Below are 262,262 nucleotides of genomic sequence, written 5' to 3'. Positions count from 1 at the left end.
TGTTATAAGTTAAATAAGTCCTGGTAGGAATGCATATGTCCTCACAGAAACTGATTATATGATGTTACCGTTTCTGTGGCAGCAGCTTCAAAGACAGTCCCAAAGGTGAGAGAGAAACAGGTTTGTAAGGTTGTCTCTGTTTCTGTTAGTCCATTGTTTTACAATCCTAAGCACAGGTATAGCTGTTTTCAGCTCTTATCTGTAGGTCGTTATGAGATGGACCAAGCAGTAAACAGGAGCTCCCAAAGCAGCTCGTTGGACAGACTGATGAATCACGTGACTGAAAAGGAAGACGAAAGTTCCTTAAGCAAAACATGCTTTAGTGTTAAGAAGAGTTTTAAAGACTCACAATTCTGAAATAATGGTAACCTTTTTTTTTTTAATTAGCCTGGAATCGGTAACGGGTTCCCGTGTGGCAGGCGAGAATTCTTCCAGTCTCTATCAGGAAGGTATTATTGACCAATGTTAAATTAAAAAAAAAAAAATGACATTCGCAGGTATTTTATGAGTAGAACTTAATTTCAGGTTCAATTTTAAGGAGAGCTAAACCAGGTTGTGTTCTCGTCCCGCCACTGCATAGGCAATGGTTCTGCCAGCATTGGCCGAATCGAACCCGGTCTCCCGCGTGGCAGGCGAGAATTCTACCACTGAACCACCAAGGACCGCCACGTGGGCGGGTGTGCCATTGTGCTAGAGTCAAACCCCTGAAAGACACTCCGTTCAGTCTGTGTATTTTGGGAAGCGAACCCCGTTGGAGAACAGCATGCTCATTTACCAGTGAACCATGGTTTGTCGTTGTTATAAGTTAAATAAGTCCTGGTAGGAATGTATATTTCCTCACAGAAACTGATATATGATGTTACCGCTTCTGTGGCAGCAGCTTCAAAGACAGTCCCAAAGGTGAGAGAGAAACAGGTTTGTAAGTTTGTCTCTGTTTCTGTTAGACCATTGTTTTACAATCCTAAGCACAGGTATAGCTGTTTTCAGCTCTTATCTGTAGGTCGTTATGAGAGGAACCAAGTAGTAAACAGGAGCTCCCAAAGCAGCTAATTGACAGACTGATGAGTCACGTGACCGAAAAGGAAGAGAGAAGTCCCTTTAGCAAAACATGCTTTAGCGTTAAGAAGAGTTTTAAAGACTAATAATTCTGAAAAAGGAAACCTCATTTCAGAGAACAGCACGCTCATTTACCAGTGAACCATGGTTTGTCGTTGTTATAAGTTAAATAAGTCCTGGTAGGAATGCATATGTCCTCACAGAAACTGATTATATGATGTTACCGCTTCTGTGGCAGCAGCTTCAAAGACAGTCCCAAAGGTGAGAGAGAAACAGGTTTGTAAGGTTGTCTCTGTTTCTGTTAGTCCATTGTTTTACAATCCTAAGCACAGGTATAGCTGTTTTCAGCTCTTATCTGTAGGTCGTTATGAGATGGACCAAGCAGTAAACAGGAGCTCCCAAAGCAGCTCGTTGACAGACTGATGAATCACGTGACTGAAAAGGAAGACGAAAGTCCCTTACAAAACATGCTTTAGTGTTAAGAAGAGTTTTAAAGACTCACAATTCTGAAATAATGGTAACCTTTTTTTTTAATTGGCCGAATCGGTAACGGGTTTCCCATGTGGTGGCAGGCGAGAATTCTTCCAGTCTCTATCAGGAAGGTATTATTGACCAATGTTAAATTAAAAAAAAAATGACATTCGCAGGTATTTTATGAGTAGAACTTAATTTCAGGTTCAATTTTAAGGAGAGCTAAACCAGGTTGTGTTCTCGTCCGCCACTGCATAGGCAATGGTTTTGCCAGCATTGGCCGAATCGAACCCGGTCTCTGCGTGGCAGCAGGCGAGAATTCTACCACTGAACCACCAAGGACCGCCACGTGGGCGGGGTGTGCCATTGTGCTAGAGTCAAACTCCTGAAAGACACTCCGCTCAGTCTGTGTATTTTGGGAAGCGAACCCTGCTGGAGAACAGCACGCTCATTTACCAGTGAACCATGGTTTGTCGTTGTTATAAGTTAAATAAGTCCTGGTAGGAATGTATATTTCCTCACAGAAACTGATATATGATGTTACCGCTTCTGTGGCAGCAGCTTCAAAGACAGTCCCAAAGGTGAGAGAGAAACAGGTTTGTAAGTTTGTCTCTGTTTCTGTTAGACCATTGTTTTACAATCCTAAGCACAGGTATAGCTGTTTTCAGCTCTTATCTGTAGGTCGTTATGAGAGGAACCAAGCAGTAAACAGGAGCTCCCAAAGCAGCTAATTGACAGACTGATGAGTCACGTGACCGAAAAGGAAGAGAGAAGTCCCTTTAGCAAAACATGCTTTAGCTGCTAAGAAGAGTTTTAAAGACTAATAATTCTGAAAAAGGAAACCTCATTTCAGAGAACAGCACGCTCATTTACCAGTGAACCATGGTTTGTCGTTGTTATAAGTTAAATAAGTCCTGGTAGGAATGTATATGTCCTCACAGAAACTGATATATGATGTTACCGCTTCTGTGGCAGCAGCTTCAAAGACAGTCCCAAAGGTGAGAGAGAAACAGGTTTGTAAGGTTGTCTCTGTTTCTGTTAGTCCATTGTTTTACAATCCTAAGCACAGGTATAGCTGTTTTCAGCTCTTATCTGTAGGTCGTTATGAGATGGACCAAGCAGTAAACAGGAGCTCCCAAAGCAGCTCGTTGACAGACTGATGAATCACGTGACTGAAAAGGAAGACGAAAGTCCCTTAAGCAAAACATGCTTTAGTGTTAAGAAGAGTTTTAAAGACTCACAATTCTGAAATAATGGTAACCTTTTTTTTTAATTGGCCGGGAATCGGTCACGGGTTTCCCGTGTGGCAGGCGAGAATTCTTCCAGTCTCTATCAGGAAGGTATTATTGACCAATGTTAAATTAAAAAAAAAAATGACATTCGCAGGTATTTTATGAGTAGAACTTAATTTCAGGTTCAATTTTAAGGAGAGCTAAACCAGGTTGTGTTCTCGTCCGCCACTGCATAGGCAATGGTTCTGCCAGCATTGGCCGAATCGAACCCGGGTCTCCCGCGTGGCAGGCGAGAATTCTACCACTGAACCACCAAGGACCGCCACGTGGGCGGGGTGTGCCATTGTGCTAGAGTCAAACCCCTGAAAGACACTCCGTTCAGTCTGTGTATTTTGGGAAGCGAACCCCGTTGGAGAACAGCACGCTCATTTACCAGTGAACCATGGTTTGTCGTTGTTATAAGTTAAATAAGTCCTGGTAGGAATGTATATTCCTCACAGAAACTGATATATGATGTTACCGCTTTCTGTGGCAGCAGCTTCAAAGACAGTCCCAAAGGTGAGAGAGAAACAGGTTTGTAAGTTTGTCTCTGTTTCGTTAGACCATTGTTTTACAATCCTAAGCACAGGTATAGCTGTTTTCAGCTCTTATCTGTAGGTCGTTATGAGAGGAACCAAGCAGTAAACAGGAGCTCCCAAAGCAGCTAATTGACAGACTGATGAGTCACGTGACTGAAAAGGAAGAGAGAAGTCCCTTTAGCAAAACATGCTTTAGCGTTAAGAAGAGTTTTAAAGACTAATAATTCTGAAAAAAGGAAACCTCATTTCAGAGAACAGCACGCTCATTTACCAGTGAACCATGGTTTGTCGTTGTTATAAGTTAAATAAGTCCTGGTAGGAATGCATATGTCCTCACAGAAACTGATTATATGATGTTACCGTTTCTGTGGCAGCAGCTTCAAAGACAGTCCCAAAGGTGAGAGAGAAACAGGTTTGTAAGTTTGTCTCTGTTTCGTTAGACCATTGTTTTACAATCCTAAGCACAGGTATAGCTGTTTTCAGCTCTTATCTGTAGGTCGTTATGAGAGGAACCAAGCAGTAAACAGGAGCTCCCAAAGCAGCTAATTGGACAGACTGATGAGTCACGTGACTGAAAAGGAAGAGAGAAGTCCCTTTAGCAAAACATGCTTTAGCGTTAAGAAGAGTTTTAAAGACTAATTCTGAAAAAAGGAAACCTCATTTCAGAGAACAGCACGCTCATTTACCAGTGAACCATGGTTTGTCGTTGTTATAAGTTAAATAAGTCCTGGTAGGAATGCATATTTCCTCACAGAAACTGATATATGATGTTACTGTTTCTGTGGCAGCAGCTTCAAAGACAGTCCCAAAGGTGAGAGAGAAACAGGTTTGTAAGTTTGTCTCTGTTTCTGTTAGACCATTGTTTTACAATCCTAAGCACAGGTATAGCTGTTTTCAGCTCTTATCTGTAGGTCGTTATGAGAGGAACCAAGCAGTAAACAGGAGCTCCCAAAGCAGCTAATTGACAGACTGATGAGTCACGTGACCGGAAAAGGAAGAGAGAAGTCCCTTTAGCAAAACATGCTTTAGCTTTAAGAAGAGTTTTAAAGACTAATAATTCTGAAAAAGGAAACCTCATTTCAGAGAACAGCACGCTCATTTACCAGTGAACCATGGTTTGTCGTTGTTATAAGTTAAATAAGTCCTGGTAGGAATGCATATGTCCTCACAGAAACTGATATATGATGTTACCGTTTCTGTGGCAGCAGCTTCAAAGACAGTCCCAAAGGTGAGAGAGAAACAGGTTTGTAAGGTTGTCTCTGTTTCTGTTAGTCCATTGTTTTACAATCCTAAGCACAGGTATAGCTGTTTTCAGCTCTTATCTGTAGGTCGTTATGAGATGGACCAAGCAGTAAACAGGAGCTCCCAAAGCAGCTCGTTGGACAGACTGATGAATCACGTGACTGAAAAGGAAGACGAACGTCCCTTAAGCAAAACATGCTTTAGTGTTAAGAAGAGTTTTAAAGACTCACAATTCTGAAATAATGGTAACCTTTTTTTTTTAATTGGCCGGGAATCGGTAACGGGTTTCCCGTGGTGGCAGGCGAGAATTCTTCCAGTCTCTATCAGGAAGGTATTATTGACCAATGTTAAATTAAAAAAACAATGACATTCGCAGGTATTTTATGAGTAGAACTTAATTTCAGGTTCAATTTTAAGGACAGCTAAACCAGGTTGTGTTCTCGTCCGCCACTGCATAGGCAATGGTTCTGCCAGCATTGGCCGAATCGAACCCGGTCTCCCGCGTGGCAGGCGAGAATTCTACCACTGAACCACCAAGGACCACCACGTGGATGGGTGTGCCATTGTGCTAGAGTCAAACTCCTGAAAGACACTCCGCTCAGTCTGTGTATTTTGGGAAGCGAACCCCGCTGGAGAACAGCACGCTCATTTACCAGTGAACCATGGTTTGTCGTTGTTATAAGTTAAATAAGTCCTGGTAGGAATGTATATTTCCTCACAGAAACTGATATATGATGTTACCGCTTCTGTGGCAGCAGCTTCAAAGACAGTCCCAAAGGTGAGAGAGAAACAGGTTTGTAAGTTTGTCTCTGTTTCTGTTAGACCATTGTTTTACAATCCTAAGCACAGGTATAGCTGTTTTCAGCTCTTATCTGTAGGTCGTTATGAGAGGAACCAAGCAGTAAACAGGAGCTCCCAAAGCAGCTAATTGACAGACTGATGAGTCACGTGACCGAAAAGGAAGAGAGAAGTCCCTTTAGCAAAACATGCTTTAGCGTTAAGAAGAGTTTTAAAGACTAATAATTCTGAAAAAGGAAACCTCATTTCAGAGAACAGCACGCTCATTTACCAGTGAACCATGGTTTGTCGTTGTTATAAGTTAAATAAGTCCTGGTAGGAATGCATATGTCCTCACAGAAACTGATTATATGATGTTACCGCTTTCTGTGGCAGCAGCTTCAAAGACAGTCCCAAAGGTGAGAGAGAAACAGGTTTGTAAGGTTGTCTCTGTTTCTGTTAGTCCATTGTTTTACAATCCTAAGCACAGGTATAGCTGTTTTCAGCTCTTATCTGTAGGTCGTTATGAGATGGACCAAGAGTAAACAGGAGCTCCCAAAGCAGCTCGTTGGACAGACTGATGAATCACGTGACTGAAAAGGAAGACGAAAGTCCCTTAAGCAAAACATGCTTTAGTGTTAAGAAGAGTTTTAAAGACTCACAATTCTGAAATAATGGTAACCTTTTTTTTAATTGGCCGGGAATCGTAACGGGTTTCCCGTGTGGCAGGCGAGAATTCTTCCAGTCTCTATCAGGAAGGTATTATTGACCAATGTTAAATTAAAAAAAAAAATGACATTCGCAGGTATTTTATGAGTAGAACTTAATTTCAGGTTCAATTTTAAGGAGAGCTAAACCAGGTTGTGTTCTCGTCCGCCACTGCATAGGCAATGGTTTTGCCAGCATTGGCCGGGAATCGAACCCGGTCTCTCAAAGTGGCAGGCGAGAATTCTACCACTGAACCACCAAGGACTGCCACGTGGGCGGGTGTGCCATTGTGCTAGAGTCAAACCCTGAAAGACACTCCGCTCAGTCTGTGTATTTTGGGAAGCGAACCCCGCTGGAGAACAGCATGCTCATTTACCAGTGAACCATGGTTTGTCGTTGTTATAAGTTAAATAAGTCCTGGTAGGAATGCATATTTCTCACAGAAACTGATATATGATGTTACCGCTTCTGTGGCAGCAGCTTCAAAGACAGTCCCAAAGGTGAGAGAGAAACAGGTTTGTAAGTTTGTCTCTGTTTCTGTTAGACCATTGTTTTACAATCCTAAGCACAGGTATAGCTGTTTTCAGCTCTTATCTGTAGGTCGTTATGAGAGGAACCAAGCAGTAAACAGGAGCTCCCAAAGCAGCTAATTGACAGACTGATGAGTCACGTGACCTAAAAGGAAGAGAAGTCCCTTTAGCAAAACATGCTTTAGCTGTTAAGAAGAGTTTTAAAGACTAATAATTCTGAAAAAGGAAACCTCATTTCAGAGAACAGCACGCCATTTACCAGTGAACCATGGTTTGTCGTTGTTATAAGTTAAATAAGTCCTGGTAGGAATGCATATGTCCTCACAGAAACTGATTATATGATGTTACCGTTTCTGTGGCAGCAGCTTCAAAGACAGTCCCAAAGGTGAGAGAGAAACAGGTTTGTAAGGTTGTCTCTGTTTCGTTAGTCCATTGTTTTACAATCCTAAGCACAGGTATAGCTGTTTTCAGCTCTTATCTGTAGGTCGTTATGAGATGGACCAAGCAGTAAACAGGAGCTCCCAAAGCAGCTCGTTGGACAGACTGATGAATCACGTGACTGAAAAGGAAGACGAACGTCCCTTAAGCAAAACATGCTTTAGTGTTAAGAAGAGTTTTAAAGACTCACAATTCTGAAATAATGGTAACCTTTTTTTTAATTGGCCGGGAATCGGTAACGGGTTTCCCGTGTGGCAGGCGAGAATTCTTCCAGTCTCTATCAGGAAGGTATTATTGACCAATGTTAAATTAAAAAAAAATGATGATTCGCAGGTATTTTATGAGTAGAACTTAATTTCAGGTTCAATTTTAAGGAGAGCTAAACCAGGTTGTGTTCTCGTCCGCCACTGCATAGGCAATGGTTCTGCCAGCATTGGCCGGGAATCGAACCCGGGTCTCCCGCGTGGCAGGCGAGAATTCTACCACTGAACCACCAAGGACCGCCACGTGGGCGGGGTGTGCCATTGTGCTAGAGTCAAACCCCTGAAAGACACTCCGTTCAGTCTGTGTATTTTGGGAAGCGAACCCCGTTGGAGAACAGCATGCTCATTTACCAGTGAACCATGGTTTGTCGTTGTTATAAGTTAAATAAGTCCTGGTAGGAATGTATATTTCCTCACAGAAACTGATATATGATGTTACCGCTTTCTGTGGCAGCAGCTTCAAAGACAGTCCCAAAGGTGAGAGAGAAACAGGTTTGTAAGTTTGTCTCTGTTTCGTTAGACCATTGTTTTACAATCCTAAGCACAGGTATAGCTGTTTTCAGCTCTTATCTGTAGGTCGTTATGAGAGGAACCAAGCAGTAAACAGGAGCTCCCAAAGCAGCTAATTGGACAGACTGATGAGTCACGTGACCGAAAAGGAAGAGAGAAGTCCCTTTAGCAAAACATGCTTTAGCTGCTAAGAAGAGTTTTAAAGACTAATAATTCTGAAAAAGGAAACCTCATTTCAGAGAACAGCACGCTCATTTACCAGTGAACCATGGTTTGTCGTTGTTATAAGTTAAATAAGTCCTGGTAGGAATGCATATGTCCTCACAGAAACTGATTATATGATGTTACCGTTTCTGTGGCAGCAGCTTCAAAGACAGTCCCAAAGGTGAGAGAGAAACAGGTTTGTAAGGTTGTCTCTGTTTCTGTTAGTCCATTGTTTTACAATCCTAAGCACAGGTATAGCTGTTTTCAGCTCTTATCTGTAGGTCGTTATGAGATGGACCAAGCAGTAAACAGGAGCTCCCAAAGCAGCTCGTTGGACAGACTGATGAATCACGTGACTGAAAAGGAAGACGAAAGTTCCTTAAGCAAAACATGCTTTAGTGTTAAGAAGAGTTTTAAAGACTCACAATTCTGAAATAATGGTAACCTTTTTTTTTTTAATTGGCCGGGAATCGGTAACGGGTTCCCGTGTGGCAGGCGAGAATTCTTCCAGTCTCTATCAGGAAGGTATTATTGACCAATGTTAAATTAAAAAAAAAAATGACATTCGCAGGTATTTTATGAGTAGAACTTAATTTCAGGTTCAATTTTAAGGACAGCTAAACCAGGTTGTGTTCTCGTCCGCCACTGCATAGGCAATGGTTCTGCCAGCATTGGCCGGGAATCGAACCCGGGTCTCCCGCGTGGCAGGCGAGAATTCTACCACTGAACCACCAAGGACCGCCACGTGGGCGGGGTGTGCCATTGTGCTAGAGTCAAACCCCTGAAAGACACTCCGTTCAGTCTGTGTATTTTGGGAAGCGAACCCCGTTGGAGAACAGCATGCTCATTTACCAGTGAACCATGGTTTGTCGTTGTTATAAGTTAAATAAGTCCTGGTAGGAATGTATATTTCCTCACAGAAACTGATATATGATGTTACCGCTTCTGTGGCAGCAGCTTCAAAGACAGTCCCAAAGGTGAGAGAGAAAAACAGGTTTGTAAGTTTGTCTCTGTTTCTGTTAGACCATTGTTTTACAATCCTAAGCACAGGTATAGCTGTTTTCAGCTCTTATCTGTAGGTCGTTATGAGAGGAACCAAAGTAGTAAACAGGAGCTCCCAAAGCAGCTAATTGACAGACTGATGAGTCACGTGACCGAAAAAGGAAGAGAGAAGTCCCTTTAGCAAAACATGCTTTAGCGTTAAGAAGAGTTTTAAAGACTAATAATTCTGAAAAAAAGGAAACCTCATTTCAGAGAACAGCACGCCATTTACCAGTGAACCATGGTTTGTCGTTGTTATAAGTTAAATAAGTCCTGGTAGGAATGCATATGTCCTCACAGAAACTGATTATATGATGTTACCGCTTTCTGTGGCAGCAGCTTCAAAGACAGTCCCAAAGGTGAGAGAGAAACAGGTTTGTAAGGTTGTCTCTGTTTCTGTTAGTCCATTGTTTTACAATCCTAAGCACAGGTATAGCTGTTTTCAGCTCTTATCTGTAGGTCGTTATGAGATGGACCAAGCAGTAAACAGGAGCTCCCAAAGCAGCTCGTTGGACAGACTGATGAATCACGTGACTGAAAAGGAAGACGAACGTCCTTAGCAAAACATGCTTTAGTGTTAAGAAGAGTTTTAAAGACTCACAATTCTGAAATAATGGTAACCTTTTTTTTTTAATTGGCCGAATCGTAACGGTTTTCCCCAGTGGCAGGCGCAGAATTCTTCCAGTCTCTATCAGGAAGGTATTATTGACCAATGTTAAATTAAAAAAACAATGACATTCGCAGAATTTTATGAGTAGAACTTAATTTCAGGTTCAATTTTAAGGAGAGCTAAACCAGGTTGTGTTCTCGTCCGCCACTGCATAGGCAATGGTTCTTCTGTTAGCATTGGCCGGAATCGAACCCGGTCTCCCCCGCGTGGCAGGCGAGAATTCTACCACTGAACCACCAAGGACTCCCACGGGCGGGTGTGCCATTGTGCACGTGAGTCAAACCCTGAAAGACACTCCGCTCAGTCTGTGTATTTTGGGAAGCTTTAACCCCGCTGGAGAACAGCACGCTCATTTACCAGTGAACCATGGTTTGTCGTTGTTATAAGTTAAATAAGTCCTGGTAGGAATGCATATTTCCTCACAGAAACTGATATATGATGTTACCGCTTCTGTGGCAGCAGCTTCAAAGACAGTCCCAAAGGTGAGAGAGAAACAGGTTTGTAAGTTTGTCTCTGTTTCTGTTAGACCATTGTTTTACAATCCTAAGCACAGGTATAGCTGTTTTCAGCTCTTATCTGTAGGTCGTTATGAGAGGAACCAAGCAGTAAACAGGAGCTCCCAAAGCAGCTAATTGACAGACTGATGAGTCACGTGACCGAAAAGGAAGAGAGAAGTCCCTTTAGCAAAACATGCTTTAGCGTTAAGAAGAGTTTTAAAGACTAATAATTCTGAAAAAGGAAACCTCATTTCAGAGAACAGCACGCCATTTTACCAGTGAACCATGGTTTGTCGTTGTTATAAGTTAAATAAGTCCTGGTAGGAATGCATATTTCCTCACAGAAACTGATATATGATGTTACCGCTTTCTGTGGCAGCAGCTTCAAAGACAGTCCCAAAGGTGAGAGAGAAACAGGTTTGTAAGTTTGTCTCTGTTTCTGTTAGACCATTGTTTTACAATCCTAAGCACAGGTATAGCTGTTTTCAGCTCTTATCTGTAGGTCGTTATGAGAGGAACCAAGCAGTAAACAGGAGCTCCCAAAGCAGCTAATTGGACAGACTGATGAGTCACGTGACTGAAAAGGAAGAGAGAAGTCCCTTTAGCAAAACATGCTTTAGCTGCTAGAAGAGTTTTAAAGACTAATAATTCTGAAAAAAAGGAAACCTCATTTCAGAGAACAGCACGCTCATTTACCAGTGAACCATGGTTTGTCGTTGTTATAAGTTAAATAAGTCCTGGTAGGAATGCATATGTCCTCACAGAAACTGATATATGATGTTACCGCTTTCTGTGGCAGCAGCTTCAAAGACAGTCCCAAAGGTGAGAGAGAAACAGGTTTGTAAGGTTGTCTCTGTTTCTGTTAGTCCATTGTTTTACAATCCTAAGCACAGGTATAGCTGTTTTCAGCTCTTATCTGTAGGTCGTTATGAGATGAACCAAGCAGTAAACAGGAGCTCCCAAAGCAGCTCGTTGGACAGACTGATGAATCACGTGACTGAAAAGGAAGACGAAAGTCCCTTACAAAACATGCTTTAGTGTTAAGAAGAGTTTTAAAGACTCACAATTCTGAAATAATGGTAACCTTTTTTTTTTTATTGGCCGAATCGGTAACGGGTTTCCGTGTGGCAGGCGAGAATTCTTCCAGTCTCTATCAGGAAGGTATTATTGACCAATGTTAAATTAAAAAAACAAATGACATTCGCAGGTATTTTATGAGTAGAACTTAATTTCAGGTTCAATTTTAAGGAGAGCTAAACCAGGTTGTGTTCTCGTCCGCCACTGCATAGGCAATGGTTTTGCCAGCATTGGCCGGGAATCGAACCCGGGTCTCCCGCGTGGCAGGCGAGAATTCTACCACTGAACCACCAAGGACCGCCACGTGGGCGGGTGTGCCATTGTGCTAGAGTCAAACTCTGAAAGACACTCCGCTCAGTCTGTGTATTTTGGGAAGCGAACCCTCATTGGAGAACAGCATGCTCATTTACCAGTGAACCATGGTTTGTCGTTGTTATAAGTTAAATAAGTCCTGGTAGGAATGTATATTTCCTCACAGAAACTGATATATGATGTTACCGTTTCTGTGGCAGCAGCTTCAAAGACAGTCCCAAAGGTGAGAGAGAAACAGGTTTGTAAGTTTGTCTCTGTTTCTGTTAGACCATTGTTTTACAATCCTAAGCACAGGTATAGCTGTTTTCAGCTCTTATCTGTAGGTCGTTATGAGAGGAACCAAGCAGTAAACAGGAGCTCCCAAAGCAGCTAATTGGACAGACTGATGAGTCACGTGACCGAAAAGGAAGAGAGAAGTCCCTTTAGCAAAACATGCTTTAGCGTTAAGAAGAGTTTTAAAGACTAATAATTCTGAAAAAGGAAACCTCATTTCAGAGAACAGCACGCCATTTACCAGTGAACCATGGTTTGTCGTTGTTATAAGTTAAATAAGTCCTGGTAGGAATGCATATGTCCTCACAGAAACTGATATATGATGTTACCGTTTCTGTGGCAGCAGCTTCAAAGACAGTCCCAAAGGTGAGAGAGAAACAGGTTTGTAAGTTTGTCTCTGTTTCTGTTAGACCATTGTTTTACAATCCTAAGCACAGGTATAGCTGTTTTCAGCTCTTATCTGTAGGTCGTTATGAGAGGAACCAAGCAGTAAACAGGAGCTCCCAAAGCAGCTAATTGGACAGACTGATGAGTCACGTGACTGAAAAGGAAGAGAGAAGTCCCTTTAGCAAAACATGCTTTAGCGTTAAGAAGAGTTTTAAAGACTAATAATTCTGAAAAAAGGAAACCTCATTTCAGAGAACAGCACGCTCATTTACCAGTGAACCATGGTTTGTCGTTGTTATAAGTTAAATAAGTCCTGGTAGGAATGCATATGTCCTCACAGAAACTGATATATGATGTTACCGTTTCTGTGGCAGCAGCTTCAAAGACAGTCCCAAAGGTGAGAGAGAAACAGGTTTGTAAGGTTGTCTCTGTTTCGTTAGTCCATTGTTTTACAATCCTAAGCACAGGTATAGCTGTTTTCAGCTCTTATCTGTAGGTCGTTATGAGATGGACCAAGCAGTAAACAGGAGCTCCCAAAGCAGCTCTGTTGGACAGACTGATGAATCACGTGACTGAAAAGGAAGACGAAAGTTCCTTACAAAACATGCTTTAGTGTTAAGAAGAGTTTTAAAGACTCACAATTCTGAAATAATGGTAACCTTTTTTTTTTAATTGGCCGGGAATCGGTAACGGGTTTCCCGTGTGGCAGGCGAGAATTCTTCCAGTCTCTATCAGGAAGGTATTATTGACCAATGTTAAATTAAAAAAACAATGACATTCGCAGCTATTTTATGAGTAGAACTTAATTTCAGGTTCAATTTTAAGGACAGCTAAACCAGGTTGTGTTCTCGTCCGCCACTGCATAGGCAATGGTTCTGCCAGCATTGGCCGGGAATCGAACCCGGGTCTCCCGCGTGGCAGGCGAGAATTCTACCACTGAACCACCAAGGACCGCCACGTGGGCGGGTGTGCCATTGTGCTAGAGTCAAACTCTGAAAGACACTCCGCTCAGTCTGTGTATTTTGGGAAGCGAACCCGTTGGAGAACAGCACGCTCATTTACCAGTAAACCATGGTTTGTCGTTGTTATAAGTTAAATAAGTCCTGGTAGGAATGTATATTTCCTCACAGAAACTGATATATGATGTTACCGCTTTCTGTGGCAGCAGCTTCAAAGACAGTCCCAAAGGTGAGAGAGAAACAGGTTTGTAAGTTTGTCTCTGTTTCTGTTAGACCATTGTTTTACAATCCTAAGCACAGGTATAGCTGTTTTCAGCTCTTATCTGTAGGTCGTTATGAGAGGAACCAAGCAGTAAACAGGAGCTCCCAAAGCAGCTAATTGACAGACTGATGAGTCACGTGACCAAAAAGGAAGAGAGAAGTCCCTTTAGCAAAACATGCTTTAGCTTTAAGAAGAGTTTTAAAGACTAATAATTCTGAAAAAGGAAACCTCATTTCAGAGAACAGCACGCCATTTACCAGTGAACCATGGTTTGTCGTTGTTATAAGTTAAATAAGTCCTGGTAGGAATGCATATGTCCTCACAGAAACTGATATATGATGTTACCGCTTCTGTGGCAGCAGCTTCAAAGACAGTCCCAAAGGTGAGAGAGAAACAGGTTTGTAAGGTTGTCTCTGTTTCGTTAGACCATTGTTTTACAATCCTAAGCACAGGTATAGCTGTTTTCAGCTCTTATCTGTAGGTCGTTATGAGAGGGACCAAGCAGTAAACAGGAGCTCCCAAAGCAGCTCGTTGGACAGACTGATGAATCACGTGACTGAAAAGGAAGACGAAAGTTCCCTTAAGCAAAACATGCTTTAGTGTTAAGAAGAGTTTTAAAGACTCACAATTCTGAAATAATGGTAACCTTTTTTTTTTTGGCCCGGAATCGTAACGGGTTTCCGTGTTGGCAGGCGAGAATTCTTCCAGTCTCTATCAGGAAGGTATTATTGACCAATGTTAAATTAAAAAAACAATGACATTCGCAGCTATTTTATGAGTAGAACTTAATTTCAGTCCCAATTTTAAGGACAGCTAAACCAGGTTGTGTTCTCGTCCGCCACTGCATAGGCAATGGTTCTGCCAGCATTGGCCGGAATCGAACCCGGTCTCCCGCGTGGCAGGCGAGAATTCTACCACTGAACCACCAAGGACAGCCACGTGGGACTGGGTGTGCCATTGTGCTAGAGTCAAACCCTGAAAGACACTGCTTTAGTCTGTCTGTGTATTTTGAGAAGCTGAACCTCCTGTTGAGAACAGCACGCCATTTACCAGTGAACCATGGTTTGTCGTTGTTATAAGTTAAATAAGTCCTGGTAGAATGTATATTTCCTCACAGAAACTGATATATGATGTTACCGCTTCTGTGGCAGCAGCTTCAAAGACAGTCCCAAAGGTGAGAGAGAAACAGGTTTGTAAGTTTGTCTCTGTTTCATTAGACCATTGTTTTACAATCCTAAGTACAGGTATAGCTGTTTTCAGCTCTTATCTGTAGGTCGTTATGAGAGGAACCAAGCAGTAAACAGGAGCTCCCAAAGCAGCTAATTGACAGACTGATGAGTCACGTGACCGAAAAGGAAGAGAGAAGTCCCTTTAGCAAAACATGCTTTAGCTTTAAGAAGAGTTTTAAAGACTAATAATTCTGGAAAAAGAAACCCTCATTTCAGAGAACAGCACGCTCATTTACCAGTGAACCATGGTTTGTCGTTGTTATAAGTTAAATAAGTCCTGGTAGGAATGCATATGTCCTCACAGAAACTGATATATGATGTTACCGCTTCTGTGGCAGCAGCTTCAAAGACAGTCCCAAAGGTGAGAGAGAAACAGGTTTGTAAGTTTGTCTCTGTTTCTGTTAGACCATTGTTTTACAATCCTAAGCACAGGTATAGCTGTTTTCAGCTCTTATCTGTAGGTCGTTATGAGAGGAACCAAGCAGTAAACAGGAGCTCCCAAAGCAGCTAATTGACAGACTGATGAGTCACGTGACCGAAAAGGAAGAGAGAAGTCCCTTTAGCAAAACATGCTTTAGCTGCTAAGAAGAGTTTTAAAGACTAATAATTCTGAAAAAAGGAAACCTCATTTCAGAGAACAGCACGCTCATTTACCAGTGAACCATGGTTTGTCGTTGTTATAAGTTAAATAAGTCCTGGTAGGAATGCATATGTCCTCACAGAAACTGATATATGATGTTACTGCTTCTGTGGCAGCAGCTTCAAAGACAGTCCCAAAGGTGAGAGAGAAACAGGTTTGTAAGGTTGTCTCTGTTTCGTTAGTCCATTGTTTTACAATCCTAAGCACAGGTATAGCTGTTTTCAGCTCTTATCTGTAGGTCGTTATGAGAGGAACCAAGCAGTAAACAGGAGCTCCCAAAGCAGCTCGTTGGACAGACTGATGAATCACGTGACTGAAAAGGAAGACGAAAGTTCCTTAAGCAAAACATGCTTTAGTGTTAAGAAGAGTTTTAAAGACTCACAATTCTGAAATAATGGTAACCTTTTTTTTTTTAATTGGCCGAATCGGTAACGGGTTTCCTGCAGTGGCAGGCGAGAATTCTTCCAGTCTCTATCAGGAAGGTATTATTGACCAATGTTAAAGTAAAAAAACAATGACATTCGCAGGTATTTTATGAGTAGAACTTAATTTCAGGTTCAATTTTAAGGACAGCTAAACCAGGTTGTGTTCTCGTCCGCCACTGCATAGGCAATGGTTCTGCCAGCATTGGCCGGGAATCGAACCCGGGTCTCCCGCGTGGCAGGCGAGAATTCTACCACTGAACCACCAAGGAATGCCACGTGGGCGGGGTGTGCCATTGTGCTAGAGTCAAACCCCTGAAAGACACCCGTTCAGTCTGTGTATTTTGGGAAGCGAACCCCGTTGGAGAACAGCACGCTCATTTACCAGTGAACCATGGTTTGTCGTTGTTATAAGTTAAATAAGTCCTGGTAGGAATGCATATGTCCTCACAGAAACTGATATATGATGTTACCGCTTCTGTGGCAGCAGCTTCAAAGACAGTCCCAAAGGTGAGAGAGAAACAGGTTTGTGTAAGTTTGTCTCTGTTTCATTAGACCATTGTTTTACAATCCTAAGCACAGGTATAGCTGTTTTCAGCTCTTATCTGTAGGTCGTTATGAGAGGAACCAAAGCAGTAAACAGGAGCTCCCAAAGCAGCTAATTGGACAGACTGATGAGTCACGTGGACCGAAAAGGAAGAGAGAAGTCCCTTTAGCAAAACATGCTTTAGCTGCTAAGAAGAGTTTTAAAGACTAATAATTCTGAAAAAGGAAACCTCATTTCAGAGAACAGCACGCTATTTACCAGTGAACCATGGTTTGTCGTTGTTATAAGTTAAATAAGTCCTGGTAGGAATGCATATGTCCTCACAGAAACTGATATATGATGTTACCGTTTCTGTGGCAGCAGCTTCAAAGACAGTCCCAAAGGTGAGAGAGAAACAGGTTTGTAAGTTTGTCTCTGTTTCTGTTAGACCATTGTTTTACAATCCTAAGCACAGGTATAGCTGTTTTCAGCTCTTATCTGTAGGTCGTTATGAGAGGAACCAAGCAGTAAACAGGAGCTCCCAAAGCAGCTAATTGGACAGACTGATGAGTCACGTGACTGAAAAGGAAGAGAGAAGTCCCTTTAGCAAAACATGCTTTAGCTTTAAGAAGAGTTTTAAAGACTAATAATTCTGAAAAAGGAAACCTCATTTCAGAGAACAGCACGCTCATTTACCAGTAAACCATGGTTTGTCGTTGTTATAAGTTAAATAAGTCCTGGTAGGAATGCATATGTCCTCACAGAAACTGATATATGATGTTACCGTTTCTGTGGCAGCAGCTTCAAAGACAGTCCCAAAGGTGAGAGAGAAACAGGTTTGTAAGGTTGTCTCTGTTTCGTTAGACCATTATTTTACAATCCTAAGCACAGGTATAGCTGTTTTCAGCTCTTATCTGTAGGTCGTTAGCAGATGGACCAAGAGTAAAACAGGAGCTCCCAAAGCAGCTAATTGGACAGACTGATGAATCACGTGACTGAAAAGGAAGACGAAAGTTCCTTAAGCAAAACATGCTTTAGTGTTAAGAAGAGTTTTAAAGACTCACAATTCTGAAATAATGGTAACCTTTTTTTTTTAATTGGCCGGAATCGGGTAACGGTTTCCCGTGGCAGGCGCAGAATTCTTCCAGTCTCTATCAGGAAGGTATTATTGACCAATGTTAAATTAAAAAAACAATGACATTCGCAGGTATTTTATGAGTAGAACTTAATTTCAGGTTCAATTTTAAGGAGAGCTAAACCAGGTTGTGTTCCTCGTCCCCACTGCATAGGCAATGGTTTTGCCAGCATTGGCCGAATCGAACCCGGTCTCCCGCGTGTGGCAGGCGAGAATTCTACCACTGAACCACCAAGGACCGCCACGTGGGCGGGGTGTGCCATTGTGCTAGAGTCAAACCCTGAAAGACACACTGCTCAGTCTGTGTGTGTATTTTGGGAAGTTAACCCTTTTGGAGAACAGCATGCTCATTTACCAGTGAACTATGGTTTGTCGCTGTTACAGGTTAAATAAGTCCTGGTAGGAATGTGATATTTCCTCACAGAAACTGATATATGATGTGTTACTGCTTTCTGTGGCAGCAGCTTCAAAGACAGTCCTAAAGGTGAGAGAGAAACAGGTTTGGTAAGTTTGTCTCTGTTTCGTTACATCATAGTTTTACAACTTGGCACAGGTATGATGTTTTCAGCTCCATTCACAGGTCGCTAGAGAGGAACCAAGCATAAACAGGAGCTCCCAAAGCAGCTAATTGACAGACTGATGAGTCACGTGACCTAAAAAGGAAGAGAGAAGTCCCTAGCAAAACATGCATGAAGAAGTAAGAAGAGTTTAAGATTCACAATTCTGAAAAAGGAAACTTCATTTGGTGAGAACAAAGCACGCCATTTACCAGTGAACCATGGTTTGTCGTTGTTATAAGTTAAATAAGTCCTGGTAGAAATGCATATGTCTCACAGAAACTGATTATATGATGTTACCGTTTGTGGCAGCAGCTTCAAAGACAGTCCTAAAGGTGAGAGAGAAACAGGTTTGTAAGGTTGTTCTGTTTCGTTAGTCAATTTACAATCCTAAGCACAGGCATAGCTGTTTTCAGCTCTATCTGTAGGTCGCTATGAGATGGATCAAGCAGTGCAACAGGAGCCCCAACGCAGCTCGCTGACAGACTGAAGAGTCACGTGACCGGGAAAAGGAAGAGAAAAGTCCCTTTAGCAAAACATGCTTTAGTGTTAAGAAGAGTTTTTAAAGACTCACAATTCTGAAATAATGCTAACTTTTTTTTTTAATTGGCTGAATCGTAACGGGTTCCCCGTGGTGGCAGGCAGAATTCTTCCAGTCTCTATCAGGAAGGTATTATTGACTAATGTTAAAAACAAAAACAATGACATTCGCAGGATTTATGGAGCAGAACTTAATTTCAGGTTCAATTTTAAGGAGAGCTAAACCAGGTTGTGTTCGCCCCGCCACTGCATAGGCAATGGTTCTGCTGTTACTGAACTCCGGCTCAGTCTGTGTATTTTGGGGAAGTTTAATCATGAGAACAGCACGCCATTTACCAGTGAACTCATGGTTTGTCGTTGTTATAAGTTAAATAAGTCCTGTAGGGAATGCATATGTCCTCACAGAAACTGATATATGATGTTACCGCTTTCTGTGGCAGCAGCTTCCAAAGACAGTCCCAAAGGTGAGAGAAACAGGTTTGTAAGTTTGTCTCTGCTCTGTTAGACCATTGTTTTTATACAATCCTAAGCACAGGTATAGCTGTTTTCTCAGCCTTATCTGTAGGTCGTTATGAGAGGGAAACTACAGTAAACAGGAGCTCCCAAAGTGCTAATTGACAGACTGATGAGTCACGTGACTGGTACAAGAGAGAAGTCCTTTAGCAAAACATGCTTTAGCTGTGCAGAAGAGTTTCTTAAAGACTAATAATTTGGAAAAAGGAAACCTCATTTCAGAGAACAGCATTTTCATTTACCAGTGAACCATGGTTTGTCGTTGTTATAAGTTAAATAAGTCCTGCAGGAATGTGATATGTCCTCACAGAAACTGGATTATATGATGTTACTGCTGTGGCAGCTTCAAAGACAGTCCTGGGGAAGGTGAGAGAGAAACAGGTTTGTAAGGTTGTCTCTGTTTCTGTTAGTCCATTGTTTTACAACTTAAGCATTGCGTATAGCTGTTTTCAGCTCTTATCTGTAGGTCGTTATGAGATGGGGCTACAGTAAACAGGAGCTCCTAAAGCAGCTCGGGTTGGACAGACTGATGAATCACGTGACTTGAAAAGGAAGACGAAAGTTCCTTAAGCAAAACATGGTTTAGTGTTAAGAAGAGTTTCTTAAAGACTCACACTCTGAAATAATGGTAACCTTTTTTTAATTGGCCGAATCGGTCACTGGTTTCCTATGTGGCAGGCGTAGAATTCTTCCAGTCTCTATCAAAGGTATTATTGACCAATGTTAAAGTAAAAAAAAACAATGACATTCGCAGGTATTTTTATGAGTAGAACTTAATTTCAGGTTCAATTTTAAGGAGAGCTAAACCAGGTTGTGTTCTCGTCCGCCACTGCATAGGCAATGGTTCTGCTGCAGCATTGAACTCCGCTCAGTCTGTGTATTTTGGAGAAGAAAGAACCCGTTCAGTTGGAGAACAGCAGAACGCACGCTCATTTACCAGTGAACCATGGTTTGTCGTTGTTATAAGTTAAATAAGTCCTGGTAGGAATGCATATGTCCTCACAGAAACTGATATATGATGTTACCGCTTCTGTGGCAGCAGCTTCAAAGACAGTCCCAAAGGTGAGAGAGAAACAGGTTTGTAAGTTTGTCTCTGTTTCTGTTAGACCATTGTTTTACAATCCTAAGCACAGGTATAGCTGTTTTCAGCTCCTATCTGTAGGTCGTTATGAGAGGAACCAAGCAGTAAACAGGAGCTCCCAAAGCAGCTAATTGACAGACTGATGAGTCACGTGACCGAAAAGGAAGAGAGAAGTCCTTTAGCAAAACATGCTTTAGCGTTAAGAAGAGTTTTAAAGACTAATAATTCTGAAAAAGGAAACCTCATTTCAGAGAACAGCACGCTCATTTACCAGTGAACCATGGTTTGTCGTTGTTATAAGTTAAATAAGTCATGGTAGGAATGCATATGTCCTCACAGAAACTGATATATGATGTTACTGTTTCTGTGGCAGCAGCTTCAAAGACAGTCCCAAAGGTGAGAGAGAAACAGGTTTGTAAGGTTGTCTCTGTTTCGTTAGTCCATTGTTTTACAATCCTAAGCACAGGTATAGCTGTTTTCAGCTCTTATCTGTAGGTCGTTATGAGATGGACCAAGCAGTAAACAGGAGCTCCCAAAGCAGCTCGTTGGACAGACTGATGAATCACGTGACTGAAAAGGAAGACGAAAGTTCCTTACAAAACATGCTTTAGTGTTAAGAAGAGTTTTAAAGACTCACAATTCTGAAATAATGGTAACCTTTTTTTTAATTGGCCGAATCGGTCACGGGTTTCCCATGTGGCAGGCGAGAATTCTTCCAGTCTCTATCAGGAAGGTATTATTGACCAATGTTAAAGTAAAAAAACAATGACATTCGCAGGTATTTTATGAGTAGAACTTAATTTCAGGTTCAATTTTAAGGAGAGCTAAACCAGGTTGTGTTCTCGTCCGCCACTGCATAGGCAATGGTTCTGCCAGCATTGGCCGGGAATCGAACCCGGTCTGCCGCGTGGCAGGCGAGAATTCTACCACTGAACCACCAAGAACTGCCACTTGGGCGGTGTGTGCATTGTGCTAGAGAGTCAAACCCTGAAAGACACTCCGCTCAGTCTGTGTATTTTGGGAAGCGAACCCCGTTGGAGAACAGCATGCTCATTTACCAGTGAACCATGGTTTGTCGTTGTTATAAGTTAAATAAGTCCTGGTAGGAATGCATATTTCCTCACAGAAACTGATATATGATGTTACCGTTTCTGTGGCAGCAGCTTCAAAGACAGTCCCAAAGGTGAGAGAGAAACAGGTTTGTAAGTTTGTCTCTGTTTCGTTAGACCATAGTTTTACAATCCTAAGCACAGGTATAGATGTTTTCAGCTCTTATCTGTAGGTCGTTATGAGAGGAACCAAGCAGTAAACAGGAGCTCCCAAAGCAGCTAATTGGACAGACTGATGAGTCACGTGACCTGCAAGGAAGAGAGAGAAGTCCTTTAGCAAAACATGCTTTAGCGTTAAGAAGAGTTTTAAAGACTAATAATTCTGAAAAAAGGAAACCTCATTTCAGAGAACAGCACGCTCATTTACCAGTGAACCATGGTTTGTCGTTGTTATAAGTTAAATAAGTCCTGGTAGGAATGCATATGTCCTCACAGAAACTGATTATATGATGTTACCGTTTCTCTGGCAGCAGCTTCAAAGACAGTCCCAAAGGTGAGAGAGAAACAGGTTTGTAAGGTTGTCTCTGTTTCGTTAGTCAATTGTTTTACAATCCTAAGCACAGGTATAGCTGTTTTCAGCTCTTATCTGTAGGTCGTTATGAGATGGACCAAGCAGTAAACAGGAGCTCCCAACGCAGCTCGTTGGACAGACTGATGAGTCACGTGACCGAAAAGGAAGAGAAAAGTCCCTTTAGCAAAACATGCTTTAGTGTTAAGAAGAGTTTTAAAGACTCACAATTCTGAAATAATGCTAACCCTTTTTTTTTAATTGGCCGGAATCGTAACGGGTTCCCGTGGTGGCAGGCGAGAATTCTTCCAGTCTCTATCAGGAAGGTATTATTGACCAATGTTAAAAAAACAAAAAAAACAATGACATTCGCAGGTATTTTATGAGTAGAACTTAATTTCAGGTTCAATTTTAAGGAGAGCTAAACCAGGTTGTGTTCTCGTCCGCCACTGCATAGGCAATGGTTCTGCAGCATTGAACTCCGCTCAGTCTGTGTATTTTGGGAAGTGAACCTCGTTGGAGAACAGCACGCTCATTTACCAGTGAACCATGGTTTGTCGTTGTTATAAGTTAAATAAGTCCTGGTAGGAATGTATATGTCCTCACAGAAACTGATATATGATGTTACCGCTTCTGTGGCAGCAGCTTCAAAGACAGTCCCAAAGGTGAGAGAGAAACAGGTTTGTAAGTTTGTCTCTGTTTCATAGACCATTGTTTTACAATCCTAAGCACAGGTATAGCTGTTTTCAGCTCTTATCTGTAGGTCGTTATGAGAGGAACCAAGCAGTAAACAGGAGCTCCCAAAGCAGCTAATTGACAGACTGATGAGTCACGTGACCTAAAAGGAAGAGAGAAGTCCCTTTAGCAAAACATGCTTTAGCGTTAAGAAGAGTTTTAAAGACTAATAATTCTGAAAAAGGAAACCTCATTTCAGAGAACAGCACGCTCATTTACCAGTGAACCATGGTTTGTCGTTGTTATAAGTTAAATAAGTCCTGGTAGGAATGCATATGTCCTCACAGAAACTGATTATATGATGTTACCGTTTCTGTGGCAGCAGCTTCAAAGACAGTCCCAAAGGTGAGAGAGAAACAGGTTTGTAAGGTTGTCTCTGTTTCGTTAGTCCATTGTTTTACAATCCTAAGCACAGGTATAGCTGTTTTCAGCTCTTATCTGTAGGTCGTTATGAGATGGACCAAGCAGTAAACAGGAGCTCCCAAAGCAGCTCGTTGGACAGACTGATGAATCACGTGACTGAAAAGGAAGACGAAAGTTCCTTAAGCAAAACATGCTTTAGTGTTAAGAAGAGTTTTAAAGACTCACAATTCTGAAATAATGGTAACCTTTTTTTAATTGGCCGGAATCGGTCACGGTTTCCCCGTGTGGCAGGCGAGAATTCTTCCAGTCTCTATCAGGAAGGTATTATTGACCAATGTTAAAGTAAAAAAAAAAAATGACATTCGCAGGTATTTTATGAGTAGAACTTAATTTCAGGTTCAATTTTAAGGAGAGCTAAACCAGGTTGTGTTCTCGTCCGCCACTGCATAGGCAATGGTTCTGCCAGCATTGGCCGGAATCGAACCCGGTCTGCCGCGTGGCAGGCGAGAATTCTACCACTGAACCACCAAGGACCGCTGCCACTTGGGCGGGGTGTGCCATTGTGCTAGAGTCAAACTCCTGAAAGACACTCCGCTCAGTCTGTGTATTTTGGGAAGCGAACCTCGTTGGAGAACAGCATGCTCATTTACCAGTGAACCATGGTTTGTCGTTGTTATAAGTTAAATAAGTCCTGGTAGGAATGCATATTTCCTCACAGAAACTGATATATGATGTTACCGCTTCTGTGGCAGCAGCTTCAAAGACAGTCCCAAAGGTGAGAGAGAAACAGGTTTGTAAGTTTGTCTCTGTTTCATGTAGACCATTGTTTTACAATCCTAAGCACAGGTATAGCTGTTTTCAGCTCTTATCTGTAGGTCGTTATGAGAGGAACCAAGCAGTAAACAGGAGCTCCCAAAGCAGCTAATTGGACAGACTGATGAGTCACGTGACCGAAAAGGAAGAGAGAAGTCCCTTTAGCAAAACATGCTTTAGCGTTAAGAAGAGTTTTAAAGACTAATAATTCTGAAAAAAGGAAACCTCATTTCAGAGAACAGCACGCTCATTTACCAGTGAACCATGGTTTGTCGTTGTTATAAGTTAAATAAGTCCTGGTAGGAATGCATATGTCCTCACAGAAACTGATTATATGATGTTACCGTTTCTGTGGCAGCAGCTTCAAAGACAGTCCCAAAGGTGAGAGAGAAACAGGTTTGTAAGGTTGTCTCTGTTTCGTTAGTCAATTGTTTTACAATCCTAAGCACAGGTATAGCTGTTTTCGGCTCTTATCTGTAGGTCGTTATGAGATGGGCCAAGCAGTAAACAGGAGCTCCCAACGCAGCTCGTTGGACAGACTGATGAGTCACGTGACCGAAAAGGAAGAGAAAAGTCCCTTTAGCAAAACATGCTTTAGTGTTAAGAAGAGTTTTAAAGACTCACAATTCTGAAATAATGCTAACCCTTTTTTTTTTAATTGGCCGGGAATCGGTAACGGGTTCCCGTGTGGCAGGCGAGAATTCTTCCAGTCTCTATCAGGAAGGTATTATTGACCAATGTTAAAAAAAAACAAAAAAAACAATGACATTCGCAGGTATTTTATGAGTAGAACTTAATTTCAGGTTCAATTTTAAGGAGAGCTAAACCAGGTTGTGTTCTCGTCGTCCGCCACTGCATAGGCAATGGTTCTGCCAGCATTGAACTCCGTTCAGTCTGTGTATTTTGGGAAGTGAACCCCGTTGGAGAACAGCACGCTCATTTACCAGTGAACCATGGTTTGTCGTTGTTATAAGTTAAATAAGTCCTGGTAGGAATGTATATGTCCTCACAGAAACTGATATATGATGTTACCGCTTCTGTGGCAGCAGCTTCAAAGACAGTCCCAAAGGTGAGAGAGAAACAGGTTTGTAAGTTTGTCTCTGTTTCTGTTAGACCATTGTTTTACAATCCTAAGCACAGGTATAGCTGTTTTCAGCTCTTATCTGTAGGTCGTTATGAGAGGAACCAAGCAGTAAACAGGAGCTCCCAAAGCAGCTAATTGGACAGACTGATGAGTCACGTGACCGAAAAGGAAGAGAGAAGTCCCTTTAGCAAAACATGCTTTAGCGTTAAGAAGAGTTTTAAAGACTAATAATTCTGAAAAAAGGAAACCTCATTTCAGAGAACAGCACGCTCATTTACCAGTGAACCATGGTTTGTCGTTGTTATAAGTTAAATAAGTCCTGGTAGGAATGCATATGTCCTCACAGAAACTGATTATATGATGTTACCGTTTCTGTGGCAGCAGCTTCAAAGACAGTCCCAAAGGTGAGAGAGAAACAGGTTTGTAAGGTTGTCTCTGTTTCGTTAGTCCATTGTTTTACAATCCTAAGCACAGGTATAGCTGTTTTCAGCTCTTATCTGTAGGTCGTTATGAGATGGACCAAGCAGTAAACAGGAGCTCCCAAAGCAGCTCGTTGGACAGACTGATGAATCACGTGACTGAAAAGGAAGACGAAAGTTCCTTAAGCAAAACATGCTTTAGTGTTAAGAAGAGTTTTAAAGACTCACAATTCTGAAATAATGGTAACCTTTTTTTTAATTGGCCGGGAATCGGTCACGGGTTTCCCATGTGGCAGGCGAGAATTCTTCCAGTCTCTATCAGGTATTATTGACCAAGGTATTATTGACCAATGTTTTCAAAAAAAAAAACAAATGACATTCGCAGGTATTTTATGAGTAGAACTTAATTTCAGGTTCAATTTTAAGGAGAGCTAAACCAGGTTGTGTTCTCGTCCGCCACTGCATAGGCAATGGTTCTGCCAGCATTGAACTCCGTTCAGTCTGTGTATTTTGGGAAGCGAACCCCGTTGGAGAACAGCACGCTCATTTACCAGTGAACCATGGTTTGTCGTTGTTATAAGTTAAATAAGTCCTGGTAGGAATGCATATGTCCTCACAGAAACTGATATATGATGTTACCGTTTCTGTGGCAGCAGCTTCAAAGACAGTCCCAAAGGTGAGAGAGAAACAGGTTTGTAAGGTTGTCTCTGTTTCGTTAGTCCATTGTTTTACAATCCTAAGCACAGGTATAGCTGTTTTCAGCTCTTATCTGTAGGTCGTTATGAGATGGACCAAGCAGTAAACAGGAGCTCCCAAAGCAGCTCGTTGGACAGACTGATGAATCACGTGACTGAAAAGGAAGACGAAAAGTTCCTTAAGCAAAACATGCTTTAGTGTTAAGAAGAGTTTTAAAGACTCACAATTCTGAAATAATGGTAACCTTTTTTTAATTGGCCGAATCGGTCACGGGTTTCCCATGTGGCAGGCGAGAATTCTTCCAGTCTCTATCAGGAAGGTATTATTGACCAATGTTAAAGTAAAAAAAACAATGACATTCGCAGGTATTTTATGAGTAGAACTTAATTTCAGGTTCAATTTTAAGGAGAGCTAAACCAGGTTGTGTTCTCGTCCGCCACTGCATAGGCAATGGTTCTGCCAGCATTGGCCGAATCGAACCCGGTCTCTCCAGGCGAGAATTCTACCACTGAACCACCAAGGACCGCCACGTGGGTGGTGTGCCATTGTGCTGAGAGTCAAACCCTGAAAGACACTCCGCTCAGTCTGTGTATTTTGGGAAGCGAACCCCGTTGGAGAACAGCATGCTCATTTACCAGTGAACCATGGTTTGTCGTTGTTATAAGTTAAATAAGTCCTGGTAGGAATGTATATTTCCTCACAGAAACTGATATATGATGTTACCGCTTCTGTGGCAGCAGCTTCAAAGACAGTCCCAAAGGTGAGAGAGAAACAGGTTTGTAAGTTTGTCTCTGTTTCATAGACCATTGTTTTACAATCCTAAGCACAGGTATAGATGTTTTCAGCTCTTATCTGTAGGTCGTTATGAGAGGAACCAAGCAGTAAACAGGAGCTCCCAAAGCAGCTAATTGACAGACTGATGAGTCACGTGACCGAAAAGGAAGAGAGAAGTCCCTTTAGCAAAACATGCTTTAGCGCTAAGAAGAGTTTTAAAGACTAATAATTCTGAAAAAGGAAACCTCATTTCAGAGAACAGCACGCTCATTTACCAGTGAACCATGGTTTGTCGTTGTTATAAGTTAAATAAGTCCTGGTAGGAATGCATATGTCCTCACAGAAACTGATTATATGATGTTACCGCTTCTGTGGCAGCAGCTTCAAAGACAGTCCCAAAGGTGAGAGAGAAACAGGTTTGTAAGGTTGTCTCTGTTTCTGTTAGTCAATTGTTTTACAATCCTAAGCACAGGTATAGCTGTTTTCAGCTCTTATCTGTAGGTCGTTATGAGATGGACCAAGCAGTAAACAGGAGCTCCCAACGCAGCTCGTTGGACAGACTGGATGAGTCACGTGACTGAAAAGGAAGAGAAAAGTCCCTTTAGCAAAACATGCTTTAGTGTTAAGAAGAGTTTTAAAGACTCACAATTCTGAAATAATGCTAACCTTTTTTTTTAATTGGCCGAATCGGTAACGGGTTCCCGTGGTGGCAGGCGAGAATTCTTCCAGTCTCTATCAGGAAGGTATTATTGACCAATGTTAAAAAAAAAAAACAAAAAAGGTATTTTGACATTCGCAGGTATTTTATGAGTAGAACTTAATTTCAGGTTCAATTTTAAGGAGAGCTAAACCAGGTTGTGTTCTCGTCCGCCACTGCATAGGCAATGGTTCTGCAGCATTGAACTCCGCTCAGTCTGTGTATTTTGGGAAGCGAACCCGTTGGAGAACAGCACGCTCATTTACCAGTGAACCATGGTTTGTCGTTGTTATAAGTTAAATAAGTCCTGGTAGGAATGTATATGTCCTCACAGAAACTGATATATGATGTTACCGCTTCTGTGGCAGCAGCTTCAAAGACAGTCCCAAAGGTGAGAGAGAAACAGGTTTGTAAGTTTGTCTCTGTTTCTGTTAGACCATTGTTTTACAATCCTAAGCACAGGTATAGCTGTTTTCAGCTCTTATCTGTAGGTCGTTATGAGAGGAACCAAGCAGTAAACAGGAGCTCCCAAAGCAGCTAATTGACAGACTGATGAGTCACGTGACCGAAAAGGAAGAGAGAAGTCCCTTTAGCAAAACATGCTTTAGCGTTAAGAAGAGTTTTAAAGACTAATTCTGATAAAAGGAAACCTCATTTCAGAGAACAGCACGCTCATTTACCAGTGAACCATGGTTTGTCGTTGTTATAAGTTAAATAAGTCCTGGTAGGAATGCATATGTCCTCACAGAAACTGATTATATGATGTTACCGTTTCTGTGGCAGCAGCTTCAAAGACAGTCCCAAAGGTGAGAGAGAAACAGGTTTGTAAGGTTGTCTCTGTTTCATTAGTCCATTGTTTTACAATCCTAAGCACAGGTATAGCTGTTTTCAGCTCTTATCTGTAGGTCGTTATGAGATGGACCAAGCAGTAAACAGGAGCTCCCAAAGCAGCTCGTTGGACAGACTGATGAATCACGTGACTGAAAAGGAAGACGAAAGTTCCTTAAGCAAAACATGGTTTAGTGTTAAGAAGAGTTTTAAAGACTCACAATTCTGAAATAATGGTAACCTTTTTTTTTTTTAATTGGCCGAATCGGTCACGGGTTTCCCATGTGGCAGGCGAGAATTCTTCCAGTCTCTATCAGGAAGGTATTATTGACCAATGTTAAAGTAAAAAAAAAAAAACAATGACATTCGCAGGTATTTTATGAGTAGAACTTAATTTCAGGTTCAATTTTAAGGAGAGCTAAACCAGGTTGTGTTCTCGTCCGCCACTGCATAGGCAATGGTTCTGCTGCAGCATTGAACTCCGCTCAGTCTGTGTATTTTGGGAAGCACTCCGCTCAACCCCGTTGGAGAACAGCACGCTCATTTACCAGTGAACCATGGTTTGTCGTTGTTATAAGTTAAATAAGTCCTGGTAGGAATGCATATGTCCTCACAGAAACTGATATATGATGTTACCGCTTCTGTGGCAGCAGCTTCAAAGACAGTCCCAAAGGTGAGAGAGAAACAGGTTTGTAAGTTTGTCTCTGTTTCTGTTAGACCATTGTTTTACAATCCTAAGCACAGGTATAGCTGTTTTCAGCTCTTATCTGTAGGTCGTTATGAGAGGAACCAAGCAGTAAACAGGAGCTCCCAAAGCAGCTAATTGACAGACTGATGAGTCACGTGACCGAAAAGGAAGAGAGAAGTCCCTTTAGCAAAACATGCTTTAGCGCTAAGAAGAGTTTTAAAGACTAATAATTCTGAAAAAGGAAACCTCATTTCAGAGAACAGCAAGCTCATTTACCAGTGAACCATGGTTTGTCGTTGTTATAAGTTAAATAAGTCCTGGTAGGAATGCATATGTCCTCACACAGAAACTGATATATGATGTTACCGTTTCTGTGGCAGCAGCTTCAAAGACAGTCCCAAAGGTGAGAGAGAAACAGGTTTGTAAGGTTGTCTCTGTTTCGTTAGTCCATTGTTTTACAATCCTAAGCACAGGTATAGCTGTTTTCAGCTCTTATCTGTAGGTCGTTATGAGATGGACCAAGCAGTAAACAGGAGCTCCCAAAGCAGCTCGTTGGACAGACTGATGAATCACGTGACTGAAAAGGAAGACGAAAGTTCCTTAAGCAAAACATGCTTTAGTGTTAAGAAGAGTTTTAAAGACTCACAATTCTGAAATAATGGTAACCTTTTTTTTTTAATTGGCCGGGAATCGGTCACGGGTTTCCCGTGTGGCAGGCGAGAATTCTTCCAGTCTCTATCAGGAAGGTATTATTGACCAATGTTAAAGTAAAAAAAAACAATGACATTCGCAGGTATTTTATGAGTAGAACTTAATTTCAGGTTCAATTTTAAGGAGAGCTAAACCAGGTTGTGTTCTCGTCCGCCACTGCATAGGCAATGGTTCTGCCAGCATTGGCCGGGAATCGAACCCGGTCTCCGCGTGGCAGGCGAGAATTCTACCACTGAACCACCAAGAACTGCCACGTGGCGGGGTGTGCCATTGTGCTAGAGTCAAACCCTGAAAGACACTCCGCTCAGTCTGTGTATTTTGGGAAGCGAACCCTGCTGGAGAACAGCACGCTCATTTACCAGTGAACCATGGTTTGTCGTTGTTATAAGTTAAATAAGTCCTGGTAGGAATGCATATTTCCTCACAGAAACTGATATATGATGTTACCGCTTTCTGTGGCAGCAGCTTCAAAGACAGTCCCAAAGGTGAGAGAGAAACAGGTTTGTAAGTTTGTCTCTGTTTCTGTTAGACCATTGTTTTACAATCCTAAGCACAGGTATAGATGTTTTCAGCTCTTATCTGTAGGTCGTTATGAGAGGAACCAAGCAGTAAACAGGAGCTCCCAAAGCAGCTAATTGACAGACTGATGAGTCACGTGACCGAAAAGGAAGAGAGAAGTCCCTTTAGCAAAACATGCTTTAGCGTTAAGAAGAGTTTTAAAGACTAATAATTCTGAAAAAAGGAAACCTCATTTCAGAGAACAGCACGCTCATTTACCAGTGAACCATGGTTTGTCGTTGTTATAAGTTAAATAAGTCCTGGTAGGAATGCATATGTCCTCACAGAAACTGATTATATGATGTTACCGCTTTCTGTGGCAGCAGCTTCAAAGACAGTCCCAAAGGTGAGAGAGAAACAGGTTTGTAAGGTTGTCTCTGTTTCGTTAGTCAATTGTTTTACAATCCTAAGCACAGGTATAGCTGTTTTCAGCTCTTATCTGTAGGTCGTTATGAGATGGACCAAGCAGTAAACAGGAGCTCCCAACGCAGCTCGTTGGACAGACTGATGAGTCACGTGACAGAAAAGGAAGAGAAAAGTCCCTTTAGCAAAACATGCTTTAGTGTTAAGAAGAGTTTTAAAGACTCACAATTCTGAAATAATGCTAACCCTTTTTTTTTTAATTGGCCGGGAATCGGTAACGGGTTCCCGTGTGGCAGGCGAGAATTCTTCCAGTCTCTATCAGGAAGGTATTATTGACCAATGTTAAAAAAAAAAAAAAACAATGACATTCGCAGGTATTTTATGAGTAGAACTTAATTTCAGGTTCAATTTTAAGGAGAGCTAAACCAGGTTGTGTTCTCGTCCGCCACTGCATAGGCAATGGTTCTGCCAGCATTGAACTCCGTTCAGTCTGTGTATTTTGGGAAGTGAACCCCGTTGGAGAACAGCACGCTCATTTACCAGTGAACCATGGTTTGTCGTTGTTATAAGTTAAATAAGTCCTGGTAGGAATGCATATGTCCTCACAGAAACTGATATATGATGTTACCGTTTCTGTGGCAGCAGCTTCAAAGACAGTCCCAAAGGTGAGAGAGAAACAGGTTTGTAAGTTTGTCTCTGTTTCTGTTAGACCATTGTTTTACAATCCTAAGCACAGGTATAGCTGTTTTCAGCTCTTATCTGTAGGTCGTTATGAGAGGAACCAAGCAGTAAACAGGAGCTCCCAAAGCAGCTAATTGGACAGACTGATGAGTCACGTGACCGAAAAGGAAGAGAGAAGTCCCTTTAGCAAAACATGCTTTAGCGTTAAGAAGAGTTTTAAAGACTAATAATTCTGAAAAAGGAAACCTCATTTCAGAGAACAGCACGCTCATTTACCAGTGAACCATGGTTTGTCGTTGTTATAAGTTAAATAAGTCCTGGTAGGAATGCATATGTCCTCACAGAAACTGATTATATGATGTTACCGTTTCTGTGGCAGCAGCTTCAAAGACAGTCCCAAAGGTGAGAGAGAAACAGGTTTGTAAGGTTGTCTCTGTTTCGTTAGTCCATTGTTTTACAATCCTAAGCACAGGTATAGCTGTTTTCAGCTCTTATCTGTAGGTCGTTATGAGATGGACCAAGCAGTAAACAGGAGCTCCCAAAGCAGCTCGTTGGACAGACTGATGAATCATGTGACTGAAAAGGAAGACGAAAGTTCCTTAAGCAAAACATGCTTTAGTGTTAAGAAGAGTTTTAAAGACTCACAATTCTGAAATAATGGTAACCTTTTTTTTTAATTGGCCGGGAATCGGTCACGGGTTTCCCAGTGGCAGGCGAGAATTCTTCCAGTCTCTATCAGGAAGGTATTATTGACCAATGTTAAAGTAAAAAAAAAAACAATGACATTCGCAGGTATTTTATGAGTAGAACTTAATTTCAGGTTCAATTTTAAGGAGAGCTAAACCAGGTTGTGTTCTCGTCCGCCACTGCATAGGCAATGGTTCTGCGGTCTCTGCCGCGTGGCAGCATTGAACTCCGCTCAGTCTGTGTATTTTGGGAAGCGAACCCGTTGGAGAACAGCACGCTCATTTACCAGTGAACCATGGTTTGTCGTTGTTATAAGTTAAATAAGTCCTGGTAGGAATGCATATGTCCTCACAGAAACTGATATATGATGTTACCGTTTCTGTGGCAGCAGCTTCAAAGACAGTCCCAAAGGTGAGAGAGAAACAGGTTTGTAAGTTTGTCTCTGTTTCGTTAGACCATTGTTTTACAATCCTAAGCACAGGTATAGCTGTTTTCAGCTCTTATCTGTAGGTCGTTATGAGAGGAACCAAGCAGTAAACAGGAGCTCCCAAAGCAGCTAATTGACAGACTGATGAGTCACGTGACCGAAAAGGAAGAGAGAAGTCCCTTTAGCAAAACATGCTTTAGCGTTAAGAAGAGTTTTAAAGACTAATAATTCTGAAAAAAGGAAACCTCATTTCAGAGAACAGCAAGCTCATTTACCAGTGAACCATGGTTTGTCGTTGTTATAAGTTAAATAAGTCCTGGTAGGAATGCATATGTCCTCACAGAAACTGATATATGATGTTACCGTTTCTGTGGCAGCAGCTTCAAAGACAGTCCCAAAGGTGAGAGAGAAACAGGTTTGTAAGGTTGTCTCTGTTTCGTTAGTCCATTGTTTTACAATCCTAAGCACAGGTATAGCTGTTTTCAGCTCTTATCTGTAGGTCGTTATGAGATGGACCAAGCAGTAAACAGGAGCTCCCAAAGCAGCTCGTTGGACAGACTGATGAATCACGTGACTGAAAAGGAAGACGAAAGTTCCTTAAGCAAAACATGCTTTAGTGTTAAGAAGAGTTTTAAAGACTCACAATTCTGAAATAATGGTAACCTTTTTTTTTAATTGGCCGGGAATCGGTCACGGGTTTCCCATGTGGCAGGCGAGAATTCTTCCAGTCTCTATCAGGAAGGTATTATTGACCAATGTTAAAGTAAAAAAAAAAACAATGACATTCGCAGGTATTTTATGAGTAGAACTTAATTTCAGGTTCAATTTTAAGGAGAGCTAAACCAGGTTGTGTTCTCGTCCGCCACTGCATAGGCAATGGTTCTGCCAGCATTGGCCGGGAATCGAACCCGGGTCTGCCGCGTGGCAGGCGAGAATTCTACCACTGAACCACCAAGAACTGCCACGTGGGCGGGGTGTGCCATTGTGCTAGAGTCAAACCCCTGAAAGACACTCCGTTCAGTCTGTGTATTTTGGGAAGCGAACCCCGTTGGAGAACAGCATGCTCATTTACCAGTGAACCATGGTTTGTCGTTGTTATAAGTTAAATAAGTCCTGGTAGGAATGCATATTTCCTCACAGAAACTGATATATGATGTTACCGTTTCTGTGGCAGCAGCTTCAAAGACAGTCCCAAAGGTGAGAGAGAAACAGGTTTGTAAGTTTGTCTCTGTTTCGTTAGACCATAGTTTTACAATCCTAAGCACAGGTATAGATGTTTTCAGCTCTTATCTGTAGGTCGTTATGAGAGGAACCAAGCAGTAAACAGGAGCTCCCAAAGCAGCTAATTGGACAGACTGATGAGTCACGTGACCGAAAAGGAAGAGAGAAGTCCCTTTAGCAAAACATGCTTAGCGTTAAGAAGAGTTTTAAAGACTAATAATTCTGAAAAAGGAAACCTCATTTCAGAGAACAGCACGCTCATTTACCAGTGAACCATGGTTTGTCGTTGTTATAAGTTAAATAAGTCCTGGTAGGAATGCATATGTCCTCACAGAAACTGATTATATGATGTTACCGTTTCTGTGGCAGCAGCTTCAAAGACAGTCCCAAAGGTGAGAGAGAAACAGGTTTGTAAGGTTGTCTCTGTTTCTGTTAGTCAATTGTTTTACAATCCTAAGCACAGGTATAGCTGTTTTCAGCTCTTATCTGTAGGTCGTTATGAGATGGACCAAGCAGTAAACAGGAGCTCCCAACGCAGCTCGTTGGACAGACTGATGAGTCACGTGACAGAAAAGGAAGAGAAAAGTCCCTTTAGCAAAACATGCTTTAGTGTTAAGAAGAGTTTTAAAGACTCACAATTCTGAAATAATGGTAACCTTTTTTTTTTTAATTGGCCGAATCGGTAACGGGTTCCCGTGGTGGCAGGCGAGAATTCTTCCAGTCTCTATCAGGAAGGTATTATTGACCAATGTTAAAAAAAAAAAAAAACAATGACATTCGCAGGTATTTTATGAGTAGAACTTAATTTCAGGTTCAATTTTAAGGAGAGCTAAACCAGGTTGTGTTCTCGTCCGCCACTGCATAGGCAATGGTTCTGCCAGCATTGAACTCCGTTCAGTCTGTGTATTTTGGGAAGCGAAACTCGTTGGAGAACAGCACGCTCATTTACCAGTGAACCATGGTTTGTCGTTGTTATAAGTTAAATAAGTCCTGGTAGGAATGCATATGTCCTCACAGAAACTGATATATGATGTTACCGCTTTCTGTGGCAGCAGCTTCAAAGACAGTCCCAAAGGTGAGAGAGAAACAGGTTTGTAAGTTTGTCTCTGTTTCATAGACCATTGTTTTACAATCCTAAGCACAGGTATAGCTGTTTTCAGCTCTTATCTGTAGGTCGTTATGAGAGGAACCAAGCAGTAAACAGGAGCTCCCAAAGCAGCTAATTGGACAGACTGATGAGTCACGTGACCGAAAAGGAAGAGAGAAGTCCCTTTAGCAAAACATGCTTTAGCGTTAAGAAGAGTTTTAAAGACTAATAATTCTGAAAAAGGAAACCTCATTTCAGAGAACAGCACGCTCATTTACCAGTGAACCATGGTTTGTCGTTGTTATAAGTTAAATAAGTCCTGGTAGGAATGCATATGTCCTCACAGAAACTGATATATGATGTTACCGTTTCTGTGGCAGCAGCTTCAAAGACAGTCCCAAAGGTGAGAGAGAAACAGGTTTGTAAGGTTGTCTCTGTTTCGTTAGTCCATTGTTTTACAATCCTAAGCACAGGTATAGCTGTTTTCAGCTCTTATCTGTAGGTCGTTATGAGATGGACCAAGCAGTAAACAGGAGCTCCCAAAGCAGCTCGTTGGACAGACTGATGAATCACGTGACTGAAAAGGAAGACGAAAGTTCCTTAAGCAAAACATGCTTTAGTGTTAAGAAGAGTTTTAAAGACTCACAATTCTGAAATAATGGTAACCTTTTTTTTTTAATTGGCCGGGAATCGGTCACGGGTTTCCCATGTGGCAGGCGAGAATTCTTCCAGTCTCTATCAGGAAGGTATTATTGACCAATGTTAAAGTAAAAAAACAATGAATGACATTCGCAGGTATTTTATGAGTAGAACTTAATTTCAGGTTCAATTTTAAGGAGAGCTAAACCAGGTTGTGTTCTCGTCCGCCACTGCATAGGCAATGGTTCTGCCAGCATTGGCCGGGAATCGAACCCGGGTCTGCCGCGTGGCAGGCGAGAATTCTACCACTGAACCACCAAGGACCGCCACGTGGGTGGGGTGTGCCATTGTGCTAGAGTCAAACCCCTGAAAGACACTCCGTTCAGTCTGTGTATTTTGGGAAGCGAACCCCGTTGGAGAACAGCATGCTCATTTACCAGTGAACCATGGTTTGTCGTTGTTATAAGTTAAATAAGTCCTGGTAGGAATGCATATTTCCTCACAGAAACTGATATATGATGTTACCGCTTTCTGTGGCAGCAGCTTCAAAGACAGTCCCAAAGGTGAGAGAGAAACAGGTTTGTAAGTTTGTCTCTGTTTCGTTAGACCATTGTTTTACAATCCTAAGCACAGGTATAGCTGTTTTCAGCTCTTATCTGTAGGTCGTTATGAGAGGAACCAAGCAGTAAACAGGAGCTCCCAAAGCAGCTAATTGGACAGACTGATGAGTCACGTGACCGAAAAGGAAGAGAGAAGTCCCTTTAGCAAAACATGCTTTAGCGTTAAGAAGAGTTTTAAAGACTAATAATTCTGAAAAAAGGAAACCTCATTTCAGAGAACAGCACGCTCATTTACCAGTGAACCATGGTTTGTCGTTGTTATAAGTTAAATAAGTCCTGGTAGGAATGCATATGTCCTCACAGAAACTGATTATATGATGTTACCGCTTTCTGTGGCAGCAGCTTCAAAGACAGTCCCAAAGGTGAGAGAGAAACAGGTTTGTAAGGTTGTCTCTGTTTCGTTAGTCAATTGTTTTACAATCCTAAGCACAGGTATAGCTGTTTTCAGCTCTTATCTGTAGGTCGTTATGAGATGGACCAAGCAGTAAACAGGAGCTCCCAACGCAGCTCGTTGGACAGACTGATGAGTCACGTGACAGAAAAGGAAGAGAAAAGTCCCTTTAGCAAAACATGCTTTAGTGTTAAGAAGAGTTTTAAAGACTCACAATTCTGAAATAATGCTAACCTTTTTTTTTAATTGGCCGGGAATCGGTCACGGGTTTCCCGTGTGGCAGGCGAGAATTCTTCCAGTCTCTATCAGGAAGGTATTATTGACCAATGTTAAAGTAAAAAAAAAAAAACAATGACATTCGCAGGTATTTTATGAGTAGAACTTAATTTCAGGTTCAATTTTAAGGAGAGCTAAACCAGGTTGTGTTCTCGTCCGCCACTGCATAGGCAATGGTTCTGCCAGCATTGAACTCCGTTCAGTCTGTGTATTTTGGGAAGCGAACCCCGTTGGAGAACAGCACGCTCATTTACCAGTGAACCATGGTTTGTCGTTGTTATAAGTTAAATAAGTCCTGGTAGGAATGCATATGTCCTCACAGAAACTGATATATGATGTTACCGTTTCTGTGGCAGCAGCTTCAAAGACAGTCCCAAAGGTGAGAGAGAAACAGGTTTGTAAGTTTGTCTCTGTTTCGTTAGACCATTGTTTTACAATCCTAAGCACAGGTATAGCTGTTTTCAGCTCTTATCTGTAGGTCGTTATGAGAGGAACCAAGCAGTAAACAGGAGCTCCCAAAGCAGCTAATTGGACAGACTGATGAGTCACGTGACCGAAAAGGAAGAGAGAAGTCCCTTTAGCAAAACATGCTTTAGCGTTAAGAAGAGTTTTAAAGACTAATAATTCTGAAAAAGGAAACCTCATTTCAGAGAACAGCACGCTCATTTACCAGTGAACCATGGTTTGTCGTTGTTATAAGTTAAATAAGTCCTGGTAGGAATGCATATGTCCTCACAGAAACTGATTATATGATGTTACCGTTTCTGTGGCAGCAGCTTCAAAGACAGTCCCAAAGGTGAGAGAGAAACAGGTTTGTAAGGTTGTCTCTGTTTCGTTAGTCCATTGTTTTACAATCCTAAGCACAGGTATAGCTGTTTTCAGCTCTTATCTGTAGGTCGTTATGAGATGGACCAAGCAGTAAACAGGAGCTCCCAAAGCAGCTCGTTGGACAGACTGATGAATCACGTGACTGAAAAGGAAGACGAAAGTTCCTTAAGCAAAACATGCTTTAGTGTTAAGAAGAGTTTTAAAGACTCACAATTCTGAAATAATGGTAACCTTTTTTTTTTAATTGGCCGGGAATCGGTCACGGGTTTCCCATGTGGCAGGCGAGAATTCTTCCAGTCTCTATCAGGAAGGTATTATTGACCAATGTTAAAGTAAAAAAAAACAATGACATTCGCAGGTATTTTATGAGTAGAACTTAATTTCAGGTTCAATTTTAAGGAGAGCTAAACCAGGTTGTGTTCTCGTCCGCCACTGCATAGGCAATGGTTCTGCCAGCATTGGCCGGGAATCGAACCCGGGTCTCCCGCGTGGCAGGCGAGAATTCTACCACTGAACCACCAAGGACCGCCACGTGGGCGGGTGTGCCATTGTGCTAGAGTCAAACCCCTGAAAGACACTCCGTTCAGTCTGTGTATTTTGGGAAGCGAACCCCGTTGGAGAACAGCATGCTCATTTACCAGTGAACCATGGTTTGTCGTTGTTATAAGTTAAATAAGTCCTGGTAGGAATGCATATTTCCTCACAGAAACTGATATATGATGTTACCGTTTCTGTGGCAGCAGCTTCAAAGACAGTCCCAAAGGTGAGAGAGAAACAGGTTTGTAAGTTTGTCTCTGTTTCGTTAGACCATTGTTTTACAATCCTAAGCACAGGTATAGCTGTTTTCAGCTCTTATCTGTAGGTCGTTATGAGAGGAACCAAGCAGTAAACAGGAGCTCCCAAAGCAGCTAATTGGACAGACTGATGAGTCACGTGACCGAAAAAGAAGAGAGAGAAGTCCCTTTAGCAAAACATGCTTTAGCGTTAAGAAGAGTTTTAAAGACTCAATAATTCTGAAAAAGGAAACCTCATTTCAGAGAACAGCAAGCTCATTTACCAGTGAACCATGGTTTGTCGTTGTTATAAGTTAAATAAGTCCTGGTAGGAATGCATATGTCCTCACAGAAACTGATATATGATGTTACCGTTTCTGTGGCAGCAGCTTCAAAGACAGTCCCAAAGGTGAGAGAGAAACAGGTTTGTAAGGTTGTCTCTGTTTCGTTAGTCCATTGTTTTACAATCCTAAGCACAGGTATAGCTGTTTTCAGCTCTTATCTGTAGGTCGTTATGAGATGGACCAAGCAGTAAACAGGAGCTCCCAAAGCAGCTCGTTGGACAGACTGATGAATCACGTGACTGAAAAGGAAGACGAAAGTTCCTTAAGCAAAACATGCTTTAGTGTTAAGAAGAGTTTTAAAGACTCACAATTCTGAAATAATGGTAACCTTTTTTTTTAATTGGCCGGGAATCGGTCACGGGTTTCCCATGTGGCAGGCGAGAATTCTTCCAGTCTCTATCAGGAAGGTATTATTGACCAATGTTAAAGTAAAAAAAAAAAACAATGACATTCGCAGGTATTTTATGAGTAGAACTTAATTTCAGGTTCAATTTTAAGGAGAGCTAAACCAGGTTGTGTTCTCGTCCGCCACTGCATAGGCAATGGTTCTGCCAGCATTGGCCGAATCGAACCCGGTCTCTCGCGTGGCAGGCGAGAATTCTACCACTGAACCACCAAGAACCGCCACGTGGGCGGGGTGTGCCATTGTGCTAGAGTCAAACCCCTGAAAGACACTCCGTTCAGTCTGTGTATTTTGGGAAGCGAACCCCGTTGGAGAACAGCACGCTCATTTACCAGTGAACCATGGTTTGTCGTTGTTATAAGTTAAATAAGTCCTGGTAGGAATGCATATTTCCTCACAGAAACTGATATATGATGTTACCGTTTCTGTGGCAGCAGCTTCAAAGACAGTCCCAAAGGTGAGAGAGAAACAGGTTTGTAAGTTTGTCTCTGTTTCTGTTAGACCATTGTTTTACAATCCTAAGCACAGGTATAGCTGTTTTCAGCTCTTATCTGTAGGTCGTTATGAGAGGAACCAAGCAGTAAACAGGAGCTCCCAAAGCAGCTAATTGGACAGACTGATGAGTCACGTGACCGAAAAGGAAGAGAGAAGTCCCTTTAGCAAAACATGCTTTAGCGTTAAGAAGAGTTTTAAAGACTAATAATTCTGAAAAAAGGAAACCTCATTTCAGAGAACAGCACGCTCATTTACCAGTGAACCATGGTTTGTCGTTGTTATAAGTTAAATAAGTCCTGGTAGGAATGCATATGTCCTCACAGAAACTGATTATATGATGTTACCGTTTCTGTGGCAGCAGCTTCAAAGACAGTCCCAAAGGTGAGAGAGAAACAGGTTTGTAAGGTTGTCTCTGTTTCTGTTAGTCCATTGTTTTACAATCCTAAGCACAGGTATAGCTGTTTTCAGCTCTTATCTGTAGGTCGTTATGAGATGGACCAAGCAGTAAACAGGAGCTCCCAAAGCAGCTCGTTGGACAGACTGATGAATCACGTGACTGAAAAGGAAGACGAAAGTTCCTTAAGCAAAACATGCTTTAGTGTTAAGAAGAGTTTTAAAGACTCACAATTCTGAAATAATGGTAACCTTTTTTTTTTTTTTTAATTGGCCGGGAATCGGTCACGGGTTTCCCATGGCAGGCGAGAATTCTTCCAGTCTCTATCAGGAAGGTATTATTGACCAATGTTAAAGTAAAAAAAAAAAATGACATTCGCAGGTATTTTATGAGTAGAACTTAATTTCAGGTTCAATTTTAAGGAGAGCTAAACCAGGTTGTGTTCTCGTCCGCCACTGCATAGGCAATGGTTCTGCCAGCATTGGCCGAAATCGAACCCGGTCTGCCGCGTGGGCAGGCGAGAATTCTACCACTGAACCACCAAGGACCGCTTGACGTGGGCGGGTGTGCCATTGTGCTAGAGTCAAACTCTGAAAGACACTCCGCTCAGTCTGTGTATTTTGGGAAGCGAACCCCGTGAGAACAGCATGCTCATTTACCAGTGAACCATGGTTTGTCGTTGTTATAAGTTAAATAAGTCCTGGTAGGAATGCATATTTCCTCACAGAAACTGATATATGATGTTACCGCTTTCTGTGGCAGCAGCTTCAAAGACAGTCCCAAAGGTGAGAGAGAAACAGGTTTGTAAGTTTGTCTCTGTTTCTGTTAGACCATTGTTTTACAATCCTAAGCACAGGTATAGCTGTTTTCAGCTCTTATCTGTAGGTCGTTATGAGAGGAACCAAGCAGTAAACAGGAGCTCCCAAAGCAGCTAATTGGACAGACTGATGAGTCACGTGACCGAAAAGGAAGAGAGAAGTCCCTTTAGCAAAACATGCTTTAGCGTTAAGAAGAGTTTTAAAGACTAATAATTCTGAAAAAAGGAAACCTCATTTCAGAGAACAGCACGCTCATTTACCAGTGAACCATGGTTTGTCGTTGTTATAAGTTAAATAAGTCCTGGTAGGAATGCATATGTCCTCACAGAAACTGATTATATGATGTTACCGTTTCTGTGGCAGCAGCTTCAAAGACAGTCCCAAAGGTGAGAGAGAAACAGGTTTGTAAGGTTGTCTCTGTTTCGTTAGTCAATTGTTTTACAATCCTAAGCACAGGTATAGCTGTTTTCAGCTCTTATCTGTAGGTCGTTATGAGATGGACCAAGCAGTAAACAGGAGCTCCCAACGCAGCTCGTTGGACAGACTGATGAGTCACGTGACAGAAAAGGAAGAGAAAAGTCCCTTTAGCAAAACATGCTTTAGTGTTAAGAAGAGTTTTAAAGACTCACAATTCTGAAATAATGCTAACCCTTTTTTTTTTAATTGGCCGGGAATCGTAACGGGTTCCCAGTGGCAGGCGAGAATTCTTCCAGTCTCTATCAGGAAGGTATTATTGACCAATGTTAAAAAAAAAAAAAAACAATGACATTCGCAGGTATTTTATGAGTAGAACTTAATTTCAGGTTCAATTTTAAGGAGAGCTAAACCAGGTTGTGTTCTCGCCCGCCACTGCATAGGCAATGGTTCTGCCAGCATTGAACTCCGTTCAGTCTGTGTATTTTGGGAAGCGAACCCGTTGGAGAACAGCACGCTCATTTACCAGTGAACCATGGTTTGTCGTTGTTATAAGTTAAATAAGTCCTGGTAGGAATGCATATGTCCTCACAGAAACTGATATATGATGTTACCGCTTTCTGTGGCAGCAGCTTCAAAGACAGTCCCAAAGGTGAGAGAGAAACAGGTTTGTAAGTTTGTCTCTGTTTCTGTTAGACCATTGTTTTACAATCCTAAGCACAGGTATAGCTGTTTTCAGCTCTTATCTGTAGGTCGTTATGAGAGGAACCAAGCAGTAAACAGGAGCTCCCAAAGCAGCTAATTGACAGACTGATGAGTCACGTGACCGAAAAGGAAGAGAGAAGTCCCTTTAGCAAAACATGCTTTAGCGTTAAGAAGAGTTTTAAAGACTAATAATTCTGAAAAAAGGAAACCTCATTTCAGAGAACAGCACGCTCATTTACCAGTGAACCATGGTTTGCCGTTGTTATAAGTTAAATAAGTCCTGGTAGGAATGCATATGTCCTCACAGAAACTGATATATGATGTTACCGTTTCTGTGGCAGCAGCTTCAAAGACAGTCCCAAAGGTGAGAGAGAAACAGGTTTGTAAGGTTGTCTCTGTTTCGTTAGTCCATTGTTTTACAATCCTAAGCACAGGTATAGCTGTTTTCAGCTCTTATCTGTAGGTCGTTATGAGATGGACCAAGCAGTAAACAGGAGCTCCCAAAGCAGCTCGTTGGACAGACTGATGAATCACGTGACTGAAAAGGAAGACGAAAGTTCCTTAAGCAAAACATGCTTTAGTGTTAAGAAGAGTTTTAAAGACTCACAATTCTGAAATAATGGTAACCTTTTTTTTTAATTGGCCGGGAATCGGTCACGGGTTTCCCCTTGTGGCAGGCGAGAATTCTTCCAGTCTCTACCAGGAAGGTATTATTGACCAATGTTAAAGTAAAAAAAAAAAAACAATGACATTCGCAGGTATTTTATGAGTAGAACTTAATTTCAGGTTCAATTTTAAGGAGAGCTAAACCAGGTTGTGTTCTCGTCCGCCACTGCATAGGCAATGGTTCTGCCAGCATTGGCCGAATCGAACCCGGTCTGCCGCGCGTGGCAGGCGAGAATTCTACCACTGAACCACCAAGAACCGCCGTGGGCGGGTGCCATTGTGCTAGAGTCAAACCCCTGAAAGACACTCCGCTCAGTCTGTGTATTTTGGGAAGCGAAACCCCGTTGGAGAACAGCACGCTCATTTACCAGTGAACCATGGTTTGTCGTTGTTATAAGTTAAATAAGTCCTGGTAGGAATGCATATTTCCTCACAGAAACTGATATATGATGTTACCGTTTCTGTGGCAGCAGCTTCAAAGACAGTCCCAAAGGTGAGAGAGAAACAGGTTTGTAAGTTTGTCTCTGTTTCATTAGACCATTGTTTTACAATCCTAAGCACAGGTATAGCTGTTTTCAGCTCTTATCTGTAGGTCGTTATGAGAGGAACCAAGCAGTAAACAGGAGCTCCCAAAGCAGCTAATTGGACAGACTGATGAGTCACGTGACCGAAAAGGAAGAGAGAAGTCCCTTTAGCAAAACATGCTTTAGCGTTAAGAAGAGTTTTAAAGACTAATAATTCTGAAAAAGGAAACCTCATTTCAGAGAACAGCACGCTCATTTACCAGTGAACCATGGTTTGTCGTTGTTATAAGTTAAATAAGTCCTGGTAGGAATGCATATGTCCTCACAGAAACTGATTATATGATGTTACCGTTTCTGTGGCAGCAGCTTCAAAGACAGTCCCAAAGGTGAGAGAGAAACAGGTTTGTAAGGTTGTCTCTGTTTCTGTTAGTCCATTGTTTTACAATCCTAAGCACAGGTATAGCTGTTTTCAGCTCTTATCTGTAGGTCGTTATGAGATGGACCAAGCAGTAAACAGGAGCTCCCAAAGCAGCTCGTTGGACAGACTGATGAATCACGTGACTGAAAAGGAAGACGAAAGTTCCTTAAGCAAAACATGCTTTAGTGTTAAGAAGAGTTTTAAAGACTCACAATTCTGAAATAATGGTAACCTTTTTTTTTAATTGGCCGGGAATCGGTCACGGGTTCCCATGTGGCAGGCGAGAATTCTTCCAGTCTCTATCAGGAAGGTATTATTGACCAATGTTAAAGTAAAAAAAAAAAAACAATGACATTCGCAGGTATTTTATGAGTAGAACTTAATTTCAGGTTCAATTTTAAGGAGAGCTAAACCAGGTTGTGTTCTCGTCCGCCACTGCATAGGCAATGGTTCTGCCAGCATTGGCCGAATCGAACCCGGTCTGCCGCGCGGTGGCAGGCGAGAATTCTACCACTGAACCACCAAGAACCGCCACTTGGGCGGGGTGTGCCATTGTGCTAGAGTCAAACCCCTGAAAGACACTCCGCTCAGTCTGTGTATTTTGGGAAGCGAACCCGTTGAGAGAACAGCATGCTCATTTACCAGTGAACCATGGTTTGTCGTTGTTATAAGTTAAATAAGTCCTGGTAGGAATGCATATTTCCTCACAGAAACTGATATATGATGTTACCGCTTCTGTGGCAGCAGCTTCAAAGACAGTCCCAAAGGTGAGAGAGAAACAGGTTTGTAAGTTTGTCTCTGTTTCGTTACACCATAGTTTTACAATCCTAAGCACAGGTATAGATGTTTTCAGCTCTTATCTGTAGGTCGTTATGAGAGGAACCAAGCAGTAAACAGGAGCTCCCAAAGCAGCTAATTGGACAGACTGATGAGTCACGTGACCGAAAAGGAAGAGAGAAGTCCCTTTAGCAAAACATGCTTTAGCGCTAAGAAGAGTTTTAAAGACTAATAATTCTGAAAAAAGGAAACCTCATTTCAGAGAACAGCACGCTCATTTACCAGTGAACCATGGTTTGTCGTTGTTATAAGTTAAATAAGTCCTGGTAGGAATGCATATGTCCTCACAGAAACTGATTATATGATGTTACCGTTTCTGTGGCAGCAGCTTCAAAGACAGTCCCAAAGGTGAGAGAGAAACAGGTTTGTAAGGTTGTCTCTGTTTCGTTAGTCAATTGTTTTACAATCCTAAGCACAGGTATAGCTGTTTTCAGCTCTTATCTGTAGGTCGTTATGAGATGGATCAAGCAGTAAACAGGAGCTCCCAACGCAGCTCGTTGGACAGACTGATGAGTCACGTGACCGAAAAGGAAGAGAAAAGTCCCTTTAGCAAAACATGCTTTAGTGTTAAGAAGAGTTTTAAAGACTCACAATTCTGAAATAATGCTAACCCTTTTTTTTTTAATTGGCCGGGAATCGGTAACGGGTTCCCGTGTGGCAGGCGAGAATTCTTCCAGTCTCTATCAGGAAGGTATTATTGACCAATGTTAAAAAAAAAAAAAAACAATGACATTCGCAGGTATTTTATGAGTAGAACTTAATTTCAGGTTCAATTTTAAGGAGAGCTAAACCAGGTTGTGTTCTCGTCCGCCACTGCATAGGCAATGGTTCTGCCAGCATTGAACTCCGTTCAGTCTGGTATTTTGGGGAAGCGAACCCCGTTGGAGAACAGCACGCTCATTTACCAGTGAACCATGGTTTGTCGTTGTTATAAGTTAAATAAGTCCTGGTAGGAATGCATATGTCCTCACAGAAACTGATATATGATGTTACCGTTTCTGTGGCAGCAGCTTCAAAGACAGTCCCAAAGGTGAGAGAGAAACAGGTTTGTAAGTTTGTCTCTGTTTCGTTAGACCATTGTTTTACAATCCTAAGCACAGGTATAGCTGTTTTCAGCTCTTATCTGTAGGTCGTTATGAGAGGAACCAAGCAGTAAACAGGAGCTCCCAAAGCAGCTAATTGGACAGACTGATGAGTCACGTGACCGAAAAGGAAGAGAGAAGTCCCTTTAGCAAAACATGCTTTAGCGTTAAGAAGAGTTTTAAAGACTAATAATTCTGGAAAAAGGAAACCTCATTTCAGAGAACAGCACGCTCATTTACCAGTGAACCATGGTTTGTCGTTGTTATAAGTTAAATAAGTCCTGGTAGGAATGCATATGTCCTCACAGAAACTGATTATATGATGTTACCGTTTCTGTGGCAGCAGCTTCAAAGACAGTCCCAAAGGTGAGAGAGAAACAGGTTTGTAAGGTTGTCTCTGTTTCGTTAGTCCATTGTTTTACAATCCTAAGCACAGGTATAGCTGTTTTCAGCTCTTATCTGTAGGTCGTAATGAGATGGACCAAGCAGTAAACAGGAGCTCCCAAAGCAGCTCGGTGGACAGACTGATGAATCACGTGACTGAAAAGGAAGACGAAAGTTCCTTAAGCAAAACATGGTTTAGTGTTAAGAAGAGTTATAAAGACTCACAATTCTGAAATAATGGTAACCTTTTTTTTAATTGGCCGGGAATCGGTCACGGGTTTCCCATGTGGCAGGCGAGAATTCTTCCAGTCTCTATCAGGAAGGTATTATTGACCAATGTTAAAGTAAAAAAAAAAACAATGACATTCGCAGGTATTTTTATGAGTAGAACTTAATTTCAGGTTCAATTTTAAGGAGAGCTAAACCAGGTTGTGTTCTCGTCCGCCACTGCATAGGCAATGGTTCTGCCAGCATTGAACTCCGTTCAGTCTGTGTATTTTGGGAAGCGAACCCCGTTGGAGAACAGCATGCTCATTTACCAGTGAACCATGGTTTGTCGTTGTTATAAGTTAAATAAGTCCTGGTAGGAATGCATATTTCCTCACAGAAACTGATATATGATGTTACCGTTTCTGTGGCAGCAGCTTCAAAGACAGTCCCAAAGGTGAGAGAGAAACAGGTTTGTAAGTTTGTCTCTGTTTCGTTAGACCATTGTTTTACAATCCTAAGCACAGGTATAGCTGTTTTCAGCTCTTATCTGTAGGTCGTTATGAGATGGACCAAGCAGTAAACAGGAGCTCCCAAAGCAGCTCGTTGGACAGACTGATGAATCACGTGACTGAAAAGGAAGACGAAAGTTCCTTAAGCAAAACATGGTTTAGTGTTAAGAAGAGTTTTAAAGACTCACAATTCTGAAATAATGGTAACCTTTTTTTAATTGGCCGGGAATCGGTCACGGGTTTCCCATGTGGCAGGCGAGAATTCTTCCAGTCTCTATCAGGAAGGTATTATTGACCAATGTTAAAGTAAAAAAAAAAAAAGTCAATGACATTCGCAGGTATTTTATGAGTAGAACTTAATTTCAGGTTCAATTTTAAGAGAGCTAAACCAGGTTGTGTTCTCGTCCGCCACTGCATAGGCAATGGTTCTGCCAGCATTGGCCGGAATCGAACCCGGTCTCCCGCGTGGCAGGCGAGAATTCTACCACTGAACCACCAAGGACCGCCACGTGGGTGGGGTGTGCCATTGTGCTAGAGTCAAACCCCTGAAAGACACTCCGTTCAGTCTGTGTATTTTGGGAAGCGAACCCCGTTGGAGAACAGCATGCTCATTTACCAGTGAACCATGGTTTGTCGTTGTTATAAGTTAAATAAGTCCTGGTAGGAATGCATATTTCCTCACAGAAACTGATATATGATGTTACCGCTTTCTGTGGCAGCAGCTTCAAAGACAGTCCCAAAGGTGAGAGAGAAACAGGTTTGTAAGTTTGTCTCTGTTTCTGTTAGACCATTGTTTTACAATCCTAAGCACAGGTATAGCTGTTTTCAGCTCTTATCTGTAGGTCGTTATGAGAGGAACCAAGCAGTAAACAGGAGCTCCCAAAGCAGCTAATTGGACAGACTGATGAGTCACGTGACCGAAAAGGAAGAGAGAAGTCCCTTTAGCAAAACATGCTTTAGCGTTAAGAAGAGTTTTAAAGACTAATAATTCTGAAAAAAGGAAACCTCATTTCAGAGAACAGCAAGCTCATTTACCAGTGAACCATGGTTTGCCGTTGTTATAAGTTAAATAAGTCCTGGTAGGAATGCATATGTCCTCTCAGAAACTGATATATGATGTTACCGTTTCTGTGGCAGCAGCTTCAAAGACAGTCCCAAAGGTGAGAGAGAAACAGGTTTGTAAGGTTGTCTCTGTTTCGTTAGTCCATTGTTTTACAATCCTAAGCACAGGTATAGCTGTTTTCAGCTCTTATCTGTAGGTCGTTATGAGATGGACCAAGCAGTAAACAGGAGCTCCCAAAGCAGCTCGTTGGACAGACTGATGAATCACGTGACTGAAAAGGAAGACGAAAGTTCCTTAAGCAAAACATGGTTTAGTGTTAAGAAGAGTTTTAAAGACTCACAATTCTGAAATAATGGTAACCTTTTTTTTAATTGGCCGGGAATCGGTCACGGGTTTCCCATGTGGCAGGCGAGAATTCTTCCAGTCTCTATCAGGAAGGTATTATTGACCAATGTTAAAGTAAAAAAAAAAACAATGACATTCGCAGGTATTTTTATGAGTAGAACTTAATTTCAGGTTCAATTTTAAGGAGAGCTAAACCAGGTTGTGTTCTCGTCCGCCACTGCATAGGCAATGGTTCTGCCAGCATTGGCCGGGATCGAACCCGGTCTCTCGCGTGCGTGGCAGGCGAATTCTACCACTGAACCACCAAGAATTCTACCACTGAACCACCAAGGACCGCCACGTGGGTGGGGTGTGCCATTGTGCTAGAGTCAAACCCCTGAAAGACACTCCGTTCAGTCTGTGTATTTTGGGAAGCGAACCCCGTTGGAGAACAGCATGCTCATTTACCAGTGAACCATGGTTTGTCGTTGTTATAAGTTAAATAAGTCCTGGTAGGAATGCATATTTCCTCACAGAAACTGATATATGATGTTACCGTTTCTGTGGCAGCAGCTTCAAAGACAGTCCCAAAGGTGAGAGAGAAACAGGTTTGTAAGGTTGTCTCTGTTTCGTTAGTCAATTGTTTTACAATCCTAAGCACAGGTATAGCTGTTTTCGGCTCTTATCTGTAGGTCGTTATGAGATGGGCCAAGCAGTAAACAGGAGCTCCCAACGCAGCTCGTTGGACAGACTGATGAGTCACGTGACCGAAAAGGAAGAGAAAAGTCCCTTTAGCAAAACATGCTTTAGTGTTAAGAAGAGTTTTAAAAAGACTCACAATTCTGAAATAATGCTAACCCTTTTTTTTTAATTGGCCGGGAATCGGTAACGGGTTCCCGTGTGGCAGGCGAGAATTCTTCCAGTCTCTATCAGGAAGGTATTATTGACCAATGTTAAAAAAAAAAAAAAAACAATGACATTCGCAGGTATTTTATGAGTAGAACTTAATTTCAGGTTCAATTTTAAGGAGAGCTAAACCAGGTTGTGTTCTCGTCCGCCACTGCATAGGCAATGGTTCTGCCAGCATTGAACTCCGTTCAGTCTGTGTATTTTGGGAAGCGAACCCCGTTGGAGAACAGCACGCTCATTTACCAGTGAACCATGGTTTGTCGTTGTTATAAGTTAAATAAGTCCTGGTAGGAATGCATATGTCCTCACAGAAACTGATATATGATGTTACCGTTTCTGTGGCAGCAGCTTCAAAGACAGTCCCAAAGGTGAGAGAGAAACAGGTTTGTAAGTTTGTCTCTGTTTCGTTAGACCATTGTTTTACAATCCTAAGCACAGGTATAGCTGTTTTCAGCTCTTATCTGTAGGTCGTTATGAGAGGAACCAAGCAGTAAACAGGAGCTCCCAAAGCAGCTAATTGGACAGACTGATGAGTCACGTGACCGAAAAGGAAGAGAGAAGTCCCTTTAGCAAAACATGCTTTAGCGTTAAGAAGAGTTTTAAAGACTAATAATTCTGAAAAAGGAAACCTCATTTCAGAGAACAGCACGCTCATTTACCAGTGAACCATGGTTTGTCGTTGTTATAAGTTAAATAAGTCCTGGTAGGAATGCATATGTCCTCACAGAAACTGATTATATGATGTTACCGCTTCTGTGGCAGCAGCTTCAAAGACAGTCCCAAAGGTGAGAGAGAAACAGGTTTGTAAGGTTGTCTCTGTTTCGTTAGTCCATTGTTTTACAATCCTAAGCACAGGTATAGCTGTTTTCAGCTCTTATCTGTAGGTCGTTATGAGATGGACCAAGCAGTAAACAGGAGCTCCCAAAGCAGCTCGTTGGACAGACTGATGAATCACGTGACTGAAAAGGAAGACGAAAGTTCCTTAAGCAAACATGCTTTAGTGTTAAGAAGAGTTCTAAAGACTCACAATTCTGAAATAATGGTAACCTTTTTTTTTGGCCGAAATCGGTCACAGGTTTCCCATGTGGCAGGCGAGAATTCTTCCAGTCTCTATCAGGAAGGTATTATTGACCAATGTTAAAGCTCCTGTTTACTGCTTGGTTCCTCTCATAACGACCTACAGATAAGAGCTGAAAACAGCTATACCTGTGTTTAGGATTGTAAAACTATCAGGAAGGTATTATTGACCAATGTTAAAGTAAAAAAAAAACAATGACATTCGCAGGTATTTTATGAGTAGAACTTAATTTCAGGTTCAATTTTAAGGAGAGCTAAACCAGGTTGTGTTCTCGTCCGCCACTGCATAGGCAATGGTTCTGCCAGCATTGGCCGGGAATCGAACCCGGGTCTCCCGCGTGGCAGGCGAGAATTCTACCACTGAACCACCAAGGACCGCCACGTGGGTGGGGTGTGCCATTGTGCTAGAGTCAAACCCCTGAAAGACACTCCGTTCAGTCTGTGTATTTTGGGAAGCGAACCCCGTTGGAGAACAGCATGCTCATTTACCAGTGAACCATGGTTTGTCTTTGTTATAAGTTAAATAAGTCCTGGTAGGAATGCATATTTCCTCACAGAAACTGATATATGATGTTACCGCTTTCTGTGGCAGCAGCTTCAAAGACAGTCCCAAAGGTGAGAGAGAAACAGGTTTGTAAGTTTGTCTCTGTTTCGTTAGACCATTGTTTTACAATCCTAAGCACAGGTATAGCTGTTTTCAGCTCTTATCTGTAGGTCGTTATGAGAGGAACCAAGCAGTAAACAGGAGCTCCCAAAGCAGCTAATTGGACAGACTGATGAGTCACGTGACCGAAAAGGAAGAGAGAAGTCCCTTTAGCAAAACATGCTTTAGCGTTAAGAAGAGTTTTAAAGACTAATAATTCTGAAAAAAGGAAACCTCATTTCAGAGAACAGCAAGCTCATTTACCAGTGAACCATGGTTTGCCGTTGTTATAAGTTAAATAAGTCCTGGTAGGAATGCATATGTCCTCTCAGAAACTGATATATGATGTTACCGTTTCTGTGGCAGCAGCTTCAAAGACAGTCCCAAAGGTGAGAGAGAAACAGGTTTGTAAGGTTGTCTCTGTTTCGTTAGTCCATTGTTTTACAATCCTAAGCACAGGTATAGCTGTTTTCAGCTCTTATCTGTAGGTCGTTATGAGATGGACCAAGCAGTAAACAGGAGCTCCCAAAGCAGCTCGTTGGACAGACTGATGAATCACGTGACTGAAAAGGAAGACGAAAGTTCCTTAAGCAAAACATGGTTTAGTGTTAAGAAGAGTTTTAAAGACTCACAATTCTGAAATAATGGTAACCTTTTTTTTTTAATTGGCCGGGAATCGGTCACGGGTTTCCCGTGTGGCAGGCGAGAATTCTTCCAGTCTCTATCAGGAAGGTATTATTGACCAATGTTAAAGTAAAAAAAAAACAATGACATTCGCAGGTATTTTTATGAGTAGAACTTAATTTCAGGTTCAATTTTAAGGAGAGCTAAACCAGGTTGTGTTCTCGTCCGCCACTGCATAGGCAATGGTTCTGCCAGCATTGGCCGAATCGAACCCGGGTCTCCCGCGTGGCAGGCGAGAATTCTACCACTGAACCACCAAGGACCGCCACGTGGGTGGGGTGTGCCATTGTGCTAGAGTCAAACCCCTGAAAGACACTCCGTTCAGTCTGTGTATTTTGGGAAGCGAACCCCGTTGGAGAACAGCATGCTCATTTACCAGTGAACCATGGTTTGTCGTTGTTATAAGTTAAATAAGTCCTGGTAGGAATGCATATTTCCTCACAGAAACTGATATATGATGTTACCGTTTCTGTGGCAGCAGCTTCAAAGACAGTCCCAAAGGTGAGAGAGAAACAGGTTTGTAAGGTTGTCTCTGTTTCGTTAGTCAATTGTTTTACAATCCTAAGCACAGGTATAGCTGTTTTCGGCTCTTATCTGTAGGTCGTTATGAGATGGGCCAAGCAGTAAACAGGAGCTCCCAACGCAGCTCGTTGGACAGACTGATGAGTCACGTGACCGAAAAGGAAGAGAAAAGTCCCTTTAGCAAAACATGCTTTAGTGTTAAGAAGAGTTTTAAAGACTCACAATTCTGAAATAATGCTAACCCTTTTTTTTTTTAATTGGCGGGAATCGTAACGGGTTCCCCGTGTGGCAGGCGAGAATTCTTCCAGTCTCTATCAGGAAGGTATTATTGACCAATGTTAAAAAAACAAAAAAAACAATGACATTCGCAGGTATTTTATGAGTAGAACTTAATTTCAGGTTCAATTTTAAGAGAGAGCTAAACCAGGTTGTGTTCTCGTCCGCCACTGCATAGGCAATGGTTCTGCCAGCATTGAACTCCGTCAGTCTGTGTATTTTGGGAAGCGAACCCGTTGGAGAACAGCACGCTCATTTACCAGTGAACCATGGTTTGTCGTTGTTATAAGTTAAATAAGTCCTGGTAGGAATGCATATTTCCTCACAGAAACTGATATATGATGTTACCGTTTCTGTGGCAGCAGCTTCAAAGACAGTCCCAAAGGTGAGAGAGAAACAGGTTTGTAAGTTTGTCTCTGTTTCGTTAGACCATTGTTTTACAATCCTAAGCACAGGTATAGCTGTTTTCAGCTCTTATCTGTAGGTCGTTATGAAAGGAACCAAGCAGTAAACAGGAGCTCCAAAAGCAGCTAATTGGACAGACTGATGAGTCACGTGACCGAAAAAAAAAGAGAGAAGTCCCTTTAGCAAAACATGCTTTAGCGTTAAGAAGAGTTTTAAAGACTAATAATTCTGAAAAAGGAAACCTCATTTCAGAGAACAGCACGCTCATTTACCAGTGAACCATGGTTTGTCGTTGTTATAAGTTAAATAAGTCCTGGTAGGAATGCATATGTCCTCACAGAAACTGATTATATGATGTTACCGTTTCTGTGGCAGCAGCTTCAAAGACAGTCCCAAAGGTGAGAGAGAAACAGGTTTGTAAGGTTGTCTCTGTTTCGTTAGTCCATTGTTTTACAATCCTAAGCACAGGTATAGCTGTTTTCAGCTCTTATCTGTAGGTCGTTATGAGATGGACCAAGCAGTAAACAGGAGCTCCCAAAGCAGCTCGTTGGACAGACTGATGAATCACGTGACTGAAAAGGAAGACGAAAGTTCCTTAAGCAAAACATGCTTTAGTGTTAAGAAGAGTTCTAAAGACTCACAATTCTGAAATAATGGTAACCTTTTTTTTAATTGGCCGGGAATCGGTCACAGGTTTCCCATGTGGCAGGCGAGAATTCTTCCAGTCTCTATCAGGAAGGTATTATTGACCAATGTTAAAGTAAAAAAAAAAAAAACATTCATTCGCAGGTATTTTATAAGTAGAACTTAATTTCAGGTTCAATTTTAAGGAGAGCTAAACCAGGTTGTGTTCTCGTCCGCCACTGCATAGGCAATGGTTCTGCCAGCATTGGCCGGGAATCGAACCCGGGTCTCCCGCGTGGCAGGCGAGAATTCTACCACTGAACCACCAAGGACCGCCACGTGGGTGGGGTGTGCCATTGTGCTAGAGTCAAACCCCTGAAAGACACTCCGTTCAGTCTGTGTATTTTGGGAAGCGAACCCCGTTGGAGAACAGCATGCTCATTTACCAGTGAACCATGGTTTGTCGTTGTTATAAGTTAAATAAGTCCTGGTAGGAATGCATATTTCCTCACAGAAACTGATATATGATGTTACCGTTTCTGTGGCAGCAGCTTCAAAGACAGTCCCAAAGGTGAGAGAGAAACAGGTTTGTAAGTTTGTCTCTGTTTCGTTAGACCATTGTTTTACAATCCTAAACACAGGTATAGCTGTTTTCAGCTCTTATCTGTAGGTCGTTATGAGAGGAACCAAGCAGTAAACAGGAGCTCCCAAAGCAGCTAATTGGACAGACTGATGAGTCACGTGACCGAAAAGGAAGAGAGAAGTCCCTTTAGCAAAACATGCTTTAGCGTTAAGAAGAGTTTTAAAGACTAATAATTCTGAAAAAAGGAAAGCTCATTTCAGAGAACAGCACGCTAATTTACCAGTGAACCATGGTTTGTCGTTGTTATAAGTTAAATAAGTCCTGGTAGGAATGCATATGTCCTCACAGAAACTGATTATATGATGTTACCGTTTCTGTGGCAGCAGCTTCAAAGACAGTCCCAAAGGTGAGAGAGAAACAGGTTTGTAAGGTTGTCTCTGTTTCGTTAGTCCATTGTTTTACAATCCTAAGCACAGGTATAGCTGTTTTCAGCTCTTATCTGTAGGTCGTTATGAGATGGACCAAGCAGTAAACAGGAGCTCCCAACGCAGCTCGTTGGACAGACTGATGAGTCACGTGACCGAAAAGGAAGAGAAAAGTCCCTTTAGCAAAACATGCTTTAGTGTTAAGAAGAGTTTTAAAGACTCACAATTCTGAAATAATGCTAACCCTTTTTTTTTTTTAATTGGCCGGGAATCGGTAACGGGTTCCCGTGTGGCAGGCGAGAATTCTTCCAGTCTCTATCAGGAAGGTATTATTGACCAATGTTAAAAAAAAAAAAAAACAATGACATTCGCAGGTATTTTATGAGTAGAACTTAATTTCAGGTTCAATTTTAAGGAGAGCTAAACCAGGTTGTGTTCTCGTCCGCCACTGCATAGGCAATGGTTCTGCCAGCATTGAACTCCGTTCAGTCTGTGTATTTTGGGAAGCGAACCCCGTTGGAGAACAGCACGCTCATTTACCAGTGAACCATGGTTTGTCGTTGTTATAAGTTAAATAAGTCCTGGTAGGAATGCATATTTCCTCACAGAAACTGATATATGATGTTACCGTTTCTGTGGCAGCAGCTTCAAAGACAGTCCCAAAGGTGAGAGAGAAACAGGTTTGTAAGTTTGTCTCTGTTTCGTTAGACCATTGTTTTACAATCCTAAGCACAGGTATAGCTGTTTTCAGCTCTTATCTGTAGGTCGTTATGAGAGGAACCAAGCAGTAAACAGGAGCTCCCAAAGCAGCTAATTGGACAGACTGATGAGTCACGTGACCGAAAAGGAAGAGAGAAGTCCCTTTAGCAAAACATGCTTTAGCGTTAAGAAGAGTTTTAAAGACTAATAATTCTGAAAAAGGAAACCTCATTTCAGAGAACAGCACGCTCATTTACCAGTGAACCATGGTTTGTCGTTGTTATAAGTTAAATAAGTCCTGGTAGGAATGCATATGTCCTCACAGAAACTGATTATATGATGTTACCGCTTCTGTGGCAGCAGCTTCAAAGACAGTCCCAAAGGTGAGAGAGAAACAGGTTTGTAAGGTTGTCTCTGTTTCGTTAGTCCATTGTTTTACAATCCTAAGCACAGGTATAGCTGTTTTCAGCTCTTATCTGTAGGTCGTTATGAGATGGACCAAGCAGTAAACAGGAGCTCCCAAAGCAGCTCGTTGGACAGACTGATGAATCACGTGACTGAAAAGGAAGACGAACGTCCCTTAAGCAAAACATGCTTTAGTGTTAAGAAGAGTTTTAAAGACTCACAATTCTGAAATAATGGTAACCTTTTTTTTTATTGGCCGGAATCGTAACGGGTTCCCGTGTGGCAGGCGAGAATTCTTCCAGTCTCTATCAGGAAGGTATTATTGACCAATGTTAAATTAAAAAAACAAATGACATTCGCAGGTATTTTATGAGTAGAACTTAATTTCAGGTTCAAGTTTGAGGACAGCTAAACCAGGTTGTGTTCTCGTCCGCCACTGCATAGGCAATGGTTCTGCCAGCATTGGCCGGGAATCGAACCCGGGTCTCCCGCGTGGCAGGCGAGAATTCTACCACTGAACCACCAAGGACCGCCACGTGGGCGGGTGTGCCATTGTGCTAGAGTCAAACCCCTGAAAGACACTCCGTTCAGTCTGTGTATTTTGGGAAGCGAACCCCGTTGGAGAACAGCATGCTCATTTACCAGTGAACCATGGTTTGTCGTTGTTATAAGTTAAATAAGTCCTGGTAGGAATGCATATTTCCTCACAGAAACTGATATATGATGTTACCGTTTCTGTGGCAGCAGCTTCAAAGACAGTCCCAAAGGTGAGAGAGAAACAGGTTTGTAAGTTTGTCTCTGTTTCGTTAGACCATTGTTTTACAGTCCTAAGCACAGGTATAGCTGTTTTCAGCTCTTATCTGTAGGTCGTTATGAGAGGAACCAAGCAGTAAACAGGAGCTCCCAAAGCAGCTAATTGGACAGACTGATGAGTCACGTGACCGAAAAGGAAGAGAGAAGTCCCTTTAGCAAAACATGCTTTAGCGTTAAGAAGAGTTTTAAAGACTAATAATTCTGAAAAAAGGAAACCTCATTTCAGAGAACAGCACGCTCATTTACCAGTGAACCATGGTTTGTCGTTGTTATAAGTTAAATAAGTCCTGGTAGGAATGCATATGTCCTCACAGAAACTGATTATATGATGTTACCGTTTCTGTGGCAGCAGCTTCAAAGACAGTCCCAAAGGTGAGAGAGAAACAGGTTTGTAAGGTTGTCTCTGTTTCGTTAGTCCATTGTTTTACAATCCTAGGCACAGGTATAGCTGTTTTCAGCTCTTATCTGTAGGTCGTTATGAGATGGACCAAGCAGTAAACAGGAGCTCCCAAAGCAGCTCGTTGGACAGACTGATGAATCACGTGACTGAAAAGGAAGACGAACGTCCCTTAAGCAAAGCATGCTTTAGTGTTAAGAAGAGTTTTAAAGACTCACAATTCTGAAATAATGGTAACCTTTTTTTTTCAATTGGCCGGGAATCGGTAACGGGTTCCCCTGTGGCAGGCGAGAATTCTTCCAGTCTCTATCAGGAAGGTATTATTGACCAATGTTAAATAAAAAAAAAAAATGACATTCGCAGCTATTTTATGAGTAGAACTTAATTTCAGGTTCAATTTTAAGGACAGCTAAACCAGGTTGTGTTCTCGTCCGCCACTGCATAGGCAATGGTTCTGCCAGCATTGGCCGGGAATCGAACCCGGGTCTCCCGCGTGGCAGGCGAGAATTCGACCACTGAACCACCAAGGACCGCCACGTGGGCGGGGTGTGCCATTGTGCTAGAGTCAAACCCCTGAAAGACACTCCGTTCAGTCTGTGTATTTTGGGAAGCGAACCCCGTTGGAGAACAGCACGCTCATTTACCAGTGAACCATGGTTTGTCGTTGTTATAAGTTAAATAAGTCCTGGTAGGAATGCATATGTCCTCACAGAAACTGATTATATGATGTTACCGTTTCTGTGGCAGCAGCTTCAAAGACAGTCCCAAAGGTGAGAGAGAAACAGGTTTGTAAGTTTGTCTCTGTTTCGTTAGACCATTGTTTTACAATCCTAAGCACAGGTATAGCTGTTTTCAGCTCTTATCTGTAGGTCGTTATGAGAGGAACCAAGCAGTAAACAGGAGCTCCCAAAGCAGCTAATTGGACAGACTGATGAGTCACGTGATCGAAAAGGAAGAGAGAAGTCCCTTTAGCAAAACATGCTTTAGCGTTAAGAAGAGTTTTAAAGACTAATAATTCTGAAAAAAGGAAACCTAATTTCAGAGAACAGCACGCTCATTTACCAGTGAACCATGGTTTGCCGTTGTATAAGTTAAATAAGTCCTGGTAGGAATGCATATGTCCTCACAGAAACTGATATATGATGTTACCGTTTCTGTGGCAGCAGCTTCAGAGACAGTCCCAAAGGTGAGAGAGAAACAGGTTTGTAAGTTTGTCTTTGTTTCGTTAGACCATTGTTTTACAATCCTAAACACAGGTATAGCTGTTTTCAGCTCTTATCTGTAGGTCGTTATGAGAGGAACCAAGCAGTAAACAGGAGCTCCCAAAGCAGCTAATTGGACAGACTAATGAGTCACGTGACCGAAAAGGAAGAGAGAAGTCCCTTTAGCAAAACATGCTTTAGCGTTAAGAAGAGTTTTAAAGACTAATAATTCTGAAAAAAGGAAACCTCATTTCAGAGAACAGCACGCTCATTTACCAGTGAACCATGGTTTGTCGTTGTTATAAGTTAAATAAGTCCTGGTAGGAATGCATATTTCCTCACAGAAACTGATTATATGATGTTACCGTTTCTGTGGCAGCAGCTTCAAAGACAGTCCCAAAGGTGAGAGAGAAACAGGATTGTAAGATTGTCTCTGTTTCGTTAGTCCATTCTTTTACAATCCTAAGCACAGGTATAGCTGTTTTCAGCTCTTATCTGTAGGTCGTTATGAGATGGACCAAGCAGTAAACAGGAGCTCCCAAAGCAGCTCGTTGGACAGACTGATGAATCACGTGACTGAAAAGGAAGACGAACGCCCCTTAAGCAAAACATGCTTTAGTATTAAAAAGAGTTTTAAAGACTCACAATTCTGAAATAATGGTAACCTTTTTTTTTTAATTGGCCGGGAATCGGTAACGGGTTTCCCATGTGGCAGGCGAGAATTCTTCCAGTCTCTATCAGGAAGGTATTATTGACCAATGTTAAATTAAAAAAAAAAAATGACATTCGCAGCTATTTTATGAGTAGAACTTAATTTCAGGTTCAATTTTAAGGACAGCTAAACCAGGTTGTGTTCTCGTCCGCCACTGCATAGGCAATGGTTCTGCCAGCATTGGCCGGGAATCGAACGCGTGTCTCCCGCGTGGCAGGCGAGAATTCTACCACTGAACCACCAAGGACCACCACGTGGGCGGGGTGTGCCATTGTGCTAGAGTCAAACCCCTGAAAGACACTCCGTTCAGTCTGTGTATTTTGGGAAGCGAACCCCGTTGGAGAACAGCACGCTCATTTACCAGTGAACCATGGTTTGTCGTTGTTATAAGTTAAATAAGTCCTGGTAGGAATGCATATGTCCTCACAGAAACTGATATATGATGTTACCGTTTCTGTGGCAGCAGCTTCAAAGACAGTCCCAAAGGTGAGAGAGAAACAGGTTTGTAAGTTTGTCTCTGTTTCGTTAGACCATTGTTTTACAATCCTAAGCACAGGTATAGCTGTTTTCAGCTCTTATCTGTAGGTCGTTATGAGAGGAACCAAGCAGTAAACAGGAGCTCCCAAAGCAGCTAATTGGACAGACTGATGAGTCACGTGACCGAAAAGGAAGAGAGAAGTCCCTTTAGCAAAACATGCTTTAGCGTTAAGAAGAGTTTTAAAGACTAATAATTCTGAAAAAAGGAAACCTCATTTCAGAGAACAGCAAGCTCATTTACCAGTGAACCATGGTTTGCCGTTGTTATAAGTTAAATAAGTCCTGGTAGGAATGCATATTTCCTCACAGAAACTGATATATGATGTTACCGTTTCTGTGGCAGCAGCTTCAAAGACAGTCCCAAAGGTGAGAGAGAAACAGGTTTGTAAGTTTGTCTCTGTTTCGTTAGACCATTGTTTTACAATCCTAAGCACAGGATAGCTGTTTTCAGCTCTTATCTGTAGGTCGTTATGAGAGGAACCAAGCAGTAAACAGGAGCTCCCAAAGCAGCTAATTGGACAGACTGATGAGTCACGTGACCGAAAAGGAAGAGAGAAGTCCCTTTAGCAAAACATGCTTTAGCGTTAAGAAGAGTTTTAAAGACTAATAATTCTGAAAAAAGGAAACCTCATTTCAGAGAACAGCAAGCTCATTTACCAGTGAACCATGGTTTGCCGTTGTTATAAGTTAAATAAGTCCTGGTAGGAATGCATATGTCCTCACAGAAACTGATATATGATGTTACCGTTTCTGTGGCAGCAGCTTCAAAGACAGTCCCAAAGGTGAGAGAGAAACAGGTTTGTAAGGTTGTCTCTGTTTCGTTAGTCCATTGTTTTACAATCCTAAGCACAGGTATAGCTGTTTTCAGCTATTATCTGTAGGTCGTTATGAGATGGACCAAGCAGTAAACAGGAGCTCCCAAAGCAGCTCGTTGGACAGACTGATGAATCACGTGACTGAAAAGGAAGACGAACGTCCCTTAAGCAAAACATGCTTTAGTGTTAAGAAGAGTTTTAAAGACTCACAATTCTGAAATAATGGTAACCTTTTTTTTTTTAATTGGCCGGGAATCGGTAACGGGTTCCCGTGTGGCAGGCGAGAATTCTTCCAGTCTCTATCAGGAAGGTATTATTGACCAATGTTAAATTAAAAAAAAAGAACAATGACATTCGCAGCTATTTTATGAGTAGAACTTAATTTCAGGTTCAATTTTAAGGACAGCTAAACCAGGTTGCGTTCTCGTCCGCCACTGCATAGGCAATGGTTTTGCCAGCATTGGCCGGGAATCGAACCCGGGTCTCCCGCGTGGCAGGCGAGAATTCTACCACTGAACCACCAAGGACCGCCATGTGGGTGGGGTGTTCCATTGTGCTAGAGTCAAACCCCTGAAAGACACTCCGTTCAGTCTGTGTATTTTGGGAAGCGAACCCCGTTGGAGAACAGCATGCTCATTTACCAGTGAACCATGGTTTGTCGTTGTTATAAGTTAAATAAGTCCTGGTAGGAATGCATATGTCCTCACAGAAACTGATATATGATGTTACCGTTTCTGTGGCAGCAGCTTCAGAGACAGTCCCAAAGGTGAGAGAGAAACAGGTTTGTAAGTTTGTCTCTGTTTCGTTAGACCATTGTTTTACAATCCTAAACACAGGTATAGCTGTTTTCAGCTCTTATCTGTAGGTCGTTATGAGAGGAACCAAGCAGTAAACAGGAGCACCCAAAGCAGCTAATTGGACAGACTAATGAGTCACGTGACCGAAAAGGAAGAGAGAAGTCCCTTTAGCAAAACATGCTTTAGCGTTAAGAAGAGTTTTAAAGACTAATAATTCTGAAAAAGGAAACTCATTTTCAGAGAACAGCACGCTCATTTACCAGTGAACCATGGTTTGTCGTTGTTATAAGTTAAATAAGTCCTGGTAGGAATGCATATTTCCTCACAGAAACTGATTATATGATGTTACCGTTTCTGTGGCAGCAGCTTCAAAGACAGTCCCAAAGGTGAGAGAGAAACAGGTTTGTAAGGTTGTCTCTGTTTCGTTAGTCCATTCTTTTACAATCCTAAGCACAGGTATAGCTGTTTTCAGCTCTTATCTGTAGGTCGTTATGAGATGGACCAAGCAGTAAACAGGAGCTCCCAAAGCAGCTCGTTGGACAGACTGATGAATCACGTGACTGAAAAGGAAGACGAACGCCCCTTAAGCAAAACATGCTTTAGTGTTAAAAAGAGTTTTAAAGACTCACAATTCTGAAATAATGGTAACCTTTTTTTTTTAATTGGCCGGGAATCGGTAACGGGTTTCCCGTGTGGCAGGTGAGAATTCTTCCAGTCTCTATCAGGAAGGTATTATTGACCAATGTTAAATAAAAAAAAAAAAATGACATTCGCAGCTACTTTATGAGTAGAACTTAATTTCAGGTTCAATTTTAAGGACAGCTAAACCAGGTTGTGTTCTCGTCCGCCACTGCATAGGCAATGGTTCTGCCAGCATTGGCCGGGAATCGAACCCGGGTCTCCCGCGTGGCAGGCGAGATTTCTACCACTGAACCACCAAGGACCACCACGTGGGCGGGGTGTGCCATTGTGCTAGAGTCAAACCCCTGAAAGACACTCCGTTCAGTCTGTGTATTTTGGGAAGCGAACCCCGTTGGAGAACAGCACGCTCATTTACCAGTGAACCATGGTTTGTCGTTGTTATAAGTTAAATAAGTCCTGGTAGGAATGCATATGTCCTCACAGAAACTGATATATGATGTTACCGTTTCTGTGGCAGCAGCTTCAAAGACAGTCCCAAAGGTGAGAGAGAAACAGGTTTGTAAGTTTGTCTCTGTTTTGTTAGACCATTGTTTTACAATCCTAAGCACAGGTATAGCTGTTTTCAGCTCTTATCTGTAGGTCGTTATGAGAGGAACCAAGCAGTAAACAGGAGCTCCCAAAGCAGCTAATTGGACAGACTGATGAGTCACGTGACCGAAAAGGAAGAGAGAAGTCCCTTTAGCAAAACATGCTTTAGCGTTAAGAAGAGTTTTAAAGACTAATAATTCTGAAAAAAGGAAACCTCATTTCAGAGAACAGCAAGCTCATTTACCAGTGAACCATGGTTTGCCGTTGTTATAAGTTAAATAAGTCCTGGTAGGAATGCATGTGTCCTCACAGAAACTGATATATGATGTTACCGTTTCTGTGGCAGCAGCTTCAAAGACAGTCCCAAAGGTGAGAGAGAAACAGGTTTGTAAGGTTGTCTCTGTTTCGTTAGTCCATTGTTTTACAATCCTAAGCACAGGTATAGCTGTTTTCAGCTCTTATCTGTAGGTCGTTATGAGATGGCCCAAGCAGTAAACAGGAGCTCCCAAAGCAGCTCGTTGGACAGACTGATGAATCACGTGACTGAAAAGGAAGACGAAAGTTCCTTAAGCAAAACATGCTTTAGTGTTAAGAAGATTTTTAAAGACTCACAATTCTGAAATAATGGTAACCTTTTTTATTAATTGGCCGGGAATCGGTCACGGGTTTCCCGTGTGGCAGGCGAGAATTCTTCCAGTCTCTATCAGGAAGGTATTATTGACCAATGTTAAAGTAAATAAAAGAAAACAATGACATTCGCAGCTATTTTATGAGTAGAACTTAATTTCAGGTTCAATTTTACCACTGAACCACCAAGGGCCGTCACGTGGGCGGGGTGTGCCATTGTGCTAGAGTCAAACCCCTGAAAGACACTCCGTTCAGTCTGTGTATTTTGGGAAGCGAACCCCGTTGGAGAACAGCATGCTCATTTACCAGTGAACCATGGTTTGTCGTTGTTATAAGTTAAATAAGTCCTGGTAGGAATGCATATTTCCTCACAGAAACTGATATATGATGTTACCGTTTCTGTGGCAGCAGCTTCAAAGACAGTCCCAAAGGTGAGAGAGAAACAGGTTTGTAAGTTTGTCTCTGTTTCGTTAGACCATTGTTTTACAATCCTAAGCACAGGTATAGCTGTTTTCAGCTCTTATCTGTAGGTCGTTATGAGAGGAACCAAGCAGTAAACAGGAGCTCCCAAAGCAGCTAATTGGACAGACTGATGAGTCACGTGACTAAAAAAGGAAGAGAGAAGTCCCTTTAGCAAAACATGCTTTAGCGTTAAGAAGAGTTTTAAAGACTAATAATTCTGAAAAAAGGAAACCTAATTTCAGAGAACAGCACGCTCATTTACCAGTGAACCATGGTTTGTCGTTGTTATAAGTTAAATAAGTCCTGGTAGGAATGCATATGTCCTCACAGAAACTGATATATGATGTTACCGTTTCTGTGGCAGCAGCTTCAAAGACAGTCCCAAAGGTGAGAGAGAAACAGGTTTGTAAGTTTGTCTCTGTTTCGTTAGACCATTGTTTTACAATCCTAAGCACAGGTATAGCTGTTTTCAGCTCTTATCTGTAGGTCGTTATGAGAGGAACCAAGCAGTAAACAGGAGCTCCCAAAAGCAGCTAATTGGACAGACTGATGAGTCACGTGACCGAAAAGGAAGAGAGAAGTCCCTTTAGCAAAACATGCTTTAGCGTTAAGAAGAGTTTTAAAGACTAATAATTCTGAAAAAAGGAAACCTCATTTCAGAGAACAGCAAGCTCATTTACCAGTGAACCATGGTTTGCCGTTGTTATAAGTTAAATAAGTCCTGGTAGGAATGCATATTTCCTCACAGAAACTGATATATGATGTTATCGCTTTCTGTGGCAGCAGCTTCAAAGACAGTCCCAAAGGTGAGAGAGAAACAGGTTTGTAAGTTTGTCTCTGTTTCGTTAGATCATTGTTTTACAATCCTAAGCACAGGTATAGCTGTTTTCAGCTCTTATCTGTAGGTCGTTATGAGAGGAACCAAGCAGTAAACAGGAGCTCCCAAAGCAGCTAATTGGACAGACTGATGAGTCACGTGACCGAAAAGGAAGAGAGAAGTCCCTTTAGCAAAACATGCTTTAGCGTTAAGAAGAGTTTTAAAGACTAATAATTCTGAAAAAGGAAACCTCATTTCAGAGAACAGCAAGCTCATTTACCAGTGAACCATGGTTTGCCGTTGTTATAAGTTAAATAAGTCCTGGTAGGAATGCATATGTCCTCACAGAAACTGATATATGATGTTACCGTTTCTGTGGCAGCAGCTTCAAAGACAGTCCCAAAGGTGAGAGAGAAACAGGTTTGTAAGGTTGTCTCTGTTTCGTTAGTCCATTGTTTTACAATCCTAAGCACAGGTATAGTTGTTTTCAGCTATTATCTGTAGGTCGTTATGAGATGGACCAAGCAGTAAACAGGAGCTCCCAAAGCAGCTCGTTGGACAGACTGATGAATCACGTGACTGAAAAGGAAGACGAACGTCCCTTAAACAAAACATGCTTTAGTGTTAAGAAGAGTTTTAAAGACTCACAATTCTGAAATAATGGTAACCTTTTTTTTTAATTGGCCGGGAATCGGTCGCGGGTTTCCCGTGTGGCAGGCGAGAATTCTTCCAGTCTCTATCAGGAAGGTATTATTGACCAATGTTAAAGTAAAAAAAACAACGACATTCGCAGGTATTTTATGAGTAGAACTAAATTTCAGGTTCAATTTTTAGGAGAGCTAAACCAGGTTGTGTTCTCGTTCGCCACTGCATAGGCAATGGTTCTGCCAGCATTGGCCGGGAATCGAACCCGGGTCTACCGCGTGGCAGGCGAGAATTCTACCACTGAACCACCAAGGACCGCCACGTGGGCAGGGTGTGCCATTGTGCTAGAGTCAAACCCCTGAAAGACACTCCGTTCAGTCTGTGTATTTTGGGAAGCGAACCCCGTTGGAGAACAGCATGCTCATTTACCAGTGAACCATGGTTTGTCGTTGTTATAAGTTAAATAAGTCCTGGTAGGAATGCATATTTCCTCACAGAAACTGATATATGATGTTACCGTTTCTGTGGCAGCAGCTTCAAAGACAGTCCCAAAGGTGAGAGAGAAACAGGTTTGTAAGTTTGTCTCTGTTTCGTTAGACCATTGTTTTACAATCCTAAGCACAGGTATAGCTGTTTTCAGCTCTTATCTGTAGGTCGTTATGAGAGGAACCAAGCAGTAAACAGGAGCTCCCAAAGCAGCTAATTGGACAGACTGATGAGTCACGTGACCGAAAAGGAAGAGAGAAGTCCCTTTAGCAAAACATGCTTTAGCTTTAAGAAGAGTTTTAAAGACTAATAATTCTGAAAAAAGGAAACCTCATTTCAGAGAACAGCACGCTCATTTACCAGTAAACCATGGTTTGTCGTTGTTATAAGTTAAATAAGTCCTGGTAGGAATGCATATTTCCTCACAGAAACTGATATATGATGTTACCGTTTCTGTGGCAGCAGCTTCAAAGACAGTCCCAAAGGTGAGAGAGAAACAGGTTTGTAAGTTTGTCTCTGTTTCGTTAGACCATTGTTTTACAATCCTAAGCACAGGTATAGCTGTTTTCAGCTCTTATCTGTAGGTCGTTATGAGAGGAACCAAGCAGTAAACAGGAGCTCCCAAAGCAGCTAATTGGACAGACTGATGAGTCACGTGACCGAAAAGGAAGAGAGAAGTCCCTTTAGCAAAACATGCTTTAGTGTTAAGAAGAGTTTTAAAGACTCACAATTCTGAAATAATGGTAACCTCAATTCAGAGAACAGCACGCTCATTTACCAGTGAACCATGGTTTGTCGTTGTTATAAGTTAAATAAGTCCTGGTAGGAATGCATATGTCCTCACAGAAACTGATTATATGATGTTACCGTTTCTGTGGCAGCAGCTTCAAAGACAGTCCCAAAGGTGAGAGAGAAACAGGTTTGTAAGGTTGTCTCTGTTTCGTTAGTCCGTTGTTTTGCAATCCTAAGCACAGGTATAGCTGTTTTCAGCTCTTATCTGTAGGTCGTTATGAGATGGACCAAGCAGTAAACAGGAGCTCCCAAAGCAGCTCGTTGGACAGACTGATGAATCACGTGACCGAAAAGGAAGAGAGAAGTCCCTTTAGCAAAACATGCTTTAGCGTTAAGAAGAGTTTTAAAGACTAATAATTCTGAAGAAAGGAAACCTCATTTCAGAGAACAGCAAGCTCATTTACCAGTGAACCATGGTTTGCCGTTGTTATAAGTTAAATAAGTCCTGGTAGGAATGCATATGTCTTTACAGAAACTGATATATGATGTTACCGTTTCTGTGGCAGCAGCTTCAAAGACAGTCCCAAAGGTGAGAGAGAAACAGGTTTGTAAGGTTGTCTCTGTTTCGTTAGTCCATTGTTTTACAATCCTAAGCACAGGTATATTTGTTTTCAGCTCTTATCTGTAGGTCGTTATGAGATGGACCAAGCAGTAAACAGGAGCTCCCAAAGCAGCTCGTTGGACAGACTGATGAACCACGTGACTGAAAAGGAAGACGAAAGTTCCTTAAGCAAAACATGCTTTAGTGTTAAGAAGAGTTTTAAAGACTCACAATTCTGAAATAATGGTAACCTTTTTTTTTAATTGGCCGGGAATCGGTCACGGGTTTCCCGTGTGGCAGGCGAGAATTCTTCCAGTCTCTATCAGGAAGGTATTATTGACCAATGTTAAAGTTAAAAAAAAAAAACAATGACATTCGCAAGTATTTTATGAGTAGAACTTAATTTCAGGTTCAATTTTAAGGAGAGCTAAACCAGGTTGTGTTCTCGTCCGCCACTGCATAGGCAATGGTTCTGCCAGCATTGGCCGGGAATCGAACCCGGGTCTCCCGCGTGGCAGGCGAGAATTCTACCAGTGAACCACCAAGGACCGCCACGTGGGCAGGGTGTGCCACTGTGCTAGAGTCAAACCCCTGAAAGACACTCCGTTCAGTCTGTGTATTTTGGGAAGCGAACCCCGTTGGAGAACAGCATGCTCATTTACCAGTGAACCATGGTTTGTCGTTGTTATAAGTTAAAAGAGTCCTGGTAGGAATGCATATTTCCTCACAGAAACTGATATATGATGTTACCGTTTCTGTGGCAGCAGCTTCAAAGACAGTCCCAAAGGTGAGAGAGAAAAAGGTTTGTAAGTTTGTCTCTGTTTCGTTAGACCATTGTTTTACAATCCTAAGCACAGGTATAGCTGTTTTCAGCTCTTATCTGTAGGTCGTTATGAGAGGAACCAAGCAGTAAACAGGAGCTCCCAAAGCAGCTAATTGGACAGACTGATGAGTCACGTGACCGAAAAGGAAGAGAGAAGTCCCTTTAGAAAAACATGCTTTAGCGTTAAGAAGAGTTTTAAAGACTAATAATTCTGAAAAAAGGAAACCTCATTTCAGAGAACAGCACGCTCATTTACCAGTGAACCATGGTTTGTCGTTGTTATAAGTTAAATAAGTCCTGGTAGGAATGCATATGTCCTCAGAGAAACTGATATATGATGTTACCGTTTCTGTGGCAGCAGCTTCAAAGACAGTCCCAAAGGTGAGAGAGAAGCAGGTTTGTAAGTTTGTCTCTGTTTCGTTAGACCATTGTTTTACAATCCTAAGCACAGGTATAGCTGTTTTCAGCTCTTATCTGTAGGTCGTTATGAGAGGAACCAAGCAGTAAACAGGAGCTCCCAAAGCAGCTAATTGGACAGACTGATGAGTCACGTGACTGAAAAGGAAGAGAGAAGTCCCTTTAGCAAAACATGCTTTAGCGTTAAGAAGAGTTTTAAAGACTAATAATTCTGAAAAAAGGAAACCTCATTTCAGAGAACAGCAAGCTCATTTACCAGTGAACCATGGTTTGTCGTTGTTATAAGTTAAATAAGTCCTGGTAGGAATGCATATGTCCTCACAGAAACTGATTATATGATGTTACCGTTTCTGTGGCAGCAGCTTCAAAGACAGTCCCAAAGGTGACAGAGAAACAGGTTTGTAAGTTTGTCTCTGTTTCGTTAGTCCATTGTTTTACAATCCTAAGCACAGGTACAGCTGTTTTCAGCTCTTATTTGTAGGTCGTTATGAGATGGACCAAGCAGTAAACAGGAGCTCCCAAAGCAGCTAGTTGGACAGACTAATGAGTCACGTGACCGAAAAGGAAGAAGGAAGTCCCTTTAGCAAAACATGCTTTAGCGTTAAGAAGAGTTTTAAAGACTAATAATTCTGAAAAAAAGGAAACCTCATTTCAGAGAACAGCACGCTCATTTACCAGTGAACCCTGGTTTGTCGTTGTTATAAGTTAAATAAGTCCTGGTAGGAATGCATATGTCCTCACAGAAACTGATATATGATGTTACCGTTTCTGTGGCAGCAGCTTCAAAGACAGTCCCAAAGGTGAGAGAGAAACAGGTTTGTAAGGTTGTCTCTGTTTCGTTAGTCCATTGTTTTACAATCCTAAGCTTAGGCATAGCTGTTTTCAGCTCTTATCTGTAGGTCGTTATGAGATGGACCAAGCAGTAAACAGGAGCTCCCAAAGCAGCTCGTTGGACAGACTGATGAATCACGTGACCGAAAAGGAAGACGAAGGTTCCCTAAGCAAAACATTTTTTAGTGTTAAGAAGAGTTTTAAAGACTCACAATTCTGAAATAATGGTAACCTTTTTTTTTAATTGGCCGGGAATCGGTCACGGGTTTCCCGTGTGGCAGGCGAGAATTCTTCCAGTCTCTGTCAGGAAGGTATTATTGACCAATGTTAAATTAAAAGAAAAAACAATGACATTCGCAGGTATTTTATGAGTAGAACTTAATTTCAGGTTCAATTTTAAGGACAGCTAAACCAGGTTGTGATCTCGTCCGCCACTGCATAGGCAATGCTTCTGCCAGCATTGGCCGGGAATCGAACCCGGGTCTCCCGCGTGGCAGGCGAGAATTCTACCACTGAAGCACCAAGGACCGCCATGTGGGTGGGGTGTGCCATTGTGCTAGAGTCAAACCCCTGAAAGACACTCCGTTCTGTCTGTGTATTTTGGGAAGCGAACCCCGTTGGAGAACAGCACGCTCATTTACCAGTGAACCATGGTTTGTCGTTGTTATAAGTTAAATAAGTCCTGGTAGGAATGCATATGTCCTCACAGAAACTGATATATGATGTTACCGTTTCTGTGGCAGCAGCTTCAAAGACAGTCCCAAAGGTGAGAGAGAAACAGGTTTGTAAGGTTGTCTCTGTTTCGTTAGTCCATTGTTTTACAATTCTAAGCACAGGTATAGCTGTTTTCAGCTCTTATCTGTAGGTCGTTATGAGAGGAACCAAGCAGTAAACAGGAGCTCCCAAAGCAGCTAATTGAACAGACTGATGAGTCACGTGACCGAAAAGGAAGAGTGAAGTCCCTTTAGCAATACATGCTTTAGCGTTAAGAAGAGTTTTAAAGACTAATAATTCTGAAAAAAGGAAACCTCATTTCAGAGAACAGCACGCTCATTTACCAGTGAACCATGGTTTGTCGTTGTTATAAGTTAAATAAGTCCTGGTAGGAATGCATATGTCCTCACAGAAACTGATATATGATGTTACCGTTTCTGTGGCAGCAGCTTCAAAGACAGTCCCAAAGGTGAGAGAGAGACAGGTTTGTAAGGTTGTCTCTGTTTCGTTAGTCCATTGTTTTACAATCCTAAGCACAGGTATAGCTGTTTTCAGCTCTTATCTGTAGGTCGTTATGAGATGGACCAAGCAGTAAACAGGAGCTCCCAAAGCAGCTAATTGGACAGACTGATGAGTCACGTGACCGAAAAGGAAGAGAGAAGTCCCTTTAGCAATACATGCTTTAGCGTTAAGAAGAGTTTTAAAGACTAATAATTCTGAAAAAAGGAAACCTCATTTCAGAGAACAGCACGCTCATTTACCAGTGAACCATGGTTTGTCGTTGTTATAAGTTAAATAAGTCCTGGTAGGAATGCATATGTCCTCACAGAAACTGATATATGATGTTACCGTTTCTGTGGCAGCAGCTTCAAAGACAGTCCCAAAGGTGAGAGAGAGACAGGTTTGTAAGGTTGTCTCTGTTTCGTTAGTCCATTGTTTTACAATCCTAAGCACAGGTATAGCTGTTTTCAGCTCTTATCTGTAGGTCGTTATGAGATGGACCAAGCAGTAAACAGGAGCTCCCAAAGCAGCTAATTGGACAGACTGATGAGTCACGTGACCGAAAAGGAAGAGAGAAGTCCCTTTAGCAATACATGCTTTAGCGTTAAGAAGAGTTTTAAAGACTAATAATTCTGAAAAAAAGGAAACCTCATTTCAGAGAACAGCACGCTCATTTACCAGTGAACCATGGTTTGTTGTTGTTATAAGTTAAATAAGTCCTGGTAGGAATGCATATGTCCTCACAGAAACTGATATATGATGTTACCGTTTCTGTGGCAGCAGCTTCAAAGACAGTCCCAAAGGTGAGAGAGAAACAGGTTTGTAAGTTTGTCTCTGTTTCGTTAGTCCGTTGTTTTACAATCCTAAGCACAGGTATAGCTGTTTTCAGCTCTTATTTGTAGGTCGTTATGAGATGGACCAAGCAGTAAACAGGATCTCCCAAAGCAGCTCGATGGACAGACTGATGAATCACGTGACTGAAAAGAAAGATGAAAGTCCCTTAAGCAAAACATGCTTTAGTGTTAAGAAGAGTTTTAAAGACTCACAATTCTGAAATGATGGTAACCTTTTTTTTAATTGGCCGGGAATCGGTCACAGGTTTCCCGTGTGGCAGGCGAGAATTCTTCCAGTCTCTATCAGGAAGGTATTATTGACCAATGTTAAATAAAAAAAAAAAACAACGACATTCGCAGGTATTTTATGAGTAGAACTTAATTTCAGGTTCAATTTTAAGGACAGCAAAACCAGGGTGTGGTCTCGTCCGCCACTGCATAGGCAATGGTTCTGCCAGCATTGGCCGGGAATCGAACCCGGGTCTCCCGCGTAGCAGGCGAGAATTCTACCACTGAACCACCAAGGACCGCCATGTGGGTGGGGTGTGCCATTGTGCTAGAGTCAAACCCCTGAAAGACACTCCGTTCAGTCTGTGTATTTTGGGAAGCGAACCCCGTTGGAGAACAGCACGCTCATTTACCAGTGAACTATGGTTTGTTGTTGTTATAAGTTAAACAAGTCCTGGTAGGAATGCATATGTCCTCACAGAAACTGATATATGATGTTACCGTTTCTGTGGCAGCAGCTTCAAAGACAGTCCCAAAGGTGACAGAGAAACAGGTTTGTAATTTTGTCTCTGTTTCGTTAGTCCATTGTTTTACAATCCTAAGCACAGGTATAGCTGTTTTCAGCTCTTATCTGTAGGTCGTTATGAGATGGACCAAGCAGTGAACAGGAGCTCCCAAAGCAGCTAGTTGGACAGACTGATGAGTCACGTGACCGAAAAGGAAGAAGGAAGTCCCTTTAGCAAAACATGCTTTAGCGTTAAGAAGAGTTTTAAAGACTAATAATTCTGAAAAAAAGGAAACCTCATTTCAGAGAACAGCACGCTCATTTACCAGTGAACCATGGTTTGTTGTTGTTATAAGTTAAATAAGTCCTGGTAGGAATGCATATGTCCTCACAGAAACTGATATATGATGTTACCGTTTCTGTGGCAGCAGCTTTAAAGACAGTCCCAAAGGTGAGAGAGAAACAGGTTTGTAAGTTTGTCTCTGTTTCATTAGTCCATTGTTTTACAATCCTAAGCACAGGTATAGCTGTTTTCAGCTCTTATCTGTAGGTCGTTATGAGATGGACCAAGCAGTAAACAGGAGCTCCCAAAGCAGCTCGTTGGACAGACTTATGAATCACGTGACTGAAAAGAAAGATGAAAGTCCCTTAAGCAAAACATGCTTTAGTATTAAGAAGAGTTTTAAAGACTCACAATTCTGAAATAATGGTAACCTTTTTTTTTTAATTGGCCGGGAATCGGTCACAGATTTCCCGTGTGGCAGGTGAGAATTCTTCCAGTCTCTATCAGGAAGGTATTATTAACCAATGTTAAATTAAAAAAAAAAGCAATGACATTCGCAGGTATTTTATGAGTAGAACTTAATTTCAGGTTCAATTTTAAGGACAGCTAAACCAGGTTGTGTTCTCCTCCGCCACTGCATAGGCAATGCTTCTGCCAGCATTGGCCAGGAATCGAACCCGGGTCTCCTGCGTGGCAGGCAAAAATTCTACCACTGAACCACCAAGGACCGCCATGTGGGTGGGGTGTGCCATTGTGGTAGAGTCAAACCCCTGAAAGACACTCCGTTCAGTCTGTGTATTTTGGGAAGCGAACCCCGTTGGAGAACAGCACGCTCATTTACCAGTGAACCATGGTTTGTTGTTGTTCGACCCCCGTACGGGCCAGCCTTTTGGTGCTCTCTGAGGTCTGCTGTGATCTTCTGATAAAGTGACGAATCCCCCGATCATAGTCCCTCACGTTGTGGCCGAAATAGCTCAGTTGGGAGAGCGTTAGACTGAAGATCTAAAGGTCCCTGGCTCGATCCCGGGTTTCGGCAGATGTCTTCTTGCCAAAGAAGAAAGGTCAACCGAATCCCTTAAGAGGTCCTTGCTTTTGTGGCCCTCTGAGCCAAGGCTTTTGTAGCTAGGGTTCCATGGTGTAATGGTTAGCACTTTGGACTCTGAATCCAGCGATCCGAGTTCAAATCTCGGTGGGACCTGTTTTGGTTGGAGAATTGACCGAGAGCTCAAACTCTGAGAGCCATCTGACCATTTAAGCAGCGTCCTCCCTAAAATCCATCCACATGTTAGGCCCAGCCCCAGTTTTCAATCCATTCAGAGGCCGCCTGTCATTTGTTTGCCTTTGACACTGTGTCGAGCTTTTCAATTATTTCTATGTTAGTTTGAGTTCCTTCTTTGTCTTTAATTGCTTGTGTTTAACTACAATCATGACAAAAACTTCTTTCTTTGGTCGTTGCTGTAGATGTTCTTTTCCTTTCTCTCTGCTCGGGAGGTGCCAAACGGGGGTTCTTGCAGAAAACCCCTTGGTCAGGGCAGCGCAGTGTCCACCGATCGTTCCATATCTCCTCTATGCTGCCTCCTTGGCTCTGGCCACCATATAGTTGGTGAATTAACCGAAAAGTTGTGCTTTAGATTTAAGGCTCTTCTTGGTCTTGTTTCTCAGTGAATATGAGCATGATGATTTTTGTGTTACGTAGGCTACCTTTGCATCTCTCACCTCGTGCAGCCAGTTAGGTCCAGCCCCAAATTTCAATCCATTGGGAGGCCATCTTTCATTTATTTGGCTTTGACACTTTCTCAAGAAGTTTTGTTGCCTCCCATGGTAGTTCAAGGTCCTTCTTTCTGTCCCTGAAGCACTGAGTGCAGCCTGATGCCTCTGGCTAGAGGTCCCGGGTTCAAAAATCTCGGACGAGCCCGCCGTTGGTTTCTGTGCTACTTTTCCTAAGCATCTAACTCTGTGAATTACAGGAAGACTTGGCGGCTCTCTGTGAGCATCGGGTGGCTCTGCGTGAGTCTCACGTGGCTCGTTGGTCTAGGGGTATGATTCTCGCTTTGGGTGCGAGAGGTCCCGGGTTCAAATCCCGGACGAGCCCTTAGAATGGCTCACTTTTGAAGCGGTTTTGTTACCCAGGATCACCGGCAAGCATCAAGTTGGCAGAGAAGCAGCCAAAGACAGGCCGGTTAGCTCAGTTGGTTAGAGCGTGGTGCTAATAACGCCAAGGTCGCGGGTTTGACCCCGACGGGCCAGCCTTTTGGTGCTCTCGGAGGTCTGCTGTGATCTTCTGATAAAGTGACGGAATCCCCCGATCATAGTCCCTCACGTTGTGGCCGAAATAGCTCAGTTGGGAGAGCGTTAGACTGAAGATCTAAAGGTCCTGGCTCGATCCCGGTTTCGCAGATGTCTTCTTGCCAGAGAAGAAAGGTCAACCGAATCCCTTAAGAGGTCCTTGCTTTTGTGGACCTCTGAGCCAAGCTTTTTGAAGCTAGGGTTCCATGGTGTAATGGTTAGCACATTGGACTCTGAATCCAGCGATCCGAGTTCAAATCTCGGTGGGACCTGTTTTGGTTGGAAAATTGACCGAGATCTCAAACTCTGAGAGCCATCTGACCATTTAAGCAGCGTCCTCCTAAAATCCATCCACATGTTAGGCCCAGCCCCAGTTTTCAATCCATTCAGAGGCCGCCTGTCATTTGTTTGCCTTTGACACTGTGTCGAGCTGTTCAATTATTTCCATGTTAGTTTGAGTTCCTTCTTTGTCTTTAATTGCTTGTGTTTAACTACAATCATGACAAAAACTCCTTTCTTTGGTCGTTGCTGTAGATGTTCTTTTTCTCTGCTCGGGAGGTGCCAAACGGGGTTCTTGCAGAAGACCCTTGGTCAGGGCAGCGCAGTGTCCACCGATCGTTCCATATCTCCTCTATGCTGCCTCCTTGGCACTGGCCACCATATAGTTGGTGAATTAACCGAAAAGTTGTGCTTTAGATTTAAGGCTCTTCTTGGTCTTGTTTCTCAGTGAATATGAGCATGATGATTTTTGTGTTACGTAGGCTACCTTTGCATCTCTCACCTCGTGCAGCCAGTTAGGTCCAGCCCCAAATTTCAATCCATTGGGAGGCCATCTTTCATTTATTTGGCTTTGACACTGTCTCAAGAAGTTTTGTTGCCTCCATGGTAGTTCAAGGTCCTTCTTTCTGTCCCTGAAGCACTGAGTGCAGCCTGATGCCTCTGGCTAGAGGTCCCGGGTTCAAAAATCCCGGACGAGCCCGCCGTTGGTTTCTGTGCTACTTTTCCTAAGCATCTAACTCTGTGAATTACAGGAAGACTTGGCGGCTCTCTGTGAGCATCGGGTGGCTCTGCGTGAGTCTCACGTGGCTCGTTGGTCTAGGGTATGATTCTCGCTTTGGGTGCGAGAGGTCCCGGTTCAAATCCCGGACGAGCCCTTAGAAAGGCTCACTTTTGAAGCGGTTTTGTTACCCAGGATCACCGGCAAGCATCAAGTTGGCAGAGAAGCAGCCAAAGACAGGCCGGTTAGCTCAGTTGGTTAGAGCGTGGTGCTAATAACGCCAAGGTCGCGGGTTCGACCCCGGACGGGCCAGCCTTTTGGTGCTCTCGGAGGTCTGCTGTGATCTTCTGATAAAGTGACGGAATCCCCCCCGATCATAGTCCCTCACGTTGTGGCCGAAATAGCTCAGTTGGGAGAGCGTTAGACTGAAGATCTAAAGGTCCCTGGCTCGATCCGGGTTTCGCAGATGTCTTCTTGCCAGAGAAGAAAGGTCAACCGAATCCCTTAAGAGGTCCTTGCTTTTGTGGCCCTCTGAGCCAAGGCTTTTGTAGCTAGGGTTCCATGGTGTAATGGTTAGCACTTTGGACTCTGAATCCAGCGATCCGAGTTCAAATCTCGGTGGGACCTGTTTTGGTTGGAGAATTGACCGAGAGCTCAAACTCTGAGAGCCATCTGACCATTTAAGCAGCGTCCTCCTAAAATCCATCCACATGTTAGGCCCAGCCCCAGTTTTCAATCCATTCAGAGGCCGCCTGTCATTTGTTTGCCTTTGACACTGTGTCGAGCTGTTCAATTATTTCCATGTTAGTTTGAGTTCCTTCTTTGTCTTTAATTGCTTGTGTTTAACTACAATCATGACAAAAACTCCTTTCTTTGGTCGTTGCTGTAGATGTTCTTTTCCTTTCTCTCTGCTCGGGAGGTGCCAAACGGGGGTTCTTGCAGAAGACCCCTTGGTCAGGGCAGCGCAGTGTCCACCGATCGTTCCATATCTCCTCTATGCTGCCTCCTTGGCACTGGCCACCATATAGTTGGTGAATTAACCGAAAAGTTGTGCTTTAGATTTAAGGCTCTTCTTGGTCTTGTTTCTCAGTGAATATGAGCATGATGATTTTTGTGTTACGTAGGCTACCTTTGCATCTCTCACCTCGTGCAGCCAGTTAGGTCCAGCCCCAAATTTCAATCCATTGGGAGGCCATCTTTCATTTATTTGGCTTTGACACTGTCTCAAGAAGTTTTGTTGCCTCCCATGGTAGTTCAAGGTCCTTCTTTCTGTCCCTGAAGCACTGAGTGCAGCCTGATGCCTCTGGCTAGAGGTCCCGGGTTCAAAAATCCCGGACGAGCCCGCCGTTTGGTTTCTGTGCTACTTTTCCTAAGCATCTAACTCTGTGAATTACAGGAAGACTTGGCGGCTCTCTGTGAGCATCGGGTGGCTCTGCGTGAGTCTCACGTGGCTCGTTGGTCTAGGGGTATGATTCTCGCTTTGGGTGCGAGAGGTCCCGGTTCAAATCCCGGACGAGCCCTTAGAAAGGCTCACTTTTGAAGCGGTTTTGTTACCCAGGATCACCGGCAAGCATCAAGTTGGCAGAGAAGCAGCCAAAGACAGGCCGGTTAGCTCAGTTGGTTAGAGCGTGGTGCTAATAACGCCAAGGTCGCGGGTTCGACCCCGACGGGCCAGCCTTTTGGTGCTCTCGGAGGTCTGCTGTGATCTTCTGATAAAGTGACGGAATCCCCTGATCATAGTCCCTCACGTTGTGGCCGAAATAGCTCAGTTGGGAGAGCGTTAGACTGAAGATCTAAAGGTCCCTGGCTCGATCCCGGTTTCGGCAGATGTCTTCTTGCCAGAGAAGAAAGGTCAACCGAATCCCTTAAAAGGTCCTTGCTTTTGTGGACCTCTGAGCCAAGGCTTTTGTAGCTAGGGTTCCATGGTGTAATGGTTAGCACTTTGGACTCTGAATCCAGCGATCCGAGTTCAAATCTCGGTGGGACCTGTTTTGGTTGGAAAATTGACCGAGATCTCAAACTCTGAGAGCCATCTGACCATTTAAGCAGCGTCCCCCTAAAATCCATCCACATGTTAGGCCCAGCCCCAGTTTTCAATCCCATTCAGTGGCCGCCTGTCATTTGTTTGCCTTTGACACTGTGTCGAGCTGTTCAATTATTTCCATGTTAGTTTGAGTTCCTTCTTTGTCTTTAATTGCTTGTGTTTAACTACAATCATGACAAAAACTCCTTTCTTTGGTCGTTGCTGTAGATGTTCTTTTCCTTTCTCTCTGCTCGGGAGGTGCCAAACGGGGGTTCTTGCAGAAGACCCCTTGGTCAGGGCAGCGCAGTGTCCACCGATCGTTCCATATCTCCTCTATGCTGCCTCCTTGGCACTGGCCACCATATAGTTGGTGAATTAACCGAAAAGTTGTGCTTTAGATTTAAGGCTCTTCTTGGTCTTGTTTCTCAGTGAATATGAGCATGATGATTTTTGTGTTACGTAGGCTACCTTTGCATCTCTCACCTCGTGCAGCCAGTTAGGTCCAGCCCCAAATTTCAATCCATTGGGAGGCCATCTTTCATTTATTTGGCTTTGACACTGTCTCAAGAAGTTTTGTTGCCTCCCATGGTAGTTCAAGGTCCTTCTTTCTGTCCCTGAAGCACTGAGTGCAGCCTGATGCCTCTGGCTAGAGGTCCCGGGTTCAAAAATCCCGGACGAGCCCGCCCGTTGGTTTCTGTGCTACTTTTCCTAAGCATCTAACTCTGTGAATTACAGGAAGACTTGGCGGCTCTCTCTGTGAGCATCGGGTGGCTCTGCGTGAGTCTCACGTGGCTCGTGGCTGGGTCTAGGGGTATGATTCTCGCTTTGGGTGCGAGAGGTCCCGGTTCAAATCCCGGACGAGCCCCTTAGAAAGGCTCACTTTTGAAGCGGTTTTGTTACCCAGGATCACCGGCAAGCATCAAGTTGGCAGAGAAGCAGCCAAAGACAGGCCGGTTAGCTCAGTTGGTTAGAGCGTGGTGCTAATAACGCCAAGGTCGCGGGTTCGACCCCGTGCGGGCCAGCCTTTTGGTGCTCTCGGAGGTCTGCTGTGATCTTCTGATAAAGTGACGGAATCCCCCCCGATCATAGTCCCTCACGTTGTGGCCGAAATAGCTCAGTTGGGAGAGCGTTAGACTGAAGATCTAAAGGTCCCTGGCTCGATCCCGGTTTCGGCAGATGTCTTCTTGCCAGAGAAGAAAGGTCAACCAATCCCTTAAGAGGTCCTTGCTTTTGTGGCCTCTCTGAGCCAAGGCTTTTTTAGCTAGGGTTCCATGGTGTAATGGTTAGCACTTTGGACTCTGAATCCAGCGATCCGAGTTCAAATCTCGGTGGGACCTGTTTTGGTTGGAGAATTGACCGAGATCTCAAACTCTGAGAGCCATCTGACCATTTAAGCAGCGTCCTCCTAAAATCCATCCACATGTTAGGCCCAGCCCCAGTTTTCAATCCATTCAGAGGCCGCCTGTCATTTGTTTGCCTTTGACACTGTGTCGAGCTGTTCAATTATTTCCATGTTAGTTTGAGTTCCTTCTTTGTCTTTAATTGCTTGTGTTTAACTACAATCATGACAAAAACCTTTCTTTGGTCGTTGCTGTAGATGTTCTTTTCCTTTCTCTGCTCGGGAGGTGCCAAAAGCGGGGTTCTTGCAGAAGACCCCTTGGTCAGGGCAGCGCAGTGTCCACCGATCGTTCCATATCTCCTCTATGCTGCCTCCTTGGCACTGGCCACCATATAGTTGGTGAATTAACCGAAAAGTTGTGCTTTAGATTTAAGGCTCTTCTTGGTCTTGTTTCTCAGTGAATATGAGCATGATGATTTTTGTGTTACGTAGGCTACCTTTGCATCTCTCACCTCGTGCAGCCAGTTAGGTCCAGCCCCAAATTTCAATCCATTGGGAGGCCATCTTTCATTTATTTGGCTTTGACACTGTCTCAAGAAGTTTTGTTGCCTCCCATGGTAGTTCAAGGTCCTTCTTTCTGTCCCTGAAGCACTGAGTGCAGCCTGATGCCTCTGGCTAGAGGTCCCGGGTTCAAAAATCCCGGACGAGCCCGCCCGTTGGTTTCTGTGCTACTTTTCCTAAGCATCTAACTCTGTGAATTACAGGAAGACTTGGCGGCTCTCTGTGAGCATCGGGTGTGGCTCTGCGTGAGTCTCACGTGGCTCGTTGGTCTAGGGGTATGATTCTCGCTTTGGGTGCGAGGTCCCGGTTCAAATCCCGGACGAGCCCTTAGAAAGGCTCACTTTTGAAGCGGTTTTGTTACCCAGGATCACCGGCAAGCATCAAGTTGGCAGAGAAGCAGCCAAAGACAGGCCGTTTAGCTCAGTTGGTTAGAGCGGTGCTAATAACGCCAAGGTCGCGGGTTCGACCCCCGTACGGGCCAGCCTTTTGGTGCTCTCGGAGGTCTGCTGTGATCTTCTGATAAAGTGACGGAATCCCCCGATCATAGTCCCTCACGTTGTGGCAGAAATAGCTCAGTTGGGAGAGCGTTAGACTGAAGATCTAAAGGTCCCTGGCTCGATCCCGGTTTTCAGCAGATGTCTTCTTGCCAGAGAAGAAAGGTCAACCGAATCCCTTAAGAGGTCCTTGCTTTTGTGGCCCTCTGAGCCAAGGCTTTTGTAGCTAGGGTTCCATATGGTGTAATAATGGTTAGCTTTGGACTCTGAATCCAGCGATCCGAGTTCAAATCTCGGTGGGACCTGTTTTGGTTGGAGAATTGACCGAGAGCTCAAACTCTGAGAGCCATCTGACCATTTAAGCAGCGTCCTCCTAAAATCCATCCACATGTTAGGCCCAGCCCCAGTTTTCAATCCATTCAGAGGCCGCCTGTCATTTGTTTGCCTTTGACACTGTGTCGAGCTGTTCAATTATTTCCATGTTAGTTTGAGTTCCTTCTTTGTCTTTAATTGCTTGTGTTTAACTACAATCATGACAAAAACTCCTTTCTTTGGTCGTTGCTGTAGATGTTCTTTTCCTTTCTCTCTGCTCGGGAGGTGCCAAACGGGGGTTCTTGCAGAAGACCCCTTGGTCAGGGCAGCGCAGTGTCCACCGATCGATCCATATCTCCTCTATGCTGCCTCCTTGGCACTGGCCACCATATAGTTGGTGAATTAACCGAAAAGTTGTGCTTTAGATTTAAGGCTTCTTCTTGGTCTTGTTTCTCAGTGAATATGAGCATGATGATTTTTGTGTTACGTAGGCTACCTTTGCATCTCTCACCTCGTGCAGCCAGTTAGGTCCAGCCCCAAATTTCAATCCATTGGGAGGCCATCTTTCATTTATTTGGCTTTGACACTGTCTCAAGAAGTTTTGTTGCCTCCATGGTAGTTCAAGGTCCTTCTTTCTGTCCCTGAAGCACTGAGTGCAGCCTGATGCCTCTGGCTAGAGGTCCCGGGTTCAAAAATCCCGGACGAGCCCGCCGTTGGTTTCTGTGCTACTTTTCCTAAGCATCTAACTCTGTGAATTACAGGAAGACTTGGCGGCTCTCTGTGAGCATCGGGTGGCTCTGCGTGAGTCTCACGTGGCTCGTTGGTCTAGGGGTATGATTCTCGCTTTGGGTGCGAGAGGTCCCGGGTTCAAATCCCGGACGAGCCCTTAGAAAGGCTCACTTTTGAAGCGGTTTTGTTACCCAGGATCACCGGCAAGCATCAAGTTGGCAGAGAAGCAGCCAAAGACAGGCCGGTTAGCTCAGTTGGTTAGAGCGTGGTGCTAATAACGCCAAGGTCGCGGGTTCGACCCCTGTACGGGCCAGCCTTTTGGTGCTCTCGGAGGTCTGCTGTGATCTTCTGATAAAGTGACGGAATCCCCCCACCCTGATCATAGTCCCTCACGTTGTGGCCGAAATAGCTCAGTTGGGAGAGCGTTAGACTGAAGATCTAAAGGTCCCTGGCTCGATCCCGGGTTTCGGCAGATGTCTTCTTGCCAGAGAAGAAAGGTCAACCGAATCCCTTAAGAGGTCCTTGCTTTTGTGGCCCTCTGAGCCAAGGCTTTTGTAGCTAGGGTTCCATGGTGTAATGGTTAGCACTTTGGACTCTGAATCCAGCGATCCGAGTTCAAATCTCGGTGGGACCTGTTTTGGTTGGAAAATTGACCGAGATCTCAAACTCTGAGAGCCATCTGACCATTTAAGCAGCGTCCTCCCTAAAATCCATCCACATGTTAGGCCCAGCCCCAGTTTTCAATCCATTCAGAGGCCGCCTGTCATTTGTTTGCCTTTGACACTGTGTCGAGCTGTTCAATTATTTCCATGTTAGTTTGAGTTCCTTCTTTGTCTTTAATTGCTTGTGTTTAACTACAATCATGACAAAAACTCCTTTCTTTGGTCGTTGCTGTAGATGTTCTTTTCCTTTCTCTCTGCTCGGGAGGTGCCAAACGGGGGTTCTTGCAGAAGACCCCTTGGTCAGGGCAGCGCAGTGTCCACCGATCGTTCCATATCTCCTCTATGCTGCCTCCTTGGCACTGGCCACCATATAGTTGGTGAATTAACCGAAAAGTTGTGCTTTAGATTTAAGGCTCTTCTTGGTCTTGTTTCTCAGTGAATATGAGCATGATGATTTTTGTGTTACGTAGGCTACCTTTGCATCTCTCACCTCGTGCAGCCAGTTAGGTCCAGCCCCAAATTTCAATCCATTGGGAGGCCATCTTTCATTTATTTGGCTTTGACACTGTCTCAAGAAGTTTTGTTGCCTCCCATGGTAGTTCAAGGTCCTTCTTTCTGTCCCTGAAGCACTGAGTGCAGCCTGATGCCTCTGGCTAGAGGTCCCGGGTTCAAAAATCCCGGACGAGCCCGCCGTTGGTTTCTGTGCTACTTTTCCTAAGCATCTAACTCTGTGAATTACAGGAAGACTTGGCGGCTCTCTGTGAGCATCGGGTGGCTCTGCGTGAGTCTCACGTGGCTCGTTGGTCTAGGGGTATGATTCTCGCTTTGGGTGCGAGAGGTCCCGGGTTCAAATCCCGGACGAGCCCTTAGAAAGGCTCACTTTTGAAGCGGTTTTGTTACCCAGGATCACCGGCAAGCATCAAGTTGGCAGAGAAGCAGCCAAAGACAGGCCGGTTAGCTCAGTTGGTTAGAGCGTGGTGCTAATAACGCCAAGGTCGCGGGTTCGACCCCCGTACGGGCCAGCCTTTTGGTGCTCTCGGAGGTCTGCTGTGATCTTCTGATAAAGTGACGGAACCCCCCCCGATCATAGTCCCTCACGATGTGGCAGAAATAGCTCAGTTGGCAGAGCGTTAGACTGAAGATCTAAAGGTCCCTGGCTCGATCCCGGGTTTCGGCAGATGGCTTCTTGCCAGAGAAGAAAGGTCAACCGAATCCCTTAAAAGGTCCTTGCTTTTGTGGACCTCTGAGCAAAGGCTTTTGTAGTAAGGGTTCCATGGTGTAATGGTTAGCACTTTGGACTCTGAATCCAGCGATCCGAGTTCAAATCTCGGTGGGACCTGTTTTGGTTGGAGAATTGACCGAGAGCTCAAACTCTGAGAGCCATCTGACCATTTAAGCAGCGTCCTCCCTAAAATCCATCCACATGTTAGGCCCAGCCCCAGTTTTCAATCCATTCAGAGGCCGCCTGTCATTTGTTTGCCTTTGACACTGTGTCGAGCTGTTCAATTATTTCCATGTTAGTTTGAGTTCCTTCTTTGTCTTTAATTGCTTGTGTTTAACTACAATCATGACAAAAACTCCTTTCTTTGGTCGTTGCTGTAGATGTTCTTTTCCTTTCTCTCTGCTCGGGAGGTGCCAAACGGGGGTTCTTGCAGAAGACCCCTTGGTCAGGGCAGCGCAGTGTCCACCGATCGTTCCATATCTCCTCTATGCTGCCTCCTTGGCACTGGCCACCATATAGTTGGTGAATTAACCGAAAAGTTGTGCTTTAGATTTAAGACTCTTCTTGGTCTTGTTTCTCAGTGAATATGAGCATGATGATTTTTGTGTTACGTAGGCTACCTTTGCATCTCTCACCTCGTGCAGCCAGTTAGGTCCAGCCCCAAATTTCAATCCATTGGGAGGCCATCTTTCATTTATTTGGCTTTGACACTGTCTCAAGAAGTTTTGTTGCCTCCCATGGTAGTTCAAGGTCCTTCTTTCTGTCCCTGAAGCACTGAGTGCAGCCTGATGCCTCTGGCTAGAGGTCCCGGGTTCAAAAATCCCGGACGAGGCCGTTGTTGGTTTCTGTGCTACTTTTCCTAAGCATCTAACTCTGTGAATTACAGGAAGACTTGGCGGCTCTCTGTGAGCATCGGGTGGCTCTGCGTGAGTCTCACGTGGCTCGTTGGTCTAGGGGTATGATTCTCGCTTTGGGTGCGAGAGGTCCCGGTTCAAATCCCGGACGAGCCCTTAGAAAGGCTCACTTTGAAGCGGTTTTGTTACCCAGGATCACCGGCAAGCATCAAGTTGGCAGAGAAGCAGCCAAAGACAGGCCGGTTAGCTCAGTTGGTTAGAGCGTGGTGCTAATAACGCCAAGGTCGCGGGTTCGACCCCGTGCGGGCCAGCCTTTTTGGTGCTCTCGGAGGTCTGCTGTGATCTTCTGATAAAGTGACGGAACCCCCCGATCATAGTCCCTCACGTTGTGGCAGAAATAGCTCAGTTGGGAGCGTTAGACTGAAGATCTAAAGGTCCCTGGCTCGATCCCGGTTTCGGCAGATGTCTTCTTGCCAGAGAGAGAAGAAAGGTCAACCGAATCCCTTAAAGAGGTCCTTGCTTTTGTGGACCTCTGAGCCAAGGCTTTTTGTAGCTAGGGTTCCATGGTGTAATGGTTAGCACTTTGGACTCTGAATCCAGCGATCCGAGTTCAAATCTCGGTGGGACCTGTTTTGGTTGGAGAATTGACCGAGAGCTCAAACTCTGAGAGCCATCTGACCATTTAAGCAGCGTCCTCCCTAAAATCCATCCACATGTTAGGCCCAGCCCCAGTTTTCAATCCATTCAGAGGCCGCCTGTCATTTGTTTGCCTTTGACACTGTGTCGAGCTGTTCAATTATTTCCATGTTAGTTTGAGTTCCTTCTTTGTCTTTAATTGCTTGTGTTTAACTACAATCATGACAAAAACTCCTTTCTTTGGTCGTTGCTGTAGATGTTCTTTTCCTTTCTCTCTGCTCGGGAGGTGCCAAACGGGGGTTCTTGCAGAAGACCCCTTGGTCAGGGCAGCGCAGTGTCCACCGATCGTTCCATATCTCCTCTATGCTGCCTCCTTGGCACTGGCCACCATATAGTTGGTGAATTAACCGAAAAGTTGTGCTTTAGATTTAAGGCTCTTCTTGGTCTTGTTTCTCAGTGAATATGAGCATGATGATTTTTGTGTTACGTAGGCTACCTTTGCATCTCTCACCTCGTGCAGCCAGTTAGGTCCAGCCCCAAATTTCAATCCATTGGGAGGCCATCTTTCATTTATTTGGCTTTGACACTGTCTCAAGAAGTTTTGTTGCCTCCCATGGTAGTTCAAGGTCCTTCTTTCTGTCCCTGAAGCACTGAGTGCAGCCTGATGCCTCTGGCTAGAGGTCCCGGGTTCAAAAATCCCGGACGAGCCCCGCCGTTGGTTTCTGTGCTACTTTTCCTAAGCATCTAACTCTGTGAATTACAGGAAGACTTGGCGGCTCTCTGTGAGCATCGGGTGGCTCTGCGTGAGTCTCACGTGGCTCGTTGGTCTAGGGGTATGATTCTCGCTTTGGGTGCGAGAGGTCCCGGGTTCAAATCCCGGACGAGCCCTTAAAAAAGGCTCACTTTTGAAGCGGTTTTGTTACCCAGGATCACCGGCAAGCATCAAGTTGGCAGAGAAGCAGCCAAAGACAGGCCGGTTAGCTCAGTTGGTTAGAGCGTGGTGCTAATAACGCCAAGGTCGCGGGTTCGACCCCCGTACGGGCCAGCCTTTTGGTGCTCTCGGAGGTCTGCTGTGATCTTCTGATAAAGTGACGGAATCCCCCCGATCATAGTCCCTCACGTTGTGGCAGAAATAGCTCAGTTGGGAGAGCGTTAGACTGAAGATCTAAAGGTCCCTGGCTCGATCCCGGGTTTCGGCAGATGTCTTCTTGCCAGAGAAGAAAGGTCAACCGAATCCCTTAAGAGGTCCTTGCTTTTGTGGCCCTCTGAGCCAAGGCTTTTTTTAGCTAGGGTTCCATGGTGTAATGGTTAGCACTTTGGACTCTGAATCCAGCGATCCGAGTTCAAATCTGGTGGGACCTGTTTTGGTTGGAGAATTGACCGAGAGCTCAAACTCTGAGAGCCATCTGACCATTTAAGCAGCGTCCTCCTAAAATCCATCCACATGTTAGGCCCAGCCCCAGTTTTCAATCCATTCAGAGGCCGCCTGTCATTTGTTTGCCTTTGACACTGTGTCGAGCTGTTCAATTATTTCCATGTTAGTTTGAGTTCCTTCTTTGTCTTTAATTGCTTGTGTTTAACTACAATCATGACAAAAACTCCTTTCTTTGGTCGTTGCTGTAGATGTTCTTTTCCTTTCTCTCTGCTCGGGAGGTGCCAAACGGGGGTTCTTGCAGAAGACCCCTTGGTCAGGGCAGCGCGCAGTGTCCACCGATCGTTCCATATCTCCTCTATGCTGCCTCCTTGGCACTGGCCACCATATAGTTGGTGAATTAACCGAAAAGTTGTGCTTTAGATTTAAGGCTCTTCTTGGTCTTGTTTCTCAGTGAATATGAGCATGATTTTTGTGTTACGTAGGCTACCTTTGCATCTCTCACCTCGTGCAGCCAGTTAGGTCCAGCCCCAAATTTCAATCCATTGGGAGGCCATCTTTCATTTATTTGGCTTTGACACTGTCTCAAGAAGTTTTGTTGCCTCCCATGGTAGTTCAAGGTCCTTCTTTCTGTCCCTGAAGCACTGAGTGCAGCCTGATGCCTCTGGCTAGAGGTCCCGGGTTCAAAAATCCCGGACGAGCCAGCCCAGCCCGCCGTTGGTTTCTGTGCTACTTTTCCTAAGCATCTAACTCTGTGAATTACAGGAAGACTTGGCGGCTCTCTGTGAGCATCGGGTGGCTCTGCGTGAGTCTCACGTGGCTCGTTGGTCTAGGGGTATGATTCTCGCTTTGGGTGCGAGAGGTCCCGGTTCAAATCCCGGACGAGCCCTTAGAAAGGCTCACTTTTGAAGCGGTTTTGTTACCCAGGATCACCGGCAAGCATCAAGTTGGCAGAGAAGCAGCCAAAGACAGGCCGGTTAGCTCAGTTGGTTAGAGCGTGGTGCTAATAACGCCAAGGTCGCGGGTTCGACCCCGTACGGGCCAGCCTTTTGGTGCTCTCGGAGGTCTGCTGTGATCTTCTGATAAAGTGACGGAATCCCCGATCATAGTCCCTCACGTTGTGGCAGAAATAGCTCAGTTGGCAGAGCGTTAGACTGAAGATCTAAAGGTCCCTGGCTCGATCCTGGGATTCGGCAGATGTCTTCTTGCCAGAGAAGAAAGGTCAACCGAATCCCTTAAGAGGTCCTTGCTTTTGTGGCCCTCTGAGCCAAGGCTTTTGTAGCTAGGGTTCCATGGTGTAATGGTTAGCACTTTGGACTCTGAATCCAGCGATCCGAGTTCAAATCTCGGTGGGACCTGTTTTGGTTGGAGAATTGACCGAGAGCAAACTCTGAGAGCCATCTGACCATTTAAGCAGCGTCCTCCTAAAATCCATCCACATGTTAGGCCCAGCCCCAGTTTTCAATCCATTCAGAGGCCGCCTGTCATTTGTTTGCCTTTGACACTGTGTCGAGCTGTTCAATTATTTCCATGTTAGTTTGAGTTCCTTCTTTGTCTTTAATTGCTTGTGTTTAACTACAATCATGACAAAAACTCCTTTCTTTGGTCGTTGCTGTAGATGTTCTTTTCCTTTCTCTCTCGCTCGGGAGGTGCCAAACGGGGTTCTTGCAGAAGACCCCTTGGTCAGGGCAGCGCAGTGTCCACCGATCGTTCCATATCTCCTCTATGCTGCCTCCTTGGCACTGGCCACCATATAGTTGGTGAATTAACCGAAAGTTGTGCTTTAGATTTAAGGCTCTTCTTGGTCTTGTTTCTCAGTGAATATGAGCATGATGATTTTTGTGTTACGTAGGCTACCTTTGCATCTCTCACCTCGTGCAGCCAGTTAGGTCCAGCCCCAAATTTCAATCCATTGGGAGGCCATCTTTCATTTATTTGGCTTTGACACTGTCTCAAGAAGTTTTGTGTTGCCTCCCATGGTAGTTCAAGGTCCTTCTTTCTGTCCCTGAAGCACTGAGTGCAGCCTGATGCCTCTGGCTAGAGGTCCCGGTTCAAAAATCCCGGACGAGCCCGCCGTTGGTTTCTGTGCTACTTTTCCTAAGCATCTAACTCTGTGAATTACAGGAAGACTTGGCGGCTCTCTGTGAGCATCGGGTGGCTCTGCGTGAGTCTCACGTGGCTCGTTGGTCTAGGGGTATGATTCTCGCTTTGGGTGCGAGAGGTCCCGGTTCAAATCCCGGACGAGCCCTTAGAAAGGCTCACTTTTGAAGCGGTTTTGTTACCCAGGATCACCGGCAAGCATCAAGTTGGCAGAGAAGCAGCCAAAGACAGGCCGTTAGCTCAGTTGGTTAGAGCGTGGTGCTAATAACGCCAAGGTCGCGGGTTCGACCCCGTGGGCGGGCCAGCCTTTTGGTGCTCTCGGAGGTCTGCTGTGATCTTCTGATAAAGTGACGGAATCCCCCCCCGATCATAGTCCTCACGTTGTGGCAGAAAAATAGCTCAGTTGGGAGAGCGTTACTGAAGATCTAAAGGTCCCTGGCTCGATCCCGGTTTCGCAGATGTCTTCTTGCCAGAGAAGAAAGGTCAACCGAATCCCTTAAAGGTCCTTGCTTTTGTGGACCTCTGAGCAAAGGCTTTTGTAGCTAGGGTTCCATGGTGTAATGGTTAGCACTTTGGACTCTGAATCCAGCGATCCGAGTTCAAATCTCGGTGGGACCTGTTTTGGTTGGAGAATTGACCGAGAGCTCAAACTCTGAGAGCCATCTGACCATTTAAGCAGCGTCCTCCCTAAAATCCATCCACATGTTAGGCCCAGCCCCAGTTTTCAATCCATTCAGAGGCCGCCTGTCATTTGTTTGCCTTTGACACTGTGTCGAGCTGTTCAATTATTTCCATGTTAGTTTGAGTTCCTTCTTTGTCTTTAATTGCTTGTGTTTAACTACAATCATGACAAAAACTCCTTTCTTTGGTCGTTGCTGTAGATGTTCTTTTTCTCTGCTCGGGAGGTGCCAAACGGGGGTTCTTGCAGAAGACCCCTTGGTCAGGGCAGCGCAGTGTCCACCGATCGTTCCATATCTCCTCTATGCTGCCTCCTTGGCACTGGCCACCATATAGTTGGTGAATTAACCGAAAAGTTGTGCTTTAGATTTAAGGCTCTTCTTGGTCTTGTTTCTCAGTGAATATGAGCATGATGATTTTTGTGTTACGTAGGCTACCTTTGCATCTCTCACCTCGTGCAGCCAGTTAGGTCCAGCCCCAAATTTCAATCCATTGGGAGGCCATCTTTCATTTATTTGGCTTTGACACTGTCTCAAGAAGTTTTTGTTGCCTCCATGGTAGTTCAAGGTCCTTCTTTCTGTCCCTGAAGCACTGAGTGCAGCCTGATGCCTCTGGCTAGAGGTCCCGGGTTCAAAAATCCCGGACGAGCCCGCCGTTGGTTTCTGTGCTACTTTTCCTAAGCATCTAACTCTGTGAATTACAGGAAGACTTGGCGGCTCTCTGTGAGCATCGGGTGGCTCTGCGTGAGTCTCACGTGGCTCGTTGGTCTAGGGGTATGATTCTCGCTTTGGGTGCGAGAGGTCCCGGGTTCAAATCCCGGACGAGCCCTTAGAAAGGCTCACTTTTGAAGCGGTTTTGTTACCCAGGATCACCGGCAAGCATCAAGTTGGCAGAGAAGCAGCCAAAGACAGGCCGGTTAGCTCAGTTGGTTAGAGCGTGGTGCTAATAACGCCAAGGTCGCGGTTCGACCCCGTGACGGGCCAGCCTTTTTGTGCTCTCGGAGGTCTGCTGTGATCTTCTGATAAAGTGACGGAATCCCCCCCCCGATCATAGTCCCTCACGATGTGGCAGAAATAGCTCAGTTGGGAGAGCGTTAGACTGAAGATCTAAAGGTCCCTGGCTCGATCCCGGGTTTCGGCAGATGGCTTCTTGCCAGAGAAGAAAGGTCAACCGAATCCCTTAAGAGGTCCTTGTTTTGTGGGCCCTCTGAGCCAAGGCTTTTTTGTAGCTAGGGTTCCATGGTGTAATGGTTAGCACTTTGGACTCTGAATCCAGCGATCCGAGTTCAAATCTCGGTGGGACCTGTTTTGGTTGGAGAATTGACCGAGAGCTCAAACTCTGAGAGCCATCTGACCATTTAAGCAGCGTCCTCCCTAAAATCCATCCACATGTTAGGCCCAGCCCCAGTTTTCAATCCATTCAGAGGCCGCCTGTCATTTGTTTGCCTTTGACACTGTGTCGAGCTGTTCAATTATTTCCATGTTAGTTTGAGTTCCTTCTTTGTCTTTAATTGCTTGTGTTTAACTACAATCATGACAAAAACTCCTTTCTTTGGTCGTTGCTGTAGATGTTCTTTTCCTTTCTCTCTGCTCGGGAGGTGCCAAACGGGGGTTCTTGCAGAAGACCCCTTGGTCAGGGCAGCGCAGTGTCCACCGATCGTTCCATATCTCCTCTATGCTGCCTCCTTGGCACTGGCCACCATATAGTTGGTGAATTAACCGAAAAGTTGTGCTTTAGATTTAAGGCTCTTCTTGGTCTTGTTTCTCAGTGAATATGAGCATGATGATTTTTGTGTTACGTAGGCTACCTTTGCATCTCTCACCTCGTGCAGCCAGTTAGGTCCAGCCCCAAATTTCAATCCATTGGGAGGCCATCTTTCATTTATTTGGCTTTGACACTGTCTCAAGAAGTTTTGCCTCCCCCATGGTAGTTCAAGGTCCTTCTTTCTGTCCCTGAAGCACTGAGTGCAGCCTGATGCCTCTGGCTAGAGGTCCCGGGTTCAAAAATCCCGGACGAGCCCGCCCGTTGGTTTCTGTGCTACTTTTCCTAAGCATCTAACTCTGTGAATTACAGGAAGACTTGGCGGCTCTCTGTGAGCATCGGGTGGCTCTGCGTGAGTCTCACGTGGCTCGTTGGTCTAGGGGTATGATTCTCGCTTTGGGTGCGAGAGGTCCCGGGTTCAAATCCCGGACGAGCCCTTAGAAAGGCTCACTTTTGAAGCGGTTTTGTTACCCAGGATCACCGGCAAGCATCAAGTTGGCAGAGAAGCAGCCAAAGACAGGCCGGTTAGCTCAGTTGGTTAGAGCGTGGTGCTAATAACGCCAAGGTCGCGGGTTCGACCCCCTTACGGGCCAGCCTTTTGGTGCTCTCGGAGGTCTGCTGTGATCTTCTGATAAAGTGACGGAATCCCCCCCCCGATCATAGTCCCTCACGTTGTGGCCGAAATAGCTCAGTTGGGAGAGCGTTAGACTGAAGATCTAAAGGTCCCTGGCTCGATCCCGGTTTCGGCAGATGTCTTCTTGCCAGAGAAGAAAGGTCAACCGAATCCTTTAAAAGGTCCTTGCTTTTGTGGACCTCTGAGCCAAGCCTTTTGTAGCTAGGGTTCCATGGTGTAATGGTTAGCACTTTGGACTCTGAATCCAGCGATCCGAGTTCAAATCTCGGTGGGACCTGTTTTGGTTGGAGAATTGACCGAGAGCTCAAACTCTGAGAGCCATCTGACCATTTAAGCAGCGTCCTCCCTAAAATCCATCCACATGTTAGGCCCAGCCCCAGTTTTCAATCCATTCAGAGGCCGCCTGTCATTTGTTTGCCTTTGACACTGTGTCGAGCTGTTCAATTATTTCCATGTTAGTTTGAGTTCCTTCTTTGTCTTTAATTGCTTGTGTTTAACTACAATCATGACAAAAACTCCTTTCTTTGGTCGTTGCTGTAGATGTTCTTTTCCTTTCTCTCTGCTCGGGAGGTGCCAAACGGGGGTTCTTGCAGAAGACCCCTTGGTCAGGGCAGCGCAGTGTCCACCGATCGTTCCATATCTCCTCTATGCTGCCTCCTTGGCTGGGCCACCATATAGTTGGTGAATTAACCGAAAAGTTGTGCTTTAGATTTAAGGCTCTTCTTGGTCTTGTTTCTCAGTGAATATGAGCATGATGATTTTTGTGTTACGTAGGCTACCTTTGCATCTCTCACCTCGTGCAGCCAGTTAGGTCCAGCCCCAAATTTCAATCCATTGGGAGGCCATCTTTCATTTATTTGGCTTTGACACTGTCTCAAGAAGTTTTGTTGCCTCCATGGTAGTTCAAGGTCCTTCTTTCTGTCCCTGAAGCACTGAGTGCAGCCTGATGCCTCTGGCTAGAGGTCCCGGGTTCAAAAATCCCGGACGAGCCCGCCGTTGGTTTCTGTGCTACTTTTCCTAAGCATCTAACTCTGTGAATTACAGGAAGACTTGGCGGCTCTCTGTGAGCATCGGGTGGCTCTGCGTGAGTCTCACGTGGCTCGTTGGTCTAGGGGTATGATTCTCGCTTTGGGTGCGAGAGGTCCCGGGTTCAAATCCCGGACGAGCCCTTAGAAAGGCTCACTTTTGAAGCGGTTTTGTTACCCAGGATCACCGGCAAGCATCAAGTTGGCAGAGAAGCAGCCAAAGACAGGCCGGTTAGCTCAGTTGGTTAGAGCGTGGTGCTAATAATAAAGCCAAGGTCGCGGTTCGACCCCCGTACGGGCCAGCCTTTTGGTGCTCTCGGAGGTCTGCTGTGATCTTCTGATAAAGTGACGGAACCCCCCCCGATCATAGTCCCTCACGATGTGGCAGAAATAGCTCAGTTGGCAGAGCGTTAGACTGAAGATCTAAAGGTCCCTGGCTCGATCCCGGGTTTCGGCAGATGTCTTCTTGCCAGAGAAGAAAGGTCAACCGAATCCCTTAAAAGGTCCTTGCTTTTGTGGCCCTCTGAGCCAAGGCTTTTTTTAGCTAGGGTTCCATGGTGTAATGGTTAGCACTTTGGACTCTGAATCCAGCGATCCGAGTTCAAATCTCGGTGGGACCTGTTTTGGTTGGAGAATTGACCGAGAGCTCAAACTCTGAGAGCCATCTGACCATTTAAGCAGCGTCCTCCCTAAAATCCATCCATGTTAGGGCCCAGCCCCAGTTTTCAATCCATTCAGAGGCCGCCTGTCATTTGTTTGCCTTTTGACACTGTGTCGAGCTGTTCTGTTCAATTATTTCCATGTTAGTTTGAGTTCCTTCTTTGTCTTTAATTGCTTGTGTTTAACTACAATCATGACAAAAACTCCTTTCTTTGGTCGTTGCTGTAGATGTTCTTTTCCTTTCTCTCTGCTCGGGAGGTGCCAAACGGGGGTTCTTGCAGAAGACCCCTTGGTCAGGGCAGCGCAGTGTCCACCGATCGTTCCATATCTCCTCTATGCTGCCTCCTTGGCACTGGCCACCATATAGTTGGTGAATTAACCGAAAAGTTGTGCTTTAGATTTAAGGCTCTTCTTGGTCTTGTTTCTCAGTGAATATGAGCATGATGATTTTTGTGTTACGTAGGCTACCTTTGCATCTCTCACCTCGTGCAGCCAGTTAGGTCCAGCCCCAAATTTCAATCCATTGGGAGGCCATCTTTCATTTATTTGGCTTTGACACTGTCTCAAGAAGTTTTGTTGCCTCCCATGGTAGTTCAAGGTCCTTCTTTCTGTCCCTGAAGCACTGAGTGCAGCCTGATGCCTCTGGCTAGAGGTCCCGGGTTCAAAAATCCCGGACGAGCCCGCCGTTGGTTTCTGTGCTACTTTTCCTAAGCATCTAACTCTGTGAATTACAGGAAGACTTGGCGGCTCTCTGTGAGCATCGGGTGGCTCTGCGTGAGTCTCACGTGGCTCGTTGGTCTAGGGGTATGATTCTCGCTTTGGGTGCGAGAGGTCCCGGTTCAAATCCGGACGAGCCCTTAGAAAGGCTCACTTTTGAAGCGGTTTTGTTACCCAGGATCACCGGCAAGCATCAAGTTGGCAGAGAAGCAGCCAAAGACAGGCCGGTTAGCTCAGTTGGTTAGAGCGTGGTGCTAATAACGCCAAGGTCGCGGGTTCGACCCCGTGCGGGCCAGCCAGCCTTTTGGTGCTCTCGGAGGTCTGCTGTGATCTTCTGATAAAGTGACGGAACCCCCCCCGATCATAGTCCCTCACGATGTGGCAGAAATAGCTCAGTTGGAGAGCGTTAGACTGAAGATCTAAAGGTCCCTGGCTCGATCCCGGGTTTCGGCAGATGTCTTCTTGCCAGAGAAGAAAGGTCAACCGAATCCCTTAAAAGGTCCTTGCTTTTGTGGCCCTCTGAGCCAAGCCTTTTGTAGCTAGGGTTCCATGGTGTAATGGTTAGCACTTTGGACTCTGAATCCAGCGATCCGAGTTCAAATCTCGGTGGGGGACCTGTTTTGGTTGGAGAATTGACCGAGAGCTCAAACTCTGAGAGCCATCTGACCATTTAAGCAGCGTCCTCCTAAAATCCATCCACATGTTAGGCCCAGCCCCAGTTTTCAATCCATTCAGAGGCCGCCTGTCATTTGTTTGCCTTTGACACTGTGTCGAGCTGTTCAATTATTTCCATGTTAGTTTGAGTTCCTTCTTTGTCTTTAATTGCTTGTGTTTAACTACAATCATGACAAAAACTCCTTTCTTTGGTCGTTGCTGTAGATGTTCTTTTCCTTTCTCTCTGCTCGGGAGGTGCCAAACGGGGGTTCTTGCAGAAGACCCCTTGGTCAGGGCAGCGCAGTGTCCACCGATCGTTCCATATCTCCTCTATGCTGCCTCCTTGGCACTGGCCACCATATAGTTGGTGAATTAACCGAAAAGTTGTGCTTTAGATTTAAGGCTCTTCTTGGTCTTGTTTCTCAGTGAATATGAGCATGATGATTTTTGTGTTACGTAGGCTACCTTTGCATCTCTCACCTCGTGCAGCCAGTTAGGTCCAGCCCCAAATTTCAATCCATTGGGAGGCCATCTTTCATTTATTTGGCTTTGACACTGTCTCAAGAAGTTTTGTTGCCTCCCATGGTAGTTCAAGGTCCTTCTTTCTGTCCCTGAAGCACTGAGTGCAGCCTGATGCCTCTGGCTAGAGGTCCCGGTTCAAAAATCCCGGACGAGCCCGCCGTTGGTTTCTGTGCTACTTTTCCTAAGCATCTAACTCTGTGAATTACAGGAAGACTTGGCGGCTCTCTGTGAGCATCGGGTGGCTCTGCGTGAGTCTCACGTGGCTCGTTGGTCTAGGGGTGATTCTCGCTTTGGTGTGCGAGAGGTCCCGGTTCAAATCCCGGACGAGCCCTTAGAAAGGCTCACTTTTGAAGCGGTTTTTTTACCCAGGATCACCGGCAAGCATCAAGTTGGCAGAGAAGCAGCCAAAGACAGGCCGGTTAGCTCAGTTGGTTAGAGCGCGGTGCTAATAACGCCAAGGTCGCGGGTTCGACCCCGTGTGCGGGCCAGCCTTTTGGTGCTCTCGGAGGTCTGCTGTGATCTTCTGATAAAGTGACGGAATCCCCCGATCATAGTCCCTCACGATGTGGCAGAAATAGCTCAGTTGGCAGAGCGTTAGACTGAAGATCTAAAGGTCCCTGGCTCGATCCCGGGTTTCGGCAGATGGCTTCTTGCCAGAGAAGAAAGGTCAACCGAATCCCTTAAAAGGTCCTTGCTTTTGTGGACCTCTGAGCCAAGCTTTTTTTGTAGCTAGGGTTCCATGGTGTAATGGTTAGCACTTTGGACTCTGAATCCAGCGATCCGAGTTCAAATCTCGGTGGGACCTGTTTTGGTTGGAGAATTGACCGAGAGCTCAAACTCTGAGAGCCATCTGACCATTTAAGCAGCGTCCTCCCTAAAATCCATCCACATGTTAGGCCCAGCCCCAGTTTTCAATCCATTCAGAGGCCGCCTGTCATTTGTTTGCCTTTGACACTGTGTCGAGCTGTTCAATTATTTCCATGTTAGTTTGAGTTCCTTCTTTGTCTTTAATTGCTTGTGTTTAACTACAATCATGACAAAAACTCCTTTCTTTGGTCGTTGCTGTAGATGTTCTTTTCCTTTCTCTCTGCTCGGGAGGTGCCAAACGGGGGTTCTTGCAGAAGACCCCTTGGTCAGGGCAGCGCAGTGTCCACCGATCGTTCCATATCTCCTCTATGCTGCCTCCTTGGCACTGGCCACCATATAGTTGGTGAATTAACCGAAAAGTTGTGCTTTAGATTTAAGGCTCTTCTTGGTCTTGTTTCTCAGTGAATATGAGCATGATGATTTTTGTGTTACGTAGGCTACCTTTGCATCTCTCACCTCGTGCAGCCAGTTAGGTCCAGCCCCAAATTTCAATCCATTGGGAGGCCATCTTTCATTTATTTGGCTTTGACACTGTCTCAAGAAGTTTTGTTGCCTCCCATGGTAGTTCAAGGTCCTTCTTTCTGTCCCTGAAGCACTGAGTGCAGCCTGATGCCTCTGGCTAGAGGTCCCGGGTTCAAAAATCCCGGACGAGCCCGCCGTTGGTTTCTGTGCTACTTTTCCTAAGCATCTAAGTCTGTGAATTACAGGAAGACTTGGCGGCTCTCTGTGAGCATCGGGTGGCTCTGCGTGAGTCTCACGTGGCTCGTTGGTCTAGGGGTATGATTCTCGCTTTGGGTGTGAGAGGTCCCGGGTTCAAATCCCGGACGAGCCCTTAGAATGGCTCACTTTTGAAGCGGTTTTGTTACCCAGGATCACCGGCAAGCATCAAGATGGCAGAGAAGCAGCCAAAGACAGGCCGGTTAGCTCAGTTGGTTAGAGCGTGGTGCTAATAACGCCAAGGTCACGGGTTCGACCCCCGGACGGGCCAGCCTTTTGGTGCTCTCGGAGGTCTGCTGTGATCTTCTGATAAAGTGACGGATCCCCCCCATCATAGTCCCTCACGTTGTGGCCGAAATAGCTCAGTTGGGAGAGCGTTAGACTGAAGATCTAAAGGTCCCTGGCTCGATCCCGGGTTTCGGCAGATGTCTTCTTGCCAGAGAAGAAAGGTCAACCGAATCCCTTAAGAGGTCCTTGCTTTTGTGGCCCTCTGAGCCAAGGCTTTTGTAGCTAGGGTTCCATGGTGTAATGGTTAGCACTTTGGACTCTGAATCCAGCGATCCGAGTTCAAATCTCGGTGGGACCTGTTTTGGTTGGAGAATTGACCGAGAGCTCAAACTCTGAGAGCCATCTGACCATTTAAGCAGCGTCCTCCTAAAATCCATCCACATGTTAGGCCCAGCCCCAGTTTTCAATCCATTCAGAGGCCGCCTGTCATTTGTTTGCCTTTGACACTGTGTCGAGCTGTTCAATTATTTCCATGTTAGTTTGAGTTCCTTCTTTGTCTTTAATTGCTTGTGTTTAACTACAATCATGACAAAAACTCCTTTCTTTGGTCGTTGCTGTAGATGTTCTTTTCCTTTCTCTCTGCTCGGGAGTGCCAAACGGGGTTCTTGCAGAAGACCCCTTGGTCAGGGCAGCGCAGTGTCCACCGATCGTTCCATATCTCCTCTATGCTGCCTCCTTGGCACTGGCCACCATATAGTTGGTGAATTAACCGAAAAGTTGTGCTTTAGATTTAAGGCTCTTCTTGGTCTTGTTTCTCAGTGAATATGAGCATGATGATTTTTGTGTTACGTAGGCTACCTTTGCATCTCTCACCTCGTGCAGCCAGTTAGGTCCAGCCCCAAATTTCAATCCATTGGGAGGCCATCTTTCATTTATTTGGCTTTGACACTGTCTCAAGAAGTTTTGTTGCCTCCCATGGTAGTTCAAGGTCCTTCTTTCTGTCCCTGAAGCACTGAGTGCAGCCTGATGCCTCTGGCTAGAGGTCCCGGTTCAAAAATCCCGGACGAGCCCGCCCGTTGGTTTCTGTGCTACTTTTCCTAAGCATCTAACTCTGTGAATTACAGGAAGACTTGGCGGCTCTCTGTGAGCATCGGGTGGCTCTGCGTGAGTCTCACGTGGCTCGTTGGTCTAGGGGTATGATTCTCGCTTTGGGTGCGAGAGGTCCCGGGTTCAAATCCCGGACGAGCCCTTAGAAAGGCTCACTTTTGAAGCGGTTTTGTTACCCAGGATCACCGGCAAGCATCAAGTTGGCAGAGAAGCAGCCAAAGACAGGCCGTTAGCTCAGTTGGTTAGAGCGTGGTGCTAATAACGCCAAGGTCGCGGTTCGACCCCGTGCGGGCCAGCCTTTTTGGTGCCTCTCGGAGGTCTGCTGTGATCTTCTGATAAAGTGACGGAATCCCCCCCCCCGATCATAGTCCCTCACGTTGTGGCCGAAATAGCTCAGTTGGGAGAGCGTTAGACTGAAGATCTAAAGGTCCTGGGCTCGATCCCGGTTTCGCAGATGTCTTCTTGCCAGAGAAGAAAGGTCAACCGAATCCCTTAAAAGGTCCTTGCTTTTGTGGACCTCTGAGCCAAGGCTTTTTGTAGCTAGGGTTCCATGGTGTAATGGTTAGCACTTTGGACTCTGAATCCAGAGATCCGAGTTCAAATCTCGGTGGGACCTGTTTTGGTTGGAGAATTGACCGAGATCTCAAACTCTGAGAGCCATCTGACCATTTAAGCAGCGTCCTCCTAAAATCCATCCACATGTTAGGCCCAGCCCCAGTTTTCAATCCATTCAGAGGCCGCCTGTCATTTGTTTGCCTTTGACACTGTGTCGAGCTGTTCAATTATTTCCATGTTAGTTTGAGTTCCTTCTTTGTCTTTAATTGCTTGTGTTTAACTACAATCATGACAAAAACTCCTTTCTTTGGTCGTTGCTGTAGATGTTCTTTTCCTTTCTCTCTGCTCGGGAGGTGCCAAACGGGGGTTCTTGCAGAAGACCCCTTGGTCAGGGCAGCGCAGTGTCCACCGATCGTTCCATATCTCCTCTATGCTGCCTCCTTGGCACTGGCCACCATATAGTTGGTGAATTAACCGAAAAGTTGTGCTTTAGATTTAAGGCTCTTCTTGGTCTTGTTTCTCAGTGAATATGAGCATGATGATTTTTGTGTTACGTAGGCTACCTTTGCATCTCTCACCTCGTGCAGCCAGTTAGGTCCAGCCCCAAATTTCAATCCATTGGGAGGCCATCTTTCATTTATTTGGCTTTGACACTGTCTCAAGAAGTTTTGTTGCCTCCCATGGTAGTTCAAGGTCCTTCTTTCTGTCCCTGAAGCACTGAGTGCAGCCTGATGCCTCTGGCTAGAGGTCCCGGGTTCAAAAATCCCGGACGAGCCCGCCGTTGGTTTCTGTGCTACTTTTCCTAAGCATCTAACTCTGTGAATTACAGGAAGACTTGGCGGCTCTCTGTGAGCATCGGGTGGCTCTGCGTGAGTCTCACGTGGCTCGTTGGTCTAGGGGTATGATTCTCGCTTTGGGTGCGAGAGGTCCCGGGTTCAAATCCCGGACGAGCCCTTAGAAAGGCTCACTTTTGAAGCGGTTTTGTTACCCAGGATCACCGGCAAGCATCAAGTTGGCAGAGAAGCAGCCAAAGACAGGCCGGTTAGCTCAGTTGGTTAGAGCGTGGTGCTAATAACGCCAAGGTCGCGGGTTCGACCCCCGGACGGGCCAGCCTTTTGGTGCTCTCGGAGGTCTGCTGTGATCTTCTGATAAAGTGACGGAACCCCCCCCCCGATCATAGTCCCTCACGATGTGGCAGAAATAGCTCAGTTGGGAGAGCGTTAGACTGAAGATCTAAAGGTCCCTGGCTCGATCCCGGGTTTCGGCAGATGTCTTCTTGCCAGAGAAGAAAGGTCAACCGAATCCCTTAAAAGGTCCTTGCTTTTGTGGACCTCTGAGCCAAGCCTTTTGTAGCTAGGGTTCCATGGTGTAATGGTTAGCACTTTGGACTCTGAATCCAGCGATCCGAGTTCAAATCTCGGTGGGACCTGTTTTGGTTGGAAAATTGACCGAGAGCTCAAACTCTGAGAGCCATCTGACCATTTAAGCAGCGTCCTCCCTAAAATCCATCCACATGTTAGGCCCAGCCCCAGTTTTCAATCCATTCAGAGGCCGCCTGTCATTTGTTTGCCTTTGACACTGTGTCGAGCTGTTCAATTATTTCCATGTTAGTTTGAGTTCCTTCTTTGTCTTTAATTGCTTGTGTTTAACTACAATCATGACAAAAACTCCTTTCTTTGGTCGTTGCTGTAGATGTTCTTTTCCTTTCTCTCTGCTCGGGAGGTGCCAAACGGGGGTTCTTGCAGAAGACCCCTTGGTCAGGGCAGCGCAGTGTCCACCGATCGTTCCATATCTCCTCTATGCTGCCTCCTTGGCACTGGCCACCATATAGTTGGTGAATTAACCGAAAAGTTGTGCTTTAGATTTAAGGCTCTTCTTGGTCTTGTTTCTCAGTGAATATGAGCATGATGATTTTTGTGTTACGTAGGCTACCTTTGCATCTCTCACCTCGTGCAGCCAGTTAGGTCCAGCCCCAAATTTCAATCCATTGGGAGGCCATCTTTCATTTATTTGGCTTTGACACTGTCTCAAGAAGTTTTGTTGCCTCCCATGGTAGTTCAAGGTCCTTCTTTCTGTCCCTGAAGCACTGAGTGCAGCCTGATGCCTCTGGCTAGAGGTCCCGGGTTCAAAAATCCCGGACGAGCCCGCCGTTGGTTTCTGTGCTACTTTTCCTAAGCATCTAACTCTGTGAATTACAGGAAGACTTGGCGGCTCTCTGTGAGCATCGGGTGGCTCTGCGTGAGTCTCACGTGGCTCGTTGGTCTAGGGGTATGATTCTCGCTTTGGGTGCGAGAGGTCCCGGTTCAAATCCCGGACGAGCCCTTAGAAAGGCTCACTTTTGAAGCGGTTTTGTTACCCAGGATCACCGGCAAGCATCAAGTTGGCAGAGAAGCAGCCAAAGACAGGCCGGTTAGCTCAGTTGGTTAGAGCGTGGTGCTAATAACGCCAAGGTCGCGGGTTCGACCCCGTACGGGCCAGCCTTTTTGGTGCTCTCGGAGGTCTGCTGTGATCTTCTGATAAAGTGACGGAACCCCCGATCATAGTCCCTCACGTTGTGGCAGAAATAGCTCAGTTGGCAGAGCGTTAGACTGAAGATCTAAAGGTCCCTGGCTCGATCCCGGGTTTCGCAGATGTCTTCTTGCCAGAGAAGAAAGGTCAACCGAATCCCTTAAAAGGTCCTTGCTTTTGTGGACCTCTGAGCAAAGGCTTTTGTAGTTAGGGTTCCATGGTGTAATGGTTAGCACTTTGGACTCTGAATCCAGCGATCCGAGTTCAAATCTCGGTGGGACCTGTTTTGGTTGGAGAATTGACCGAGAGCTCAAACTCTGAGAGCCATCTGACCATTTAAGCAGCGTCCTCCCTAAATCCATCCACATGTTAGGCCCAGCCCCAGTTTTCAATCCATTCAGAGGCCGCCTGTCATTTGTTTGCCTTTGACACTGTGTCGAGCTGTTCAATTATTTCCATGTTAGTTTGAGTTCCTTCTTTGTCTTTAATTGCTTGTGTTTAACTACAATCATGACAAAAACTCCTTTCTTTGGTCGTTGCTGTAGATGTTCTTTTCCTTTCTCTCTGCTCGGGAGGTGCCAAACGGGGGTTCTTGCAGAAGACCCCTTGGTCAGGGCAGCGCAGTGTCCACCGATCGTTCCATATCTCCTCTATGCTGCCTCCTTGGCACTGGCCACCATATAGTTGGTGAATTAACCGAAAAGTTGTGCTTTAGATTTAAGGCTCTTCTTGGTCTTGTTTCTCAGTGAATATGAGCATGATGATTTTTGTGTTACGTAGGCTACCTTTGCATCTCTCACCTCGTGCAGCCAGTTAGGTCCAGCCCCAAATTTCAATCCATTGGGAGGCCATCTTTCATTTATTTGGCTTTGACACTGTCTCAAGAAGTTTTGTTGCCTCCCATGGTAGTTCAAGGTCCTTCTTTCTGTCCCTGAAGCACTGAGTGCAGCCTGATGCCTCTGGCTAGAGGTCCCGGTTCAAAAATCCCGGACGAGCCCGCCGTTGGTTTCTGTGCTACTTTTCCTAAGCATCTAACTCTGTGAATTACAGGAAGACTTGGCGGCTCTCTGTGAGCATCGGGTGGCTCTGCGTGAGTCTCACGTGGCTCGTTGGTCTAGGGGTATGATTCTCGCTTTGGGTGCGAGAGGTCCCGGGTTCAAATCCCGGACGAGCCCTTAGAAAGGCTCACTTTTGAAGCGGTTTTGTTACCCAGGATCACCGGCAAGCATCAAGTTGGCAGGAAGCAAGCAGCCAAAGACAGGCCGTTAGCTCAGTTGGTTAGAGCGTGGTGCTAATAACGCCAAGGTCGCGGGTTCGACCCCGTGACGGGGCCAGCCTTTTGGTGCTCTCGGAGGTCTGCTGTGATCTTCTGATAAAGTGACGGAACCCCCCCCCGATCATAGTCCCTCACGATGTGGCAGAAATAGCTCAGTTGGCAGAGCGTTAGACTGAAGATCTAAAGGTCCCTGGCTCGATCCCGGTTTCGCAGATGTCTTCTTGCCAGAGAAGAAAGGTCAACCGAATCCCTTAAAAGGTCCTTGCTTTTGTGGACCTCTGAGCAAAGGCTTTTGTAGTTAGGGTTCCATGGTGTAATGGTTAGCACTTTGGACTCTGAATCCAGCGATCCGAGTTCAAATCTCGGTGGGACCTGTTTTGGTTGGAGAATTGACCGAGAGCTCAAACTCTGAGAGCCATCTGACCATTTAAGCAGCGTCCTCCTAAAATCCATCCACATGTTAGGCCCAGCCAGTTTTCAATCCATTCAGAGGCCGCCTGTCATTTGTTTGCCTTTGACACTGTGTCGAGCTGTTCAATTATTTCCATGTTAGTTTGAGTTCCTTCTTTGTCTTTAATTGCTTGTGTTTAACTACAATCATGACAAAAACTCCTTTCTTTGGTCGTTGCTGTAGATGTTCTTTTCCTTTCTCTCTGCTCGGGAGGTGCCAAACGGGGGTTCTTGCAGAAGACCCCTTGGTCAGGGCAGCGCAGTGTCCACCGATCGTTCCATATCTCCTCTATGCTGCCTCCTTGGCACTGGCCACCATATAGTTGGTGAATTAACCGAAAAGTTGTGCTTTAGATTTAAGGCTCTTCTTGGTCTTGTTTCTCAGTGAATATGAGCATGATGATTTTTGTGTTACGTAGGCTACCTTTGCATCTCTCACCTCGTGCAGCCAGTTAGGTCCAGCCCCAAATTTCAATCCATTGGGAGGCCATCTTTCATTTATTTGGCTTTGACACTGTCTCAAAGAAGTTTTGTTGCCTCCCATGGTAGTTCAAGGTCCTTCTTTCTGTCCCTGAAGCACTGAGTGCAGCCTGATGCCTCTGGCTAGAGGTCCCGGGTTCAAAAATCCCGGACGAGCCCGCCGTTGGTTTCTGTGCTACTTTTCCTAAGCATCTAACTCTGTGAATTACAGGAAGACTTGGCGGCTCTCTGTGAGCATCGGGTGGCTCTGCGTGAGTCTCACGTGGCTCGTTGGTCTAGGGGTATGATTCTCGCTTTGGGTGCGAGAGGTCCCGGGTTCAAATCCCGGACGAGCCCTTAGAAAGGCTCACTTTTGAAGCGGTTTTGTTACCCAGGATCACCGGCAAGCATCAAGTTGGCAGAGAAGCAGCCAAAGACAGGCCGGTTAGCTCAGTTGGTTAGAGCGTGGTGCTAATAACGCCAAGGTCGCGGGTTCGACCCCCGTACGGGCCAGCCTTTTGGTGCTCTCGGAGGTCTGCTGTGATCTTCTGATAAAGTGACGGAACCCCCCCCGATCATAGTCCCTCACGATGTGGCAGAAATAGCTCAGTTGGCAGAGCGTTAGACTGAAGATCTAAAGGTCCCTGGCTCGATCCCGGGTTTCGGCAGATGGCTTCTTGCCAGAGAAGAAAGGTCAACCGAATCCCTTAAAAGGTCCTTGCTTTTGTGGACCTCTGAGCAAAGGCTTTTGTAGTAAGGGTTCCATGGTGTAATGGTTAGCACTTTGGACTCTGAATCCAGCGATCCGAGTTCAAATCTCGGTGGGACCTGTTTTGGTTGGAGAATTGACCGAGAGCTCAAACTCTGAGAGCAATCTGACCATTTAAGCAGCGTCCTCCCTAAAATCCATCCACATGTTAGGCCCAGCCCCAGTTTTCAATCCATTCAGAGGCCGCCTGTCATTTGTTTGCCTTTGACACTGTGTCGAGCTGTTCAATTATTTCCATGTTAGTTTGAGTTCCTTCTTTGTCTTTAATTGCTTGTGTTTAACTACAATCATGACAAAACTCCTTTCTTTGGTCGTTGCTGTAGATGTTCTTTTCCTTTCTCTCTGCTCGGGAGGTGCCAAACGGGGTTCTTGCAGAAGACCCTTGGTCAGGGCAGCGCAGTGTCCACCGATCGTTCCATATCTCCTCTATGCTGCCTCCTTGGCACTGGCCACCATATAGTTGGTGAATTAACCGAAAAGTTGTGCTTTAGATTTAAGGCTCTTCTTGGTCTTGTTTCTCAGTGAATATGAGCATGATGATTTTTGTGTTACGTAGGCTACCTTTGCATCTCTCACCTCGTGCAGCCAGTTAGGTCCAGCCCCAAATTTCAATCCATTGGGAGGCCATCTTTCATTTATTTGGCTTTGACACTGTCTCAAGAAGTTTTGTTGCCTCCCATGGTAGTTCAAGGTCCTTCTTTCTGTCCCTGAAGCACTGAGTGCAGCCTGATGCCTCTGGCTAGAGGTCCCGGGTTCAAAAATCCCGGACGAGCCCGCCCGTTGGTTTCTGTGCTACTTTTCCTAAGCATCTAACTCTGTGAATTACAGGAAGACTTGGCGGCTCTCTGTGAGCATCGGGTGGCTCTGCGTGAGTCTCACGTGGCTCGTTGGTCTAGGGGTATGATTCTCGCTTTGGTGTGCGAGGTCCCGGTTCAAATCCCGGACGAGCCCTTAGAAAGGCTCACTTTTGAAGCGGTTTTGTTACCCAGGATCACCGGCAAGCATCAAGTTGGCAGAGAAGCAGCCAAAGACAGGCCGGTTAGCTCAGTTGGTTAGAGCGTGGTGCTAATAACGCCAAGGTCGCGGGTTCGACCCCGGACGGGCCAGCCTTTTTTGGTGCTCTCGGAGGTCTGCTGTGATCTTCTGATAAAGTGACGGAATCCCCCCGATCATAGTCCCTCACGATGTGGCAGAAATAGCTCAGTTGGCAGAGCGTTAGACTGAAGATCTAAAGGTCCCTGGCTCGATCCCGGTTTCGCAGATGTCTTCTTGCCAGAGAAGAAAGGTCAACCGAATCCCTTAAAAGGTCCTTGCTTTTGTGGACCTCTGAGCAAAGGCTTTTGTAGTAAGGGTTCCATGGTGTAATGGTTAGCACTTTGGACTCTGAATCCAGCGATCCGAGTTCAAATCTCGGTGGGACCTGTTTTGGTTGGAGAATTGACCGAGAGCTCAAACTCTGAGAGCCATCTGACCATTTAAGCAGCGTCCTCCCTAAAATCCATCCACATGTTAGGCCCAGCCCCAGTTTTCAATCCATTCAGAGGCCGCCTGTCATTTGTTTGCCTTTGACACTGTGTCGAGCTGTTCAATTATTTCCATGTTAGTTTGAGTTCCTTCTTTGTCTTTAATTGCTTGTGTTTAACTACAATCATGACAAAAACTCCTTTCTTTGGTCGTTGCTGTAGATGTTCTTTTCCTTTCTCTCTGCTCGGGGTGCCAAACGGGGTTCTTGCAGAAGACCCTTGGTCAGGGCAGCGCAGTGTCCACCGATCGTTCCATATCTCCTCTATGCTGCCTCCTTGGCACTGGCCACCATATAGTTGGTGAATTAACCGAAAAGTTGTGCTTTAGATTTAAGGCTCTTCTTGGTCTTGTTTCTCAGTGAATATGAGCATGATGATTTTTGTGTTACGTAGGCTACCTTTGCATCTCTCACCTCGTGCAGCCAGTTAGGTCCAGCCCCAAATTTCAATCCATTGGGAGGCCATCTTTCATTTATTTGGCTTTGACACTGTCTCAAGAAGTTTTGTTGCCTCCCATGGTAGTTCAAGGTCCTTCTTTCTGTCCCTGAAGCACTGAGTGCAGCCTGATGCCTCTGGCTAGAGGTCCCGGGTTCAAAAATCCCGGACGAGCCCGCCGTTGGTTTCTGTGCTACTTTTCCTAAGCATCTAACTCTGTGAATTACAGGAAGACTTGGCGGCTCTCTGTGAGCATCGGGTGGCTCTGCGTGAGTCTCACGTGGCTCGTTGGTCTAGGGGTATGATTCTCGCTTTGGGTGCGAGAGGTCCCGGTTCAAATCCCGGACGAGCCCTTAGAAAGGCTCACTTTTGAAGCGGTTTTGTTACCCAGGATCACCGGCAAGCATCAAGTTGGCAGAGAAGCAGCCAAAGACAGGCCGTTAGCTCAGTTGGTTAGAGCGTGGTGCTAATAACGCCAAGGTCGCGGGTTCGACCCCGTGACGGGCCAGCCTTTTGGTGCTCTCGGAGGTCTGCTGTGATCTTCTGATAAAGTGACGGAATCCCCCCGATCATAGTCCCTCACGTTGTGGCCAAATAGCTCAGTTGGGAGAGCGTTAGACTGAAGATCTAAAGGTCCTGGCTCGATCCCGGTTTCGCAGATGTCTTCTTGCCAGAGAAGAAAGGTCAACCGAATCCCTTAAAGGTCCTTGCTTTTGTGGACCTCTGAGCCAAGGCTTTTTGTAGCTAGGGTTCCATGGTGTAATGGTTAGCACTTTGGACTCTGAATCCAGCGATCCGAGTTCAAATCTCGGTGGGACCTGTTTTGGTTGGAGAATTGACCGAGAGCTCAAACTCTGAGAGCCATCTGACCATTTAAGCAGCGTCCTCCCTAAAATCCATCCACATGTTAGGCCCAGCCCCAGTTTTCAATCCATTCAGAGGCCGCCTGTCATTTGTTTGCCTTTGACACTGTGTCGAGCTGTTCAATTATTTCCATGTTAGTTTGAGTTCCTTCTTTGTCTTTAATTGCTTGTGTTTAACTACAATCATGACAAAAACTCCTTTCTTTGGTCGTTGCTGTAGATGTTCTTTTCCTTTCTCTCTGCTCGGGAGGTGCCAAACGGGGGTTCTTGCAGAAGACCCCTTGGTCAGGGCAGCGCAGTGTCCACCGATCGATCCATATCTCCTCTATGCTGCCTCCTTGGCACTGGCCACCATATAGTTGGTGAATTAACCGAAAAGTTGTGCTTTAGATTTAAGGCTCTTCTTGGTCTTGTTTCTCAGTGAATATGAGCATGATGATTTTTGTGTTACGTAGGCTACCTTTGCATCTCTCACCTCGTGCAGCCAGTTAGGTCCAGCCCCAAATTTCAATCCATTGGGAGGCCATCTTTCATTTATTTGGCTTTGACACTGTCTCAAGAAGTTTTGTTGCCTCCCATGGTAGTTCAAGGTCCTTCTTTCTGTCCCTGAAGCACTGAGTGCAGCCTGATGCCTCTGGCTAGAGGTCCCGGGTTCAAAAATCCCGGACGAGCCCGCCGTTGGTTTCTGTGCTACTTTTCCTAAGCATCTAACTCTGTGAATTACAGGAAGACTTGGCGGCTCTCTGTGAGCATCGGGTGGCTCTGCGTGAGTCTCACGTGGCTCGTTGGTCTAGGGGTATGATTCTCGCTTTGGGTGCGAGAGGTCCCGGTTCAAATCCCGGACGAGCCCTTAGAAAGGCTCACTTTTGAAGCGGTTTTGTTACCCAGGATCACCGGCAAGCATCAAGTTGGCAGAGAAGCAGCCAAAGACAGGCCGGTTAGCTCAGTTGGTTAGAGCGTGGTGCTAATAACGCCAAGGTCGCGGGTTCGACCCCGTGCGGGGCCAGCCTTTTGGTGCTCTCGAGAGGTCTGCTGTGATCTTCTGATAAAGTGACGGAATCCCCCCCCCGATCATAGTCCCTCACGTTGTGGCAGAAATAGCTCAGTTGGGAGAGCGTTAGACTGAAGATCTAAAGGTCCCTGGCTCGATCCCGGTTTCGCAGATGTCTTCTTGCCAGAGAAGAAAGGTCAACCGAATCCCTTAAGAGGTCCTTGCTTTTGTGGACCCTCTGAGCCAAGGCTTTTGTAGCTAGGGTTCCATGGTGTAATGGTTAGCACTTTGGACTCTGAATCCAGCGATCCGAGTTCAAATCTCGGTGGGACCTGTTTTGGTTGGAGAATTGACCGAGAGCTCAAACTCTGAGAGCCATCTGACCATTTAAGCAGCGTCCTCCCTAAAATCCATCCACATGTTAGGCCCAGCCCCAGTTTTCAATCCATTCAGAGGCCGCCTGTCATTTGTTTGCCTTTGACACTGTGTCGAGCTGTTCAATTATTTCCATGTTAGTTTGAGTTCCTTCTTTGTCTTTAATTGCTTGTGTTTAACTACAATCATGACAAAAACTCCTTTCTTTGGTCGTTGCTGTAGATGTTCTTTTCCTTTCTCTCTGCTCGGGAGGTGCCAAACGGGGGTTCTTGCAGAAGACCCCTTGGTCAGGGCAGCGCAGTGTCCACCGATCGTTCCATATCTCCTCTATGCTGCCTCCTTGGCACTGGCCACCATATAGTTGGTGAATTAACCGAAAAGTTGTGCTTTAGATTTAAGGCTCTTCTTGGTCTTGTTTCTCAGTGAATATGAGCATGATGATTTTTGTGTTACGTAGGCTACCTTTGCATCTCTCACCTCGTGCAGCCAGTTAGGTCCAGCCCCAAATTTCAATCCATTGGGAGGCCATCTTTCATTTATTTGGCTTTGACACTGTCTCAAGAAGTTTTGTTGCCTCCCATGGTAGTTCAAGGTCCTTCTTTCTGTCCCTGAAGCACTGAGTGCAGCCTGATGCCTCTGGCTAGAGGTCCCGGGTTCAAAAATCCCGGACGAGCCCGCCGTTGGTTTCTGTGCTACTTTTCCTAAGCATCTAACTCTGTGAATTACAGGAAGACTTGGCGGCTCTCTGTGAGCATCGGGTGGCTCTGCGTGAGTCTCACGTGGCTCGTTGGTCTAGGGGTATGATTCTCGCTTTGGGTGCGAGGTCCCGGGTTCAAATCCCGGACGAGCCCTTAGAAAGGCTCACTTTTGAAGCGGTTTTGTTACCCAGGATCACCGGCAAGCATCAAGTTGGCAGAGAAGCAGCCAAAGACAGGCCGGTTAGCTCAGTTGGTTAGAGCGTGGTGCTAATAACGCCAAGGTCGCGGGTTCGACCCCCGTACGGGCCAGCCTTTTGGTGCTCTCGGAGGTCTGCTGTGATCTTCTGATAAAGTGACGGAATCCCCCCCCATCATAGTCCTCACGTTGTGGCCGAAATAGCTCAGTTGGGAGAGCGTTAGACTGAAGATCTAAAGGTCCCTGGCTCGATCCCGGTTTCGCAGATGTCTTCTTGCCAGAGAAGAAAGGTCAACCGAATCCCTTAAAAGGTCCTTTTTGCTTTTGTGGCCCTCTGAGCCAAGGCTTTTGTAGCTAGGGTTCCATGGTGTAATGGTTAGCACTTTGGACTCTGAATCCAGCGATCCGAGTTCAAATCTCGGTGGGACCTGTTTTGGTTGGAGAATTGACCGAGAGCTCAAACTCTGAGAGCCATCTGACCATTTAAGCAGCGTCCTCCCTAAAATCCATCCACATGTTAGGCCCAGCCCCAGTTTTCAATCCATTCAGAGGCCGCCTGTCATTTGTTTGCCTTTGACACTGTGTCGAGCTGTTCAATTATTTCCATGTTAGTTTGAGTTCCTTCTTTGTCTTTAATTGCTTGTGTTTAACTACAATCATGACAAAAACTCCTTTCTTTGGTCGTTGCTGTAGATGTTCTTTTCCTTTCTCTCTGCTCGGGAGGTGCCAAACGGGGGTTCTTGCAGAAGACCCCTTGGTCAGGGCAGCGCAGTGTTCCATATCTCCTCTATGCTGCCTCCTTGGCACTGGCCACCATATAGTTGGTGAATTAACCGAAAAGTTGTGCTTTAGATTTAAGGCTCTTCTTGGTCTTGTTTCTCAGTGAATATGAGCATGATGATTTTTGTGTTACGTAGGCTACCTTTGCATCTCTCACCTCGTGCAGCCAGTTAGGTCCAGCCCCAAATTTCAATCCATTGGGAGGCCATCTTTCATTTATTTGGCTTTGACACTGTCTCAAGAAGTTTTGTTGCCTCCCATGGTAGTTCAAGGTCCTTCTTTCTGTCCCTGAAGCACTGAGTGCAGCCTGATGCCTCTGGCTAGAGGTCCCGGGTTCAAAAATCCCGGACGAGCCCGCCGTTGGTTTCTGTGCTACTTTTCCTAAGCATCTAACTCTGTGAATTACAGGAAGACTTGGCGGCTCTCTGTGAGCATCGGGTGGCTCTGCGTGAGTCTCACGTGGGCTCTCGTTGGTCTAGGGGTATGATTCTCGCTTTGGGTGCGAGAGGTCCCGGTTCAAATCCCGACGAGCCGAGCCCTTAGAAAGGCTCACTTTTGAAGCGGTTTGTTACCCAGGATCACCGGCAAGCATCAAGTTGGCAGAGAAGCAGCCAAAGACAGGCCGGTTAGCTCAGTTGGTTAGAGCGTGGTGCTAATACGCCAAGGTCGCGGGTTCGACCCCGTGACGGGCCAGCCTTTTGGTGCTCTCGGAGGTCTGCTGTGATCTTCTGATAAAGTGACGGAATCCCCGATCATAGTCCCTCACGTTGTGGCCAGAAATAGCTCAGTTGGGAGAGCGTTAGACTGAAGATCTAAAGGTCCCTGGCTCGATCCCGGTTTCGGCAGATGTCTTGCTTGCCAGAGAAGAAAGGTCAACCGAATCCCTTAAAAGGTCCTTGCTTTTGTGGACCTCTGAGCCAAGCCTTTTGTAGCTAGGGTTCCATGGTGTAATGGTTAGCACTTTGGACTCTGAATCCAGCGATCCGAGTTCAAATCTCGGTGGGACCTGTTTTGGTTGGAGAATTGACCGAGAGCTCAAACTCTGAGAGCCATCTGACCATTTAAGCAGCGTCCTCTCCTAAAATCCATCCACATGTTAGGCCCAGCCCCAGTTTTCAATCCATTCAGAGGCCGCCTGTCATTTGTTTGCCTTTGACACTGTGTCGAGCTGTTCAATTATTTCCATGTTAGTTTGAGTTCCTTCTTTGTCTTTAATTGCTTGTGTTTAACTACAATCATGACAAAAACTCCTTTCTTTGGTCGTTGCTGTAGATGTTCTTTTCCTTTCTCTCTGCTCGGGAGGTGCCAAACGGGGGTTCTTGCAGAAGACCCTTGGTCAGGGCAGCGCAGTGTCCACCGATCGTTCCATATCTCCTCTATGCTGCCTCCTTGGCACTGGCCACCATATAGTTGGTGAATTAACCGAAAAGTTGTGCTTTAGATTTAAGGCTCTTCTTGGTCTTGTTTCTCAGTGAATATGAGCATGATGATTTTTGTGTTACGTAGGCTACCTTTGCATCTCTCACCTCGTGCAGCCAGTTAGGTCCAGCCCCAAATTTCAATCCATTGGGAGGCCATCTTTCATTTATTTGGCTTTGACACTGTCTCAAGAAGTTTTGTTGCCTCCCATGGTAGTTCAAGGTCCTTCTTTCTGTCCCTGAAGCACTGAGTGCAGCCTGATGCCTCTGGCTAGAGGTCCCGGTTCAAAAATCCCGGACGAGCCCGCCGTTGGTTTCTGTGCTACTTTTCCTAAGCATCTAACTCTGTGAATTACAGGAAGACTTGGCGGCTCTCTGTGAGCATCGGGTGGCTCTGCGTGAGTCTCACGTGGCTCGTTGGTCTAGGGGTATGATTCTCTTTGGGTGCGAGAGGTCCCGGTTCAAATCCCGGACGAGCCCTTAGAAAGGCTCACTTTTGAAGCGGTTTTGTTACCCAGGATCACCGGCAAGCATCAAGTTGGCAGAGAAGCAGCCAAAGACAGGCCGGTTAGCTCAGTTGGTTAGGCGCGTGCTGCTAATAACGCCAAGGTCGCGGGTTCGACCCCGTGACGGGCCAGCCTTTTGGTGCTCTCGAGGTCTGCTGTGATCTTCTGATAAAGTGACGGACTCCCCCCCTGATCATAGTCCCTCACGTTGTGGCCGAAATAGCTCAGTTGGGAGAGCGTTAGACTGAAGATCTAAAGGTCCCTGGCTCGATCCCGGTTTCGCAGATGTCTTCTTGCCAGAGAAGAAAGGTCAACCGAATCCCTTAAAGGTCCTTGCTTTTGTGGACCTCTGAGCCAAGGCTTTTGTAGCTAGGGTTCCATGGTGTAATGGTTAGCACTTTGGACTCTGAATCCAGCGATCCGAGTTCAAATCTCGGTGGGACCTGTTTTGGTTGGAGAATTGACCGAGAGCTCAAACTCTGAGAGCCATCTGACCATTTAAGCAGCGTCCTCCCTAAAATCCATCCACATGTTAGGCCCAGCCCCAGTTTTCAATCCATTCAGAGGCCGCCTGTCATTTGTTTGCCTTTGACACTGTGTCGAGCTGTTCAATTATTTCCATGTTAGTTTGAGTTCCTTCTTTGTCTTTAATTGCTTGTGTTTAACTACAATCATGACAAAAACTCCTTTCTTTGGTCGTTGCTGTAGATGTTCTTTTCCTTTCTCTCTGCTCGGGAGGTGCCAAACGGGGGTTCTTGCAGAAGACCCCTTGGTCAGGGCAGCGCAGTGTCCACCGATCGTTCCATATCTCCTCTATGCTGCCTCCTTGGCACTGGCCACCATATAGTTGGTGAATTAACCGAAAAGTTGTGCTTTAGATTTAAGGCTCTTCTTGGTCTTGTTTCTCAGTGAATATGAGCATGATGATTTTTGTGTTACGTAGGCTACCTTTGCATCTCTCACCTCGTGCAGCCAGTTAGGTCCAGCCCCAAATTTCAATCCATTGGGAGGCCATCTTTCATTTATTTGGCTTTGACACTGTCTCAAGAAGTTTTGTTGCCTCCCATGGTAGTTCAAGGTCCTTCTTTCTGTCCCTGAAGCACTGAGTGCAGCCTGATGCCTCTGGCTAGAGGTCCCGGGTTCAAAAATCCCGGACGAGCCCGCCGTTGGTTTCTGTGCTACTTTTCCTAAGCATCTAACTCTGTGAATTACAGGAAGACTTGGCGGCTCTCTGTGAGCATCGGGTGGCTCTGCGTGAGTCTCACGTGGCTCGTTGGTCTAGGGGTATGATTCTCGCTTTGGGTGCGAGAGGTCCCGGGTTCAAATCCCGGACGAGCCCTTAGAAAGGCTCACTTTTGAAGCGGTTTTGTTACCCAGGATCACCGGCAAGCATCAAGTTGGCAGAGAAGCAGCCAAAGACAGGCCGGTTAGCTCAGTTGGTTAGAGCGTGGTGCTAATAACGCCAAGGTCGCGGGTTCGACCCCGGACGGGCCAGCCTTTTGGTGCTCTCGGAGGTCTGCTGTGATCTTCTGATAAAGTGACGGAATCCACCCCCCTGATCATAGTCCCTCACGTTGTGGCCGAAATAGCTCAGTTGGGAGAGCGTTAGACTGAAGATCTAAAGGTCCCTGGCTCGATCCCGGGTTTCGGCAGATGTCTTCTTGCCAGAGAAGAAAGGTCAACCGAATCCCTTAAAAGGTCCTTGCTTTTGTGGACCTCTGAGCCAAGGCTTTTGTAGCTAGGGTTCCATGGTGTAATGGTTAGCACTTTGGACTCTGAATCCAGCGATCCGAGTTCAAATCTCGGTGGGACCTGTTTTGGTTGGAGAATTGACCGAGAGCTCAAACTCTGAGAGCCATCTGACCATTTAAGCAGCGTCCTCCCTAAAATCCATCCACATGTTAGGCCCAGCCCCAGTTTTCAATCCATTCAGAGGCCGCCTGTCATTTGTTTGCCTTTGACACTGTGTCGAGCTGTTCAATTATTTCCATGTTAGTTTGAGTTCCTTCTTTGTCTTTAATTGCTTGTGTTTAACTACAATCATGACAAAAACTCCTTCTTTTTGTCGTTGCTGTAGATGTTCTTTTCCTTTCTCTCTGCTCGGGAGGTGCCAAACGGGGGTTCTTGCAGAAGACCCCTTGGTCAGGGCAGCGCAGTGTCCACCGATCGATCCATATCTCCTCTATGCTGCCTCCTTGGCACTGGCCACCATATAGTTGGTGAATTAACCGAAAAGTTGTGCTTTAGATTTAAGGCTCTTCTTGGTCTTGTTTCTCAGTGAATATGAGCATGATGATTTTTGTGTTACGTAGGCTACCTTTGCATCTCTCACCTCGTGCAGCCAGTTAGGTCCAGCCCCAAATTTCAATCCATTGGGAGGCCATCTTTCATTTATTTGGCTTTGACACTGTCTCAAGAAGTTTTGTTGCCTCCCATGGTAGTTCAAGGTCCTTCTTTCTGTCCCTGAAGCACTGAGTGCAGCCTGATGCCTCTGGCTAGAGGTCCCGGGTTCAAAAATCCCGGACGAGCCCGCCGTTGGTTTCTGTGCTACTTTTCCTAAGCATCTAACTCTGTGAATTACAGGAAGACTTGGCGGCTCTCTGTGAGCATCGGGTGGCTCTGCGTGAGTCTCACGTGGCTCGTTGGTCTAGGGGTATGATTCTCGCTTTGGGGTGCGAGAGGTCCCGGTTCAAATCCCGGACGAGCCCTTAGAAAGGCTCACTTTTGAAGCGGTTTTGTTACCCAGGATCACCGGCAAGCATCAAGTTGGCAGAGAAGCAGCCAAAGACAGGCCGGTTAGCTCAGTTGGTTAGAGCGTGGTGCTAATAACGCCAAGGTCGCGGGTTCGACCCCCGGACGGGCCAGCGTTTTGGTGCTCTCGGAGGTCTGCTGTGATCTTCTGATAAAGTGACGGATTCCACCCCCCTGATCATAGTCCCTCACGTTGTGGCCGAAATAGCTCAGTTGGGAGAGCGTTAGACTGAAGATCTAAAGGTCCCTGGCTCGATCCCGGGTTTCGGCAGATGTCTTCTTGCCAGAGAAGAAAGGTCAACCGAATCCCTTAAAAGGTCCTTGCTTTTGTGGACCTCTGAGCCAAGGCTTTTGTAGCTAGGGTTCCATGGTGTAATGGTTAGCACTTTGGACTCTGAATCCAGCGATCCGAGTTCAAATCTCGGTGGGACCTGTTTTGGTTGGAGAATTGACCGAGAGCTCAAACTCTGAGAGCCATCTGACCATTTAAGCAGCGTCCTCCCTAAAATCCATCCACATGTTAGGCCCAGCCCCAGTTTTCAATCCATTCAGTGGCCGCCTGTCATTTGTTTGCCTTTGACACTGTGTCGAGCTGTTCAATTATTTCCATGTTAGTTTGAGTTCCTTCTTTGTCTTTAATTGCTTGTGTTTAACTACAATCATGACAAAAACTCCTTTCTTTGGTCGTTGCTGTAGATGTTCTTTTCCTTTCTCTCTGCTCGGGAGGTGCCAAACGGGGGTTCTTGCAGAAGACCCCTTGGTCAGGGCAGCGCAGTGTCCACCGATCGTTCCATATCTCCTCTATGCTGCCTCCTTGGCACTGGCCACCATATAGTTGGTGAATTAACCGAAAAGTTGTGCTTTAGATTTAAGGCTCTTCTTGGTCTTGTTTCTCAGTGAATATGAGCATGATGATTTTTGTGTTACGTAGGCTACCTTTGCATCTCTCACCTCGTGCAGCCAGTTAGGTCCAGCCCCAAATTTCAATCCATTGGGAGGCCATCTTTCATTTATTTGGCTTTGACACTGTCTCAAGAAGTTTTGTTGCCTCCCATGGTAGTTCAAGGTCCTTCTTTCTGTCCCTGAAGCACTGAGTGCAGCCTGATGCCTCTGGCTAGAGGTCCCGGGTTCAAAAATCCCGGACGAGCCCGCCGCTGGTTTCTGTGCTACTTTTTCTAAGCATCTAACTCTGTGAATTACAGGAAGACTTGGCGGCTCTCTGTGAGCATCGGGTGGCTCTGCGTGAGTCTCACGTGGCTCGTTGGTCTAGGGGTATGATTCTCGCTTTGGGTGCGAGAGGTCCCGGTTTCAAATCCCGGACGAGCCCCTTAGAAAGGCTCACTTTTGAAGCGGTTTTGTTACCCAGGATCACCGGCAAGCATCAAGTTGGCAGAGAAGCAGCCAAAGACAGGCCGGTTAGCTCAGTTGGTTAGAGCGTGGTGCTAATAACGCCAAGGTCGCGGGTTCGACCCCCGGACGGGCCAGCCTTTTGGTGCTCTCGGAGGTCTGCTGTGATCTTCTGATAAAGTGACGGAATCCCCCCTGATCATAGTCCCTCACGTTGTGGCCGAAATAGCTCAGTTGGGAGAGCGTTAGACTGAAGATCTAAAGGTCCCTGGCTCGATCCCGGGTTTCGGCAGATGTCTTCTTGCCAGAGAAGAAAGGTCAACCGAATCCCTTAAAAGGTCCTTGCTTTTGTGGACCTCTGAGCCAAGCCTTTTGTAGCTAGGGTTCCATGGTGTAATGGTTAGCACTTTGGACTCTGAATCCAGCGATCCGAGTTCAAATCTCGGTGGGACCTGTTTTGGTTGGAGAATTGACCGAGAGCTCAAACTCTGAGAGCCATCTGACCATTTAAGCAGCGTCCTCCCTAAAATCCATCCACATGTTAGGCCCAGCCCCAGTTTTCAATCCATTCAGAGGCCGCCTGTCATTTGTTTGCCTTTGACACTGTGTCGAGCTGTTCAATTATTTCCATGTTAGTTTGAGTTCCTTCTTTGTCTTTAATTGCTTGTGTTTAACTACAATCATGACAAAACTCCTTTCTTTGGTCGTTGCTGTAGATGTTCTTTTCCTTTCTCTCTGCTCGGGAGGTGCCAAACGGGGGTTCTTGCAGAAGACCCCTTGGTCAGGGCAGCGCAGTGTCCACCGATCGTTCCATATCTCCTCTATGCTGCTGCCTCCTTGGCACTGGCCACCATATAGTTGGTGAATTAACCGAAAAGTTGTGCTTTAGATTTAAGGCTCTTCTTGGTCTTGTTTCTCAGTGAATATGAGCATGATGATTTTTGTGTTACGTAGGCTACCTTTGCATCTCTCACCTCGTGCAGCCAGTTAGGTCCAGCCCCAAATTTCAATCCATTGGGAGGCCATCTTTCATTTATTTGGCTTTGACACTGTCTCAAGAAGTTTTGTTGCCTCCCATGGTAGTTCAAGGTCCTTCTTTCTGTCCCTGAAGCACTGAGTGCAGCCTGATGCCTCTGGCTAGAGGTCCCGGGTTCAAAAATCCCGGACGAGCCCGCCGTTGGTTTCTGTGCTACTTTTCCTAAGCATCTAACTCTGTGAATTACAGGAAGACTTGGCGGCTCTCTGTGAGCATCGGGTGGCTCTGCGTGAGTCTCACGTGGCTCGTTGGTCTAGGGGTATGATTCTCGCTTTGGGTGCGAGAGGTCCCGGGTTCAAATCCCGGACGAGCCCTTAGAAAGGCTCACTTTTGAAGCGGTTTTGTTACCCAGGATCACCGGCAAGCATCAAGTTGGCAGAGAAGCAGCCAAAGACAGGCCGGTTAGCTCAGTTGGTTAGAGCGTGGTGCTAATAACGCCAAGGTCGCGGGTTCGACCCCGACGGGCCAGCCTTTTGGTGCTCTCGGAGGTCTGCTGTGATCTTCTGATAAAGTGACGGAATCCCCCCCCCGATCATAGTCCCTCACGTTGTGGCAGAAATAGCTCAGTTGGGAGAGCGTTAGACTGAAGATCTAAAGGTCCCTGGCTCGATCCCGGGTTTCGCAGATGTCTTCTTGCCAGAGAAGAAAGGTCAACCGAATCCCTTAAAAGGTCCTTGCTTTTGTGGACCTCTGAGCCAAGGCTTTTGTAGCTAGGGTTCCATGGTGTAATGGTTAGCACTTTGGACTCTGAATCCAGCGATCCGAGTTCAAATCTCGGTGGGACCTGTTTTGGTTGGAGAATTGACCGAGAGCTCAAACTCTGAGAGCCATCTGACCATTTAAGCAGCGTCCTCCCTAAAATCCATCCACATGTTAGGCCCAGCCCCAGTTTTCAATCCATTCAGTGGCCGCCTGTCATTTGTTTGCCTTTGACACTGTGTCGAGCTGTTCAATTATTTCCATGTTAGTTTGAGTTCCTTCTTTGTCTTTAATTGCTTGTGTTTAACTACAATCATGACAAAAACTCCTTTCTTTGGTCGTTGCTGTAGATGTTCTTTTCCTTTCTCTCTGCTCGGGAGGTGCCAAACGGGGTTCTTGCAGAAGACCCTTGGTCAGGGCAGCGCAGTGTCCACCGATCGTTCCATATCTCCTCTATGCTGCCTCCTTGGCACTGGCCACCATATAGTTGGTGAATTAACCGAAAAGTTGTGCTTTAGATTTAAGGCTCTTCTTGGTCTTGTTTCTCAGTGAATATGAGCATGATGATTTTTGTGTTACGTAGGCTACCTTTGCATCTCTCTCACCTCGTGCAGCCAGTTAGGTCCAGCCCCAAATTTCAATCCATTGGGAGGCCATCTTTCATTTATTTGGCTTTGACACTGTCTCAAGAAGTTTTGTTGCCTCCCATGGTAGTTCAAGGTCCTTCTTTCTGTCCCTGAAGCACTGAGTGCAGCCTGATGCCTCTGGCTAGAGGTCCCGGTTCAAAAATCCCGGACGAGCCCGCCGTTGGTTTCTGTGCTACTTTTCCTAAGCATCTAACTCTGTGAATTACAGGAAGACTTGGCGGCTCTCTGTGAGCATCGGGTGGCTCTGCGTGAGTCTCACGTGGCTCGTTGGTCTAGGGGTATGATTCTCGCTTTGGGTGCGAGAGGTCCCGGGTTCAAATCCCGGACGAGCCCTTAGAATGGCTCACTTTTGAAGCGGTTTTGTTACCCAGGATCACCGGCAAGCATCAAGTTGGCAGAGAAGCAGCCAAAGACAGGCCGGTTAGCTCAGTTGGTTAGAGCGTGGTGCTAATAACGCCAAGGTCGCGGGTTCGACCCCCGTACGGGCCAGCCTTTTGGTGCTCTCGGAGGTCTGCTGTGATCTTCTGATAAAGTGACGGAACCCCCCCTGATCATAGTCCCTCACGTTGTGGCCGAAATAGCTCAGTTGGGAGAGCGTTAGACTGAAGATCTAAAGGTCCCTGGCTCGATCCCGGTTTCGCAGATGTCTTCTTGCCAGAGAAGAAAGGTCAACCGAATCCCTTAAAAGGTCCTTGCTTTTGTGGACCTCTGAGCAAAGGCTTTTGTAGTAAGGGTTCCATGGTGTAATGGTTAGCACTTTGGACTCTGAATCCAGCGATCCGAGTTCAAATCTCGGTGGGACCTGTTTTGGTTGGAGAATTGACCGAGAGAGCTCAAACTCTGAGAGCCATCTGACCATTTAAGCAGCGTCCTCCCTAAAATCCATCCACATGTTAGGCCCAGCCCCAGTTTTCAATCCATTCAGAGGCCGCCTGTCATTTGTTTGCCTTTGACACTGTGTCGAGAGCTGTTCAATTATTTCCATGTTAGTTTGAGTTCCTTCTTTGTCTTTAATTGCTTGTGTTTAACTACAATCATGACAAAAACTCCTTTCTTTGGTCGTTGCTGTAGATGTTCTTTTCCTTTCTCTCTGCTCGGGAGGTGCCAAACGGGGGTTCTTGCAGAAGACCCCTTGGTCAGGGCAGCGCAGTGTCCACCGATCGTTCCATATCTCCTCTATGCTGCCTCCTTGGCACTGGCCACCATATAGTTGGTGAATTAACCGAAAAGTTGTGCTTTAGATTTAAGGCTCTTCTTGGTCTTGTTTCTCAGTGAATATGAGCATGATGATTTTTGTGTTACGTAGGCTACCTTTGCATCTCTCACCTCGTGCAGCCAGTTAGGTCCAGCCCCAAATTTCAATCCATTGGGAGGCCATCTTTCATTTATTTGGCTTTGACACTGTCTCAAGAAGTTTTGTTGCCTCCCATGGTAGTTCAAGGTCCTTCTTTCTGTCCCTGAAGCACTGAGTGCAGCCTGATGCCTCTGGCTAGAGGTCCCGGGTTCAAAATCCCGGACGAGCCCGCCGTTGGTTTCTGTGCTACTTTTCCTAAGCATCTAACTCTGTGAATTACAGGAAGACTTGGCGGCTCTCTGTGAGCATCGGGTGGCTCTGCGTGAGTCTCACGTGGCTCGTTGGTCTAGGGGTATGATTCTCGCTTTGGGTGCGAGAGGTCCCGGGTTCAAATCCCGGACGAGCCCTTAGAATGGCTCACTTTTGAAGCGGTTTTGTTACCCAGGATCACCGGCAAGCATCAAGTTGGCAGAGAAGCAGCCAAAGACAGGCCGGTTAGCTCAGTTGGTTAGAGCGTGGTGCTAATAACGCCAAGGTCACGGGTTCGACCCCCGGACGGGCCAGCCTTTTGGTGCTCTCGGAGGTCTGCTGTGATCTTCTGATAAAGTGACGGATTCCCCCCCCCTGATCATAGTCCCTCACGTTGTGGCCGAAATAGCTCAGTTGGGAGAGCGTTAGACTGAAGATCTAAAGGTCCCTGGCTCGATCCCGGGTTTCGGCAGATGTCTTTTTGCCAGAGAAGAAAGGTCAACCGAATCCCTTAAAAGGTCCTTGCTTTTGTGGACCTCTGAGCCAAGGCTTTTGTAGCTAGGGTTCCATGGTGTAATGGTTAGCACTTTGGACTCTGAATCCAGCGATCCGAGTTCAAATCTCGGTGGGACCTGTTTTGGTTGGAGAATTGACCGAGAGCTCAAACTCTGAGAGCCATCTGACCATTTAAGCAGCGTCCTCCCTAAAATCCATCCACATGTTAGGCCCAGCCCCAGTTTTCAATCCATTCAGAGGCCGCCTGTCATTTGTTTGCCTTTGACACTGTGTCGAGCTGTTCAATTATTTCCATGTTAGTTTGAGTTCCTTCTTTGTCTTTAATTGCTTGTGTTTAACTACAATCATGACAAAAACTCCTTTCTTTGGTCGTTGCTGTAGATGTTCTTTTCCTTTCTCTCTGCTCGGGAGGTGCCAAACGGGGGTTCTTGCAGAAGACCCCTTGGTCAGGGCAGCGCAGTGTCCACCGATCGTTCCATATCTCCTCTATGCTGCCTCCTTGGCACTGGCCACCATATAGTTGGTGAATTAACCGAAAAGTTGTGCTTTAGATTTAAGGCTCTTCTTGGTCTTGTTTCTCAGTGAATATGAGCATGATGATTTTTGTGTTACGTGAGGCTACCTTTGCATCTCTCACCTCGTGCAGCCAGTTAGGTCCAGCCCCAAATTTCAATCCATTGGGAGGCCATCTTTCATTTATTTGGCTTTGACACTGTCTCAAGAAGTTTTGTTGCCTCCCATGGTAGTTCAAGGTCCTTCTTTCTGTCCCTGAAGCACTGAGTGCAGCCTGATGCCTCTGGCTAGAGGTCCCGGGTTCAAAAATCCCGGACGAGCCCGCCGTTGGTTTCTGTGCTACTTTTCCTAAGCATCTAACTCTGTGAATTACAGGAAGACTTGGCGGCTCTCTGTGAGCATCGGGTGGCTCTGCGTGAGTCTCACGTGGCTCGTTGGTCTAGGGGTATGATTCTCGCTTTGGGTGCGAGAGGTCCCGGTTCAAATCCCGGACGAGCCCTTAGAAAGGCTCACTTTTGAAGCGGTTTTGTTACCCAGGATCACCGGCAAGCATCAAGTTGGCAGAGAAGCAGCCAAAGACAGGCCGGTTAGCTCAGTTGGTTAGAGCGTGGTGCTAATAACGCCAAGGTCGCGGGTTCGACCCCGGACGGGCCAGCCTTTTGGTGCTCTCGGAGGTCTGCTGTGATCTTCTGATAAAGTGACGGACGGATCCCCCGATCATAGTCCTCACGTTGTGGCCGAAATAGCTCAGTTGGGAGAGCGTTAGACTGAAGATCTAAAGGTCCCTGGCTCGATCCCGGTTTCGCAGATGTCTTCTTGCCAGAGAAGAAAGGTCAACCGAATCCCTTAAAAGGTCCTTGCTTTTGTGGACCTCTGAGCCAAGGCTTTTGTAGCTAGGGTTCCATGGTGTAATGGTTAGCACTTTGGACTCTGAATCCAGCGATCCGAGTTCAAATCTCGGTGGGACCTGTTTTGGTTGGAGAATTGACCGAGAGCTCAAACTCTGAGAGCCATCTGACCATTTAAGCAGCGTCCTCCTAAAATCCATCCACATGTTAGGCCCAGCCCCAGTTTTCAATCCATTCAGTGGCCGCCTGTCATTTGTTTGCCTTTGACACTGTGTCGAGCTGTTCAATTATTTCCATGTTAGTTTGAGTTCCTTCTTTGTCTTTAATTGCTTGTGTTTAACTACAATCATGACAAAAACTCCTTTCTTTGGTCGTTGCTGTAGATGTTCTTTTCCTTTCTCTCTGCTCGGGAGGTGCCAAACGGGGGTTCTTGCAGAAGACCCCTTGGTCAGGGCAGCGCAGTGTCCACCGATCGTTCCATATCTCCTCTATGCTGCCTCCTTGGCACTGGCCACCATATAGTTGGTGAATTAACCGAAAAGTTGTGCTTTAGATTTAAGGCTCTTTCTTGGTCTTGTTTCTCAGTGAATATGAGCATGATGATTTTTGTGTTACGTAGGCTACCTTTGCATCTCTCACCTCGTGCAGCCAGTTAGGTCCAGCCCCAAATTTCAATCCATTGGGAGGCCATCTTTCATTTATTTGGCTTTGACACTGTCTCAAGAAGTTTTGTTGCCTCCCATGGTAGTTCAAGGTCCTTCTTTCTGTCCCTGAAGCACTGAGTGCAGCCTGATGCCTCTGGCTAGAGGTCCCGGGTTCAAAAATCCCGGACGAGCCCGCCGTTGGTTTCTGTGCTACTTTTCCTAAGCATCTAACTCTGTGAATTACAGGAAGACTTGGCGGCTCTCTGTGAGAGATCGGGTGGCTCTGCGTGAGTCTCACGTGGCTCGTTGGTCTAGGGGTATGATTCTCGCTTTGGGTGCGAGAGGTCCCGGTTCAAATCCCGGACGAGCCCTTAGAAAGGCTCACTTTTGAAGCGGTTTTGTTACCCAGGATCACCGGCAAGCATCAAGTTGGCAGAGAAGCAGCCAAAGACAGGCCGGTTAGCTCAGTTGGTTAGAGCGTGGTGCTAATAACGCCAAGGTCGCGGGTTCGACCCCCGTACGGGCCAGCCTTTTGGTGCTCTCGGAGGTCTGCTGTGATCTTCTGATAAAGTGACGGAATCCACCCCCCGATCATAGTCCCTCACGTTGTGGCCGAAATAGCTCAGTTGGGAGAGCGTTAGACTGAAGATCTAAAGGTCCCTGGCTCGATCCCGGGTTTCGGCAGATGGCTTCTTGCCAGAGAAGAAAGGTCAACCGAATCCCTTAAAAGGTCCTTGCTTTTGTGGACCTCTGAGCCAAGCCTTTTGTAGCTAGGGTTCCATGGTGTAATGGAATCTTTGGACTCTGAATCCAGCGATCCGAGTTCAAATCTCGGTGGGACCTGTTTTGGTTGGAGAATTGACCGAGAGCTCAAACTCTGAGAGCCATCTGACCATTTAAGCAGCGTCCTCCCTAAAATCCATCCACATGTTAGGCCCAGCCCCAGTTTTCAATCCATTCAGAGGCCGCCTGTCATTTGTTTGCCTTTGACACTGTGTCGAGCTGTTCAATTATTTCCATGTTAGTTTGAGTTCCTTCTTTGTCTTTAATTGCTTGTGTTTAACTACAATCATGACAAAAACTCCTTTCTTTGGTCGTTGCTGTAGATGTTCTTTTCCTTTCTCTCTGCTCGGGAGGTGCCAAACGGGGTTCTTGCAGAAGACCCCTTGGTCAGGGCAGCGCAGTGTCCACCGATCGTTCCATATCTCCTCTATGCTGCCTCCTTGGCACTGGCCACCATATAGTTGGTGAATTAACCGAAAAGTTGTGCTTTAGATTTAAGGCTCTTCTTGGTCTTGTTTCTCAGTGAATATGAGCATGATGATTTTTGTGTTACGTAGGCTACCTTTGCATCTCTCACCTCGTGCAGCCAGTTAGGTCCAGCCCCAAATTTCAATCCATTGGGAGGCCATCTTTCATTTATTTGGCTTTGACACTGTCTCAAGAAGTTTTGTTGCCTCCCATGGTAGTTCAAGGTCCTTCTTTCTGTCCCTGAAGCACTGAGTGCAGCCTGATGCCTCTGGCTAGAGGTCCCGGTTCAAAAATCCCGGACCAGCCCGCCGTTGGTTTCTGTGCTACTTTTCCTAAGCATCTAACTCTGTGAATTACAGGAAGACTTGGCGGCTCTCTGTGAGCATCGGGTGGCTCTGCGTGAGTCTCACGTGGCTCGTTGGTCTAGGGGTATGATTCTCGCTTTGGGTGCGAGAGGTCCCGGGTTCAAATCCCGGACGAGCCCTTAGAAAGGCTCACTTTTGAAGCGGTTTTGTTACCCAGGATCACCGGCAAGCATCAAGTTGGCAGAGAAGCAGCCAAAGACAGGCCGGTTAGCTCAGTTGGTTAGAGCGTGGTGCTAATAACGCCAAGGTCGCGGGTTCGACCCCTGTACGGGCCAGCCTTTTGGTGCTCTCGGAGGTCTGCTGTGATCTTCTGATAAAGTGACGGAATCCCCCCCCCGATCATAGTCCCTCACGTTGTGGCCGAAATAGCTCAGTTGGGAGAGCGTTAGACTGAAGATCTAAAGGTCCCTGGCTCGATCCCGGGTTTCGGCAGATGTCTTCTTGCCAGAGAAGAAAGGTCAACCGAATCCCTTAAAGGTCCTTGCTTTTGTGGCCCTCTGAGCCAAGGCTTTTGTAGCTAGGGTTCCATGGTGTAATGGTTAGCACTTTGGACTCTGAATCCAGCGATCCGAGTTCAAATCTCGGTGGGACCTGTTTTGGTTGGAAAATTGACAGAGATCTCAAACTCTGAGAGCCATCTGACCATTTAAGCAGCGTCCTCCCTAAAATCCATCCACATGTTAGGCCCAGCCCCAGTTTTCAATCCATTCAGTGGCCGCCTGTCATTTGTTTGCCTTTGACACTGTGTCGAGCTGTTCAATTATTTCCATGTTAGTTTGAGTTCCTTCTTTGTCTTTAATTGCTTGTGTTTAACTACAATCATGACAAAAACTCCTTTCTTTGGTCGTTGCTGTAGATGTTCTTTTCCTTTCTCTCTCTGCTCGAGGTGCCAAACGGGGTTCTTGCAGAAGACCCTTGGTCAGGGCAGCGCAGTGTCCACCGATCGTTCCATATCTCCTCTATGCTGCCTCCTTGGCACTGGCCACCATATAGTTGGTGAATTAACCGAAAAGTTGTGCTTTAGATTTAAGGCTCTTCTTGGTCTTGTTTCTCAGTGAATATGAGCATGATGATTTTTGTGTTACGTAGGCTACCTTTGCATCTCTCACCTCGTGCAGCCAGTTAGGTCCAGCCCCAAATTTCAATCCATTGGGAGGCCATCTTTCATTTATTTGGCTTTGACACTGTCTCAAGAAGTTTTGTTGCCTCCCATGGTAGTTCAAGGTCCTTCTTTCTGTCCCTGAAGCACTGAGTGCAGCCTGATGCCTCTGGCTAGAGGTCCCGGTTCAAAAATCCCGGACGAGCCCGCTGTTGGTTTCTGTGCTACTTTTCCTAAGCATCTAACTCTGTGAATTACAGGAAGACTTGGCGGCTCTCTGTGAGCATCGGGTGGCTCTGCGTGAGTCTCACGTGGCTCGTTGGTCTAGGGGTATGATTCTCGCTTTGGGTGCGAGAGGTCCCGGGTTCAAATCCCGGACGAGCCCTTAGAAAGGCTCACTTTTGAAGCGGTTTTGTTACCCAGGATCACCGGCAAGCATCAAGTTGGCAGAGAAGCAGCCAAAGACAGGCCGGTTAGCTCAGTTGGTTAGAGCGTGGTGCTAATAACGCCAAGGTCACGGTTCGACCCCGGACGGGCCAGCCTTTTGGTGCTCTCGGAGGTCTGCTGTGATCTTCTGATAAAGTGACGGAACCCCCCCCCGATCATAGTCCCTCACGTTGTGGCTGAAATAGCTCAGTTGGGAGAGCGTTAGACTGAAGATCTAAAGGTCCCTGGCTCGATCCCGGGTTTCGGCAGATGTCTTCTTGCCAGAGAAGAAAGGTCAACCGAATCCCTTAAAAGGTCCTTGCTTTTGTGGCCCTCTCTGAGCCAAGCCTTTTGTAGTAAGGGTTCCATGGTGTAATGGTTAGCACTTTGGACTCTGAATCCAGCGATCCGAGTTCAAATCTCGGTGGGACCTGTTTTGGTTGGAGAATTGACCGAGAGCTCAAACTCTGAGAGCAATCTGACCATTTAAGCAGCGTCCTCCCTAAAATCCATCCACATGTTAGGCCCAGCCCCAGTTTTCAATCCATTCAGAGGCCGCCTGTCATTTGTTTGCCTTTGACACTGTGTCGAGCTGTTCAATTATTTCCATGTTAGTTTGAGTTCCTTCTTTGTCTTTAATTGCTTGTGTTTAACTACAATCATGACAAAAACTCCTTTCTTTGGTCGTTGCTGTAGATGTTCTTTTCCTTTCTCTCTGCTCGGGAGGTGCCAAACGGGGGTTCTTGCAGAAGACCCCTTGGTCAGGGTAGCGCAGTGTCCACCGATCGTTCCATATCTCCTCTATGCTGCCTCCTTGGCACTGGCCACCATATAGTTGGTGAATTAACCGAAAAGTTGTGCTTTAGATTTAAGGCTCTTCTTGGTCTTGTTTCTCAGTGAATATGAGCATGATGATTTTTGTCTTACGTAGGCAACCTTTGCATCTCTCACCTCGTGCAGCCAGTTAGGGCCAGCCCCAAATTTCAATCCATTGGGAGGCCATCTTTCATTTATTTGGCTTTGACACTGTCTCAAGGCGTTTTGTTTCCTCCCATGGTAGTTCAAGGTCCTTCTTTCTGTCCCTGAAGCACTGAGTGCAGCCTGATGCCTCTGGCTAGAGGTCCCGGGTTCAAAAATCCCGGACGAGCCCGCCGTTGGTTTCTGTGCTACTTTTCCTAAGCATCTAACTCTGTGAATTACAGGAAGACTTGGCGGCTCTCTGTGAGCATCGGGTGGCTCTGCGTGAGTCTCACGTGGCTCGTTGGTCTAGGGGTATGATTCTCGCTTTGGGTGCGAGAGGTCCCGGGTTCAAATCCCGGACGAGCCCTTAGAAAGGCTCACTTTTGAAGCGGTTTTGTTACCCAGGATCACCGGCAAGCATCAAGTTGGCAGAGAAGCAGCCAAAGACAGGCCGGTTAGCTCAGTTGGTTAGAGCGTGGTGCTAATAACGCCAAGGTCGCGGGTTCGACCCCCTTACGGGCCAGCCTTTTAGTGCTCTCGGAGGTCTGCTGTGATCTTCTGATAAAGTGACGGAATCCACCCCCCGATCATAGTCCCTCACGTTGTGGCCGAAATAGCTCAGTTGGGAGAGCGTTAGACTGAAGATCTAAAGGTCCCTGGCTCGATCCCGGGTTTCGGCAGATGTCTTCTTGCCAGAGAAGAAAGGTCAACCGAATCCCTTAAGAGGTCCTTGCTTTTGTGGCCCTCTGAGCCAAGGCTTTTGTAGCTAGGGTTCCATGGTGTAATGGTTAGCACTTTGGACTCTGAATCCAGCGATCCGAGTTCAAATCTCGGTGGGACCTGTTTTGGTTGGAAAATTGACCGAGATCTCAAACTCTGAGAGCCATCTGACCATTTAAGCAGCGTCCTCCCTGAAATCCATCCACATGTTAGGCCCAGCCCCAGTTTTCAATTCATTCAGTGGCCGCCTGTCATTTGTTTGCCTTTGACACTGTGTCGAACTGTTCATTTATTTCCATGTTAGTTTTAGTTCCTTCTTTGTCTTTAATTGCTTGTGTTTAACTACAATCATGACAAAAACTCCTTTCTTTGGTCGTTGCTGTAGATGTTCTTTTCCTTTCTCTCTGCTCGGGAGGTGCCAAACGGGGGTTCTTGCAGAAGACCCCTTGGTCAGGGCAGCGCAGTGTCCACCGATCGTTCCATATCTCCTCTATGCTGCCTCCTTGGCACTGGCCACCATATAGTTGGTGAATTAACCGAAAAGTTGTGCTTTAGATTTAAGACTCTTCTTGGTCTTGTTTCTCAGTGAATATGAGCATGATGATTTTTGTGTTACGTAGGCTACCTTTGCATCTCTCACCTCGTGCAGCCAGTTAGGTCCAGCCCCAAATTTCAATCCATTGGGAGGCCATCTTTCATTTGTTTGGCTTTGACAATGTATCAAGAAGTTTTGTTGCCTCCCATGGTAGTTCAAGGTCCTTCTTTCTGTCCCTGAAGCACTGAGTGCAGCCTGATGCCTCTGGCTAGAGGTCCCGGGTTCAAAAATCCCGGACGAGGCCGTTGTTGGTTTCTGTGCTACTTTTCCTAAGCATCTAACTCTGTGAATTACAGGAAGACTTGGCGGCTCTCTGTGAGCATCGGGTGGCTCTGCGTGAGTCTCACGTGGCTCGTTGGTCTAGGGGTGTGATTCTCGCTTTGGGTGCGAGAGGTCCCGGGTTCAAATCCCGGACGAGCCCTTATAAAGGCTCACTTTTGAAGCGGTTTTGTTACCCAGGATCACCGGCAAGCATCAAGTTGGCAGAGAAGCAGCCAAAGACAGGCCGGTTAGCTCAGTTGGTTAGAGCGTGGTGCTAATAACGCCAAGGTCGCGGGCTCGACCCACGTACGGGCCAGCCTTTTGGTACTCTCGGAGGTCTGCTGTGATCTTCTGATAAAGTGACGGAATCCCCAGCCCCCGATCATAGTCCCTCACATTGTGGCCGAAATAGCTCAGTTGGGAGAGCGTTAGACTGAAGATCTAAAGGTCCCTGGCTCGATCCCGGGTTTCGGCAGATGTCTTCGTGCCAGAGAAGAAAGGTCAACCGAATCCCTTAAGAGGTCCTTGCTTTTGTGGCCCTCTGACCCAAGGCTTTTGTAGCTATGGTTCCATGGTGTAATGGTTAGCACTTTGGACTCTGAATCCAGCGATCCGAGTTCAAATTTCGGTGGGACCTGTTTTGGTTGGAGAATTGACCGAGAGCTCAAACTCTGAGAGCCATCTGACCATTTAAGCAGCGTCCTCCCTAAAATCCATCCACATGTTAGGCCCAGCCCCAGTTTTCAATCCATTCAGAGGCCGCCTGTCATTTGTTTGCCTTTGACACTGTGTCGAGCTGTTCAATTATTTCCATGTTAGTTTGAGTTCCTTCTTTGTCTTTAATTGCTTGTGTTTAACTACAATCATGACAAAAACTCCTTTCTTTGGTTGTTGCTGTAGATGTTCTTTTCCTTTCTCTCTGCTCGGGAGGTGCCAAACGGGGGTTCTTGCAGAAGACCCCTTGGTCAGGGCAGCACAGTGTCCACCGATCGTTCCATATCTCCTCTATGCTGCCTCCTTGGCACTGGCCACCATATAGTTGGTGAATTAACCGAAAAGTTGTGCTTTAGATTTAAGGCTCTTCTTGGTCTTGTTTCTCAGTGAATATGAGCATGATGATTTTTGTGTTACATAGGCTACCTTTGCATCTCTCACCTCGTGCAGCCAGTTAGGTCCAGCCCCAAATTTCAATCCATTGGGAGGCCATCTTTCATTTATTTGGCTTTGACACTGTCTCAAGGCGTTTTGTTTCCTCCCATGGTAGTTCAAGGTCCTTCTTTCTGTCCCTGAAGCACTGAGTGCAGCCTGATGCCTCTGGCTAGAGGTCCCGGGTTAAAAAATCCCGGACGAGCCCGCCGTTGGTTTCTGTGCTACTTTTCCTAAGCATCTGTGGGGCCTCGATGAACAGACACGAACCATAAAAGGGGGAATCGCTCTAGAACCAGGTCGTAAAATCGCTCATCCTCCGCACCCCGGACCATAAAGGCAATCAAGATGGTCAGCCGAGCGATGCAGAGCGCCACAACGTCTACCAAACATTCTCAAGGGACTGTCGCTGCAGTGAGCTCGGCCAATCCGAGAGTACCCACGTCAAGATTGGGATGATTGAAAACGCAACATCTGGTCGACAGCGCGATAACCCGTTCTGTGCACTGACCTGGGATCAGTTCTACCAAGCCACCAAGTCAAAAGGTGATAAGACTCCCGCGGTGAATCAACGTGGCCAGGACAGCCTCACACTTTCCAAGCCCCCAGGGAGGTTTGCTCTGTCCCAACATACATTCCTTAAAAGCGCGCCTTTTTCCTTTTCGCTACAATAAAGGAACTGCCAGGACACACATAAAACCACTAAGCGAACAATCTAAATGCCTTCCTTTCAAACGAATAAAGGTTCATCTGTAAATAACTGCTTAATAAATGTTTCGGGATGTATGTAGGAACCGCTATATACTTGTTAAATAATCCTCTAACAGAGAGCGCTCCATAAGCGCTAGATAATGCATGTTTGATATCAAATTGAAGCTTACGATGTTTCCAATATCGTGATGAATGAATATATGTGTTTGTGCAATGCACAACAGTGTATTCCACTTATAAGCTTTTGATAGGGAACAGAAGTGCAGAATGTCAATTCTAACTGGGATAAAGTATGCACGAAACCGAGTCGAAAGCAGGTGTGGACACGCCCCTTTGACCTCGGATTGGACAACTGCCCAGGGCACGGCCCAAAACTTGCACCTCAAAACGCAGGAACAGAGCTCTCTGAGTTGAGTTGAGAACGAGAAGAATCGGAGTCGGAGTCGAGTCGAGAAGAACTCTTCGGAACCACCGGGAGGGAATTCGGTCGCTGCAGGAATCGCCAAGGAAACAGAGAAACTTCGAACTTGTAGAAGTCAGAAGACTCCGAACCAGAACGACCCGATACCCTCGACTCGTCCGCTCCGTCACATCACTCCACGGACACTCACTGCCCTTTCCATAACCAACCCGGTTCATCCAAAGCGAACCACCAAGCTAGAGAGACTTCATTCAAACGGCCCGGGAAAGCCCGACCACGTCATCCCACGGACGAGCCTGCCCAATCAGCACGCCGGGATTTCCCCAGACACGCCGAGTGGTAAAACTACCTTTCCGTCTCTACTGAATTGGCGCAGAGACATATATAAGCGAGGCTAAACCTAACTTTGCTTTGTTGGTGCTCTTAGTGCGATCTCAGAACTAGCTAACAGACTTTGGACAGACAATTATCCATTTCCCTTCCAACCCGTGAATGTGTGTATGAATGCATGTGTGTGTGTGTGTGTTTATGTTTAGTCTTCTCAGTGTAGTCTTGTCAAATAGTAGGTACTGTCGAATAAATTTTGTTTCATTATTACGAATTCTTGTTTGTGTGTTATGTAACTGGAAAGTCAAACTCATGCCCAGATCCGTTGTTACCTGCTCGAGGTAAAGCGAAGAATCCAATTGATTTATTTTGCTGATCACAGAGTAAATTCATATTGGTAACATACATTTAAATTGCCCTAAAACGCTGGACGTATTAAGTGATTTAAAGGTATACTTGAATTGCATACCAACGTGAATCTTTTCAGAATCAATTCCCAAACTTGAATTGAGAACTGATTCAAATGACAATTCATAATTATCATAATTAAAATTAGGTGTGAAAACCCTACATATAATGGTGGAGAATGCGGGCAAGATTTGATTTTCAGTTCATAATTCATAAATTTGTGATTCGTGATTTCGTGGTTTTCTATTTTATCCGGAAGAATAGATTAAGACACAGAGACAAATTGTTGTTATTTTGTACCTCTATTTTGACATGCGAACACGTAAAAGTGCGTGTGATTTGTGAAGACTTTGAAAACTGCAGTACTGGTAATATTTGTCCATAGAGACAGAGATCCGCGTTAGAGCGCGTTGAGGGAAAAAGCAAGCGTGTTCCTTGTTTATTTTCCATAAGGCCTTTGTTGATCTATGGCAGTGCGAGTTCCACTGTCATATGAATCTAATTCCTCCCTGGCAAGAGCTTAGAAGTAGCTAACTAAGTAATCCTTGGCCATTTAGTCACTGGAAGAAGTGAAACCGAGCGTAACGCAGAGAGCGTCAGAACGCGGAAGTTATATGGGAGAAGAAAATTCTTGATCAAGTGAATAAACTGTGCAGACCCGCCGCGGTCCGAGGACGTCATTGTTTAATTGCAATATATGTATGTAAAAGTGCCTCACTTTAGCAAGTGAAGTTGTCAGTGCTAGACGAAGCTGATCGAGTTTACTCGTTGCGAAATGCGCCGTCATTTCGGGTGGGCCGAACTCGTATAATAGCGAATTGCACGTATCCATAGCAACGACGCGGAGTTTCTAGGACGCCGTTTCCTAGTTAACTTCAAAGTGCGCAAGCGCAGTCCTCCGGCGCCATATTTGAAGTTTGTAAACAAACGGAGCAGAGGCTAGGTTAACTGAATCTAATGTGTTGGCATTGAAACCTATGCAAACTGTTAGCATCAGGCTAGCGCTTAGCGAATAGACCTCTGTTGTCCATTGAGTTGAATGCCTTGTGTGTTTATGGTGTGTTGAGTTCCATCGGAACGCCGGAACCACAATAGTGGGCTTCCTCCTCCTTTCCCCTTCACGTTTACCCCCTTTTTCCTCACCTTTCCCTTACCGAGAAGAATGTTGACAAATGTTTGAACTGCCATAACCGTTGGTATTAACAAGAAACGTTTTTTTTCTTACCCTTAGCCTTCAATGATACATTGCCATCAACAAGTATAACTGCTTTTATTAATTTGATGATATCAGGATATATTACCAATTTTCTAGCATTGCTAATGTGAAACCTTAATGTCATTTACTAAATGCATTAGGTTCATATTCATAAATTGCAACAATATTTGCTGATTCATTTGATTATAATTGCTTTGAATACTTTGATGATAATTGCATTGAATTTTAATTGTTAACTGCCGTTATTGATTGAAAATTTTAATTTCAGCTGGTGATTTGGTTAATTATAATTGCCTTTATAGTCGTGATAACGCATCACTTAAATATAATCCCTGGTTTGGAATTTTAATTTCAGATTTAGCAAATTAGGGTGGCTCCCCTACATAATTGCTATTTTGGGGATTTATTTAATTATAATTGCTTTATAATTTAATACCAATATCATAAATTTTCAATTATAATCGACTTGAACTTCCGTGTACTATTCCAAGCATAGTATCCCGGATTCTATTGCAGAAGATACTTAGTGATTAATTCAGGCTTGACTCCTCAGGAACTTTTGATCATTAATTATCGCTACCAAATAGAAATTTCAAGTCATTTGCAGTTACGTTGGTGTGTACAGTTGAGTGCCTCCCTCTCAATCCTCTCTACAGGGTCTCTCCCTTACTTAGGGCTTAGCAGCTAGCACTCCCCTAGTGCTAGGTTGGTGCAGGGACGGTTGTCTCGGAGGTGTCACAGCGAGTGAGGACCCCGTTTGAACGTGACCTTGTGCCAGCTGGGGGCCAGCCAGGCCTCTCTGTCCTAGCATTGTAAGTGAACCCGCAGCAGGCATCAGCAATTGTGTAACGGAGGAGGAGTCAACACGAGCTGACCTGGACGGAGGCTCGGGTAAACCACCCTGTCAGCTGCTGAATCGGGGAAACCGATCAGTAACCCAGGGCTCTGCCCCGCAGCCTTGTCAGTCCAAGCCAGCCGTTGACACACCTCCACCGTGGGCCCGCACCTTTGTGTCAAAAGCCGACTCTGTTTGAGAGGCTCACTGCAATACTGTCGGACAGAAGTCTGATTGACCTTACAGGAGCACAGGGCGCCCAGACGGGAGCCACACCGCTGTACTCCGACGGGTTAATCGCCTCATCACCAAAGCCTAGGTCTAAACCCCTTTTGCTAAAACCCATTTGGCGACACCCATAAGTAGGTTAGGGCCTATTCAACCTCAGGTGACTTAACTCATCACACCAACATAGTAAAACCAACCATTAGGTATCAGGCTTAACAGCATCACACTTTGTCAACTTTGTTTACAGTGTAAGCAACTCTCTCTTCTCTCCTTCTTGTTCCTCTCCTCTGATCTGACTGCTGCTGCTGCTTCTGAGATCGCACCTGTGGGAACCAGGAAAGCAAAGAATTTAATTTGAGACATTTCTGATCAGTATCGGGTGAAACTTGACGACATTGTTTCAAATTGTTCATGCTCACAAACCTTCCCTTCTCAGCGTGTTATCCTACAGCCGAAACCAAAGTCGATCGACGAGGAATCGTAAACACGACCCCAGGAACAATCTACTTGGTGCACGGAGTCAATCTAACCAACTAAAAGCTAACACTGTCATTGCTATTGTTTTATCCTCGCCCGGAGGAGATTCTAATAGCAATCGCAGTCTTAGTACTTAGAAATACCCATTTAGAAACTCCTAAAAGCATCCTCTAACTTAGGAAAAGAGACAGTGATAGAGCCTAACCCCTCCTTCCTTGACCAGGAAAGAGTGTGTTACCTCCCCCTCTCTGTCTCTCTCTCTCTCTCTCCTCTCTCTCTCCCTCTCTTACGTCTCTTACAGGTAGCTCCTCCCTTTCTCTAAAAAAAAAAGGAGAAGAAAAGAAGCAAGGACCGCCTGTTACAGGAGAACGAAACGCCCAGCTATCCCTTCTTCCTGTTCTGTGTTGTCTTCTGTTCTCTGTCGTCCTGTGTGTGGTTACTAATTGTCTCCCAGAAACGCCAGTTAGAAGCACACCCACCAGAGGATTACAGTCACAGAGAACCACACCCACCTGACACCTCACATTTAGCATCAACTGACGCCAAACATCTACACCTCTGTCTTTCCTTGCTGTTGTCTGTTCTGCCTTGTTTGGTTGTTATTTTCTTCCAGGTCTGTGTCAGTCACGTTTCCAAATCCCCTCTCGCCGCACCAAAACATGTCTCACACAGCAGACAACGTTGGTCACTGGGAAGACCTGGAAACATGGCTAAGTGTTGCAACCAGCAGCCTCCTACCCAAGGCCGCGGAAACACTAAAGCATCAGACCCAGGAACAGCTGGATAACAACCTAACGAGCCTAATGAAACAGGACCCAAGCCAAGGCTACAACAACAAAGAGCTAGCAAAGATCACCTGCTCCTAAGTCAGACCCTCATCGCTACCCTCAAACTGAGTGACAGGCACGCCGCCGATCTCCAACAGGAGCTGACATGCGCACAGCGACGCATCAAACAGCTGGAACTGGAGGCTCAGGAACGACAGGAAAGGCTGGATGAGGAGAGAAAGGACCCAGAGGAGATCACCACGCTCAAAGCCTTGCTAGCAGCTTCCACACAAGAGGTGAAACAAACCAAAAGAGACTTTGACAATGCTGTTAACAACCTCCAGTACGCAGAACAGCTACTGGAGAAGGCAAAGACTGACATTAGAGACAAGGCCGGCAGAATCAAAGCCCTCGAGACTCACTTGAACCAGTCAAGGAATGAGATCAGCCGCCTAGAACAACAGCTGGACTACGTCAAAGAGGAATCCGACAGTGTCAAGGAGGAACTCAGACACGCCTACGACCTGCGCGCTGAGCCACTGAGGACACGGGAGGCACCAAAGTCACCCCTGCCAAGTAGGACCGGGTCTCCTGTTCTTGTAGAGGCAAGTGAACAAAGGGGAAAGAGGCGATGCTGAAACACTCACCAGCTCCTCTGAAGAGACATACCTCGCGAGAAGGCCAAGAGAAACGGACCCAGCCAGCCAAAGAGCATCACACGGCCTGGACCTAAAAGACCTCGACAAGATCGCCAGGAACATCGTCAAGTTCACCCCAGGTGTGCCAAGTAGTCCAGATGTTCCAACCTATCTGCAGGACGTCGAATTCCATCTGGAAGTAAGACCTCACGTCACTGATATAGATAGACTCTATTTACTGCGAGCAACATCAAGCCCTGATGTACGCAGTTTCCTAGACCGGCAACCAGCCCAGACAAAGGCTGATTACCACCTGCTCCGAGAGGCTCTCATCAATGAATTTGATGACCCAGAGTCAGAACAAGGACTAGTAGCCGCCCTGGAGATCAGACAAGGCCGTCATGAGCCTCCACAAGCCTACTACAGCCGACTCAGGAGAGCATACTTCGGAACTCGTAACGAGCCCGAAATGGAACAAGACATGAACTTTAAGACTCTCTTCCTCAGGAATCTACATCCTGGGGTAAGCCACCATCTAGGCGTGCTTGCATGTCCGCGCACAATGACCATTCAGCAGCTGCGCGACTTGGCACACAAAGCCTACAGCAAACAGAAGATGGCTGCAGAGAAAGGCGCTAAAGCTCCGACGGTCCTCGACTTCAACACACAAAGTCACAGACTGCCTCTAGAGGGTGCCCAACATCAAGACAGCTTCAAGCCGTCAAGAAAAGAGTGGAACGCGTCCCACAGAGAGCAAGACTTCCACGCAGGTACCAGACCCAAGCAGAGAAACGGCCGCTGGGATGGACCACGTGAACGACAGCGCTCGCCTGGACGCCACTGGGAAAAGTCATGGGACAGTTCAAGACCGCAGGAAGGTCAGTGGGAGAGATCGTGGAATCAGTCAACCTCCTTTAGAAACCAAAGGGGAAGAGCTCCTGGGATGGCAACGGAACCTCCATGGGAAGAGCACAAACACACCCTGGAGCAACCAGCCCAAGGAATCGACGAAAGAACTTTCAAACTGAATCCACACAAGAGCAAAAGACATCACCGTTTTTTTTCACAAGAACTGATGAAGAGCATGATGAGAGAGTTTTTCCAGCAAATGAAGGAAGATTGGAAGTGGGAAAAGAAAGAGAAGCCGGATTCAGCCTGACTGGCAGCCGGACGAAACAGCAGCGACCACCCGACCCAACCAGACACAGAGAATAGCACTTCCTCCCCGCACACTCAAAGAACCATAATGACCATAACTTCAGATGGACGAGAAATCCTACCTGAAACCCCAGCAATCGAGTTAGCCCCTAACTCACCATATGATGCTTCAAACCACGGCATCATCCAACAAACACCTGCCGCTGAAACCACTCTGGTTCCTGAAAGTGCTGTCCTGGTCGTCTGCCACTCGTCCGAAGAACTGCAGATCAGCCCTGATATCCTCCCCATCTCATCCCAAACTCCAGTCCCTCAACTCCTGGGTGATCTCATTGAGAGAGGTATGGCAAGAAAGTTTTACCTCTCCATCATCATCGAACGCCACATCAGGGTCGAAGCCCTTCTGGACACAGGAGCTGACATCACACTAATGTCAGCAGAACTCCTCGGAAAAATCCAGGAAGGAGCAAAGACATTAAATGGCCCTCAAACTTCAAAGATGTGAGCTGAACCTTCAAGCATACTCCCACACGGGTCTACAACTGACACAAGTGGCCCCAATCCACCTAACAGTGGGTCCGATGAACCTCATCCACCCAGTTTACATCTCACCCTTAAGACTTACCCACTGCTAATCGGAAAGGACCTGCTTAATCGCTTTGAGCCACTAATGGACTTTAAGCACTTGAAGTTGTGGACACAAGTCCGTGAACCTCTGCCCTTCCAGTCAGTAAACTCTCAGGAGTTGCAGTGCCAAGCCACAGACACCACTGCCCGTTTACAGACTGCCGAGGCAATGTCAAGGTCACAAGCAATTTCAAGTTCAAGCAGCAAGAACCAAGACAAAGACTCCAACGACCAAACAGATGCCCTCGCTAAAGCAGGTGCATTACATGGAGAGTCTTGGACGTTCCATTCCCACCCACCCAACCCAGCTGTGGCAGCCATCACCCGCCGCCAACACGCCACTGGTGTTGCGAACCCCACCTCCTCCCGTATCTCTCCATCTCACCACAGTTTGCTGCTGACGATCTCCGTACTCTTCAAGCGTCCGGATCCAGCACTGCAAACCATCAGTGCACACATTTCTGACCCGGCTACCGCCCCCGTTTCTGACTTCGACCTAGCCACCTCCTCTGACCTCCGCCACCTGCACTCCATCAAGCACATGCTGCATCTCAAAGACGGCGTTCTCACGTATGTCCCTGAGCCACTGCGCTACGCCACGGCTCGTAGTGCCTCAGAGCCAAAGGGGATAATGTTGACATACGCCCACGATGCACCATGCGCTGGACACCATGGCGCCAAGGCCACCTATGAGACACTCAAACGAGTGGTATACTGGCCTGGCATGCAGCAAGACGTGGCGGAATACGTGAAAGTATGCCTGGTCTGTTGCCAGTTTCAACCGGCGAATGCAAATCACCGCACACCACTGCAAAGGAAAGGAATGACCTTCCCATGGTCGGACCTCCAAATAGACTGGGTAGGACCCTGCCACGGTCGACACGAGGTAACAAGTACTTCCTCAATGTGGTCTGCGAGTTCACAAAGTGGATAGAGTGCCTCCCAGCTCCGAATGACACGGCAGAAACAACAGCCTACCTCTTAATTAACCATATCTTCTCAAGATTTGGACTGCCCTTGAGTGTCAATTCAGACCGAGGAACTCACTTTACCACTGAGGTCATGCAAGAAATGTGGAAACTCCTGGGTGTGCAAGCCAAACTGCACATAAGCCACCACCCCATCTCTTCCGGACAGGTGGAACGTGCCAACAAGACAGTGGTCAGCATGCTGAAGAAGTGCGTGTCGGCCAATCAGAAGGATTGGGATGTCAAACTTCCCTGGTACTAATGGCCATCAGGTCCACTCCTCACCGGTCCACCGGAGTACCCCCATTCGAAATGATGACGGGGAGACGCATGACACTACCCTTACACCTGCTGTACCAACCCGGTGACATGAACCTCGTCACTGCCTACACCACGCATCAGTACCTAGAAGAGTTGCATCAGCACCTGAGAACGACTTTCGCCTTTGCACAGCAACAACTCCAAAGCAGCGCGGAAGGTCGTAAGGCTTACTACGACAGGAAAGCCTCATATCAGGAACTTGAGGTCGGAGACGAAGTGTGGTATTACAGTTTCGCCCAACCACGGCCAAACACCTCTCATCGATTGTCAAAGAAGTTCCTACCTCACTGGACGGGACCCCACGAAATCGTAGACAAACTGTCACCTGTTGCCTACCGAATCAAGATTCGACAGGGGCGCAGCGAGCCAGCCCTGCGATGGGTACACCGGAACCAGATAAAGAGGCACCAGGGCTCCAAGAGACAAGGAAAGGGGGAAGACCAAACCCACTGACACAGACCGACTATCGCACCTCACTGATGTAATTCCTCACCCACTAGGGAAACACATAGCCAGGTTTTTAAACACAACACCTACACGCTCCTTCACCGCACTGCTAGAACCAACACTCTAGTAACAAGGAGCTTCCCCACACAGGTGACCATTGTTTGTTGTCCTAACCTCACTCAATGTCCTTGTGTCCCTTATGTGTTGTCTTTTCCCTTCTCTTTCCCTCTCTGTTTCCCTTTTTCCCCTCTAGGCCCTTTTACAGGAACACCCTTAACCATTCTCTCACGTCAGGTCCTGACAATAAGATTGACTCCCCGCACCAAGTCCATAGATCGAGCGCAAATGTCGTATCAAGTTTCTCACCCGATCTGCCCAAATTCCAAATTTCTGCACGACAGTTCAGTTAGCGATGGAAATGTTGTTTGTGGATGTCTGTTCTCTCTGTCCATTGTTCCAGTGCCCGATGACGTTATAGCGCAACGGAACCTCATCGCGCAGCAAAAAGGGGATATGTGGGGCCTCGATGAACAGACACGAACCATAAAAGGGGGAATCGCTCTAGAACCAGGTCGTAAAATCGCTCATCCTCCGCACCCCGGACCATAAAGGCAATCAAGATGGTCAGCCGAGCGATGCAGAGCGCCACAACGTCTACCAAACATTCTCAAGGGACTGTCGCTGCAGTGAGCTCGGCCAATCCGAGTACCCACGTCAAGATTGGGATGATTGAAAACGCGCAACATCTGGTCGACAGCGCGATAACCCGTTCTGTGCACTGACCTGGGATCAGTTCTACCAAGCCACCAAGTCAAAAGGTGATAAGACTCCCGGTGAATCAACGTGGCCAGGACAGCCTCACACTTTCCAACCCCCAGGAGGTTTGCTCTGTCCCAACATACATTCCTTAAAAGCGCCTTTTTCCTTTTCGCTACAATAAAGGAACTGCCAGGACACACATAAAACCACTAAACGAACAATCTAAATGCCTTCCTTTCAAACGAATAAAGGTTCATCTGTAAATAACTGCTTAATAAATGTTTCGGGATGTATGTAGGAACCGCTATATACTTGTTAAATAATCCTCTAACAGAGAGCGTTCCATAAGCGCTAGATAATGCATGTTTGATATCAAATTGAAGCTTACGATGTTTCCAATATCGTGATGAATGAATATATGTGTTTGTGCAATGCACAACAGTGTATTCCACTTATAAGCTTTTGATAGGGAACAGAAGTGCAGAATGTCAATTCTAACTGGGATAAAGTATGCACTAAACCGGAGTCGAAAGCAGGTGTGGACACGCCCCTTTGACCTCGGGATTGGACAACTGCCCAGGGCACGGCCCAAAACTTGCACCTCAAAACGCAGGAACAGAGCTCTCTGAGTTGAGTTGAGAACGAGAAGAATCGGAGTCGGAGTCGAGTCGAGAAGAACTCTTCGAACCACCGGGAGGGGAATTCGGTCGCTGCAGGAATCGCCAAGGAAACAGAGAAACTTCGAACTTGTAGAAGTCAGAAGACTCCGAACCAGAACGACCCGATACCCTCGACTCCGGTCCGCTCCGTCACATCACTCCACGGACACTCACTGCCCTTTCCATAACCAACCCGGTTCATCCAAAGCGAACCACCAAGCTAGAGAGACTTCATTCAAACGGCCCGGGAAAGCCCGACCACGTCATCCCACGGACGAGCCTGCCCAATCAGCACGCCGGGATTTCCCCAGACACGCCGAGTGGTAAAACTACCTTTCCGTCTCTACTGAATTGGCGCAGACACATATAAGCGAGGCTAAACCTAACTTTGCTTTGTTGGTGCTCTTAGTGCGATCTCAGAACTAGCTAACAGACTTTGGACAGACAATTATCCATTTCCCTTCCAACCCGTGAATGTGTGTATGAATGCATGTGTGTGTGTGTGTGTGTTTATGTTTAGTCTTCTCAGTGTAGTCTTGTCAAATAGTAGGTACTGTCGAAAAAATTGTGTTTCATTATTACGAATTCTTGTTTGTGTGTTATGTAACTGGAAAGTCAAACTCATGCCCAGATCCGTTGTTACCTGCTCGAGGTAAAGCGAAGAATCCAATTGATTTATTTTGCTGATCACAGAGTAAATTCATATTGGTAACATACATTTAAATTGCCCTAAAACGCTGGACGTATTAAGTGATTTAAAGGTATACTTGAATTGCATACCAACGTGAATCTTTTCAGAATCAATTCCCAAACTTGAATTGAGAACTGATTCAAATGACAATTCAAAAATTTCATAATTAAAATTAGGTGTGAAAACCCTACACATCTAACTCTGTGAATTACAGGAAGACTTGGTGGCTCTCTGTGAGGATCGGGTGGCTCTGCGTTAGTCTCGCGTGGCTCGTTTGTCTAGGGGTGTGATTCTCGCTTTGGGTGCGAGAGGTCCCGGGTTCAAATCCCGGACGAGCCCTTAGAAAGGCTCACTTTTGAAGCGGTTTTGTTACCCAGGATCACCGGCAAGCATCAAGTTAGCAGAGAAGCAGCCAAAGACAGGCCGGTTAGCTCAGTTGGTTAGAGCGTGGTGCTAATAACGCCAAGATCGCGGGTTCGACCCCCGTACGGGCCATCCTTTTGGTGCTCTCGGAGGTCTGCTGTGATCTTCTGATAAAGTGACGGATTCCCCCCCCTGATCATAGTCCCTCACGTTGTGGCCGAAATAGCTCAGTTGGGAGAGCGTTAGACTGAAGATCTAAAGGTCCCTGGCTCGATCCCGAGTTTCGGCAGATGTCTTTTTGCCAGAGAAGAAAGGTCAACCGAATCCCTTAAGAAGTCCTTGCTTTTGTGGCCCTCTGAGCCAAGGCTTTTGTAGCTAGGGTTCCATGGTGTAATGGTTAGCACTTTGGACTCTGAATCCAGCGATCCGAAATCAAATCTCGGTGGGACCTGTTTTGGTTGGAGAATTGACAGAGAGCTCAAACTCTGAGAGCCATCTGACCATTTAAGCAGCGTCCTCCCTAAAATCCATCCACATGTTAGGCCCAGCCCCAGTTTTCAATCCATTCAGAGGCCACCTGTCATTTGTTTGCCTTTGACACTGTGTCGAGCTGTTCAATTATTTCCATGTTAGTTTGAGTTCCTTCTTTGTCTTTAATTGCTTGTGTTTAACTACAATCATGACAAAAACTCCTTTCTTTGGTCGTTGTTGTAGATGTTCTTTTCCTTTCTCTCTGCTCGGGAGGTGCCAAACGGGGGTTCTTGCAGAAGACCCCTTGGTCAGGGCAGCGCAGTGTCCACCGATCGTTCCATATCTCCTTTATGCTGCCTCCTTGGCACTGGCCACCATATAGTTGGTGAATTAACCGAAAAGTTGTGCTTTAGATTTAAGACTCTTCTTGGTCTTGTTTCTCAGTGAATATGAGCAAGATGATTTTTGTGTTACGTAGGCTACCTTTGCATCTCTCACCTCGTGCAGCCAGTTAGGTCCAGCCCCAAATTTCAATCCATTGGGAGGCCATCTTTCATTTATTTGGCTTTGACACTGTCTCAAGAAGTTTTGTTGCCTCCCATGGTAGTTCAAGGTCCTTCTTTCTGTCCCTGAAGCACTGAGTGCAGCCTGATGCCTCTGGCTAGAGGTCCCGGGTTCAAAAATCTCGGACGAGCCCGCCGTTGGTTTCTGTGCTACTTTTCCTAAGCATCTAACTCTGTGAATTACAGGAAGACTTGGCGGCTCTCTGTGAGCATCGGGTGGCTCTGCGTGAGTCTCACGTGGCTCGTTGGTCTAGGGGTGTGATTCTCGCTTTGGGTGCGAGAGGTCCCGGGTTCAAATCCCGGACGAGCCCTTAGAAAGGCTCACTTTTGAAGCGGTTTTGTTACCCAGGACCACCGGCAAGCATCAAGTTGGCAGAGAAGCAGCCAAAGACAGGCCGGTTTGCTCAGTTGGTTAGAGCGTGGTGCTAATAATGCCAAGGTCACGGGTTCGACCCCCGTACGGGCCAGCCTTTTGGTGCTCTCGGAGGTCTGCTGTGATCTTCTGATAAAGTGACGGAATCCCCCCCCCCGATCATAGTCCCTCATGTTGTGGCCGAAATAGCTCAGTTGGGAGAGCGTTAGACTGAAGATCTAAAGGTCCCTGGCTCGATCCCGGGTTTCGGCAGATGTCTTCTTGCCAGAGAAGAAAGGTCAACCGAATCCCTTAAAAGGTCCTTGCTTTTGTGGACCTCTGAGCCAAGCCTTTGTAGCTAGGGTTCCATGGTGTAATGGTTAGCACATTGGACTCTGAATCCAGCGATCCGAGTTCAAATCTCGGTGGGAGCTGTTTTGGTTGGAAAATTGACCGAGAGCTCAAACTCTGAGAGCCATCTGACCATTTAAGCAGCGTCCTCCCTAAAATCCATCCACATGTTAGGCCCAGCCCCAGTTTTCAATCCATTCAGTGGCCGCCTGTCATTTGTTTGCCTTTGACACTGTGTCGAGCTGTTCAATTATTTCCATGTTAGTTTGAGTTCCTTCTTTGTCTTTAATTGCTTGTGTTTAACTACAATCATGACAAAAACTCCTTTCTTTGGTCGTTGCTGTAGATGTTCTTTTCCTTTCTCTCTGCTCGGGAGGTGCCAAACGGGGGTTCTTGCAGAAGACCCCTTGGTCAGGGCAGCGCAGTGTCCACCGATCGTTCCATATCTCCTCTATGCTGCCTCCTTGGCACTGGCCACCATATAGTTGGTGAATTAACCGAAAAGTTGTGCTTTAGATTTAAGGCTCTTCTTGGTCTTGTTTCTCAGTGAATATGAGCATGATGATTTTTGTGTTACATAGGCTACCTTTGCATCTCTCACCTCGTGCAGCCAGTTAGGTCCAGCCCCAAATTTCAATCCATTGGGAGGCCATCTTTCATTTATTTGGCTTTGACACTGTCTCAAGGCGTTTTGTTTCCTCCTATGGTAGTTCAAGGTCCTTCTTTCTGTCCCTGAAGCACTGAGTGCAGCCTGATGCCTCTGGCTAGAGGTCCCGGGTTCAAAAATCCCGGACGAGCCCGCCGTTGGTTTCTGTGCTACTTTTCCTAAGCATCTAACTCTGTGAATTACAGGAAGACTTGGCGGCTCTCTGTGAGCATCGGGTGGCTCTGCGTGAGTCTCACGTGGCTCGTTGGTCTAGGGGTATGATTCTCGCTTTGGGTGCGAGAGGTCCCGGGTTCAAATCCCGGACGAGCCCTTAGAAAGGCTCACTTTTGAAGCGGTTTTGTTACCCAGGATCACCGGCAAGCATCAAGTTGGCAGAGAAGCAGCCAAAGACAGGCCGGTTTGCTCAGTTGGTTAGAGCGTGGTGCTAATAACGCCAAGGTCACGTGTTCGACCCCCGGACGGGCCAGCCTTTTGGTGCTCTCGGAGGTCTGCTGTGATCTTCTGATAAAGTGACGGATTCCCCCCCCCTGATCATTGTCTCTCGTTGTGGCTGAAATAGCTCAGTTGGGAGAGCGTTAAACTGAAGATCTAAAGGTCCCTGGCTCGATCCCGGGTTTCGGCAGATGTCTTTTTGCCAGAGAAGAAAGGTCAACCGAATCCCTTAAGAGGTCCTTGCTTTTGTGGCCCTCAGAGCCAAGGCTTTTGTAGCAAGGGTTCCATGGTGTAATGGTTAGCACTTTGGACTCTGAATCCAGCGATCCGAGTTCAAATCTCGGTGGGACCTGTTTTGGTTGGAGAATTGACAGAGAGCTCAAACTCTGAGAGCAATCTGACCATTTAAGCAGCGTCCTCCCTAAAATCCATCCACATGTTAGGCCCAGCCCCAGTTTTCAATCCATTCAGAGGCCGCCTGTCATTTGTTTGCCTTTGACACTGTGTCGAGTTGTTCAATTATTTCCATGTTAGTTTGAGTTCCTTCTTTGTCTTTAATTGCTTGTGTTTAACTACAATCATGACAAAAACTCCTTTCTTTGGTCGTTGCTGTAGATAATCTTTTCCTTTCTCTCTGCTCGGGAGGTGCCAAACGGGGATTCTTGCAGAAGACCCCTTGGTCAGGGCAGCGCAGTGTCCACCGATCGTTCCATATCTCCTCTATGCTGCCTCCTTGGCACTGGCCACCATATAGTTGGTGAATTAACCGAAAAGTTGTGCTTTAGATTTAAGGCTCTTCTTGGTCTTGTTTCTCAGTGAATATGAGCATGATGATTTTTGTGTTACATAGGCTACCTTTGCATCTCTCACCTCGTGCAGCCAGTTAGGGCCAGCCCCAAATTTCAATCCATTGGGAGGCCATCTTTCATTTATTTGGCTTTGACACTGTCTCAAGGCGTTTTGTTTCCTCCCATGGTAGTTCAAGGTCCTTCTTTCTGTCCCTGAAGCACTGAGTGCAGCCTGATGCCTCTGGCTAGAGGTCCCGGGTTCAAAAATCCCGGACGCCCCCGCCGTTGGTTTCTGTGCTACTTTTCCTAAGCATCTAACTCTGTGAATTACAGGAAGACTTGGCGGCTCTCTGTGAGCATCGGGTGGCTCTGCATGAGTCTCACGTGGCTCGTTGGTCTAGGGGTATGATTCTCGCTTTGGGAGCGAGAGGTCCCGGGTTCAAATCCCGGACGAGCCCTTAGAAAGGCTCACTTTTGAAGCGGTTTTGTTACCCAGGATCACCGGCAAGCATCAAGTTGGCAGAGAAGCAGCCAAAGACAGGCCGGTTAGCTCAGTTGGTTAGAGCGTGGTGCTAATAACGCCAAGGTCGCGGGTTCGACCCCCGTACGGGCCAGCCTTTTAGTGCTCTCGGAGGTCTGCTGTGATCTTCTGATAAAGTGACGGAATCCCCGATCATAGTCCCTCACATTGTGGCCGAAATAGCTCAGTTGGGAGAGCGTTAGACTGAAGATCTAAAGGTCCCTGGCTCGATCCCGGGTTTCGGCAGATGTCTTCTTGCCAGAGAAGAAAGGTCAACCGAATCCCTTAAGAGGTCCTTGCTTTTGTGGCCCTCTGAGCCAAGCCTTTTGTAGCTAGGGTTCCATGGTGTAATGGTTAGCACTTTGGACTCTGAATCCAGCGATCCGAGTTCAAATCTCGGTGGGACCTGTTTTGGTTGGAAAATTGACCGAGATCTCAAACTCTGAGAGCCATCTGACCATTTAAGCAGCGTCCTCCCTGAAATCCATCCACATGTTAGGCCCAGCCCCAGTTTTCAATTCATTCAGTGGCCGCCTGTCATTTGTTTGCCTTTGACACTGTGTCGAGCTGTTCATTTATTTCCATGTTAGTTTTAGTTCCTTCTTTGTCTTTAATTGCTTGTGTTTAACTACAATCATGACAAAAACTCCTTTCTTTGGTCGTTGCTGTAGATGTTCTTTTCCTTTCTCTCTGCTCGGGAGGTGCCAAACGGGGGTTCTTGCAGAAGACCCCTTGGTCAGGGCAGCGCAGTGTCCACCGATCGTTCCATATCTCCTCTATGCTGCCTCCTTGGCACTGGCCACCATATAGTTGGTGAATTAACCGAAAAGTTGTGCTTTAGATTTAAGACTCTTCTTGGTCTTGTTTCTCAGTGAATATGAGCATGATGATTTTTGTGTTACGTAGGCTACCTTTGCATCTCTCACCTCGTGCAGCCAGTTAGGTGCAGCCCCAAATTTCAATCCTTTGGGAGGCCATCTTTCATTTGTTTGGCTTTGACAATGTATCAAGAAGTTTTGTTGCCTCCCATGGTAGTTCAAGGTCCTTCTTTCTGTCCCTGAAGCACTGAGTGCAGCCTGATGCCTCTGGCTAGAGGTCCCGGGTTCAAAAATCCCGGACGAGGCCGTTGTTGGTTTCTGTGCTACTTTTCCTAAGCATCTAACTCTGTGAATTACAGGAAGACTTGGCGGCTCTCTGTGAGCATCGGGTGGCTCTGTGTGAGTCTCACGTGGCTCGTTGGTCTAAGGGTGTGATTCTCGCTTTGGGTGCGAGAGGTCCCGGGTTCAAATCCCGGACGAGCCCTTAGAAAGGCTCACTTTTGAAGAGGTTTTGTTACCCAGGATCAACGGCAAGCATCAAGTTGGCAGAGAAGCAGCCAAAGACAGGCTGGTTAGCTCAGTTGGTTAGAGCGTGGTGCTAATAACGCCAAGGTCGCGGGTTCGACCCCCGTACGGGCCAGCCTTTTCGTGCTCTCGGAGGTCTGCTGTGATCTTCTGATAAAGTGACGGAATCCCCCCCCCCCGATCATAGTCCCTCATGTTGTGGCCGAAATAGCTCAGTTGGGAGAGCGTTAGACTGAAGCTCTAAAGGTCCCTGGCTCGACCCCGGGTTTCGGCAGATGTCTTCTTGCCAGAGAAGAAAGGTCAACCGAATCCCTTGAAAGGTCCTTGCTTTTGTGGACCTCTGAGCCAAGCCTTTTGTAGCTAGGGTTCCATGTTGTAATGGTTAGCACATTGGACTCTGAATCCAGCGATCTGAGTTCAAATCTCGGTGGGACCTGTTTTGGTTGGAAAATTGACCAAGAGCTCAAACTCTGAGAGCCATCTGACCATTTAAGCAGCGTCCTCCCTAAAATCCATCCACATGTTAGGCCCAGCCCCAGTTTTCAATCCATTCAGTGGCCGCCTGTCATTTGTTTGCCTTTGACACTGTGTCGAGCTGTTCAATTATTTCCATGTTAGTTTGAGTTCCTTCTTTGTCTTTAATTGCTTGTGTTTAACTACAATCATGACAAAAACTCCTTTCTTTGGTCGTTGCTGTAGATGTTCTTTTCCTTTCTCTCTGCTCGGGAGGTGCCAAACGGGGGTTCTTGCAGAAGACCCTTGGTCAGGGCAGCGCAGTGTCCACCGATCGTTCCATATCTCCTCTATGCTGCCTCCTTGGCACTGGCCACAATATAGTTGGTGAATTAACCGAAAAGTTGTGCTTTAGATTTAAGGCTCTTCTTGGTCTTGTTTCTCAGTGAATATGAGCATGATGATTTTTGTGTTACGTAGGCTACCTTTGCATCTCTCACCTCGTGCAGCCAGTTAGGTCCAGCCCCAAATTTCAATCCATTGGGAGGCCATCTTTCATTTATTTGGCTTTGACACTGTCTCAAGGCGTTTTGTTTCCTCCCATGGTAGTTCAAGGTCCTTCTTTCTGTCCCTGAAGCACTGAGTGCAGCCTGATGCCTCTGGCTAGAGGTCCCGGGTTCAAAAATCCCAGACGAGCCCGCCGTTGGTTTCTGTGCTACTTTTCCTAAGCATCTAACTCTGTGAATTACAGGAAGACTTGGCGGCTCTCTGTGAGCATCGGGTGGCTCTGCGTGAGTCTCACGTGGCTCGTTGGTCTAGGGGTATGATTCTCGCTTTGGGTGCGAGAGGTCCCGGGTTCAAATCCCGGACGAGCCCTTAGAAAGGCTCACTTTTGAAGCGGTTTTGTCACCCAGGATCACCGGCAAGCATCAAGTTGGCAAGCATCTAGTTGGCAGAAAAGCAGCCAAAGACAGGTCGGTTAGCTCAGTTGGTTAGGCGTGGTGCTAATAACGCCAAGGTAGCGGGTTCGACCCCCGTACGGGCCAGCTTTTTGGTGCTCTCGGAGGTCTGCTGTGATCTTCTGATAAATTGACGGAATCCCCCCCCCCGATCATAGTCCCTCACATTGTGGCCGAAATAGCTCAGTTGGGAGAGCGTTAGACTGAAGATCTAAAGGTCCCTGGCTCGATCCCGGGTTTCGGCAGATGTCTTCTTGCCAGAGAAGAAAGATCAACCGAATCCCTTAAGAGGTCCTTGCTTTTGTGGCCCTCTGAGCCAAGGCTTTTGTAGCTAGGGTTCCATGGTGTAATGGTTAGCACTTTGGACTCTGAATCCAGCGATCCGAGTTCAAATCTCGATGGGACCTGTTTTAGTTGGAAAATTGACCGAGATCTCAAACTCTGAGAGCCATCTGACCATTTAAGCAGCGTCCTCCCTGAAATCCATCCACATGTTAGGCCCAGCCCCAGTTTTCAATTCATTCAGTGGCCGCCTGTCATTTGTTTGCCTTTGACACTGTGTCGAGCTGTTCAATTATTTCCATGTTAGTTTGAGTTCCTTCTTTGTCTTTAATTGCTTGTGTTTAACTACAATCATGACAAAAACTCCTTTCTTTGGTCGTTGCTGTAGATGTTCTTTTCCTTTCTCTCTGCTCGGGAGGTGCCAAACGGGGGTTCTTGCAGAAGACCCCTTGGTCAGGGCAGCGCAGTGTCCACCGATCGTTCCATATCTCCTCTATGCTGCCTCCTTGGCACTGGCCACCATATAGTTGGTGAATTAACCGAAAAGTTGTGCTTTAGATTTAAGACTCTTCTTGGTCTTGTTTCTCAGTGAATATGAGCATGATGATTTTTGTGTTACGTAGGCTACCTTTGCATCTCTCACCTCGTGCAGCCAGTTAGGTCCAGCCCCAAATTTCAATCCATTGGGAGGCCATCTTTCATTTATTTGGCTTTGACACTGTCTCAAGGCGTTTTGTTTCCTCCCATGGTAGTTCAAGGTCCTTCTTTCTGTCCCTGAAGCACTGAGTGCAGCCTGATGCCTCTGGCTAGAGGTCCCGGGTTCAAAAATCTCGGACGAGCCCGCCGTTGGTTTCTGTGCTACTTTTCCTAAGCATCTAACTCTGTGAATTACAGGAAGACTTGGCGGCTCTCTGTGAGCATCGGGTGGCTCTGCGTGAGTCTCACGTGGCTCGTTGGTCTAGGGGTATGATTCTCGCTTTGGTGCGAGAGGTCCCGGGTTCAAATCCCGGACGAGCCCTTAGAATGGCTCACTTTTGAAGCGGTTTTGTTACCCAGGATCACCGGCAAGCATCAAGTTGGCAGAGAAGCAGCCAAAGACAGGCCGGTTAGCTCAGTTGGTTAGAGCGTGGTGCTAATAACGCCAAGGTCACGGGTTCGACCCCCGGACGGGCCAGCCTTTTGGTGCTCTCGGAGGTCTGCTGTGATCTTCTGATAAAGTGACGGATTCCCCTGATCATAGTCCTCACGTTGTGGCTGAAATAGCTCAGTTGGGAGAGCGTTAGACTGAAGATCTAAAGGTCCCTGGCTCGATCCCGGGTTTCGGCAGATGTCTTCTTGCCAGAGAAGAAAGGTCAACCGAATCCCTTAAGAGGTCCTTGCTTTTGTGGCCCTCTGAGCCAAGGCTTTTGTAGCTAGGGTTCCATGGTGTAATGGTTAGCACTTTGGACTCTGAATCCAGCGATCCGAGTTCAAATCTCGGTGGGACCTGTTTTGGTTGGAGAATTGACCGAGAGCTCAAACTCTGAGAGCCATCTGACCATTTAAGCAGCGTCCTCCCTAAAATCCATCCACATGTTAGGCCCAGCCCCAGTTTTCAATCCATTCAGAGGCCGCCTGTCATTTGTTTGCCTTTGACACTGTGTCGAGCTGTTCAATTATTTCCATGTTAGTTTGAGTTCCTTCTTTGTCTTTAATTGCTTGTGTTTAACTACAATCATGACAAAACTCCTTTCTTTGGTCGTTGCTGTAGATGTTCTTTTCCTTTCTCTCTGCTCGGGAGGTGCCAAACGGGGTTCTTGCAGAAGACCCTTGGTCAGGGCAGCGCAGTGTCCACCGATCGTTCCATATCTCCTCTATGCTGCCTCCTTGGCACTGGCCACCATATAGTTGGTGAATTAACCGAAAAGTTGTGCTTTAGATTTAAGGCTCTTCTTGGTCTTGTTTCTCAGTGAATATGAGCATGATGATTTTTGTGTTACATAGGCTACCTTTGCATCTCTCACCTCGTGCAGCCAGTTAGGTCCAGCCCCAAATTTCAATCCATTGGGAGGCCATCTTTCATTTATTTGGCTTTGACACTGTCTCAAGGCGTTTTGTTGCCTCCCATGGTAGTTCAAGGTCCTTCTTTCTGTCCCTGAAGCACTGAGTGCAGCCTGATGCCTCTGGCTAGAGGTCCCGGGTTCAAAAATCCGGACGAGCCCGCCGTTGGTTTCTGTGCTACTTTTCCTAAGCATCTAACTCTGTGAATTACAGGAAGACTTGGCGCTCTCTCTGTGAGCATCGGGTGGCTCTGCGTGAGTCTCACGTGGCTCGTTGGTCTAGGGGTATGATTCTCGCTTTGGGAGCGAGAGGTCCCGGTTCAAATCCCGGACGAGCCCTTAGAAAGGCTCACTTTTGAAGCGGTTTTGTTACCCAGGATCACCGGCAAGCATCAAGTTGGCAGAGAAGCAGCCAAAGACAGGCCGGTTAGCTCAGTTGGTTAGAGCGTGGTGCTAATAACGCCAAGGTCGCGGGTTCGACCCCAGACACGGGACGGGCCAGCCTTTTGGTGCTCTCGGAGGTCTGCTGTGATCTTCTGATAAAGTGACGGAATCCCCCCTGATCATAGTCCCTCACGCCAGGCCAAAATAGCTCAGTTGGGAGAGCGTTAGACTGAAGATCTAAAGGTCCCTGGCTCGATCCCGGGTTTCGCAGATGTCTTCTTGCCAGAGAAGAAAGGTCAACCGAATCCCTTAAGAGGTCCTTGCTTTTGTGGCCCTCTGAGCCAAGGCTTTTGTAGCTAGGGTTCCATGGTGTAATGGTTAGCACTTTGGACTCTGAATCCAGCGATCCGAGTTCAAATCTCGGTGGGACCTGTTTTGGTTGGAAAATTGACAGAGATCTCAAACTCTGAGAGCCATCTGACCATTTAAGCAGCGCCCTCCCTGAAAATCCATCCACATGTTAGGCCCAGCCCCAGTTTTCAATCCATTCAGTGGCCGCCTGTCATTTGTTTGCCTTTGACACTGTGTCGAGCTGTTCAATTATTTCCATGTTAGTTTGAGTTCCTTCTTTGTCTTTAATTGCTTGTGTTTAACTACAATCATGACAAAAACTCCTTTCTTTGGTCGTTGCTGTAGATGTTCTTTTCCTTTCTCTCTGCTCGGGAGGTGCCAAACGGGGGTTCTTGCAGAAGACCCTTGGTCAGGGCAGCGCAGTGTCCACCGATCGTTCCATATCTCCTCTATGCTGCCTCCTTGGCACTGGCCACCATATAGTTGGTGAATTAACCGAAAAGTTGTGCTTTAGATTTAAGGCTCTTCTTGGTCTTGTTTCTCAGTGAATATGAGCATGATGATTTTTGTGTTACGTAGGCTACCTTTGCATCTCTCACCTCGTGCAGCCAGTTAGGTCCAGCCCCAAATTTCAATCCATTGGGAGGCCATCTTTCATTTATTTGGCTTTGACACTGTCTCAAGAAGTTTTGTTGCCTCCCATGGTAGTTCAAGGTCCTTCTTTCTGTCCCTGAAGCACTGAGTGCAGCCTGATGCCTCTGGCTAGAGGTCCCGGGTTCAAAAATCCCGGACGAGCCCGCCCGTTGGTTTCTGTGCTACTTTTCCTAAGCATCTAACTCTGTGAATTACAGGAAGACTTGGCGGCTCTCTGTGAGCATCGGGTGGCTCTGCGTGAGTCTCACGTGGCTCGTTGGTCTAGGGGTGTGATTCTCGCTTTGGGTGCGTAGAGGTCCCGGTTCAAATCCCGGACGAGCCCTTTAGAAAGGCTCACTTTTGAAGCGGTTTTGTTACCCAGGATCACCGGCAAGCATCAAGTTGGCAGAGAAGCAGCCAAAGACAGGCCGGTTAGCTCAGTTGGTTAGAGCGTGGTGCTAATAACGCCAAGGTCGCGGGTTCGACCCCCGGACGGGCCAGCCTTTTGGTGCTCTCGGAGGTCTGCTGTGATCTTCTGATAAAGTGACGGAATCCCCCCCCCCGATCATAGTCCCACATTGTGGCCGAAATAGCTCAGTTGGGAGAGCGTTAGACTGAAGATCTAAAGGTCCCTGGCTCGATCCCGGGTTTCGGCAGATGTCTTCTTGCCAGAGAAGAAAGGTCAACCGAATCCCTTAAGAGGTCCTTGCTTTTGTGGCCCTCTGAGCCAAGGCTTTTGTAGCTAGGGTTCCATGGTGTAATGGTTAGCACTTTGGACTCTGAATCCAGCGATCCGAGTTCAAATCTCGGTGGGACCTGTTTTGGTTGGAGAATTGACCGAGAGCTCAAACTCTGAGAGCCATCTGACCATTTAAGCAGCGCGTCCCCTAAAATCCATCCACATGTTAGGCCCAGCCCCAGTTTTCAATCCATTCAGAGGCCGCCTGTCATTTGTTTGCCTTTGACACTGTGTCGAGCTGTTCAATTATTTCCATGTTAGTTTGAGTTCCTTCTTTGTCTTTAATTGCTTGTGTTTAACTACAATCATGACAAAAACTCCTTTCTTTGGTCGTTGCTGTAGATGTTCTTTTCCTTTCTCTCTGCTCGAGGTGCCAAACGGGGGTTCTTGCAGAAGACCCCTTGGTCAGGGCAGCGCAGTGTCCACCGATCGTTCCATATCTCCTCTATGCTGCCTCCTTGGCACTGGCCACCATATAGTTGGTGAATTAACCGAAAAGTTGTGCTTTAGATTTAAGGCTCTTCTTGGTCTTGTTTCTCAGTGAATATGAGCATGATGATTTTTGTGTTACATAGGCTACCTTTGCATCTCTCACCTCGTGCAGCCAGTTAGGTCCAGCCCCAAATTTCAATCCATTGGGAGGCCATCTTTCATTTATTTGGCTTTGACACTGTCTCAAGGCGTTTTGTTTCCTCCCATGGTAGTTCAAGGTCCTTCTTTCTGTCCCTGAAGCACTGAGTGCAGCCTGATGCCTCTGGCTAGAGGTCCCGGGTTCAAAAATCCCGGACGAGCCCGCCGTTGGTTTCTGTGCTACTTTTCCTAAGCATCTAACTCTGTGAATTACAGGAAGATAAAAGGCGAATCTCTCTGAGCAGGTCGGGTGGCTCATCCTCCGCACCCGAGTCTCACGTGGCTCGCTGGTCTAGGGTATGATTCTCGCTTTGGGTGCGAGAGGTCCCGGTTCAAATCCCGGACGAGCCCTTCTCAAGGCTCACTTTGAAGCGAGCTTTTGTTACCCAGGATCACCGGCAAGCATCAAGATGATGAAAAGAGAAGCAGCCAAAGACAGGCCGTTAGCTGCAGTTGGTTAGGGATCAGTGCTAATAACCACCAAGTCAAAAGGGTTAAGACTCCCGCAATCAACGTGGCCAGCCTTTTTCTGCTCTCGGAGGTCTGCTGTGATCTTCTGATAAAGTGATTTTTCCTTTTCCCCTACAATATAGTCCTGCCAGGACACACATGGCCAAAATAGCTCAGTTGGGAGAGCGTTAGACTGAAGATCTAAAGGTCCCTGGCTCGATCCCGGTTTCGGCAGATGTCTTCTGCCAGAGAAGAAAGGTCAAATAATCCCTCTAACAGAGGTCCTTGCTTTTGTAATGCATGTCTTGATATCAGGCTTGAAGCTTGTTTCCAGCTAGGGAATATATGTGTTCCATGGTGTAATGGTTAGCACTTTGGACTCTGAATCCAGCGATCCGAGTCAAATCTCGGTGGGACCTGTTTTGGTTGGAGAATTGACCAGAGAGCTCAAACTCTGAGAGCCATCTGACCATTTAAGCAGCGTCCTCCCTAAAATCCATCCACATGTTAGGCCCAGCCCCAGTTTTCAATCCATTCAGGAATCGCCTGTCATTTGTTTGCCTTTGACACTGTGTCAGCTGTTCAATTATTTCCATGTTAGTTTGAGTTCCTTCTTTGTCTTTAATTGCTTGTGTTTAACTACAATTTCCATGACAAAAACTCCTTTCTTTGGTCGTTGCTGTAGATGTTCTTTTCCTTTCTCTCTGCTCGGAAAGCCAAACGGGGGTTCTTGCAGAAGACCCCTTGGTCAGGGCAGCGCAGTGTCCACCGATCGTTCCATATCTCCTCTATGCTTGCCTCACATTGGCACTAAACCAACTTTATAGTTGGTGAATTAACTCAGAAGTTGTGCTTTAGATTTAAGACTCTTATCCATTCTTGTTTCTCAGTGAATATGTGTATGAATGATGATTTTTGTGTTACGTGGCTACCTTTGCATCTTCTCACCTCGTCTTGTCAGCCAGTTAGGTCCTGCCCCAAAATTTCAATCCATTGGGAGGCCATCTTGTTTGTTTTATTTGGCTTTGACACTGTCTCAGATCCGTTTTTACCTGCTCCATGGTAGTTCAAGGTCCTTCTTTTGCTGTCCCTGAAGCACTGAGTGCAGCCTGGACGTATGCCTCTTTAAAGGTATAGAGGTCCCAGCGTGAATTTTTCAAAATCAATTCCCAAACTTGAATTGAGAACTGATTCAAATGACAATTCATAATTATCATAATTAAAATTAGGTTTTCCTAAGCATCTAACTCTGTGAATTACAGGAAGACTTGGTGGCTCTCTGTGAGGATCGGGTGGCTCTGCGTGAGTCTCACGGGGCTCGTTGGTCTAGGGGTGTGATTCTCGCTTTGGGTGCGAGAGGTCCCGGTTCAAATCCCGGACGAGCCCTTAGAAAGGCTCACTTTTGAAGCGGTTTTGTTACCCAGGATCACCGGCAAGCATCAAGTTAGCAGAGAAGCAGCCAAAGACAGGCCGGTTAGCTCAGTTGGTTAGAGCGTGGTGCTAATAACGCCAAGGTCGCGGGTTCGACCCCCGTACGGGCCATCCTTTTGGTGCTCTCGGAGGTCTGCTGTGATCTTCTGATAAAGTGACGGATTCCCCCCCCTGATCATAGTCCCTCACGTTGTGGCCGAAATAGCTCAGTTGGGAGAGCGTTAGACTGAAGATCTAAAGGTCCCTGGCTCGATCCCGAGTTTCGCAGATGTCTTTTTGCCAGAGAAGAAAGGTCAACCGAATCCCTTAAGAGGTCCTTGCTTTTGTGGCCCTCTGAGCCAAGGCTTTTGTAGCTAGGGTTCCATGGTGTAATGGTTAGCACTTTGGACTCTGAATCCAGCGATCCGAAATCAAATCTCGGTGGGACCTGTTTTGGTTGGAGAATTGACAGAGAGCTCAAACTCTGAGAGCCATCTGACCATTTAAGCAGCGTCCTCCCTAAAATCCATCCACATGTTAGGCCCAGCCCCAGTTTTCAATCCATTCAGAGGCCGCCTGTCATTTGTTTGCCTTTGACACTGTGTCGAGCTGTTCAATTATTTCCATGTTAGTTTGAGTTCCTTCTTTGTCTTTAATTGCTTGTGTTTAACTACAATCATGACAAAAACTCCTTTCTTTGGTCGTTGTTGTAGATGTTCTTTTCCTTTCTCTCTGCTCGGGAGGTGCCAAACGGGGGTTCTTGCAGAAGACCCTTGGTCAGGGCAGCGCAGTGTCCACCGATCGTTCCATATCTCCTCTATGCTGCCTCCTTGGCACTGGCCACCATATAGTTGGTGAATTAACCGAAAAGTTGTGCTTTAGATTTAAGACTCTTCTTGGTCTTGTTTCTCAGTGAATATGAGCAAGATGATTTTTTGTGTTACGTAGGCTACCTTTGCATCTCTCACCTCGTGCAGCCAGTTAGGTCCAGCCCCAAATTTCAATCCATTGGGAGGCCATCTTTCATTTATTTGGCTTTGACACTGTCTCAAGAAGTTTTGTTGCCTCCCATGGTAGTTCAAGGTCCTTCTTTCTGTCCCTGAAGCACTGAGTGCAGCCTGATGCCTCTGGCTAGAGGTCCCGGTTCAAAAATCTCGGACGAGCCCGCCGTTGGTTTCTGTGCTACTTTTCCTAAGCATCTAACTCTGTGAATTACAGGAAGACTTGGCGGCTCTCTGTGAGCATCGGGTGGCTCTCTGCGTGAGTCTCACGTGGCTCGTTGGTCTAGGGGTGTGATTCTCGCTTTGGGTGCGAGAGGTCCCGGTTCAAATCCCGGACGAGCCCTTAGAAAGGCTCACTTTTGAAGCGGTTTTGTTACCCAGGATCACCGGCAAGCATCAAGTTGGCAGAGAAGCAGCCAAAGACAGGCTGGTTAGCTCAGTTGGTTAGAGCGTGGTGCTAATAACGCCAAGGTCGGGTTCGACTTCCGTGCACGGGCCAGCCTTTTCGTGCTCTCGGAGGTCTGCTGTGATCTTCTGATAAAGTGACGGAATCCCCGATCATAGTCCCTCACGTTGTGGCCGAAATAGCTCAGTTGGGAGAGCGTTAGACTGAAGATCTAAAGGTCCCTGGCTCGATCCCGGTTTCGCAGATGTCTTCTTGCCAGAGAAGAAAGGTCAACCGAATCCCTTAAGAGGTCCTTGCTTTTGTGGACCTCTGAGCCAAGCCTTTTGTAGCTAGGGTTCCATGGTGTAATGGTTAGCACTTTGGACTCTGAATCCAGCGATCCGAGTTCAAATCTCGTGGGACCTGTTTTGGTTGGAAAATTGACCAAGAGCTCAAACTCTGAGAGCCATCTGACCATTTAAGCAGCGTCCTCCCTAAAATCCATCCACATGTTAGGCCCAGCCCCAGTTTTCAATCCATTCAGTGGCCGCCTGTCATTTGTTTGCCTTTGACACTGTGTCGAGCTGTTCAATTATTTCCATGTTAGTTTGAGTTCCTTCTTTGTCTTTAATTGCTTGTGTTTAACTACAATCATGACAAAAACTCCTTTCTTTGGTCGTTGCTGTAGATGTTCTTTTCCTTTCTCTCTGCTCGGGGAGGTGCCAAACGGGGGTTCTTGCAGAAGACCCCTTGGTCAGGGCAGCGCAGTGTCCACCGATCGTTCCATATCTCCTCTATGCTGCCTCCTTGGCACTGGCCACCATATAGTTGGTGAATTAACCGAAAGTTATGCTTTAGATTTAAGGCTCTTCTTGGTCTTGTTTCTCAGTGAATATGAGCATGATGATTTTTGTGTTACGTAGGCTACCTTTGCATCTCTCACCTCGTGCAGCCAGTTAGGTCCAGCCCCAAATTTCAATCCATTGGGAGGCCATCTTTCATTTATTTGGCTTTGACACTGTCTCAAGGCGTTTTGTTTCCTCCCATGGTAGTTCAAGGTCCTTCTTTCTGTCCCTGAAGCACTGAGTGCAGCCTGATGCCTCTGGCTAGAGGTCCCGGGTTCAAAAATCCCAGACGAGCCCGCCGTTGGTTTCTGTGCTACTTTTCCTAAGCATCTAACTCTGTGAATTACAGGAAGACTTGGCGGCTCTCTGTGACTATCGGGTGGCTCTGCGTGAGTCTCACGTGGTTCGTTGGTCTAGGGGTATGATTCTCGCTTTGGGTGCGAGAGGTCCCGGGTTCAAATCCCGGACGAGCCCTTAGAAAGGCTCACTTTTGAAGCGGTTTTGTCACCCAGGATCACCGGCAAGCATCAAGTTGGCAAGCATCTAGTTGGCAGAAAAGCAGCCAAAGACAGGTCGGTTAGCTCAGTTGGTTAGAGCGTGGTGCTAATAACGCCAAGGTCGCGGGTTCGACCCCCGTACGGGCCAGCCTTTTGGTGCTCTCGGAGGTCTGCTGTGATCTTCTGATAAAGTGACGGAATCCCCCCCCCCGATCATAGTCCCTCACATTGTGGCGAAATAGCTCAGTTGGGAGAGCGTTAGACTGAAGATCTAAAGGTCCCTGGCTCGATCCCGGGTTTCGGCAGATGTCTTCTTGCCAGAGAAGAAAGATCAACCGAATCCCTTAAGAGGTCCTTGCTTTTGTGGCCCTCTGAGCCAAGGCTTTTGTAGCTAGGGTTCCATGGTGTAATGGTTAGCACTTTGGACTCTGAATCCAGCGATCCGAGTTCAAATCTCGGTGGGACCTGTTTTGGTTGGAAAATTGACCGAGATCTCAAACTCTGAGAGCCATCTGACCATTTAAGCAGCGTCCTCCCTGAAATCCATCCACATGTTAGGCCCAGCCCCAGTTTTCAATTCATTCAGTGGCCGCCTGTCATTTGTTTGCCTTTGACACTGTGTCGAGCTGTTCATTTATTTCCATGTTAGTTTTAGTTCCTTCTTTGTCTTTAATTGCTTGTGTTTAACTACAATCATGACAAAAACTCCTTTCTTTGGTCGTTGCTGTAGATGTTCTTTTCCTTTCTCTCTGCTCGGGAGGTGCCAAACGGGGGTTCTTGCAGAAGACCCCTTGGTCAGGGCAGCGCAGTGTCCACCGATCGTTCCATATCTCCTCTATGCTGCCTCCTTGGCACTGGCCACCATATAGTTGGTGAATTAACCGAAAAGTTGTGCTTTAGATTTAAGGCTCTTCTTGGTCTTGTTTCTCAGTGAATATGAGCATGATGATTTTTGTGTTACGTAGGCTACCTTTGCATCTCTCACCTCGTGCAGCCAGTTAGGTCCAGCCCCAAATTTCAATCCATTGGGAGGCCATCTTTCATTTATTTGGCTTTGACACTGTCTCAAGGCGTTTTGTTTCCTCCCATGGTAGTTCAAGGTCCTTCTTTCTGTCCCTGAAGCACTGAGTGCAGCCTGATGCCTCTGGCTAGAGGTCCCGGGTTCAAAAATCTCGGACGAGCCCGCCGTTGGTTTCTGTGCTACTTTTCCTAAGCATCTAACTCTGTGAATTACAGGAAGACTTGGCGGCTCTCTGTGAGCATCGGGTGGCTCTGCGTGAGTCTCACGTGGCTCGTTGGTCTAGGGGTATGATTCTCGCTTTGGGTGCGAGAGGTCCCGGTTCAAATCCCGACGAGCCCTTAGAAAGGCTCACTTTTGAAGCGGTTTTGTTACCCAGGATCACCGGCAAGCATCAAGTTGGCAGAGAAGCAGCCAAAGACAGGCCGGTTAGCTCAGTTGGTTAGAGCGTGGTGCTAATAACGCCAAGGTCGCGGGTTCGACCCCGTGCACGGGCCAGCCTTTTGGTGCTCTCGGAGGTCTGCTCTGATCTTCTGATAAAGTGACGGAATCCCCCCGATCATAGTCCCTCACGTTGTGGCAGAAATAGCTCAGTTGGGAGAGCGTTAGACTGAAGATCTAAAGGTCCTGGCTCGATCCCGGTTTCGGCAGATGTCTTCTTGCCAGAGAAGAAAGATCAACCGAATCCCTTAAGAGGTCCTTGCTTTTGTGGCCCTCTGAGCCAAGGCTTTTGTAGCTAGGGTTCCATGGTGTAATGGTTAGCACTTTGGACTCTGAATCCAGCGATCCGAGTTCAAATCTCGGTGGGACCTGTTTTGGTTGGAAAATTGACCGAGATCTCAAACTCTGAGAGCCATCTGACCATTTAAGCAGCGTCCTCCCTGAAATCCATCCACATGTTAGGCCCAGCCCCAGTTTTCAATTCATTCAGTGGCCGCCTGTCATTTGTTTGCCTTTGACACTGTGTCGAGCTGTTCATTTATTTCCATGTTAGTTTTAGTTCCTTCTTTGTCTTTAATTGCTTGTGTTTAACTACAATCATGACAAAAACTCCTTTCTTTGGTCGTTGCTGTAGATGTTCTTTTCCTTTCTCTCTGCTCGGGAGGTTCCAAACGGGGGTTCTTGCAGAAGACCCCTTGGTCAGGGCAGCGCAGTGTCCACCGATCGATCCATATCTCCTCTATGCTGCCTCCTTGGCACTGGCCACCATATAGTTGGTGAATTAACTTGGTCTTTAGATTTAAGGCTCTTCTTGGTCTTGTTTCTCAGTGAATATGAGCATGATGATTTTTGTGTTACGTAGGCTACCTTTGCATCTCTCACCTCGTGCAGCCAGTTAGGTCCAGCCCCAAATTTCAATCCATTGGGAGGCCATCTTTCATTTATTTGGCTTTGACACTGTCTCAAGAAGTTTTGTTGCCTCCCATGGTAGTTCAAGGTCCTTCTTTCTGTCCCTGAAGCACTGAGTGCAGCCTGATGCCTCTGGCTAGAGGACCCGGTTCAAAAATCTCGGACGAGCCCGCCGTTGGTTTCTGTGCTACTTTTCCTAAGCATCTAACTCTGTGAATTACAGGAAGACTTGGCGGCTCTCTGTGAGCATCGGGTGGCTCTGCGTGAGTTTCATGTGGCTCGTTGGTCTAGGGGTATGATTCTCGCTTTGGGTGCGAGAGGTCCCGGGTTCAAATCCCGGACGAGCCCTTAGAATGGTTCAATTTTGAAGCGGTTTTGTTACCCAGGATCACCGGCAAGCATCAAGTTGGCAGAGAAGCAGCCAAAGAGAGGCCGGTTAGCTCAGTTGGTTAGAGCGTTCTGGTTAGCTAATAGGCGCCAAACTGGTCATGGGTTCGACCCGTGGCCATCCTTTGGTGCTCTCGGAGGTCTGCTGTGATCTTCTGATAAAGTGACGGAACAACAAAGGATCACCCAGGAGGCTCACGATGTGGCAGAAATAGCTCAGTTGGCAGATCTTAGGTTGAAGATCTAAAGATCCCTGGGTGATCCGGGTTTGGGAGATGTGCTTCTTGCTGTAGAGAAAGGTCAACCAATCCTAAGAGGTCCTTGCTTTTGTGGCCCTCTGAGCCAAGGCTTTTTTAGCTAGGGTTCCATGGTGTAATGGTTAGCACTTTGGACTCTGAATCCAGCGATCCGGAGTTCAAATCTCGGTGGGACCTGTTTTAATTGGAGAATTGACCTGAGAGCTCAAACTCTGAGAGCCATCTGACCATTTAAAATGTGCTCCTAAAATCCATCCACATTTAAGCCCAGCCCCAGTTTGTGCAAAACCATTCAGAGGCCGCCTGTCATTTGTTTGCCTTTGACACTGTGTCGAGCTGTTCAATTATTTCCATGTTAGTTTGAGTTCCTTCTTTGTCTTTAATTGCTTGTGTTTAACTACAATCATGACAAAAACTCCTTTCTTTGGTCGTTGCTGTAGATGTTCTTTTGCTTTCTCTCTGCTCGGGAGGTGCCAAACGGGGAGCTTGCAGAAGACCCCTTGGTCAGGGCAGCGCAGTGTCCACCGATCGTTCCATATCTCCTCTATGCTGCCTCTATGCTGATTTAAGGCTCTTCTTGGTCTTGTTTCTCAGTGAATATGAGCATGTTGATTTTTGTGTTACGTAGGTTACCTTTGCATCTCTCACCTCGTGCAGCCAGTTAGGTCCATCCCCAAATTTCAATCCATTGGGTGTGGTTTCATTTATTTGGCTTTGACACTGTCTCAAGGCGTTTTGTTTTACTCCCATGGTAGTTCAATGTCCTTCTTTCTGTCCCTGAAGCACTGAGTGCAGCCTGATGCCTCTGGCTCTGGACCCGGTTCAAAAATCCCGACGAGCCCTCCGTTGGTTTCTGTGCTACTTTTTCTAAGCATTTAAAAGCTGTGTGAATTACAGGAAGACTTGGCGGCTCTCTGTGAGCATCGGGTGGCTCTGCGTGAGTCTCAAATATCTGGTCTAGAAAGTATGATTCTAATACATGCGAGAGGTCATGTTCAATCCCGGACAGCCCTTAGAAAGGCTCACTTTTGAACCGGTTTTTCCTCACCCAGGATCACTTGGTTGCATTAAGTTGGCAGAGAATTGTTTTAAAGACATGCCATTGTTATTTAGCAAAAAAATTCACAATATTGTTCTGAGATTAGGTGAGGCCCATGTACAAACTGGTTCATGGGTTTACAACGATCGCCGCCTATTAGCAAATCATTGAAAGTTTTGAGACTTGGGCACAATTATTTGGCATGTTGTGCTTCTAAAAGATTTTCTACATTTTCACTTTGACTGGTAGACAACAAAGGAGCACCCAGGAGGCTATATAGGCAGGTTGGTATTCCACATCTTAGGTTGACAGTAGACTTTGAGGGATTGGGAACGTGCTTTTAGCTGTAAAGCAGGGGTTCCCAATCCTACTCCTGGTGATCGACTCTCTTGCAAAGTTCAGCTCCAAGTCTAATTAAACACACCTGAAGTAACTAATTAAGGTCATCAGGATCGCTTGGAAATTAAAGGCAGGTGTGTTTGATTAGAGTTGAGCTGAATTTTGCTGGAGCAGGATTGGGCACACCTGCTCTAAAATGTGCAGAAAGTTTGCACAAACTTTAAAGCCCACAGAAGTCAACTGTGCAAAACCATCTTAGAGGAGTGCTGTTTCAGAATGGAAATCCGTTTGTGCTGCGTTCAAAGTTTAAGACTATATTTTCAGGGATCATTTCTATAGTTTTTTGCTTGGAAATGTGTTTTGAAAGCGTTTGTCTCCCAACCCACGATGATGAGTTGTGATGCTCCTTTCTGAGAATGAATCAAAGATGGAGCTGTGGCTTTGGTTGCAGGCTCTGTTGTTGATGAACGTTCTTTATTGCTTATAGCAATATAGACGAAAGGGGTGTGGTCCGAGTGGAGTTGCTATGATTTGTGTTAAAATTTATATTGATTGTAAATGAAGTTTAAGAATTTAAGGTTTCTTCCCAATGGTGTGGTTTAGTTACTTTGAAAAACACAACTCAAAACCAAGCACAGGTTTAGTTGCAAGTTAGATGTGATAAAATGTGTTTAAGCAGATAAGTGAATTAAACCATTTGTCTGACAAAGTGATTAGTGTGAGAACTTTGTGGGTTGTTGATGCCAGTTGTTCAGAGTGTTTAAAAGCAAGTGAAAGACAGCTCCGACGTGTCAAGAAAACACCTTTTGAAAACCAGTGGCAAATATCTGGTTGAAAGTGCATTCTAATACATGCCATTCATGTAATAGCATTTAATAATAAGTGTGTACATAATGTTTTTTTTTCCTCTTGTGGAGATCTTGGTTGCTGAGTACAATAAAAATTGTTTTATGTCAAATGTGCCATTGAAATCTGAGCAAAAAAATTCACAATATTGTTCTGAGATTAGGTGAGGCCCATGTACAAACTGGTTCATGGGTTTACAACGATCGCCGCCTATTAGCAAATCATTGAAAGTTTTGAGACTTGAGCACAATTATTTGGCATGTTGTGCTTCTAAAAGATTTTCTACATTTTCACTTTGACTGGTAGACAACAAAGGAGCACCCAGGAGGCTATATAGGCAGGTTGGTATTCCACATCTTAGGTTGACAGTAGACTTTGAGGGGATTGGGAACGTGCTTTTAGCTGTAAAGCAGGGGTTCCCAATCCTACTCCTGGTGATCGACTCTCTTGCAAAGTTCAGCTCCAAGTCTAATTAAACACACCTGAAGTAACTAATTAAGGTCATCAGGATCGCTTGGAAATTAAAGGCAGGTGTGTTTGATTAGAGTTGGAGCTGAATTTTGCTGGAGCAGGATTGGGCACACCTGCTCTAAAATGTGCAGAAAGTTTGCACAAACTTTAAAGCCCACAGAAGTCAACTGTGCAAAACCATCTTAGAGGAGTGCTGTTTCAGAATGGAAATCCGTTTGTGCTGCGTTCAAAGTTTAAGACTATATTTTCAGGATCATTTCTATAGTTTTTGCTTGGAAATGTGTTTTGAAAGCGTTTGTCTCCCAACCCACGATGATGAGTTGTGATGCTCCTTTCTGAGAGTGAATCAAAGATGGAGCTGTGGCTTTGGTTGCAGGCTCTGTTGTTGATGAACGTTCTTTATTGCTTATAGCAATATAGATGAAAGGGGTGTGGTCCGAGTGGAGTTGCTATGATTTGTGTTAAAATTTATATTGATTGTAAATGAAGTTTAAGAATTTAAGGTTTCTTCCCAATGGTGTGGTTTAGTTACTTTGAAAAACACAACTCAAAACCAAGCACAGGTTTAGTTGCAAGTTAGATGTGATAAAATGTGTTTAAGCAGATAAGTGAATTAAACCATTTGTCTGACAAAGTGATTAGTGTGAGAACTTTGTGGGTTGTTGATGCCAGTTGTTCAGAGTGTTTAAAAGCAAGTGAAAGACAGCTCCGACGTGTCAAGAAAACACCTTTTGAAAACCAGTGGCAAATATCTGGTTGAAAGTGCATTCTAATACATGCCATTCATGTAATAGCATTTAATAATAAGTGTGTACATAATGTTTTTTTTTCCTCTTGTGGAGATCTTGGTTGCTGAGTACAATAAAAACTGTTTTATGTCAAATGTGCCATTGAAATCTGAGCAAAAAATTCACAATATTGTTCTGAGATTAGGTGAGGCCCATGTACAAACTGGTTCATGGGTTTACAACGATCGCCGCCTATTAGCAAATCATTGAAAGTTTTGAGACTTGAGCACAATTATTTGGCATGTTGTGCTTCTAAAAGATTTTCTACATTTTCACTTTGACTGGTAGACAACAAAGGAGCACCCAGGAGGCTATATAGGCAGGTTGGTATTCCACATCTTAGGTTGACAGTAGACTTTGAGGGGATTGGGAACGTGCTTTTAGCTGTAAAGCAGGGGTTCCCAATCCTACTCCTGGTGATCGACTCTCTTGCAAAGTTCAGCTCCAAGTCTAATTAAACACACCTGAAGTAACTAATTAAGGTCATCAGGATCGCTTGGAAATTAAAGGCAGGTGTGTTTGATTAGAGTTGGAGCTGAATTTTGCTGGAGCAGGATTGGGCACACCTGCTCTAAAATGTGCAGAAAGTTTGCACAAACTTTAAAGCCCACAGAAGTCAACTGTGCAAAACCATCTTAGAGGAGTGCTGTTTCAGAATGGAAATCCGTTTGTGCTGCATTCTAAGTTTAAGACTATATTTTCAGGATCATTTCTATAGTTTTTGCTTGGAAATGTGTTTTGAAAGCGTTTGTCTCCCAACCCACGATGATGAGTTGTGATGCTCCTTTCTGAGAGTGAATCAAAGATAGAGCTGTGGCTTTGGTTGCAGGCTCTGTTGTTGATGAACGTTCTTTATTGCTTATAGCAATATAGACGAAAGGGTGTGGTCCGAGTGGAGTTGCTATGATTTGTGTTAAAATTTATATTGATTGTAAATGAAGTTTAAGAATTTAAGGTTTCTTCCCAATGGTGTGGTTTAGTTACTTTGAAAAACACAACTCAAAACCAAGCACAGGTTTAGTTGCAAGTTAGATGTGATAAAATTGTTTTTAAGCAGATAAGTGAATTAAACCATTTGTCTGACAAAGTGATTAGTGTGAGAACTTTGTGGGTTGTTGATGCCAGTTGTTCAGAGTGTTTAAAAGCAAGTGAAAGACAGCTCCGACGTGTCAAGAAAACACCTTTTGAAAACCAGTGGCAAATATCTGGTTGAAAGTGCATTCTAATACATGCCATTCATGTAATAGCATTTAATAATAAGTGTGTACATAATGTTTTTTTTCCTCTTGTGGAGATCTTGGTTGCTGAGTACAATAAAAATTGTTTTATGTCAAATGTGCCATTGAAATCTGAGCAAAAAAATTCACAATATTGTTCTGAGATTAGGTGAGGCCCATGTACAAACTGGTTCATGGGTTTACAACGATCGCCGCCTATTAGCAAATCATTGAAAGTTTTGAGACTTGAGCACAATTATTTGGCATGTTGTGCTTCTAAAAGATTTTCTACATTTTCACTTTGACTGGTAGACAACAAAGGAGCACCCAGGAGGCTATATAGGCAGGTTGGTATTCCACATCTTAGGTTGACAGTAGACTTTGAGGGGATTGGGAACGTGCTTTTAGCTGTAAAGCAGGGGTTCCCAATCCCTACTCCTGGTGATCGACTCTCTTGCAAAGTTCAGCTCCAAGTCTAATTAAACACACCTGAAGTAACTAATTAAGGTCATCAGGATCGCTTGGAAATTAAAGGCAGGTGTGTTTGATTAGAGTTGGAGCTGAATTTTGCTGGAGCAGGATTGGGCACACCTGCTCTAAAATGTGCAGAAAGTTTGCACAAACTTTAAAGCCCACAGAAGTCAACTGTGCAAAACCATCTTAGAGGAGTGCTGTTTCAGAATGGAAATCCGTTTGTGCTGCATTCAAAGTTTAAGACTATATTTTCAGGGATCATTTCTATAGTTTTTGCTTGGAAATGTGTTTTGAAAGCGTTTGTCTCCCAACCCACGATGATGAGTTGTGATGCTCCTTTCTGAGAGTGAATCAAAGATGGAGCTGTGGCTTTGGTTGCAGGCTCTGTTGTTGATGAACGTTCTTTATTGCTTATAGCAATATAGATGAAAGGGTGTGTGGTCCGAGTGGAGTTGCTATGATTTGTGTTAAAATTTATATTGATTGTAAATGAAGTTTAAGAATTTAAGGTTTCTTCCCAATGGTGTGGTTTAGTTACTTTGAAAAACACAACTCAAAACCAAGCACAGGTTTAGTTGCAAGTTAGATGTGATAAAATGTGTTTTTAAGCAGATAAGTGAATTAAACCATTTGTCTGACAAAGTGATTAGTGTGAGAACTTTGTGGGTTGTTGATGCCAGTTGTTCAGAGTGTTTAAAAGCAAGTGAAAGACAGCTCCGACGTGTCAAGAAAACACCTTTTGAAAACCAGTGGCAAATATCTGGTTGAAAGTGCATTCTAATACATGCCATTCATGTAATAGCATTTAATAATAAGTGTGTACATAATGTTTTTTTCCTCTTGTGGAGATCTTGGTTGCTGAGTACAATAAAATTGTTTTATGTCAAATGTGCCATTGAAATCTGAGCAAAAAAATTCACAATATTGTTCTGAGATTAGGTGAGGCCCATGTACAAACTGGTTCATGGGTTTACAACGATCGCCGCCTATTAGCAAATCATTGAAAGTTTTGAGACTTGAGCACAATTATTTGGCATGTTGTGCTTCTAAAAGATTTTCTACATTTTCACTTTGACTGGTAGACAACAAAGGAGCACCCAGGAGGCTATATAGGCAGGTTGGTATTCCACATCTTAGGTTGACAGTAGACTTTGAGGGGATTGGGAACGTGCTTTTAGCTGTAAAGCAGGGGTTCCCAATCCTACTCCTGGTGATCGACTCTCTTGCAAAAGTTCAGCTCCAAGTCTAATTAAACACACCTGAAGTAACTAATTAAGGTCATCAGGATCGCTTGGAAATTAAAGGCAGGTGTGTTTGATTAGAGTTGGAGCTGAATTTTGCTGGAGCAGGATTGGGCACACCTGCTCTAAAATGTGCAGAAAGTTTGCACAAACTTTAAAGCCCACAGAAGTCAACTGTGCAAAACCATCTTAGAGGAGTGCTGTTTCAGAATGGAAATCCGTTTGTGCTGCGTTCAAAGTTTAAGACTATATTTTCAGGATCATTTCTATAGTTTTTGCTTGGAAATGTGTTTTGAAAGCGTTTGTCTCCCAACCCACGATGATGAGTTGTGATGCTCCTTTCTGAGAGTGAATCAAAGATGGAGCTGTGGCTTTGGTTGCAGGCTCTGTTGTTGATGAACGTTCTTTATTGCTTATAGCAATATAGATGAAAGGGGTGTGGTCCGAGTGGAGTTGCTATGATTTGTGTTAAAATTTATATTGATTGTAAATGAAGTTTAAGAATTTAAGGTTTCTTCCCAATGGTGTGGTTTAGTTACTTTGAAAAACACAACTCAAAACCAAGCACAGGTTTAGTTGCAAGTTAGATGTGATAAAATTGTTTTTAAGCAGATAAGTGAATTAAACCATTTGTCTGACAAAGTGATTAGTGTGAGAACTTTGTGGGTTGTTGATGCCAGTTGTTCAGAGTGTTTAAAAGCAAGTGAAAGACAGCTCCGACGTGTCAAGAAAACACCTTTTGAAAACCAGTGGCAAATATCTGGTTGAAAGTGCATTCTAATACATGCCATTCATGTAATAGCATTTAATAATAAGTGTGTACATAATGTTTTTTTTTTTCCTCTTGTGGAGATCTTGGTTGCTGAGTACAATAAAAATTGTTTTATGTCAAATGTGCCATTGAAATCTGAGCAAAAAAATTCACAATATTGTTCTGAGATTAGGTGAGGCCCATGTACAAACTGGTTCATGGGTTTACAACGATCGCCGCCTATTAGCAAATCATTGAAAGTTTTGAGACTTGAGCACAATTATTTGGCATGTTGTGCTTCTAAAAGATTTTCTACATTTTCACTTTGACTGGTAGACAACAAAGGAGCACCCAGGAGGCTATATAGGCAGGTTGGTATTCCACATCTTAGGTTGACAGTAGACTTTGAGGGGATTGGGAACGTGCTTTTAGCTGTAAAGCAGGGGTTCCCAATCCTACTCCTGGTGATCGACTCTCTTGCAAAGTTCAGCTCCAAGTCTAATTAAACACACCTGAAGTAACTAATTAAGGTCATCAGGATCGCTTGGAAATTAAAGGCAGGTGTGTTTGATTAGAGTTGGAGCTGAATTTTGCTGGAGCAGGATTGGGCACACCTGCTCTAAAATGTGCAGAAAGTTTGCACAAACTTTAAAGCCCACAGAAGTCAACTGTGCAAAACCATCTTAGAGGAGTGCTGTTTCAGAATGGAAATCCGTTTGTGCTGCATTCTAAGTTTAAGACTATATTTTCAGGGATCATTTCTATAGTTTTTGCTTGGAAATGTGTTTTGAAAGCGTTTGTCTCCCAACCCACGATGATGAGTTGTGATGCTCCTTTCTGAGAGTGAATCAAAGATGGAGCTGTGGCTTTGGTTGCAGGCTCTGTTGTTGATGAACGTTCTTTATTGCTTATAGCAATATAGATGAAAGGGGTGTGGTCCGAGTGGAGTTGCTATGATTTGTGTTAAAATTTATATTGATTGTAAATGAAGTTTAAGAATTTAAGGTTTCTTCCCAATGGTGTGGTTTAGTTACTTTGAAAAACACAACTCAAAACCAAGCACAGGTTTAGTTGCAAGTTAGATGTGATAAAATTGTTTTTAAGCAGATAAGTGAATTAAACCATTTGTCTGACAAAGTGATTAGTGTGAGAACTTTGTGGGTTGTTGATGCCAGTTGTTCAGAGTGTTTAAAAGCAAGTGAAAGACAGCTCCGACGTGTCAAGAAAACACCTTTTGAAAACCAGTGGCAAATATCTGGTTGAAAGTGCATTCTAATACATGCCATTCATGTAATAGCATTTAATAATAAGTGTGTACATAATGTTTTTTTTTCCTCTTGTGGAGATCTTGGTTGCTGAGTACAATAAAAATTGTTTTATGTCAAATGTGCCATTGAAATCTGAGCAAAAAAATTCACAATATTGTTCTGAGATTAGGTGAGGCCCATGTACAAACTGGTTCATGGGTTTACAACGATCGCCGCCTATTAGCAAATCATTGAAAGTTTTGAGACTTGAGCACAATTATTTGGCATGTTGTGCTTCTAAAAGATTTTCTACATTTTCACTTTGACTGGTAGACAACAAAGGAGCACCCAGGAGGCTATATAGGCAGGTTGGTATTCCACATCTTAGGTTGACAGTAGACTTTGAGGGATTGGGAACGTGCTTTTAGCTGTAAAGCAGGGGTTCCCAATCCTACTCCTGGTGATCGACTCTCTTGCAAAGTTCAGCTCCAAGTCTAATTAAACACACCTGAAGTAACTAATTAAGGTCATCAGGATCGCTTGGAAATTAAAGGCAGGTGTGTTTGATTAGAGTTGGAGCTGAATTTTGCTGGAGCAGGATTGGGCACACCTGCTCTAAAATGTGCAGAAAGTTTGCACAAACTTTAAAGCCCACAGAAGTCAACTGTGCAAAACCATCTTAGAGGAGTGCTGTTTCAGAATGGAAATCCGTTTGTGCTGCATTCTAAGTTTAAGACTATATTTTCAGGATCATTTCTATAGTTTTTTGCTTGGAAATGTGTTTTGAAAGCGTTTGTCTCCCAACCCACGATGATGAGTTGTGATGCTCCTTTCTGAGAGTGAATCAAAGATGGAGCTGTGGCTTTGGTTGCAGGCTCTGTTGTTGATGAACGTTCTTTATTGCTTATAGCAATATAGACGAAAGGGGTGTGGTCTGAGTGGAGTTGCTATGATTTGTGTTAAAATTTATATTGATTGTAAATGAAGTTTAAGAATTTAAGGTTTCTTCCCAATGGTGTGGTTTAGTTACTTTGAAAAACACAACTCAAAACCAAGCACAGGTTTAGTTGCAAGTTAGATGTGATAAAATTGTTTTTAAGCAGATAAGTGAATTAAACCATTTGTCTGACAAAGTGATTAGTGTGATAACTTTGTGGGTTGTTGATGCCAGTTGTTCAGAGTGTTTAAAAGCAAGTGAAAGACAGCTCCGACGTGTCAAGAAAACACCTTTTGAAAACCAGTGGCAAATATCTGGTTGAAAGTGCATTCTATTACATGCCATTCATGTAATAGCATTTAATAATAAGTGTGTACATAATGTTTTTTTCCTCTTGTGGAGATCTTGGTTGCTGAGTACAATAAAATTGTTTTATGTCAAATGTGCCATTGAAATCTGAGCAAAAAAATTCACAATATTGTTCTGAGATTAGGTGAGGCCCATGTACAAACTGGTTCATGGGTTTACAACGATCGCCGCCTATTAGCATTATTCAAATCATTGAAAGTTTTGAGACTTGAGCACAATTATTTGGCATGTTGTGCTTCTAAAAGATTTTCTACATTTTCACTTTGACTGGTAGACAACAAAGGAGCACCCAGGAGGCTATATAGGCAGGTTGGTATTCCACATCTTAGGTTGACAGTAGACTTTGAGGGGATTGGGAACGTGCTTTTAGCTGTAAAGCAGGGGTTCCCAATCCTACTCCTGGTGATCGACTCTCTTGGCAAAGTTCAGCTCCAAGTCTAATTAAACACACCTGAAGTAACTAATTAAGGTCATCAGGATCGCTTGGAAATTAAAGGCAGGTGTGTTTGATTAGAGTTGAGCTGAATTTTGCTGGAGCAGGATTGGGCACACCTGCTCTAAAATGTGCAGAAAGTTTGCACAAACTTTAAAGCCCACAGAAGTCAACTGTGCAAAACCATCTTAGAGGAGTGCTGTTTCAGAATGGAAATCCGTTTGTGCTGCATTCTAAGTTTAAGACTATATTTTCAGGGATCATTTCTATAGTTTTTTGCTTGGAAATGTGTTTTGAAAGCGTTTGTCTCCCAACCCACGATGATGAGTTGTGATGCTCCTTTCTGAGAGTGAATCAAAGATGGAGCTGTGGCTTTGGTTGCAGGCTCTGTTGTTGATGAACGTTCTTTATTGCTTATAGCAATATAGACGAAAGGGGTGTGGTCTGAGTGGAGTTGCTATGATTTGTGTTAAAATTTATATTGATTGTAAATGAAGTTTAAGAATTCAAGGTTTCTTCCCAATGGTGTGGTTAAGTTACTTTGAAAAACACAACTCAAAACCAAGCACAGGTTTAGTTGCAAGTTAGATGTGATAAAATTGTTTTTAAGCAGATAAGTGAATTAAACCATTTGTCTGACAAAGTGATTAGTGTGATAACTTTGTGGGTTGTTGATGCCAGTTGTTCAGAGTGTTTAAAAGCAAGTGAAAGACAGCTCCGACGTGTCAAGAAAACACCTTTTGAAAACCAGTGGCAAATATCTGGTTGAAAGTGCAATCTATTACATGCCATTCATGTAATAGCATTTAATAATAAGTGTGTACATAATGTTTTTTTTTCCTCTTGTGGAGATCTTGGTTGCTGAGTACAATAAAAATTGTTTTATGTCAAATGTGCCATTGAAATCTGAGCAAAAAAATTCACAATATTGTTCTGAGATTAGGTGAGGCCCATGTACAAACTGGTTCATGGGTTTACAACGATCGCCGCCTATTAGCAAATCATTGAAAGTTTTGAGACTTGAGCACAATTATTTGGCATGTTGTGCTTCTAAAAGATTTTCTACATTTTCACTTTGACTGGTAGACAACAAAGGAGCACCCAGGAGGCTATATAGGCAGGTTGGTATTCCACATCTTAGGTTGACGGTAGACTTTGAGGGGATTGGGAACGTGCTTTTAGCTGTAAAGCAGGGGTTCCCAATCCTACTCCTGGTGATCGACTCTCTTGCAAAGTTCAGCTCCAAGTCTAATTAAACACACCTGAAGTAACTAATTAAGGTCATCAGGATCGCTTGGAAATTAAAGGCAGGTGTGTTTGATTAGAGTTGGAGCTGAATTTTGCTGGAGCAGGATTGGGCACACCTGCTCTAAAATGTGCAGAAAGTTTGCACAAACTTTAAAGCCCACAGAAGTCAACTGTGCAAAACCATCTTAGAGGAGTGCTGTTTCAGAATGGAAATCCGTTTGTGCTGCATTCTAAAGTTTAAGACTATATTTTCAGGATCATTTCTATAGTTTTTTGCTTGGAAATGTGTTTTGAAAGCGTTTGTCTCCCAACCCACGATGATGAGTTGTGATGCTCCTTTCTGAGAGTGAATCAAAGATAGAGCTGTGGCTTTGGTTGCAGGCTCTGTTGTTGATGAACGTTCTTTATTGCTTATAGCAATATAGATGAAAGGGTGTGGTCCGAGTGGAGTTGCTATGATTTGTGTTAAAATTTATATTGATTGTAAATGAAGTTTAAGAATTTAAGGTTTCTTCCCAATGGTGTGGTTTAGTTACTTTGAAAAACACAACTCAAAACCAAGCACAGGTTTAGTTGCAAGTTAGATGTGATAAAATTGTTTTTAAGCAGATAAGTGAATTAAACCATTTGTCTGACAAAGTGATTAGTGTGAGAACTTTGTGGGTTGTTGATGCCAGTTGTTCAGAGTGTTTAAAAGCAAGTGAAAGACAGCTCCGACGTGTCAAGAAAACACCTTTTGAAAACCAGTGGCAAATATCTGGTTGAAAGTGCATTCTAATACATGCCATTCATGTAATAGCATTTAATAATAAGTGTGTACATAATGTTTTTTTCCTCTTGTGGAGATCTTGGTTGCTGAGTACAATAAAAATTGTTTTATGTCAAATGTGCCATTGAAATCTGAGCAAAAAAATTCACAATATTGTTCTGAGAGATTAGGTGAGGCCCATGTACAAACTGGTTCATGGGTTTACAACGATCGCCGCCTATTAGCAAATCATTGAAAGTTTTGAGACTTGAGCACAATTATTTGGCATGTTGTGCTTCTAAAAGATTTTCTACATTTTCACTTTGACTGGTAGACAACAAAGGAGCACCCAGGAGGCTATATAGGCAGGTTGGTATTCCACATCTTAGGTTGACAGTAGACTTTGAGGGGATTGGGAACGTGCTTTTAGCTGTAAAGCAGGGGTTCCCAATCCTACTCCTGGTGATCGACTCTCTTGCAAAGTTCAGCTCCAAGTCTAATTTAAACACACCTGAAGTAACTAATTAAGGTCATCAGGATCGCTTGGAAATTAAAGGCAGGTGTGTTTGATTAGAGTTGGAGCTGAATTTTGCTGGAGCAGGATTGGGCACACCTGCTCTAAAATGTGCAGAAAGTTTGCACAAACTTTAAAGCCCACAGAAGTCAACTGTGCAAAACCATCTTAGAGGAGTGCTGTTTCAGAATGGAAATCCGTTTGTGCTGCATTCTAAGTTTAAGACTATATTTTCAGGGATCATTTCTATAGTTTTTTGCTTGGAAATGTGTTTTGAAAGCGTTTGTCTCCCAACCCACGATGATGAGTTGTGATGCTCCTTTCTGAGAGTGAATCAAAGATGGAGCTGTGGCTTTGGTTGCAGGCTCTGTTGTTGATGAACGTTTTTTATTGCTTATAGCAATATAGACGAAAAGGGTGTGATCCGAGTGGAGTTGCTATGATTTGTGTTAAAATTTATGTTGGTTGTAAATGAAGTTTAAGAATTTAAGGTTTCTTCCCAATGGTGTGGTTTAGTTACTTTGAAAAACACAACTCAAAACCAAGCACAGGTTTAGTTGCAAGTTAGATGTGATAAAATTGTTTTTAAGCAGATAAGTGAATTAAACCATTTGTCTGACAAAGTGATTAGTGTGATAACTTTGTGGGTTGTTGATGCCAGTTGTTCAGAGTGTTTAAAAGCAAGTGAAAGACAGCTCCGACGTGTCAAGAAAACACCTTTTGAAAACCAGTGGCAAATATCTGGTTGAAAGTGCATTCTAATACATGCCATTCATGTAATAGCATTTAATAATAAGTGTGTACATAATGTTTTTTTCCTCTTGTGGAGATCTTGGTTGCTGAGTACAATAAAAATTGTTTTATGTCAAATGTGCCATTGAAATCTGAGCAAAAAAATTCACAATATTGTTCTGAGATTAGGTGAGGCCCATGTACAAACTGGTTCATGGGTTTACAACGATCGCCGCCTATTAGCAAATCATTGAAAGTTTTGAGACTTGAGCACAATTATTTGGCATGTTGTGCTTCTAAAAGATTTTCTACATTTTCACTTTGACTGGTAGACAACAAAGGAGCACCCAGGAGGCTATATAGGCAGGTTGGTATTCCACATCTTAGGTTGACAGTAGACTTTGAGGGGATTGGGAACGTGCTTTTAGCTGTAAAGCAGGGGTTCCCAATCCTACTCCTGGTGATCGACTCTCTTGCAAAGTTCAGCTCCAAGTCTAATTAAACACACCTGAAGTAACTAATTAAGGTCATCAGGATCGCTTGGAAATTAAAGGCAGGTGTGTTTGATTAGAGTTGGAGCTGAATTTTGCTGGAGCAGGATTGGGCACACCTGCTCTAAAATGTGCAGAAAGTTTGCACAAACTTTAAAGCCCACAGAAGTCAACTGTGCAAAACCATCTTAGAGGAGTGCTGTTTCAGAATGGAAATCCGTTTGTGCTGCATTCTAAGTTTAAGACTATATTTTCAGGATCATTTCTATAGTTTTTTGCTTGGAAATGTGTTTTGAAAGCGTTTGTCTCCCAACCCACGATGATGAGTTGTGATGCTCCTTTCTGAGAGTGAATCAAAGATGGAGCTGTGGCTTTGGTTGCAGGCTCTGTTGTTGATGAACGTTCTTTATTGCTTATAGCAATATAGACGAAAGGGTGTGTGTCCGAGTGGAGTTGCTATGATTTGTGTTAAAATTTATATTGATTGTAAATGAAGTTTAAGAATTTAAGGTTTCTTCCCAATGGTGTGGTTTAGTTACTTTGAAAAACACAACTCAAAACCAAGCACAGGTTTAGTTGCAAGTTAGATGTGATAAAATTGTTTTTAAGCAGATAAGTGAATTAAACCATTTGTCTGACAAAGTGATTAGTGTGAGAACTTTGTGGGTTGTTGATGCCAGTTGTTCAGAGTGTTTAAAAGCAAGTGAAAGACAGCTCCGACGTGTCAAGAAAACACCTTTTGAAAACCAGTGGCAAATATCTGGTTGAAAGTGCATTCTATTACATGCCATTCATGTAATAGCATTTAATAATAAGTGTGTACATAATGTTTTTTTTCCTCTTGTGGAGATCTTGGTTGCTGAGTACAATAAAAATTGTTTTATGTCAAATGTGCCATTGAAATCTGAGCAAAAAAATTCACAATATTGTTCTGAGATTAGGTGAGGCCCATGTACAAACTGGTTCATGGGTTTACAACGATCGCCGCCTATTAGCAAATCATTGAAAGTTTTGAGACTTGAGCACAATTATTTGGCATGTTGTGCTTCTAAAAGATTTTCTACATTTTCACTTTGACTGGTAGACAACAAAGGAGCACCCAGGAGGCTATATAGGCAGGTTGGTATTCCACATCTTAGGTTGACAGTAGACTTTGAGGGGATTGGGAACGTGCTTTTAGCTGTGTAAAGCAGGGGTTCCCAATCCTACTCCTGGTGATCGACTCTCTTGCAAAGTTCAGCTCCAAGTCTAATTAAACACACCTGAAGTAACTAATTAAGGTCATCAGGATCGCTTGGAAATTAAAGGCAGGTGTGTTTGATTAGAGTTGGAGCTGAATTTTGCTGGAGCAGGATTGGGCACACCTGCTCTAAAATGTGCAGAAAGTTTGCACAAACTTTAAAGCCCACAGAAGTCAACTGTGCAAAACCATCTTAGAGGAGTGCTGTTTCAGAATGGAAATCCGTTTGTGCTGCATTCTAAAGTTTAAGACTATATTTTCAGGGATCATTTCTATAGTTTTTTGCTTGGAAATGTGTTTTGAAAGCGTTTGTCTCCCAACCCACGATGATGAGTTGTGATGCTCCTTTCTGAGAGTGAATCAAAGATGGAGCTGTGGCTTTGGTTGCAGGCTCTGTTGTTGATGAACGTTCTTTATTGCTTATAGCAATATAGACGAAAGGGGTGTGGTCCGAGTGGAGTTGCTATGATTTGTGTTAAAATTTATATTGATTGTAAATGAAGTTTAAGAATTTAAGGTTTCTTCCCAATGGTGTGGTTTAGTTACTTTGAAAAACACAACTCAAAACCAAGCACAGGTTTAGTTGCAAGTTAGATGTGATAAAATTGTTTTTAAGCAGATAAGTGAATTAAACCATTTGTCTGACAAAGTGATTAGTGTGAGAACTTTGTGGGTTGTTGATGCCAGTTGTTCAGAGTGTTTAAAAGCAAGTGAAAGACAGCTCCGACGTGTCAAGAAAACACCTTTTGAAAACCAGTGGCAAATATCTGGTTGAAAGTGCATTCTAATACATGCCATTCATGTAATAGCATTTAATAATAAGTGTGTACATAATGTTTTTTTCCTCTTGTGGAGATCTTGGTTGCTGAGTACAATAAAAATTGTTTTATGTCAAATGTGCCATTGAAATCTGAGCAAAAAAATTCACAATATTGTTCTGAGATTAGGTGAGGCCCATGTACAAACTGGTTCATGGGTTTACAACGATCGCCGCCTATTAGCAAATCATTGAAAGAAAGTTTTTTGAGACTTGAGCACAATTATTTGGCATGTTGTGCTTCTAAAAGATTTTCTACATTTTCACTTTGACTGGTAGACAACAAAGGAGCACCCAGGAGGCTATATAGGCAGGTTGGTATTCCACATCTTAGGTTGACAGTAGACTTTGAGGGGATTGGGAACGTGCTTTTAGCTGTAAAGCAGGGGTTCCCAATCCTACTCCTGGTGATCGACTCTCTTGCAAAAGTTCAGCTCCAAGTCTAATTAAACACACCTGAAGTAACTAATTAAGGTCATCAGGATCGCTTGGAAATTAAAGGCAGGTGTGTTTGATTAGAGTTGGAGCTGAATTTTGCTGGAGCAGGATTGGGCACACCTGCTCTAAAATGTGCAGAAAGTTTGCACAAACTTTAAAGCCCACAGAAGTCAACTGTGCAAAACCATCTTAGAGGAGTGCTGTTTCAGAATGGAAATCCGTTTGTGCTGCGTTCAAAGTTTAAGACTATATTTTCAGGGATCATTTCTATAGTTTTTTGCTTGGAAATGTGTTTTGAAAGCGTTTGTCTCCCAACCCACGATGATGAGTTGTGATGCTCCTTTCTGAGAGTGAATCAAAGATGGAGCTGTGGCTTTGGTTGCAGGCTCTGTTGTTGATGAACGTTCTTTATTGCTTATAGCAATATAGACGAAAGGGGTGTGGTCCGAGTGGAGTTGCTATGATTTGTGTTAAAATTTATATTGATTGTAAATGAAGTTTAAGAATTTAAGGTTTCTTCCCAATGGTGTGGTTTAGTTACTTTGAAAAACACAACTCAAAACCAAGCACAGGTTTAGTTGCAAGTTAGATGTGATGAAATAGTTTTAAGCAGATAAGTGAATTAAACCATTTGTCTGACAAAGTGATTAGTGTGAGAACTTTGTGGGTTGTTGATGCCAGTTGTTCAGAGTGTTTAAAAGCAAGTGAAAGACAGCTCCGACGTGTCAAGAAAACACCTTTTGAAAACCAGTGGCAAATATCTGGTTGAAAGTGCATTCTATTACATGCCATTCATGTAATAGCATTTAATAATAAGTGTCTACATAATGTTTTTTTTCCTCTTGTGGAGATCTTGGTTGCTGAGTACAATAAAAATTGTTTTATGTCAAATGTGCCATTGAAATCTGAGCAAAAAAATTCACAATATTGTTCTGAGATTAGGTGAGGCACATGTACAAACTGGTTCATGGGTTTACAACGATCGCCCTATTAGCAAATTATTGAATCATTGAAAGTTTTGAGACTTGAGCACAATTATTTGGCATGTTGTGCTTCTAAAAGATTTTCTACATTTTCACTTTGACTGGTAGACAACAAAGGAGCACCCAGGAGGCTATATAGGCAGGTTGGTATTCCACATCTTAGGTTGACAGTAGACTTTGAGGGGATTGGGAACGTGCTTTTAGCTGTAAAGCAGGGGTTCCCAATCCTACTCCTGGTGATCGACTCTCTTGCAAAGTTCAGCTCCAAGTCTAATTAAACACACCTGAAAGAACTAATTAAGGTCATCAGGATCGCTTGGAAATTAAAGGCAGGTGTGTTTGATTAGAGTTGGAGCTGAATTTTGCTGGAGCAGGATTGGGCACACCTGCTCTAAAATGTGCAGAAAGTTTGCACAAACTTTAAAGCCCACAGAAGTCAACTGTGCAAAACCATCTTAGAGGAGTGCTGTTTCAGAATGGAAATCCGTTTGTGCTGCATTCTAAGTTTAAGACTATATTTTCAGGGATCATTTCTATAGTTTTTTGCTTGGAAATGTGTTTTGAAAGCGTTTGTCTCCCAACCCACGATGATGAGTTGTGATGCTCCTTTCTGAGAGTGAATCAAAGATGGAGCTGTGGCTTTGGTTGCAGGCTCTGTTGTTGATGAACGTTCTTTATTGCTTATAGCAATATAGACGAAAAAGGGTGTGGTCCGAGTGGAGTTGCTATGATTTGTGTTAAAATTTATATTGATTGTAAATGAAGTTTAAGAATTTAAGGTTTCTTCCCAATGGTGTGGTTTAGTTACTTTGAAAAACACAACTCAAAACCAAGCACAGGTTTAGTTGCAAGTTAGATGTGATAAAATTGTTTTTAAGCAGATAAGTGAATTAAACCATTTGTCTGACAAAGTGATTAGTGTGATAACTTTGTGGGTTGTTGATGCCAGTTGTTCAGAGTGTTTAAAAGCAAGTGAAAGACAGCTCCGACGTGTCAAGAAAACACCTTTTGAAAACCAGTGGCAAATATCTGGTTGAAAGTGCATTCTATTACATGCCATTCATGTAATAGCATTTAATAATAAGTGTGTACATAATGTTTTTTTCCTCTTGTGGAGATCTTGGTTGCTGAGTACAATAAAATTGTTTTATGTCAAATGTGCCATTGAAATCTGAGCAAAAAATTCACAATATTGTTCTGAGATTAGGTGAGGCCCATGTACAAACTGGTTCATGGGTTTACAACGATCGCCCCTATTAGCAAATCAAATCATTGAAAGTTTTGAGACTTGAGCACAATTATTTGGCATGTTGTGCTTCTAAAAGATTTTCTACATTTTCACTTTGACTGGTAGACAACAAAGGAGCACCCAGGAGGCTATATAGGCAGGTTGGTATTCCACATCTTAGGTTGACAGTAGACTTTGAGGGGATTGGGAACGTGCTTTTAGCTGTAAAGCAGGGGTTCCCAATCCTACTCCTGGTGATCGACTCTCTTGCAAAGTTCAGCTCCAAGTCTAATTAAACACACCTGAAGTAACTAATTAAGGTCATCAGGATCGCTTGGAAATTAAAGGCAGGTGTGTTTGATTAGAGTTGGAGCTGAATTTTGCTGGAGCAGGATTGGGCACACCTGCTCTAAAATGTGCAGAAAGTTTGCACAAACTTTAAAGCCCACAGAAGTCAACTGTGCAAAACCATCTTAGAGGAGTGCTGTTTCAGAATGGAAATCCGTTTGTGCTGCGTTCAAAGTTTAAGACTATATTTTCAGGGATCATTTCTATAGTTTTTTGCTTGGAAATGTGTTTTGAAAGCGTTTGTCTCCCAACCCACGATGATGAGTTGTGATGCTCCTTTCTGAGAGTGAATCAAAGATGGAGCTGTGGCTTTGGTTGCAGGCTCTGTTGTTGATGAACGTTCTTTATTGCTTATAGCAATATAGATGAAAGGGGTGTGGTCTGAGTGGAGTTGCTATGATTTGTGTTAAAATTTATATTGATTGTAAATGAAGTTTAAGAATTTAAGGTTTCTTCCCAATGGTGTGGTTTAGTTACTTTGAAAAACACAACTCAAAACCAAGCACAGGTTTAGTTGCAAGTTAGATGTGATAAAATTGTTTTTAAGCAGATAAGTGAATTAAACCATTTGTCTGACAAAGTGATTAGTGTGAGAACTTTGTGGGTTGTTGATGCCAGTTGTTCAGAGTGTTTAAAAGCAAGTGAAAGACAGCTCCGACGTGTCAAGAAAACACCTTTTGAAAACCAGTGGCAAATATCTGGTTGAAAGTGCATTCTAATACATGCCATTCATGTAATAGCATTTAATAATAAGTGTGTACATAATGTTTTTTTTTTTCTCTTGTGGAGATCTTGGTTGCTGAGTACAATAAAAATTGTTTTATGTCAAATGTGCCATTGAAATCTGAGCAAAAAAATTCACAATATTGTTCTGAGATTAGGTGAGGCCCATGTACAAACTGGTTCATGGGTTTACAACGATCGCCGCCTATTAGCAAATCATTGAAAGTTTTGAGACTTGAGCACAATTATTTGGCATGTTGTGCTTCTAAAAGATTTTCTACATTTTCACTTTGACTGGTAGACAACAAAGGAGCACCCAGGAGGCTATATAGGCAGGTTGGTATTCCACATCTTAGGTTGACAGTAGACTTTGAGGGGATTGGGAACGTGCTTTTAGCTGTAAAGCAGGGGTTCCCAATCCTACTCCTGGTGATCGACTCTCTTGCAAAGTTCAGCTCCAAGTCTAATTAAACACACCTGAAGTAACTAAATAAGGTCATCAGGATCGCTTGGAAATAAAAGGCAGGTGTGTTTGATTAGAGTTGGAGCTGAATTTTGCTGGAGCAGGATTGGGCACACCTGCTCTAAAATGTGCAGAAAGTTTGCACAAACTTTAAAGCCCACAGAAGTCAACTGTGCAAAACCATCTTAGAGGAGTGCTGTTTCAGAATGGAAATCCGTTTGTGCTGCGTTCAAAGTTTAAGACTATATTTTCAGGATCATTTCTATAGTTTTTGCTTTGGAAATGTGTTTTGAAAGCGTTTGTCTCCCAACCCACGATGATGAGTTGTGATGCTCCTTTCTGAGAGTGAATCAAAGATGGAGCTGTGGCTTTGGTTGCAGGCTCTGTTGTTGATGAACGTTCTTTATTGCTTCTAGCAAAATAGACGAAAAGGGTGTGATCTGGGTGGAGTTGCTATGATTTGTGTTAAAATTTATATTGATTGTAAATTAAGTTTAAGAATTCAAGGTTTCTTCCCAATGGTGTGGTTAAGTTACTTTGAAAAACACAACTCAAAACCAAGCACAGGTTTAGTTGCAAGTTAGATGTGATAAAATTGTTTTTAAGCAGATAAGTGAATTAAACCATTTGTCTGACAAAGTGATTAGTGTGATAACTTTGTGGGTTGTTGATGCCAGTTGTTCAGAGTGTTTAAAAGCAAGTGAAAGACAGCTCCGACGTGTCAAGAAAACACCTTTTGAAAACCAGTGGCAAATATCTGGTTGAAAGTGCAATCTATTACATGCCATTCATGTAATAGCATTTAATAATAAGTGTCTACATAATGTTTTTTTTCCTCTTGTGGAGATCTTGGTTGCTGAGTACAATAAGAATTGTTTTATGTCAAATGTGCCATTGAAATCTGAGCAAAAAAATTCACAATATTGTTCTGAGATTAGGTGAGGCCCATGTACAAACTGGTTCATGGGTTTACAACGATCGCCCCCTATTAGCAAATCATTGAAAGTTTTTTGAGACTTGAGCACAATTATTTGGCATGTTGTGCTTCTAAAAGATTTTCTACATTTTCACTTTGACTGGTAGACAACAAAGGAGCACCCAGGAGGCTATATAGGCAGGTTGGTATTCCACATCTTAGGTTGACAGTAGACTTTGAGGGGATTGGGAACGTGCTTTTAGCTGTAAAGCAGGGGTTCCCAATCCTACTCCTGGTGATCGACTCTCTTGCAAAGTTCAGCTCCAAGTCTAATTAAACACACCTGAAGTAACTAATTAAGGTCATCAGGATCGCTTGGAAATTAAAGGCAGGTGTGTTTGATTAGAGTTGGAGCTGAATTTTGCTGGAGCAGGATTGGGCACACCTGCTCTAAAATGTGCAGAAAGTTTGCACAAACTTTAAAGCCCACAGAAGTCAACTGTGCAAAACCATCTTAGAGGAGTGCTGTTTCAGAATGGAAATCCGTTTGTGCTGCGTTCAAAGTTTAAGACTATATTTTCAGGATCATTTCTATAGTTTTTGCTTGGAAATGTGTTTTGAAAGCGTTTGTCTCCCAACCCACGATGATGAGTTGTGATGCTCCTTTCTGAGAGTGAATCAAAGATGGAGCTGTGGCTTTGGTTGCAGGCTCTGTTGTTGATGAACGTTCTTTATTGCTTATAGCAATATAGACGAAAAGGGTGTGATCCGAGTGGAGTTGCTATGATTTGTGTTAAAATTTATATTGATTGTAAATGAAGTTTAAGAATTTAAGGTTTCTTCCCAATGGTGTGGTTTAGTTACTTTGAAAAACACAACTCAAAACCAAGCACAGGTTTAGTTGCAAGTTAGATGTGATAAAATTGTTTTTAAGCAGATAAGTGAATTAAACCATTTGTCTGACAAAGCGATTAGTGTGATAACTTTGTGGGTTGTTGATGCCAGTTGTTCAGAGTGTTTAAAAGCAAGTGAAAGACAGCTCCGACGTGTCAAGAAAACACCTTTTGAAAACCAGTGGCAAATATCTGGTTGAAAGTGCAATCTATTACATACCATTCATTCATGTAATAGCATTTAATAATAAGTGTGTACATAATGTTTTTTTTTCCTCTTGTGGAGATCTTGGTTGCTGAGTACAATAAAAATTGTTTTATGTCAAATGTGCCATTGAAATCTGAGCAAAAAAATTCACAATATTGTTCTGAGATTAGGTGAGGCCCATGTACAAACTGGTTCATGGGTTTACAACGATCGCCGCCTATTAGCAAATCATTGAAAGTTTTGAGACTTGAGCACAATTATTTGGCATGTTGTGCTTCTAAAAGATTTTCTACATTTTCACTTTGACTGGTAGACAACAAAGGAGCACCCAGGAGGCTATATAGGCAGGTTGGTATTCCACATCTTAGGTTGACAGTAGACTTTGAGGGGATTGGGAACGTGCTTTTAGCTGTAAAGCAGGGGTTCCCAATCCTACTCCTGGTGATCGACTCTCTTGCAAAGTTCAGCTCCAAGTCTAATTAAACACACCTGAAGTAACTAATTAAGGTCATCAGGATCGCTTGGAAATTAAAGGCAGGTGTGTTTGATTAGAGTTGAGCTGAATTTTGCTGGAGCAGGATTGGGCACACCTGCTCTAAAATGTGCAGAAAGTTTGCACAAACTTTAAAGCCCACAGAAGTCAACTGTGCAAAACCATCTTAGAGGAGTGCTGTTTCAGAATGGAAATCCGTTTGTGCTGCATTCTAAAGTTTAAGACTATATTTTCAGGGATCATTTCTATAGTTTTTTGCTTGGAAATGTGTTTTGAAAGCGTTTGTCTCCCAACCCACGATGATGAGTTGTGATGCTCCTTTCTGAGAGTGAATCAAAGATGGAGCTGTGGCTTTGGTTGCAGGCTCTGTTGTTGATGAACGTTCTTTATTGCTTATAGCAATATAGACGAAAGGGTGTGGTCCGAGTGGAGTTGCTATGATTTGTGTTAAAATTTATATTGATTGTAAATGAAGTTTAAGAATTTAAGGTTTCTTCCCAATGGTGTGGTTTAGTTACTTTGAAAAACACAACTCAAAACCAAGCACAGGTTTAGTTGCAAGTTAGATGTGATAAAATTGTTTTTAAGCAGATAAGTGAATTAAACCATTTGTCTGACAAAGTGATTAGTGTGAGAACTTTGTGGGTTGTTGATGCCAGTTGTTCAGAGTGTTTAAAAGCAAGTGAAAGACAGCTCCGACGTGTCAAGAAAACACCTTTTGAAAACCAGTGGCAAATATCTGGTTGAAAGTGCATTCTAATACATGCCATTCATGTAATAGCATTTAATAATAAGTGTGTACATAATGTTTTTTTCCTCTTGTGGAGATCTTGGTTGCTGAGTACAATAAAAATTGTTTTATGTCAAATGTGCCATTGAAATCTGAGCAAAAAAATTCACAATATTGTTCTGAGATTAGGTGAGGCCCATGTACAAACTGGTTCATGGGTTTACAACGATCGCCGCCTATTAGCAAATCATTGAAAGTTTTGAGACTTGAGCACAATTATTTGGCATGTTGTGCTTCTAAAAGATTTTCTACATTTTCACTTTGACTGGTAGACAACAAAGGAGCACCCAGGAGGCTATATAGGCAGGTTGGTATTCCACATCTTAGGTTGACAGTAGACTTTGAGGGGATTGGGAACGTGCTTTTAGCTGTAAAGCAGGGTTCCCAATCCTACTCCTGGTGATCGACTCTCTTGCAAAGTTCAGCTCCAAGTCTAATTAAACACACCTGAAGTAACTAATTAAGGTCATCAGGATCGCTTGGAAATTAAAGGCAGGTGTGTTTGATTAGAGTTGAGCTGAATTTTGCTGGAGCAGGATTGGGCACACCTGCTCTAAAATGTGCAGAAAGTTTGCACAAACTTTAAAGCCCACAGAAGTCAACTGTGCAAAACCATCTTAGAGGAGTGCTGTTTCAGAATGGAAATCCGTTTGTGCTGCATTCTAAGTTTAAGACTATATTTTCAGGGATCATTTCTATAGTTTTTTGCTTGGAAATGTGTTTTGAAAGCGTTTGTCTCCCAACCCACGATGATGAGTTGTGATGCTCCTTTCTGAGAGTGAATCAAAGATAGAGCTGTGGCTTTGGTTGCAGGCTCTGTTGTTGATGAACGTTCTTTATTGCTTATAGCAATATAGACGAAAGGGGTGTGATCTGAGTGGAGTTGCTATGATTTGTGTTAAAATTTATATTGATTGTAAATGAAGTTTAAGAATTTAAGGTTTCTTCCCAATGGTGTGGTTTAGTTACTTTGAAAAACACAACTCAAAACCAAACACAGGTTTAATTGCAAATTAGATGTGATAAAATTGTTTTTAAGCAGATAAGTGAATTAAACCATTTGTCTGACAAAGTGATTAGTGTGATAACTTTGTGGGTTGTTGATGCCAGTTGTTCAGAGTGTTTAAAAGCAAGTGAAAGACAGCTCCGACGTGTCAAGAAAACACCTTTTGAAAACCAGTGGCAAATATCTGGTTGAAAGTGCAATCTATTACATGCCATTCATGTAATAGCATTTAATAATAAGTGTCTACATAATGTTTTTTTTCCTCTTGTGGAGATCTTGGTTGCTGAGTACAATAAGAATTGTTTTATGTCAAATGTGCCATTGAAATCTGAGCAAAAAATTCACAATATTGTTCTGAGATTAGGTGAGGCCCATGTACAAACTGGTTCATGGGTTTACAACGATCGCCGCCTATTAGCAAATCATTGAAAGTTTTGAGACTTGAGCACAATTATTTGGCATGTTGTGCTTCTAAAAGATTTTCTACATTTTCACTTTGACTGGTAGACAACAAAGGAGCACCCAGGAGGCTATATAGGCAGGTTGGTATTCCACATCTTAGGTTGACAGTAGACTTTGAGGGGATTGGGAACGTGCTTTTAGCTGTAAAGCAGGGGTTCCCAATCCTACTCCTGGTGATCGACTCTCTTGCAAAGTTCAGCTCCAAGTCTAATTAAACACACCTGAAGTAACTAATTAAGGTCATCAGGATCGCTTGGAAATTAAAGGCAGGTGTGTTTGATTAGAGTTGGAGCTGAATTTTGCTGGAGCAGGATTGGGCACACCTGCTCTAAAATGTGCAGAAAGTTTGCACAAACTTTAAAGCCCACAGAAGTCAACTGTGCAAAACCATCTTAGAGGAGTGCTGTTTCAGAATGGAAATCCGTTTGTGCTGCATTCTAAGTTTAAGACTATATTTTCAGGGATCATTTCTATAGTTTTTGCTTGGAAATGTGTTTTGAAAGCGTTTGTCTCCCAACCCACGATGATGAGTTGTGATGCTCCTTTCTGAGAGTGAATCAAAGATGGAGCTGTGGCTTTGGTTGCAGGCTCTGTTGTTGATGAACGTTCTTTATTGCTTATAGCAATATAGACGAAAGGGGTGTGATCTGAGTGGAGTTGCTATGATTTGTGTTAAAATTTATATTGATTGTAAATGAAGTTTAAGAATTCAAGGTTTCTTCCCAATGGTGTGGTTAAGTTACTTTGAAAAACACAACTCAAAACCAAGCACAGGTTTAGTTGCAAGTTAGATGTGATAAAATTGTTTTTAAGCAGATAAGTGAATTAAACCATTTGTCTGACAAAGTGATTAGTGTGATAACTTTGTGGGTTGTTGATGCCAGTTGTTCAGAGTGTTTAAAAGCAAGTGAAAGACAGCTCCGACGTGTCAAGAAAACACCTTTTGAAAACCAGTGGCAAATATCTGGTTGAAAGTGCAATCTATTACATGCCATTCATGTAATAGCATTTAATATTAAGTGTCTACATAATGTTTTTTTCCTCTTGTGGAGATCTTGGTTGCTGAGTACAATAAAATTGTTTTATGTCAAATGTGCCATTGAAATCTGAGCAAAAAAATTCACAATATTGTTCTGAGATTAGGTGAGGCCCATGTACAAACTGGTTCATGGGTTTACAACGATCGCCGCCTATTAGCAAATCATTGAAAGTTTTGAGACTTGAGCACAATTATTTGGCATGTTGTGCTTCTAAAAGATTTTCTACATTTTCACTTTGACTGGTAGACAACAAAGGAGCACCCAGGAGGCTATATAGGCAGGTTGGTATTCCACATCTTAGGTTGACAGTAGACTTTGAGGGGATTGGGAACGTGCTTTTAGCTGTAAAGCAGGGGTTCCCAATCCTACTCCTGGTGATCGACTCTCTTGCAAAGTTCAGCTCCAAGTCTAATTAAACACACCTGAAGTAACTAATTAAGGTCATCAGGATCGCTTGGAAATTAAAGGCAGGTGTGTTTGATTAGAGTTGGAGCTGAATTTTGCTGGAGCAGGATTGGGCACACCTGCTCTAAAATGTGCAGAAAGTTTGCACAAACTTTAAAGCCCACAGAAGTCAACTGTGCAAAACCATCTTAGAGGAGTGCTGTTTCAGAATGGAAATCCGTTTGTGCTGCATTCTAAAGTTTAAGACTATATTTTCAGGATCATTTCTATAGTTTTTTGCTTGGAAATGTGTTTTGAAAGCGTTTGTCTCCCAACCCACGATGATGAGTTGTGATGCTCCTTTCTGAGAGTGAATCAAAGATGGAGCTGTGGCTTTGGTTGCAGGCTCTGTTGTTGATGAACGTTCTTTATTGCTTATAGCAATATAGACGAAAGGGTGTGGTCTGAGTGGAGTTGCTATGATTTGTGTTAAAATTTATATTGATTGTAAATGAAGTTTAAGAATTTAAGGTTTCTTCCCAATGGTGTGGTTTAGTTACTTTGAAAAACACAACTCAAAACCAAGCACAGGTTTAGTTGCAAGTTAGATGTGATAAAATTGTTTTTAAGCAGATAAGTGAATTAAACCATTTGTCTGACAAAAGTGATTAGTGTGAGAACTTTGTGGGTTGTTGATGCCAGTTGTTCAGAGTGTTTAAAAGCAAGTGAAAGACAGCTCCGACGTGTCAAGAAAACACCTTTTGAAAACCAGTGGCAAATATCTGGTTGAAAGTGCATTCTAATACATGCCATTCATGTAATAGCATTTAATAATAGTGTGTACATAATGTTTTTTTCCTCTTGTGGAGATCTTGGTTGCTGAGTACAATAAAAATTGTTTTATGTCAAATGTGCCATTGAAATCTGAGCAAAAAATTCACAATATTGTTCTGAGATTAGGTGAGGCCCATGTACAAACTGGTTCATGGGTTTACAACGATCGCGCCTATTAGCAAATCATTGAAAGTTTTGAGACTTGAGCACAATTATTTGGCATGTTGTGCTTCTAAAAGATTTTCTACATTTTCACTTTGACTGGTAGACAACAAAGGAGCACCCAGGAGGCTATATAGGCAGGTTGGTATTCCACATCTTAGGTTGACAGTAGACTTTGAGGGGATTGGGAACGTGCTTTTAGCTGTAAAGCAGGGGTTCCCAATCCTACTCCTGGTGATCGACTCTCTTGCAAAGTTCAGCTCCAAGTCTAATTAAACACACCTGAAGTAACTAATTAAGGTCATCAGGATCGCTTGGAAATTAAAGGCAGGTGTGTTTGATTAGAGTTGGAGCTGAATTTTGCTGGAGCAGGATTGGGCACACCTGCTCTAAAATGTGCAGAAAGTTTGCACAAACTTTAAAGCCCACAGAAGTCAACTGTGCAAAACCATCTTAGAGGAGTGCTGTTTCAGAATGGAAATCCGTTTGTGCTGCATTCTAAGTTTAAGACTATATTTTCAGGATCATTTCTATAGTTTTTTGCTTGGAAATGTGTTTTGAAAGCGTTTGTCTCCCAACCCACGATGATGAGTTGTGATGCTCCTTTCTGAGAGTGAATCAAAGATGGAGCTGTGGCTTTGGTTGCAGGCTCTGTTGTTGATGAACGTTCTTTATTGCTTATAGCAATATAGACGAAAGGGGTGTGGTCCGAGTGGAGTTGCTATGATTTGTGTTAAAATTTATATTGATTGTAAATGAAGTTTAAGAATTTAAGGTTTCTTCCCAATGGTGTGGTTAAGTTACTTTGAAAAACACAACTCAAAACCAAGCACAGGTTTAGTTGCAAGTTAGATGTGATAAAATTGTTTTTAAGCAGATAAGTGAATTAAACCATTTGTCTGACAAAGTGATTAGTGTGATAACTTTGTGGGTTGTTGATGCCAGTTGTTCAGAGTGTTTAAAAGCAAGTGAAAGACAGCTCCGACGTGTCAAGAAAACACCTTTTGAAAACCAGTGGCAAATATCTGGTTGAAAGTGCAATCTATTACATGCCATTCATGTAATAGCATTTAATAATAGGTGTCTACATAATGTTTTTTTTCCTGTTGTGGAGATCTTGGTTGCTGAGTACAATAAGAATTGTTTTATGTCAAATGTGCCATTGAAATCTGAGCAAAAAATTCACAATATTGTTCTGAGATTAGGTGAGGCCCATGTACAAACTGGTTCATGGGTTTACAACGATCGCCCCCTATTAGCAAATCATTGAAAGTTTTGAGACTTGAGCACAATTATTTGGCATGTTGTGCTTCTAAAAGATTTTCTACATTTTCACTTTGACTGGTAGACAACAAAGGAGCACCCAGGAGGCTATATAGGCAGGTTGGTATTCCACATCTTAGGTTGACAGTAGACTTTGAGGGGATTGGGAACGTGCTTTTAGCTGTAAAGCAGGGGTTCCCAATCCTACTCCTGGTGATCGACTCTCTTGCAAAGTTCAGCTCCAAGTCTAATTAAACACACCTGAAGTAACTAATTAAGGTCATCAGGATCGCTTGGAAATTAAAGGCAGGTGTGTTTGATTAGAGTTGGAGCTGAATTTTGCTGGAGCAGGATTGGGCACACCTGCTCTAAAATGTGCAGAAAGTTTGCACAAACTTTAAAGCCCACAGAAGTCAACTGTGCAAAACCATCTTAGAGGAGTGCTGTTTCAGAATGGAAATCCGTTTGTGCTGCATTCTAAGTTTAAGACTATATTTTCAGGGATCATTTCTATAGTTTTTTGCTTGGAAATGTGTTTTGAAAGCGTTTGTCTCCCAACCCACGATGATGAGTTGTGATGCTCCTTTCTGAGAGTGAATCAAAGATGGAGCTGTGGCTTTGGTTGCAGGCTCTGTTGTTGATGAACGTTCTTTATTGCTTATAGCAATATAGACGAAAGGGGTGTGGTCCGAGTGGAGTTGCTATGATTTGTGTTAAAATTTATATTGATTGTAAATGAAGTTTAAGAATTTAAGGTTTCTTCCCAATGGTGTGGTTTAGTTACTTTGAAAAACACAACTCAAAACCAAGCACAGGTTTAGTTGCAAGTTAGATGTGATAAAATTGTTTTTAAGCAGATAAGTGAATTAAACCATTTGTCTGACAAAGTGATTAGTGTGATAACTTTGTGGGTTGTTGATGCCAGTTGTTCAGAGTGTTTAAAAGCAAGTGAAAGACAGCTCCGACGTGTCAAGAAAACACCTTTTGAAAACCAGTGGCAAATATCTGGTTGAAAGTGCATTCTATTACATGCCATTCATGTAATAGCATTTAATAATAAGTGTGTACATAATGTTTTTTTTTTTCCTCTTGTGGAGATCTTGGTTGCTGAGTACAATAAAAATTGTTTTATGTCAAATGTGCCATTGAAATCTGAGCAAAAAAATTCACAATATTGTTCTGAGATTAGGTGAGGCCCATGTACAAACTGGTTCATGGGTTTACAACGATCGCCGCCTATTAGCAAATCATTGAAAGTTTTGAGACTTGAGCACAATTATTTGGCATGTTGTGCTTCTAAAAGATTTTCTACATTTTCACTTTGACTGGTAGACAACAAAGGAGCACCCAGGAGGCTATATAGGCAGGTTGGTATTCCACATCTTAGGTTGACAGTAGACTTTGAGGGGATTGGGAACGTGCTTTTAGCTGTAAAGCAGGGGTTCCCAATCCTACTCCTGGTGATCGACTCTCTTGCAAAGTTCAGCTCCAAGTCTAATTAAACACACCTGAAGTAACTAATTAAGGTCATCAGGATCGCTTGGAAATTAAAGGCAGGTGTGTTTGATTAGAGTTGAGCTGAATTTTGCTGGAGCAGGATTGGGCACACCTGCTCTAAAATGTGCAGAAAGTTTGCACAAACTTTAAAGCCCACAGAAGTCAACTGTGCAAAACCATCTTAGAGGAGTGCTGTTTCAGAATGGAAATCCGTTTGTGCTGCATTCAAAGTTTAAGACTATATTTTCAGGATCATTTCTATAGTTTTTTGCTTGGAAATGTGTTTTGAAAGCGTTGTCTCCCAACCCACGATGATGAGTTGTGATGCTCCTTTCTGAGAGTGAATCAAAGATAGAGCTGTGGCTTTGGTTGCAGGCTCTGTTGTTGATGAACGTTCTTTATTGCTTATAGCAATATAGACGAAAGGGGTGTGGTCCGAGTGGAGTTGCTATGATTTGTGTTAAAATTTATATTGATTGTAAATGAAGTTTAAGAATTTAAGGTTTCTTCCCAATGGTGTGGTTTAGTTACTTTGAAAAACACAACTCAAAACCAAGCACAGGTTTAGTTGCAAGTTAGATGTGATAAAATTGTTTTTAAGCAGATAAGTGAATTAAACCATTTGTCTGACAAAGTGATTAGTGTGAGAACTTTGTGGGTTGTTGATGCCAGTTGTTCAGAGTGTTTAAAAGCAAGTGAAAGACAGCTCCGACGTGTCAAGAAAACACCTTTTGAAAACCAGTGGCAAATATCTGGTTGAAAGTGCATTCTAATACATGCCATTCATGTAATAGCATTTAATAATAAGTGTGTACATAATGTTTTTTTTCCTCTTGTGGAGATCTTGGTTGCTGAGTACAATAAAAATTGTTTTATGTCAAATGTGCCATTGAAATCTGAGCAAAAAAATTCACAATATTGTTCTGAGATTAGGTGAGGCCCATGTACAAACTGGTTCATGGGTTTACAACGATCGCCGCCTATTAGCAAATCATTGAAAGTTTTGAGACTTGAGCACAATTATTTGGCATGTTGTGCTTCTAAAAGATTTTCTACATTTTCACTTTGACTGGTAGACAACAAAGGAGCACCCAGGAGGCTATATAGGCAGGTTGGTATTCCACATCTTAGGTTGACAGTAGACTTTGAGGGGATTGGGAACGTGCTTTTAGCTGTAAAGCAGGGGTTCCCAATCCTACTCCTGGTGATCGACTCTCTTGCAAGTTCAGCTCCAAGTCTAATTAAACACACCTGAAGTAACTAATTAAGGTCATCAGGATCGCTTGGAAATTAAAGGCAGGTGTGTTTGATTAGAGTTGGAGCTGAATTTTGCTGGAGCAGGATTGGGCACACCTGCTCTAAAATGTGCAGAAAGTTTGCACAAACTTTAAAGCCCACAGAAGTCAACTGTGCAAAACCATCTTAGAGGAGTGCTGTTTCAGAATGGAAATCCGTTTGTGCTGCATTCTAAGTTTAAGACTATATTTTCAGGGATCATTTCTATAGTTTTTGCTTGGAAATGTGTTTTGAAAGCGTTTGTCTCCCAACCCACGATGATGAGTTGTGATGCTCCTTTCTGAGAGTGAATCAAAGATAGAGCTGTGGCTTTGGTTGCAGGCTCTGTTGTTGATGAACGTTCTTTATTGCTTATAGCAATATAGACGAAAGGTGTGGTCCGAGTGGAGTTGCTATGATTTGTGTTAAAATTTATATTGATTGTAAATGAAGTTTAAGAATTTAAGGTTTCTTCCCAATGGTGTGGTTTAGTTACTTTGAAAAACACAACTCAAAACCAAGCACAGGTTTAGTTGCAAGTTAGATGTGATAAAATTGTTTTTAAGCAGATAAGTGAATTAAACCATTTGTCTGACAAAGTGATTAGTGTGATAACTTTGTGGGTTGTTGATGCCAGTTGTTCAGAGTGTTTAAAAGCAAGTGAAAGACAGCTCCGACGTGTCAAGAAAACACCTTTTGAAAACCAGTGGCAAATATCTGGTTGAAAGTGCAATCTATTACATGCCATTCATGTAATAGCATTTAATAATAAGTGTCTACATAATGTTTTTTTCCTCTTGTGGAGATCTTGGTTGCTGAGTACAATAAAAATTGTTTTATGTCAAATGTGCCATTGAAATCTGAGCAAAAAAATTCACAATATTGTTCTGAGATTAGGTGAGGCCCATGTACAAACTGGTTCATGGGTTTACAACGATCGCCGCCTATTAGCAAATCATTGAAAGTTTTGAGACTTGAGCACAATTATTTGGCATGTTGTGCTTCTAAAAGATTTTCTACATTTTCACTTTGACTGGTAGACAACAAAGGAGCACCCAGGAGGCTATATAGGCAGGTTGGTATTCCACATCTTAGGTTGACAGTAGACTTTGAGGGGATTGGGAACGTGCTTTTAGCTGTAAAGCAGGGGTTCCCAATCCTACTCCTGGTGATCGACTCTCTTGCAAAGTTCAGCTCCAAGTCTAATTAAACACACCTGAAGTAACTAATTAAGGTCATCAGGATCGCTTGGAAATTAAAGGCAGGTGTGTTTGATTAGAGTTGGAGCTGAATTTTGCTGGCAGCAGGATTGGGCACACCTGCTCTAAAATGTGCAGAAAGTTTGCACAAACTTTAAAGCCCACAGAAGTCAACTGTGCAAAACCATCTTAGAGGAGTGCTGTTTCAGAATGGAAATCCGTTTGTGCTGCATTCTAAGTTTAAGACTATATTTTCAGGATCATTTCTATAGTTTTTTGCTTGGAAATGTGTTTTGAAAGCGTTTGTCTCCCAACCCACGATGATGAGTTGTGATGCTCCTTTCTGAGAGTGAATCAAAGATGGAGCTGTGGCTTTGGTTGCAGGCTCTGTTGTTGATGAACGTTCTTTATTGCTTATAGCAATATAGACGAAAGGGTGTGATCTGAGTGGAGTTGCTATGATTTGTGTTAAAATTTATATTGATTGTAAATGAAGTTTAAGAATTCAAGGTTTCTTCCCAATGGTGTGGTTAAGTTACTTTGAAAAACACAACTCAAAACCAAGCACAGGTTTAGTTGCAAGTTAGATGTGATAAAATTGTTTTTAAGCAGATAAGTGAATTAAACCATTTGTCTGACAAAGTGATTAGTGTGATAACTTTGTGGGTTGTTGATGCCAGTTGTTCAGAGTGTTTAAAAGCAAGTGAAAGACAGCTCCGACGTGTCAAGAAAACACCTTTTGAAAACCAGTGGCAAATATCTGGTTGAAAGTGCAATCTATTACATGCCATTCATGTAATAGCATTTAATAATAAGTGTCTACATAATGTTTTTTTTCCTCTTGTGGAGATCTTGGTTGCTGAGTACAATAAAAATTGTTTTATGTCAAATGTGCCATTGAAATCTGAGCAAAAAAATTCACAATATTGTTCTGAGATTAGGTGAGGCCCATGTACAAACTGGTTCATGGGTTTACAACGATCGCCGCCTATTAGCAAATCATTGAAAGTTTTGAGACTTGAGCACAATTATTTGGCATGTTGTGCTTCTAAAAGATTTTCTACATTTTCACTTTGACTGGTAGACAACAAAGGAGCACCCAGGAGGCTATATAGGCAGGTTGGTATTCCACATCTTAGGTTGACAGTAGACTTTGAGGGGATTGGGAACGTGCTTTTAGCTGTAAAGCAGGGGTTCCCAATCCTACTCCTGGTGATCGACTCTCTTGCAAAAGTTCAGCTCCAAGTCTAATTAAACACACCTGAAGTAACTAATTAAGGTCATCAGGATCGCTTGGAAATTAAAGGCAGGTGTGTTTGATTAGAGTTGAGCTGAATTTTGCTGGAGCAGGATTGGGCACACCTGCTCTAAAATGTGCAGAAAGTTTGCACAAACTTTAAAGCCCACAGAAGTCAACTGTGCAAAACCATCTTAGAGGAGTGCTGTTTCAGAATGGAAATCCGTTTGTGCTGCATTCAAAGTTTAAGACTATATTTTCAGGATCATTTCTATAGTTTTTTGCTTGGAAATGTGTTTTGAAAGCGTTTGTCTCCCAACCCACGATGATGAGTTGTGATGCTCCTTTCTGAGAGTGAATCAAAGATGGAGCTGTGGCTTTGGTTGCAGGCTCTGTTGTTGATGAACGTTCTTTATTGCTTCTAGCAATATAGACGAAAGGGGTGTGATCTGAGTGGAGTTGCTATGATTTGTGTTAAAATTTATATTGATTGTAAATGAAGTTTAAGAATTTAAGGTTTCTTCCCAATGGTGTGGTTTAGTTACTTTGAAAAACACAACTCAAAACCAAGCACAGGTTTAGTTGCAAGTTAGATGTGATAAAATTGTTTTTAAGCAGATAAGTGAATTAAACCATTTGTCTGACAAAGTGATTAGTGTGATAACTTTGTGGGTTGTTGATGCCAGTTGTTCAGAGTGTTTAAAAGCAAGTGAAAGACAGCTCCGACGTGTCAAGAAAACACCTTTGAAAACCAGTGGCAAATATCTGGTTGAAAGTGCAATCTATTACATGCCATTCATGTAATAGCATTTAATAATAAGTGTCTACATAATGTTTTTTTCCTCTTGTGGAGATCTTGGTTGCTGAGTACAATAAAAATTGTTTTATGTCAAATGTGCCATTGAAATCTGAGCAAAAAAATTCACAATATTGTTCTGAGATTAGGTGAGGCCCATGTACAAACTGGTTCATGGGTTTACAACGATCGCCGCCTATTAGCAAATCATTGAAAGTTTTGAGACTTGAGCACAATTATTTGGCATGTTGTGCTTCTAAAAGATTTTCTACATTTTCACTTTGACTGGTAGACAACAAAGGAGCACCCAGGAGGCTATATAGGCAGGTTGGTATTCCACATCTTAGGTTGACAGTAGACTTTGAGGGGATTGGGAACGTGCTTTTAGCTGTAAAGCAGGGGTTCCCAATCCTACTCCTGGTGATCGACTCTCTTGCAAAGTTCAGCTCCAAGTCTAATTAAACACACCTGAAGTAACTAATTAAGGTCATCAGGATCGCTTGGAAATTAAAGGCAGGTGTGTTTGATTAGAGTTGAGCTGAATTTTGCTGGAGCAGGATTGGGCACACCTGCTCTAAAATGTGCAGAAAGTTTGCACAAACTTTAAAGCCCACAGAAGTCAACTGTGCAAAACCATCTTAGAGGAGTGCTGTTTCAGAATGGAAATCCGTTTGTGCTGCATTCTAAGTTTAAGACTATATTTTCAGGGATCATTTCTATAGTTTTTTGCTTGGAAATGTGTTTTGAAAGCGTTTGTCTCCCAACCCACGATGATGAGTTGTGATGCTCCTTTCTGAGAGTGAATCAAAGATAGAGCTGTGGCTTTGGTTGCAGGCTCTGTTGTTGATGAACGTTCTTTATTGCTTATAGCAATATAGACGAAAGGGGTGTGGTCCGAGTGGAGTTGCTATGATTTGTGTTAAAATTTATATTGATTGTAAATGAAGTTTAAGAATTTAAGGTTTCTTCCCAATGGTGTGGTTTAGTTACTTTGAAAAACACAACTCAAAACCAAGCACAGGTTTAATTGCAAGTTAGATGTGATAAAATTGTTTTTAAGCAGATAAGTGAATTAAACCATTTGTCTGACAAAGTGATTAGTGTGATAACTTTGTGGGTTGTTGATGCCAGTTGTTCAGAGTGTTTAAAAGCAAGTGAAAGACAGCTCCGACGTGTCAAGAAAACACCTTTTGAAAACCAGTGGCAAATATCTGGTTGAAAGTGCAATCTATTACATGCCATTCATGTAATAGCATTTAATAATAAGTGTCTACATAATGTTTTTTTCCTCTTGTGGAGATCTTGGTTGCTGAGTACAATAAAATTGTTTTATGTCAAATGTGCCATTGAAATCTGAGCAAAAAATTCACAATATTGTTCTGAGATTAGGTGAGGCCCATGTACAAACTGGTTCATGGGTTTACAACGATCGCCGCCTATTAGCAAATCATTGAAAGTTTTGAGACTTGAGCACAATTATTTGGCATGTTGTGCTTCTAAAAGATTTTCTACATTTTCACTTTGACTGGTAGACAACAAAGGAGCACCCAGGAGGCTATATAGGCAGGTTGGTATTCCACATCTTAGGTTGACAGTAGACTTTGAGGGGATTGGGAACGTGCTTTTAGCTGTAAAGCAGGGGTTCCCAATCCTACTCCTGGTGATCGACTCTCTTGCAAAAGTTCAGCTCCAAGTCTAATTAAACACACCTGAAGTAACTAATTAAGGTCATCAGGATCGCTTGGAAATTAAAGGCAGGTGTGTTTGATTAGAGTTGAGCTGAATTTTGCTGGAGCAGGATTGGGCACACCTGCTCTAAAATGTGCAGAAAGTTTGCACAAACTTTAAAGCCCACAGAAGTCAACTGTGCAAAACCATCTTAGAGGAGTGCTGTTTCAGAATGGAAATCCGTTTGTGCTGCATTCAAAGTTTAAGACTATATTTTCAGGGATCATTTCTATAGTTTTTGCTTGGAAATGTGTTTTGAAAGCGTTTGTCTCCCAACCCACGATGATGAGTTGTGATGCTCCTTTCTGAGAGTGAATCAAAGATGGAGCTGTGGCTTTGGTTGCAGGCTCTGTTGTTGATGAACGTTCTTTATTGCTTATAGCAATATAGACGAAAAGGTGTGTGTCTGAGTGGAGTTGCTATGATTTGTGTTAAAATTTATATTGATTGTAAATGAAGTTTAAGAATTTAAGGTTTCTTCCCAATGGTGTGGTTTAGTTACTTTGAAAAACACAACTCAAAACCAAACACAGGTTTAATTGCAAATTAGATGTGATAAAATAGTTTTAAGCAGATAAGTGAATTAAACCATTTGTCTGACAAAGTGATTAGTGTGATAACTTTGTGGGTTGTTGATGCCAGTTGTTCAGAGTGTTTAAAAGCAAGTGAAAGACAGCTCCGACGTGTCAAGAAAACACCTTTGAAAAACCAGTGGCAAATATCTGGTTGAAAGTGCAATCTATTACATGCCATTCATGTAATAGCATTTAATAATAAGTGTCTACATAATGTTTTTTTTCCTCTTGTGGAGATCTTGGTTGCTGAGTACAATAAGAATTGTTTTATGTCAAATGTGCCATTGAAATCTGAGCAAAAAAATTCACAATATTGTTCTGAGATTAGGTGAGGCCCATGTACAAACTGGTTCATGGGTTTACAACGATCGCCCCTATTAGCAAATCATTGAAAGTTTTGAGACTTGAGCACAATTATTTGGCATGTTGTGCTTCTAAAAGATTTTCTACATTTTCACTTTGACTGGTAGACAACAAAGGAGCACCCAGGAGGCTATATAGGCAGGTTGGTATTCCACATCTTAGGTTGACAGTAGACTTTGAGGGGATTGGGAACGTGCTTTTAGCTGTAAAGCAGGGGTTCCCAATCCTACTCCTGGTGATCGACTCTCTTGCAAAGTTCAGCTCCAAGTCTAATTAAACACACCTGAAGTAACTAATTAAGGTCATCAGGATCGCTTGGAAATTAAAGGCAGGTGTGTTTGATTAGAGTTGAGCTGAATTTTGCTGGAGCAGGATTGGGCACACCTGCTCTAAAATGTGCAGAAAGTTTGCACAAACTTTAAAGCCCACAGAAGTCAACTGTGCAAAACCATCTTAGAGGAGTGCTGTTTCAGAATGGAAATCCGTTTGTGCTGCATTCAAAGTTTAAGACTATATTTTCAGGATCATTTCTATAGTTTTTTGCTTGGAAATGTGTTTTGAAAGCGTTTGTCTCCCAACCCACGATGATGAGTTGTGATGCTCCTTTCTGAGAGTGAATCAAAGATGGAGCTGTGGCTTTGGTTGCAGGCTCTGTTGTTGATGAACGTTCTTTATTGCTTATAGCAATATAGACGAAAGGGGTGTGATCCGAGTGGAGTTGCTATGATTTGTGTTAAAATTTATATTGATTGTAAATGAAGTTTAAGAATTTAAGGTTTCTTCCCAATGGTGTGGTTTAGTTACTTTGAAAAACACAACTCAAAACCAAGCACAGGTTTAGTTGCAAGTTAGATGTGATAAAATTGTTTTTAAGCAGATAAGTGAATTAAACCATTTGTCTGACAAAGTGATTAGTGTGATAACTTTGTGGGTTGTTGATGCCAGTTGTTCAGAGTGTTTAAAAGCAAGTGAAAGACAGCTCCGACGTGTCAAGAAAACACCTTTTGAAAACCAGTGGCAAATATCTGGTTGAAAGTGCAATCTATTACATGCCATTCATGTAATAGCATTTAATAATAAGTGTCTACATAATGTTTTTTTTTTTCCTCTTGTGGAGATCTTGGTTGCTGAGTACAATAAGAATTGTTTTATGTCAAATGTGCCATTGAAATCTGAGCAAAAAAATTCACAATATTGTTCTGAGATTAGGTGAGGCCCATGTACAAACTGGTTCATGGGTTTACAACGATCGCCCCTATTAGCAAATCATTGAAAAGTTTTGAGACTTGAGCACAATTATTTGGCATGTTGTGCTTCTAAAAGATTTTCTACATTTTCACTTTGACTGGTAGACAACAAAGGAGCACCCAGGAGGCTATATAGGCAGGTTGGTATTCCACATCTTAGGTTGACAGTAGACTTTGAGGGGATTGGGAACGTGCTTTTAGCTGTAAAGCAGGGGTTCCCAATCCTACTCCTGGTGATCGACTCTCTTGCAAAGTTCAGCTCCAAGTCTAATTAAACACACCTGAAGTAACTAATTAAGGTCATCAGGATCGCTTGGAAATTAAAGGCAGGTGTGTTTGATTAGAGTTGAGCTGAATTTTGCTGGAGCAGGATTGGGCACACCTGCTCTAAAATGTGCAGAAAGTTTGCACAAACTTTAAAGCCCACAGAAGTCAACTGTGCAAAACCATCTTAGAGGAGTGCTGTTTCAGAATGGAAATCCGTTTGTGCTGCATTCTAAGTTTAAGACTATATTTTCAGGATCATTTCTATAGTTTTTTGCTTGAAATGTGTTTTTTGAAAGCGTTTGTCTCCCAACCCACGATGATGAGTTGTGATGCTTCTTTCTGAGAGTGAATCAAAGATGGAGCTGTGGCTTTGGTTGCAGGCTCTGTTGTTGATGAACGTTCTTTATTGCTTATAGCAATATAGACGAAAGGGGTGTGATCTGAGTGGAGTTGCTATGATTTGTGTTAAAATTTATATTGATTGTAAATGAAGTTTAAGAATTCAAGGTTTCTTCCCAATGGTGTGGTTCAGTTACTTTGAAAAACACAACTCAAAACCAAGCACAGGTTTAATTGCAAGTTAGATGTGATAAAATTGTTTTTAAGCAGATAAGTGAATTAAACCATTTGTCTGACAAAGTGATTAGTGTGATAACTTTGTGGGTTGTTGATGCCAGTTGTTCAGAGTGTTTAAAAGCAAGTGAAAGACAGCTCCGACGTGTCAAGAAAACACCTTTTGAAAACCAGTGGCAAATATCTGGTTGAAAGTGCAATCTATTACATGCCATTCATGTAATAGCATTTAATAATAAGTGTGTACATAATGTTTTTTTTCCTCTTGTGGAGATCTTGGTTGCTGAGTACAATAAAAATTGTTTTATGTCAAATGTGCCATTGAAATCTGAGCAAAAAAATTCACAATATTGTTCTGAGATTAGGTGAGGCCCATGTACAAACTGGTTCATGGGTTTACAACGATCGCCGCCTATTAGCAAATCATTGAAAGTTTTGAGACTTGAGCACAATTATTTGGCATGTTGTGCTTCTAAAAGATTTTCTACATTTTCACTTTGACTGGTAGACAACAAAGGAGCACCCAGGAGGCTATATAGGCAGGTTGGTATTCCACATCTTAGGTTGACAGTAGACTTTGAGGGGATTGGGAACGTGCTTTTAGCTGTAAAGCAGGGGTTCCCAATCCTACTCCTGGTGATCGACTCTCTTGCAAAGTTCAGCTCCAAGTCTAATTAAACACACCTGAAGTAACTAATTAAGGTCATCAGGATCGCTTGGAAATTAAAGGCAGGTGTGTTTGATTAGAGTTGAGCTGAATTTTGCTGGAGCAGGATTGGGCACACCTGCTCTAAAATGTGCAGAAAGTTTGCACAAACTTTAAAGCCCACAGAAGTCAACTGTGCAAAACCATCTTAGAGGAGTGCTGTTTCAGAATGGAAATCCGTTTGTGCTGCGTTCAAAGTTTAAGACTATATTTTCAGGATCATTTCTATAGTTTTTTGCTTGGAAATGTGTTTTGAAAGCGTTTGTCTCCCAACCCACGATGATGAGTTGTGATGCTCCTTTCTGAGAGTGAATCAAAGATAGAGCTGTGGCTTTGGTTGCAGGCTCTGTTGTTGATGAACGTTCTTTATTGCTTATAGCAATATAGACGAAAGGGGTGTGGTCCGAGTGGAGTTGCTATGATTTGTGTTAAAATTTATATTGATTGTAAATGAAGTTTAAGAATTTAAGGTTTCTTCCCAATGGTGTGGTTTAGTTACTTTGAAAAACACAACTCAAAACCAAGCACAGGTTTAGTTGCAAGTTAGATGTGATAAAATTGTTTTTAAGCAGATAAGTGAATTAAACCATTTGTCTGACAAAGTGATTAGTGTGAGAACTTTGTGGGTTGTTGATGCCAGTTGTTCAGAGTGTTTAAAAGCAAGTGAAAGACAGCTCCGACGTGTCAAGAAAACACCTTTTGAAAACCAGTGGCAAATATCTGGTTGAAAGTGCATTCTAATACATGCCATTCATGTAATAGCATTTAATAATAAGTGTGTACATAATGTTTTTTTTTCCTCTTGTGGAGATCTTGGTTGCTGAGTACAATAAAAATTGTTTTATGTCAAATGTGCCATTGAAATCTGAGCAAAAAAATTCACAATATTGTTCTGAGATTAGGTGAGGCCCATGTACAAACTGGTTCATGGGTTTACAACGATCGCCGCCTATTAGCAAATCATTGAAATTTGAAAGTTTTGAGACTTGAGCACAATTATTTGGCATGTTGTGCTTCTAAAAGATTTTCTACATTTTCACTTTGACTGGTAGACAACAAAGGAGCACCCAGGAGGCTATATAGGCAGGTTGGTATTCCACATCTTAGGTTGACAGTAGACTTTGAGGGGATTGGGAACGTGCTTTTAGCTGTAAAGCAGGGGTTCCCAATCCTACTCCTGGTGATCGACTCTCTTGCAAGTTCAGCTCCAAGTCTAATTAAACACACCTGAAGTAACTAATTAAGGTCATCAGGATCGCTTGGAAATTAAAGGCAGGTGTGTTTGATTAGAGTTGGAGCTGAATTTTGCTGGAGCAGGATTGGGCACACCTGCTCTAAAATGTGCAGAAAGTTTGCACAAACTTTAAAGCCCACAGAAGTCAACTGTGCAAAACCATCTTAGAGGAGTGCTGTTTCAGAATGGAAATCCGTTTGTGCTGCATTCTAAGTTTAAGACTATATTTTCAGGGATCATTTCTATAGTTTTTTGCTTGGAAATGTGTTTTGAAAGCGTTTGTCTCCCAACCCACGATGATGAGTTGTGATGCTCCTTTCTGAGAGTGAATCAAAGATGGAGCTGTGGCTTTGGTTGCAGGCTCTGTTGTTGATGAACGTTCTTTATTGCTTATAGCAATATAGACGAAAAGGGTGTGGTCCGAGTGGAGTTGCTATGATTTGTGTTAAAGTTTATATTGATTGCAAATAAAGTTTAAGAATTTAAGGTTTCTTCCCAATGATGTGGTTCAGTTACTTTGAAAAACACAACTCAAAACCAAACACAGGTTTAATTGCAAATTAGATGTGATAAAATAGTTTTAAGCAGATAAGTGAATTAAACCATTTGTCTGACAAAGTGATTAGTGTGAGAACTTTGTGGGTTGTTGATGCCAGTTGTTCAGAGTGTTTAAAAGCAAGTGAAAGACAGCTCCGACGTGTCAAGAAAACACCTTTTGAAAACCAGTGGCAAATATCTGGTTGAAAGTGCAATCTATTACATGCCATTCATGTAATAGCATTTAATAATAAGTGTCTACATAATGTTTTTTTTCCTCTTGTGGAGATCTTGGTTGCTGAGTACAATAAGAATTGTTTTATGTCAAATGTGCCATTGAAATCTGAGCAAAAAAATTCACAATATTGTTCTGAGATTAGGTGAGGCCCATGTACAAACTGGTTCATGGGTTTACAACGATCGCCCCCTATTAGCAAATCATTGAAATTTGAAAGTTTTGAGACTTGAGCACAATTATTTGGCATGTTGTGCTTCTAAAAGATTTTCTACATTTTCACTTTGACTGGTAGACAACAAAGGAGCACCCAGGAGGCTATATAGGCAGGTTGGTATTCCACATCTTAGGTTGACAGTAGACTTTGAGGGGATTGGGAACGTGCTTTTAGCTGTAAAGCAGGGGTTCCCAATCCTACTCCTGGTGATCGACTCTCTTGCAAAGTTCAGCTCCAAGTCTAATTAAACACACCTGAAGTAACTAATTAAGGTCATCAGGATCGCTTGGAAATTAAAGGCAGGTGTGTTTGATTAGAGTTGGAGCTGAATTTTGCTGGAGCAGGATTGGGCACACCTGCTCTAAAATGTGCAGAAAGTTTGCACAAACTTTAAAGCCCACAGAAGTCAACTGTGCAAAACCATCTTAGAGGAGTGCTGTTTCAGAATGGAAATCCGTTTGTGCTGCGTTCAAAGTTTAAGACTATATTTTCAGGGATCATTTCTATAGTTTTTTGCTTGGAAATGTGTTTTGAAAGTGTTTGTCTCCCAACCCACGATGATGAGTTGTGATGCTCCTTTCTGAGAGTGAATCAAAGATGGAGCTGTGGCTTTGGTTGCAGGCTCTGTTGTTGATGAACGTTCTTTATTGCTTCTAGCAATATAGACGAAAGGGGTGTGATCTGAGTGGAGTTGCTATGATTTGTGTTAAAATTTATATTGATTGTAAATGAAGTTTAAGAATTCAAGGTTTCTTCCCAATGGTGTGGTTAAGTTACTTTGAAAAACACAACTCAAAACCAAGCACAGGTTTAATTGCAAGTTAGATGTGATAAAATTGTTTTTAAGCAGATAAGTGAATTAAACCATTTGTCTGACAAAGTGATTAGTGTGATAACTTTGTGGGGTTGTTGATGCCAGTTGTTCAGAGTGTTTAAAAGCAAGTGAAAGACAGCTCCGACGTGTCAAGAAAACACCTTTTGAAAACCAGTGGCAAATATCTGGTTGAAAGTGCAATCTATTACATGCCATTCATGTAATAGCATTTAATAATAAGTGTCTACATAATGTTTTTTTCCTCTTGTGGAGATCTTGGTTGCTGAGTACAATAAGAATTGTTTTATGTCAAATGTGCCATTGAAATCTGAGCAAAAAAATTCACAATATTGTTCTGAGATTAGGTGAGGCCCATGTACAAACTGGTTCATGGGTTTACAACGATCGCCGCCTATTATCAAATCATTGAAAGTTTTGAGACTTGAGCACAATTATTTGGCATGTTGTGCTTCTAAAAGATTTTCTACATTTTCACTTTGACTGGTAGACAACAAAGGAGCACCCAGGAGGCTATATAGGCAGGTTGGTATTCCACATCTTAGGTTGACAGTAGACTTTGAGGGGATTGGGAACGTGCTTTTAGCTGTAAAGCAGGGGTTCCCAATCCTACTCCTGGTGATCGACTCTCTTGCAAAGTTCAGCTCCAAGTCTAATTAAACACACCTGAAGTAACTAATTAAGGTCATCAGGATCGCTTGGAAATTAAAGGCAGGTGTGTTTGATTAGAGTTGGAGCTGAATTTTGCTGAAGCAGGATTGGGCACACCTGCTCTAAAATGTGCAGAAAGTTTGCACAAACTTTAAAGCCCACAGAAGTCAACTGTGCAAAACCATCTTAGAGGAGTGCTGTTTCAGAATGGAAATCCGTTTGTGCTGCATTCTAAGTTTAAGACTATATTTTTAGGGATCATTTCTATAGTTTTTTGCTTGGAAATGTGTTTTGAAAGCGTTTGTCTCCCAACCCACGATGATGAGTTTTGATGCTCCTTTCTGAGAGTGAATCAAAGATAGAGCTGTGGCTTTGGTTGCAGGCTCTGTTGTTGATGAACATCCTTTATTGCTTATAGCAATATAGACGAAAGGGGTGTGGTCCGAGTGGAGTTGCTATGATTTGTGTTAAAATTTATATTGATTGTAAATGAAGTTTAAGAATTTAAGGTTTCTTCCCAATGGTGTGGTTTAGTTACTTTGAAAAACACAACTCAAAACCAAGCACAGGTTTAGTTGCAAGTTAGATGTGATAAAATTGTTTTTAAGAAGATAAGTGAATTAAACCATTTGTTTGACAAAGTGATTAGTGTGAGAACTTTGTGGGTTGTTGATGCCAGTTGTTCAGAGTGTTTAAAAGCAAGTGAAAGACAGCTCCGACGTGTCAAGAAAACACCTTTTGAAAACCAGTGGCAAATATCTGGTTGAAAGTGCATTCTAATACATGCCATTCATGTAATAGCATTTAATAATAAGTGTGTACATAATGTTTTTTTTCCTCTTGTGGAGATCTTGGTTGCTGAGTACAATAAAAATTGTTTTATGTCAAATGTGCCATTGAAATCTGAGCAAAAAAATTCACAATATTGTTCTGAGATTAGGTGAGGCCCATGTACAAACTGGTTCATGGGTTTACAACGATCGCCGCCTATTAGCAAATCATTGAAAGTTTTGAGACTTGAGCACAATTATTTGGCATGTTGTGCTTCTAAAAGATTTTCTACATTTTCACTTTGACTGGTAGACAACAAAGGAGCACCCAGGAGGCTATATAGGCAGGTTGGTATTCCACATCTTAGGTTGACAGTAGACTTTGAGGGGATTGGGAACGTGCTTTTAGCTGTAAAGCAGGGGTTCCCAATCCTACTCCTGGTGATCGACTCTCTTGCAAAGTTCAGCTCCAAGTCTAATTAAACACACCTGAAGTAACTAATTAAGGTCATCAGGATCGCTTGGAAATTAAAGGCAGGTGTGTTTGATTAGAGTTGGAGCTGAATTTTGCTGGAGCAGGATTGGGCACCCCTGCTCTAAAATTTGCAGAAAGTTTGCACAAACTTTAAAGCCCACAGAAGTCAACTGTGCAAAACCATCTTAGAGGAGTGCTGTTTCAGAATGGAAATCCGTTTGTGCTGCATTCTAAGTTTAAGACTATATTTTCAGGGATCATTTCTATAGTTTTTTGCTTGGAAATGTGTTTTGAAAGCGTTTGTCTCCCAACCCACGATGATGAGTTGTGATGCTCCTTTCTGAGAGTGAATCAAAGATAGAGCTGTGGCTTTGGTTGCAGGCTCTGTTGTTGATGAACGTTCTTTATTGCTTATAGCAATATAGACGAAAGGGGTGTGGTCCGAGTGGAGTTGCTATGATTTGTGTTAAAGTTTATATTGATTGCAAATAAAGTTTAAGAATTTAAGGTTTCTTCCCAATGATGTGGTTCAGTTACTTTGAAAAACACGACTCAAAACCAAACACAGGTTTAATTGCAAATTAGATGTGATAAAATAGTTTTAAGCAGATAAGTGAATTAAACCATTTGTCTGACAAAGTGATTAGTGTGAGAACTTTGTGGGTTGTTGATGCCAGTTGTTCAGAGTGTTTAAAAGCAAGTGAAAGACAGCTCCGACGTGTCAAGAAAACACCTTTTGAAAACCAGTGGCAAATATCTGGTTGAAAGTGCAATCTATTACATGCCATTCATGTAATAGCATTTAATAATAAGTGTGTACATAATGTTTTTTTTCCTCTTGTGGAGATCTTGGTTGCTGAGTACAATAAAAATTGTTTTATGTCAAATGTGCCATTGAAATCTGAGCAAAAAAATTCACAATATTGTTCTGAGATTAGGTGAGGCCCATGTACAAACTGGTTCATGGGTTTACAACGATCGCCGCCTATTAGCAAATCATTGAAAGTTTTGAGACTTGAGCACAATTATTTGGCATGTTGTGCTTCTAAAAGATTTTCTACATTTTCACTTTGACTGGTAGACAACAAAGGAGCACCCAGGAGGCTATATAGGCAGGTTGGTATTCCACATCTTAGGTTGACAGTAGACTTTGAGGGGATTGGGAACGTGTTTAGCTGTAAAGCAGGGGTTCCCAATCCTACTCCTGGTGATCGACTCTCTTGCAAAGTTCAGCTCCAAGTCTAATTAAACACACCTGAAGTAACTAATTAAGGTCATCAGGATCGCTTGGAAATTAAAGGCAGGTGTGTTTGATTAGAGTTGGAGCTGAATTTTGCTGAAGCAGGATTGGGCACACCTGCTCTAAAATGTGCAGAAAGTTTGCACAAACTTTAAAGCCCACAGAAGTCAACTGTGCAAAACCATCTTAGAGGAGTGCTGTTTCAGAATGGAAATCCGTTTGTGCTGCGTTCTAAGTTTAAGACTATATTTTCAGGGATCATTTCTATAGTTTTTTGCTTGGAAATGTGTTTTGAAAGCGTTTGTCTCCCAACCCACGATGATGAGTTGTGATGCTCCTTTCTGAGAGTGAATCAAAGATGGAGCTGTGGCTTTGGTTGCAGGCTCTGTTGTTGATGAACGTTCTTTATTGCTTCTAGCAATATAGACGAAAGGGGTGTGATCTGAGTGGAGTTGCTATGATTTGTGTTAAAATTTATATTGATTGTAAATGAAGTTTAAGAATTCAAGGTTTCTTCCCAATGGTGTGGTTAAGTTACTTTGAAAAACACAACTCAAAACCAAGCACAGGTTTAATTGCAAGTTAGATGTGATAAAATTGTTTTTAAGCAGATAAGTGAATTAAACCATTTGTCTGACAAAGTGATTAGTGTGATAACTTTGTGGGTTGTTGATGCCAGTTGTTCAGAGTGTTTAAAAGCAAGTGAAAGACAGCTCCGACGTGTCAAGAAAACACCTTTGAAAACCAGTGGCAAATATCTGGTTGAAAGTGCAATCTATTACATGCCATTCATGTAATAGCATTTAATAATAGGTGTCTACATAATGTTTTTTTTCCTCTTGTGGAGATCTTGGTTGCTGAGTACAATAAGAATTGTTTTATGTCAAATGTGCCATTGAAATCTGAGCAAAAAAATTCACAATATTGTTCTGAGATTAGGTGAGGCCCATGTACAAACTGGTTCATGGGTTTACAACGATCGCCGCCTATTATCAAATCATTGAAAGTTTTGAGACTTGAGCACAATTATTTGGCATGTTGTGCTTCTAAAAGATTTTCTACATTTTCACTTTGACTGGTAGACAACAAAGGAGCACCCAGGAGGCTATATAGGCAGGTTGGTATTCCACATCTTAGGTTGACATTAGACTTTGAGGGGATTGGGAACGTGCTTTTAGCTGTGAAGCAGGGGTTCCCAATCCTACTCCTGGTGATCCACTCTCTTGCAAAGTTCAGCTCCAAGTCTAATTAAACACACCTGAAGTAACTAATTAAGGTCATCAGGATCGCTTGGAAATTAAAGGCAGGTGTGTTTGATTAGAGTTGGAGCTGAATTTTGCTGAAGCAGGATTGGGCACACCTGCTCTAAAATGTGCAGAAAGTTTGCACAAACTTTAAAGCCCACAGAAGTCAACTGTGCAAAACCATCTTAGAGGAGTGCTGTTTCAGAATGGAAATCCGTTTGTGCTGCATTCTAAGTTTAAGACTATATTTTTAGGGATCATTTCTATAGTTTTTTGCTTGGAAATGTGTTTTGAAAGCGTTTGTCTCCCAACCCATGATGATGAGTTGTGATGCTCCTTTCTGAGAGTGAATCAAAGATGGAGCTGTGGCTTTGGTTGCAGGCTCTGTTGTTGATGAACGTTCTTTATTGCTTCTAGCAATATAGACGAAAGGGGTGTGATCTGAGTGGAGTTGCTATGATTTGTGTTAAAATTTATATTGATTGTAAATGAAGTTTAAGAATTCAAGGTTTCTTCCCAATGGTGTGGTTAAGTTACTTTGAAAAACACAACTCAAAACCAAGCACAGGTTTAGTTGCAAGTTAGATGTGATAAAATTGTTTTTAAGCAGATAAGTGAATTAAACCATTTGTCTGACAAAGTGATTAGTGTGATAACTTTGTGGGTTGTTGATGCCAGTTGTTCAGAGTGTTTAAAAGCAAGTGAAAGACAGCTCCGACGTGTCAAGAAAACACCTTTTGAAAACCAGTGGCAAATATCTGGTTGAAAGTGCAATCTATTACATGCCATTCATGTAATGGCATTTAATATTAAGTGTCTACATTGTTGGAACTACTATTCTTGTTTTGTACTTTTATTGACATTATTGTCTCATATATCAATATGGTTTTGAAGAACTTCTGTGTGTGTGTGTGTGTGTGTGTGTAAAGAGCAACACGCTCACAAAGGACAGGACACTGTCCAGAGCCGACACCTTGATGAACTCTTGCTGAACTCACCCCCAAGCAGATTCCGCCTAAATGATATCTAATCAGGATCAAGCACCCACAAGAAAGGAATGTGCCCTATTGTAACCTTTTTATGGGGGTGGCTTTTTCTTTATGTATAAATAAAGATGTGTGAGGGGCTGCGTTTCAGAAGCAAACTGAAGAGAGCTGGAAACAGTTTGCTTCCCTTGCAACTGAAGCGACGTCACTTGCAAGTTACACATTTGGAACAAATTCTCGTGTCTCTTATTGAGTCTTGAATTATTGAGTTGTCTTCGGGCAGGTAAAGAACCTTAAAGGGCATCCAGACCCAACATTAATTTGGTGTTTCCGCCCGTTACCAACATGGCAGATCGGAGAAGAGGAGGACGGAGAGGACCTGAGAGAATATCTCTGCGCAGAGTCGGGCAATAGACGCCTGTCTAAAAATCCTCCTCGTGAATTCGTGGGAGGTCAGTGAATCTCCGTCTGCAAAAATCTACTTCTGCGCTGTCTGACGGTGACCACTTACAGAAGACATCTCAGCGCTAATCAGGTAATTATAAATCGTTGTTTGAATGCATGCAATAGAGTTGTGTCCCGGACAAGGCTAGATGCCTGTTTTCTGATTGAGTGTTAGTTACACTGAGCGATAAGTTTCGCTCGGACGAGGCTAGATGCCCGGCTAGATGTCAGTTCCGCAACAGATTCTAAGTAAAACGTTAGATACGTTTTTGTCGTCGACCCATGAGGCTAGATGTCTACATGTCAGTGTTTTTCTGATTGAGTGTTAGTTACACAGCGATAAGTTTCGCCGGACGAGGCTAGATGCCCGACTAGATGTCAGTTCCGCAACAGAATAAAATTTCTGAGTAAAACGTTAGATGCGTTTTGTCGTTGACCCACAAGGCTAGATGTCTACATTTCAGTGTTTTTCTTCTGATTGCTGCAACAGAATAAAAATTTCTGTGTAAAATGTTAGATACGTCTTGTTGTCGACTCATAAGGCTAGATGTCTACATTTCAGTGTTTTTCTTCTGATTGCTGCAATAGAATAAAAATTTCTGTGTAAAATGTTAGATACGTCTTGTTGTCGACTCATAAGGCTAGATGCCTACATCTCAGTGTTTTTCTGATTGAGTGTTAGTTACACAGCGATAAGTTTCGCCCGGACGAGGCTAGATGCCCGGCTAGATGTCAGTTCCGCAACAGATTAAAATTTCTGAGCAAAACGTTAGATACGTTTTGTCGTCGACTGAGGAAAATTTTGTGTGAATGGTATGAATGATAGTATGTATGTTATTGATTTTACAAGGAAATCAATAAATTAAAGGGGAACATTAGGAAAAGTCACTAGTTGAATCTTTCTTCACATTATCGTGAAACAGTGACTTTCACATAGAATTTAAAGGGTGGTATGATTCAAAATTGAGAAAACTGGTTGAGTTAAACGGCTATACCATGCAGACTATTAGAGCCTGTAGAAGCTTGGTATAGTGGACGATTTCATTCAACGTGTGGTTTATCATTGAATCATACCTAAAAATGGGGAACGATAACAGTAAACTGTCAGGAGATGCTAAATTCATGGAAACATATGCCCCGGTAGCTGCAGATACCTGGTGGAATGGACAAAGAAATATCCATGGTTTCAAGGCAAGTTAATTCTGCCTGAGTGCAGTAGATTGGTTGAGGCACTGACAATATGCATCTCATTAAAAAGGGAAGTAAAAGCTCGGTGTACGAATTACAAATAATTGAAGCAATGAAATGGTTAGAGCAGGCTGGAAAAAGATCTCAGGAGAGGAGAGAAAAGTAAATCAAAAGGCTCAGTTTTGTGCATTACAAAAGAAGATCCAGGTGACATAGTGGGCGACCTCTGCTTTTTACGTGCACAGGAGGCACGACAGGAGGAACAAAGAATAGAGCAAATACGCAGAATACAGAATGAAACAGAACAAACAATACACGCAGAGATGACACAAAGAAAGATATAGGGACCCTAGTACTGCAACAAATGCTGCATTTAGCCCCAAACAAACATCATATGATGAATCTGTCAGTGCTTTACATGCACATGAACAGAAATATGGCTATAGTAAAGGGACCTCTTCCCCACCACCATACATACCCCAACATGATCAGGGTCAATTTTACCCATCCATTCAGGTCCCAAATCCTCATTTTGGAGTGAATGGGGACCAAAATAGATGCATGTTGGTTTATAGCCCTGGTCCCAAAATGAGCTGAAAGAGGCAGTCGATGGACTAGGTCCTCTCGATAACATAATACAATGGGTAGATAACCTTAAAATGTTGGTCACCACTTACAATTTGAATGGAACAGAAATAAATATGGTGCTGAGAATGGGTCTGAAACATCGATATGGAGCCGTAAGGGAGACTATACTGGACAGAATGCTGGAGGTGAAACATTAGCACCCAATTCAAATGTTTTAACTAATGCATTTGATGCAGTATGCCTGAGAATCACCACTGGTTTGGCTACTAGGCCAGACTATGCAAAAATAGCACAGTGTAGACAGAAAGAAGGTGAAGATGTATCTGAATACAGATCAAGAATGGAAACCGTATTCCAAGCTAATAGTGGAATACCAATAAATGATGATGCAGCAAGCCCTTATCAACAGCACCTAAAGCAGGCCCTCCTCACTGGTTTTCTACCACCAATCTCCAGCTTTATTAGAAAGCACAATGTTAATACACCCACCGATGGGGTAACACCCATCATGAATTATGCTGCACAAGCTCAAGAGGTGTTAAAAGATAGGAAGTCTAAGACAGCCCAGGCCCAGGTCTTAGCCCTGATAGGTGACCTTGTGCAGGTTGGTAAAGGTATTACCACTGAAACCTAAGACAGAGCAACAACTGTGGATCAAAGAAGGGGATGAATTGAGAAATTAACTTTATAGATATAAAGGCAAAATATGTTCATCACGAAGTTTGTTTAAAACAGTCATAGTATTGACACATAGGCAAGCGAATGTGTCAACAGGAGGGATGGTGCACAGGGTAGAACAATACTTCTATGCACCAGGCTTTATAAATTACTCAAAAAATTTTTGTAGATCATGCTTGATCTGCTGCAAACACAACTCACAGGGAAATTTAGGCCTAAGCGCTGTAAATTTCCAACACCAGAACACCCTTTTCAATTTATTCACATGGACTTCATTGAATTATCACCATGTCAACAGTATAAATATTGTCTGGTCCTGATTGACCCTTTTTCTAAATGGGTAGAAATTGTACCAAGCAAGCAGGCTGACGCACTGACAGTAGCAAAAGCTATGAGTAAGATGCTGAAATTGATGGATGTTGCAGGTGCAAATGGCCTGCCAGATACTCCTTTGTCTCCACAGGATCAAAAGGTGAAACCGGTGACAGCATGTTGATGAAAGTCATCAAACGAAAGAACTGGTCGTCACCAAGGTGGGAGGGGCCGTATACTGTATTCCTGACCACACCCACGGCATTGAAAATCGCTGAGAAAGCCACGTGGATTCACCAGAGCCACTGTAAACTGCTGAACGCCTGGGATTCGAGTGAGGGTGGAAGTCGGCCGGTATCAAAACCTTTGGCTGCTGAAGAAACCAACTAATCCCTCACTCCCAGCTATGGGTCTCAGGGTTCCCCAACCCAAATGGGTGGTAAGTGGACTCGGGTGTGTAGTAGGTTTTGCTGCCCTCCTCACCATCATCATCAAAACTGTGAAAAGGAACATTGTGAGACTGAAAAGATGGACAGACAGCCACCCGGACGAGTGGATGTGGAAAGCTGTTGTACGTACATTCCCAACTTGTAGTTGGTAATGGCCAGAGATAGTAGAGTGGGATCAGAGTGGGAGCCCCTGTCATGGCTTAATTCAGGAAGCTGGTGGAAAAATCTTTTGAAAATCTGTGCTTCTATCATTGTTGTTTTGATTTTGTTTTGTTTATTCAGGACCTGTGTAATCCCTTGTATCAGATCAATGTTACAAAAAAAAATGCTTGCTAACACAATTGTGTCTTACACTCTGCTACAGCAGGAGGCCCGAGGGACAGGAAGAACAGGGAAAGAGCCCCTGTCAGGCAGGGAATATGGTAGGCTAGGGGTTCAAAGGGCTCCCCTGTACAGTGAAGTAAGACTGCAGAGAAGTGGAGGTTTCTGATGATCATTGTGTAATAATGTCAAACAGGAGGAAAATGTTGGAACTACTATTCTTGTTTTGTACTATTTATTGACATTATTGTCTCATATATCAATATGGTTTTGAAGAACTTCTGTGTGTGTGTGTGTGTGTGTGTGTGTGTGTAAAGAGCAACACGCTCACAAAGGACAGGACACTGTCCAGAGCCGACACCTTGATGAACTCTTGCTGAACTCACCCCCAAGCAGATTCCGCCTAAATGATATCTAATCAGGATCAAGCACCCACAAGAAAGGAATGTGCCCTATTGTAACCTTTTTATGGGGGTGGCTTTTTCTTTATGTATAAATAAAGATGTGTGAGGGGTTGCGTTTCAGAAGCAAACTGAAGAGAGCTGGAAACAGTTTGCTTCCCTTGCAACTGAAGCGACGTCACTTGCAAGTTACACATTTGGAACAAATTCTCGTGTCTCTTATTGAGTCTTGAATTATTGAGTTGTCTTCGGGCAGGTAAAGAACCTTAAAGGGGCATCCAGACCCAACATACATAATGTTTTTTTTCCTCTTGTGGAGATCTTGGTTGCTGAGTACAATAAAAATTGTTTTATGTCAAATGTGCCATTGAAATCTGAGCAAAAAAATTCACAATATTGTTCTGAGATTAGGTGAGGCCCATGTACAAACTGGTTCATGGGTTTACAACGATCGCCGCCTATTAGCAAATCATTGAAAGTTTTGAGACTTGAGCACAATTATTTGGCATGTTGTGCTTCTAAAAGATTTTCTACATTTTCACTTTGACTGGTAGACAACAAAGGAGCACCCAGGAGGCTATATAGGCAGGTTGGTATTCCACATCTTAGGTTGACAGTAGACTTTGAGGGGATTGGGAACGTGCTTTTAGCTGTAAAGCAGGGGTTCCCAATCCTACTCCTGGTGATCGACTCTCTTGCAAAGTTCAGCTCCAAGTCTAATTAAACACACCTGAAGTAACTAATTAAGGTCATCAGGATCGCTTGGAAATTAAAGGCAGGTGTGTTTGATTAGAGTTGGAGCTGAATTTTGCTGGAGCAGGATTGGGCACCCCTGCTCTAAAATTTGCAGAAAGTTTGCACAAACTTTAAAGCCCACAGAAGTCAACTGTGCAAAACCATCTTAGAGGAGTGCTGTTTCAGAATGGAAATCCGTTTGTGCTGCATTCTAAGTTTAAGACTATATTTTCAGGATCATTTCTATAGTTTTTGCTTGGAAATGTGTTTTGAAAGCGTTTGTCTCCCAACCCACGATGATGAGTTGTGATGCTCCTTTCTGAGAGTGAATCAAAGATGGAGCTGTGGCTTTGGTTGCAGGCTCTGTTGTTGATGAACGTTCTTTATTGCTTCTAGCAAAATAGACGAAAGGGGTGTGATCTGAGTGGAGTTGCTATGATTTGTGTTAAAATTTATATTGATTGTAAATGAAGTTTAAGAATTCAAGGTTTCTTCCCAATGGTGTGGTTAAGTTACTTTGAAAAACACAACTCAAAACCAAGCACAGGTTTAGTTGCAAGTTAGATGTGATAAAATTGTTTTTAAGCAGATAAGTGAATTAAACCATTTGTCTGACAAAGCGATTAGTGTGATAACTTTGTGGGTTGTTGATGCCAGTTGTTCAGAGTGTTTAAAAGCAAGGGAAAGACAGCTCCGACGTGTCAAGAAAACACCTTTTGAAAACCAGTGGCAAATATCTGGTTGAAAGTGCATTCTAATACATGCCATTCATGTAATAGCATTTAATAATAAGTGTGTACATAATGTTTTTTTCCTCTTGTGGAGATCTTGGTTGCTGAGTACAATAAAATTGTTTTATGTCAAATGTGCCATTGAAATCTGAGCAAAAAAATTCACAATATTGTTCTGAGATTAGGTGAGGCCCATGTACAAACTGGTTCATGGGTTTACAACGATCGCCGCCTATTAGCAAATCATTGAAAGTTTTGAGACTTGAGCACAATTATTTGGCATGTTGTGCTTCTAAAAGATTTTCTACATTTTCACTTTGACTGGTAGACAACAAAGGAGCACCCAGGAGGCTATATAGGCAGGTTGGTATTCCACATCTTAGGTTGACAGTAGACTTTGAGGGATTGGGAACGTGCTTTTAGCTGTAAAGCAGGGGTTCCCAATCCTACTCCTGGTGATCGACTCTCTTGCAAAGTTCAGCTCCAAGTCTAATTAAACACACCTGAAGTAACTAACTAAGGTCATCAGGATCGCTTGGAAATTAAAGGCAGGTGTGTTTGATTAGAGTTGGAGCTGAATTTTGCTGGAGCAGGATTGGGCACACCTGCTCTAAAATGTGCAGAAAGTTTGCACAAACTTTATAGCCCACAGAAGTCAACTGTGCAAAACCATCTTAGAGGAGTGCTGTTTCAGAATGGAAATCCGTTTGTGCTGCATTCTAAGTTTAAGACTATATTTTCAGGGATCATTTCTATAGTTTTTTGCTTGGAAATGTGTTTTGAAAGCGTTTGTCTCCCAACCCACGATGATGAGTTGTGATGCTCCTTTCTGAGAGTGAATCAAAGATGGAGCTGTGGCTTTGGTTGCAGGCTCTGTTGTTGATGAGCGTTTTTTATTGCTTATAGCAATATAGACGAAAAGGGTGTGATCCGAGTGGAGTTGCTATGATTTGTGTTAAAATTTATGTTGGTTGTAAATGAAGTTTAAGAATTTAAGGTTTCTTCCCTATGGTGTGGTTTAGTTACTTTGAAAAACACAACTCAAAACCAAGCACAGGTTTAGTTGCAAGTTAGATGTGATAAAATTGTTTTTAAGAAGATAAGTGAATTACACCATTTGTTTGACAAAGTGATTAGTGTGAGAACTTTGTGGGTTGTTGATGCCAGTTGTTCAGAGTGTTTAAAAGCAAGTGAAAGACAGCTCCGACGTGTCAAGAAAACACCTTTTGAAAACCAGTGGCAAATATCTGGTTGAAAGTGCAATCTATTACATGCCATTCATGTAATAGCATTTGATAATAGGTGTCTACATAATGTTTTTTTTTCCTCTTGTGGAGATCTTGGTTGCTGAGTACAATAAGAATTGTTTTATGTCAAATGTGCCATTGAAATCTGAGCAAAAAAATTCACAATATTGTTCTGAGATTAGGTGAGGCCCATGTACAAACTGGTTCATGGGTTTACAACGATCGCCGCCTATTAGCAAATCATTGAAAGTTTTGAGACTTGAGCGCAATTATTTGGCATGTTGTGCTTCTAAAAGATTTTCTACATTTTCACTTTGACTGGTAGACAACAAAGGAGCACCCAGGAGGCTATATAGGCAGGTTGGTATTCCACATCTTAGGTTGACAGTAGACTTTGAGGGGATTGGGAACGTGCTTTTAGCTGTAAAGCAGGGGTTCCCAATCCTACTCCTGGTGATCGACTCTCTTGCAAAGTTCAGCTCCAAGTCTAATTAAACACACCTGAAGTAACTAATTAAGGTCATCAGGATCGCTTGGAAATTAAAGGCAGGTGTGTTTGATTAGAGTTGGAGCTGAATTTGCTGGAGCAGGATTGGGCACACCTGCTCTAAAATGTGCAGAAAGTTTGCACAAACTTTAAAGCCCACAGAAGTCAACTGTGCAAAACCATCTTAGAGGAGTGCTGTTTCAGAATGGAAATCCGTTTGTGCTGCATTCTAAGTTTAAGACTATATTTTCAGGGATCATTTCTATAGTTTTTTTGCTTGGAAATGTGTTTTGAAAGCGTTTGTCTCCCAACCCACGATGATGAGTTGTGATGCTCCTTTCTGAGAGTGAATCAAAGATGGAGCTGTGGCTTTGGTTGCAGGCTCTGTTGTTGATGAGCGTTTTTTATTGCTTATAGCAATATAGACGAAAAGGGTGTGATCCGAGTGGAGTTGCTATGATTTGTGTTAAAATTTATGTTGGTTGTAAATGAAGTTTAAGAATTTAAGGTTTCTTCCCTATGGTGTGGTTTAGTTACTTTGAAAAACACAACTCAAAACCAAGCACAGGTTTAGTTGCAAGTTAGATGTGATAAAATTGTTTTTAAGAAGATAAGTGAATTAAACCATTTGTTTGACAAAGTGATTAGTGTGAGAACTTTGTGGGTTGTTGATGCCAGTTGTTCAGAGTGTTTAAAAGCAAGTGAAAGACACCTCCGACGTGTCAAGAAAACACCTTTTGAAAACCAGTGGCAAATATCTGGTTGAAAGTGCAATCTATTACATGCCATTCATGTAATAGCATTTAATAATAAGTGTCTACATAATGTTTTTTTTCCTCTTGTGGAGATCTTGGTTGCTGAGTACAATAAGAATTGTTTTATGTCAAATGTGCCATTGAAATCTGAGCAAAAAATTCACAATATTGTTCTGAGATTAGGTGAGGCCCATGTACAAACTGGTTCATGGGTTTACAACGATCGCCCCCTATTAGCAAATCATTGAAATTTGAAAGTTTTGAGACTTGAGCACAATTATTTGGCATGTTGTGCTTCTAAAAGATTTTCTACATTTTCACTTTGACTGGTAGACAACAAAGGAGCACCCAGGAGGCTATATAGGCAGGTTGGTATTCCACATCTTAGGTTGACAGTAGACTTTGAGGGGGTTGGCAACGTGCTTTTAGCTGTAAAGCAGTGGTTCCCAATCCTACTCCTGGTGATCGACTCTCTTGCAAAGTTCAGCTCCAAGTCTAATTAAACACACCTGAAGTAACTAATTAAGGTCATCAGGATCGCTTGGAAATTAAAGGCAGGTGTGTTTGATTAGAGTTGGAGCTGAATTTTGCTGGAGCAGGATTGGGCACCCCTGCTCTAAAATGTGCAGAAAGTTTGCACAAACTTTATAGCCCACAGAAGTCAACTGTGCAAAACCATCTTAGAGGAGTGCTGTTTCAGAATGGAAATCCGTTTGTGCTGCGTTCAAAGTTTAAGACTATATTTTCAGGGATCATTTCTATAGTTTTTTGCTTGGAAATGTGTTTTGAAAGCGTTTGTCTCCCAACCCACGATGATGAGTTTTGATGCTCCTTTCTGAGAGTGAATCAAAGATAGAGCTGTGGCTTTGGTTGCAGGCTCTGTTGTTGATGAACATCCTTTATTGCTTATAGCAATATAGACGAAAGGGGTGTGGTCCGAGTGGAGTTGCTATGATTTGTGTTAAAATTTATATTGATTGTAAATGAAGTTTAAGAATTTAAGGTTTCTTCCCAATGGTGTGGTTTAATTACTTTGAAAAACACAACTCAAAACCAAGCACAGGTTTAGTTGCAAGTTAGATGTGATAAAATGTGTTTAAGCAGATAAGTGAATTAAACCATTTGTCTGACAAAGTGATTAGTGTGAGAACTTTGTGGGTTGTTGATGCCAGTTGTTTAGAGTGTTTAAAAGCAAGTGAAAGACAGCTCCGACGTGTCAAGAAAACACCTTTTGAAAACCAGTGGCAAATATCTGGTTGAAAGTGCATTCTAATACATGCCATTCATGTAATAGCATTTAATAATAAATGTGTACATAATGTTTTTTTTTCCTCTTGTGGAGATCTTGGTTGCTGAGTACAATAAAAACTGTTTTATGTCAAATGTGCCATTGAAATCTGAGCAAAAAATTCACAATATTGTTCTGAGATTAGGTGAGGCCCATGTACAAACTGGTTCATGGGTTTACAACGATCGCCCCCTATTAGCAAATCATTGAAATTTGAAAGTTTTGAGACTTGAGCACAATTAATTGGCATGTTGTGCTTCTAAAAACATTTCTACATTCTCACTTTGACTGGTAGACAACAAAGGAACACCCAGGAGGCTATATAGGCAGGTTGGTATTCCACATCTTAGGTTGACAGTAGACTTTGAGGGGGTTGGCAACGTGCTTTTAGCTGTAAAGCAGGGGTTCCCAATCCTACTCCTGGTGATCGACTCTCTTGCAAAGTTCAGCTCCAAGTCTAATTAAACACACCTGAAGTAACTAATTAAGGTCATCAGGATCGCTTGGAAATTAAAGGCAGTGGCGTTTCTGAATGGAAATCCGTTTGTGTTGTGTTCAAAGTTTAAGACTATATTTTCAGGGATTGTTTCTATAGTTTTTTGCTTGGAAATGTGTTTTGAAAGAGTTTGTCTCCCAACCCACGATGATGAGTTGTGATGCTCCTTTCTGAGAGTGAATCAAAGATGGAGCTGTGGCTTTGGTTGCAGGCTCTGTTGTTGATGAGCGTTCTTTATTGCTTATAGCAATATTGTAAGAGTCTTTCTTTTCTTGCAGAACAGAATCCAGAGTTTGGCTTTTTTTTTCTCGCCTCTCCTCATGTAATGTTGTACTTCTTTATTTCTGTCATCCCATCATATCTACCCCCATCTTGTATCTGTATGTGGATGGGATGATGGTCCAAAGCATTTCACTACATGTCGTACATCACAAAATTGCCTATATCAGTTGTTTCATTTCAATTCAGTAATGCAAACCTTAGAATTTAAGTAGGTCAAAAACAGCAGAAAGAGATTTTTTCATTTCAATTTCTTCAATCCTTCCCTGTGCATTTGACGTGCAGGCCTGTCACACTTGATAATAAGGTAAATTTGATTATTTACTTGTTTAAATGAATTTGTATAGTCATTAGACATGTGCCACAAACTAGTGGGCCCTCCCAGTTTGTAACAATGCCAATGACCAGACATAAGTATTTGTCCTAGAAGACCAGCTGCATTGCTGAATAGGTCTCAATTTTAAAATTTGTAATTCACTATTGTGTGACTGTGGCCATGCAGGTCCTATGCACCTTGCGATATTCACATACACTAAGTTCATAAGACCACAAGATTGCACAAACGTTTTAAAATGAAATTAAAAAAATTATATTTAATTTTCCCTATATGTTGAAATTATGTGTAATGTGGTAAATTTGAATAATTTAGACCTGGAGGTTTTATGTTTAGTACCAGGTAAATGTGTCATGCGATTACAATGATGAAGTTGTGTATGTTTGTGTGAAAATGTGTGTGTAGGAGATGGGTGATGTTTAGCCTACCATAATTTGTGTTGCGTAATTTAGATCCAGTGCTACACTGGGAGGTCATGGAATTATTCATTCAGTGTTATGAGGTGTGAATGACCCCTTGTAGTGTCTCCACACCCATCTTCTTGGTGTAAGTTGGTGTAGGTGTGACCAGACCTCCCTGTGGAATTCATTCCCCAGGGTTGACAACAGTCAATCTGAAAAAGAAACAGACAAGAGAGAAACTGCAAAATTTTGAGCCTTTTTACAAATTGCTTAATGACTGTAGGGCCCTGGCTTTCCTGTAATGGCCACGTCCAAACAGTTATTGCTGGTGGTTACAACCTAGGACTGCACACCATCAGAAGCAAATTTGTTTTAGTTTACAAAGCCATATCATGGTCATGATCATGCTTTGAAACTACAAGGCTAAAATTAAAAAAGTGTTAATGATCAGATTTGCATAAATTTGACCATTTCCATCTCTGCAGTCTGTAAAGACTTGTGACTTTCTGCCTGACTTTTACATTACACACAACTTTAATAATATGTCCAGAAAAATGAACTTTCCGATCAGATTTCATGTCTGCCTTCCTTTCCAAGGAGGAATGGTTTGGTTTGCTAGTACATGCGCCACTGTGTTTGCGGGTTTTTTCTTTCTTTGCAAGAAGCAAGACTAAACTCATACCTTCCCTTGTTACTGGGTGGCAGATCAATCAACTCAAACTTAAAGCATCATTTTAGTTGGTAAATTCTGGACACATTATTTTTCTCATTGGAGATTTTTGCACTAACAGAGGATAAAGAAGTTCTTTCTCATTAGCCCTATAATTCCTTTCATTTTGCTTTCTTACCAATATCTTTCCCCACTTGCTATTTCTCTCTTTCTCGTCTTCCAGCACTAACAGTGCTCCCAGATTTCCCTACCAGTATGCTTGGCTTTAAGAACCTTCCCATGCTGTTTGTACTTGGTCCATATCTTAGATACAGCTGACTGTGAACAGTCCACATCTTTGGCAACCATGCGTGAAGAGTTACCTTCTTCAAGAAGTTTGTCAATCCTCTCTTTGGTTTCAAGAGACATCTCACTTGTTGGAGCCATGACTCTTGCCAATCCACTTGGTCTAGCAGCCCTCCAAGGTGTGATAACTGCAATGCTTTCAACTGCAGACTAACTGAGACAAGTGCACAATTAAGGAAAGGAAATTGACTGAATGAATCCTTATTTTTTCCTCAGAATTGAATGATTCCATATTTTTTTCCTCAGAATTGAATGATTCCATATTTTTTTCCCTGTGCTTGCTCTATAAAAGTAGCATTTGTTGACTATCACAATGTTTTTTCTTCATTTCTTTTAGTGTTTCTGAATGCCAAGAAGTTGCACTTTGGAATGACTTCATGATTGTTTCATGTTTGTGATCTGAGTTTGTTCTACAGAATGAAATGTCTGAATGAGGGCTCGTCCAAGACTGGTGGTTCCATATTTTTTGCCAGGGGTTGTATAAGGCGTCAAGACGTGTCCAAATACAGTGTCACGTTCACTTCCTGCATCATCTGCTTCTACTTCATTCTTGGTGGCAGTATAGATGTATCCTTCGCTGCCTTCAACTTTTTTGCACTTTTGATGTTATTTCTATAGCGAAAAATCACTGTTACATTAGTTATCACTAAATTCTCTCTCTCAGTATACCACTGCCTTAGAAATCAGTCTTGTGAGTTAAGTCAGTTGCCCAAGTTTCCAGATATAGCCTCGACCTCTAAGATCAGGACTGAGCACTTCTGGTAGAAACATATAGATTAACAAATAACTGCCAATACGATAAAAATGTAAAAAAAAATATATTGTAATATATTGTATTTCTGTGAAATAATGCTGATTACAGAATGTTTGCCACAACTAATGTAATGAGGTCACAGGTATATATTTCCAACTTTATTATCAGAAATGATCAGTTTTCTAATCTGTATTTTGTTCTGCATAACAAAACGTAATTAAAAATAAGAGATTAACCACATAAGCTGGATGCAACTGGACAATTAAAGTTGCAGACATAAACAATAAATATTTCACCAAATGTTTTATTTTTTTCCCAAGAGACAATAACAAATTAGAAATTAGAAATTTAGAAATTATGTTTATCGAGAATCACTGTGGAATGAGACAATACTCTGCTTACACGCTTTTGGTTCAATGACAATCCTGCTAGAACTATACAAGTGCCAAGTGCATACACCGTGTGATTGAGGACTAGCGTGTGGGAATATGCTGATGAATTTGCTTATAACAGAAACATTTCCAGCTGTGTCAGCATTTCAGTGCACAACTGTTTTCTGTGCTGTGAAGAATAATGCAGTGATGCAAGCATTTACAATATAGAAGAATTACAAAACCATGCAGCAGAAAATACCAAGTGAAGGTGTATAGTAGTAATAATAAGCGTTTTCACACAAAAAAATACACACCACAAAATTTTAACCTCACGCTTTGGGCACATTATTCGTATGTGGTTTACTCACTTATGGACTTGTTATGACATAACTGTAAAATCCAGATAAGTTAAAGCCTGCTTGGGACAAGACATATTTCTCGTAAATACACAGTAAATTATCACCGTTTCAGTGTATTTGCAGACTGAAGCAGTGTTAATTTAACACTGGGCATCGTACTATGTAAGTTATATTGCATCTTTTTAAGCAGTGATACTGAATGTCTGACCTGCCACTGCTTTTTTCTTACACAAGCACCCTATTGAACCAGGACACTAATAAAAAATAACAGAAATAATACAAAAATTTTTAATAAATTTGGTAAAACAATAATCACTGTGTAGTCTGCACCTGAATATATCCTTTATAAAGATTTGATGTCAAAAATGAGTCTAGACTAATTACCTTACCTGGACCCTTGTCACTTGAACACTGCCCAATCTTCACTACCCCTGCAGCACGATGAGGACACCAGTTCCCGTTTATTTTGGACACCTTTTTCTTCTTGGACGCTGATTTTGTTAATAAAAAGCTTCTCCGAGGCCTGACGCCACTGTGCCTGTCGTTGGCTCCTCCCATCAACATAATATAGTATATAATCATTGCCACTTCTGCTACTGTATTTAACACAATCCTGTATTTTCAGCAAAGCACTTATTTTATATTTCATCACCATTGTAGCTTGAAGCGTTTTGTTTGCAGTACTGAAAGTACTAAAATATTTGCCCTTTACGATCAACAAGTTGCACAACAATCTCAAATCTCAAAGTTATACTTTACTGTTAACTATAACCGTCAGTGTTGTATATGAGCACAACATCTGCTTTCTTTTGAGTACTTTCCTGATGACTCATAAAGGTTTAAAGTTAATGAGATAATTAAGAGATTAATTAAATGATGATTGTGCATCATTGATTAACACCTGCTGTTATATCTTTTAACTACAGCATTTTGAATTGGTAAAATGGTCATAAGCACAACTAAAGCAATGACTGATATCCATGAGGGTGACATCATTTTAACCAATAAAACATCAGCATCTAATCAGATGCTATACTCATACCCAACACTAATAACAGTAGTAAACTTTGAGTACAGTCAAAGAAGAAGAAAACATATTTTTTTAATTACCATCAGGGTGGTCAGCTTTGCTTTAGTTGGGCTCTTGACTCTTGTTTAGTAGTGGAGCTGAATTATGGCGGCTAGACAAGCCCAAAAAATGGTAATCAGGTGACAGTTGTGTTTTATCAATTAAAGCTTCTGTCTTGAATTTTGTGCATAATTATAAGCTGTTCAACAGCCTGTTTGAACACATTTTTGTATAATAAATTGGTGACCATCAAAAAGCAAGTAGTAGTGCATTCTGGATGCCACCAATTAAAACTCATCCATCACAATGATGCATTGTGGCATGAATAAATTAGTTGACCTGTTTATCTGAACATGCTGACTTTTGAGATATATATATATTTTTTTTTTTTTATTAATAAAACCACAATCATCACTTAATCACCTTTTCTCTTGGCCTGTCTAACTACCACAAAGCAGCCAAACAAAGTGATTGTTAACATCAGATCTCTTCAATAACTCTGAAAAAAAAAAAAAAAAAAAAAAAAAAAAATGATGCCTCCATCATCTCTATGTAAACAACAAAAATGTGAATTTGTGAAAAGTTTCATTGCATGTGCATGAATATACTTAAGACTTTTTCTAAATATAGATCAAGTATACTTAAAAAGGCCATTTCTGAGAAATACATAAAAAGTATACTTACCTATTTTTTAGTTTAAAAGAAGGATACCAATGTACTTATGTACTTACCAACAAATGTACTTATGAATTGTGTGTGCATATGATATGCCTTTCTTTTAAAATTGCAATTTATAAATTGCCAGTGGAGTGCCACAAAATTGTGTGGAGCAAAATGGCTTCAGATCTCTGCCTTGTAAACTATGCCTAATTAATGTCATTAACATCTAACACAGTGGTTTTCAGTTCCAGTCCTCGTGGCCCCCGACAGAATATTGCATCATGGTTCTAGTTTTAAGAGAGAATATATATTCCATCTATAGAGTATTAAAGAGTGTGAGACATGAATTTAATTGGTAATTGTATTTAGAGAAGTTTCAAACCTCAAACATGTGCATATGCTGACAATATATTATCTTTATTCACTTGACTTGCTCTTCACATGACAAGCTTGTTTCTGCAAAGATGTTCAGCATATTTTGTATGTCTAACGTGTTTATGTTGTATATTTAATGAGAACGTGAAAAATTTAAATCTTATCTAATCAAACGGATTTTAAGAAATTGTATTTCATATAGTCTATTGCCACTGGATTTCAATTAGATTTGCACAAAAACTGGATTTGGGGTGACAGTCTGAATGAGGATGAACTGAGAACCACTGATCTAAGCACCAGACAACATCCAAATCCTATACTTGAGAACGGTAAGCGCCAAAAATTGTTTAGATTACCAGAAACTTGCAGTAATCTGGCTCTACAATAATGAATAGTGTGCCAAGCCTCGGTGAAAGTGTTTTTATTCATTTGAATGTTGATGTGTATTTTAGCATTATGCATACTCTAAAATCAAATCTGAGTATATGTACATTTTGTAAATGAGGCCCCAGGACTGTGAGATCCATAATCAATAGCCTGCAAAGACTGTAGAGAGATACACTAAAGGTTACCAAGTGAAAAAATAAAAACAATAAATATAATGTTGCTTCATATAACACATGGCAGAAAACAAACAAACAGCTAAAATCCTGCATCTCAAATAATCATTATACAAAAAGGAATGACACATGGATTGAATGAATAAACACATTACTCTCGCAAGAGTTCTTGAAGACAATTGGCAGATTTAAATATCTCTGGAACCTCAGAGTCCAGTTTGCAGATAACTTTATAAATGGCTTTCTTCCATGATGGATCCACATCTCTACTAGCCACTATAGCACTAAAGAACTCACGCAATGTTATCTGAGCAACCTCCATGAAACGTTCAGGGACCTGCAGAAATACACAAGGACAGGAAGTTAATCAAATGATCTCTAGATCCACCACATAATTATTAGATTGCTTTTTTAACACTGAATTTAAAGAAGGTCAATTAAAGTAGTAATTGTTAAAGTAGGGACACTTTTTAAATAGTTGTGTTTGAGTCCCTAAACTATCCTCAGTGTGAAAAGATGGATCTCAAAATCATACAGTCATTGTCGGAAAGGGTTCAAATATGCAAAAGATTCTGGAAACTGAAGAATCAGCAGGACATGGAGAATTTTATCATATCATCCAGGTTAATACACATGATATTAACAATTTTTGAGGGGCTTTATTTTAATAATTTTTGCATTTTTTTGTGTTGTGGACTATATGTAAACAAAAAAAATACCTAGGATAAAAAAAAACAAAAAAACAAATATATATATTATATATCTATCTTATTTTTCACATTTTCACAGATTCTGCAAGGGGTGCCCAAACATTTGAATATCAGTGTATATATTTCTGTTCCTTTAAAAACAGTTGCCAAAACTCTGGAGTTGACCTTATCTAAGAGTACAGAGGACAGTACTTTGACTCACTCTTCTTCTGGGAACATGTTTTTATTTGAACTGTGCTCACCAAACACACATTGACCATGAGAGATAGAGGAAGTGATGTACTTGAAGAATCCATGAACTGCACACACACTCTAAACTGCTCCATTTAATCCATAACCAACCAACATGGGAATGTAGTCCTGAACACTTCCCATGTCAGCTGGGGATTACACAGGTATAATACAATGTTTAGTTACTCAGTCTTTCTGTTTGTCTCTGTGATTTAAGGGCTCACAGATGGCCTCTCTAAAAGCAAGCCATCAAAATGAGAGCCTTGATGAAGGATAAGTAAACACATTGAACTCTGGCCTTGAGTCGAGCCTTGCATTTCACTTTCACACAATGTCATGATGACAGTGTTTTTCAGAGTGTGTGTGATAAAACTGTTCCACATCACACATTTTACACACATCACACAAATTGTTTGGTACAAGTTTTGTTTGGTAGTGTACTGGTTAGTGTTAGTAATGATAAAAACTATGCACGGCCTTTTGAAAACAAATAAATTCATTCATTCATTCATTCATTAGTCTACCACTAATCTGACTACTGTGTCACAGTGGTGTTACAATCACACATAGTATTGTCTATTAGCTGTGTGTACAATATGGCTCTCATACGGTATGTCTCTAGCACTGACTAAGACACCATGCCTAGGGGATCTTGGAAACTCAGTCATACAGCTGAAATTATAGTGTGTTGTTTTTCCACTGCACTACAGAGACCTTGATTGCTCAAGGTCAGAGGTGTGGATATCCAAGACTGTGTTTCACCCTCAGGTAAAAGTGTAGAACAACTAAAAGAACACACTGATATCACTTTAGAAATCTGAATCCTGAATTCAGCACAATTTCTCACTGAAAATGGAACATAAATACACTGAAAAAGGACAGTCAGCAAGCTTGACTCACGCCTTCCAATATCTGCTAGAGCTGCTGTATGTTTTGAAAAATGGCAAAACCTTAATATCACATTCAGGCCCATCTACACTTTTCAGGCTGATTTCTTTTATCCTTATCGTGTTATTCTGCCTTTTACCTAAATTGGCCTATCAGCCCCTGACAGACACCATCTAGCTTAACCTCACAAAACCAAAGAACTATTGCAGTATATAGTACAAAAAAATGGGTTCCACTTTGTTTCATTGGCGTCCTTTCCTCCACCATTTCAAAGCTTATATTATGTTATGTTATTATTTATATAAATGTGTTCATGCTACTGGCATGCTTGCATTCAGGCTTTAGAAGCTAACACTCCTGGGCGCAGTTCCTAGAGTGCTCCAGTCATGATCTCAAAAGCCACGAAACTGGTTCACTCAAGATTTTAGCTATAATAGGGTTTTCTAAGTCATTTTCACAATAGTTAACTTGTTGATACGTTGATGTTCTGTCCTTCAAAAGAAAACCATACACACCCCGAATGTTCTAATGTAATATTCAAAATATTAATGTTTTCGGTATGGGTGTTTGTAATTCTCATTTTAGAAAAAAAAAATCAAAACACAGTCGAGTTATGTTTACCACAAACTTTTATTTCACTAATTAACTGAAAAAACCCTTTATAAAAACCCATAGGAAAATCTTGAGCAAGCCTACGGTGAATTAATGTTCTGGGTAGCTTCAGTACTCTATGGTCTGAAGCAGCATCTAGTTCCTTCATTCAGAAAACCAAACAGGGTCAGAAGTTAAGTTTTCCATTAAAGGGCAATATTTGCACCCTGCAATTGGTTTTATTTGCCTTTTTTTACATTGTACTACTTGTGAACTGAAGTGTCTGGTACAAATTTCTCTTTCCAGTTTATAAAAGCAGACCTAGATACAAACACATACACACAGGTAAAAGTCAAGGCGGTTGATTTGTGTGTGAGATTTGCATGGCTTGGCACACTTTCCCTAAGCAAAGTGTTAATCAGCCATCCCATCTCTTAGACACCTACTGAGAAAATCCTTAACATGCAAAACATGTTCGCTTCCATGTCTTCACACAGATGAAGCATGTGATGGAGCTAACAGTAGATTTGTACACTGATGTCTGCATTATTTGCAAATTCCTCATTTATTTATGTAAATAACAGTGCTGCTGCAGTTCCTGGAACCAGAACAGCATGTCTTGTTGTCTCTGTCTGTGTGTGTGTGTGTGTGTGTGTGTGTGTGTGTGTGTGTGTGTGTGTAAAATAATGACGATTTCTTCAGTTAAGTCAAATTAGGACAGAACAGCCATGGGTAAACAATTTTACAAATATATAGATCACTGAAATAATTTAACCTCTTGTATCATTAATATGATATTTTTGATATTTGTCTACTCTAGCTTTACACTTGGTATTGTTGGAGATCTGAGCAATCACAATGACTTTCCTGAGAAATTAATTAAGTAAAGACATCCACGTTACTTTTAGTCCAAAGAATTAAGAGAGTTGATTCATGAATTAAATCTTAAGGGCTGTGGAGGCAGAAAATGCATGAGGGATGAAGAGATTCTGTTGCAGTGAGAAGGAGAGGGTAGATTTCTATCACATGACTCCAGCACATTTGTGCCACAGAAACACTCAGCAGTGATGGGTCACCTTCCCCTATAAACAAACCCTTCCACAGCATTCTGTCCCACTCTTCTGCTGCAAAATGACGTCTTCTACCACCCTCTTTATAGTGAAGACAGCAGAAACTTTCCATTGTTTTTATAATAAGCTAATTATGTTTTCACTGTGAGTACAAGAGCTCAAGTTACATGTTTTGCTCCTTTTAGTATTGGATCATTTCAAACATAGACTCCCTTTTTCAGTTAGTTCATCTGTTAGTTGCCCAATTAAAGGGCTGTGTCCTTATTTTTGTAAATACTGTCTTTGTGTGTGCTGCATAAGAACAGAAAAATTGTGTTTAATATAGTGTTTCATATAAACTTAGTTTAGATTGTCTGTTTTACAGTAAAATAGTCATTGTGCAATACTTTCATTTAACACTTAGCTTTGCGTTGCATTACAGTATTATAAAAAAACGGCAAGTCAAACTGCACCAAATGTGCAAAAGAATGTGAAATGGGCTGTTCAAACAAACAGCGTATTTTGAAGCAAGGATTTGAAAATATTACACAATGGTTACATTCTCCAGGAAGTCATTTTACCAATGGCTGTCTCTTAACATTAACCAAAGTGTGTGTGTGTGTGTGTGTGTGTGTGTGTGTGTGTGTGTGTTTGTAAGTGTAAGCACATACCTCAAAATCATTTGCCTTATTGTAGTGCATGTTGAGCACTTTGTAGAGCTCTGAATCACGACTCACAACCATATCATCAGCTGCTGCCACACCGTCATTTATGGCCTGCCTGGCAAATTTCTCCATCTGGATGTAGTAGAACTCTCTAAAGTTACTGAACCACTTTATCAGCTGAGATGTGATACACCTGTTAAACTAAAACACAAGGAGTGTTAAATACTGATTAGTTAGGTTTTAAAGAACCTCTATCAGTCTGTTCTCACCTTCACATCTGAGAAGTACATCTTGAGCATACTGGAGCTTGGGTAACGGGTGTAGAAGAACATCAGTTTTGCCTTCTTAAGGTGATTTGGGGACAGTCCCTCCTGGATTTAACACTAGCAGTAAAGGAAAATAAGCCCAGCGCTAAGATTTGCTTGACATTATCATCTAATCACTCAAGGTGTCGACTCGTCACGTTCAATAAAACATGAAAAACACCACACCAACATATTTTACATGAGAAACTCATTTTACAGGCAAAGCGGGCAACGTCTTTCCCTATGCCCTGATCCCAAACCTCCAGATGTCAAATAGATAAAGATAGCATTTGCATATCACCTTCAAATGTGTTTGTAACCTTCATTTTAACAGGGACAGAACACAAATATAGTGGTAAAGGTTTTGGGAGGCTCTTTTGAGCATGGCAAGCTAAAAATGTTTTTCATAGGTGACAATAATCTAATCTGATTAAATCTTAAAAATGAATCCTTATTAGAGACTTTTTGTAGTAAATCAGGATGAGGCTAAAAAAAGGTTTGTAAATAAATAAAATTATAAGCAAACAATGAACAAATAAACCCTACATAGTGTTGCTGATGTTATTAAATAAATTATAAAGGTCTACTATGACAGACCTTGAAGGGAAAACAGTTTGGCTGTCTGCCAACGCTGCACTTTTTCTTCCATACTTTCAACATTTATCAATAATCTGTTTAAGGTAAGAACACGCACTGAAAGTTCAAACTGCACTGCGTGTGACACTGTTGTTGTCCCGCTATGACCTCTGCCAGACAACAAAACGGCTGAGTGGGCAAATTTCCCAGACAAAGAGGACTAAGATACCTCCTTTAAGGCCTTTCTGAGCTCTGACATCAGTGCAAAGCCTTTTGTGTGACTGTCAAACAAAAAAACTCAACCACTTTAAAACTCAGAAATTAATATAACCATAGACTCAGTCCACTGAAATGTTATAAACAGCTCTGTTCACAGTAAGCCATTTAGGTGCATGTCTCTTTAAATGCTAATGAGCTCTGCTCACCCCGTCCCTGAGTGAAGAGCTGTTCTCACGAGATTGTAAACTTTACCCACATTGTAAACTTTACGCCTGATAATTAGCAAATTATTAAAAACGCCTTATAGTCACTTGTTTTCTTAGTAAAGCTGGATCTCGAATGATTCACGCAAACAGACACTTTTAGGTAGATCGGTGGCACATCCCCTTCATAAATAATGAGAATAATGACAACTGCTATGTTCAGTATTAAATCCAACAATAAAACACCTCAATCACTTAGACATAGGCTGCATCTGAAAACTTTAGCAACCGACTTGCTGCCTTCCTGCTCTGAGGCAATTACTTTGCAGGCAGCGTTTTTTTACACGAAGGTACCTCACAAAACTGATTTCGGACAGGCTTCTGAGACAGCATTACGGTTTATTCAATCAATCAGTCACCTTTATTTATATTTAACTTTAACAATACATATTGTGTCAAAGCACTTAACACTATCAAATAAATAATGAGTGAAAGGAAAGCTTTTAATATTATAAAAAGGATATTGTACAGTTTGAGTATGGAGAGATGTCTGACATGTCCTGGAGGTCCCTACATTCAGATTTGATGAGCGACAACCCTTCAGCAGTGCTTCCTGGGAGAACTGGTGAGCAAGAACGATTAAGCATGAGATGTTTGCTGGAAGCCATTTTTGTTCGTAAACTGGTGGTCTCCCTTGAAAGATCCATTAAGCCAGGAGAATCTTTACTTGAATATCCTGTTGATGAGGCACCAAGTGTGCTCTGAAATGAGTAACCCACAAGAGGAAGTGAAAATGGGTGACGGAATGATGGGGACATGAAGCCTGTGTTTCCAGAAAGAGAAGAAGGGTGTAAGGAGGGATGAGGGTGTCCATTCTGAGCTGCAGGATCTGAGGACTGGTGGTGTTCAGATGTAGACTTTCGTACTACCAGTGGTAGTGCCTCTGTCTGATCGTTGGCACAAGGAAGAGGGACCCCGACAAATGAGTCAAGTGGGCTGGGAAAGATAACATCACCAAAGCACTGCAGTCTCTGATTAGCAGTGTGGAAGTTTGGGTTGTCCCCATTAAAAGCAAAGCGGTCCTCATTTGCTGGGAGTGATGGGAATACTTGCAACACTGGCCGTGGAGGTTTTGAAAAAACATTCACCACGGTGTCTACCACCTCAGACATGGCAGAGTTTAGCTCCTGCTTAAGCGTTTCTGCCAGACGCTTGCCTACTTCATGCATAGACATCAAACCTTTGCTCCTTAAAGAACCTTCCTGTTTGGCCATCTCTCCATCAAGCAATGCTTGTTCATGGTGCAGGTCCTTGGCTTCATCCAGAAAGCATCCTGGATCCAAGTCTGCTATCTCATTATCAGATCGATCAGCCACAGAATTTTGAATGAAATGTTCATTGATGCCACCATTACCTAACACTCCATCAGACCTTACACTGTCTTCTGAGAGATTCCCTCCATCTGCTTCTGAATCTGTGCTGTCATAGATTTGGAAGAACTTTTCTTGAAGCTGTTTCAACTGTTTCTGCATGTCCTCCAGCTGTAATTTCAGCTGCCTGCGTTCTTCAACCTTCTGCTGTTTATGTGTGGAAACCAGCTGCTGAAAGCTATGTTGCTGCTGCTGAGGTAATTTTTGTTTCCTCTTGTTCTCACGATTGCTTTCTCTTGGGCTGAAGGACTGTGCAGTAATGTTGGTTTCTCCCTCTAACTCCTGCTCACAGTGTTTTCCACTAGAAATAGAGGTTGCCATCACATTTGGTAAGTGGTTCATTCCACGAATTATGTTCTCGACACGAGCACGCTTCGCCTGGAGGTGTTCTTCATTAAGACGTTCAGAGTCCCAGTGGTCCAGTGAGATTTTTCCGAATGGAGAGAGACACTCTTCAGCGCTCTCCTGGGATGAGTTGCTGCAAGTGTCCTCCTGTAATGGTTCAGGTTCTGTTTTCCTGGGAATCACTGGCTCCCTGCCTCCTATTCCTTTTATTGCCTTATTGCTCTTCAGTAGGTTCGTGATAATAGTGGCACCAGAAAAGTGTGTCATGTTATCCTCATATGAGCTACCCCTTTTAAGAAGTTTGCGGAGAACATTTGATTTGGCCTCACCGAGCTGAGCTCCTTGGCACTCAAGTACATCCTGCTTCTTACCGTGATGAGAGTTCATGGCATCCAAGATAACAGTGGATTTGGCTTCACGGGTGACAGTGATGACGGCAGAAGCTGTTTGTGTTGATGAGGCAGATGAGCTAACAATTCTCTTCACTCCAATGTCCACACGTCTTCTTTTTGTCTGTCGATTCAAATGGAACCCTGTATCATGGTCTAGCATTTCTGGTGCTTCTACTGACCCATTTGCCACAAGCCTGAACTTTAACACTTTTATCACAGTCACCTATGGACAGAAAATGAAGAGAAACACAAAATAATCTAGAATCTTTAATACTGGACTCATAATATTTCAAATGATAAAATGTATATACATTTTGGAAAAAGACCAAATATAGGCTTTAAAACAAACACAAAAGAAAGACTGTTTTCTGTTATTTCAAGTTCATTCAAAGCTTAGTATAATTGCATACAATATCTGTAAAGTCATAAATTGACGGTTACTTTAGGTATTATATCATTAAAGACAAACTTTAATTTGACCTCCGGAGGGCGCAGCCTTCTAAATGAGACACAGCTAATATAGCTAGGATCCTTACACAAAGCCTCACATGGGTACCAAAGATTTGAATAAAAATAAAATACTTTTCATTTAATGCTTGAGCATGTCAGCATATTAATACATTTATGTGGCCTATGGTAAACCAAATAAATATAGCATGACAATCTCTCTCTGTCCCTCAGTATTCAAAAATACTAAAAACATGCTGTGTGGACATCTGACCTGAGACTAAAGATACCTACTTTAAGTAAGTTTAAAAGTGGACAAAAGTGTTTTTACAATAAAACACTTTTTGGGAGGAAATTAATTATAATAAAATCTTTAAAACCAGGTCAAAAAAATCGGACCCCAAGATCTTTCCCACGACCATGGCTGATCTTAATAAAGGTTTTAACTAAATGACTAAATTGTCATGTGGTGTGACCAATATGTTTATTTAGGATATATCTACTTGCATATAAATAAATACCATTGGTTTCTATGATATCCTTTGCATGTTTCTGTATGCTGGTTGGATCACTGGACTTTGTTGGTCAGACCATACAACCTTTTGAACATTGATAATTAAAATCTTTAAAAGAATCTTTTTAATTATCATTATGAACTTGAAATTGTGAATTATTCATTCATTCATTATATAGTGTTTTATATGTGTCCTGTTAATTTATTTATAATTTTTGCATACACTTCCTGGGTTTACGATCAGAGAGAAAAAGCATTATAATAAATTTAATGTGTCTTTTAAACGCATCATTATAAATCATTATATTTTTTTTGTTTCTTCGTATAGGCCTAAGAGATTAAATTAGAGAGTTGAATTCAGTAGCCCGTTTATACATTTTACTGAAAAGTGATTGTCAAGTCATTGACCCATATTTAGCAGCCATATTGTCAAATGTATTGATAAGCATAAAATATAGTTTCGTGTTACATTTCTAATCTCACATATTAAGCATCCAAACCGATCGAAATCGCATAAATATTACATAAACACTATAAGTAGTATAACATAAGCGATAATCGCGTAAAAGAAAGTATAAACATTGCAAGACGGGAAAACAGACAGTTTTAATCTATAAAGCGAAGACAGACCGTGTTTTCAAAAGCGAGTAAAAGACAAGTGAACGTCAATACATTGTAAAACCCTCACCATTGTAAAACTTTAACATTCGCTGTCGTACAGGACAAGAGGTCACTTACTTCTCAAATGAAGGCAGGAAGGCTTCTGTGGTTTGTGCGATGATAAATAGTATAATGCGAAATAAAATCACCCAGTGGAGGAGACGGTGTGAATAAAAAAAAAAAAAAAAAAAGATGAGTGACAGGCGTTAATGACGGGACAGCCGCTGTCCAGCGCTCTGCACGCGCACCTCTCAGCTGTAAAGAGCACTTAAAGACTCGAATAAAGGAAACAGGAAGACTTCGCGTCATGAAATCAGTGTGATGTAACGCAGCACCCGCCAATAAGAGCGAGTTGGTGTCCACACTCCGAACCAAGCGTGATATTCCAATCGTGTATTCAAATTAATGCGGGTCTTTTCCCTTCATTTGAGAAACCAGACTCACCATAGAGTTCAGTCGACTCAATGCACAAACTCTTTTAATTTGTTATTATTTTTTTTTAGATCAGATTCTGTTAAACAAAAAAAAAAAAAAAAAGTAATGCTAGAACCATAGCACTAGGGCAAAATTAGATTTGATACAGTATGTTTAAAAAGTAACAGGCTATGGAGGGGCACCTTTTCAGAGCATCCATTATTGAAAATCTTATTTGCATATATGTCAGGATAAACAAATAACACATTTAACTTGCTTCTTTTGGAAGAGGTACAGAACTTTGTAAATAAACGCATTCGTTCAAACTACAGTAATATTAGTTAGAAGTGACAAGTGCCTCCACTACAGTTTTGGTCGCTGCACAATATCTCGACATTCTAAAATGTAGAAAGGGGCTATGAACTATATGCAACACTGCTGTAAAAATGCTGTAACCAAACAACATAAACATCACATCTGTGAATCAACTATTTTTAACTGTTTAAACAATTCTTGTTCTCGTCTATTTTCTTGGTTTGCAGAAAGTATAGATATATTGATTTCCCATGCTGCCAAATTAGTGGTTTTGGAGGATGAGAGAATTCTGAGCTTATTATTGCAATAAGAAATGTACACATATGTGATCTGATGTCCAGCACACTTAATGGCCAACTAGCTGTTTATCTTCTCAGCTCACATGCTTTCAATAAACACACACACACACACACACACACACACACACACACACACACATACTAGAGTGCAATGACAGAAAGGCCACTAATCTGCGATGGTTGGCAGATTATTCTATCTGTCTGTCTATCTACGTGTCTAATTGCTGGTTATTTTCACATTGAGCGACTTACTCCTGTGCTTTGATGTTCTCCTGACCTACTGATTGTGTAACAGAAGGTCGCCAGACAGTGTACCACAAACAGTACTCCAGCTGTACCTGTTATTTTCATAAAGACTAAGTGAAATAACATAGATAAGAGCGGTGCTTTTGTAGTACATGTGTGGTAATTATATTTGACCTCACAGTACCTCATAGGTTAAACTGCCTCTCTTCCATTTAGCCATCTATACAAGAAAGTAAAACGATACCTTCTAACAATCAAAGCAGAGAATCAGTTGAAGCCTTGCCAGAATCTACAAGTCAAATTTTTATGGCAGCTAGACATCAGGACTACAGTCTGGAAAATACATTAACGTCAAAAATAACATCAGTGTGAATCTATGCATATACTTTGGCCTAAAAAGAAAGATTCTGTAATCATGTATTGTTTCGAATGTGAAAGGTTCAGAAAGTGATTTAGATTTGTACACCTGAAGCAATGCGTGAGTAAATTAATGCAGATGCTGTGTTATATACCCGAATAGCGGGTTGATTTTAAAGTTCTTATGCTTATATAAACTACACTGCATGGCCTGGCTTCTCAAAACCTGATATTTTACACTGTTGCTTTGTTTGTTTATGTATTTTGACTAGTTTGTGATGTTTGCATTGCTTAACATGTAAAATACTTTGTGCAGCTCAATTAAAGGCACTACATAAACTAAGGTTTATTGTTGTTATTTATCAGATTAATCAGATACAGGCTTATTTTCAGATGTTTTAGGGTTAACGAATGTAGGTGTATTCACTTTGTGGCATAGCAATAGCGTAGTACTGTACTCTTGCCCTGAGCCATCAACCTTCATTCTCATAAATCTACTTCTCTGTGGTGAGGAGGGCACTGCACACCTTGTCAGAAACACCCACATTAAGCGCTAAATAAACCAAAACATCCTGCTCTGTGCAGCACTCTAGAGGCCCCAAACGAAGCCTGTGGTTCACCAGCAGCACTCTGTGTTGGGCCAGGTCGCGCCTCCTTCCCTTTCATTCATCTCTCAGTCTTTCCTCAGGCACCTGGCATCTGTTTGTATATTGTGTGGTTCATGGCTGTCCTCCACTCAGGGCTTTAAAGCATTTTTTTTTCCCTTTCCAATGACTTCCTGATCCCCGTGATGTCATAATGGAGGAAAGTCGGTAGTAAAGTGGAGGATGCAAACACCCATTTCCTGTCGTGTGCCAGACCCACTGATGTGAGACTTTAATTGTGGTCCTGAAAAAGGAAGTGTTCCATATCTGGGACATTAGATAAAGAGCATGTATTATGAGATTATAATGGCTGCTCAAATTTTATGTGCGATACAAACAAAATCATTTACTATCAAATCATACCCTGTGCACAGAGGTGATGTTACTTGTGTTATAAAAACATATATCCAAGTTTAAATACCACATCAAAATTGCTGATAGTACATTGTGCTGCTGGTTCTTGAGGTTTGATTTTTATTCTACTCAATCCCCATTGTTCTCTCTCTAAAGCATCAGTCTTATAGCTCACCTGTATTTCGTAGCTTAATTTAGCTGTTTTTTCTTTTATTACAGTCTTTTAATGTTGGAATATTTGTACAGTATTTTATTTTTTTCATTATTGTTGAAAATAGCATTAGCATTTTAAAAAAAGTAATCATTACTGCTCAATCAAAGATTCGAAAAAGTTTCAGCAAACCAGAGTTCCTGCAGAATATCCTCCCTGAGTCCCTCCACAGCTAAAAGCTGTTTACCATGTATGCTAAGATTATAACAGGCACACAAACTTGTGAAATGACAGAAAATGTTCACCTTTATTGGTGTCATCATGTCATTGGCTAAGCCAAAACAAACACAAAACAGAGCCATCAGTTCAAACTAGAATGGACGAACAAATATTTGTTAACATGCTGAAAGATACCAGTTTTCAACCATTGTGTTTTTTCATACAAGAGTACAATTATGGGAAGAAGTATCTGAATTAGCTAACCCAGTCACAAGTTGGTGATTTCATCATATGAAATAATATGAAAAAGTATGATGATCCCATGCCTAAATTCTCAGAGGAACATAAGCATTTATGGAAATGCCATCTTTGGTGTCCTTTTTTGTTGATGAGGGTTTCATGCAGAGAGAGATTGTCCTTAAAGTCACAGGTATATATTTATATTTATTGTGGTTCTCAAATCTGATTGGCTGGGAGGTCTTTCAAATCATGAGATATTCCTCAATATCTCCCTGGGAACCATTTTACAGTTTGTATCAATCCACACAGCAAGTGTCATAGCAGATGCTACTATAATTTTCCACTAGGGACCCAACAACGACTCATTATATTAATATTAATACTAAATGTAGTTTTAAGAGTGTTTTAGGTGAGAATGTTGTTGATTAAACTTCAAATATTCAATTTATTAATAAAGATAGCACATATTTCAAGTCAAGTCAAGTGGCTTTTTATTGTCATTTCAACTACATATAGCTGTACATAGTGAAATGAGAAAACGTTTTCTCCTGGACCTGGTGCTACATGAAGTCACACACAATACAAAAAAAAAGACCATTCAGGTGTGATTATTGAGGAGTCTGATGGCTTGTTGGAAGAAATGGCTTATGGCCTGAATGCTCCAGTATGCAGCGGGGCTTTCTTGGTGATGGAGCTGGTGTTGAGTGACCAGGTGAAGTTGTCCACCAGATGAACACCAAGGAATTTTGTGCTCTTGATGGTCTCCACCCTGGATCTGTCGATGGACAGCGGAGAATGGTCACTCTTTGCTCGCTTAAAGTCAACAATCATCTCCTTCGTCTTGTCGACGTTCAGGGATAGATTGTTGGCTCTACACCAAGTTGTAAGCTGCTGTACCTCATCTCTGTATGCTGACTCGTCGTTCTTGCTGATTAGACCCACCATGGTTGTGTCATCAGCGAACTTGATTATATGATTGGAGCTGTGCATCGCTGCACAGTCCTGAGTCAGCAAAGTGAACAGCAGTGGACTGAGCACACAGCCCTGATGAGCTCCAGTGTTCAGAGTGGTGGTGCTGGAGATGCTGTTCACGATCCGGAATGACTGAGGTCTGCCTGTCAGAAAGTCCAGGATCCAGATAGAGAGAGAGGTGTTCAGGCCCAGCAGGCTCAGCTTCTCTATCAGTTGCTGAGGGATGATGGTGTTGAATGTTGAACTGAAGTCAATGAACAGCATTCGTACGTAGTTTCCTTTTGAGTCCAGATGTGAGAGGGTGAGACTGAGGGTTGTGGTGATAGCATCATCCATAGAGTGGTTTGGACGTTATGCAAACTGTAATGGGTCAAGTAAAAGTGGTAGCTGTGACTTTATGTGCCTCATCAAGAAATTTGAAAATTAGCTTTCATATTTTCAGAGGCTTGAGCTCTAAGTGGTCAGTGGTCATTTGGAGCTTATTAACCCGTATAGGGGATAACTTGTTGATAACTTCTGGAACTTCTGGTTCTGATGTCTAGTGGTTAAACATGAGATGTCAGTCTTTGGTCTCATTAATGTGTTTGTGCCAGAGTAAATAACTCTGGCTCAGGATTAAGTTTCATAACATTCTATATTTATGTAACTTTGAGCTTCAGCAATGTACTTAATGTACTAATGCATAAAAACCACCATACATTTGCAGAAATTTAGGAAACATTGTGTCACTGTGTGGTAGGGGAAGGTGCAGTTGACAATTCACAATTAATAGTCTTTAATAATCCACAGAAGAGTAAGTAATACAGACAGGCAGGCAGACTGGAACCACACGTATACATTGACGAGACTGGATGATTAAACATTGAACAAACATCAACTTATAAATGGGAAAGGCAACAAAAAAGAATTAATAGCAAACACCTGAATGTAATGACAATCAACATGAGACTAATGAGGTCTAATAGAGCACATGGGGAATGAAAATACACAAAAAAAACAGTCCAGAGGTGTGACATTACTCACACCTCCCAGAAGGGTAGGATGGAGGGGGAATATGGAGGAGGACGTGGAATGGTGAGAGGGAGCGGTGAAGGGTCCGGTTCTGGTAGAGGATGGACACCTGGGAGGAGGATGACTAACAGAGTCGGTGGTGGATCAGATGGAGGGAGGAGCCAGGGAAGAGACAGGAGGGACTTAGAGCCAGGGCGGACCTAGGCCACAGTCATGATGATCATCATCATGGCTGTGGCCTAGGTCCTCCCTGGCTCCATGGAGCAGGATCTGCGGGAATCGGAAACGGCACTTGTGGCTCATCCATGACAAATGAATGTAAGTTCACATACTTGTTTCTCTGAAAACCAATGCTTTTTATTTTATTTTATTTTTACTTTTATTGATTCCACCCACTTGCAGTTAATCCAACAATATTTGGATAAACTGGGTTGCCAATTTGCAGCAAACATTGTGAAGCGAGCAAACAAACTACTGTGGGTCAAACATTGCAGATTCTACCTGACCTAAAACAAGATGGCAGTTAAGGACTTAAACAAATCCACTGAGCTGTGTCATCATCTGAAATTTTCTTAAGCTTTGAAAGGATACTATGAGAGCTTTCATACCACATAGTTCTAGAATTTTTGTGGACTGTGCGTTTTGGTCTCACAAAAGAAACCACGTAAATTAATGTCACACTCTGCAGATGTCACATAATCTTTCAGAATGTACACTCCTAATTCAGACGGATTCAATGCTCCCAAACCATGCAGTCTCAGCACTCCCTAACTACATTGATTTTTCAAAGGTATCATCTTTCCAAGAGTCTGCCCCAGAGACCTCTTCTGTCACTGAGTCTGCTCCAGAGGTCTCTCTTGTCCTTGAGTTAGCTCCAGAGCCTGTTCAAGTCTTCCTGAGTCTACTACTTTGCCCCCAGAGTTGGTGCATACTCTGCAGAATCTCCAGGGGTGGCACCAACCTCTGAACTGTTTTCCTCTGCTCCATAGCCTGGTTCCACCATTGTTTTACATTCTGCCTCTAGCTCATGGTCCAGGTCCTCCACTGCTTCACTGTTTGATACTACTTGCTCCACAGTCCAAGTCAACCTTTGATCCATGACCCATGTTCTTGCCCACTGATCTATGATCCATGCTATGATACAAATCCACAATTGCTCCATGACCTATGGTCTTGTCCATTGATAATGGTTTATGCCATGTGGTCTTTTTGTCAATAAATGAGTTATGAAGTCTGAGTCATAACCTGGGAACCCCTCCACTTCTCCAAATTTCTGAAATGTTATAGGATAACACCAGTTTAATATACTGGCCAAGTGACCATTCGCAAAGACCCACCCTCCTTAGTTGCCATTAAACTACACATCATGTTCTCAAGCTATGAAAATAAATCACAGAGCAAAGAGCAAACTAACAATGTGCCGACAGAGAAGACAGAGCAGGTTACTTCTAGTATGAAACAGTGTCTCAGGACTCTTTAAAGAAATTCCAAAAATAAACATTGTTTTATAGCTCTTTAATATGTCATGACAGACCACTTTATTGCCTCAGTTCTAACTGAACTGATCGGCTTTTCATATTTACATAAATCATGAAATGGACATTAATAAACATAATTCAGAAAGTATTTTATTTTAACCACAGAACACACCATTTTCTAAGTTTTAGTCCATTGAAGTTAATCTAAATCTCCTCTCTGATTTATGGTCAGGCTAAAAAGGATATAGCTGTGACTAATGGGAATGAGCATTAACATATTTTCCAAGCCAACAATATAAGGCACATGGAGCCAAAGTTTTATCACTTTAGAGCGTCACAGCTACTGTTTTTTTGCAGTAAAGGACCTGTCATAGTTTGATGAGTGGGAAGATGACATGAACTCATGGCTAACTGCATTGAAAACAGATGAGCGCACATGTGCGTATACAGCTCCCGACTGGGACAAAGTTCACAGGGTTTTGTTCATAGAATGATAAGAGCACACGTTTATACAAATTATTTCATTATTTCAGAGTTTTAACTTAAATGTAGACATTACACATTTTATGGTATGCAAAATAAAAGTACAAGCAGTGAGCTTGGCTATCTTCACAATGTATTGTTCTCGCTCTTGGGTATAAACTTAATGAGCCAATGCACATTGATGTGATAATTGCATCCAGCTTCTGCCTGCCATGGCACAAGCAAAAGTAGATAATTGCATATTCTGCTTTTTGCTTCAGAGCTGAGCGGTGCTATTGTTCCGTCTTTTCATCTGAGAGTTGTATACTGATGAGTCAAAGAGCACTTTGGAGAAGAGGCTTCTTCAACCTTGGTGTGACGGCACTGCAGCAGTGGGATACCTTCAGGGATGAGTCATGTCGCCATTGTGACCAAATGACTATAACCACACTTCGGCTGAGACTCCAATACATCAAAACAGGTGGAGTCCCCTATATGTGCCCGAATCTAGTCACTCTTCTATTCTGCAGAAGATAATTATTGTGTTGAATAGGGAAGGTAGTCTTAGGGTTATAGTGGGGACAAACCTGCCTAGCGAATCTTCACAGTCTCCTCTATCACGTTGAAAGCTGTAGAGCTGCTGGTTCAATGTGTTGACCTGCACGTCCAGTCCCCAGCCATAACAGGTGGCAAGTGGAATTGCAAGTGGCCCTGGGACGGGCAACCCCGTAGAAGGGACAGCTCTTCAGGAGATAGTGACCATACCATCACAATACCCAAACCATCAGACTCGGCTATGCAATTCAGTTTACTTGGCTTTCTTCCAAGTTCAGGGCCATCCAGTTGACCAGCTATGCTCCTGTCATCTGAGCAGAAATTGTAGTCCTGCTGGAAAAGGACGTTATAGAGCCAGTCTCACCTGCTGATAGGTGATCCGAGTTTGACAGCCCTTACTTCATTGTACCCAATCTTGCAATAGCTAGTTTTGAACTGGACCCTTCACAAGCTACTGTTTAAAATGTTGATGTAGAAACGCATTTTGAAATCCATCCATCTCCGAAATTGGTTTGCAGCGATCGAACTGAAGGATGCATACTTTGATCTCAGTTTGTCTCAGTTTGTGTTTTCTCTTGGTACAGGTCATTTATTTGCTTTGCTTTTGAGGGACAGGCATATCAGTACAACATTTTCATTCTCAGCTCGACCTGTTCGTTTTATTTTGTGGAGTTTTTTTGTTTGTTTGTTTGTTTGTTTTTTGGCTAGTACAAATGTGTGTATTCTTCCACAGTACGGTTCCCCTCTTGATGAGCCTATGTCTGTCCCTTGGCAAATTCTGTTGCCTCCCTCTCTCCAGTCCACATAAGCCTTGTCCTTTTTTCCACCACAGTTCCCACTGGAACTAGGTGGCTTACTAGTGGTGCTGAAAGGGGCAGCAGCCATAGTGCTTCGGTAAGGATCTCAAATCGTCCCAATCCTAATGCGACTTGAAGCGACCAACTGAAATGAAACATCTCCGCTACATATGTGACCATTCTTCTTTGAATTACGGAACGGAGATGCCACTTCTTGTCCCCACTGTCACTGTACTACTGCTGAGCAGTCAGGTCACTGGCTCGGCTCCTCAGTGAAAACCTGAATATGTGTTGCACCTGCTACATACTTATGCTTGGGTGCAGAGCCTTCCCAAGGCTACTTAGGGCCCGTGGCCATCAGAGGTACCCCAAGAGTAGCCTACATGAAATTACATTTTATTTATTTAATTCAAGATATGTTTTGTAATTTGGCAATGGTAATTATATGAAAGCTTAATATTAAATAATTAAATAATCTAAACAAATGATTTTATTATATTATTATAATATCATTCCGCATATTTTTTTTCCAGTCAATTTTTTAAATTGATCGCTTTTTGGTGGAGGGGGGACAAATTCATGCAGGCCCATCGTTAACTAACTATGGTTGTTCTTGTTATTTCCTATTGGTAGCAACAGAATTTGCAACCATAGTTGCTTTTGGGAATATCCCCCCTGATCAGATCAGACCTCAGTTATTTGGCATAGCCTAGGTAGGGTATCTTTTTGTTTTAGCAAAGTTCATGTTTGAACATCAAAACATAAGCAAACAGACATTTTAGTATAATACAAAATTTTACTGTGTAAAAGTAACTTTTCTAGGTATATAGTTTTGTAATAAAAATAAGCTTCTGTTTCATAAACTGATTAACATTATTTACCCTAGCCTACCTTTTGGGTGTTATTATATTGCAATATCATTATATGTCAATTAGCTATTTATAGATCAATAGTTGTTGTTTTATCATTAAATTGTTTTATTTTACTTTGTATTGTAAAGTACAATTTGATCTAATGTATGTTGAAATTATACCAAATTTCCTGAAAACAATTTAATAATCAAACAATGAAATTCCTTTTGTTTTATATAATATGTGAAAAAATAAATGTAAAACTCTGGTTTCTGGTCTTCATTGTTATTTAACACACTGTATTAAATGTAAATGTGTATGCATAGCATATGTATTACAGAAAATATAATACAAAATATAATGTATTCAACTTGGTATGTAAGTATTTACATCTAATTAATAGCAAATATTTAATGTAATAATTTGTGATATATCTTACAAAAGATTTATTACAAAATATGCTACATACTACTTAACTACAGTATATACTATTAATCTAAAAATAAATGTATAATTTATAAATTATTATTCTAACAGTTCAAACATTATGTAATATTATGTAATAACATATGTAAACATTATAATAGTACAGGTCTAGCTTGTCTTTCATTGATGCTGTGAAGGCATCATCTTGATTTTGCGTCCGTCACAAAGTCACACCAATGTAGACCAGTAACTGCAAACTGACCTTGCCAGTAGTCTCATGAGTCTCTTTGAGTTTGGCTTGTCCTCTTAGAATTTTCACGAATGAAACCTGAGCAATGTTGTCAGCAGATGTGCTTTTGACCTCCACTAGTCTAAACGGGAATGTTTCAGATGGTTGGTGCACTCGTCCATCTGGACTAGCTCCCAGATGTGGTGCTTCTGGGATGATAGTAAAGCCACAAGGTAGGACACAAACGCTGGCGAATGTAAAGCTGATGTCATGACATGTTGAGTTCTGGGAAACTGCTTTGTTTATTTGCCATTTTGAAATGATCCCGCTGCCTCTCTGCTATTGAGTTCAGGACAGGATTTTGATTTTCTGTCGTGATTGTGAAAAATTTCCCCATTGCTTGCCTTTCGTGCTGCATTGAGAATTGCAAAAGTAACTCTGATCATCAGCATATGCAGCAGAGAGTGAACCTCTCAAAATTTGAGGCGTGACATAAAATCACATTCTCTATACATTTTTAAGCATGACCATTAATTTTTATATTTTGTGAGCCCGCAGCTTTATATGAATACATGAAAAAAGCGTGCGCTGGGACGCATGCCAATCTGCAGCATGAGCTGTATAGAAACATACAAACAAACCCAGTGTATATTACATGACTACGCTTATGGCCTAATTTCAGCTATAAAATTGGAATTATGTTTTCAATTTGACGACTTGATGTCTACACTTTATTATAAGCTTATTTCAGATGTAAAATTCTGCAAAAAGAATTTATGATTTAGCATTAGAATAATTATAACAAGCTAATTTTTAATTAGTTTATGTAGTTATATGACAACTAATAAAAGTACTTGCATAGAACGTTCTGGGAACATTATCTCTAGGTTATAAAACAAAATCAAAAAATAACCTGCAGGGAACATTCTGGAAAGGTTCCCACCAAGCACCAGACATCTATGTAATGTCAGATTGATATTGGATATGACGTCGAACAGATGTTGCGTTTCGGTTGTGTGTAATTACAAATTTCCAATATAAGAGTATGAGCTGAAAAAGTTATGTTTATTGAGAGCAGACAGCCTAGGCACTGTGACAGTAACCTTTTGTCTTTACCATCTGGCAGATTTCCCTAGTTAAGTGGGAATGCTAAGCTCAAGGTACAGCTCTGTCTTGTGTTATTTCAGTCTGACTAGCACCTATGCATTTAGACGACCCTTTTATGTTGATCGATCAAGGCTGGGAAAAATTATTTTACCTGTCTGATTCCTGTACTGCATTTGCATGCTTTGTTTAGTTTTCCCTGTACCTCTATGTACCCCTCCCACTGAAAGGTATACATTCTATTGAGCCTTAGTTAGATTTCTTGAAGACTTCTTGATCACAGCGAGTTTACAATAAAAGGAACTTCTGCTATACCAACAATCTCCTGGTCACTTCAAGGAAGAAAAAAGTTCAAAACGAAGTTCCTCGATGTCAACTGACATCTGTATTGGACATCAATTTAACAATGATATTAGACATTGAATTTATATAGAATTAGTCTTATGATGTTGTGTACCTGCTGTGTTCTTTTTGAGTAACCTAAAAATAACCTACAGGGAACGTTCCTAGAAGATGAATCAGCGGTTTGAACGAATTGCTTGAAAAAACTCAGTGGCTCACTTATTAAATGATCACTGCTGGCACCTACTGGCACTTACATATATATATATATATATATATATATATATATATATATATATATATATATATATATATATATATATAGAGAGAGAGAGAGAGAGCTTTTTTATATAATTGTTTCCAATTGTGTGTGTGTGTGTGTGTGTGTGTGTGTGTGTGTGTGTGTGTGTGTGTGTGTGTGTGTGTGTATACATGTACAGTAGGTGGCGGTATGCAGTTGGTTTCAACCCGCAAATCCACAAAAGAAGAAGAAGTAGCAGAAGCGCATGCGCGAGATTAGAGCGAACCAAAACAATGAACCCTGACACGGTGGCGAGTAGGCAGCTTGCTTTTCGAGTTGTCTGTGCGCTCATTTGCAGCGGAAAACAGAAACCAATACAGATACAGAAACAAAAACAGAAAAAGAAGCGAATATGGAAGAGAGAATGTCCGGGACGTCGCGAGCTGCCTGGGTCGTCTGTTCTTCAGAGAGAGTTGGAGGTAACTTAAGTGAAACAAATCATTCTGCAGTAGCCGTCTATAACAGCAACGTGTGTAACGTTACATATTTTCAGGTAGAAACTGTGTGTTTGTGTGTGCCATCACAGACTCAAACACACCTGTCTGTAACTATCAAACGCTCCTTCAGATCCCAATTAGCTGGTTCAGTTATGTTTGGTCAGGGTTGGACCTGAACCCTCCAAGTAACTAAATGCGCATGCAAAGCAAATGTCCTTTCAAACGAATCTGTGCTATGTTCTCAGCTTTTCCCATCTATCCTGTCTGCATCTCTGATAGATGACCGATGAGAATGGGTTCGGGGAGCTGCTGCGGATGACAGCGGAGGAGTTTGAGTTTCTGCTGCAGATGGTTGGGCCCCTCATTACCAAGCAGCACACAAAAATGAGACGGGCGATATCCTCAAGAGATCGCCTATCTGTGACCTTGCGGTTTTTGGCAACAGGTGGGTGTATCAGAGCGATACCCTCATATGCACAGCTTTAACTGTTATCCATTTAGTGTGAATATTTTCATTTATTTCTAATGCAGGAAAAACATTTAGTTCCCTCAGTGCGCAATACAGTATTGGGGCCAGCACTATTTCACAGATAGTCATGGAGACCTGTGGCGCTCTGTACCAGCTTATGAAAAAAGACTTCCTGAAGGTAAGCTCTGATCGCCACCATTTACTCAAGTACGGTGCACATTCACTACTTTTTACTTTTGAGTCAAACGAGTTCCAACATAAACTTCTGCTGCAGTAATAAACTAGAAAATAATTTTAGTACAGTAAACGAGGAGGGATTTGATTGTTTTTGTTGTGGCATTGTCATTTGAACTGTTGGGATGTGATCATTTATTGTGACCATGCAATGTGAAGTCATGACCTCATGATTATATGTTGAGGGCACAATTTTTAATGTATAAAGAACCATAGCAGCCCAGAATTATCAGAAATTATGGAATTATAAACGACAGACTATTTTGAATTAATCCATTGATAATTAGTTGATAAAAATGTTATAGGCCAAAATAACTGTTAGTGTGTAGTTTATTTGTAATTGTCATAAAATGTTTGGCAAGATAATCAGACCTTTACAGTTTTTACAATGTAACTATAAATATATTATACACAAACATTAAATTAAAAAAAGATAAAGATTTTGGATTTGAAATTTTTCCTGATATTTAGCATTCATTTGTAACATTTCAAACTTCATAATTCGGTCACAGGCAAGAGCTATATATAATTTGTCCACAATATAACATTGCCACATCTTAACTGACTTTTGTTATTAATTGAAGATAAAATGTTATGGATGTCAATACAAAAATTAAGTTTCAACAAGTTAATTTGTTGTAGCCACAGAAAAAACAAGTGAACTGAACATGTTCCTTCTTCCGTATTTCAGTTAAGCGTCTGAATCCATCTTTTACTATATATATATATCCAAATCAGTGTAAAAAAAAAATTCTGTTTTTCTGTTTTATTGCTAGACACCATCAACAGAGACAGAATGGCGTGCAGTAGCCCAGGACTTTGAATCGAAATGGCAATTTCCACATTGCTTGGGTGCGCTTGGTGAAAAACAAATTTACTTACAGTCTCCGGTAAAAAGTGGCTGCCATGATCATAATAACAAGGGCAGATCATATGTGACAATAATGGCTGCCGTGGATGCAAATTACAAGTTCATCTATGGCAGTTTGGAAACCCAAGATAAGGTCTCTGGTGCTGGACGATTCGCTCACTCCAATTTGTGTAAAGCGATGGATCAGGGTCTGCTGAATTTTCCTCCACCTGAACCATTGCCAGACAGTGACATCATGATGCCATACATGTTTGTGGGCGATGAGCGGCATCCTTTACGGCCGGATCTCATGAAGCCATATCCAAATAAACAGATGGACCACAGTCAGGGGATACTGAACTATCGTCTTTCAAGGGCACGCAGAGTTGCAGAAAATGCATTCAGCATTCTAGCAAACAGGTTAAAGGTTTTCAGGAGCACCATATTCTTGGAGCCGGACAAAGTGGAGAAGATCACCATGGCCTCTATATGCATCCATAACTTCCTCTGTGAGCGCAGGTCTGAGGCATATATACCTCAACCCTTCGCATGTTTGAAGAATGAAGACCACAGCATAGTTGAGGGAACCTGGAGGAATCAAGGGCATGGGTCTTGTCAGCCACTCAAGCAAAGAGGGGAACACAAGTTAGTTACGCCAGAAATGCAACGAAACCTTCTGCGCGACTATTTTGTCTCGCCGGCAGGTTGCATTGCTTCACAAGATGAACACGTTTAGCATTGTGGGAATGTTGGACTAGTATTTTGTAGTGGAGAACATTGCATTGCTAAGAGTTTAATGTACATACTATTTAAAAAGCGATATAAATGTGCTGTAAGGTCAACATTGCTTATGCCTTTTACAAAAGTAAAATAAAATCAAACTTGTTTACATAAACCAACAGTGTAACCGTTTCTCTACCAATAATCCTATGTATATTCTAAAAGTACCCTTATGTACTAAATAAAGAGTCCAGCTTTAACAGGCTGTCATCAAAGGGTGGCAGCGTTTGGAGAACCCACTTGCTCAATCATTTTAGCAGTGCAAATCTTAATGTTAAAGCATATAATGATATTCTAGGCAATTTTATAGAGACAATTTGGACAGGGCCCTTTATTCTAACATGACAATACCTCTGTGTATAAGGCAAGGTTAAAAAAGAAATGATGGATCGAGTCTGTGTAGAAGAACTTGACTGGTCTGCTTGAAGCCAACCCCTAATCCCAGTTGAACACCTCTGCTGTGACTTTAAATGCAGTCCTTGAGCCAAAAACACCAATGACTTGCACATTCACCATATGGACAGAAGTATTGGGACACCCCCTTTGGTACAACAGAAAAAAGGCATAGTTTATGTATTTAAAAATGTATCTGTCTTTGAAAGCGTCTAAAATGACTGCACCCATATGTACAAGTCATTGATGTTTGGTTTTGAGCAGAAAAGGGTCCTGTCCAAATTTTTATAAAATGAAATTGAAAGACAAAGTTTGCCTAAGCAATTTTTGCTGTTTAAACCTTATATAGATTCTTAAATGGCATTTTAATATTGCCACTGAGTTGAAAAGCCGGAGGAACGAATGAAAAGAATTGCAGGGCTAATTTTAAAACCTAAAACCATTCATACAATTTCATTAAAACCACATTACCGAGTTATCTAGCGAGGCCAGAAACAAAGCGTGGAGGTATTGAATGGCCTATTTAGTTACATTACATATAAAACCTACCGTTAGAAAGTAATGCATGAACCACGGGCGTATCTGTGAAGGCAGACCCGCATGATCTCTGAATATCACTGCCATCTAGTTGTAGCTTCATGCAGAGTTATGTGTGGCATGCTATATTTATATGCGGAATCGTACAAAACAAAAGAGACGTCCTAAACAAAGGCAGACTCAAAAAGTTACTTGATTCACGAAAACTGTTGTCTGCTTGATTTGCCGGATATTCTTTGCTTGCGTGTGTACTTTAACAACTAAGTGTTAAGTAAGCGTTACTAAGTGTTTTTAACATTGACATTTTAATAACTCGACGCTACTTGATTACTTTGCGATAAATAATTCTATTTACTAGATTCATTCTATTTACTAGGGACAATTCCACGTGCACGTTGTGGAAGCTCATTAATATTCACACACGCCCCGCCCATTTTTAATCAAAAGTCTCGGACTACAGTTAAGAGCTGGGTTAGTGTGTCACGATGGAGTCCGAGGGCCTCGCGGGCATTGAGCGGTTTGACAGCCCAGGGAAGGGCAGGGGACTGCGGGTGAGCAGAGCGTACGGAGTCGGTGAACTGCTGTTCTCGTGTCCCGCTTATTCATACGTGCTGTCTGTCAACGAGAGAGGATTCATCTGTGAACAGTGCTTTACAAGGTCTGCCTTTCATCCTGCAGTTATGAACATAACAAATTATTGCTATTTTATGTGTACGTTCTCATTTATTAGCATTAATGATTTCTACAGCTTAATTAAAAAATGTTATTTTGTTTTTTTGAGCCTACTGGTAACCTCGTGTAGAGTCGCGAGCTTTATTTAGATCTTTGAGAGAGTGTTGTTTGAATTGAACTAAACTTATTTGCTAGTCTTTCTGATTTTAACGTGAAAGATGTCAATAAGGCGTTTTTATATACAGCGTAAAAACAGAAAAGAAGGTGTTAGACAATATAAACTCTTCTCTGCTTTTAGAATTAAATCTCTTTTCTGCCATGACCAGCAGATAAGCTCCAAAAGGGCACATCTAAAAATACAGCAGACTGTTCAGAAGCAGCTGCCCAAACTCTGGACATTTGCTCTGGCTCTGTGTGAAACAGCACAGCTGCTTTAGAATCTATAGCTCTTCTGGTCTCAGATGTGAATGAATAGCAAATTCCTTTGAAAATATAGTGAATTAATGCACCATAATGAACAAGATATTTATTTTGCAGTAATTAACACGTGAACCATACCTTCGCATTAAAATGTTGCTTGTTCTTTCACTGGCACACATTAAGACTTTTAAAGAGCATTAATGTGCGTGTTGGTCGTTTTCTCCTTCATGTACAGGAAAAAGGGTCTTGCAAAATGCGGAAAGTGCAAAAAAGCATTCTACTGCAATGTGAACTGTCAGGTAAAACGCACAAACACACAATCTCATACAATACATACTAACAGTGATATAGGGAACAAAGAAACAAACTGCAAACAGCAGGACTTTTAAGAGCACTGGAAGAAAGACATGCTCGGGGTATCTGACAGCTTGTTTTTGCCACTTGACGTGATAAAAAAATAAAAGCACGAGTCATGAATCTCACGATTCAGGCTTATTTTCTTAAAAAGTGTGAGATATTTCTCACAGTTCTGAGTGTACGCCTCACTATCCTTTTTTTCCTCAGGGGAAACGGGCTTTCATAGACAGAAATCACAATCAGAAAGCTAGTCTAATCTTCTCAAATTATTTATCATATAATAAAGACTGCGCTCAAGTATGTTTTTGTTTTTAAATTATGTTGTAATAATTGTCTGTGAAACAATAAGCCAAAAAACATGGAAAAATTGGGAAATGCATGTATTGTTGTGATAATAACAGCACAGTTTCACACAACTTTTTTAAAACTACGTAGAGAACTTCCACATTTTTGTTGGATTAACAGAGGGATGGTGCTAAATCCAAAATCAATTATAGATGTTGCTAAAAGTTTTTGGTGCGAGGGAAAGTCTGTCAGTTCTTTCTATGTTTTTCATGTATATATTCAGTTGCGATGTACAAGTTTTTTTTTTAAAAAAGTCCACCATGTCAGCACTGAATTGCTTTTGTAAGTGAATTTCAGAAACCTCAATGACTCGTGCATGGCACCGCGTCATTGATATGTTTTATTCTCCATTTTTTCTCAACTAGCTCTAAATTGTAGGTGTACAGTTGTCTTCAACAAAACATTGCACCAATCTATCTGGTTGTTCACACAGATTAACTTAATTAGTTTATCTATATTGTTCTTTAGGGCTGAGTGATATAGACCTGATTTTTTTGGCAAAATACAATACAATTTGGAATATATCCATGTGGAATATATGGGATATTTTTAAGAGAAAGATGAATCGGTGGAGCCAACAACACAGACAATGTGAAAGCTCCCTAGAATTTGCATTTTCATTCAGACCAATGCAAAAATACCAACAACTGGGCGAGCAATATGCTAATGTTTCATGTTGACATCAACATGAACCGGCTTGGGAGATGTTATAAAAACAATTCATTTGAATGATTCGGAGTCGACTCTTTCTTTTGAGAGACGATAACTTTATACACGGTGCACTTTCAGATTTAAAGCATTTTGCATTTACTTAAAGCTGTGTTACTCACTGCATTAAAGGTCATTTTCTAAAATCCATAACTTAAATAAACTTAAATAAAACTGAATATTGTTATATGATATTAATTTCATATTGCACATACAGTGTACATTAAGCGTGAGGTGTAAGAATTGTAACGTATGTTGTTTTCTGGCTGCCCTGCAGGTGGCATATTTGTAGTTATGATGTACTTTAGCAATCCAAGTATACTCCAGCTTCAGACTTTTGGGAAACGGCATACTTCTAATCGTTTCTTTGCGATCCTGTTTATTAAAACTTGTTAAAACTTTAAATATCCGCACACTCCTTTATGGTGTTGTTTTGTTTTGCCAATTCCAGACAATTTCGGTGAACTGAGAAATTTTCTCCCACTCTTATATACTATTATACTATTGTATATATTAGGGCTTTCATTTAAATATTAGAATGCAGTTTAAAGGACTGGCCCAATAAAAATATTGAACATGTTAAATTAATGAATTATTATTTAATCCAAAAAAAGGGGGAAAGTTATAGTTCAACCCAAATTTATGTTATGTCATTATTTACATTATTTAAAATGTATTTTGAAGACTGTTAAAGATCTGTTTTAGAATTTTTAGGAATGACTTCCATTACATGAATGAAAAAAAAAAACTAAGAAATTCTCAAATAATCTTCTTTTATGCTCCATAGTTTATGTTAGGCCATATTAGCCTAAAATGATTCAGTTTAAATGCTTATGTGTAATCAATTTTATTTTGATTAAAATAAAATATTTATTTCTAAAGCACCTATTTGTAATGTCTAGATAATAATTTTTCATCAAACACAAAAATAGCTTTAAATAATCTTTTGGGGGGTTTTTTCCAGCCAAATTTGCGATTAATTTGAATAATTTTGATTTAGGCAATAATGCAGCACATATATAAGATGAAAGACTGCTGAATATAACAATCATTAAAAGATACCCATTATTTTAGGAAAAAATGGTCATTGAATTTTAGATATCTTTAGATTTCTTGAAATATAGTGCTTTATATTATAGACAGGGGTGGGCAACTCTATTCCTTAGGCATTCATTCTGTGTATTGGGCATATGCATTAATGAGTGACTTTTTATATGTATTTGACAGAAAAACAACTGGCCCATGCACAAGCTGGAGTGTCATGCCATGTGTGTGTATGGAGAGAACTGGTGTCCCTCAGAGACGGTGCGACTGGTGGCCAGAATCATCGCCAGGCTGGTCAGCTACAAGCACCTTTTCTTTATTCCCTTTGTACCGTAGATACAGGATGAATGAGTGTTCGACGTGTATTTATTGATGCAGAGACACCAGAAAGAGAGAAGCCCGTCAGAAAAACTGCTCTTATTGAGGGATATGGAAGCCCGTAAGTACCATAAATCATTTAACGCATCCGACAGTGAGAGCATGCTGTGTTTTAAATTTTTTATTTATTTTGTCAAATAGGTTCTCATATATTGCGTCTTGTTATCTAGAAGTACCCTTTTGTGTACAGCACTTTTATTATTTTTGATTTTGATCAAATGTAAACTGGTAAAAAGGTACAACACAAGTGTTAACTACCACTCTTTAGTTGAGGTCTTAAACGGGAATAATGGGGTGTTGGTGGCCTAATGTTATTATTCAACTTCTAAAGGCTATTATTTCATGAAAGCTACACGTTCAAAGTACAAACATGACCAATTTTTTATTTTTTTGTTGTCAGCCCTTGATTGACACGTGTAGAATAATTGGTGGTTGGTTATATGAGTTTGTCTTAAATTTGAGCCTTTTTCCTCTGTGCTGTACAGTATTTATTTATTTTGTATAATTTTTACATTTTCCAAGGATTCATATTTTTTCATTCGTTTTTCACAATAATCCAAAAATCGGTTGAATTTTATTTTTGTCAGGTGTCCTTCGCTGTATTGTGCTTTTTTAAGTCCCAGTACATTTATTTTTCTCTTCTTTGAATATCCTTAACGCTCGGAAACACATCAGAGGAGCAGATGTATTTTATTATGTCAGCTCAAGCACGTACTTCGTTTTCTTACAGACGTTGAGGATCTGGATAACGAGAAAAGAGAGATGAATGAAGCACATATAGCTGGTCTCCATCACTTCTACTCCAAACACCTGGACTTTCCTGAACATCAGGCCCTGCTCACACTGTTCTCACAGGTACACACACTGTAAACATGAGGTTTTGACAGCTGACCCTTTGCTATGCCCTTCCTTACTGCATTACTGATCAGTCCTGCTTTAGTACAACAGTTTTAAAGCTGGGCATAAACCAACATGCAACAGAAAGCAGGGCATTTACAGAAAGCTATGGATCATAATATAAATAAGTTTTAAGGTTTAAAAAAGATCAGTCTTTTCACTTCTTAAGCAAATATTATATTATCCGGAGCTGCGAGTGTAAAGCAAATAGTCGTTTTTGTCATTGAAGTATTTGTTTTGAGAAAAAAAAAATTATAATAATTTGTTTTGAGAAAAATAATCTATCGTTGGCCATTACATAAATATTACTACTAATTTAAAATAATTAATAATTCACATTTTATTCTCACCTTTCACAATAAATATGGGTCAAAATCAATTTTTAAATGATTGAAAACCTCTGATTAAGCAGAGACATGGGATGTAATTTAACGTATAAATATGTAATGATATTGCGTATACTGTAGATATTTATTAATTACAGTTTCTTAAAAAGAAGTTTGGGGCAAGTACTTCCCTATTGGATTTTTGTAAAATCTTAGCCCTAATGAGTTAGCTTTCATACTACTGGATCCAACAACCATTTAGATTTTTTGTAATATTTTAATAACATTACTTTTAAATAGTACAACACAATTTGATAAAATAACAATGCGTATGCCTAAATGGTCCTTCTTTATGTTTAGAGCACTAGAGTAGATTTAATATATCTAATGTTTATCCAAGTCTAAACATTCTCACTCCTGTGATGTGATGTGGGGCCCAAAACTGGAAAATCATAAAAATGCTTTCTGGAATATTACTCATCATTCCACCTATTCCCTGTAAAATGCCAATAATCTGTTCTGTTGCTGGCACTTCATGGGCATAAAATCAGATTAAATTATTTTCTTGGAGCGTTCTGTCAAATGTGTCTAAGCAAGCAACAGTAATCGAAGGGGGTCACTGCAAAAGGTCGGTCACCTAATGGTCCAATTAAAGTAAAAGATTGTTTGGAGCAATGATCAACATCATGTATGTGTTGTGTCCATCTCACACAGATTCACTGTAACGGCTTCGCTTTGGAAGATGAGGAACTCTCCAAATTGGGTTTAGCTATCTTTCCAGAGTAAGCAATAGCAAACGCAATCATAAACTCAATCTCCATCTCGTCTAAAAAGACTTCATGCTGTCTTTGCGTGTGGGTTTTCATTTAGAACATTAGACGTAAGCCTATTTCCAGACAACCCTGAACGCTCATAAAACAATGTCCCACTATTTACATCTATTTACATAGTTTGTGTCCAAAAATAGGTTTGGCTGGATATTTTATCAGCAACCGATACTAATGTCATAACATTTTAGTCAGTAATGATATGTGATGAGGTAAATACTAAATGCTTAAAACAGCCACAATGGTGATCATTATTCAGCATATTGTTAATTAATATTTAAAAAGCACTCCATGTCAGTCATTAAATACATTCTTAATTATTGGCGTTAATATCAGTGATATTATTGATGGATTGATTATTTAAAACACAGATACTCAACCAAGAAAACAGTCGTCTATCTGTGCAGCATTGAATTTAAACGCAATATTGCACGAACCCTGAAACATCTACAGAATTAATTATTACAGTATAATTGCAGTTGGAAGTAACTATAATTTTCACATTTTTCTCATAAGGAAACATTTTTAGTGCATTGAAATACACTGCTGTGTTATATTAGAAATTCTTTTTCATATTTTTGTCATTTTCATTAACAAACGAAAAACAAAACATCAAGTAACTTGGAAAGTTTATTCGTGTTTATATCAGCGCATTGTTAGGAGACAGATTTTGTAGTTCTTAACACCACAAAACAAAAAAACGAAAGAAAGCAATACACTGGCCAAGCAATGACAAACAGGGGGGAAAAAACTCACTCTCAGAAGTTAATGTATAAAATGTTTACACAAACACAATATGAATGGAATAGAAGCGTCTATGTCCATAAGACACAAGTTATTGGGAATCCATTTTCAGAGGAATATTAAAAATGATATAATGTAGCATGTTATAAGCGCATGTCCTTTGGTTTTTATGTGCGCCAGTGTTTTTACTTGTACATTTTTATTACCTTTATCACCTTTGTTTTTATTACCTGCACGCTCGGCTCACACATGTGCCTTGATTTTTTTGGTGACACTTTACAATAAGGTTCATTAGATAACATTGTTTAACTACGTTAGTTAACATAACCTAAGAATGAACAAAACTTCTACAGCGTTTTTAAATCCTGCTTAATGTTAATTTCAGCATTTGCTAATGCAGTATTAAAATTGCAAGTTTTGTTCGTTATCATCAGTTTCTCTTTCACGTCCACGTTGGATTACTGATTACGGATTATTATCAACAAATAAACCCAGCATTTGCATACTTAGAGAAACATATCCCAGAAGGTCTGACTGTGGACGTTTTTTTATCCTGTACTAGCTCTCTAAACTGTCTTAGGTTCTCTCAACACCTTTTCACCTCTCACATTCTCGGTTGTGTTTCTGTTGCCCTCTCAGCATCGCCCTCTTGAACCACAGCTGCTGTCCGAACGTCATAGTCACATACAGAGGAATCAACGCTGAAGTACGGGCTGTGCAGGAAATCAGTCCAGGTCAAGAGGTCAGTATGCCACTGTCTTCTTTCAGGTGTTAATATAATCAGTGAAAGTGCTTTCTATGAAGCCTGTGTTTATAATGCATTATAAGGGTATTCTTAAGGTGTTATAATGAATGTATAATGCATTATAAATAGCTTTATAATATGTTGTATCATCTCATGGATATTCATAAGAACGGTTAATGTGTTATAATATTTATTTGTGGTTAAAGCGTTTAAGAGAGTGATAATTTATAACACCGAATGAACATAATTCATCCACTTAAGTTACAATGGATTATATTTTTCATAGTTATAATGCATTTTAAGTTGCGTATCTTGCAGTTTTACTTATTTGACTTTACTTAAAGCAGACAAATACCACATATAAGTAACAAGTGATTCCCAGCTCCCGAGACCCAGCGAGACTCTTAGCACTTAGCAACTTTCAAAGCCTTTTGGCAGCTTTTTTTTCCATAACAGGTACATATTGACGTACATATCTCAGCGTGTGTTCTCCTCAGTGAGCGGCAGAGAAACAGCGCTTTGACTTGGCTGTACCGCAGCGGACCAGTCATTAGATCATTTACAAAACAGCGTGCTATAAATGATCACACTTTCAAAAGTTATAATCACAAATATGTAAATATTATAATGTATCCTTATGTTTTTATGACTATTCATGACGTTATAATGCATTGGGGTTTTTTTTATAATGCATTATGCATTCTTTATAAAGCCTTAAGAATACCCTTATAATGTATTATAAATTCAGGCTTCATAGAAAGAGTTACCAATTTTTTTGGTATTAAAACAAACTATAGCACCAAAAATACAGTATTAACAATGCAATGCACTAAATGAGTCTAAATACCTGTCATGTTCAAAAAGGCCAGTGAAGTTGGTGAGTGAAATTTGCATGTGTGGCCACTCCCCTGACATTGGCATGAAGGACACAGTGTCTGATACATCCATCAGAGAGCAACTTTTACAATAGTAACTTTTGAAAAACAGCCACTTTTGACACACTGTCAAACATCTGACACTAAGGGACCTTATAAAATGTCACAACTAGCTAAAATGCTTTGGCCATAGAAGAACTATACCCCCTTGCTGAGCCTGTTTTCTCCCAAGGTTTTTTTTTTATTCTCTAAAATTCTGTCACCAATAAAGTATTGGTTCCTATGTGTGTCATTTTACATTCTATATTATATTTGATACTGTAAAGTGCTTTGACACAATCTGTATTGTTAAAAGCGCTATATAAGTAAAGGTGACTTGACTTAATAAATCTATGGTGGCACAAATGTCATCTACTGCACTTTGTTCCATGTAACCTTCCTTAGCCTCACTTCTCCATCTCCTCTATAGGAAACCTTACTTTACATATAGTTGGCCTGGAGTCTCGGGGCCATCTCTGTCTAGTCATGTTTCATTAATGAAGAGGGCTTGTAGATCCCCCAATGTCTTGACAGAGGCGAGTGTGGTCAGGAGGGCTGTCTTCATGGAAAGGGCACTAAGTTCAACTGACTATAAAGGCTCAAACGGATTTCTCTGCTTGGCCTGTAAGACCATTGAGAGGTCTCGGGTGTTTAATCTTCACGAGCCCCTCTGGAACCTAATAATAAGATCAGGTTTACGATGCAATCCACTGATTTGTTGCTATTGCAGTCACATGCACTTTCAAATTGGATGGAGATAGGTGCCTTTCTTATCCCTTTTGGTGGAAGGAAAGCACTGATCCAGTAACACCTCTCTGTGGGTCAAACTAGCATCAAGCTAACACGTGCTGTGGAGCTGCTTTCCCTTAACACTACAAAGGCTGTTCACCAATCAAAATAAACCATGTAATGTATATAATAAAGATGTAAAATACAAAAAGTATAAAAAAAAAAACATCATCTGGATGCTCCATCTGCCATCAGTGGTTCAATTGTGATATTATGAAGCTTTGAGAATACTTTAGCACGTAAAGAAAACAAATATAATGACCTTATTCAATGGTTAGCCACATAACATGTTGCAGCGTCACTTATCAACAGCTGTCAAAAGGGTACCATAAAAACAATCAAATTGATATATATATATATATATATATATATATATATATATATATATATATATATATATATATATATATATATATATATAAGAGAAATCCATTATAATCCATTTGTAACTCGAGAATAATGTGTTATAAATTGTTATAAATTAGTAAGCTATAACCACAAATAAATAAATATTATAATACAATAAAACTTTTCTTATGAATATTCAGGAGATGATGTAATATATTATAGTTATTTAAAATGCATTATGCATTCATTATAATGCCATAAGAATACCCTTATAATGTATTAAAAATAGGTGATTCATACAATGTGTTACACAATCTTTTTTTTCATTGCTCTGTAGTTACCCTTATTGTTTCCATTTAGTTACTGACAGCTTCCTCTGCACTTGCTCTGTCTGTAGATATACACCAGCTACATAGACCTGCTGTACCCTACAGAGGACAGGATCGAGAGACTCAGAGATGTTTACTATTTCAGCTGTGACTGCAAAGAGTGCACCACCAAATCTATGGTATGTGGAATTGATTGAATATACTTTGTTGCATTTAGGAAAATTAGTCTTTGGCTCAATCACACAGCATTCTACACAATCTGAAGAGTCTTCATTTAGCTTAAAGGATTAGTTCACGAATGAAAATTTCCTGACAATTTTCTCACCACTGTGTCATCCAAGATGTTTAATCCAGAAATTTAAAATGTAACATTGAGGAGTGGGCTCAGAGATGAAGGAGGGCTAGATGGGACCAGCCGAGATGAAGGAGCAAGAAATGGGGCAGGATCAAACTCCAGTTCTGTTTCCCAGTCTATTTGATCCTCTTCTAAATCCAGCAGCCCCAGATGTATAATCAGCTCCACTCACCGCTCTCACTGTCCTTAGCATTCTCCACCGTGGTAAGCTCTATTGTTGGCTCTCGCACCTGGTCTGACGTCAGGGGCTCTGGCTCCAAGGCAACCCTCAGCTCTGTCGCTCTCCTCTGCGATGGCTCGTCAGTCACACTGGGCTCTGGCTCTCCGCCAGCAGTGGGCTCTAGATCCCGGGTGGTGAAGGCAGCTAGGCTCTCTCTCGAGGACCGCCCCTGGACAGCTGCACTCGGGTGGAGGTGTTCAGCACATTTCCATAGGTAGTGTGTCAAGTTCATGAGGAAAACAAAGTCATCCGTGTGATCCTTAAAAGAGCAATCCACCTGCTCCAGCAGGAGGATGAGGATAATGGGATCCTTCACACTTCAAAGAAACCGGTGGACAGGAATTAGGTCACATAGAGCACATGGGAGAAAAGAAAACACAAACAAAAGTCCATGAACGTTACACAGTCAAGTCTGGAAGAAAGGTAAACAAAGAGGGAAAATATAGCGGGAGCAGGTGGGTGCTTCAGTCGTTTGGAATCCATTGAAGTGCACTCAGTCCTTTAGAAATCTTGAATTTCTTGTAAACTGAAGAAAAAAAATACATAAACACGGGGTACCCACCAGGAAATTTTAATTTGAAAGTGAACTAATCTTTTAAGGTAAAAATGTGTATTTTTTTGTATCACATGTACGAGAGAGATTGTAGTAAATGACACGTGGTTTTGTTTTATAGTGTATTATGACAATATAATATTAGATCATATAATTTTGCCCTTGTGGATTTGTAGGATATGGTGAAGATGAAGGTACGGAAACTGAGTGATGAGATCAGTCAAAAAGAGATCCGGGATATGGTGCGTTATGCTCGGAATGCCATGGAAGATTTCCGCAGATGCAAAACTGAGAAAAATATCCTTTCTTGTTGTAGTGTGAGATTAATTGCATCATTCATAAATCTGTCAGTCAGATATTCAAAATATTATTATTCAGTGTATAATTACATTTTTTTAGTCAAACATCATGCCAACCCTGGCTAATCATGCCAATTATCTGGCTTTTTGAAGAAGTGTTGCTTTCATTTGCCCAAGTTCCTTTAATAATCTGCATCTTAAGTTTGTTGAATCTTGACTCGTTTACATCCCGCTGAGCTTCTAGAGATGTGCGAGCTCAGCATTGACAAGATGAGCACTGTGTTTGATGACGCTAACATCTACATCCTTCATATGATGTACCAGGCCATGGGCATCTGTCTTTTCACGGAGAATTATGACGGAGCAGTTAGATATGGCGAAAAAATCATTAAGCCATACACGTAGGAAGAACACACACATTTATGAATATATCATAATACATTAATTGCGAAATATTAATGCCTATCCCCACTTATTAATGTCTGCGTTTTATCTGCAGTGTCCTTTACCCAGCGTTCTCTTTAAATATTGCATCTATGTATCTGAAGATGGGCAGACTCTACATGGCTCTGGACAGGAAGTCTACTGGCATAAGTGCCCTTCAGAAGGTGAAAATTCACGACAGAAACTATAACACTATTACAGCGAGGAGTTCATTCCAAAAACAATAAATTATATATAAGCTGTATTTTAGAATATGATTTATATTATTTTTGTTTCAGATAAGTTTACACTGCAGTTATAGCCGCATTTCCATTATAGATTTGCACAAAACTATAAACTTTATTTACAATAAACTTACCTACAATATATTTATCATGTTATGTAAGTAAGACTTGGACTGTACTATGCTATTTCATTTGTTCCATTCATTGGTTTCATTCTTCTACCCTGTAAATGCCAAAAGTGACTGATAATTCTGTTTGTGTTACAGTCATTGGCCATCATGGAAATCGTTCATGGAAAGGACCACGCATATGTAACAGAGCTCAAACAGGAAATAAGAGGAGAATAATGTAATGGTGTACTGTTTCAGATTGTACTTGAATTTCACTTTAATAAAGTAAATAAATGAAGGCACCTTCTTCAGTAATGCTTAAGGCTGATAAAGTGTTTCTGTCAAAAAAAGGGAAAACAAAATAAGCAATTCATATATAATTTAAGAAGTTATAGTAATGTATAATGCCAATATTATACGCTTAAGTTTTTAATTAAATGTTGAGACAGTCTGTGTAAACAAATCGATGATAATCGATCGAAATGACATAATGAAAAAAAACAAGCTCAATTGGGGGCCAGTTCTCCTTTGGCTGGAAAACCAGCACTTTATTTCCAGCTATGTCAGATTGTAAAAAGGACTTTTATGGGAGTTTTATTGCTGTTGCACCCATAACGAGCAGACATTGATATACATATCAGAAAAGATCAGAGATAAATGAACTGAGGGACAGGCACAGGAGAATTCCAGCAGGAAGCTAAAGAAGGGAAAGAAAAGAACTTAGCACCATACACATAATCTGAAAAAACAGATGAGAAACTGATAGATACAAACAGTGAAACAACTATTTTACTTAACCAATCAAATTTGAGGACCGGAATTAAATGTCTTAATTAAATGTATTCATTTAATTTTTGATTACAAGCACTAGTTTTTTGAAAATATGTAATAACATCAATTCTGTTTTATATTGGTGGATCAGCACAGGACAGAACACACAGGAAAAATAAAGAGTAAAAACAAAGCAGCAAAGGAGGAGAAGTGATGAAAATTAACCAGGGGTGGTGAACTCCGGTCCTGGAGAGTTCAGCTACAAACCTAATTAAAGCTCCTGTCTGTAGCTTACAAGTAATTGGTCATACCTTGTTAACTTGATTAGGGTTAATGCAAAACTCTGCAGGGTTGTAGCTCTCCAGGACTGACAAGCACCAACCCTGCGCTAGAAAGAGACAAGAGACTCACAAGGCACATGTGATTAAACAAAAGGTGACAATTTGACCAGGGGCCTGTTTCATAAAACAAGTTTACCAAATAAGCCAGGTTAATTTCAGTTAGACTAACTGAGATAAGCCTGGCTTATTTAGTTAACCTGTTTTATGGAACAGGTTCACAAACTTTCTATTTTAAAAGTAAATAAATATATGCAGATAATATACAACAGTGGAGCCCAATCCTGCAAAGTTCAGCTCCAATCAGATCTAATCAAACATGCCTGAAGCAACTAACTAAGGTCTTCAAGATTGCTTGGAAATTAAGGGCAGTTGTGGTTGATTAGAGTTGAAGCTGAAGTTTGCAACACTGTTGGAACCCCCGATATACAAGGTTTAGAATCAATAGATAAAGCTGTAAACAAGACTACATAGACTCTACCTATATTTATTATTAACTATATAAACTAACTTCACAACTTTCACTTGTTGTAAATTTAATTAGAGTAATATTATTTAAAACTGTTTAAAAAAAGGCGATAAATCATAGTTTTTCAATAAAAACAACAGAAGGTTTATATAGTAATTTACTGGGACATTCAGTTTTAAAGGTTTTACTCACCTCCGAAGTATCCTAGGTGTGTTATTTTCTTCAGAGTTATATTAAAAATTGTTCCTTGCACTATTAAGCTCTATCACTGAAGTGGGCAGGTGGTACCCTTTAACAATCCAAAACATGTGAAATAAAGTGCAT

At 42.8% G+C, this 262,262-nt stretch overlaps 3 protein-coding genes, 222 non-coding genes and 2 pseudogenes across 225 annotated transcripts; 211 read left to right on the top strand and 16 right to left on the bottom strand.

Annotated features, from left to right (window-relative positions):
- Positions 1–7,461: 7,461 nt before the first annotated feature.
- trnag-gcc lies at positions 7,462–7,536 on the bottom strand. The gene has a single exon. It is a non-coding gene; the product is annotated as a tRNA-Gly (tRNA).
- Positions 7,537–8,676: 1,140 nt separating this feature from the next.
- On the bottom strand, positions 8,677–8,751 carry trnag-gcc. The gene has a single exon. It is a non-coding gene; the product is annotated as a tRNA-Gly (tRNA).
- Positions 8,752–11,520: 2,769 nt separating this feature from the next.
- trnag-gcc lies at positions 11,521–11,595 on the bottom strand. The gene has a single exon. It is a non-coding gene; the product is annotated as a tRNA-Gly (tRNA).
- Positions 11,596–13,146: 1,551 nt separating this feature from the next.
- trnag-gcc lies at positions 13,147–13,221 on the bottom strand. The gene has a single exon. It is a non-coding gene; the product is annotated as a tRNA-Gly (tRNA).
- A 2,758-nt stretch (positions 13,222–15,979) lies between these two features.
- On the bottom strand, positions 15,980–16,054 carry trnag-gcc. The gene has a single exon. It is a non-coding gene; the product is annotated as a tRNA-Gly (tRNA).
- Positions 16,055–37,787: 21,733 nt separating this feature from the next.
- trnag-gcc lies at positions 37,788–37,862 on the bottom strand. Its single transcript has one exon. It is a non-coding gene; the product is annotated as a tRNA-Gly (tRNA).
- A 12,124-nt stretch (positions 37,863–49,986) lies between these two features.
- On the bottom strand, positions 49,987–50,061 carry trnag-gcc. Its single transcript has one exon. It is a non-coding gene; the product is annotated as a tRNA-Gly (tRNA).
- A 3,036-nt stretch (positions 50,062–53,097) lies between these two features.
- trnag-gcc lies at positions 53,098–53,172 on the bottom strand. Its single transcript has one exon. It is a non-coding gene; the product is annotated as a tRNA-Gly (tRNA).
- Positions 53,173–55,406: 2,234 nt separating this feature from the next.
- trnag-gcc lies at positions 55,407–55,481 on the bottom strand. Its single transcript has one exon. It is a non-coding gene; the product is annotated as a tRNA-Gly (tRNA).
- A 1,136-nt stretch (positions 55,482–56,617) lies between these two features.
- Positions 56,618–56,692, bottom strand: trnag-gcc. Its single transcript has one exon. It is a non-coding gene; the product is annotated as a tRNA-Gly (tRNA).
- Positions 56,693–59,880: 3,188 nt separating this feature from the next.
- trnag-gcc lies at positions 59,881–59,955 on the bottom strand. The gene has a single exon. It is a non-coding gene; the product is annotated as a tRNA-Gly (tRNA).
- A 6,343-nt stretch (positions 59,956–66,298) lies between these two features.
- On the bottom strand, positions 66,299–66,373 carry trnag-gcc. Its single transcript has one exon. It is a non-coding gene; the product is annotated as a tRNA-Gly (tRNA).
- A 1,975-nt stretch (positions 66,374–68,348) lies between these two features.
- Positions 68,349–68,423, bottom strand: trnag-gcc. The gene has a single exon. It is a non-coding gene; the product is annotated as a tRNA-Gly (tRNA).
- Positions 68,424–70,396: 1,973 nt separating this feature from the next.
- On the bottom strand, positions 70,397–70,471 carry trnas-gcu. The gene has a single exon. It is a non-coding gene; the product is annotated as a tRNA-Ser (tRNA).
- A 1,141-nt stretch (positions 70,472–71,612) lies between these two features.
- Positions 71,613–71,687, bottom strand: trnag-gcc. Its single transcript has one exon. It is a non-coding gene; the product is annotated as a tRNA-Gly (tRNA).
- A 232-nt stretch (positions 71,688–71,919) lies between these two features.
- Positions 71,920–71,992, top strand: trnaf-gaa. The gene has a single exon. It is a non-coding gene; the product is annotated as a tRNA-Phe (tRNA).
- A 90-nt stretch (positions 71,993–72,082) lies between these two features.
- Positions 72,083–72,154, top strand: trnaq-cug. Its single transcript has one exon. It is a non-coding gene; the product is annotated as a tRNA-Gln (tRNA).
- An 822-nt stretch (positions 72,155–72,976) lies between these two features.
- trnap-ugg lies at positions 72,977–73,048 on the top strand. Its single transcript has one exon. It is a non-coding gene; the product is annotated as a tRNA-Pro (tRNA).
- A 394-nt stretch (positions 73,049–73,442) lies between these two features.
- trnaq-cug lies at positions 73,443–73,514 on the top strand. The gene has a single exon. It is a non-coding gene; the product is annotated as a tRNA-Gln (tRNA).
- A 964-nt stretch (positions 73,515–74,478) lies between these two features.
- trnai-aau lies at positions 74,479–74,551 on the top strand. The gene has a single exon. It is a non-coding gene; the product is annotated as a tRNA-Ile (tRNA).
- A 243-nt stretch (positions 74,552–74,794) lies between these two features.
- Positions 74,795–74,866, top strand: trnaq-cug. The gene has a single exon. It is a non-coding gene; the product is annotated as a tRNA-Gln (tRNA).
- Positions 74,867–75,688: 822 nt separating this feature from the next.
- trnap-ugg lies at positions 75,689–75,759 on the top strand. The gene has a single exon. It is a non-coding gene; the product is annotated as a tRNA-Pro (tRNA).
- A 234-nt stretch (positions 75,760–75,993) lies between these two features.
- On the top strand, positions 75,994–76,065 carry trnaf-gaa. The gene has a single exon. It is a non-coding gene; the product is annotated as a tRNA-Phe (tRNA).
- A 90-nt stretch (positions 76,066–76,155) lies between these two features.
- trnaq-cug lies at positions 76,156–76,227 on the top strand. Its single transcript has one exon. It is a non-coding gene; the product is annotated as a tRNA-Gln (tRNA).
- Positions 76,228–77,210: 983 nt separating this feature from the next.
- Positions 77,211–77,283, top strand: trnai-aau. Its single transcript has one exon. It is a non-coding gene; the product is annotated as a tRNA-Ile (tRNA).
- Positions 77,284–77,365: 82 nt separating this feature from the next.
- On the top strand, positions 77,366–77,437 carry trnaf-gaa. The gene has a single exon. It is a non-coding gene; the product is annotated as a tRNA-Phe (tRNA).
- Positions 77,438–77,527: 90 nt separating this feature from the next.
- On the top strand, positions 77,528–77,599 carry trnaq-cug. Its single transcript has one exon. It is a non-coding gene; the product is annotated as a tRNA-Gln (tRNA).
- A 1,124-nt stretch (positions 77,600–78,723) lies between these two features.
- On the top strand, positions 78,724–78,796 carry trnaf-gaa. The gene has a single exon. It is a non-coding gene; the product is annotated as a tRNA-Phe (tRNA).
- A 986-nt stretch (positions 78,797–79,782) lies between these two features.
- On the top strand, positions 79,783–79,854 carry trnap-ugg. The gene has a single exon. It is a non-coding gene; the product is annotated as a tRNA-Pro (tRNA).
- Positions 79,855–79,936: 82 nt separating this feature from the next.
- On the top strand, positions 79,937–80,010 carry trnai-aau. The gene has a single exon. It is a non-coding gene; the product is annotated as a tRNA-Ile (tRNA).
- An 86-nt stretch (positions 80,011–80,096) lies between these two features.
- trnaf-gaa lies at positions 80,097–80,169 on the top strand. Its single transcript has one exon. It is a non-coding gene; the product is annotated as a tRNA-Phe (tRNA).
- Positions 80,170–80,259: 90 nt separating this feature from the next.
- Positions 80,260–80,331, top strand: trnaq-cug. Its single transcript has one exon. It is a non-coding gene; the product is annotated as a tRNA-Gln (tRNA).
- An 822-nt stretch (positions 80,332–81,153) lies between these two features.
- trnap-ugg lies at positions 81,154–81,225 on the top strand. Its single transcript has one exon. It is a non-coding gene; the product is annotated as a tRNA-Pro (tRNA).
- Positions 81,226–81,307: 82 nt separating this feature from the next.
- On the top strand, positions 81,308–81,381 carry trnai-aau. The gene has a single exon. It is a non-coding gene; the product is annotated as a tRNA-Ile (tRNA).
- Positions 81,382–81,463: 82 nt separating this feature from the next.
- trnaf-gaa lies at positions 81,464–81,536 on the top strand. Its single transcript has one exon. It is a non-coding gene; the product is annotated as a tRNA-Phe (tRNA).
- Positions 81,537–81,626: 90 nt separating this feature from the next.
- On the top strand, positions 81,627–81,698 carry trnaq-cug. Its single transcript has one exon. It is a non-coding gene; the product is annotated as a tRNA-Gln (tRNA).
- Positions 81,699–82,520: 822 nt separating this feature from the next.
- On the top strand, positions 82,521–82,591 carry trnap-ugg. The gene has a single exon. It is a non-coding gene; the product is annotated as a tRNA-Pro (tRNA).
- Positions 82,592–82,672: 81 nt separating this feature from the next.
- Positions 82,673–82,745, top strand: trnai-aau. The gene has a single exon. It is a non-coding gene; the product is annotated as a tRNA-Ile (tRNA).
- A 247-nt stretch (positions 82,746–82,992) lies between these two features.
- Positions 82,993–83,064, top strand: trnaq-cug. Its single transcript has one exon. It is a non-coding gene; the product is annotated as a tRNA-Gln (tRNA).
- An 823-nt stretch (positions 83,065–83,887) lies between these two features.
- trnap-ugg lies at positions 83,888–83,959 on the top strand. Its single transcript has one exon. It is a non-coding gene; the product is annotated as a tRNA-Pro (tRNA).
- An 83-nt stretch (positions 83,960–84,042) lies between these two features.
- trnai-aau lies at positions 84,043–84,116 on the top strand. Its single transcript has one exon. It is a non-coding gene; the product is annotated as a tRNA-Ile (tRNA).
- Positions 84,117–84,197: 81 nt separating this feature from the next.
- On the top strand, positions 84,198–84,270 carry trnaf-gaa. The gene has a single exon. It is a non-coding gene; the product is annotated as a tRNA-Phe (tRNA).
- Positions 84,271–85,261: 991 nt separating this feature from the next.
- On the top strand, positions 85,262–85,332 carry trnap-ugg. The gene has a single exon. It is a non-coding gene; the product is annotated as a tRNA-Pro (tRNA).
- An 82-nt stretch (positions 85,333–85,414) lies between these two features.
- trnai-aau lies at positions 85,415–85,487 on the top strand. Its single transcript has one exon. It is a non-coding gene; the product is annotated as a tRNA-Ile (tRNA).
- Positions 85,488–85,729: 242 nt separating this feature from the next.
- Positions 85,730–85,801, top strand: trnaq-cug. Its single transcript has one exon. It is a non-coding gene; the product is annotated as a tRNA-Gln (tRNA).
- Positions 85,802–86,620: 819 nt separating this feature from the next.
- trnap-ugg lies at positions 86,621–86,691 on the top strand. The gene has a single exon. It is a non-coding gene; the product is annotated as a tRNA-Pro (tRNA).
- A 398-nt stretch (positions 86,692–87,089) lies between these two features.
- On the top strand, positions 87,090–87,161 carry trnaq-cug. The gene has a single exon. It is a non-coding gene; the product is annotated as a tRNA-Gln (tRNA).
- Positions 87,162–87,977: 816 nt separating this feature from the next.
- trnap-ugg lies at positions 87,978–88,049 on the top strand. Its single transcript has one exon. It is a non-coding gene; the product is annotated as a tRNA-Pro (tRNA).
- An 82-nt stretch (positions 88,050–88,131) lies between these two features.
- trnai-aau lies at positions 88,132–88,204 on the top strand. The gene has a single exon. It is a non-coding gene; the product is annotated as a tRNA-Ile (tRNA).
- Positions 88,205–88,288: 84 nt separating this feature from the next.
- On the top strand, positions 88,289–88,361 carry trnaf-gaa. Its single transcript has one exon. It is a non-coding gene; the product is annotated as a tRNA-Phe (tRNA).
- Positions 88,362–88,453: 92 nt separating this feature from the next.
- trnaq-cug lies at positions 88,454–88,525 on the top strand. Its single transcript has one exon. It is a non-coding gene; the product is annotated as a tRNA-Gln (tRNA).
- Positions 88,526–89,347: 822 nt separating this feature from the next.
- On the top strand, positions 89,348–89,419 carry trnap-ugg. Its single transcript has one exon. It is a non-coding gene; the product is annotated as a tRNA-Pro (tRNA).
- An 82-nt stretch (positions 89,420–89,501) lies between these two features.
- On the top strand, positions 89,502–89,575 carry trnai-aau. Its single transcript has one exon. It is a non-coding gene; the product is annotated as a tRNA-Ile (tRNA).
- An 84-nt stretch (positions 89,576–89,659) lies between these two features.
- Positions 89,660–89,731, top strand: trnaf-gaa. Its single transcript has one exon. It is a non-coding gene; the product is annotated as a tRNA-Phe (tRNA).
- A 90-nt stretch (positions 89,732–89,821) lies between these two features.
- Positions 89,822–89,893, top strand: trnaq-cug. Its single transcript has one exon. It is a non-coding gene; the product is annotated as a tRNA-Gln (tRNA).
- An 820-nt stretch (positions 89,894–90,713) lies between these two features.
- trnap-ugg lies at positions 90,714–90,785 on the top strand. Its single transcript has one exon. It is a non-coding gene; the product is annotated as a tRNA-Pro (tRNA).
- A 240-nt stretch (positions 90,786–91,025) lies between these two features.
- trnaf-gaa lies at positions 91,026–91,098 on the top strand. Its single transcript has one exon. It is a non-coding gene; the product is annotated as a tRNA-Phe (tRNA).
- Positions 91,099–91,189: 91 nt separating this feature from the next.
- Positions 91,190–91,261, top strand: trnaq-cug. Its single transcript has one exon. It is a non-coding gene; the product is annotated as a tRNA-Gln (tRNA).
- A 979-nt stretch (positions 91,262–92,240) lies between these two features.
- Positions 92,241–92,313, top strand: trnai-aau. Its single transcript has one exon. It is a non-coding gene; the product is annotated as a tRNA-Ile (tRNA).
- Positions 92,314–92,399: 86 nt separating this feature from the next.
- trnaf-gaa lies at positions 92,400–92,471 on the top strand. Its single transcript has one exon. It is a non-coding gene; the product is annotated as a tRNA-Phe (tRNA).
- Positions 92,472–92,561: 90 nt separating this feature from the next.
- On the top strand, positions 92,562–92,635 carry trnaq-cug. Its single transcript has one exon. It is a non-coding gene; the product is annotated as a tRNA-Gln (tRNA).
- A 1,127-nt stretch (positions 92,636–93,762) lies between these two features.
- On the top strand, positions 93,763–93,835 carry trnaf-gaa. The gene has a single exon. It is a non-coding gene; the product is annotated as a tRNA-Phe (tRNA).
- Positions 93,836–93,927: 92 nt separating this feature from the next.
- On the top strand, positions 93,928–93,999 carry trnaq-cug. Its single transcript has one exon. It is a non-coding gene; the product is annotated as a tRNA-Gln (tRNA).
- Positions 94,000–94,821: 822 nt separating this feature from the next.
- On the top strand, positions 94,822–94,893 carry trnap-ugg. Its single transcript has one exon. It is a non-coding gene; the product is annotated as a tRNA-Pro (tRNA).
- An 82-nt stretch (positions 94,894–94,975) lies between these two features.
- trnai-aau lies at positions 94,976–95,049 on the top strand. Its single transcript has one exon. It is a non-coding gene; the product is annotated as a tRNA-Ile (tRNA).
- Positions 95,050–95,129: 80 nt separating this feature from the next.
- trnaf-gaa lies at positions 95,130–95,202 on the top strand. Its single transcript has one exon. It is a non-coding gene; the product is annotated as a tRNA-Phe (tRNA).
- A 90-nt stretch (positions 95,203–95,292) lies between these two features.
- trnaq-cug lies at positions 95,293–95,364 on the top strand. The gene has a single exon. It is a non-coding gene; the product is annotated as a tRNA-Gln (tRNA).
- Positions 95,365–96,183: 819 nt separating this feature from the next.
- Positions 96,184–96,255, top strand: trnap-ugg. The gene has a single exon. It is a non-coding gene; the product is annotated as a tRNA-Pro (tRNA).
- Positions 96,256–96,657: 402 nt separating this feature from the next.
- trnaq-cug lies at positions 96,658–96,729 on the top strand. Its single transcript has one exon. It is a non-coding gene; the product is annotated as a tRNA-Gln (tRNA).
- An 821-nt stretch (positions 96,730–97,550) lies between these two features.
- Positions 97,551–97,622, top strand: trnap-ugg. The gene has a single exon. It is a non-coding gene; the product is annotated as a tRNA-Pro (tRNA).
- An 82-nt stretch (positions 97,623–97,704) lies between these two features.
- trnai-aau lies at positions 97,705–97,778 on the top strand. Its single transcript has one exon. It is a non-coding gene; the product is annotated as a tRNA-Ile (tRNA).
- An 84-nt stretch (positions 97,779–97,862) lies between these two features.
- On the top strand, positions 97,863–97,935 carry trnaf-gaa. Its single transcript has one exon. It is a non-coding gene; the product is annotated as a tRNA-Phe (tRNA).
- A 90-nt stretch (positions 97,936–98,025) lies between these two features.
- On the top strand, positions 98,026–98,097 carry trnaq-cug. Its single transcript has one exon. It is a non-coding gene; the product is annotated as a tRNA-Gln (tRNA).
- Positions 98,098–98,919: 822 nt separating this feature from the next.
- On the top strand, positions 98,920–98,990 carry trnap-ugg. Its single transcript has one exon. It is a non-coding gene; the product is annotated as a tRNA-Pro (tRNA).
- Positions 98,991–99,072: 82 nt separating this feature from the next.
- trnai-aau lies at positions 99,073–99,145 on the top strand. Its single transcript has one exon. It is a non-coding gene; the product is annotated as a tRNA-Ile (tRNA).
- Positions 99,146–99,225: 80 nt separating this feature from the next.
- trnaf-gaa lies at positions 99,226–99,297 on the top strand. Its single transcript has one exon. It is a non-coding gene; the product is annotated as a tRNA-Phe (tRNA).
- Positions 99,298–99,387: 90 nt separating this feature from the next.
- trnaq-cug lies at positions 99,388–99,459 on the top strand. Its single transcript has one exon. It is a non-coding gene; the product is annotated as a tRNA-Gln (tRNA).
- Positions 99,460–100,279: 820 nt separating this feature from the next.
- Positions 100,280–100,351, top strand: trnap-ugg. Its single transcript has one exon. It is a non-coding gene; the product is annotated as a tRNA-Pro (tRNA).
- Positions 100,352–100,754: 403 nt separating this feature from the next.
- trnaq-cug lies at positions 100,755–100,826 on the top strand. The gene has a single exon. It is a non-coding gene; the product is annotated as a tRNA-Gln (tRNA).
- An 820-nt stretch (positions 100,827–101,646) lies between these two features.
- trnap-ugg lies at positions 101,647–101,718 on the top strand. Its single transcript has one exon. It is a non-coding gene; the product is annotated as a tRNA-Pro (tRNA).
- Positions 101,719–101,800: 82 nt separating this feature from the next.
- On the top strand, positions 101,801–101,874 carry trnai-aau. Its single transcript has one exon. It is a non-coding gene; the product is annotated as a tRNA-Ile (tRNA).
- An 82-nt stretch (positions 101,875–101,956) lies between these two features.
- Positions 101,957–102,029, top strand: trnaf-gaa. Its single transcript has one exon. It is a non-coding gene; the product is annotated as a tRNA-Phe (tRNA).
- Positions 102,030–102,119: 90 nt separating this feature from the next.
- Positions 102,120–102,191, top strand: trnaq-cug. The gene has a single exon. It is a non-coding gene; the product is annotated as a tRNA-Gln (tRNA).
- A 972-nt stretch (positions 102,192–103,163) lies between these two features.
- trnai-aau lies at positions 103,164–103,236 on the top strand. The gene has a single exon. It is a non-coding gene; the product is annotated as a tRNA-Ile (tRNA).
- A 244-nt stretch (positions 103,237–103,480) lies between these two features.
- trnaq-cug lies at positions 103,481–103,552 on the top strand. Its single transcript has one exon. It is a non-coding gene; the product is annotated as a tRNA-Gln (tRNA).
- An 818-nt stretch (positions 103,553–104,370) lies between these two features.
- Positions 104,371–104,441, top strand: trnap-ugg. Its single transcript has one exon. It is a non-coding gene; the product is annotated as a tRNA-Pro (tRNA).
- An 82-nt stretch (positions 104,442–104,523) lies between these two features.
- trnai-aau lies at positions 104,524–104,596 on the top strand. The gene has a single exon. It is a non-coding gene; the product is annotated as a tRNA-Ile (tRNA).
- A 240-nt stretch (positions 104,597–104,836) lies between these two features.
- On the top strand, positions 104,837–104,908 carry trnaq-cug. The gene has a single exon. It is a non-coding gene; the product is annotated as a tRNA-Gln (tRNA).
- Positions 104,909–105,730: 822 nt separating this feature from the next.
- Positions 105,731–105,801, top strand: trnap-ugg. Its single transcript has one exon. It is a non-coding gene; the product is annotated as a tRNA-Pro (tRNA).
- A 403-nt stretch (positions 105,802–106,204) lies between these two features.
- On the top strand, positions 106,205–106,276 carry trnaq-cug. Its single transcript has one exon. It is a non-coding gene; the product is annotated as a tRNA-Gln (tRNA).
- An 822-nt stretch (positions 106,277–107,098) lies between these two features.
- On the top strand, positions 107,099–107,168 carry trnap-ugg. Its single transcript has one exon. It is a non-coding gene; the product is annotated as a tRNA-Pro (tRNA).
- An 82-nt stretch (positions 107,169–107,250) lies between these two features.
- trnai-aau lies at positions 107,251–107,324 on the top strand. Its single transcript has one exon. It is a non-coding gene; the product is annotated as a tRNA-Ile (tRNA).
- Positions 107,325–107,569: 245 nt separating this feature from the next.
- Positions 107,570–107,641, top strand: trnaq-cug. The gene has a single exon. It is a non-coding gene; the product is annotated as a tRNA-Gln (tRNA).
- Positions 107,642–108,927: 1,286 nt separating this feature from the next.
- On the top strand, positions 108,928–108,999 carry trnaq-cug. Its single transcript has one exon. It is a non-coding gene; the product is annotated as a tRNA-Gln (tRNA).
- Positions 109,000–110,288: 1,289 nt separating this feature from the next.
- trnaq-cug lies at positions 110,289–110,360 on the top strand. Its single transcript has one exon. It is a non-coding gene; the product is annotated as a tRNA-Gln (tRNA).
- An 822-nt stretch (positions 110,361–111,182) lies between these two features.
- On the top strand, positions 111,183–111,254 carry trnap-ugg. Its single transcript has one exon. It is a non-coding gene; the product is annotated as a tRNA-Pro (tRNA).
- An 82-nt stretch (positions 111,255–111,336) lies between these two features.
- Positions 111,337–111,409, top strand: trnai-aau. Its single transcript has one exon. It is a non-coding gene; the product is annotated as a tRNA-Ile (tRNA).
- An 85-nt stretch (positions 111,410–111,494) lies between these two features.
- On the top strand, positions 111,495–111,567 carry trnaf-gaa. Its single transcript has one exon. It is a non-coding gene; the product is annotated as a tRNA-Phe (tRNA).
- A 90-nt stretch (positions 111,568–111,657) lies between these two features.
- On the top strand, positions 111,658–111,729 carry trnaq-cug. Its single transcript has one exon. It is a non-coding gene; the product is annotated as a tRNA-Gln (tRNA).
- A 976-nt stretch (positions 111,730–112,705) lies between these two features.
- trnai-aau lies at positions 112,706–112,779 on the top strand. Its single transcript has one exon. It is a non-coding gene; the product is annotated as a tRNA-Ile (tRNA).
- An 85-nt stretch (positions 112,780–112,864) lies between these two features.
- trnaf-gaa lies at positions 112,865–112,937 on the top strand. The gene has a single exon. It is a non-coding gene; the product is annotated as a tRNA-Phe (tRNA).
- Positions 112,938–113,027: 90 nt separating this feature from the next.
- On the top strand, positions 113,028–113,099 carry trnaq-cug. Its single transcript has one exon. It is a non-coding gene; the product is annotated as a tRNA-Gln (tRNA).
- Positions 113,100–113,921: 822 nt separating this feature from the next.
- Positions 113,922–113,993, top strand: trnap-ugg. Its single transcript has one exon. It is a non-coding gene; the product is annotated as a tRNA-Pro (tRNA).
- An 83-nt stretch (positions 113,994–114,076) lies between these two features.
- On the top strand, positions 114,077–114,150 carry trnai-aau. The gene has a single exon. It is a non-coding gene; the product is annotated as a tRNA-Ile (tRNA).
- An 82-nt stretch (positions 114,151–114,232) lies between these two features.
- trnaf-gaa lies at positions 114,233–114,305 on the top strand. Its single transcript has one exon. It is a non-coding gene; the product is annotated as a tRNA-Phe (tRNA).
- Positions 114,306–114,395: 90 nt separating this feature from the next.
- trnaq-cug lies at positions 114,396–114,467 on the top strand. Its single transcript has one exon. It is a non-coding gene; the product is annotated as a tRNA-Gln (tRNA).
- Positions 114,468–115,291: 824 nt separating this feature from the next.
- trnap-ugg lies at positions 115,292–115,363 on the top strand. The gene has a single exon. It is a non-coding gene; the product is annotated as a tRNA-Pro (tRNA).
- A 238-nt stretch (positions 115,364–115,601) lies between these two features.
- On the top strand, positions 115,602–115,673 carry trnaf-gaa. Its single transcript has one exon. It is a non-coding gene; the product is annotated as a tRNA-Phe (tRNA).
- A 90-nt stretch (positions 115,674–115,763) lies between these two features.
- trnaq-cug lies at positions 115,764–115,835 on the top strand. The gene has a single exon. It is a non-coding gene; the product is annotated as a tRNA-Gln (tRNA).
- Positions 115,836–116,656: 821 nt separating this feature from the next.
- On the top strand, positions 116,657–116,728 carry trnap-ugg. The gene has a single exon. It is a non-coding gene; the product is annotated as a tRNA-Pro (tRNA).
- An 82-nt stretch (positions 116,729–116,810) lies between these two features.
- On the top strand, positions 116,811–116,884 carry trnai-aau. Its single transcript has one exon. It is a non-coding gene; the product is annotated as a tRNA-Ile (tRNA).
- Positions 116,885–117,127: 243 nt separating this feature from the next.
- Positions 117,128–117,199, top strand: trnaq-cug. Its single transcript has one exon. It is a non-coding gene; the product is annotated as a tRNA-Gln (tRNA).
- An 825-nt stretch (positions 117,200–118,024) lies between these two features.
- trnap-ugg lies at positions 118,025–118,096 on the top strand. Its single transcript has one exon. It is a non-coding gene; the product is annotated as a tRNA-Pro (tRNA).
- An 82-nt stretch (positions 118,097–118,178) lies between these two features.
- trnai-aau lies at positions 118,179–118,252 on the top strand. Its single transcript has one exon. It is a non-coding gene; the product is annotated as a tRNA-Ile (tRNA).
- Positions 118,253–118,337: 85 nt separating this feature from the next.
- trnaf-gaa lies at positions 118,338–118,410 on the top strand. The gene has a single exon. It is a non-coding gene; the product is annotated as a tRNA-Phe (tRNA).
- A 90-nt stretch (positions 118,411–118,500) lies between these two features.
- trnaq-cug lies at positions 118,501–118,572 on the top strand. Its single transcript has one exon. It is a non-coding gene; the product is annotated as a tRNA-Gln (tRNA).
- Positions 118,573–119,395: 823 nt separating this feature from the next.
- On the top strand, positions 119,396–119,466 carry trnap-ugg. Its single transcript has one exon. It is a non-coding gene; the product is annotated as a tRNA-Pro (tRNA).
- Positions 119,467–119,548: 82 nt separating this feature from the next.
- On the top strand, positions 119,549–119,621 carry trnai-aau. Its single transcript has one exon. It is a non-coding gene; the product is annotated as a tRNA-Ile (tRNA).
- A 243-nt stretch (positions 119,622–119,864) lies between these two features.
- Positions 119,865–119,936, top strand: trnaq-cug. Its single transcript has one exon. It is a non-coding gene; the product is annotated as a tRNA-Gln (tRNA).
- An 823-nt stretch (positions 119,937–120,759) lies between these two features.
- On the top strand, positions 120,760–120,830 carry trnap-ugg. Its single transcript has one exon. It is a non-coding gene; the product is annotated as a tRNA-Pro (tRNA).
- Positions 120,831–120,912: 82 nt separating this feature from the next.
- trnai-aau lies at positions 120,913–120,986 on the top strand. Its single transcript has one exon. It is a non-coding gene; the product is annotated as a tRNA-Ile (tRNA).
- Positions 120,987–121,070: 84 nt separating this feature from the next.
- Positions 121,071–121,143, top strand: trnaf-gaa. The gene has a single exon. It is a non-coding gene; the product is annotated as a tRNA-Phe (tRNA).
- A 979-nt stretch (positions 121,144–122,122) lies between these two features.
- Positions 122,123–122,194, top strand: trnap-ugg. The gene has a single exon. It is a non-coding gene; the product is annotated as a tRNA-Pro (tRNA).
- Positions 122,195–122,276: 82 nt separating this feature from the next.
- Positions 122,277–122,350, top strand: trnai-aau. Its single transcript has one exon. It is a non-coding gene; the product is annotated as a tRNA-Ile (tRNA).
- Positions 122,351–122,434: 84 nt separating this feature from the next.
- Positions 122,435–122,507, top strand: trnaf-gaa. Its single transcript has one exon. It is a non-coding gene; the product is annotated as a tRNA-Phe (tRNA).
- Positions 122,508–122,596: 89 nt separating this feature from the next.
- trnaq-cug lies at positions 122,597–122,668 on the top strand. The gene has a single exon. It is a non-coding gene; the product is annotated as a tRNA-Gln (tRNA).
- An 819-nt stretch (positions 122,669–123,487) lies between these two features.
- trnap-ugg lies at positions 123,488–123,559 on the top strand. The gene has a single exon. It is a non-coding gene; the product is annotated as a tRNA-Pro (tRNA).
- An 82-nt stretch (positions 123,560–123,641) lies between these two features.
- On the top strand, positions 123,642–123,713 carry trnai-aau. The gene has a single exon. It is a non-coding gene; the product is annotated as a tRNA-Ile (tRNA).
- An 83-nt stretch (positions 123,714–123,796) lies between these two features.
- On the top strand, positions 123,797–123,869 carry trnaf-gaa. Its single transcript has one exon. It is a non-coding gene; the product is annotated as a tRNA-Phe (tRNA).
- A 92-nt stretch (positions 123,870–123,961) lies between these two features.
- Positions 123,962–124,033, top strand: trnaq-cug. Its single transcript has one exon. It is a non-coding gene; the product is annotated as a tRNA-Gln (tRNA).
- Positions 124,034–124,855: 822 nt separating this feature from the next.
- On the top strand, positions 124,856–124,927 carry trnap-ugg. Its single transcript has one exon. It is a non-coding gene; the product is annotated as a tRNA-Pro (tRNA).
- An 82-nt stretch (positions 124,928–125,009) lies between these two features.
- On the top strand, positions 125,010–125,083 carry trnai-aau. The gene has a single exon. It is a non-coding gene; the product is annotated as a tRNA-Ile (tRNA).
- An 84-nt stretch (positions 125,084–125,167) lies between these two features.
- Positions 125,168–125,240, top strand: trnaf-gaa. Its single transcript has one exon. It is a non-coding gene; the product is annotated as a tRNA-Phe (tRNA).
- Positions 125,241–125,330: 90 nt separating this feature from the next.
- trnaq-cug lies at positions 125,331–125,402 on the top strand. The gene has a single exon. It is a non-coding gene; the product is annotated as a tRNA-Gln (tRNA).
- An 822-nt stretch (positions 125,403–126,224) lies between these two features.
- Positions 126,225–126,296, top strand: trnap-ugg. Its single transcript has one exon. It is a non-coding gene; the product is annotated as a tRNA-Pro (tRNA).
- An 82-nt stretch (positions 126,297–126,378) lies between these two features.
- trnai-aau lies at positions 126,379–126,452 on the top strand. Its single transcript has one exon. It is a non-coding gene; the product is annotated as a tRNA-Ile (tRNA).
- Positions 126,453–126,538: 86 nt separating this feature from the next.
- On the top strand, positions 126,539–126,611 carry trnaf-gaa. Its single transcript has one exon. It is a non-coding gene; the product is annotated as a tRNA-Phe (tRNA).
- A 90-nt stretch (positions 126,612–126,701) lies between these two features.
- On the top strand, positions 126,702–126,773 carry trnaq-cug. The gene has a single exon. It is a non-coding gene; the product is annotated as a tRNA-Gln (tRNA).
- Positions 126,774–132,564: 5,791 nt separating this feature from the next.
- On the top strand, positions 132,565–134,471 carry LOC122325204 (annotated as a pseudogene).
- Positions 134,472–139,361: 4,890 nt separating this feature from the next.
- On the top strand, positions 139,362–139,435 carry trnai-aau. The gene has a single exon. It is a non-coding gene; the product is annotated as a tRNA-Ile (tRNA).
- Positions 139,436–139,519: 84 nt separating this feature from the next.
- Positions 139,520–139,592, top strand: trnaf-gaa. Its single transcript has one exon. It is a non-coding gene; the product is annotated as a tRNA-Phe (tRNA).
- A 984-nt stretch (positions 139,593–140,576) lies between these two features.
- trnap-ugg lies at positions 140,577–140,648 on the top strand. Its single transcript has one exon. It is a non-coding gene; the product is annotated as a tRNA-Pro (tRNA).
- Positions 140,649–140,730: 82 nt separating this feature from the next.
- trnai-aau lies at positions 140,731–140,804 on the top strand. Its single transcript has one exon. It is a non-coding gene; the product is annotated as a tRNA-Ile (tRNA).
- An 85-nt stretch (positions 140,805–140,889) lies between these two features.
- Positions 140,890–140,962, top strand: trnaf-gaa. The gene has a single exon. It is a non-coding gene; the product is annotated as a tRNA-Phe (tRNA).
- An 89-nt stretch (positions 140,963–141,051) lies between these two features.
- trnaq-cug lies at positions 141,052–141,123 on the top strand. Its single transcript has one exon. It is a non-coding gene; the product is annotated as a tRNA-Gln (tRNA).
- Positions 141,124–141,945: 822 nt separating this feature from the next.
- trnap-ugg lies at positions 141,946–142,017 on the top strand. The gene has a single exon. It is a non-coding gene; the product is annotated as a tRNA-Pro (tRNA).
- An 82-nt stretch (positions 142,018–142,099) lies between these two features.
- Positions 142,100–142,173, top strand: trnai-aau. The gene has a single exon. It is a non-coding gene; the product is annotated as a tRNA-Ile (tRNA).
- Positions 142,174–142,256: 83 nt separating this feature from the next.
- trnaf-gaa lies at positions 142,257–142,329 on the top strand. The gene has a single exon. It is a non-coding gene; the product is annotated as a tRNA-Phe (tRNA).
- Positions 142,330–142,419: 90 nt separating this feature from the next.
- On the top strand, positions 142,420–142,491 carry trnaq-cug. The gene has a single exon. It is a non-coding gene; the product is annotated as a tRNA-Gln (tRNA).
- An 822-nt stretch (positions 142,492–143,313) lies between these two features.
- On the top strand, positions 143,314–143,385 carry trnap-ugg. Its single transcript has one exon. It is a non-coding gene; the product is annotated as a tRNA-Pro (tRNA).
- Positions 143,386–143,467: 82 nt separating this feature from the next.
- trnai-aau lies at positions 143,468–143,541 on the top strand. The gene has a single exon. It is a non-coding gene; the product is annotated as a tRNA-Ile (tRNA).
- Positions 143,542–143,620: 79 nt separating this feature from the next.
- On the top strand, positions 143,621–143,693 carry trnaf-gaa. Its single transcript has one exon. It is a non-coding gene; the product is annotated as a tRNA-Phe (tRNA).
- A 90-nt stretch (positions 143,694–143,783) lies between these two features.
- On the top strand, positions 143,784–143,855 carry trnaq-cug. The gene has a single exon. It is a non-coding gene; the product is annotated as a tRNA-Gln (tRNA).
- An 822-nt stretch (positions 143,856–144,677) lies between these two features.
- trnap-ugg lies at positions 144,678–144,749 on the top strand. The gene has a single exon. It is a non-coding gene; the product is annotated as a tRNA-Pro (tRNA).
- An 82-nt stretch (positions 144,750–144,831) lies between these two features.
- trnai-aau lies at positions 144,832–144,905 on the top strand. The gene has a single exon. It is a non-coding gene; the product is annotated as a tRNA-Ile (tRNA).
- Positions 144,906–144,991: 86 nt separating this feature from the next.
- Positions 144,992–145,064, top strand: trnaf-gaa. Its single transcript has one exon. It is a non-coding gene; the product is annotated as a tRNA-Phe (tRNA).
- A 90-nt stretch (positions 145,065–145,154) lies between these two features.
- trnaq-cug lies at positions 145,155–145,226 on the top strand. The gene has a single exon. It is a non-coding gene; the product is annotated as a tRNA-Gln (tRNA).
- An 821-nt stretch (positions 145,227–146,047) lies between these two features.
- Positions 146,048–146,119, top strand: trnap-ugg. Its single transcript has one exon. It is a non-coding gene; the product is annotated as a tRNA-Pro (tRNA).
- A 97-nt stretch (positions 146,120–146,216) lies between these two features.
- On the top strand, positions 146,217–146,289 carry trnai-aau. Its single transcript has one exon. It is a non-coding gene; the product is annotated as a tRNA-Ile (tRNA).
- Positions 146,290–146,374: 85 nt separating this feature from the next.
- trnaf-gaa lies at positions 146,375–146,447 on the top strand. Its single transcript has one exon. It is a non-coding gene; the product is annotated as a tRNA-Phe (tRNA).
- Positions 146,448–146,537: 90 nt separating this feature from the next.
- trnaq-cug lies at positions 146,538–146,609 on the top strand. The gene has a single exon. It is a non-coding gene; the product is annotated as a tRNA-Gln (tRNA).
- A 975-nt stretch (positions 146,610–147,584) lies between these two features.
- trnai-aau lies at positions 147,585–147,658 on the top strand. Its single transcript has one exon. It is a non-coding gene; the product is annotated as a tRNA-Ile (tRNA).
- Positions 147,659–147,737: 79 nt separating this feature from the next.
- trnaf-gaa lies at positions 147,738–147,810 on the top strand. Its single transcript has one exon. It is a non-coding gene; the product is annotated as a tRNA-Phe (tRNA).
- A 90-nt stretch (positions 147,811–147,900) lies between these two features.
- trnaq-cug lies at positions 147,901–147,972 on the top strand. Its single transcript has one exon. It is a non-coding gene; the product is annotated as a tRNA-Gln (tRNA).
- Positions 147,973–148,791: 819 nt separating this feature from the next.
- trnap-ugg lies at positions 148,792–148,862 on the top strand. Its single transcript has one exon. It is a non-coding gene; the product is annotated as a tRNA-Pro (tRNA).
- An 82-nt stretch (positions 148,863–148,944) lies between these two features.
- On the top strand, positions 148,945–149,019 carry trnai-aau. The gene has a single exon. It is a non-coding gene; the product is annotated as a tRNA-Ile (tRNA).
- An 86-nt stretch (positions 149,020–149,105) lies between these two features.
- Positions 149,106–149,181, top strand: trnaf-gaa. Its single transcript has one exon. It is a non-coding gene; the product is annotated as a tRNA-Phe (tRNA).
- Positions 149,182–149,267: 86 nt separating this feature from the next.
- Positions 149,268–149,339, top strand: trnaq-cug. Its single transcript has one exon. It is a non-coding gene; the product is annotated as a tRNA-Gln (tRNA).
- A 978-nt stretch (positions 149,340–150,317) lies between these two features.
- trnai-aau lies at positions 150,318–150,391 on the top strand. The gene has a single exon. It is a non-coding gene; the product is annotated as a tRNA-Ile (tRNA).
- An 83-nt stretch (positions 150,392–150,474) lies between these two features.
- trnaf-gaa lies at positions 150,475–150,547 on the top strand. The gene has a single exon. It is a non-coding gene; the product is annotated as a tRNA-Phe (tRNA).
- A 90-nt stretch (positions 150,548–150,637) lies between these two features.
- On the top strand, positions 150,638–150,709 carry trnaq-cug. Its single transcript has one exon. It is a non-coding gene; the product is annotated as a tRNA-Gln (tRNA).
- A 1,163-nt stretch (positions 150,710–151,872) lies between these two features.
- trnaf-gaa lies at positions 151,873–151,944 on the top strand. The gene has a single exon. It is a non-coding gene; the product is annotated as a tRNA-Phe (tRNA).
- Positions 151,945–153,178: 1,234 nt separating this feature from the next.
- Positions 153,179–153,252, top strand: trnai-aau. Its single transcript has one exon. It is a non-coding gene; the product is annotated as a tRNA-Ile (tRNA).
- Positions 153,253–155,753: 2,501 nt separating this feature from the next.
- Positions 155,754–155,825, top strand: trnap-ugg. Its single transcript has one exon. It is a non-coding gene; the product is annotated as a tRNA-Pro (tRNA).
- Positions 155,826–155,922: 97 nt separating this feature from the next.
- Positions 155,923–155,996, top strand: trnai-aau. The gene has a single exon. It is a non-coding gene; the product is annotated as a tRNA-Ile (tRNA).
- Positions 155,997–156,080: 84 nt separating this feature from the next.
- Positions 156,081–156,153, top strand: trnaf-gaa. Its single transcript has one exon. It is a non-coding gene; the product is annotated as a tRNA-Phe (tRNA).
- A 90-nt stretch (positions 156,154–156,243) lies between these two features.
- Positions 156,244–156,315, top strand: trnaq-cug. Its single transcript has one exon. It is a non-coding gene; the product is annotated as a tRNA-Gln (tRNA).
- A 974-nt stretch (positions 156,316–157,289) lies between these two features.
- Positions 157,290–157,364, top strand: trnai-aau. Its single transcript has one exon. It is a non-coding gene; the product is annotated as a tRNA-Ile (tRNA).
- A 242-nt stretch (positions 157,365–157,606) lies between these two features.
- Positions 157,607–157,678, top strand: trnaq-cug. Its single transcript has one exon. It is a non-coding gene; the product is annotated as a tRNA-Gln (tRNA).
- An 814-nt stretch (positions 157,679–158,492) lies between these two features.
- Positions 158,493–158,564, top strand: trnap-ugg. Its single transcript has one exon. It is a non-coding gene; the product is annotated as a tRNA-Pro (tRNA).
- A 400-nt stretch (positions 158,565–158,964) lies between these two features.
- On the top strand, positions 158,965–159,037 carry trnaq-cug. Its single transcript has one exon. It is a non-coding gene; the product is annotated as a tRNA-Gln (tRNA).
- Positions 159,038–160,546: 1,509 nt separating this feature from the next.
- LOC122325657 lies at positions 160,547–160,758 on the top strand. Its single transcript, XR_006247393.1, has one exon. It is a non-coding gene; the product is annotated as a small nucleolar RNA U3 (small nucleolar RNA).
- Positions 160,759–161,790: 1,032 nt separating this feature from the next.
- On the top strand, positions 161,791–162,000 carry LOC122325638. Its single transcript, XR_006247376.1, has one exon. It is a non-coding gene; the product is annotated as a small nucleolar RNA U3 (small nucleolar RNA).
- A 1,031-nt stretch (positions 162,001–163,031) lies between these two features.
- Positions 163,032–163,240, top strand: LOC122325661. The gene has a single exon (XR_006247397.1). It is a non-coding gene; the product is annotated as a small nucleolar RNA U3 (small nucleolar RNA).
- Positions 163,241–164,273: 1,033 nt separating this feature from the next.
- LOC122325663 lies at positions 164,274–164,485 on the top strand. The gene has a single exon (XR_006247399.1). It is a non-coding gene; the product is annotated as a small nucleolar RNA U3 (small nucleolar RNA).
- Positions 164,486–165,517: 1,032 nt separating this feature from the next.
- Positions 165,518–165,727, top strand: LOC122325637. The gene has a single exon (XR_006247375.1). It is a non-coding gene; the product is annotated as a small nucleolar RNA U3 (small nucleolar RNA).
- A 1,035-nt stretch (positions 165,728–166,762) lies between these two features.
- On the top strand, positions 166,763–166,973 carry LOC122325648. Its single transcript, XR_006247385.1, has one exon. It is a non-coding gene; the product is annotated as a small nucleolar RNA U3 (small nucleolar RNA).
- Positions 166,974–168,005: 1,032 nt separating this feature from the next.
- On the top strand, positions 168,006–168,216 carry LOC122325659. The gene has a single exon (XR_006247395.1). It is a non-coding gene; the product is annotated as a small nucleolar RNA U3 (small nucleolar RNA).
- A 1,037-nt stretch (positions 168,217–169,253) lies between these two features.
- On the top strand, positions 169,254–169,465 carry LOC122325619. The gene has a single exon (XR_006247358.1). It is a non-coding gene; the product is annotated as a small nucleolar RNA U3 (small nucleolar RNA).
- A 1,034-nt stretch (positions 169,466–170,499) lies between these two features.
- On the top strand, positions 170,500–170,709 carry LOC122325656. Its single transcript, XR_006247392.1, has one exon. It is a non-coding gene; the product is annotated as a small nucleolar RNA U3 (small nucleolar RNA).
- A 1,034-nt stretch (positions 170,710–171,743) lies between these two features.
- On the top strand, positions 171,744–171,955 carry LOC122325654. The gene has a single exon (XR_006247390.1). It is a non-coding gene; the product is annotated as a small nucleolar RNA U3 (small nucleolar RNA).
- Positions 171,956–172,986: 1,031 nt separating this feature from the next.
- LOC122325667 lies at positions 172,987–173,197 on the top strand. The gene has a single exon (XR_006247403.1). It is a non-coding gene; the product is annotated as a small nucleolar RNA U3 (small nucleolar RNA).
- Positions 173,198–174,232: 1,035 nt separating this feature from the next.
- Positions 174,233–174,444, top strand: LOC122325643. Its single transcript, XR_006247381.1, has one exon. It is a non-coding gene; the product is annotated as a small nucleolar RNA U3 (small nucleolar RNA).
- A 1,038-nt stretch (positions 174,445–175,482) lies between these two features.
- Positions 175,483–175,694, top strand: LOC122325642. The gene has a single exon (XR_006247380.1). It is a non-coding gene; the product is annotated as a small nucleolar RNA U3 (small nucleolar RNA).
- A 1,037-nt stretch (positions 175,695–176,731) lies between these two features.
- LOC122325665 lies at positions 176,732–176,944 on the top strand. The gene has a single exon (XR_006247401.1). It is a non-coding gene; the product is annotated as a small nucleolar RNA U3 (small nucleolar RNA).
- A 1,033-nt stretch (positions 176,945–177,977) lies between these two features.
- Positions 177,978–178,189, top strand: LOC122325631. Its single transcript, XR_006247369.1, has one exon. It is a non-coding gene; the product is annotated as a small nucleolar RNA U3 (small nucleolar RNA).
- Positions 178,190–179,223: 1,034 nt separating this feature from the next.
- LOC122325660 lies at positions 179,224–179,434 on the top strand. Its single transcript, XR_006247396.1, has one exon. It is a non-coding gene; the product is annotated as a small nucleolar RNA U3 (small nucleolar RNA).
- A 1,034-nt stretch (positions 179,435–180,468) lies between these two features.
- On the top strand, positions 180,469–180,678 carry LOC122325652. The gene has a single exon (XR_006247388.1). It is a non-coding gene; the product is annotated as a small nucleolar RNA U3 (small nucleolar RNA).
- Positions 180,679–181,715: 1,037 nt separating this feature from the next.
- On the top strand, positions 181,716–181,926 carry LOC122325662. The gene has a single exon (XR_006247398.1). It is a non-coding gene; the product is annotated as a small nucleolar RNA U3 (small nucleolar RNA).
- A 1,029-nt stretch (positions 181,927–182,955) lies between these two features.
- LOC122325670 lies at positions 182,956–183,167 on the top strand. Its single transcript, XR_006247405.1, has one exon. It is a non-coding gene; the product is annotated as a small nucleolar RNA U3 (small nucleolar RNA).
- A 1,031-nt stretch (positions 183,168–184,198) lies between these two features.
- Positions 184,199–184,409, top strand: LOC122325632. Its single transcript, XR_006247370.1, has one exon. It is a non-coding gene; the product is annotated as a small nucleolar RNA U3 (small nucleolar RNA).
- Positions 184,410–185,440: 1,031 nt separating this feature from the next.
- LOC122325653 lies at positions 185,441–185,650 on the top strand. Its single transcript, XR_006247389.1, has one exon. It is a non-coding gene; the product is annotated as a small nucleolar RNA U3 (small nucleolar RNA).
- Positions 185,651–186,679: 1,029 nt separating this feature from the next.
- Positions 186,680–186,890, top strand: LOC122325635. Its single transcript, XR_006247373.1, has one exon. It is a non-coding gene; the product is annotated as a small nucleolar RNA U3 (small nucleolar RNA).
- A 1,031-nt stretch (positions 186,891–187,921) lies between these two features.
- LOC122325641 lies at positions 187,922–188,133 on the top strand. The gene has a single exon (XR_006247379.1). It is a non-coding gene; the product is annotated as a small nucleolar RNA U3 (small nucleolar RNA).
- Positions 188,134–189,167: 1,034 nt separating this feature from the next.
- LOC122325595 lies at positions 189,168–189,377 on the top strand. The gene has a single exon (XR_006247336.1). It is a non-coding gene; the product is annotated as a small nucleolar RNA U3 (small nucleolar RNA).
- Positions 189,378–190,408: 1,031 nt separating this feature from the next.
- LOC122325668 lies at positions 190,409–190,617 on the top strand. Its single transcript, XR_006247404.1, has one exon. It is a non-coding gene; the product is annotated as a small nucleolar RNA U3 (small nucleolar RNA).
- Positions 190,618–191,649: 1,032 nt separating this feature from the next.
- LOC122325650 lies at positions 191,650–191,859 on the top strand. The gene has a single exon (XR_006247387.1). It is a non-coding gene; the product is annotated as a small nucleolar RNA U3 (small nucleolar RNA).
- Positions 191,860–192,891: 1,032 nt separating this feature from the next.
- On the top strand, positions 192,892–193,102 carry LOC122325647. Its single transcript, XR_006247384.1, has one exon. It is a non-coding gene; the product is annotated as a small nucleolar RNA U3 (small nucleolar RNA).
- A 1,029-nt stretch (positions 193,103–194,131) lies between these two features.
- On the top strand, positions 194,132–194,343 carry LOC122325640. The gene has a single exon (XR_006247378.1). It is a non-coding gene; the product is annotated as a small nucleolar RNA U3 (small nucleolar RNA).
- Positions 194,344–195,372: 1,029 nt separating this feature from the next.
- Positions 195,373–195,583, top strand: LOC122325664. The gene has a single exon (XR_006247400.1). It is a non-coding gene; the product is annotated as a small nucleolar RNA U3 (small nucleolar RNA).
- A 1,029-nt stretch (positions 195,584–196,612) lies between these two features.
- On the top strand, positions 196,613–196,823 carry LOC122325634. Its single transcript, XR_006247372.1, has one exon. It is a non-coding gene; the product is annotated as a small nucleolar RNA U3 (small nucleolar RNA).
- Positions 196,824–197,857: 1,034 nt separating this feature from the next.
- On the top strand, positions 197,858–198,069 carry LOC122325584. Its single transcript, XR_006247325.1, has one exon. It is a non-coding gene; the product is annotated as a small nucleolar RNA U3 (small nucleolar RNA).
- Positions 198,070–199,100: 1,031 nt separating this feature from the next.
- Positions 199,101–199,311, top strand: LOC122325633. The gene has a single exon (XR_006247371.1). It is a non-coding gene; the product is annotated as a small nucleolar RNA U3 (small nucleolar RNA).
- A 1,039-nt stretch (positions 199,312–200,350) lies between these two features.
- LOC122325655 lies at positions 200,351–200,562 on the top strand. Its single transcript, XR_006247391.1, has one exon. It is a non-coding gene; the product is annotated as a small nucleolar RNA U3 (small nucleolar RNA).
- A 1,038-nt stretch (positions 200,563–201,600) lies between these two features.
- Positions 201,601–201,812, top strand: LOC122325608. Its single transcript, XR_006247347.1, has one exon. It is a non-coding gene; the product is annotated as a small nucleolar RNA U3 (small nucleolar RNA).
- Positions 201,813–202,844: 1,032 nt separating this feature from the next.
- On the top strand, positions 202,845–203,056 carry LOC122325644. The gene has a single exon (XR_006247382.1). It is a non-coding gene; the product is annotated as a small nucleolar RNA U3 (small nucleolar RNA).
- A 1,032-nt stretch (positions 203,057–204,088) lies between these two features.
- On the top strand, positions 204,089–204,300 carry LOC122325639. The gene has a single exon (XR_006247377.1). It is a non-coding gene; the product is annotated as a small nucleolar RNA U3 (small nucleolar RNA).
- Positions 204,301–205,329: 1,029 nt separating this feature from the next.
- Positions 205,330–205,541, top strand: LOC122325572. Its single transcript, XR_006247314.1, has one exon. It is a non-coding gene; the product is annotated as a small nucleolar RNA U3 (small nucleolar RNA).
- A 1,031-nt stretch (positions 205,542–206,572) lies between these two features.
- Positions 206,573–206,784, top strand: LOC122325646. Its single transcript, XR_006247383.1, has one exon. It is a non-coding gene; the product is annotated as a small nucleolar RNA U3 (small nucleolar RNA).
- Positions 206,785–212,655: 5,871 nt separating this feature from the next.
- LOC122325636 lies at positions 212,656–212,865 on the top strand. Its single transcript, XR_006247374.1, has one exon. It is a non-coding gene; the product is annotated as a small nucleolar RNA U3 (small nucleolar RNA).
- A 1,029-nt stretch (positions 212,866–213,894) lies between these two features.
- On the top strand, positions 213,895–214,106 carry LOC122325658. The gene has a single exon (XR_006247394.1). It is a non-coding gene; the product is annotated as a small nucleolar RNA U3 (small nucleolar RNA).
- Positions 214,107–215,138: 1,032 nt separating this feature from the next.
- LOC122325666 lies at positions 215,139–215,351 on the top strand. The gene has a single exon (XR_006247402.1). It is a non-coding gene; the product is annotated as a small nucleolar RNA U3 (small nucleolar RNA).
- A 1,038-nt stretch (positions 215,352–216,389) lies between these two features.
- On the top strand, positions 216,390–216,601 carry LOC122325649. Its single transcript, XR_006247386.1, has one exon. It is a non-coding gene; the product is annotated as a small nucleolar RNA U3 (small nucleolar RNA).
- A 907-nt stretch (positions 216,602–217,508) lies between these two features.
- Positions 217,509–217,702, top strand: LOC122325669 (annotated as a pseudogene).
- Positions 217,703–223,465: 5,763 nt separating this feature from the next.
- Positions 223,466–233,133, bottom strand: LOC122324902 (prospero homeobox protein 1-like). The gene is made up of 5 exons (XM_043219648.1): positions 232,924–233,133; positions 229,582–231,447; positions 228,024–228,131; positions 227,761–227,955; positions 223,466–223,957 (listed from the first exon to the last, which is right to left on the bottom strand). Exons 2-5 carry the CDS (start codon positions 231,382–231,384, stop codon positions 223,772–223,774), a joined length of 2,292 nt encoding a protein of 763 aa, XP_043075583.1. The 5' UTR covers positions 231,385–231,447; positions 232,924–233,133; the 3' UTR covers positions 223,466–223,771.
- An 11,669-nt stretch (positions 233,134–244,802) lies between these two features.
- si:dkey-121j17.6 lies at positions 244,803–247,497 on the top strand. The gene is made up of 4 exons (XM_043218731.1): positions 244,803–245,031; positions 245,329–245,494; positions 245,581–245,696; positions 246,529–247,497. Exons 1-4 carry the CDS (start codon positions 244,846–244,848, stop codon positions 247,336–247,338), a joined length of 1,278 nt encoding a protein of 425 aa, XP_043074666.1. The 5' UTR covers positions 244,803–244,845; the 3' UTR covers positions 247,339–247,497.
- A 1,268-nt stretch (positions 247,498–248,765) lies between these two features.
- Positions 248,766–260,658, top strand: smyd2b (SET and MYND domain containing 2b). Its single transcript, XM_043218779.1, has 12 exons — positions 248,766–248,970; positions 249,640–249,703; positions 252,042–252,152; positions 252,237–252,297; positions 252,967–253,091; positions 254,174–254,241; positions 255,670–255,772; positions 258,224–258,334; positions 259,460–259,580; positions 259,809–259,983; positions 260,082–260,190; positions 260,517–260,658. Exons 1-12 carry the CDS (start codon positions 248,798–248,800, stop codon positions 260,595–260,597), a joined length of 1,302 nt encoding a protein of 433 aa, XP_043074714.1. The 5' UTR covers positions 248,766–248,797; the 3' UTR covers positions 260,598–260,658.
- Positions 260,659–262,262: the final 1,604 nt, after the last annotated feature.

This window comes from Puntigrus tetrazona, chromosome 20 (genome assembly GCF_018831695.1).
Source record: "Puntigrus tetrazona isolate hp1 chromosome 20, ASM1883169v1, whole genome shotgun sequence".
Classification (NCBI taxonomy): Eukaryota; Metazoa; Chordata; class Actinopteri; order Cypriniformes; family Cyprinidae; genus Puntigrus; species Puntigrus tetrazona.
This window is presented reverse-complemented; position numbering and strand designations above follow the sequence as displayed.

Excerpts from the sequence above, each read along its gene's own strand:
- LOC122324902 (XM_043219648.1), bottom strand. The coding sequence starts at position 231,384 with ATGCTAGACCATGATACAGGGTTCCATTTGAATCGACAGACAAAAAGA. Across the intron at positions 227,956-228,023 it reads TGTACTTCTCAGATGTGAAG|TTTAACAGGTGTATCACATC; the intron begins GTGAGAACAGAC and ends CTTGTGTTTTAG. Across the intron at positions 223,958-227,760 it reads ATAAGGCAAATGATTTTGAG|GTCCCTGAACGTTTCATGGA; the intron begins GTATGTGCTTAC and ends GTATTTCTGCAG.
- si:dkey-121j17.6 (XM_043218731.1), top strand. The coding sequence starts at position 244,846 with ATGAACCCTGACACGGTGGCGAGTAGGCAGCTTGCTTTTCGAGTTGTC. Across the intron at positions 245,032-245,328 it reads TTCTTCAGAGAGAGTTGGAG|ATGACCGATGAGAATGGGTT; the intron begins GTAACTTAAGTG and ends CATCTCTGATAG. Across the intron at positions 245,697-246,528 it reads TGAAAAAAGACTTCCTGAAG|ACACCATCAACAGAGACAGA; the intron begins GTAAGCTCTGAT and ends TTTTATTGCTAG.
- smyd2b (XM_043218779.1), top strand. The coding sequence starts at position 248,798 with ATGGAGTCCGAGGGCCTCGCGGGCATTGAGCGGTTTGACAGCCCAGGG. Across the intron at positions 259,581-259,808 it reads CAGATGCAAAACTGAGAAAA|ATCCCGCTGAGCTTCTAGAG; the intron begins ATATCCTTTCTT and ends TGACTCGTTTAC. Across the intron at positions 260,191-260,516 it reads GCATAAGTGCCCTTCAGAAG|TCATTGGCCATCATGGAAAT; the intron begins GTGAAAATTCAC and ends TTTGTGTTACAG.